Source organism: Lissotriton helveticus, chromosome 11 (assembly GCF_964261635.1).
Source record: "Lissotriton helveticus chromosome 11, aLisHel1.1, whole genome shotgun sequence".
NCBI classification, from domain to species: Eukaryota; Metazoa; Chordata; class Amphibia; order Caudata; family Salamandridae; genus Lissotriton; species Lissotriton helveticus.
Window position 1 is genome coordinate 76,432,013 of NC_136072.1, and position 288,358 is coordinate 76,720,370.

The following is a 288,358-nucleotide window of genomic DNA, read 5'->3' on the forward strand; positions in this document are numbered from 1 at the left end:
TCCCATCTAAAGAGAAACAGAAGTGGCCCCTGAACGGTTTCAGCCTTTTCAATCTCCTCAGTGAGGTTTTGTCACTTTTTGCAGCCTAGCATTGAAGTTTTAAAAACTGCTAATTCCACCTGGCAAAGTACACATTTTGCCAGGACTAAACTTTCCTTTTTAATATTTTAAAAGCCCAACTTGATGGTAAAGTTGGATTCTAAATTACTATTTTAAAATTGGCCTGGGGGTTATTCCCACCAAATGTACAAGGTTCAAGGGGACAGCTCCTGCCGAAGGCAGATGTCATGCCTAGGCCTGCCCCTACCATTATCTAAGTAGCTCAACCGGGGGGAAGATTTACAAGCCCCGTACGGCACATTTGCGCCGCCGTTGTGTCACTTTTGTGATGCCGCGGTGGCGCAAAGCCAGCTCCATGCTGCGGGGTATTTACAACGTGGCGCATCTGGGAGATGCGTCAGGTTGTAAAGCCCTGCGCCACATGTGGGCGTTCTGGCGTCGGGGGGGGGCGTTCCGGCGCAGTAACGCCTCCTAAAAGTGGCAGAGTGAAATCTACAAGATTTCACTCAGTCACTTTTACGGCCATGCTGTGTCAAAACACCGCACCTGAAGCAGGCGTAAGGATTGACACAGCATGTTAGGCATAGGGGCACCCCGAGCCTTGCTGGAGCTGCGTCGCAACTCCAGCAATGCTACACCTCTAGGGCAGCTGATGCGTCACGCATCTGTCTATTCTTGCCCCATGGTGCGCCGCATTGTAAATGCAGTGCATCCATGGTGGCGCAAGAGGTGTCTGCCGTGATGCACAATAACGGCCGCAGCCCTGCTGATATGCAGGGTTGTGCCAGTTATTGCAAATCTGCCCCTTAATGTTAAACAAGGGAGTCGTTGCAACCTGTAGCTGACCCATGCTCCATCGCGGTCTTCCTTAAAATTTGACTTGAGCCCGGTCTAGCGCTCTCAGCTTGGCTTTTTGGCACTAGAAAACTCTAAAACTTCTAAAAATCATATATCCGGATCCCCTTATCTGATTTTTATCTTTTTGGTGTCTCATTGCTCATTAAAATGTATACTTTTTTATTACATTGTAGTGGGATTTTTATTGGGTGGTGTTTTTGATATATCAACTGTTTTGGTACTCATATATGCTTTACAGGTGTTTCTTTCTGTGCCACAGTTGCCCAGGACAGAGCTAAAGTTTAAATTAAAGTAAGGTGGTGACATTATGACTTGGCAGGCCGGGCAATCCCCCGATGCGCCGCACGGGTGGAGCGCCTGTTTGTGGCCCCTGGGGGCCGTTTTTGTTACAGGGCATGCAAAATCGGCCCTGTAACAAAATCGTCCGAAAACCGGCCCTGGCAAAGAGCTTGGCGGCACCCACAACCCCCCTGGGGGGGGCGGGGGGCGGGAGCACTTTCCCAGGGCCGGTTTTGGTTCCCAGTACGGCCCGGTTACTTGGTGAGGTCTGCCAACGCCCCCCAACTAATAATCCATGTACTCAAACAATGTTTCATTGTTCACTTTATCTTGTATTCATTCTGCCCGGAACTTGACTCTGGGGTGAATACAAGGAAGTATTCCAAAACAAGAAGACAAGCAGCAACAAAGATTCAAACCGAGCAAGTGACAGAGAAAGAATTCTCTCTACATGTCAGAGAGTAACATTTTACATGGTCTATCCTTTGAGGCAATCTGGAATTAAACCAATTTATTCAAAACATTGACTGTTTGCTGTCTCTCTTTGTAAGCACACTCGAATATATATATGCGCATAAGACCTTAAACCTTTGGTAAGATTTGTTTATGCAATTAATGTTTGTGTTGTAAATTGTGAACATCGGAAAATATTGGAAAGCCTTCAGGAAGCAGAATGTTTTTAGTGCAAAACACGTGCAAGCTGCTGCACTTGAAAGCAATGGCCGGTTACCAACCTTTTTGAGCAGAGCACATCTTTCAAAAAGCTCATTATGCACTGAATGCAATTTGCTATGACTCTGAATATGGTATCCCAGACAAATACAATGCATCGAGGCTCTTTGGTTTCAATGTGGCTCGAATGCAACCAGTGCTCATTTGCATAAACTTCATACAGTGTGATCATAGTCCAGAGAAGAGGTGTCTGTGTTTGCCAAGGAAAGCTCCTCTGGACCGAGCTGGTTACAGCATATATAACTGGCATAAACATCCTGAAAACCCATGATCCTGTGCTTAGCCAAGGACTGTGCTCACAAGACGCTGCATGTCCCAGCAGTCAGTGCTCTGCTCAGAACTCTGTCCAGTCTGAGACTGAGCTTCTCAAGGCAGTCCCACAGCAGCAGCCAGACCGGTGCACACAGACTGCTTCTAGGATTGTTAACCAGAAGCACAGCAAACTGGATTAGTTTCTCAATTCTTAAACCAGGTATGCGATCAGCTCTGTTTGCATTTCGTGTTTTACTTCATCTTGCATTCCTTAAGAATATATGCTTCTAGCAGATGTGTTTCGGTGGTTTATATCCATGCAACATGTGACTCTTGCATAGTGCATAACTATGAACTGAGTTGCCTCTAGGTCAGGGTTCTCCAAACCGGTCCTGGAGGGCCGAATCCATGCCAGATTTTTAAAATAACTACATGTATCTAAATGGGGATATGCACAAAATCTGGCATGGATCCGGCCGTCCAGGAACGGTTTGGAGACCCCTGCTCTAGGTGCCTGGGTAAGCTGAGGTTATGGGTGGGTGTGCTTGATGGAGCACAAACGAGAGCTCTGGAGATAAGTATTATAGCAGTGAGTGCTCCTCACAGTGCCTGTTGATGGTTCATATAGATGTTCAGACCACATGCTCATACAATCATTGGCCTCTTTACAGAGTACAGAGATCCACAGTAAACCCTTCCCTTAAGGTGACCCATATCAGGGATGCAGTTCTTACTTTTTATTCCCTAAGAGTATGTGCTTTTTCAGATGTGTTTCTGATATTTTTTATGGACCACGTGACATTGTATAGCTCATACTGTGAACAGTCACCTCTTGGTAAATTAGTAAGTTCAGGCTATGGGTGGGTGTGCATGACAGGGCACAATAGACAGAGCTTGAGAATGTGGCAGAGGTGAGTCAAAGATCCTCACCGTGCCTGTCGGTAGGGTACAAAGTGAACTCAGCTGCATGCTCATCGAGGCCCAGATTTACTATGCCATCGCATCATACTTGCGTCAGGGTGAGGGTATACAGGAGAACGCCAAGGATTTGAGACAAATATGGCATGAAAATATTGATAATAGTTAATGATATGTTTTCCAAGCGTATTTGCTGAGCTTTGTGATATAAATGAATGCTTTTCATGGTACTGCAATTAACTTTTTGTGTTGAATGTAATTGGAACCACAATAAGATATTGTAATTTTGAAGGTAGTTCTAGTTAGCAAACAACATATTGCAACTCAAAGTTTTGTTCACAGTTAACATAACTACTTTAAATATAGTACATCGGATAAAAAAATATTAAGCTTGAATTTACAAAAACAGTATAAAATAGAGTGTATCAACTTGTATATCGACTATAATATCAGGAGTTCGCTTTTAATTCTCACACCATTGCCGTCCTAAAAGTCTTCTCTGTCTTAGATACCTAAATGCTCTTGTCTTCCACTTGATTACAAAGCTGATACACTGAATTTTGCTCGTGCCTTGAAAATTGCATTTGAACTGTTTTAGCCTGCTAAAAACGAGTCTTTCCGCTTGATTACGAATCTGAAACACTGAAGTTTAGCTCGCGCCTTTAAACAAATTGCCTTTTAAATTGTTTGAGCCTCACTTAATTGTATTAACTGCCACCGAGTCACTGTTTTTACCTGTACTCCGCATTGCATTTTGCACTCGCCCCTCTTTGGACTCTGGCGCCTACATCTCGTCCACCACGGGGTTTCCCCGATCGCTGTGGAGGGTGCTGGCATCTCTGACTCCTAACTCCAGGCAGCTGGGGTTGTTAAGGGCGCCGTTGGTGAGCGCCCTAGCTCCCCCAGACTATATATCTGGCATGCCTTACTCCTCGCGCAGTGGGTGTGCCGTGGGCTCGCCAAAGGCTAGCCCCTCTGCGCCCGTCCACGCACAGACAGGACTAGGGGCCATAACCCCTGCCCATTTGCAGGAAAACATCACATCCTACAGCCCCCAACAAGTTCACGCGCTCAGATCCGACATTCACAACACATGTCGGCATTCTCTGAATGTCTGTTTTGGCAAGTCCTGCTGTCCCACTGTAGTTTTTCACTCTGGCATCCTATTAAAGTGCAAAAATCCACCAGCAATCCATCTTCACTAAGGATGCTCCTTCTAAACTGTAGATCGTTCACAAAGCACTCTACAGAACTCGCTATTTTACTGCAAGATCTAAAACCAGATGCCCTTTTTCTGTAAGAGATGTGGCAACATAATGAGTCTGACCCAATCCTTTCTCAAACTCTCCCTCTTGACTACTTGATATATCTTGATATATTGGGTAGACTGTAAGAGTGGTAGAGGCGGAGGTATAGCTATTGTCATAAACACAAAATGTAACTGCCGTATTATAGAAGACCCTCTGTCAGACTGCGAAAGTCTTCTCTTCTCCATAGACATCTCCCCGACTAGCACCTTCTCTAGCCTCTTGATCTATTGCCCCCCCAGGTGCCCCCAAACAATTCCTTGATGCTCTCCCAACCACTATTGCCAACCTTGCTTTAGCCCCGTCCAATTTTACCGTGTTAGGGGATTTAAACCTCCATCTAGATGATCCAACTGACAAACTTGTAAATAAACTGACTGGAAATCTCCTGGCGCTACAGTTCAATGAGAAAGTACTGAAACCCACCCACTGTAAGGGTTATCTATTGGACCCCTTATTTAGCAACTGTAACAAGGTTAAGGTAGGAACTCCAGTCCCAATCCTGTGGACAATCACTTTTTGATCCCGCTAACCTGAGAAATGCCCGGACCCTCTCCCCCACCAAATATGATATCAGTACAGGAACGGAATTGGTCCAAACTTCCCACTGATTCATGGAAACGCATATTAGAAACCACTAGACCAAGCTAGCGACCTAATCTTAACCTGGCCATCGATAATTTTAATCTATGGATCCATGACTCACTGGATGTAGTACTCCCCTTGAAGCCCACTCAGAAAATCAGCAGGAAGAATATCGCCCCCTGGTTCACCCCTGAGCTAAGAGAGCTAAACAATCCTGCAGGAGACTTGAAAGGAGATAGAGACGGGACTACTCAGATGTTAGATAACTGGAATATAGAGAATCCATTAGATCCTACAAACGTGAAATCGGAGCTGCTAGAACAGTTTTTTATGAAAACAAGATTCTTTTATCTGCAAACTCCCCCAAATAATTTTTTCGCATTGCCCAGACACTCACCAAATTACACTTGAAACAGCCCTCAACTGACGGTGCTCTTGCTCCTTGCAGTAACCTAGCAGAATCTTTCTACAGAAAATCCAAAAGATCTATACCACCTTTTCCGATCACCCAGTACCATCACAGTTTGCTACCTCTGCCAGAAACACAACTTCATCCTCAAATCTTACTAGAGCAATTTCCGCCTCTAAATCTGGTCTTGTTGAGCCCAGTCATCACTAAACTTAAACCTGGCTCTCCCACAGACTCTGCTCCCCCCCAATCCTCACACTAGCCATGGATATCATCTGTCCTGCTATCCTTGATCTCATGAATACCTCCATCTCAGCTGGTACTGTTCCCCCAGCCTGGAAATGTGCCATGGTCAAAGCCCTGCTAAAGAAACCCAATCTCAGCCAGGATGAGCTCCCTCCCAGACCGGTTTTCGTCCCCAGTTTGGGACCGAAACCACCCTCCTCGCAGCAACAGAGGAGGCAAGGAAGATCCTGGATCAGGGAGATACTGCAGCGATCATCCTCCTAGACCTCAGTGCCGCTTCCAACACTGTCAATCATAACACCCTGATCCGCAGACTCAAAAATCTGGGAATGGCCGGCACTGCACTAACCTGGCTACAGTCCTTCCTGAGTCGACGCTCCTTTAAGGCCTTTGAAAGAGATGTTGTCTCCAATCAGCTGTGGGGTTCCTCAGGGCTCCTCACTGAGCCCCACGCTATTCGATAGATATATATATGAGACCTCTGGCAGATATTGTCCATCCATTTGGCATAGACATCATCAACTATGCAGATGACATGCAGCTTGTGGTGGCTCTCAACCAACCCGGGAGGACATCTAGCACCCTAGGCGGTTGCCTAGAGGAGGTTGCCAGATGGATGGAATTCTCATGCCTCAAACTCAAAGGGGACAAAACAGAGCTTATGCTCCTGGGCAACTCCCCTCCTTCAACACTAATTTGCTCTGGCCCAACTGTCTTGGGCCTGCCCCAGTCCCCAAAGAACAGATCAAGAGCCTTGGCATCTGTCTCGATTGCTCACTCACCTTCAATCATCAAGCAGCAAAACTCTCAGCCACCTGTTTCAGCTTGCTTAGGATGCTTAGCAAGATCCTTACCTTTCTCCCTTTTGAAGCCAGAAGGATCATGGTCCAGGTCCTTGTGCTTTTCCGCCTGGACTATGGGAACGTCCTATATCTGGGAGCCCCACAATACACCCTCAATAAGCTCCAGATAATCCAGAATTGCCCTGCCTGCCTGCTTCCACAGATCCCCGGCAGGCAATCTGCCAAGTCAGCCCTAGAGGCCCGTCATTGGTTGCCGATCCGGAAAGGACTCGGTTCAAAGCCATGTGTTTGGCCCACAAAGCCTTTTGGAAAACCGACCCATCTGTCATCCAATCCCTGATCACCCCCTATCAACCTAGGAGAGACCTCTGCTCAACAGCAGCCTTTCTCTCTTTAACCCCCAGACTAATGGTGGTGGACGGTCCTTTTCCTATAACGCTGCTATTCTCTGGAACGCTCTTCACTTCATCTTCAAAAAGAACCCTACCTGTTAGCCTTCCGAAAGCTTTTAAAAGCATGGCTTTTTAGGAACTGTAGGTAACTCTCACTGCGACAGTCTGCCATGTCGTCCGTAGCACTGGGAGGCCTCAGGGTAGCCATCGCGCTCTATAAATGTCATTTCATTCAATCATTCATTCATTCTTGTGGTGCTGTAGTAGTAATTGTTTATTTGGGAAATTTCACTCCTTAAAACATACAACCATAATACATTTCCATTGTGATACAATAAAATACATATTAAAAGCATTTAAAAGACTATCACCAAGTTACGATATAAATAAGGACAAATAGCCTAGGTCATGACATACAAGGTAACAAAAATTACTTTGTAAATGGAACTATTACCGCTTTAAAATCAATAATATACATATTAAAGTGCTAGTGCAGTCAATGGTATTCATACATATTATAAATGATTACAATTCTTAAAAGGAATAGCTATATATATAAAAAGTGGGAGCGAGGTACTAGAACTACCTTGCGTATTTTCAGGTAGCATTTTTGCCATACTGGCCACAGGACAAAATACTGTACTCTATATTGGCAACTCCTTAATTGGAGGCCCAGAATCTGGGTGCCTTACCCCCAGAAACCAGACTAAACCACTCCACTGCTTCTTTCAAAAAGGAAGTAAAGCTATTTTAATGGCCAAATTCACCTGAGTATGGTCTATAGAAAATCGAGACCAATCGTACCAGAGCTACTAACCCTTATTACGACAAGGGACCTTCTACACAACCTAGACATTAAATCTTCCCTTTACTTTACGCAACAAGATCATTTTTGTGTTGTACCGTACCACTTTGCTTCTCAAGATGTTATTTATACGTGCTTTGACTTCCATTTATTTGATGTATAAAGAACCTACTTATAGTACAGCGCTCCGCAAGGATCTTGTTCACGCTTTATAAAACTTTCAAAATAAATAAATAAATATATAACACGGTAGCTAAGCAAAGGGACTCATGAGGTCATAACATTTTAGATCTTTTTCTTTCAGCATGAATCCTACTGCAAATTAATATTTACTTGAGGTATACAGAATAGAAATAGATGTGTTTGCCTTCAATGTCCTTAGTGCTTGTGATGTCACCTGAAGCCTAATCGGTTACGCAATGGATGGATCCATTTACTTCTTAGCTTGGCATAGGAAGGGCAAAAGAACAAAATGTGGCTTATGTTTTCTCTGGAGGGTGGGTGACACAATGGACAGGTGTCAATAGGGTCACTAGACCTATAAGCATTCCACAGAGATGTAAAAGAACATGTTTCAAGTGTGCCATATCTGAACTTTAAATGCATGTATTGGGACAATTTCTGGTGGAGGAAATCAAGAAAAGCTTCATTGTAAGGGCTGTCCTTCAGAATGAAGAACAGGGCTGACAATCTCCCTAGAGTGGAGCTTCAATGGAAATTAGCTAGGATGCAATCCCAGCAAAGAAATGTAAGTTACTTTTTTGAAGAAGGATTTAGGGATTTCAGATAAGACCAAATATTTCATAGAAAATGTCCGGTGTAGATCAAGACCAACTATGGAGCAAAGCAGTCTAGTGATATCCAGTGCCTCTGTTTCTCTATCTCTCTTGTCCCCTTTCCTGGGCTGATGCCTATTCACCATGATGGTAGAGTGAGAATGGTTAAAGATTTGGAGAAGTGTGGAAACTACCATGCCTCCTGTTTCACCTATATTGCAAGGTTAGTGAATCTTTACAAGGAGTCTGATGTTCTTTCATTTCATTATCAGAAATGGGGTAACCAAACAAGTCAATGGACCTGGGTGCAATGCGGGAATACAAAATTGGTCCGTGATTCAATTTGGCATAAAGTAAATTAAATTACTGTGTGTTGTGTAGAAAGATACAACATTGGCATGAATATCTAGAACAGCAACATCCATATAAGCAGTAAATGCCTTGTATTTGCTACCACTGGAAAAATATATACATTATGAAAATACCACACAAGAAGAAACAAGCGCCACAGATAACTGAGATCAATTGAATAACATTTAATTTTCAATGAGACAAAATTTCAATTAGATTGACTGACAGTAGGTTGCCACAGGAAAGGGAGAGAGAGTTGGGATAGTGGTGGTGATGGGTAGTGATAGTAAAGAGTCATAGAAGTGAGGAAAAACAATTTGATTTGTTCAGTAAATACTGGTAAACAGACCAGTTTTAATTAGACCTGTCCGTTACACAAAACATGGTATATATTTGGTTCTGTTGTTCATGAGTCTGTGTAAATGCACTTCCGAAATATGTCATTAGGGAACCAGGTACAGGTCTTGGATGTTGGAGAGCGTCGACGTAATGTTAATGTCATGGTACTTATAGAGCGCACTGTCACCAGACGGTCACCTTGCGGTGTCGCCTATGCGGTTTCCTGGCGCTGATACTCATACCGCTGTGGAACCCCTCCTGGCTTTCCCTGTGAAGTGTCCACTCCTGGGCACCCCCAGGGTGAAACCAGGCATCCTTAGCGCTGTTGGGGCCGGTGTGGAGGCTAAGCAAGCTATTGCCCAGAGTTGCAGCGTGGGGCCCGTGATTAGAATAGGCACCGAGGCGAGAATTAACAGGTCCGAGGAAATTGAGCCCGAGATCCCGCCGAGGCAGGAATCGAACCCTGGTCCCTGGCCAGAACTCTGCATCAGGGTCTGCCGTTTCGACTCAGTTAACGCAATGAGGGTAAATTGAGCCTCAGCTGCGAGTCTTCATCAGGACAGAATTGGCAACCTAGGGGAGGAGAATGAAGGTTAACTATAGAAGGCGCTGTGTGTGGAATCAAGGTGGAAAGTCACCGGTAAGGCAAGGCAACTGACCTCATCCTGGTGCCAGACCTGGCTACTCAGGAAAGTACAAAGAATCAGTAGGTATACTGGACGTGGGCCAAATTCGCCAAAGTAGTTAAAATCCGCGGTTGGTCGGGATTACATTGTCCATCAGCTTGGAATGTAGAGTGAAAAATCACTTCCTAATGGGAAAAGAACAGTTGAAAGTGTACTATCCTAGAAGGCATGTGGAATAAGCACTGTGTGGCTCACACAATGAGACAGAAGGAGAAAGGCTTATGCAAGGGTGTCACGAGTATGTACAGATCACGCCCTGATGGGAGGAAAATGACCGCATCGATAGCGCACTGTCTCACAACCTGGGCTCATACTACTTGCTGCCTAATATAAGAATGTGGAGACTCACACAATGCCACACAAGGAGAATCACTTGAGCAAAGTATCACAATTCTTTACAGATCAAATCCTGACTAAAGATGAATAACCGCATCGATGGAGCACCGTCTCACAAACTGGGCACATTCTACCTGCTGGCTAGTACACGAAAGCTCTAACTAGCTGGTGCCAAGGTAATGCTAAACGTCTAACCACCTAAACCACCAAGGGGCCATGTCACGTTATACAGTAACGCTTCCTCAAAGTGATTGCTATGTACCTTAAAACCGACTTAAATGTATGAATACCATTAAAACATTCACAACTGGATACTGGTTCCGTGCTCATGAGAACAATGCCGGACCCCCAGTGGTAGATCCTGTACTAAACCATAAGGATGTGCGCTTATATACAGCGAGAAAAGGGGCAGCATATTGCCTGAATTCAATGCCGGACCCCCATGGTTGATTATCTACTAAGTAATTCAGATGTAAATGATGGCTAGGTTAGGGGCAAAACTTGCCCCCATGGCCACACCTTTGGTCTGGTAATAGTGCGTTACCACATTTTGTCCAAAGAGTAATCAGATGAAAAAAACCATCAACAGACATTGGCACCTTCTGGGAGAAGATCTGAATGTTAAGGAACCACCCTTACAGGCTTTTCGCAAAGGCAAAAGTCTTCGCAATGCACTTGTGAAATCACTACTTCCTTCAATGGAACCTAGTACCCAATCCCACCTATGGAACATTCCCCCCATCAAGGACCATTTCAAATGTGGCAATTGTAAAGCCTGCCCTATGACCAAAGAAATAAAAGAATTCCAACACAATGACTATGTTTACACCATGAAAGAACACACCAATTGTAACTCATCAGGAGTGATTTACTCCATCCAGTGCCCATGTTGATTCCTATACATAGGTCAGACAACACAAAAAATAAAATGTCGCATCCTACAACATTGTAGCAAAATAAGATGTGGGGCACAAGGGGCACCTTTAGTGGAGCATTTCACCCTATTTGGACACACTGCAGAAAGCATTAGATGGTGGGTCATTGAAAGAGTACACAACAACCCCAGAGGAGGCTGTCTTTCCCACAATCTTAGTTATCGTGAATGCAAATGTATCCACACATTTGACACGATACGCAAAGGATTGAACGAATATGAGGAGATAGCATGACAGGCTGCGACTTTGCATATTGGTTGATACCACCATGAATGTCAGATGTGTATATAGATTAGAATAGAGATGAATTAGGTCCTTCATCTACAAACTGCGGTTATCCCATTAGAATGTAAATAGGCAGAATGCATGTACATATTATGAGCAATTGTATATATCACTTTATATGTAGGAGGATGTATATAGGCAGGTTTTTAAATGTTTGTCTCTTTTTTACGTGTTCTAGAATAATGGCCTATACACACACCTCAGAGTGGAACCTAACCCTCTTTACTGTTGACACACTACCTGGAGTGTCATTCTATCATGCTCTTTTGAGCGGTAGGGCCTTCTTCTGCCTAATCCTTTCAGGCACCTTGCTGGGCCTCCCTTCAGGCACTCACTGGCAACACGTCAAGCATCTTGCCATTATGTGAATGCACGCCGCCGCGCACCCGACGTGTACGTGACTACAGCTTGGTTAAAACAGTATTTCTACTGGCACGGCGCAGACCTTCATTCTCTGCCCGGCGGTCTATCGAGCAGCATCGGAGCACATGAGGCTCTAACTTCGAACAGGTATTTCACGTTAGTCTTGTAGGATGTGAACCTTTGCTCTCCTGTGTGATTGGTCTTGATCTTGACTATGCTATTTTTATGGACTGCTTGGATGTTCACACTCGCATATCTACCGACATTGTACATAGGAGCACGGTTGCCTTCCCTATGTTTCAGGCATTATGGTTTTTCACTGTATATAAGCGCACATCTGAATTACTTAGTAGATAATCAACCATGGGGGTCCGGCATTGAATTCAGGCAATATGCTGCCCCTTTTCTCACTGTATATAAGCGCACATCCTTATGATTTAGTACAGGATCTACCACAGGGGGTCCGGCATTGTTCTCATGAGCATGGAACCAGTATCCAGTTGTGAATGTTTTAATTGTATTCATACATTTAAGTCGGTTTTAAGGTACATAGCAATCACTTTGAGGAAGCGTTACTGTATTACGTGACATGGCCCCTTGGTGGTTTAGGTGGTTAGACGTTTAGCATTACCTTGGCACCAGCTAGTTCGAGCTTTCGTGTACTAGCCAGCAGGTAGAATGTGCCCAGTTTGTTAGACGGTGCTCCATCGATGCGGTTATTCATCTTTAATCAGGATTTGATCTGTAAAGAATTGTGATACCTTGCTCAAGTGATTCTCCTTGTGTGGCATTGTGTGAGTCTCCACATTCTTGTATTAGGCAGCAAGTAGTATGAGCCCAGGTTGTGAGACAGTGAGCCATCGATGCGGTCACTTTCCTCCCATCAGGGCATGATCTGTACATACTCGTGACACCCTTGCATAAGTCTTTCTCCTTCTGTCTCATTGTGTGAACCACACAGTGCTTATTCCACATGCCTTTTAGGATAGTACACTGCCAACTGTTCTTTTCCCATTAGGAAGTGATTTTTCACTCTACATACCAAGCTGATGGACAATGTAATCCTGACCAACCGCGGATTTTAACTACTTTGGCGAATTTGGCCCACTTCCAGTATACCTACTGATTCTTCGTACTTTCCTGAGTAGCCAGGTCTGGCACCAGGATGAGGTCAGTTGCCTTGCCTTACCGGTGACTTTCCACCTTGATTCCACACACAGCGCATTCTATAGTTAACCTACATTCTCCTCCCCTAGGTTGCCAATTCTGTCCTGATGAAGACTCGCAGCTGAGGCTCAATTTACCCTCATTGCGTTAGCCGAGTCGAAACATCAACGCTCTCCAACATCCAAGACCTGTACCTGGTTCCCTCTTGACATATTTCGGAAGTGCATTTACACAGACTCATGAACAACAGAACCAAATATATACCATGTTTTGTGTAACGGACAGGTCATCTAAACTGGTCTGTTTACCAGTGTTTACTCAACAAATCAAATTGTTTTTCCTCACTTCTATGACTCTTTACTATCACTACCCATCACCACCACTATCCCAACTCTCTCTCCCTTTCCTGTGGCAACCTACTGTCAGTCAATCTAATTGAAATTTTGTCTCATTGAAAATTAAATGTAATTCAATTGATCTCAGTTATCTGTGGCGCTTGTTTCTTCTTGTGTGGTATTTTCGTAATGTATATATTTTTCCAGTGGTATTGAATGCACCCTAACATAAGGCCTTTGCTGCTTATATGGATATTGCTGTGCTAGATATTCATGCCAGTGTTGTATCTTTCCACACAACACACAGTAATTTAATTAAAATTTACTTTATGCCAAATTGAAACACGGACCAATTTTGTTCTTTTATTTCAGATGGTTGTGAACTGGCCATAGCTTTGCCTTATCAGTCATCTTTTCATGCTGTTGCACATGGTACCCCACAAGGCTCTGATTTGAATCCAACTATTTTTAAAATGTCATTAGCATCACTATCTTCCTTGAGGTCCTCAGATGTCATGGAGAAGGTTTTTATTGTAATGCTGATGATACCCAGTTGTCCATTAGTGAGTTCAATTATGGCTTTAAGACTTTTCATCTGGGTGTCACAAAATCAGCTCAAGCTAAACTCTGATAAAGCAGAAGTATTTGCCTGCAAGACATCTTCCTGGACTAATGCATTCAAGCCTACTGGCATGGGCTCAGTCCTTGTTCTGTTTACAAAGGCATGCATTTTTACTCATTACTTTTGATTGCCAATTTTCAACAAAAGGGCAGATATTCAAACTTACTTCCACCTGCCTTTTTCTTCTCAGGACCCTTGGAAATTGTTTTCCCAATTTACCTTTTCCAAGTCGACAGCCAATAGTCTTGGTTCTGACTTTATCCAGACTAGAATATTGTAATGAAATATATTTTTGTCTCCCCTAGTACGTGATTGATTAACTCCAAATAATAAACATAGCTCTCTCTTTGGTTTTAGCGATCCCACACTGAGAAACAACATCTCAACATTTGTTGTTGCATCACTGGCTAACACGCCAAACAACAATTGCCTTTAAGGTCTTTTGTGTCTGTCAGAAATCGTGGATAAAAATTTGACCCCCATTTCTGTTGGCCATCTGAGGCACAACATTTCATGTGCAATCTTTGGCTTTCGTCAGCTAATCTTTGACTATTTTTCAGAATCAATTAGTACATTTTCAGTGACACTAATTTGCAACCTGGCACCTAAACAATGGAATTCTCTTCTGCTTATACACTGAAATACACATAATCACCATCAAAGCCCATAAGACCTGACATTTTAATGGCTCTCTTTTTCTGTATTGTTCTGCTGTATTCTTGGTCTGTGCCAGGATACCTGGTCTGAGGTTGCTTTTATACTCTCCCAAATTATTATCATTCATTCATTCACTCATTAATTCATCCATTCATCCACTTACATGCACATGCCCTGAGTCCTGTGGATTAGCACTCCTACTATTTTCCTTTCAATGGATGCTATGATCATCTGTCCTAGGAAATTATTTTCTCCTGACTGTCCTTTATGCTGATGCTTTCATCGTGCTGGGAGGGTGGGTGCCTTTGTGGTTTGTGATCCTGTGATTGGTTGTATAGCAGAATATCGAGGGAAACAATATAGAACTCCACCAACTTTGGGAAAAAATAGTGTCTACTTTAATATCGCCATCCTATACTTAGAAAGAAATAATAGTTTAGACTACAAAAATATTGCCATAAATAATACCTAAAATAGGAAATGTCGTAAACAGAAATATGGAAAAAGTAAATATCACCACAATAGTAAAACATACTAAACATAACTAAGATATTGAGAACTAAAATATCTGTAACTAAAATGTGTTTTCATTCTAATAATAAAGAAAGAAAACTAACCACCTAAGCAACTGTAAATAAATAAAAATGTAAAAAAATGTAAAGATTTTTTAAAAAAGAGAATACAACAAAAGTTAATCACATAATATATATTTAATTATTGTAATCATTAAAATAAACAATAAACCCAAAAATATTTTTAACATAAATTGAAATATCAGAAATATAACAACCTAAAAAATTAAAAACTTTAACAGCAGCATAAACAATGAACAATAAAACTAAACTAATTATTTACCATATAAAATAATTCTACAATTTTCTGTGCAAAAGAAACACCTGTACCAACAACAATAAAATCAATGAATAATTAAAGTGATGTTTCAACACCCTAACCAAACATGATTCATAAGTATAAATGTTCAGAATGCTGTACTAATGCTTAAATAAATAACTAGTAAAAATGCAGTTATTATTAAGTTATTAATACGAAGGGCCTGTTTACGAGTTTGGTGCAACTGCACCAGCTCAACGCAGGCTCCGTTGCGCTAAACCTGCACAAGGAATACCGTCCATATCACGAGTTAAACTTGTGCTACATGAGTTCAACTCGTGATACAGTTGGCGTTCCTTTGCCTTTCCCACGGTGGTGCCTGGAAAACAGGCACTGCAATGGAAACAGCAAAAAAGTTCCGGCATGGCATGGACATGGATGTCCATGCCGTGCTGAAACTTTTGTGGGAATACAAATAGGGGGGTATGTGTTGTGCCCCCCTGAATGAATCCCCATGATGGGGGGGCCATAGGGACCCTGTACGGCCCCCTTTGTTCCTCCACTACCAGCCTTTTAATGGTGTGGCTTTCGCCATGAAATGCGGGCGGTGGATGAACTCATAATATGCTGAGTGGCACTGCGCCAGTCCCCACTCAGCATATAGCATTGTGGCACAGCTGCACCACCGTCCACCGCCAATATGACTTTAACAGTCGTAATATGGCAGACGGTGGACCACCTGCGCAAGTTTGGCGGTTGCAAGACTGCTAGACTCGTAATCAGGCCCTCAGATATTGTATAACCTACTGCTAAAATGTCTAGCAGAACCACATACACAAAATCTCAGAAAGGAAAATTATTGCTAAACCATATGGGTTACATGTACAGCAAAGGAAGTACGAGCAGTGACAGAACACACTGAAAATGCAGAAAAACGTATTCTGATGCACATTACAGGAGGGCAACTATTAAAAAGTGAAATGGTAGAAAATGTTGCAGAGAATAATCATGACTCTAACATAAAAGAAATAGAAGTGATAAATGTCCTGGAAGAACTCAGGGAAGCTAGTAGCAGCTCCCTACTGGCACAATTAAAAAAATATAATCTCCTATGTTCCTGAATATACTGCAGGCTAGCTTCCTGCAATTCCCAGCTTCAGAAAACTCCTAACCAGAACAAGAAAACATAACAGATAAATGTATGTTGCTTCAAAAAGATTCAATATTAAAAATATCCCAAAAAAACTAACTTTAACACACACAGATTATAGTGTCTTTTTATACGTCAATGGTAACAATGAGAAAGCAATAATAATATATTGCACTGACAACAAACTACTAAAACGCACCCAGAACAGCATGTATATAATGGACAACCCACTTAAATCATGCCCTTCACCATTCACACAAATCTATACAATCCATGGAAATACCAAAACATCAATGTCCCCTTAGTTTACATACTTCTACCATACATGGAGTGCAACATACCAAGAGCAATTAAGTGAAGTGTATTAAATATTAAAATACAGGATCTGGCAGCCTCACCCGCATTTCACTACAAACCAGCTGCTTTAATTGAATCAGCCTACCAATTAACAGTCTGTATAAATGTACATTGCACATCTCTAGCCAAAGGGTGCACAGAAGTGCACAACAGGGAGCAGAGGCAAATGACGGCTGTGTGCACAGCCTAGTGAAGGGAGTCTTAAGACGCCTATGGAAGCAGGCGAGGGGTAACCATATAGATTGGCAGTTCCTTTACGAGGGCGATGGAGCTCTATATTTTTTCCCTGGCCTGCATAAATGACAGGACAGGCATGATCTCTGGAGAAATGCCATAGTCGGTGTGTGCAGACGGAGGTGGCTTGTTTCTGTTCCATGTCTTCATTCTGGTGGGTGCTCGGCATGGCCGGCATGGCTTCATACCTCCTCTGCAAACAGGACAGAGATCCACTAAGCAGTATAAGAGGAAGAAATCCTGCTGTCCTGCTTTTGGGGAGTACGTGGGGCGAGGGTCTGGGAAGGGCAGGGAAGGGAAGGGATGGTGTGTGCTCTTACTGTCTGAATATTCTTCTCCTTATGTCTAATCAGTGTGGGTACTTGTTCCTATGTGAAGATGTTATAGAAAACATTAAACAAAAGCTGTAGATGGAATATATGGTTCAAGGGGATCTTCCTTATTTAGAAGTGTTGGCCTCTCACACACTTGTGGGTGTCATGTTTTATCATCGGGCGTTTTGCTCCTCGTGGGGTCAGCAATGCAATACCCCATGGGCCACGCAGGAGGGATCTTTGTCGGATATCTTTTCTTGTATCAGCCATGACGGTGCATGCTGGTGTGTGGGGTATGATGTGCAAAGTTGAGAGTGTGATCTTAAAATTACCTAAAGGAGATACATTTGTATTAAGAGACCCTTTGGTAAGGTTAAAAACTAAGATGTGGTAGTGTGCGCAAGGTTATGATGGACCACTACTCAGGCAGTGTGTTGTAGTGAACTATCAGGGTTTCACTTATTCCATTGCTCCAATAAAGCTGGAAGACTGCAATGTTATAAGAGCCTTGTTTGATGACCCAATGTTAAGCCTGCCTGTTTTGTGCCAAATTACCACAGGGTTAATAATAAGTTTAGTTAGTGAATTTTTGGTTCACCCTGACACGGACTGTAATTATTATTTGAGGTTATTCTTATTCCTCTCAGCTAATACTCAAATATCCTACACATAATTGACCGGAACATGTGTGCATAACTAGCAATAGTGTTGCCCTGAATTCAAGTATTATTCACTGTGATACTGGTTAAATAGTGTCAACTAGTAGGTCTTTTTAATACACAAAAAACGTCAGAAAAACAAGGTAAACACAGTTGCAGCAAGACATTTCAGATTGGTTTTACATTAAATCAGAGGATTGTTAAAATAAATTTAAAGCTTCTCTTCTCAATGCTTCTCTCTTTGGTTCACCCTGACAAAGATTATGATTTTTATGTGAGGTGGTTCTCCCTCTTCTTAACTAATATTTATTCCAATCTCTTACACATAAATTACCTGAATGTGTGCACATAATTGTAATAGCATTGGCCTGAAGACAAGTGTAATTCACTGTGGTAAAAGTTAAATAGTTCGCATTACAACTAGTACATTATTTTTAATACAAACAAAACTTCAGAACAACATGGTAAAGCCTTGCATATATAGTAATAGTTGCAGAGCTATGTTTCAGACAGATTTTATATTAAATCAACATATTGTTCTCAAAAACCCTAAGAGGAAAAGTAAAGCTTCTCTTTTCAATATATTAGTTGCCTATACATTTCTGTGAACAAGGTGACCTGAAGATTAGGAATGTAGTGCTTTAAACAAATGAAATATATATTTAGTTATATAAAATGCAGATATTTCTGTACTTAAGACCACCAGATGTGCATGATCTTCACTCCTATGACAACTTCTCATGCAGATCCCACTCCCTGCAGGCCCTCAAACCCCCTTAGGAGGCCACTCATCTTCTATGCACATCCTTCACCCTGTAGCAATCCTTTTATGTGTAGCTGAACTCTCGAGACAAGGGTCGGCAATTCACGCCTATGCATGGCCTTCGCCCTGTGCACAACCTTTAATGGGGAGCTCTCTCCATTCAAACACTCAAGATCTATTGTAAGACCAAGCATGTTGCAAAAACCTACAAACATTAGCAGTACAGAGGCTAAAGAAGATTAGTATACGTATAACTTGCTGAATGCATTCATGTATGATAAGTATATATCAAACTGTCACATTAATTTGAAGATGTCTTCAGGGATGTCATGAATGAGGCCATTGAACATGTCATGAGTGATGTAATATCTGAAATAATAAGCAATGCAAGATAGTGGCACAAGTTATAGTTAGCGTGCTGAAATATATCTGGTGAATGTCAGTGGTTTTTCTGGTTTAATGCAATTATTTTAACTTTATCTCCTATGGGAAATAAATTAAGTTCCTGACTTATTTTCTATGGCAGTATGTTGGAGAGTATCTATGAGGGGCTATGTGTGGTGGTAGACACTCCACAGGTGAGTTGGAAATGTACTCCTGTTTGGTGACTTTTAGGACAGCAGAAGTGCAGTTTGTGAATAACCATGATCCTACTCTTTTGTGGGTGTATGTTTGGATTCATATGCCTCTCCTTTAATCCCTACATTTTTCTCAGTATCTCTTTATTTGGGTCTGATTATGAGTTTGGCGGTGTGGAGTGGACTACGAAACCGCCAAACTGCTCCCACACTGGCAAACAGGACCGCTGGGTGACATCCAGATTATGAGTTTCCTCGTGGTCTGGCAGGCGGTCCTTTGGTGTTGCCTCGGTGATGCCTTTCATAAAAAGGCACTGCAATGGAAGCGCCAAAGCAAGTTCCTACACAGCATAGACTGTGAAGTCCATGCAGTGCAGTAACTTGGGGTACATGCACCCAGGGGGGCACACCAAGTGCCACCCCGCAGGCATCCCCAGTCCTTGAAGCACTAGGGGGCCCTGTAGGACCCACTTTGTTTCCTCACACCACCCTTTCCATGGCAGGCTCATCGCCGTGGGTAAGGTCGCATTGAGAAAACTCTAAATATGCTTCGCAGTGCTCCAGCGGCACCACCAAGCATATTGCAGCCTCAGACCATCCCGCCGGGGATCGAGGATCCCCGGCAGTTGCGTTGTTCCTCTCACGGTCAGACTGCAGTTATTAGCAATATGACGGTCGGGCCACTGGTGCAGCGGTTCCCAACTGCCACTACACCTCCACCACGAGTTTGGTGATCCAATGGACTGCCAAAACTGTAATTAGGCCCTTTTCCTTACATATATTGAACAGTCTGCTGCACAGTTGGTAACAAGGGGCTACGTTAATATTGTATGTAATCAACAATCAACAAAGAAATGGGCAAAAACACAATAGTTGAACAACTTAATATCAAGAACATGTCTGGAGCATCTTATGTAATATCTCCTTCTATGAAACCATTCTAAGGAGTATTTTACAGGAATTCATAAATACATGTACATGCTACTACGTAATTTCAGTGCCTGTTGGGGTGGGTTGTATTTTCTTGTGGGGTGACCAACCTGGAACTTAATTCATTTATGTATCACTGTCATGGTATTAATCATGTGCCGATTACACTGACGTATACTGGGCTCTCATTTTGCAGATACATTTATCACATGTTTTGCAAATGTTTGTGCATCTCATGCAAAGGTGGCCCTGTTTGAGACTTGGCCACTGATGCTATAAGATATGTCTCAGTTATTGTAACTTACTGAGCATGTCTGCTTTGGCAATGGCTAATTTCCTCACGTCTGAGAACAAAGTATGTATATCTGGGTCTGTGGGAAATGGATTCTGAAAAATAAAATGCTACTCCTGGGGAAGCCTAAAAATCTAACATGCATGTAATATATAAATAGCCAGTATGAAGCAAAATAATGAAAAACAATTGTCATTTTATTGGACCAGAGCTTCTTCCAAAACTCCAGTTTGAGATATAATGCCTGTTTGCATCATGTTTGCACCTCACAACATGGTGCATGCACAACGCAAATCTTAAGTGAGATTTATGAAGCCAGGCAAGGCCACTTAGCATGGCCCTCAGTGGCTCCTTAAATCTGGAGTAAAATAATGTACCAAAACTTTCTGCATTCCCTTACTCTGCGCATTGGAAGCATTCCATGGGCATTGCATAGGTGTTCCCATGCAAACCCCATGTTATTGGACACATTTCCAGGTAAACCATGGAATGCACTAAAAAGATACTCCTTCCCAGGAGAGGCATAACAAGGACAAATATATTTATTTCTCCATGTTACTTCCTTTTTCTGTGTGCAGCTCACATAGAGAGATGAATGTACCTCTCATGATTGTTTGTGTGTAAGAAATTGTCTCTTCCTGCACAAAAACAATCCTGCATGCAATGGAGGCACCCTTGCAACATTGTGCAAGGGTGCCCGCATTGGCGCTAGGCTGCCAAAAGGGTACCAGTACAGGGGAAAAGGCAGGAATTAACCATATTGACTTAATTACAATGCATTCCTGCCCTTTCCCCATCACGCAGACCAGCAAGGTGACTTGCTGCCCTGCGTGACATTTTCATAAATAGGCCCCATATGTTTTACATACAGTTTTAAAATGTTTTTCCTTAATACAAGTCAATGGAATCATGACCAGGTAATTAAAACTGTTACTTTGTGCACAGCTATGTTATGAGCAGATGGAAGGATCTTCTTGCAAGAAAGAATTTGAATAATCCTTTAAGACTAGATACTAATATATGCACAAGTGCATAATTCACGATTCGTGGTAGAAATCCTCATAACAAAGTTACTCTTACTACACATTGATGTAAATATGCAATTTTTAAACACTGATTAAAATGGCTTCTCGGCTTCAGACTATAAGAAACATTGCAGGCATATTAGAACTTCTGTGTTAATACAAAACCAATATTGAAATTAGGTCATGTGGCATACCAGTATATGTTAAGGTAGTGGTTCTTAACCTTTTGACATCTGTGGACTCCCACTGAATTTGTAAGGGAATCTGTGGGTACCCACTGAATAATACCTTGAATCCAAGGAGAACGACTTAAGCAATTTCCATTATGTAAATTTCAAAACAATGCACTAAAATACAAAAATAAGTACAGAGGAAACACATACACAAATGTAGAAATATTTTGTTACAATCACAAAGATATATAGAAAAACAGAAATTTAAATTTTAACAAGAAGGCTGGAGCTTGAGAAGGTCAGAGCTTTTTTAAGTGTCTTTTTTCATTTTAAAAGATGAAGCGATATGCTGACTAATGGCAAAATACTTTGGGCAAGATCACGAATTTGGCAGTGTAGGAGCAGGCCACCATGCCGCTGCCCCTCCCCAGCACTGCTAAACAGAAAACGGTCCTAGGATGCTTGATTCCTGTCCAGGAAAGACATGGCTTGGCAGTTCAGCTGGACTGTTCCCTTGAGGCACAGGGTCAAGACTGGTTTGCATGTGGCCATGTCTGGGCCGGGGTGGTATGGAGTGCAAAAAAAATGGATTTAAGCCCAGATTTCTGTACTGGGGTGAATGTATGACATTGTTCTGCATTCTGTCCATCAACTGTTGCTTTTGCATTTGTCAACCCGGGTGGGATGGGTATGCTCAGACGTGAGTTCCATGCTCTCCACGCCACTGGAGTCAAGCTATCCTGGCTGATGACGGCTGATAGCCCGAAACCGATCCTAGGATGCTTGATTCCTGTCCAGGAAAGACATGGCTTGGCATTTCGGGCTGGACTGTTCCCTTGAGGCACAGGGTCAAGGCTGGTTGGCATGTGGCCATGTCTGGGCCGGGGTGGTGTGGAGTGCAAAAAAAACGATGGATTTAGGCCCAGATCTCTGTACTGGGGTGAATGTATGACACTGTTCTGCATTCTGTCCATCAACTGTTGTTTTTGCATTTGTCACCCCGAGAGGGATGGGTATACTCAGACGTGAGTCCCATGCTCTCCACGCCACTGGAGTCAAGCTATCCTGGCTGATGACGGCTGATAGCCAGAAACCGGTCCTAGGATGCTTGATTCCTGTCCAGGAATGACATGCTTGGCAGTTCCGGCTGGACTGTTCCCTTGAGGCACAGGGTCAAGGCTGGCTTGCATGTGGCCATGTCTGGGCTGGGGTGGTGTAGAGTGCATAAAAACAATGGATTTAGGCCCAGATCTCTGTACTGGGGTGAATGTATGACATTGTTCTGCATTTGTTCCATTAACTGTTGTTTTGCATTTGTCACCCCTCCCCAACACTGCTAAACAAGGCTGCCGGCCACCCACCAGATTACGAGTTTCCTCGTAGTCTGGTGAGTGGTCCTTTGGCATTCCCACGGTGGTACCTTTCAAAAAAGTATCGCACTTGGAACTTCAAAGCCCGTTCCTGCACGACATGGACTGTAAAGTCCATGCCGTGCAGGAAAGGGGGTGCATGCAGAATCGGTGGCACACCATGTGCCCCACTGCATGCATCCCATGGGCTTGAGGAAAGAGGACCCCTTTGTTTCCTCGCCACCACCCTTTCAAATGCAGTCTCACCGCCGTGGTTAGGGTCGCAGTAAGGGAACTGGTAATGTGCATGGCAGTGCCACAGCAGCACGGCAAATTATATTGCGGTCTCCAAACTGCCACGCCAGCAGCAGGGATCATAGATCCCTGGAAACTGCAGCGGTCCCATGGTGGTCTGACTTCCATACTCATAATACTGCGTTCAGACCCTAGTGCGGCGGTCCCTGACCACCACGACACCTTCACCACAAGTTTGGCCATCCGATGGACCATCAAACTCGTAATTAGTCTCTTTGGTTTTTTTTTCTTCTAAGACATGCCATCTTTTTGGTGGCACTACAATTGAGGCCACCCTTCAACCATGCTATATTGTGTTTGCTGTACTTGTCCTCCTTCAAAGACTACAGTTAATTTCCTTATGTACACTTTGTCAATCTTCTATTATTTAATTTTCACAGTAGTCCCGCTTCCCTGAGTAGGTGTTGTGAACTCCTGGTGGTGGGGCGGATCACAGGCTGAGCACCACTGCTTTAAGGCATACACTAGCATTGGTATGCACATTATAAAGCACTGATATCAAGGCATGGAACGATTTTATCAGCTGTTATTCAGACATTTTATTAATTTCACAAAAAGATTCTATCCAACTGTCCTGCTCCACACAGGGAGATTAAGTAGGTACACGTCTATTGCAGGTAAGGCACCAAGTATGCTGAAGAGGAGCTTTAAACAGAAATAGAGAGCTGCACATTTTTTATCTTTTTTGTCTTATGAAAATTTCCAACATGTTTATTTATCAAAACAACTATGTGCCCACTACAGGCTTTGAATAATGCATGAGATATTGTAGCATACTACAAACTATAAAATATAGCTGCACAGTCCCTTGGTCAAATGTTATATTTTCATTCTACAGTAAAATGGTGACTGTGATGAGAAGAATGTTCAGCTCTTTGTCCAAATCTCATGGAATTCATCAACAGCCATCACTAATGATCCATTGTTGCACACAGAGGTTGTACAGCAGTGCCGTAGACTGGAACACTGTCCATGCTGGCAAGGTGGCTGTTATGACTGCTTCCACTGATGGGTAAATCACTTTTACATTGTTGTATTCCAGATTCTAAACCTCTCTGTTTGCTGGTGCATTTTGGTCATCATAGCTTTGTGCATTCTGGTTTTTGGTTTTGTTCTACAGCAGTTGTCGTTGCTCTGTGAAAGCTAGGGGCATATTTACAAAAAAATGTTGGAGCACTGTGCTATGACAAATATGGCAAGTCAGCGCTCCAACATTTTGCAAACTCAGGGAGGTGCCATTGCCACAAGAATACAGTGCACGCCTGTGATTCCCTGAGCAGAGGAGCAAAAAAAGCTGCACATAAACAAGCAATAATGGTGATTTGCAAAAAATGAGAAATTAATAGTTTCTCGTATCGCCATGCTAAGACTGGCATTCGTTTTTGGCGCTGCCTCAGCCTTGTAAATCTGGGTCAGCATCAAAAAGCAATGGGTGCTGTGGTGGAATGCCCTCTGCAACACTCATTGTATGCCTCTTTGCCACAGAGGACTGTGGCGGAATGGGACATATTTACAAGGTGGCATTGATATGTTAATTGGCTTAGAATCACATTGTAAATATGGGAAGTGCTACGCCACCGGAGTGTAAAAAAAGTGACGCTCCAGTGGCGAATGGGGCATGTAAATATGCCCCCTATTTTCTTGCCACAAGTGCCTTATTCAGGTGCAAGATAGTTCCTTATCTCTGCTGCTACATTCAGTGCAATTTAGGTCAATGAGCACTGCGGTAAGTAGACATAATATCGAAATTTAAATATCGATATGACAGAATATCGATGTTTTAATATCGATGGTAATAAATATCGAAATATTTAATATCGAGTACCAAAATATCGTTTATAGTAAGTGTGTTTTAATATCGAAAGTAAAAATATAGAATGATAAAATATTGTTGTGTTAAAATATCGATAATGTGTAGTTTTTAGTAATGTGTTTAATTATGTTAATATATTTTGTTTGTATTTAAAATTTGTAATTTTAATGTGTTTATAACATTTATTTTGTTTATTTTTGTTCAAAAATCATATATAGTTTTAGGAGCGGGATGTTGGGTTTATAGGGGATAAGGGTGGGGAGTGTTTTAAAAATGTATATTAAATTAAACATTTTTATAGATTTTTAGTGTTTATAGTGAATAAGGGTTGTTTTTATTTAGAAAATGTGAAATTTTTAGGAAAAAATAAAAAATTCCCCCCCCCCAAAAAACGTATTTATAAAATGTATTTTTTTTTTTTCAAAAAACATATTAAGGGGTCGATTCCAATTCGGGAAAAACCGCTCCGAATAGCCGTTCGGAGCATTTTTCCTGTACGAATCGTATCCTGCAACGTCCCCCGTACGTACGACGAAGTACGATTCGTACCAGGAGCCGTACTCTGTACGAGTCGTACAAGACACCGTACGACTCTAATCTCCGTACGATTCTCCCTCGGAACCCGCTGTACGCGACATCTGTACGGTTCGCGGCTGGTTTTTACGACCCAGCAAGTACAATACGTGTCGGGTACGCACCGTACGACCCTTTTTCTACGGGAGCTGAAAACAGCCGTAAAAGCAGAGTTTGCGCCGAAACAGGTACGGAACGGCCCCCCGGGTACGATGCATACCCCCCCATGATTGCAGGGGTACGCACCGTACCCCTGCGATCATGGGGTGTACTAGCCATACCCCCATTGTACGATCGGTGTACCAGCCGTACCGCCATTGTACGATCGGTGTACGAGCTGTACCCCCATTGTATGATCAGTGTACGAGCCGTACCCCATGTACGATCGGTGTACGAGCCGTACCCCATGTACAATGGGGGTACGGCTCGTACACAGATCCTACAATGGGGGTACGGCTCATACACCGATCGTACTATGGAGGTACGGTGTACGAGCCGTACCCCATGTACGATGGGGGTACGGCTCATACACAGATCGTACAATGGGGGTACGGCTCGTACACCGATCGTACAATGGAGGTACGGCTCGTACACCCCATGATTGCCGGGGTAGGGTGCCCCTTCCTGCACAAAAACAATCTCCCCATGACGCAGGCATCCTTGCAACATGGTGCAAGGGTGCCTGTATCGGCACATGGAAGTAGTTTGTGTGCCAGCGCAGGGGGAAGCACAGAAATGTAACATATTGTTGTATATATGTGGCATCCCTGTGCTTCGAAACTAACATAGCGTGGTGCAGCCAAAGGACTTGCGGCACCGCGCTGCGTTAGTTTATTGTAAATCTGCCCCCTAGACTCTGTGTGACTGCTGCCATTGATCTGTGTGAAGGTGACTGGGAGCCTGGCGGGTCCGCTATGTAAATTTGCTGCTGTTGTATCTTTCCTACAGGGGAGCATTGTGTTTGTGGGCCCCTGCTCATAAGGGCTTAGAGCGACACCATGGGAAGCATGGGTCCGCAGTTACAGAATGCCCAGTGAGCTTCTGAGAGCACCCGGTGGGGAACCACCACTGATCGGATTGGGGGTGGAATCACGGGTGAATCTCAAGTTCAACTAAATACTCACTGCAATTGAAGATTCGAGGCAGGACTTATGCAACAGAGTGGATGCAGTGGTGATTGAACTGGGGCTCCTTCGCGAAGATCAGCACAAACTGACAGAACGGGTGTCTCATACTGAACATGAGATCATGGATATCCATCCATCCATGAAGGAGTTGGAGAGCAAGGTCCACTCTCTCACGACTACCACATCAATGGCCCCTGTGGACTACAATGTAAAGGCACTTGGGGAAGCAAATCAGTTTGATTAGGAGGAAATTCAGTGTTATTCGTTGCAGGTTTACAACTGGCATTTTCACGGATTAAAGCAAACCCTTCATTCTCAAGATGCCTGGGTACCCTAAGGTAACCTTTGGGGTAGAGAACACTGAGGGCCCGATTACAACTTTTGGCGGAGCAATGGTGTGGCGGTGCAAATCGAAGGGCTCCACATTTAATGTAAAGATAGCCATTAAATGTTCAAAATGATCAGGGCAATTGCCATTGCAATGGACAAGAGCTTTTCTCTCCATTAGTTGGAGAATGCAATGCTAAAACCATTCCCTTTGTTGTAACACTTGCACAGTTTTTCTTCAAGCAAGTGAATTGAAGCAAGAGCATGTGATAGAAATGAAACTTGTACATAGGCATTAATGAGCAGGTGACAAGATCATCTTATGGGAGGAAAGGGTGCAGACCTTGGTGAACTCATACAGTTAAAACCAGCAAAATCTGAGTCTGCTATTTTGTAAAGTCCGTGCTTCACTGTGGCAAACTCAGAATGTGGCTACACTTTGCTAGACTGGTTCAGCAAACATTTGCAGTGTACTGCACCGGATAATATGACGGAGATTTGTTAAAATGTGCAGTAATATTAAGACTTTAGTGGCCTTATAGCAGGTACTGAAAGGAGATATCAAAAGTAAAACGCGACTGCACACATCAAGGTAAACATTGGTATTGGAGTTTTCATAGTGCACATCTAACTATTAAGACACATATGCAAGTGAAGTTGTATCTTGTAAAGCAGAGCCATATTTCACATCCCACTTACGGATTCATTTGACACAAAAAAGACATAAATCCAATCAGTTGAACCAGAGTTATGAATTTTTAAAGTTTTAAGTAAAAAATAGCAAAGCCAAAGCCACGGACATTTAGCCGTGCAAGACCATGGCAAAGTCAAAAGTTATGGCCGATCACAATGGAGCGCTGGTCGGGTACACAAAATGGATTGGACCTGGTCTCTGCTTACCTTTGGAATTTTGAAGAAAACTGCTTGAGAAGGTAAAGTTCAGTTGGGTAAGGCTGCTGACGGTGTATGAGGAGGAGGAATCGTCATAGGGGAGCGCTGGACAAGGATGCGATGAAGATTTCTTCATTTAGACTTACAGCCTGATTCATGTACGGGCCGTTTTGCGTGGCCCTAATAGCGAATCATAGCGACTCGCTATTGAGGACACGCAAAACGGCATTCATGTAGGAATTGCTAAATCAATAGCGATTCCTACATGTTCTCTATTTGCGAGTAGCAATTTGCTACTCGCAAAAAAAGGAATAACTCCCCATTCATTCCTATGGGCCAAAAGGCCCATAGGAATGAATGGGGAGTATCCCTCATTTGCGAGTAGCAATTTGCTACTCGCAAATCAGATAGCGATTTTAAGGGTGCCAGGGGTGTCCAAAGGACACCCTGTAGCACCCCTAAAATGCACATTTGAACAGGTGTTGCGCACACACATGTCCAAAGGACATGTGTGTGTGCAACATGCAACTTAGGAAAATGCTTTTAAAAGCATTTCTCTGAGTATTTGCTATTTACCGAGAGGTCTGACCTCTCGGTAAATAGCGGCCCCAAAAGTGCAAAATCGCAATTTTTTTTGTGTCATGAATAGCATTTGAGGAATCTCTATTAGAGATTCCTTAAATACCATTCCTCGCAAATATGCGAATTCTTACATAGCGATTTTTGCAGTTGGGATTGTGAATACCAAATGCAAAAATCGCACTCGCAAAGGGCCAGATTCTCAGAATCTGGCCCTTTTGCGAGAGCTATTGGCTACATGAATCAGGCTGTTAGTCCCTTTTTTGGAAGTCAAAGATTTCCAGCAGGTCAAAGCTGCAGGCACTAGCTGATGAGGGCTTCATGAAGCTGGATGCCCCTTCTGCGAAGAAAAGCTGAACAAGACGTACTGCTGCAGAGAACATTGAAGTGGGGTCGACTGGCAATGCACAGGTAAGTCCTGGTGCCCTCTCAATCTCAGAGAACTTGTTGCGAGAAAATGTTCTAAGACCTACAGTTTGGATCTGGGCTTTTGGGCCACTTGTGGCTTCCAAGGGTCCAGGGCTGGAGGGGTACCACCTGAAGGGTCAGTACTAACTGGGTCCAGGTGCAGTTTCAAGATGGTTGGAGCCTTTTCTGTTCCAATCATGAGGCCAGCCAACTAGACCTTGGAGTCACTCCGGAAGTCTTGGGTTCAAGCAGGAAAGAAGGTCTCCAGCAGCAGGGCAGTCCTCTAAAGTACACAGAGGTTTAAAATCCAACTTTACCATTAAAGAGGATTATAAATTACAATTCCTCAGACACAAATCATCACTTAATAAATGTATTAAGGTAACCCAACGTTATCCTATGGGCGAGGTAGGGCCTCAGGGTAGTGGAAAACACAGTTGGGATTTTTGACTACCAAGACACGTAAAAAGTAAAAGCACAAACTCAACCTCTCGAATACAATGCACCCTGTCAAATGGGCTGTCTAGGGCCTACCTATGTGTGACTTATTTGTAATAAAAAGGAGGCCTTATTCTTCGCAAGAGGGTTACTTTGTCAAGTGGAACTGGCAGTTTAAAACTACATGGAGTCTGCAGTGGCAGGCCTGAGGCATGTTTAAGTGACTACTTAAATGGGTGACACAATAAGTGCTGCAGGCCCATTAGTAGCATTAAATGTACCCGTACTGGTGCTATGGTATACCACTTTACTAGGGACTTTTAAGTAAATTAAATATGCCAATCTTGTGTTAGCTTATGATGTTTTAGGGAATGAGCACAATTACCTTTGCACTGGTTAGCAGTGTTAAATTGCACAGAGTGCTATGGCTAGCAAAAACAAATCAGCAAACAGAAGGGTTGAAGGCAAAAAGTGTGGAGGAAGACCACTTTAAGGCTGGCAGGTCTAATATCCACCATTTCTGTACAACTTGTTATTGCCCCTGAACTTTGAAGATACCATTGTTGACTGGGTTCCAACTCTAGGCTCTGTCCAACCCATACTACATTGCTGATGGTTTTAGTAGGTTCCCTGGGTTTGGCCACCACACCCCATTGACTTACATGGATTTTTGCATTCCCATGTTTATTTTAATTGTCTTTTGACGGATTCTTCACAAATGCTTCACTCTTGTTGTCCATAACTAATTGTTACAGTTTTAGTGTTGTATTGCACTTAACATATCTCTTTTATGTATTCTTTTTGTGAAAACTTCTGTTTCTTTTCTTGATATTTAAAACTTTAAAGTTGTCATGTACTGCATGGCGACTTTTTCTCTGAGAAAAGTCAATTGCTTTAGTTCTAGCAGCCAGGCAGTTGCCTGCAACTCCTCATTGAAATCAGCCCTTTACTCCTTAAAATGACGGTTAGTTAACTTTGCTCCAGCTCATCTCTTGTTCTCTCTCCTCTTGAAAGCTGCCAGCTATTCTGAAGGGCGTAGGATTGAAGGGTTATTCATATGTTTGGTCTAACAACTTTCTGAGGTCATCTCACAGTTAACATCTCCTTGTGTGTCTCTCACTTCTCCACACACAAATTCAGTAAGTAATTAGCATAGTTAGTGTCAGTGTGTCAAGAATCTTTATTCTGTGATTAAAAAACACCATAAAAGCACATATATATACACAATTTAAAACCTAAGTACATATTATATAGATCCCGACCCATGATTATACAAATAGGTTAAAAAGATTTACATAGTACATGATCAGGCCAACCCTCTTGTTTTCCTTAATCTTAATGAGACCTTTAAAAAATTCATTACACTGAATAATGTACGGGGGTCATTTGCTCTTTGCAAAAAGAGCAGCGCAATTTTAGCATGTCTCAACTTGGCTTGTTTTAAAATACCCACCAGAAAGCTGCGCCTAGGTGCAGCATAAAAGGGACAAAGAAGTACAAAGTGAAGGGTGTCCTGCGGAGATCTATTGTCGCAGCCGCAGGCACCCTTCTGCTCAACTGATAATGTAAAACCTGGTGGGTCAGCTAATAAGTTAGGTAAAAGATTAAGACTAAAGCGAGACATTAAAAACCTCTCCTGAGCATTATACATGACATAGAGGTACGGTTCCATACCCTCCGTGGACTTCACAAGGTCATATGCAATTACTGAGCGTTTGGTCCCTTCAGCTGCTGCTCTCCGGGTAGCTCTCCAATCCAGAAACGCTCTCTTAATTTTGGATTTGTCTCGAGGTAAAATAGCTGTCGGGTTTATAAAAAGGTCCTTCTGGTCTAGATCTTCCAAGGTGCTCTTCACATATTTCAGCCATGCTATTTCCAGACCTTTGTCCCTATCCAGGCAGTTTCTTAAGATTTGTCTACTCAGCGCTGCCTCAGGGTTTACCCAGATTTTTATCCATGCCAAAACCGGTCTGAGCTTAACCAGGTCCTCAATGTATGGCGTCCCTAGTTCCCTGTGAGCGATTACCGCAGGAGTACTCCGGGGTATTTTCAGGATCGATCGCAGATATTTGCTTTCCTCCCGCTGCAGTTGGTCAACATTAACGAAACCCCACACTTCGGAGCCATATGTAGCTTTGGAGCAGCTTATTGAGCTATACAAATTCATGATTTGTTCAGGGGACCAACGACCCAACCTACGCCCGTAGCCTGCGATGGCCCCATTTGAGGTTATCAGTCTACTCCATCGATCTTCCACCAGGGAATCAAATTTAAGTGACCCATCAAATAACAGGGCGAGGTAGGAAAAAGACTGTACCTTTTCTAATGTGTGGTTCCCTATTCTATAAGAGAACTTTTTACATGGTTTTGTGCCAGCCAGCATTACATAGGACTTGCTTAAATTCACTGAAAGATCTAATGTTTCCATGAATTTAGCGAATCCGTCAATTAGGGTCTGTAGGCTCTTCGGGGTACGGGCCAGAAGGACCACGTCATCCACGTACAAAAGCACCGGGATATGACGCGTTCCTACTCTCGGGCAGTCTGTCTTCAAAGCAACCAAGGCCTGCTCTAAGTTGTTAATATAGAGCAAGTACAAAAAGGGGGCAAGAATGCAGCCCTGCCTCACCCCACTGGAGCATGGGTAGGGTTCTGTGTTCTCCCCCCTCGTGTTATAACGGACCTTGGCTGTGGTGTCCCAATGAAGTTCTCTAAGAATATTAAGTAGGCCCGGGTCGATTCCCAAAGTACCCATTAAGGCCCAAGTTTTTCCCTGTTGACGTGGTCAAAAGCGGCTGCGAAGTCCATAAACCCCAGGTAAATCGCTTCATTGCTGGTTTTAGTGTATTTTGCCACCAGCAGGTAAAGGTTCAGGCACTGATCACTTATAGACCTCCCTGTCCTAAAACCATACTGGGTGTCCAAGATGATACCATGTTCTTCGGTCCACTCAATAAGGTGATTAAGAATAACCCCCGACCCATCACTTTGGCAGAGACATCAATTAATGAAATAGGCCGATAGCACTGGGGGTTGTCCCTGTTACCCTTTTTGAAAATAGGGACAATTATTGCCGTGGACCAAGAGCGGGGTAAACCCCACCTAATAGCCGCATTTATAGCTCTGGTAAGAATGGGGGCCCATAGATCTATATTACTCAAGTACAGGCCTGGGGGAGTGCCGTCAGGGCCAGGGGCTTTATTTCTTGTCAAACCCTCAATACCTACAGTGATTTCATCTAACGAGAATTCTACTACTTGGCCCTGTTGGCCTGCCCATCACCCCTCCAGGGCAATTTCCTGGCTGTGATTATACAGGCCCTTGAAGTGTGTGATCCATTGTTCTGGGTGGATGTTTGCAGTGATCTCAGGGGCATTGGTGTCCTGGAAACATGGTTTATTAATAATTTTCCAGAATTTTGCCATGTCCCTCCTATCTGCGGCCTCCCTTAAATCTGCCCAGGCATCTGCTTGAAGTGATGGTTTCCTTTTCTTTACTGCACTCTTATATGCCTGTCTGCACAGCACTACTCTTTGTTTATCCCTGGGGTTATTTTTTAAGCTAGTTTTTAACTCCTTCAGGGCGTGCGAGCATTCCCTATCAAACCATCTTGGGTGGGTAATATTATTCCTAGGGGAACTTGTCTTCAAAAGCCCCTCAATCAGACTAGTTATTACCCCAAATGCCCTAATTACCTGTGGGCCCTCAGCCACAGGGTCTAAACACTCACCAATAGGTACTTTCCCGGTGGCCATTAGTGACTTATAAAAGGCCTCACCATCAATTTTTGACCACCTCAGCCCTCTTCCCAGGTCCGTTACCCTGACTGAGGTCCATACCGTTAGTCCTATCTTAGGACAGGCACATAAGCTCTAAAACCAGAGGATTATGGTCACTAAATGGGCTCCACTCAATCCCCACCGATCTGATCCAGTTTTTAGATAACCTGGATGCTAATATATAGTCAATGTGAAACGAGCAACCTCTCCCTTTGAAGGTTGGGGCCAGGGTTCCCTCCTTCTCCAGTCTGATCATGTCAATAGTATGTTCCAGGACATGTGTTTTAAGTAATCTACTAAGGACCATTCCCTCTGCTGTGTGTTTAAAATGGGGGCCTTTCTCAACTAAACAACGGGACCAATCTGCATTTAGGGGGAATAACATTGGGCATAGATGGCAATTAAAATCACCCATAACAAGAATAGTGGGTTCCGAAGCCCCTTTCCTTTTGGTTAGTTCCTGGGTAAGTCTATGATCTAATTCTTGGTATGTGGGATTATTGGCTCCAAGGTCTCCTTCATTATATACATTAAACAGGATCAACCTTATCCCACTGCCCGTGAACCCCAGTGCCTGGAGATTATTTGAGATCCAGGATGGGCTAGTCCATATTCCTTGCAGATTTAAATCCACATATACAGACAGTCCTCCAATTGCTCTTCCTGATCTCGATCTCTGGGCGGGCACAAAGAAGCATTTATACCCAGTCTTATGAAAAGGGCTATTATCCACCACCCAGGTCTCTTGTAATCTAATTATTTGGTACTTATTTATATATTGCCGCCATTCGATGTTGTCAGATTTACTTCCTAGGCCGGCAACGTTCCAGGAAATTATTTTTAGCCCCCTTTCTAATGGTTGGTCGCAAACTAACCCCTGGACCCTTACACTTCCAATATCCCACCCCTTGTTTACCCCTCCAGTCATTGCTTGAGCCCCTCGGCACTGTAGTGCGAGCAGAGACAAATCGTCCCTTGACTCCCCCTCACAGCTGGTGGCTCCAGCTACAGGCCCAATCTTGTGTTCCAACGTACTCGCGGGTTTCTCCCCACAACCACCTCTTGTCATATGGGCCTCTTCTATAGGGAAAAAGTTTGTGAGGACAACCTTATGCGACGCCCTCCACCCCACGCCTCGCGATCCCTGCAGGTTCGTATTCCCAGCTCCTCTTGTTACTACCTTTTCCATTTTGGAGGGGAGCCTTAACAGTCAGTCATTTTCATCTAGGGGCATCAATGGACTAAATCTATTGGACCATTTAAGTAGTTCCCAGTCTCTTACCACAGGGCCACACAAGTTGTGATATCTGGCCTTGTGTATGTTTGGAACTTCCCTAGATTTCCCAAAACCGTAGGCGAGGTCATAGGAGGGATTTTGTCTCGGATAAAAATAACCTAATGGCAGGGATCTTATACTGCTTGCCTGGTTCGCTATCCCGCAAGTTAAAATGTGCTGCACTACACTTGCATCCCTGAAGTTCAGTATGATGCAATTCCCCTCTATATCTTTACTCCTGGTGCCAATCCAGCCCACCCTTCTGACATGAAGAATTTCCCCATTTTTACTACCTAGAAGGGGCCTGTTCTGGCTCAGCCAGTATAGGGTCTTGTTTTTCAGTTCGGTATGTGACTCATTCTGCTCTTTCTTCAGGTCTGGTACCCCCACCAGTACTACCACATAGGGGCGTGCTTCAGGTGGTAAATTTATGGTTGGTAGTGTTTCACCAGTTGGTGTGTTGGCCACTCGCCCAGTCTGATTTGCCCCTACTACTTCAGATTTGGATGGGTGGTTGCTTGGACGTTCAATTATTGGCCCTGGAGGTCCCACCTCTGCTTGTGGCGCCCCCTCTCCAGGACCCGTGCCCCTGTCCGATTGCAGGGAAATGCCTAGTATACTAGGGGGCTGTATGACCGTGGATGGAAGATTCGGGATCCTACTGGGTTTCATGACCGTGTGTTGATCTTGACAAGTGTCAATAGTGATCTGGTTATTCGTGATGCCATTATCCGTGGGTATTCCCTGCACCCTGCCCCTATTCTTTAGTTCATTTAGAATTTTGTCCAGTCTACTAGCTAGTGGCTTTATCTGACTGACAATAAATGTTTCTAGATGGATTTGCAAGTCTGAGACTATTTGGGTCAACCAGCTCGGGGGAACTATCGACTGGGGCACCTGCTCAGCCCTGGTTTCTGTTGGCAAATTTCCTGGTGCAAATGGGAGAGAGTTACTTTTGGTTTTCTTAATTCTAACTTTCTTGGGGCAAGTTTTTCTTTTCCTGCTTGTTGCTGCTTTTATTTCGGGCGGAGGGTCCACCCTATCTTCACCAATACCCCTCTGCGCACAAGTGATGCCGTGATCAGATGACTCTGCGGCAGTGAGTGGGGAGATAGCCATAACCTCATCCCCTAATTCGTGGAGTCTGGTGGGAGGATCAAGTATTGGGGTAAGTGACAAGCGTCTTTCTGTGCGCTCTATTTCACTTGATACTACCCCAATAGCTTTCCTCAACATACGATCAATTGCAGTGGGCTGTGTGGAGAAAAGGGGGGAATACTTTTGCCGTGTGAAACTGCCTGAGGGGTGGAAGGGGGGTTCACCTTCGCCTTGGTTGAACGGGATTTCACTTTACTGGCTATGCTGGAGAAAACCAAACAGAATACCCATAAAGTGTGCTTAATTTTACAAAGTCTTGTACCCACTGAGATTGAGTTTCCTCCCCCCTAGCGGGATGCAACTCAGCTTGGAAAAGAGCAAAATAAGACACACCCTCCAACCCCAAACCAATCCCTCTCAAACGACTTGCGTTTTGTTGGGTCTAATGCCACAATACAGTCTGCCTCTCCTCTGATTTTGTTCCTTCTTGGTCACGGATAGTCCACTTACTCCAATGTCAGTTGTCAGAAACACGGGGAGGGGGCCCAGCCCGGCCTCCTTCGGCCTATGACGGCCACAGATGGCCCGCCCTTTGCCTGGGCTTAGCCCGGCACCGCCTGCGCGAGTCCCGCGGGGCAGGAGGCGTTCCTCCGCTTTGTAACGCCTCCAGGCGCAGCCAGGCACGTCAGCGGTGCGCCGGTGGACCCAGGGGCACCTGGGGGATGGAGTTCCCAGCCGTTGCCCTCACGGCGTTTGTAGTAGCGCAAAAGAGCCCCGCAGCCGTTTCCCTCACGGCAGGAGCTGACAGGAACCAAGTCCGATGAGTGATTATTAGCATAGTCAGACAGTGACCAAGAGGTCAAGTCCAAGTTCCAAATGCCAAAAAAACTGAGAATAGAAACACCAAGCCAAAACACTGCCTGCAGGGGAGAAAACTGGGAGAAGTACATCCATTGGTCCCACCATACTCACATTCCCACAAGGCACAAAATGTATGTACATTCTCTTACATTTGTACATTGATGACAACTACACATTACCATGACAATACCATAGACATTATTCATATCACAAATATTGGCCACACCTTCTTCTATAAAGAAGCTACAGGAAAGGTTAGCAGAGAAGAGTTTCACGAACTAATCCTGCTCTACTATTAACAGTTTGTTTACCTGTTGTTCTCTTGCAGGATTGGGTTAGCTGTCGCCCGCCGCCTGGCACAACAGGGGGCCCACGTGGTCCTGAGCAGCCGGAAGCAGGAGAATGTGGACAAAGCAATCAAACAGCTCATGTCAGAGAACCTGTCCGTGTCAGGCACTGTCTGCAGTGTCACAAACAAAGACCACAGGAAGAACCTTGTGGACTTGGTGAGTAGAAACTACAAAAACTTAGTAGAACCCAATAGTTCCTTCTTTTACAGAGAGGAGAAATTCAGAGTTCTTGGCCAGTTCCTCTGCATAAAATGTAGTTTTTAGTTTCTCTGTATTTTATCAATTTGAAAATGAAATCAACAGATTTTAAAGGCAAGGATGCAACCCCTCTAGGTGACAACACAGGTCAAGAAATTATATATGTGTCCTTAAAAGGTGATGATTTTAGTTGCATGTTGTGAAAGATCAACCTGATTAAAAAAATCTTTAGCAGAAAAGGAACATTAACAGCTTCTTGGCTGTACTACTTGAAATGAGGACAGAAAGTGGAAGGATGGGTAATTTATAATTGTTCCACCTGACACTGTCGGTGGTGTATTCCCCCAAACAGTCTGCTTTCACCTCTCCTGTCTTTTCCTGAGTTCTTTTTTGTTGACACTATGGCTCTGTGAACCTTACCCAGCACTAAATTGCCTGAGCCCTGAAATAACTTCTATTACAATCAAAGCTACGTGCGCAATTCTTAACAAGCTGACTACAAAAATCATCAAATTCAGAAACCAAAATGGTAAATAACTGTTTATATATCAAGTGCTTGATAAACCTACAGTAAATGGGGTTCCCCATTTACTGTAAGAGGTAACCTATACTAAACCAGACATCCATTTTTAAGTGCAATAATTGTCCTTGAGGATTTAACCACAAATACTAAAAAGTCCAGACAATCCGAGCCAACGTTAAAGCACCATGTTATGATTCTAAGGTCTATACCATATGACTACAGGTTTGGAACCCAACGCCCATAACACAAGCATTGGGTTCAATGTGCTATGTATGAGAAAGGTAGTTCAGGTTTATTGCAAAACTGCTACCTGCCCCTTTTCACCTCTGGCAAACCAAGTAAGGCAGTGGTGGTCAAAACAACTGTTCGCAAAATGAGCTACACTATCAAGGACCACTAGATATGGAATATGTATTTAGAGAAATGTTCTAGATAAAAATATAGTGCTCATGAGAGCATCTATCATTGAAGGCAGCAGTGAATGCAACTAAGCATTCCCTAGACAGTGAAAACAGAAGGGAAGAACTGTAATAAGTTTATCACAACTTATATCCCCCAACACCCTCACTTTGCTATCTCTAAAGCACTATTCTTGTTCTATCCAATCAATAATGAATAAACCTAATTCTCAATTTTCAAAGGTGTTGCCCTCATACGTGTGACACAAGATTTGTTATGTGTCTGGAACAGCTTGCATGCCATCTCGGACACAAGAGAACAAGATTGTGTTAGTTTTAGGACAAACATTGCCGAGCAGCAGTAGTCAGTGGAAGCTCCATGCTTCGCTAAGCCTCGGAGGAATCTCACTTAAGGTCTCTTTGGTGTAATCTGATGGTGATCCCATCATGATCTCCATCCTGGAAGAAGTGTCTCTCTACATACACGGTCAATTTCAGTGTTTATGAAATGACCACTACCTTATTCACTGATTCTGGGTGACAAACAGGACAGTGATACAATGAAATTCCAGCAAGAACCAGTACTCCCTGCAGGTGTTGCCTTGTGCACATATCACTGCTATATCTCGCATATGTACCAGAAGACCCTATAACACTGATCTCTTATGCTACGGATTAACTTACAGGGAATTTTGTTGTTCTTTTTGAATGTGTCGTATCATGAAAACTAATTTAAATCTGACTACTGCAAATAACTACAATCAGGCCAATGCTTTGTACTTTTTAAAGATGGAGTATAACGCAGGAATCTATCAGTGAAATAGAGGAAGGGTTATGGGGTAGAGATATCTGTAAAGAAAATGGTAGCGAGAGATAGCTAAGGTAACATGAGGTGAGTTGAAATGGAGAATAAAGAGAGATATGTTAATGTGGGAGAGAAGAGTTGATGATAGAGAAAAAGAAATAAGGATAGAGAAGAATGGGTAGATGTAGAGAAACAGAAGAAGCCAAACAGGAGTAAGCAATTTAGTGAAGAAACGGGAAGAAAGAAAGAAAGGAAGAAAGAAGAAAGAAGAAAGGAAGAAAGAAAGAAAGAAAGAAAGAGCAGTGAGACAGAGCAAGTTGAAGTAGTGAAGGAGCTTGAGTTATTGATACAGAAGAAGGTATAGAGAGTGATAGAGAGTGAGGAATATGCAAGGTCATTAGGGTTGCAGTGGATTGAGGTTTATTGGGTATATAGATTGAGAAAGAGGTTAGGTAGACAAAGGTGAGGTTTGGCTGAGATAGAGATAAAGCGAAAAGCGAAGTAAGAAGAGAGCAATTTAACTCTCACCAACTGCCTGAAAGTGAGATGATTAAGGCTGGGTAGGTCAAACATGCACACAATTTATGCTAAGCACATTCAGCTGCAAAATGATTTAAAAAAAGCCATTTTTTATGTGCACCGGTTATTATGACTTGCAGGAATCTTGTTTTTACCCCTTATTTAATCTGGAGGTACTTGAAAGGGTCTGGTATGGGCAATTGTCCACTTTCACCATGCCTTAAAACATCTATGCTGCTGTGTCACCTCCCTGCGAGGTTAAATTTATTGTTCTTTTGCCCATTATACCACCCCAGTTTGAACCCAGCCTTATGCAAATCAGTCTTGACCCTGTATCCCATGGAAACAGTCCAGACCAAACTGCCAAGCCAGGTCCTCCCTGGACCAGAAACAAGCATTCTGGGACCGGTTTCAGGGTATGTCACCCTTCTGCAGCCAGGCTAGCTTGAATCCAGTGGCACAGTGAGCAAGTGACCCACGTCTGACAGTGTACAGGTAAGGAGCAATATCAGCTATGTTAAGGGGAGCAGGGTTTGTAGCTTAAGCACATTTCAGAAGTCGATTGTGGGCTATTTGCAAAATACAAGACAGGATGGAATATGTTATTCTCATTTGTCTCATTTATACTATCATATTCTCACATGTCCAGTTTATACTATTATCCTTTGGATTGTCATCTGGATTATGAATTGAGTGCTACAAAATGTTGTTATTTAAATGTGCATTCTGCGCTCATGAGAGTCTGATACAATGGGGGCCATAGTGTCTCCTTTAACTACGCCACTACTAGTAATATCTGCCCCTCCTCGTGGAATATACCTCTCTGGTCTCAAAGGGTGTTTGTTCAGCTGCAGTCTAATGATTTTGAGGATTGCCATTTGATTCTTTTGTGCATCTAGTTTCTAGTGCTTAGTTTGTTATGCTGTCTGCCTTCGGAGATACAGAATTTGAAGCAGTAGGATCTGAATCTAGCTGACTCAGTCTCTGTATTCATTTAGATCATTTGTTGAAACTGAGGGCCTGATTTATAATTTGGTGGACAGCCCAGCCTCTGCCAGGGTGACAGTGTGAATTATTCGGTTGCCCCAACAGGGTTTCTGCCCACTAAATTAAGACGGGTCATGCCAATGCATTGTATTTTTTTTCGACTGCTCCATCAGGCATGATGAAGCTGTGCTTCAAAATAACATTTGTTTTTTATATAAATAAAATGTTTTATTAAATAAGTCCAAAAGCGTGATTTTCTTTTTGAAAATTATAGTAAACAGTGTCCAGCTTGCCATAGGAGTTTCCTCCCATGGCAAGGGGGAAGTGTGCACTTTTCAATGCCCTTTACCACCTGGTTTTTCTTATAAACCTGCCCATCTAAATTAGGCAGATGGACATATAACTAAACCTTCAACGGCCCTTCTCTGTTGGAGGAATTTGACCAGGGTGGAGAAGAATTAGTCTCTGCTGTTGTTAAAATATGGTCTGTCAATATTTGACTTGGGCGGGCAGACCATAGTCTTGGTGTGGAAGGACCTGCATTGCATTGTGATGGAGTTCCCTCTCAACTACAATATAAAGCAGGCTCAAAGGCAAATCTTTCCCCAGCATCTTTAACCTTCATAGTAATTTTTCATCCTGTATGTATATTGCCAAGTTCAGTGGGTTATTGCATAGTTTTAATTTTAGATCCTCTTCCACACTCTGATGCATCAATTTTACTGGATTTACTCTTTCCTCTCGGCATTCCTCCTCCTGCGGGCTTTCTAAAATGGACCATTATGCTAAGTTTCTTTTTACTGCTTTTGTTCCTTGTACTTCTTTTTTCTTTGTTTTCCTATTATCTTATCTTTTTCTATGCTTTCGTATTCCCTCTTTTACCTCTATATCTGGTTCTTCCTCTTTTCTCTTGTCTTTCCACATGTATTTATCTTTTTCAATTTCTTTGACTCTTTCCTCATTAAGGTCTCTTCTCTACTTTTAATTCCTTTGCTTTTCTCCCCACTTTTCTAGCTATTCCCATTCGAAAGATACAGTATTAGTATTACATTTAATATTGAATTCCAGTGTTTTCCTATTGAACAACCTGCCTTATTAAAGTGAAAAATAGCTTTGATGTGCAAGTCACTGTAAGGATATTGTTACCATTAATATTTTAAATGTCCTACTTTCACATACCATGCACCCTGTCTTCTGGAAAATAAGGCCTACTTAGACTGAACGAGTATTGCAGCCCACTGATAGCTTTAATACCTTAGCCCTGTGTCCATTTTTTACCACATACTAGGGACTTACAGGATTTTTTTTTAAACCAATCAGATATATACCACTTTTACCATGTTGAAAGGAGGGGCATACGAAGCTTATCGCTGGTTAGCAGGGGTAACATACACAGAGCTCTACAGACCAGCAAAAATTTTGTTCAGCAAAAAGGCAAAAAAATCTGAAGAGCCTCTGCAGAAAGGACACATTTTGAACAGTTATGAAAAATTATTTTTTTTAATTGTACATAGATGAAAGTTGCACAACACCACAACATAAATAACACACATAATTTACAAATACTAGGAACATTTGCTAAAACATTTCTTAACATTCTTTTCTTTAAATATTTTTTCTTTGGCTAAAATATTATCCATGAAAGAAACATTATTACCAAAAACACCACACCTTTTAATTACAATAAAAAACTCACTTATAATTAATGAACTTTATAAAAACTTAAGCAGCCAACCTCAACTCTAGCATTGAATTATACCATGAAACTTACATCTACCAGGAATCCGCGTCACTTGAGATGAAGTCCTGGAATGTGAATGGCCTGCTGCACTGCAGTTATTAAACTGCTGTTCTTCACTGTGCTAAGAGGCTTCGGCTGGGGGTCTCCATATTCCAGGAAACTCATTGACTTGGGGCACATTATCCTTTCCTCCGCCATCAAGGATATAAGAGGGTGTATCACTCTGGCTTCTCCTGGGGCTCACATGGGGGAACAGCCTGCAGGCTAAAATCCCGGGAAATCATTTTGAGCCACAGCTTTGGGTTTCCTTTTTCGAGGCACAGTTTAGGGCACTGCATTGCATCACAGAAGTTGCCCTGCCTATCCAAGCTGACAGTCCACTGGTGTTTACAAATGGAGAGGTGAAATCTGCCCTGAAAACAATTCCGAGTCGAAAAGGCGCCAGGCCCTGACTGCATTCCTGCAGATTTATTCAAGCAGGATTTAGAGTTATGGGTCCCATAAATTAAGCTCTTAGCCAATGTCATTGCCCAAGGTGCCCCGATCCTTCCATTCTGGTCCGGTGCAGAGATTATACCAATATTTAAGAAGGGAGACCGCTCTGCTCCGGCCAATTATAGGCCCATTGCAAAAGATCGTTGCGCAATTGATCTTGGGAATGATACAGGGATGGTTGATGGATGAGGAAATTTTGTCACCCTTACAGGCAGGATTTAGGTCCCACGTAGGCACCCTCGATCAAGCCTTCAGATTAGTTTTGATCTTCTGGAAGGAGGTCTCTTTAGGAGGTGGTTTGATCTTTGCTGCATTTGTGGACTTAAAATCCGCATTCGATCTTGTCCCAAGGGTGAGGCTGTGGGAGATTATAATTAAAATTGGGATGCCGAAGGAGTTGGTTGCCATATTAGTTAAATTGCATTAACATACAAATGCACAGGTACGATGGGGCAAATCAGGCGAGGTTACGGAAAAATTCGAGGTGAACAAAGGGGTCCGACAGGGGTGTGTGCTGGCCCCCACCCTGTTTTCTATATTTATTAACTGGGTGGTCCAGTACTTTACCAACTACCCAACGGATGCGCCAATATTGGCCGGCATGAAGGTGCCCCTCCTCATGTTTGCGGACGACGCCTTGATAATATCAAAAACAAGACAGGGATTACAACTGGCCCTGTCACGGTTTGAGGTGTTCTGCCACAAGCATGAGTTGGTTGTCAATGTTGGGAAAACCAAGTTCATGGCGCTCCACGGGTCTAAGCCAGTAAAAGCACGTGTCCTTATGGATGGTGAACCCCTGGAGCAGACCGATGTTTTCACCTACCTGGGTGTCACCTTTAATGATAAACTGAGCTGTAAGCCCCAAATAGATACCTTGGCATTAAAACATGCTCAGTTAGCTGGTGCTTTGCTTAAGGAACATAGGGCCAGATGTAGGTAAATCTAATTTACCGATTCATAAATTCAGAATTTTACCGATTCGGTATTTATGAATCGGTAAATTAGATGTAGATAAAAAATCGGTAATTTTTACCGATTCAGTAAGATTCTGTATTTACTGATTCTACAGAATCGGTATTTGCCATTGATTCCTATGGGCCTTTTTACCGAATGGGTATTTTTACCGAATCGGTAAAAATACCGAATTGCCAAGGGGGACAGGGTGTCACTTTGACACCCTGTTGCACCCCTGTAACTGGCTTGTGCGCCATGTGGCACACAGACATGCCCTTAGGGCATGTCTGTGTGCCACATGGCACAGGTGTACATGCACAGATGTGCATGTACACAGGGATTCGTTATTTACCATGTAATAGTATTACATGGTAAATACCGAATCCTAAAAGCCCTGTAGCACTGTTAACAGTGCTACCTACATTTGAAAATACATATTCGGTAATTTTGCCGCTCGGTAAAATTACCGAATCGGTAAAATTCACAAATTTGCTAAATTTACCGATTCTGTAATTTTACCGATTCTGTAAAATTAACGATTCGGTAAAATTACTGAATATGTATGTTTTAAACACCCCTGCATGTCAATGTCCAAATACCGGTTGGAAACGGGTGAAAATCGGTATTTTTGGCCGTTTACGACCGGTAACGCCCTACCTACATCTGGCCCTTAGTTTGTCCCTCTCTGGGCCTATTGTTCCGATTGCCAATATTTACACGTCTAAAATCTGTCCAGCAATTCGTTATGGGGCGGAACTCTGGGGTTTCACTAACCTATCCCCCCTCTCCACAGCCCAGAATAAATTCATGAGATCCATATTGGGTCTACCCCAATCTACTCCTAGAATCCCACTGCTCTACAATCTTGGCTGTCATGCATTGGAAGATGTTGCCCGCTACAGACCATTGGCATTCCGGAGACGGCTCTGGACAACTCCAGAGCTTCATTTATAGGCCAGGGCCATGCTGGAAGTTAGGGGGCTAAGCCGCTCCCATAAGATCCCATGGTTTTCTGGTGTCAAATCCCTGTTAATTGACATGGGGATGAGGAATCTTTGGGATCATCCAGAGACTGCAGAATTTCCATCTAAAAAGTTGTTTAAAGCAGCATACTGGGAGTTGAAGCGATTCTCCAGCCATGTTATCCCGTCATTGTCAAGAGATTACCTTGATGTTAGGGATGAACCCCATTTGGAGGCCTATTGGGATCTAGTAATGAAACATTTAGATCATAAATTATACCATCAGTTCAGGGTTGGTACCTTGCCGTTGCAGTGGCTTACTAGCAAGTGGGATACTGCCACTAGTAATAAGTGCCAGTACTGTAAAGATCAGGTAGAAGATATAGACCACTTTTTATTTGTTTGCCCGGTTTACCACAAGCCGAGAAGTACATGGTTGAAACCCGTGTGTAAGCTTATGGGTACTAGTTCAGCTATGGTGGCAAAGAGATTGTTGAAAACCGACCTCACACATTACGTAGTTATAGGAATTGCTAAGTTCCTGAGTTGGGTATGGGTCTTCCGTGCAAAAACGGGAGGGCAAAGTAACCATGTAAGGTCCCCGATTCCACACCTACATTGCATTTTATAATGTGGTCTTTTAAATAGCTTTCAGCTATGACATTAATGTATGTTCTAAGTCTTTTTGCTGGGATAAAAACATTTAATACATTTTTTATTGATTTTAATAATGTTAAATATTACTGAATATGTATGTATTTATTAATGAGATGGAGTAGTAACTGTTAATTTATATGTTTACAACTTTGGATTACAATTAATGGATGACACATGTAATAATGTATTTCTTGATAATCATGTCTTTTAATGATGAAGAATCACAATAAAGACTTATGAAATGAATGAATGAAATGGTTAGCCTCTTGTCTAAGGGATTTCCGCTTGCAGCGGCCAATGTCCATACTGATCTCTGGGTTGATACATTGGGGTGGAGTGCATGCTGGAAGGCAGACACTATACCTTCATTCCTCTGCACGTTCAACAGCTGCTTCTCCCTCATGCACTAGATGTACTGGCTCCCTGTTCCTGGCATTGCCTCAGAGCACCATGGTAGTGGGTGGAGACTTTAATATGGCCCCTGAGCTGGGGAGTGACCCTTGGGGCATGGTTGTTTCTAGCATTTTTTAACACTTGCTGCTTGGATGGATTTTCTGGGGCTTTGTGACGTGTGGAGGACCTACCACTCCTATGACCATATTTACACTCCTACTTCAGTGGCCTACTGCATCAGGCACCATATTGATTTTCTTTTAAGGCCCTCGTGGACACCTTTCAGTTAACCAATACAGTGATTCTCCTATAGGGCATCTCCTATAATGCCCCATTAATGGTTCATCTGGGCTCCTCGTTATTGTGTCTCGTCCTATTTGGAGCCTTAATGCATGGTATTTGATGGACCAGTAGTGCTTGCCACACATGGAGGCTGCGCTGCAGACGTATTTCAAGGAAAGTCAGGGAACAGTCCAGTCACCCTGAACCCAATGGGTGTCTGGCAAACCCACAATCCGTGGCAGTGCTAGGCGGTTAAGCTCTACTCAGGAGAAATGTAAGCTTGCCCAGATTAAAGCCCTGGAGGCTCAGTCAACCTCCAGAGTCAGTTGGACAGTACTCTAGACCTTGATTGGCCCTGGAGACAACGAGAAAAGCTTTCTCTCTCTTGAGGAGGCCTGACAGTGCTGGAGGGCCTCGATTTTTAGAGTATTCAACTTTGGGGATACGTCTGGGAAATTGCTTTACTGAATGGCAGCCAGGGAGGTCACCTGCAAAGTGATGCCATGTATTTTGCAAGTTAGGGTTCGCATCTAGACAGGCACCTCTGATATTGTGCTGGTGTTTGCAGAATACTAGGGGGTCCTTAATGAACATCTGCTGTGACCTCACCGGATGGGGCACATCCACTATTAGCTGATATTCCACTGCCCTCCATACACCACTCCCTGGTCCAGGAATTGGATCAGGTCATTAAGGCTGAGGAGATTGGGGAGGCGCTGTCTGAAATGGCTTTGGGCAAAAGGCCTGGATTGGCTTCTAGTCTAGTATTACCAGCTGTACAGTGAGCTTTTGATTTCTCATCTTCTGACCCTGTAGAGGGCGACAATTGAGGCTGGCACTTTTCCCCCGGACTTTGACGTGGCCACGATTGTGGTGATACCCAAACCGATTCAATACTTGGATGCGTGTGCGGCATACCGACTGATTTCTCTCATTAACGTTGATATTAAATTCTTCCCTGAGGTGCTGATTAACTGGCTACAGTGCACCATGCCATACCTGGTCCATCCCGTTCAATGTGGCTTTAAGGTGGGGCGTAGCACCTGTCATTGTATCCAAAGGGTCCAGGTGGGTCTTTCTCAGACCCAATAGCTGCAGCTCCCACCGGCCCTACTCATGATTGACTCTGAGAAAGCCTTTGACTCGGTTGAATGGTCCTTCTTGGAAGTGGTTTTGGATAGTGCCAGTTTAGGGCCTCACTTTCGTAGACACCAATCTTCTCTATTTCCACCCGTTGGCACAAGTTCAGGTGAACTGGACACTTTCTGCTCCTTTACTGATCCTGATGGGAACCCATCCAGGTTGCCTGTTTTTCTTTGTCCTGTTTGCCTTCACTATTGAGCCCTTGGCCTGTGTTAACCATTGTGATGCACGTATGGGGCAGGTCCTTGGACTCTGGACCTGAGCAGCGTATGGTATTAATGCTGATTATGTGCTTCATTTTCTTAGGATTGAGTCTGTGGTTTTTGAAGACGCTGGTGCTTTATGAGGAGACCTCGGGGCTCTGTGTCAATAGTACTAAGTCTCTTCTGGTGTCTGTTACAGGTGGGGATTCTGAGGACCACTTACGTAACATCATCCTTCCTATCCATCGACTTCCCTTTCGGTACCTGGAGTACATGTTTCTACACTTCTGGAGCTGGCATAGACTCTTAACCTGTTCCCCCTCCTTGCTTCTATGAAGCGAAACTTGGAGAAGTGCCAGCATCTCTAGCTTCACGTGATGGGCTAAGTACCTCTCTTTAAAATCACATTGCTACCTTGACTCCTTTACATGTTTTAGAACTTCTGGCTCCCATTCACATGTTTTAGAACTTCTGGCTCCCTCTCCCAAAGACTTGATTTGGAACTTTAGAGTCCATGGTTCATAATTTCCTGAGGGTTGGCAGGTGTCCCCAGATTACCCATGTTAACTGTCGATTGTTGCCTTTTGATGGCGGCTTAGGAGCTGCTGGACTATACTGCTCTTATTTAGCTTTGCCAGTTATGATCCTGAGTGACTGGCTCACTGGGGAATGGGATGACCCGGCGTATCGGGCAGAGTTGTCTCTGCTGGGCCTAGATAGGGTCCACTTGGGCATATTTTATGGGGCACCACATTCCCTCTCTCTCCCGGAGATTACTAGGGGTAGGCAGAACTTGCAGAGTTTTACTCCGCAGAATTCCATGGAGTTCCATAAAAGCATCGCGAGATTCTGGAGAGTGATCCAGCGGGCTATAGAAAATATATCATAAACTACGCTACCCAACTTCATAACCTATAAACAAAATTCTAAACTAAATATGGACCCATTTATAAACCTGATATATTTTGGGCCTACTGAATCAGGTGGTCATAATAAATCTATATACACATTATCTACAAACTATATACATATTTATACTTTTGCAGAAAGAATATTGTCATTAGAATAAAACCCAACCATTTAAATGACCACCATAGGCGACGTGATCTAGCTAATAGTAACCTACACTTCTGAATAACCAAGACCAGCTTGTTTGTCAAAAGTAAGATTTTATTTACTAAATTATGGTATATAAGTTGAAAGTTTTATAAATGAATTTTATTAGCATTAAAGCAAGCATGATTGTAATGAAATATGAGAAAAATACAATTTAAGCAAGTGAATCAAATTTAAAGAAAATATATAAAGTTTAGCATTTCTAAAACCTAATTCCCTAACTAAGCTAAATAGATAGAAATTAAAGTAAAGTTCTTTGAGGATTCTTACGTGCTCCACGCAAAGTCCAGTAGCACATCACCCTCATCGGAAAGTCAGAAAGCAGCAGCCAGCCCAACCCTAAGGGCATGACTTTTTATACCTTTCTACGCTAACTAAACTAGCAAAGGAAAGTTTTCAGAAATCCTCGACGTCCCATTGGCTGAGAGTGACAAGTGACATGTCACCCGTTTCTCAAAAAGTTCCATAAAATCATGTCTCATAAAGACCATTGTCTCTTCCACGTGAAGCCAGAAGCTTCCTGCGTTTGCAACTATGTATTAAGTCATCCTCGCAGCTTCCATAGACTTTCATTACACTTCCGCGGATGCCAAGTTAAGGACTGACAAAATGTTCACTTTCGACCTTGGCCATGTCCGACAGAATGATGTCAGCTCATCAGTTTTTGCTTTGTGAATGCAGCTTCAATAAACGTTTTAATTCAGAATGGGCGTCTCGTGACTTTCTGCAGAATTATATGTCAGCTCTTTTTCTGCGGTTCAAATGACTAGGCCCAAAAGCAGGCAACTTATGTCTTCTAGTATAAAACAAACACAAGAAAAGTATTAATGTAAGAAATAAAGTAGATTCTGTATCCACCCCATGGTTTACTAATTAATTAACCCACCCGATTAATCAAAATGTTACCTAGCCATTGCAAACAAATAAAGCAGCGTTTATATTTACCAGTCTCCGTTTCTTCATGAGACCCATATGCACCTAGAATAGTAGAAATGACATCACACAGACAAGGAAAAGCAAAACAAGCACATGCTTCTTTTAAGTTTGCAGCAATTAGTAATGACAAAAACGAAAACAATAAATTATTTTATTATTTTGTACGAACAAAAAGATGCAACATTTATGCACGTTTATGAGCACACATGTTAGTCCCCCCACGTGTAAAGTTTAATCTAAGTTGTATTAGCACGACATATCACAAATCATTAATAATTTTATTCATGTTATGGAAATGTGATTTTGCGAGTTCAAACAAAATTTTGTTTTCTATCTCGCTCCATCAACTCCCTCATCTGGTGATTAACAAATCACCACACCAGCACTCAAAATTTTGGTAAATTAAATTTTTAAGAAATCGATTCAAATTCATTTGTATCAGTAAACCTAAAAGTCTGTTTCTGCATAATCTTTGCAATTAACATGACGCTCTCTATGTAACTCCTGTAATTCAATCTCCCTTTCTTCTTCTTTTCTGAGTTTATAGATTCTTTTCTTTTCTTTCAACTGTTTCTTTCTTTTATGTAACAAACAACCTAATTTGGTCAAAATAAAAATGAATAGTATTATAATCAAAGGTGCCAGAATCTTGCCAAGAATTGAACTTCCGATATTATGAAACCAGTTTTTAATTGCTTGAAACCTTTTTGAAAGTTTCCCTGTAAAATCTTCTTCTTCTAAAGGAATTATCTCTGAATGCATTTGTGTAATATTCTTAATATACATTTCAATATTCTTACTTTCATCAGGTATATATGTACAGCAATGTTGGACATGTAAAATGCCACAGACTCCTCCCTCTTTTGCTAGGAGTATGTCTAAAGCAAGACGATCTTGAATTACCATGGATCTAATTGCAATAACTTCAACATTCACTAATTGAAACCCATCAGCAGTGTCAGTTGATAATCTATCAACTATAGTGGACAATTTTCTAATTCTTCCAGCATTTAGGGTTATACCAACAAAAGGTATTACAGCTTGAAAAATATCTCCCAGAACTTCGGTAAAAGTTTCTCTTTTAGCTCTATTTACATAATTATGAATTTTAAACAATCCTTCTGAATCTCTGTCAACATGAAACACTTTAGGAAAAACAATTCCCACATAACAAGTTCCATACCAATGGTCTGGAAGGTTATAGTAGGCTTTATCACCACAAACAAAATAAATCCCAGGAAAGATAGGATCTTTTCCACCTTTAAATCCCCAACCTCCCATAATCTGATAAGTATCTTCACAGTTACTTGCACCTACAAAATAATTATCAAAAAGTGTATTATCTCTTCTAATGCAAAGCTTTCCACTAACTGGTTTGTCTATGTGAATTGCAATATTTTCAAGCATTTTGCCATTTAATTTCTCATCCTCTTTTTGCCAGAAGGCTGACTTAGTCTGCTTGACTAATTCATTTCTCTTATAAATTGCTCTTCTCTCCTCAACCATATTCAAAAATTTCTTTCCTTCAGCACTTAATTTACATGTTAAATTATTCTTGTAAGCATACTCATAAGTGAGTTCGTTAGTAACAAGGAAATATTCTCTCAATTGTTTTGCTTTCTTATGCTTATTTAAAGCATTATCAATCTTAACATTAGCAAAAATTTCATCATAATTTGAATAGTAATATTCTAAACGACCAGTTTGATAAAATAAACTAGTTAATACACTACATGTTACAGCATAAGTGAGAGGAAGCATATTATATGTTACTCCCTCAGAAACAGAAGCAGGTAACTTAACACAGACATAGCAGTCTTTTGCATCCATTACCTTTACATATTCACTCAATAGCTTTGTGAATGTATTACTTGAAAAATCACCTATTGATTTATCTTGATGAATGTTAGGCTGATGATCAATAACTTTTGCAGATGTACTATGTTTAGTTTGACTAACCAGAGCTTTGCTTGTTATGTTAACTTTGTGTAATTCTCTATTCATTTCTAAAGGGATAATCACAGCTAGTACCAACCAGAGCAGAACTAAAATGAGCAGACATACCAGAGTCATCTTACAGCATCTTTTAAAAACAGAACACTTTGAAGTGCTCTCCTTAACATAAGGCATTTTTAGGTTAGTTTTAGCCTCAAAAATAAAAATAAATTTTAAAATTTATATACACCCCCCTTTTAAAATATATTTTTCTTTTATAACCCTAAACAAGATTTCTTCGACCTTATGTCATACATAAGTTTTCTTCAACTAAACAGTTTTTCTTCGACCTTGTGTCAACTAACAAATTTTCTTCAGCCTTTTGCCAATTTAATAATTCTGTACTTCAATCATTGTCACTAATTTCTCGTATTTCGTTTTCTTCTTCACTACTATCATATATGTCAATAACAGGTGGAATTACTAAGTAAGTCCACTCAGGAGACTTGTATTTCTGGTTTGGTCTTATTATTCTCTTCCCTTTTCTCGATATCACTTCAATTTTTCTTCCAACTCCAACTTCTTTTCCTGGACTCTTTTGACTACTTATTTCCTCTACTTGTTCTATTGGCTTTTTGATCAATCTTACTCTCAATCTTCCACCTGGCCAGTAGTCTGCTTTTCTCACGTACTTCTTCTTTGGTTCAGAATTATTTGATTCTGACTTCCAAGTCCTTTTCTTTCTGTTTTCACTTCCACCTTCCACGTCACTTTCTTCAGTTTCGTAGTCTGAAATTTCAATTGACTCAGGAACTTCTCTATTCGGCAATTTCACTCCTTCAGGAACTTCACTTTGTCTTCCATCACTGGTACTCGGTAATTCGTTCTCCTCCTCTTCCTCAATTACCTCTAACTTCCCAGATTTCGGATTTTTGTTCCTTACTTCAGAGTTTGTTCTCTGCCTTTCGATACTCTCCTGGTCTAAAACTTCTTTTGGTTCAGCTTCTTTGTCTTCAATAGAGACAACCGAATCCTCAGTTATCTTTCCCTTTAACAGATTCTCTTCACCTTCAGAATCTATTTCAATTATTTCTAAGTCTTTTCTTGTCAGATTTCCATTCACTGGTACAGTTTCCAGATGTCGACTTTCTTGTCGATCTTCAGAATCTGGAATTACTTCACCTTCTGTTCTGTCTTCTGCTTCAGAATCTGAATCATCTGTGGTATCACTTTCAACGTCAGAACTCTCAGGAGTTGGTACTGGAATAGTATGACTAGGATGAATCCAACGCTTCAATCCTCTGCACTTTACAGCATTAGTAGTGATCAAGATTATCTGCCTAGGTTTCTGCCATCTAGGAGCTAGACAATTCCTTCTCCGATGTACTTTCGTTCTGACCCAATCGCCAGGTCTCAGATCATGAGTCAAAACTTTTTCATTTGATTGAGCTTCAGTTCCCACCTGATTAGACACAGAAGTTACCATATCAGATAACCTTTTACAGTAATCCAAAATTGCACTGTCATTTATGCTCAACAGTTTACCTACAGGTACAAAAGCTTGCCTCATAACTCTTCCCATTAAAATTTCATGAGGACTCAAACCTGTCTTTTTATCTGGTGTACTTCTTAATGACATCAAAACAAGTGGAAGAGCATCAGTCCACTTAATACCTGTTTCAAGACACATTTTTCTAATTCTGTTTTTGATTGTTCCATTTATTTGTTCAACTACACCTGATGCCTCTGGTCTGTATGCACAGTGTATTTTCTGCTCAATGCTCAAAGCTTCACAAATTAACTTCATCAGTTTGTTATCAAAATGGCTTCCTCCATCACTCTCAATAGTGACTGGAAAACCGTACCTTGGGATGATTTCTCTGAGCAATAGTTTTGCTACTGTAATTGAATCACAATGTCGTGTAGGGAAAGCTTCTACCCATCTTGAGAATAAACATACAATTACAAGTACATATTTCAAACAGTTGTGTAAGGGCATTTCAATGAAATCCATTTGTAACCTGGTAAAGGGACCACCCTCTCGACCAATTATTCCTGTCCCCACCACTGATTTTCTGTTTGGATTCATTTGTTGGCATGACAAACACCTTTGACAAAAAGATTCAGCAATGGTTCTAAATTTGGTATTGAACCATGTTTCTCTAAAAAGTCTGACCATAGAATCTCTTCCTAGATGTGCAGGACCATGATATAATCTGGCCATGTCAGCAATCAAGCAATTTGGTAACACTACTCTGCCATCTTTGTAAACCCACACTCCATCTTCTTCACGTGGTCTACAATCTGATCTTAACCATAGGTCTTTTTCTTCATCATCTGCTTCGTTTTGTAAATCTCTAATCTCATGCCATGTTTCTACAACAGTTGTTAGCATTAATGAATTTGAATCAGTTTCTTTACTCCTCTCCCGATTGTATGAATAATTTTTCCTTGCGCAGTACTTTGCTGTTTCATCTGCGAAGGCATTTCCCTTGGAAATATAATCAGTTCCTCTAGTGTGCGCTGCACATTTGACAATGGCAATTTCTTTTGGCAATTGTATTGCTTCAATTAATCTTCTAATGAAAACTGCATTTTTAATTGGTGATCCTGTTGATGTCATGTATCCTCTCTGTGACCAGAGTTGTCCATAATCATGCACAACTCCGTACCCATACTGACTATCAGTAATGATGGTAACTCTTATATCCTTTGATATTTCACATGCACGAATTAAAGCAATCAATTCAGCCACTTGTGCTGAACGAACTCCTTCAAGACATGATGCTTCTTCAACATCTACAACTGTACAAACTGAGTATGAAGCTTTCAAGACACCTCCTTCGGATCTTAAGCATGAGCCATCTACAAAGTAGACAAAATCCGATTCAGACAAAGGTCTGTCTTTGATGTCTTTTCTTGGTTTAGTGCAGAATTCCATGACATCTAAACATTCATGTTCTGTTTCAATGTCATCAACAATTTCAGAATCGGGCAGTAATGTAGAAGGATTCAGATTCAAACATCTTGAAATCGAAACATTATCTGCTCCCAGTATGATTTTCTCATACTTTGTCAATCTGCTACTTGTTAAATGTTGAGTCTTACCTCTTGTCAGTAATATTTCAACTGAATGAGGCACAAAAACTTTCACATAATGATTCCTTCACTTTGTTCGAGGCTGATACTTGTAGCTGCAACTGCTTTCAAACAACCTGGTAATGCTTTTGCAATTGGATCAAGAACTGCAGAGAAGTATGCAATAGGTTTCTTTAAATTTCCATGTCTCTGTATTAATACAGATAATGCACATCCTTCTCTCTCACTGCAATACAGTTCAAAATCTTTCTCATAATTTGGCATACCTAAAGCAGGAGCTTGACATAAGCTCTTTTTCAGGTTCTCAAAAGATTCCATCTCAGCATCATTGAGAATAATTGGATCTTTTACATCTGATTTGGTCAGTCTTTGTAGTGGTTTTGCAATTACTGAAAATCCACTTATCCATTGTCGACAGTAACCTACCATTCCCAGGAACATTCTGACCTGTCTTTGTGTTCTTGGCGGTAACATTGCTTGAATCATTTTTATTCTCTCTATTGTTACTTGTCTTTTTCCTTTTGCAATTCTGTGACCAAGATATTTTACTTCTTGTTTGCAAAACTGTAGTTTTGCTGGGGACACTTTATGTCCTTCTTCTGCAAGGCGATTTAACAGAATTATTGTGTCTCTTACACAATTTTCTCTTGTCTTTGCGGCTATTAACAAATCATCAATATACTGCACCAACGTAGACCTACCTGGTAAGTCTAAATCTTCTAATGATCTTTTTAACAATTCATTAAAGATTGAAGGACTTTCTGTATAGCCCTGAGGGATTCTTGTCCATCCAAGGGTCTTACCTTGGAATCTGAAAGCAAAGATTTCATAACTGTCTGGATGTAAGGGAACAGTAAAGAATGCATTGCAAAGGTCAATGACTGTGTACCATTCAGCATCATGTGGAATCTGAAATAGAATTACTGCTGGATTTGGAACCACAGGACAACATGGAACGACAATTTGATTAACCTTTCTCAAATCTTGTACGATCCTAAATGTTCCGTTAGACTTTTTAACTCCCATAATTGGTGAATTACAAGAGCTACTCTTCATTTCCTTTAATACACCTTGCTTGATTAATTTTTCAATTATAGGTGTAATACCTTCAATTGTTTCTGTTTTCATTTTATATTGTGGAGTGTTTGGAAATTCTATTCCCTGTTTCAATGCAATTTTCACAGGATCTACGTTTTTCATTAGACCCATCTCATTCCCAGTAAAATCCCATATTTCAGATTTCACTGTTTCTTTCAGTTCTTCAGGTAAATCCTTTTCTTCAAATGCAGGAAACAATTTTGTTTCTTCTGCTTCCATCATCATCATTGTCATCCTGTATAAACCATCTTCCTCCATTGTTTGTAACTCAACTCCATCAGGAGAACAATATATTCTGCAATTCATTTTACATAGGATGTCTCTGCCTAATAGATTTACTGGACTACTATTACAAACCACAAATCTGTGTTTGTCTCTGTAATTTCCAATTTCAACTGGTACTGGATCAGTTAAATCTGTTTTAATTTGCTGATTACTTACTCCCACAACTTGGATGGTATCCCCAGAGAGAGGTAGGTTTTCAATTTCCACTGATCTAACAGTAGAACGGGTAGCACCAGTGTCCACTAGAAAAGTGATGTCTACATCATTAACTTTCCCGTTTACATAAGGACCAGACTGGTCAACCTCAAGAGTGGCTCCAACAACACACTCTTCCTCCTCTCTCGGGCACCGTCAGCAATAATCATCAGAATCACTGTCTTGACTTTCTGCTAATAAAAATTGTTGTGAAGCATTTTGCATTTGAACCCTTTGTTGTTTTTGCTGTTTTTGTGGTTTTATTACCTGTTCACTTCCCTGAAATCCCACGTTTGGATTATATTTTTGAACTCCCCCACAATTCGGAAAAGGTGGTTGTGGCAATTGGTCTTGACGATTATTCACCTGTTGTTGTTGCTGTTGTTGTAACTGTCGCTGAATGTTAAATTCGTTTAACCCCTGTTGCATCTGTAGCTGTTGCTGCAGGTTAACACCATTCTGCATCTGTGGATTCAATAAGGGATTCTTTAAGTTTTTTGGAGGATGAGGACACTCGTCCCTCCAATGTCCAATTTCGCCACAATTAAAACAAGGTAATCTTTGCTTCAGCTCTTCTATCTTTGGGCTAAATTTCTTTGGGAAATTATTACCTTTAAACTTTCCTTGTATCTGGTTTGTATTTCCAGTTTGAACAAAATTAGTGTTCTTATTTCCCATGCTGGCAATCTGTTGCTCAGCCACCTTTACCTGAGCCCACATGGCTTTCTCCTTCAGCTTCTTCTGTTTTACTTCTATTTCATCACTGCAATATTTTGCTTTTCTTAGAATATCATCTACAGATAGTGATTGCCATCCGACAATACTAGTTCTGATCATTTCTCCAATTTCAGGTTTTAGTCCATAAACAAATCTATAGATAAAATGACTCATGTCTTTTTCATCTAATTTTTCATAACCACTGTATTGTTTAAAGATTAACAGTAGTCTTTCATAAAAAGAATGAACTGATTCTTTTGTTTCCTGTTCTGTTCTTTCTATTTTAACCCAATCAACTTCTTTGGGTGGAATTTTGTTTTTCATCCAAACAATTACTTTCTCATAAAAATCCATTACAAGTGGATTAGGAGCGCCTGTCTCTTTGATTCGTTCAGGTTCTGCTTTTGGCCAACTAATAGATATTTTACATTCTGTCCAAAGATCAGATGGAACTACAATGTCAAAAAATCCATCTAAATCAATCCACAGAACTTTTGACACTTTGATAAATCTATCAACTTGCCTGTACCACTCGACTGGTTTTTCCCTCAATTTTGGAAAGTCATTTGTAAATAACAGAATGTCCTGTCTCGACCACGGGATATGTACATATCCTCCACCTGCAACTTCTCTCATTGGAAATTGTTTTGACAATTTATCCAATCTTTCATCTTCCTTCTTTTTCGTCCATTTTACTCTCCATTTATTCAGTTCTCCTAGCTTTTTGATATAGACAATCAAATCTTTAATGTGAACTATTCTTCCCATTGAGTTCAAACTCTCAATGTCACTTTCTGAAAAGTCTAATCTGTAATGCTTTGCAAAATTCTTTTGTTTACTCACATCGATTTCAAGTTCTGCAGCTAGATCCTCTAATTGATCATATTTATTTTTCGTTTTCCACTGAATGCTTTTGCAAATGAATAGTAGTTCATCATCCCGATAGTAATTTAAACTATCTGGGCCAATTGTTCCAATTATTAATTCTTCGATATTCGCTTTTAATTTGGCCACATCAAGTTTTGGTGTGGTTACCCTGACTTCAGGACTCCCTATATCTGATACAGCACCCATTGGTGTTTTTGGAGATAAATCCTCATTAAAGGTTAAATCAGGCATTCTCGATTTAGAAGTGTTTATTTCAGATAAATCTGAATAAAATCTTTCAGCAGCCTTTTGAATTTCTGTATTTAAAGGAATAGTTAATCCATTTTTGTTTGTATTCTTTTGATCAAATACAGGCTGAACAGGACCAATTGTTACTGGAACTGTGACAGCTTCCATGCCTTTTGTCATTCTTTTAATTAATTCTTCTTTAGATCTTAAATATTCATTATAATCAACATCTTCAACATTTCTTGTTTCTCTTGCAAAATCTTTTGGAGGTTCCCTTGCTCTTGGAGTCATTGTAAAATGTCTACCTTCATTTCGAGCATTCTCGAATTCTGGTCTTCTAGGAGTTTCAGTGATTTCACAATTATTTGGATAAAGTTTAGGAGCTTCACTAATTGGAGGTGCACTCGGTGAAGTTTCAGTAGAAACCACCGGAGTAGACCATGATCTAGGAGGTCTCAAAGGCTGATTAGGCTGATTCTTTCTAGCAGTTGTATATATTTCTTCCATAACTGCATCCTCAGATTCACTTTCCATAGATTTCCCTGTAGGAGTACCCATTACCATTTCATGAATTAAATACAATCCTTCACTCATGTTTCCCTGTCTCCACATTCGCAATCTATCTTCATGAGTTTCTCTTTTCCAAGATGGATTTTTAGAAGGTCTTTTAATTCCACTAGCTTCTCTTTGTAACTGATACATCTCGTCTTCCCACTCAACTAAAGCTTCAAATTGAGTTGGTCTCGGTTTTGGAACAAGAGCATTCATTTTCTCTCGTAAATTTCTTAAAACTCTTACATTAAATGAACCATCATCAGGCCAAGCTAAAACACCGTCGTTTTTAGTATAGCGTTTCCAACTGTCGAACCATAGGACAGTATGATATCCGTATTCACCTTCCATGTACGCTGCAGGTGTTTTATACTTATGAAGTAGTTTACCACCTCGCGTTTCGATTTTCTTGTCAGGTGAAAATAAATTCTTAAATTTCTGAAATAATGTTGTCTTTTTCTCAACATGTTTAAAATGATAACTAATTTTTAAAAGTTAAATTTAATTCACAAAATCGTTCGTAAAATATTTCCGGGATGTTCCGCAAAACAACCAATCCGTGCGCGAAACACACCAACAAGCCAATGACAGTTGAGCTACGTCACTTTTCTGCTCAACCAATAAATTTAGAGTTTTTCCGAAGGACCAAGCAGCTCACAGGCCGTCAGAGACTCAAGAGCCAATCAGAATACAGCTTGTGACGTAGGTCACCCAATCCCAGCGCGGCTCTGTGACGTACACAGCAGCTGCGGTTTCTCGCTTCTCACTCCTGGCGCTTACCCCTCCTTCACAAAATCTTTTCACAGCGCCATTTTAAGGACACTTTTCAGTGTAAATTAATTCTTAACAATGACTATAAAGACAACATCTGTTCGTTTCACTATTTAGGATAGTTTACATACATTCAAGTATCCACACTTCGGAATAGACGGCGCTATTCACACTAAGGATAATATTCAATTGTCAGTAGAGTAACCTTACCCCACCCTTCTAACAAGTATAATTATGAACTCGCTTTGCTCTGAACCCACCGCGAAGTGAAAGTTCTAAGAGTTCCACTTGAACATAAAATACAATTCAAACTCGCACTTTCATACAGAAAATTCCCTAATTTCAAACACACATGAAATCCGTACAGGACTCTCACCTGTTTATAGAAATCATGCACCGTTAGCAAAATAACGACGTTATCCGTACAGGGCTCTCACCTGTTTATAGATATGAAACATGTACCCGTACAGGACTCTAACCTGTTTATAGATAATCATGCACCGACGTTAATTTTACCCTTCACTCAAGCTCGGATATAACTAATACTCTCATCACAGTGAGTTTTATGGAAGGCGCTTTGTCCCTATTCTCATGCTGCTTTGATTTCTTAGAAAACCCTCACTATACAAGATTCAGACCTAGCCCTAAAACTGTGTTGCTCGGCGACAACACTATGGTACACGGCGATACCTCTTGTGATACTCGGCGATATCACTACAAACGGAACAGATGGCTTGCGTGACTAATTTCTCGCCACACAATCTATACCGGTATAGCTTACAGATAGCACGAAAAACAAACTTAACATGTGTTAAAACATCGATCCTATTTCCATACCATAATGTAACCCCTAGCAACCAACATATTACCTTGGTTACCTCTTAGCAACCATCAATTTCTGCTACCAGAGAATTGATCCAGCGGGCTATAGAAAATATATCATAAACTACGCTACCCAACTTCATAACCTATAAACAAAATTCTAAACTAAATATGGACCCATTTATAAACCTGATATATTTTGGGCCTACTGAATCAGGTGGTCATAATAAATCTATATACACATTATCTACAAACTATATACATATTTATACTTTTGCAGAAAGAATATTGTCATTAGAATAAAACCCAACCATTTAAATGACCACCATAGGCGACGTGATCTAGCTAATAGTAACCTACACTTCTGAATAACCAAGACCAGCTTGTTTGTCAAAAGTAAGATTTTATTTACTAAATTATGGTATATAAGTTGAAAGTTTTATAAATGAATTTTATTAGCATTAAAGCAAGCATGATTGTAATGAAATATGAGAAAAATACAATTTAAGCAAGTGAATCAAATTTAAAGAAAATATATAAAGTTTAGCATTTCTAAAACCTAATTCCCTAACTAAGCTAAATAGATAGAAATTAAAGTAAAGTTCTTTGAGGATTCTTACGTGCTCCACGCAAAGTCCAGTAGCACATCACCCTCATCGGAAAGTCAGAAAGCAGCAGCCAGCCCAACCCTAAGGGCATGACTTTTTATACCTTTCTACGCTAACTAAACTAGCAAAGGAAAGTTTTCAGAAATCCTCGACGTCCCATTGGCTGAGAGTGACAAGTGACATGTCACCCGTTTCTCAAAAAGTTCCATAAAATCATGTCTCATAAAGACCATTGTCTCTTCCACGTGAAGCCAGAAGCTTCCTGCGTTTGCAACTATGTATTAAGTCATCCTCGCAGCTTCCATAGACTTTCATTACACTTCCGCGGATGCCAAGTTAAGGACTGACAAAATGTTCACTTTCGACCTTGGCCATGTCCGACAGAATGATGTCAGCTCATCAGTTTTTGCTTTGTGAATGCAGCTTCAATAAACGTTTTAATTCAGAATGGGCGTCTCGTGACTTTCTGCAGAATTATATGTCAGCTCTTTTTCTGCGGTTCAAATGACTAGGCCCAAAAGCAGGCAACTTATGTCTTCTAGTATAAAACAAACACAAGAAAAGTATTAATGTAAGAAATAAAGTAGATTCTGTATCCACCCCATGGTTTACTAATTAATTAACCCACCCGATTAATCAAAATGTTACCTAGCCATTGCAAACAAATAAAGCAGCGTTTATATTTACCAGTCTCCGTTTCTTCATGAGACCCATATGCACCTAGAATAGTAGAAATGACATCACACAGACAAGGAAAAGCAAAACAAGCACATGCTTCTTTTAAGTTTGCAGCAATTAGTAATGACAAAAACGAAAACAATAAATTATTTTATTATTTTGTACGAACAAAAAGATGCAACATTTATGCACGTTTATGAGCACACATGTTAGTCCCCCCACGTGTAAAGTTTAATCTAAGTTGTATTAGCACGACATATCACAAATCATTAATAATTTTATTCATGTTATGGAAATGTGATTTTGCGAGTTCAAACAAAATTTTGTTTTCTATCTCGCTCCATCAACTCCCTCATCTGGTGATTAACAAATCACCACACCAGCACTCAAAATTTTGGTAAATTAAATTTTTAAGAAATCGATTCAAATTCATTTGTATCAGTAAACCTAAAAGTCTGTTTCTGCATAATCTTTGCAATTAACATGACGCTCTCTATGTAACTCCTGTAATTCAATCTCCCTTTCTTCTTCTTTTCTGAGTTTATAGATTCTTTTCTTTTCTTTCAACTGTTTCTTTCTTTTATGTAACAAACAACCTAATTTGGTCAAAATAAAAATGAATAGTATTATAATCAAAGGTGCCAGAATCTTGCCAAGAATTGAACTTCCGATATTATGAAACCAGTTTTTAATTGCTTGAAACCTTTTTGAAAGTTTCCCTGTAAAATCTTCTTCTTCTAAAGGAATTATCTCTGAATGCATTTGTGTAATATTCTTAATATACATTTCAATATTCTTACTTTCATCAGGTATATATGTACAGCAATGTTGGACATGTAAAATGCCACAGACTCCTCCCTCTTTTGCTAGGAGTATGTCTAAAGCAAGACGATCTTGAATTACCATGGATCTAATTGCAATAACTTCAACATTCACTAATTGAAACCCATCAGCAGTGTCAGTTGATAATCTATCAACTATAGTGGACAATTTTCTAATTCTTCCAGCATTTAGGGTTATACCAACAAAAGGTATTACAGCTTGAAAAATATCTCCCAGAACTTCGGTAAAAGTTTCTCTTTTAGCTCTATTTACATAATTATGAATTTTAAACAATCCTTCTGAATCTCTGTCAACATGAAACACTTTAGGAAAAACAATTCCCACATAACAAGTTCCATACCAATGGTCTGGAAGGTTATAGTAGGCTTTATCACCACAAACAAAATAAATCCCAGGAAAGATAGGATCTTTTCCACCTTTAAATCCCCAACCTCCCATAATCTGATAAGTATCTTCACAGTTACTTGCACCTACAAAATAATTATCAAAAAGTGTATTATCTCTTCTAATGCAAAGCTTTCCACTAACTGGTTTGTCTATGTGAATTGCAATATTTTCAAGCATTTTGCCATTTAATTTCTCATCCTCTTTTTGCCAGAAGGCTGACTTAGTCTGCTTGACTAATTCATTTCTCTTATAAATTGCTCTTCTCTCCTCAACCATATTCAAAAATTTCTTTCCTTCAGCACTTAATTTACATGTTAAATTATTCTTGTAAGCATACTCATAAGTGAGTTCGTTAGTAACAAGGAAATATTCTCTCAATTGTTTTGCTTTCTTATGCTTATTTAAAGCATTATCAATCTTAACATTAGCAAAAATTTCATCATAATTTGAATAGTAATATTCTAAACGACCAGTTTGATAAAATAAACTAGTTAATACACTACATGTTACAGCATAAGTGAGAGGAAGCATATTATATGTTACTCCCTCAGAAACAGAAGCAGGTAACTTAACACAGACATAGCAGTCTTTTGCATCCATTACCTTTACATATTCACTCAATAGCTTTGTGAATGTATTACTTGAAAAATCACCTATTGATTTATCTTGATGAATGTTAGGCTGATGATCAATAACTTTTGCAGATGTACTATGTTTAGTTTGACTAACCAGAGCTTTGCTTGTTATGTTAACTTTGTGTAATTCTCTATTCATTTCTAAAGGGATAATCACAGCTAGTACCAACCAGAGCAGAACTAAAATGAGCAGACATACCAGAGTCATCTTACAGCATCTTTTAAAAACAGAACACTTTGAAGTGCTCTCCTTAACATAAGGCATTTTTAGGTTAGTTTTAGCCTCAAAAATAAAAATAAATTTTAAAATTTATATACACCCCCCTTTTAAAATATATTTTTCTTTTATAACCCTAAACAAGATTTCTTCGACCTTATGTCATACATAAGTTTTCTTCAACTAAACAGTTTTTCTTCGACCTTGTGTCAACTAACAAATTTTCTTCAGCCTTTTGCCAATTTAATAATTCTGTACTTCAATCATTGTCACTAATTTCTCGTATTTCGTTTTCTTCTTCACTACTATCATATATGTCAATAACAGGTGGAATTACTAAGTAAGTCCACTCAGGAGACTTGTATTTCTGGTTTGGTCTTATTATTCTCTTCCCTTTTCTCGATATCACTTCAATTTTTCTTCCAACTCCAACTTCTTTTCCTGGACTCTTTTGACTACTTATTTCCTCTACTTGTTCTATTGGCTTTTTGATCAATCTTACTCTCAATCTTCCACCTGGCCAGTAGTCTGCTTTTCTCACGTACTTCTTCTTTGGTTCAGAATTATTTGATTCTGACTTCCAAGTCCTTTTCTTTCTGTTTTCACTTCCACCTTCCACGTCACTTTCTTCAGTTTCGTAGTCTGAAATTTCAATTGACTCAGGAACTTCTCTATTCGGCAATTTCACTCCTTCAGGAACTTCACTTTGTCTTCCATCACTGGTACTCGGTAATTCGTTCTCCTCCTCTTCCTCAATTACCTCTAACTTCCCAGATTTCGGATTTTTGTTCCTTACTTCAGAGTTTGTTCTCTGCCTTTCGATACTCTCCTGGTCTAAAACTTCTTTTGGTTCAGCTTCTTTGTCTTCAATAGAGACAACCGAATCCTCAGTTATCTTTCCTTTTAACAGATTCTCTTCACCTTCAGAATCTATTTCAATTATTTCTAAGTCTTTTCTTGTCAGATTTCCATTCACTGGTACAGTTTCCAGATGTCGACTTTCTTGTCGATCTTCAGAATCTGGAATTACTTCACCTTCTGTTCTGTCTTCTGCTTCAGAATCTGAATCATCTGTGGTATCACTTTCAACGTCAGAACTCTCAGGAGTTGGTACTGGAATAGTATGACTAGGATGAATCCAACGCTTCAATCCTCTGCACTTTACAGCATTAGTAGTGATCAAGATTATCTGCCTAGGTTTCTGCCATCTAGGAGCTAGACAATTCCTTCTCCGATGTACTTTCGTTCTGACCCAATCGCCAGGTCTCAGATCATGAGTCAAAACTTTTTCATTTGATTGAGCTTCAGTTCCCACCTGATTAGACACAGAAGTTACCATATCAGATAACCTTTTACAGTAATCCAAAATTGCACTGTCATTTATGCTCAACAGTTTACCTACAGGTACAAAAGCTTGCCTCATAACTCTTCCCATTAAAATTTCATGAGGACTCAAACCTGTCTTTTTATCTGGTGTACTTCTTAATGACATCAAAACAAGTGGAAGAGCATCAGTCCACTTAATACCTGTTTCAAGACACATTTTTCTAATTCTGTTTTTGATTGTTCCATTTATTTGTTCAACTACACCTGATGCCTCTGGTCTGTATGCACAGTGTATTTTCTGCTCAATGCTCAAAGCTTCACAAATTAACTTCATCAGTTTGTTATCAAAATGGCTTCCTCCATCACTCTCAATAGTGACTGGAAAACCGTACCTTGGGATGATTTCTCTGAGCAATAGTTTTGCTACTGTAATTGAATCACAATGTCGTGTAGGGAAAGCTTCTACCCATCTTGAGAATAAACATACAATTACAAGTACATATTTCAAACAGTTGTGTAAGGGCATTTCAATGAAATCCATTTGTAACCTGGTAAAGGGACCACCCTCTCGACCAATTATTCCTGTCCCCACCACTGATTTTCTGTTTGGATTCATTTGTTGGCATGACAAACACCTTTGACAAAAAGATTCAGCAATGGTTCTAAATTTGGTATTGAACCATGTTTCTCTAAAAAGTCTGACCATAGAATCTCTTCCTAGATGTGCAGGACCATGATATAATCTGGCCATGTCAGCAATCAAGCAATTTGGTAACACTACTCTGCCATCTTTGTAAACCCACACTCCATCTTCTTCACGTGGTCTACAATCTGATCTTAACCATAGGTCTTTTTCTTCATCATCTGCTTCGTTTTGTAAATCTCTAATCTCATGCCATGTTTCTACAACAGTTGTTAGCATTAATGAATTTGAATCAGTTTCTTTACTCCTCTCCCGATTGTATGAATAATTTTTCCTTGCGCAGTACTTTGCTGTTTCATCTGCGAAGGCATTTCCCTTGGAAATATAATCAGTTCCTCTAGTGTGCGCTGCACATTTGACAATGGCAATTTCTTTTGGCAATTGTATTGCTTCAATTAATCTTCTAATGAAAACTGCATTTTTAATTGGTGATCCTGTTGATGTCATGTATCCTCTCTGTGACCAGAGTTGTCCATAATCATGCACAACTCCGTACCCATACTGACTATCAGTAATGATGGTAACTCTTATATCCTTTGATATTTCACATGCACGAATTAAAGCAATCAATTCAGCCACTTGTGCTGAACGAACTCCTTCAAGACATGATGCTTCTTCAACATCTACAACTGTACAAACTGAGTATGAAGCTTTCAAGACACCTCCTTCGGATCTTAAGCATGAGCCATCTACAAAGTAGACAAAATCCGATTCAGACAAAGGTCTGTCTTTGATGTCTTTTCTTGGTTTAGTGCAGAATTCCATGACATCTAAACATTCATGTTCTGTTTCAATGTCATCAACAATTTCAGAATCGGGCAGTAATGTAGAAGGATTCAGATTCAAACATCTTGAAATCGAAACATTATCTGCTCCCAGTATGATTTTCTCATACTTTGTCAATCTGCTACTTGTTAAATGTTGAGTCTTACCTCTTGTCAGTAATATTTCAACTGAATGAGGCACAAAAACTTTCACATAATGATTCCTTCACTTTGTTCGAGGCTGATACTTGTAGCTGCAACTGCTTTCAAACAACCTGGTAATGCTTTTGCAATTGGATCAAGAACTGCAGAGAAGTATGCAATAGGTTTCTTTAAATTTCCATGTCTCTGTATTAATACAGATAATGCACATCCTTCTCTCTCACTGCAATACAGTTCAAAATCTTTCTCATAATTTGGCATACCTAAAGCAGGAGCTTGACATAAGCTCTTTTTCAGGTTCTCAAAAGATTCCATCTCAGCATCATTGAGAATAATTGGATCTTTTACATCTGATTTGGTCAGTCTTTGTAGTGGTTTTGCAATTACTGAAAATCCACTTATCCATTGTCGACAGTAACCTACCATTCCCAGGAACATTCTGACCTGTCTTTGTGTTCTTGGCGGTAACATTGCTTGAATCATTTTTATTCTCTCTATTGTTACTTGTCTTTTTCCTTTTGCAATTCTGTGACCAAGATATTTTACTTCTTGTTTGCAAAACTGTAGTTTTGCTGGGGACACTTTATGTCCTTCTTCTGCAAGGCGATTTAACAGAATTATTGTGTCTCTTACACAATTTTCTCTTGTCTTTGCGGCTATTAACAAATCATCAATATACTGCACCAACGTAGACCTACCTGGTAAGTCTAAATCTTCTAATGATCTTTTTAACAATTCATTAAAGATTGAAGGACTTTCTGTATAGCCCTGAGGGATTCTTGTCCATCCAAGGGTCTTACCTTGGAATCTGAAAGCAAAGATTTCATAACTGTCTGGATGTAAGGGAACAGTAAAGAATGCATTGCAAAGGTCAATGACTGTGTACCATTCAGCATCATGTGGAATCTGAAATAGAATTACTGCTGGATTTGGAACCACAGGACAACATGGAACGACAATTTGATTAACCTTTCTCAAATCTTGTACGATCCTAAATGTTCCGTTAGACTTTTTAACTCCCATAATTGGTGAATTACAAGAGCTACTCTTCATTTCCTTTAATACACCTTGCTTGATTAATTTTTCAATTATAGGTGTAATACCTTCAATTGTTTCTGTTTTCATTTTATATTGTGGAGTGTTTGGAAATTCTATTCCCTGTTTCAATGCAATTTTCACAGGATCTACGTTTTTCATTAGACCCATCTCATTCCCAGTAAAATCCCATATTTCAGATTTCACTGTTTCTTTCAGTTCTTCAGGTAAATCCTTTTCTTCAAATGCAGGAAACAATTTTGTTTCTTCTGCTTCCATCATCATCATTGTCATCCTGTATAAACCATCTTCCTCCATTGTTTGTAACTCAACTCCATCAGGAGAACAATATATTCTGCAATTCATTTTACATAGGATGTCTCTGCCTAATAGATTTACTGGACTACTATTACAAACCACACATCTGTGTTTGTCTCTGTAATTTCCAATTTCAACTGGTACTGGATCAGTTAAATCTGTTTTAATTTGCTGATTACTTACTCCCACAACTTGGATGGTATCCCCAGAGAGAGGTAGGTTTTCAATTTCCACTGATCTAACAGTAGAACGGGTAGCACCAGTGTCCACTAGAAAAGTGATGTCTACATCATTAACTTTCCCGTTTACATAAGGACCAGACTGGTCAACCTCAAGAGTGGCTCCAACAACACACTCTTCCTCCTCTCTCGGGCACCGTCAGCAATAATCATCAGAATCACTGTCTTGACTTTCTGCTAATAAAAATTGTTGTGAAGCATTTTGCATTTGAACCCTTTGTTGTTTTTGCTGTTTTTGTGGTTTTATTACCTGTTCACTTCCCTGAAATCCCACGTTTGGATTATATTTTTGAACTCCCCCACAATTCGGAAAAGGTGGTTGTGGCAATTGGTCTTGACGATTATTCACCTGTTGTTGTTGCTGTTGTTGTAACTGTCGCTGAATGTTAAATTCGTTTAACCCCTGTTGCATCTGTAGCTGTTGCTGCAGGTTAACACCATTCTGCATCTGTGGATTCAATAAGGGATTCTTTAAGTTTTTTGGAGGATGAGGACACTCGTCCCTCCAATGTCCAATTTCGCCACAATTAAAACAAGGTAATCTTTGCTTCAGCTCTTCTATCTTTGGGCTAAATTTCTTTGGGAAATTATTACCTTTAAACTTTCCTTGTATCTGGTTTGTATTTCCAGTTTGAACAAAATTAGTGTTCTTATTTCCCATGCTGGCAATCTGTTGCTCAGCCACCTTTACCTGAGCCCACATGGCTTTCTCCTTCAGCTTCTTCTGTTTTACTTCTATTTCATCACTGCAATATTTTGCTTTTCTTAGAATATCATCTACAGATAGTGATTGCCATCCGACAATACTAGTTCTGATCATTTCTCCAATTTCAGGTTTTAGTCCATAAACAAATCTATAGATAAAATGACTCATGTCTTTTTCATCTAATTTTTCATAACCACTGTATTGTTTAAAGATTAACAGTAGTCTTTCATAAAAAGAATGAACTGATTCTTTTGTTTCCTGTTCTGTTCTTTCTATTTTAACCCAATCAACTTCTTTGGGTGGAATTTTGTTTTTCATCCAAACAATTACTTTCTCATAAAAATCCATTACAAGTGGATTAGGAGCGCCTGTCTCTTTGATTCGTTCAGGTTCTGCTTTTGGCCAACTAATAGATATTTTACATTCTGTCCAAAGATCAGATGGAACTACAATGTCAAAAAATCCATCTAAATCAATCCACAGAACTTTTGACACTTTGATAAATCTATCAACTTGCCTGTACCACTCGACTGGTTTTTCCCTCAATTTTGGAAAGTCATTTGTAAATAACAGAATGTCCTGTCTCGACCACGGGATATGTACATATCCTCCACCTGCAACTTCTCTCATTGGAAATTGTTTTGACAATTTATCCAATCTTTCATCTTCCTTCTTTTTCGTCCATTTTACTCTCCATTTATTCAGTTCTCCTAGCTTTTTGATATAGACAATCAAATCTTTAATGTGAACTATTCTTCCCATTGAGTTCAAACTCTCAATGTCACTTTCTGAAAAGTCTAATCTGTAATGCTTTGCAAAATTCTTTTGTTTACTCACATCGATTTCAAGTTCTGCAGCTAGATCCTCTAATTGATCATATTTATTTTTCGTTTTCCACTGAATGCTTTTGCAAATGAATAGTAGTTCATCATCCCGATAGTAATTTAAACTATCTGGGCCAATTGTTCCAATTATTAATTCTTCGATATTCGCTTTTAATTTGGCCACATCAAGTTTTGGTGTGGTTACCCTGACTTCAGGACTCCCTATATCTGATACAGCACCCATTGGTGTTTTTGGAGATAAATCCTCATTAAAGGTTAAATCAGGCATTCTCGATTTAGAAGTGTTTATTTCAGATAAATCTGAATAAAATCTTTCAGCAGCCTTTTGAATTTCTGTATTTAAAGGAATAGTTAATCCATTTTTGTTTGTATTCTTTTGATCAAATACAGGCTGAACAGGACCAATTGTTACTGGAACTGTGACAGCTTCCATGCCTTTTGTCATTCTTTTAATTAATTCTTCTTTAGATCTTAAATATTCATTATAATCAACATCTTCAACATTTCTTGTTTCTCTTGCAAAATCTTTTGGAGGTTCCCTTGCTCTTGGAGTCATTGTAAAATGTCTACCTTCATTTCGAGCATTCTCGAATTCTGGTCTTCTAGGAGTTTCAGTGATTTCACAATTATTTGGATAAAGTTTAGGAGCTTCACTAATTGGAGGTGCACTCGGTGAAGTTTCAGTAGAAACCACCGGAGTAGACCATGATCTAGGAGGTCTCAAAGGCTGATTAGGCTGATTCTTTCTAGCAGTTGTATATATTTCTTCCATAACTGCATCCTCAGATTCACTTTCCATAGATTTCCCTGTAGGAGTACCCATTACCATTTCATGAATTAAATACAATCCTTCACTCATGTTTCCCTGTCTCCACATTCGCAATCTATCTTCATGAGTTTCTCTTTTCCAAGATGGATTTTTAGAAGGTCTTTTAATTCCACTAGCTTCTCTTTGTAACTGATACATCTCGTCTTCCCACTCAACTAAAGCTTCAAATTGAGTTGGTCTCGGTTTTGGAACAAGAGCATTCATTTTCTCTCGTAAATTTCTTAAAACTCTTACATTAAATGAACCATCATCAGGCCAAGCTAAAACACCGTCGTTTTTAGTATAGCGTTTCCAACTGTCGAACCATAGGACAGTATGATATCCGTATTCACCTTCCATGTACGCTGCAGGTGTTTTATACTTATGAAGTAGTTTACCACCTCGCGTTTCGATTTTCTTGTCAGGTGAAAATAAATTCTTAAATTTCTGAAATAATGTTGTCTTTTTCTCAACATGTTTAAAATGATAACTAATTTTTAAAAGTTAAATTTAATTCACAAAATCGTTCGTAAAATATTTCCGGGATGTTCCGCAAAACAACCAATCCGTGCGCGAAACACACCAACAAGCCAATGACAGTTGAGCTACGTCACTTTTCTGCTCAACCAATAAATTTAGAGTTTTTCCGAAGGACCAAGCAGCTCACAGGCCGTCAGAGACTCAAGAGCCAATCAGAATACAGCTTGTGACGTAGGTCACCCAATCCCAGCGCGGCTCTGTGACGTACACAGCAGCTGCGGTTTCTCGCTTCTCACTCCTGGCGCTTACCCCTCCTTCACAAAATCTTTTCACAGCGCCATTTTAAGGACACTTTTCAGTGTAAATTAATTCTTAACAATGACTATAAAGACAACATCTGTTCGTTTCACTATTTAGGATAGTTTACATACATTCAAGTATCCACACTTCGGAATAGACGGCGCTATTCACACTAAGGATAATATTCAATTGTCAGTAGAGTAACCTTACCCCACCCTTCTAACAAGTATAATTATGAACTCGCTTTGCTCTGAACCCACCGCGAAGTGAAAGTTCTAAGAGTTCCACTTGAACATAAAATACAATTCAAACTCGCACTTTCATACAGAAAATTCCCTAATTTCAAACACACATGAAATCCGTACAGGACTCTCACCTGTTTATAGAAATCATGCACCGTTAGCAAAATAACGACGTTATCCGTACAGGGCTCTCACCTGTTTATAGATATGAAACATGTACCCGTACAGGACTCTAACCTGTTTATAGATAATCATGCACCGACGTTAATTTTACCCTTCACTCAAGCTCGGATATAACTAATACTCTCATCACAGTGAGTTTTATGGAAGGCGCTTTGTCCCTATTCTCATGCTGCTTTGATTTCTTAGAAAACCCTCACTATACAAGATTCAGACCTAGCCCTAAAACTGTGTTGCTCGGCGACAACACTATGGTACACGGCGATACCTCTTGTGATACTCGGCGATATCACTACAAACGGAACAGATGGCTTGCGTGACTAATTTCTCGCCACACAATCTATACCGGTATAGCTTACAGATAGCACGAAAAACAAACTTAACATGTGTTAAAACATCGATCCTATTTCCATACCATAATGTAACCCCTAGCAACCAACATATTACCTTGGTTACCTCTTAGCAACCATCAATTTCTGCTACCAGAGAATTGATCCAGCGGGCTATAGAAAATATATCATAAACTACGCTACCCAACTTCATAACCTATAAACAAAATTCTAAACTAAATATGGACCCATTTATAAACCTGATATATTTTGGGCCTACTGAATCAGGTGGTCATAATAAATCTATATACACATTATCTACAAACTATATACATATTTATACTTTTGCAGAAAGAATATTGTCATTAGAATAAAACCCAACCATTTAAATGACCACCATAGGCGACGTGATCTAGCTAATAGTAACCTACACTTCTGAATAACCAAGACCAGCTTGTTTGTCAAAAGTAAGATTTTATTTACTAAATTATGGTATATAAGTTGAAAGTTTTATAAATGAATTTTATTAGCATTAAAGCAAGCATGATTGTAATGAAATATGAGAAAAATACAATTTAAGCAAGTGAATCAAATTTAAAGAAAATATATAAAGTTTAGCATTTCTAAAACCTAATTCCCTAACTAAGCTAAATAGATAGAAATTAAAGTAAAGTTCTTTGAGGATTCTTACGTGCTCCACGCAAAGTCCAGTAGCACATCACCCTCATCGGAAAGTCAGAAAGCAGCAGCCAGCCCAACCCTAAGGGCATGACTTTTTATACCTTTCTACGCTAACTAAACTAGCAAAGGAAAGTTTTCAGAAATCCTCGACGTCCCATTGGCTGAGAGTGACAAGTGACATGTCACCCGTTTCTCAAAAAGTTCCATAAAATCATGTCTCATAAAGACCATTGTCTCTTCCACGTGAAGCCAGAAGCTTCCTGCGTTTGCAACTATGTATTAAGTCATCCTCGCAGCTTCCATAGACTTTCATTACACTTCCGCGGATGCCAAGTTAAGGACTGACAAAATGTTCACTTTCGACCTTGGCCATGTCCGACAGAATGATGTCAGCTCATCAGTTTTTGCTTTGTGAATGCAGCTTCAATAAACGTTTTAATTCAGAATGGGCGTCTCGTGACTTTCTGCAGAATTATATGTCAGCTCTTTTTCTGCGGTTCAAATGACTAGGCCCAAAAGCAGGCAACTTATGTCTTCTAGTATAAAACAAACACAAGAAAAGTATTAATGTAAGAAATAAAGTAGATTCTGTATCCACCCCATGGTTTACTAATTAATTAACCCACCCGATTAATCAAAATGTTACCTAGCCATTGCAAACAAATAAAGCAGCGTTTATATTTACCAGTCTCCGTTTCTTCATGAGACCCATATGCACCTAGAATAGTAGAAATGACATCACACAGACAAGGAAAAGCAAAACAAGCACATGCTTCTTTTAAGTTTGCAGCAATTAGTAATGACAAAAACGAAAACAATAAATTATTTTATTATTTTGTACGAACAAAAAGATGCAACATTTATGCACGTTTATGAGCACACATGTTAGTCCCCCCACGTGTAAAGTTTAATCTAAGTTGTATTAGCACGACATATCACAAATCATTAATAATTTTATTCATGTTATGGAAATGTGATTTTGCGAGTTCAAACAAAATTTTGTTTTCTATCTCGCTCCATCAACTCCCTCATCTGGTGATTAACAAATCACCACACCAGCACTCAAAATTTTGGTAAATTAAATTTTTAAGAAATCGATTCAAATTCATTTGTATCAGTAAACCTAAAAGTCTGTTTCTGCATAATCTTTGCAATTAACATGACGCTCTCTATGTAACTCCTGTAATTCAATCTCCCTTTCTTCTTCTTTTCTGAGTTTATAGATTCTTTTCTTTTCTTTCAACTGTTTCTTTCTTTTATGTAACAAACAACCTAATTTGGTCAAAATAAAAATGAATAGTATTATAATCAAAGGTGCCAGAATCTTGCCAAGAATTGAACTTCCGATATTATGAAACCAGTTTTTAATTGCTTGAAACCTTTTTGAAAGTTTCCCTGTAAAATCTTCTTCTTCTAAAGGAATTATCTCTGAATGCATTTGTGTAATATTCTTAATATACATTTCAATATTCTTACTTTCATCAGGTATATATGTACAGCAATGTTGGACATGTAAAATGCCACAGACTCCTCCCTCTTTTGCTAGGAGTATGTCTAAAGCAAGACGATCTTGAATTACCATGGATCTAATTGCAATAACTTCAACATTCACTAATTGAAACCCATCAGCAGTGTCAGTTGATAATCTATCAACTATAGTGGACAATTTTCTAATTCTTCCAGCATTTAGGGTTATACCAACAAAAGGTATTACAGCTTGAAAAATATCTCCCAGAACTTCGGTAAAAGTTTCTCTTTTAGCTCTATTTACATAATTATGAATTTTAAACAATCCTTCTGAATCTCTGTCAACATGAAACACTTTAGGAAAAACAATTCCCACATAACAAGTTCCATACCAATGGTCTGGAAGGTTATAGTAGGCTTTATCACCACAAACAAAATAAATCCCAGGAAAGATAGGATCTTTTCCACCTTTAAATCCCCAACCTCCCATAATCTGATAAGTATCTTCACAGTTACTTGCACCTACAAAATAATTATCAAAAAGTGTATTATCTCTTCTAATGCAAAGCTTTCCACTAACTGGTTTGTCTATGTGAATTGCAATATTTTCAAGCATTTTGCCATTTAATTTCTCATCCTCTTTTTGCCAGAAGGCTGACTTAGTCTGCTTGACTAATTCATTTCTCTTATAAATTGCTCTTCTCTCCTCAACCATATTCAAAAATTTCTTTCCTTCAGCACTTAATTTACATGTTAAATTATTCTTGTAAGCATACTCATAAGTGAGTTCGTTAGTAACAAGGAAATATTCTCTCAATTGTTTTGCTTTCTTATGCTTATTTAAAGCATTATCAATCTTAACATTAGCAAAAATTTCATCATAATTTGAATAGTAATATTCTAAACGACCAGTTTGATAAAATAAACTAGTTAATACACTACATGTTACAGCATAAGTGAGAGGAAGCATATTATATGTTACTCCCTCAGAAACAGAAGCAGGTAACTTAACACAGACATAGCAGTCTTTTGCATCCATTACCTTTACATATTCACTCAATAGCTTTGTGAATGTATTACTTGAAAAATCACCTATTGATTTATCTTGATGAATGTTAGGCTGATGATCAATAACTTTTGCAGATGTACTATGTTTAGTTTGACTAACCAGAGCTTTGCTTGTTATGTTAACTTTGTGTAATTCTCTATTCATTTCTAAAGGGATAATCACAGCTAGTACCAACCAGAGCAGAACTAAAATGAGCAGACATACCAGAGTCATCTTACAGCATCTTTTAAAAACAGAACACTTTGAAGTGCTCTCCTTAACATAAGGCATTTTTAGGTTAGTTTTAGCCTCAAAAATAAAAATAAATTTTAAAATTTATATACACCCCCCTTTTAAAATATATTTTTCTTTTATAACCCTAAACAAGATTTCTTCGACCTTATGTCATACATAAGTTTTCTTCAACTAAACAGTTTTTCTTCGACCTTGTGTCAACTAACAAATTTTCTTCAGCCTTTTGCCAATTTAATAATTCTGTACTTCAATCATTGTCACTAATTTCTCGTATTTCGTTTTCTTCTTCACTACTATCATATATGTCAATAACAGGTGGAATTACTAAGTAAGTCCACTCAGGAGACTTGTATTTCTGGTTTGGTCTTATTATTCTCTTCCCTTTTCTCGATATCACTTCAATTTTTCTTCCAACTCCAACTTCTTTTCCTGGACTCTTTTGACTACTTATTTCCTCTACTTGTTCTATTGGCTTTTTGATCAATCTTACTCTCAATCTTCCACCTGGCCAGTAGTCTGCTTTTCTCACGTACTTCTTCTTTGGTTCAGAATTATTTGATTCTGACTTCCAAGTCCTTTTCTTTCTGTTTTCACTTCCACCTTCCACGTCACTTTCTTCAGTTTCGTAGTCTGAAATTTCAATTGACTCAGGAACTTCTCTATTCGGCAATTTCACTCCTTCAGGAACTTCACTTTGTCTTCCATCACTGGTACTCGGTAATTCGTTCTCCTCCTCTTCCTCAATTACCTCTAACTTCCCAGATTTCGGATTTTTGTTCCTTACTTCAGAGTTTGTTCTCTGCCTTTCGATACTCTCCTGGTCTAAAACTTCTTTTGGTTCAGCTTCTTTGTCTTCAATAGAGACAACCGAATCCTCAGTTATCTTTCCTTTTAACAGATTCTCTTCACCTTCAGAATCTATTTCAATTATTTCTAAGTCTTTTCTTGTCAGATTTCCATTCACTGGTACAGTTTCCAGATGTCGACTTTCTTGTCGATCTTCAGAATCTGGAATTACTTCACCTTCTGTTCTGTCTTCTGCTTCAGAATCTGAATCATCTGTGGTATCACTTTCAACGTCAGAACTCTCAGGAGTTGGTACTGGAATAGTATGACTAGGATGAATCCAACGCTTCAATCCTCTGCACTTTACAGCATTAGTAGTGATCAAGATTATCTGCCTAGGTTTCTGCCATCTAGGAGCTAGACAATTCCTTCTCCGATGTACTTTCGTTCTGACCCAATCGCCAGGTCTCAGATCATGAGTCAAAACTTTTTCATTTGATTGAGCTTCAGTTCCCACCTGATTAGACACAGAAGTTACCATATCAGATAACCTTTTACAGTAATCCAAAATTGCACTGTCATTTATGCTCAACAGTTTACCTACAGGTACAAAAGCTTGCCTCATAACTCTTCCCATTAAAATTTCATGAGGACTCAAACCTGTCTTTTTATCTGGTGTACTTCTTAATGACATCAAAACAAGTGGAAGAGCATCAGTCCACTTAATACCTGTTTCAAGACACATTTTTCTAATTCTGTTTTTGATTGTTCCATTTATTTGTTCAACTACACCTGATGCCTCTGGTCTGTATGCACAGTGTATTTTCTGCTCAATGCTCAAAGCTTCACAAATTAACTTCATCAGTTTGTTATCAAAATGGCTTCCTCCATCACTCTCAATAGTGACTGGAAAACCGTACCTTGGGATGATTTCTCTGAGCAATAGTTTTGCTACTGTAATTGAATCACAATGTCGTGTAGGGAAAGCTTCTACCCATCTTGAGAATAAACATACAATTACAAGTACATATTTCAAACAGTTGTGTAAGGGCATTTCAATGAAATCCATTTGTAACCTGGTAAAGGGACCACCCTCTCGACCAATTATTCCTGTCCCCACCACTGATTTTCTGTTTGGATTCATTTGTTGGCATGACAAACACCTTTGACAAAAAGATTCAGCAATGGTTCTAAATTTGGTATTGAACCATGTTTCTCTAAAAAGTCTGACCATAGAATCTCTTCCTAGATGTGCAGGACCATGATATAATCTGGCCATGTCAGCAATCAAGCAATTTGGTAACACTACTCTGCCATCTTTGTAAACCCACACTCCATCTTCTTCACGTGGTCTACAATCTGATCTTAACCATAGGTCTTTTTCTTCATCATCTGCTTCGTTTTGTAAATCTCTAATCTCATGCCATGTTTCTACAACAGTTGTTAGCATTAATGAATTTGAATCAGTTTCTTTACTCCTCTCCCGATTGTATGAATAATTTTTCCTTGCGCAGTACTTTGCTGTTTCATCTGCGAAGGCATTTCCCTTGGAAATATAATCAGTTCCTCTAGTGTGCGCTGCACATTTGACAATGGCAATTTCTTTTGGCAATTGTATTGCTTCAATTAATCTTCTAATGAAAACTGCATTTTTAATTGGTGATCCTGTTGATGTCATGTATCCTCTCTGTGACCAGAGTTGTCCATAATCATGCACAACTCCGTACCCATACTGACTATCAGTAATGATGGTAACTCTTATATCCTTTGATATTTCACATGCACGAATTAAAGCAATCAATTCAGCCACTTGTGCTGAACGAACTCCTTCAAGACATGATGCTTCTTCAACATCTACAACTGTACAAACTGAGTATGAAGCTTTCAAGACACCTCCTTCGGATCTTAAGCATGAGCCATCTACAAAGTAGACAAAATCCGATTCAGACAAAGGTCTGTCTTTGATGTCTTTTCTTGGTTTAGTGCAGAATTCCATGACATCTAAACATTCATGTTCTGTTTCAATGTCATCAACAATTTCAGAATCGGGCAGTAATGTAGAAGGATTCAGATTCAAACATCTTGAAATCGAAACATTATCTGCTCCCAGTATGATTTTCTCATACTTTGTCAATCTGCTACTTGTTAAATGTTGAGTCTTACCTCTTGTCAGTAATATTTCAACTGAATGAGGCACAAAAACTTTCACATAATGATTCCTTCACTTTGTTCGAGGCTGATACTTGTAGCTGCAACTGCTTTCAAACAACCTGGTAATGCTTTTGCAATTGGATCAAGAACTGCAGAGAAGTATGCAATAGGTTTCTTTAAATTTCCATGTCTCTGTATTAATACAGATAATGCACATCCTTCTCTCTCACTGCAATACAGTTCAAAATCTTTCTCATAATTTGGCATACCTAAAGCAGGAGCTTGACATAAGCTCTTTTTCAGGTTCTCAAAAGATTCCATCTCAGCATCATTGAGAATAATTGGATCTTTTACATCTGATTTGGTCAGTCTTTGTAGTGGTTTTGCAATTACTGAAAATCCACTTATCCATTGTCGACAGTAACCTACCATTCCCAGGAACATTCTGACCTGTCTTTGTGTTCTTGGCGGTAACATTGCTTGAATCATTTTTATTCTCTCTATTGTTACTTGTCTTTTTCCTTTTGCAATTCTGTGACCAAGATATTTTACTTCTTGTTTGCAAAACTGTAGTTTTGCTGGGGACACTTTATGTCCTTCTTCTGCAAGGCGATTTAACAGAATTATTGTGTCTCTTACACAATTTTCTCTTGTCTTTGCGGCTATTAACAAATCATCAATATACTGCACCAACGTAGACCTACCTGGTAAGTCTAAATCTTCTAATGATCTTTTTAACAATTCATTAAAGATTGAAGGACTTTCTGTATAGCCCTGAGGGATTCTTGTCCATCCAAGGGTCTTACCTTGGAATCTGAAAGCAAAGATTTCATAACTGTCTGGATGTAAGGGAACAGTAAAGAATGCATTGCAAAGGTCAATGACTGTGTACCATTCAGCATCATGTGGAATCTGAAATAGAATTACTGCTGGATTTGGAACCACAGGACAACATGGAACGACAATTTGATTAACCTTTCTCAAATCTTGTACGATCCTAAATGTTCCGTTAGACTTTTTAACTCCCATAATTGGTGAATTACAAGAGCTACTCTTCATTTCCTTTAATACACCTTGCTTGATTAATTTTTCAATTATAGGTGTAATACCTTCAATTGTTTCTGTTTTCATTTTATATTGTGGAGTGTTTGGAAATTCTATTCCCTGTTTCAATGCAATTTTCACAGGATCTACGTTTTTCATTAGACCCATCTCATTCCCAGTAAAATCCCATATTTCAGATTTCACTGTTTCTTTCAGTTCTTCAGGTAAATCCTTTTCTTCAAATGCAGGAAACAATTTTGTTTCTTCTGCTTCCATCATCATCATTGTCATCCTGTATAAACCATCTTCCTCCATTGTTTGTAACTCAACTCCATCAGGAGAACAATATATTCTGCAATTCATTTTACATAGGATGTCTCTGCCTAATAGATTTACTGGACTACTATTACAAACCACAAATCTGTGTTTGTCTCTGTAATTTCCAATTTCAACTGGTACTGGATCAGTTAAATCTGTTTTAATTTGCTGATTACTTACTCCCACAACTTGGATGGTATCCCCAGAGAGAGGTAGGTTTTCAATTTCCACTGATCTAACAGTAGAACGGGTAGCACCAGTGTCCACTAGAAAAGTGATGTCTACATCATTAACTTTCCCGTTTACATAAGGACCAGACTGGTCAACCTCAAGAGTGGCTCCAACAACACACTCTTCCTCCTCTCTCGGGCACCGTCAGCAATAATCATCAGAATCACTGTCTTGACTTTCTGCTAATAAAAATTGTTGTGAAGCATTTTGCATTTGAACCCTTTGTTGTTTTTGCTGTTTTTGTGGTTTTATTACCTGTTCACTTCCCTGAAATCCCACGTTTGGATTATATTTTTGAACTCCCCCACAATTCGGAAAAGGTGGTTGTGGCAATTGGTCTTGACGATTATTCACCTGTTGTTGTTGCTGTTGTTGTAACTGTCGCTGAATGTTAAATTCGTTTAACCCCTGTTGCATCTGTAGCTGTTGCTGCAGGTTAACACCATTCTGCATCTGTGGATTCAATAAGGGATTCTTTAAGTTTTTTGGAGGATGAGGACACTCGTCCCTCCAATGTCCAATTTCGCCACAATTAAAACAAGGTAATCTTTGCTTCAGCTCTTCTATCTTTGGGCTAAATTTCTTTGGGAAATTATTACCTTTAAACTTTCCTTGTATCTGGTTTGTATTTCCAGTTTGAACAAAATTAGTGTTCTTATTTCCCATGCTGGCAATCTGTTGCTCAGCCACCTTTACCTGAGCCCACATGGCTTTCTCCTTCAGCTTCTTCTGTTTTACTTCTATTTCATCACTGCAATATTTTGCTTTTCTTAGAATATCATCTACAGATAGTGATTGCCATCCGACAATACTAGTTCTGATCATTTCTCCAATTTCAGGTTTTAGTCCATAAACAAATCTATAGATAAAATGACTCATGTCTTTTTCATCTAATTTTTCATAACCACTGTATTGTTTAAAGATTAACAGTAGTCTTTCATAAAAAGAATGAACTGATTCTTTTGTTTCCTGTTCTGTTCTTTCTATTTTAACCCAATCAACTTCTTTGGGTGGAATTTTGTTTTTCATCCAAACAATTACTTTCTCATAAAAATCCATTACAAGTGGATTAGGAGCGCCTGTCTCTTTGATTCGTTCAGGTTCTGCTTTTGGCCAACTAATAGATATTTTACATTCTGTCCAAAGATCAGATGGAACTACAATGTCAAAAAATCCATCTAAATCAATCCACAGAACTTTTGACACTTTGATAAATCTATCAACTTGCCTGTACCACTCGACTGGTTTTTCCCTCAATTTTGGAAAGTCATTTGTAAATAACAGAATGTCCTGTCTCGACCACGGGATATGTACATATCCTCCACCTGCAACTTCTCTCATTGGAAATTGTTTTGACAATTTATCCAATCTTTCATCTTCCTTCTTTTTCGTCCATTTTACTCTCCATTTATTCAGTTCTCCTAGCTTTTTGATATAGACAATCAAATCTTTAATGTGAACTATTCTTCCCATTGAGTTCAAACTCTCAATGTCACTTTCTGAAAAGTCTAATCTGTAATGCTTTGCAAAATTCTTTTGTTTACTCACATCGATTTCAAGTTCTGCAGCTAGATCCTCTAATTGATCATATTTATTTTTCGTTTTCCACTGAATGCTTTTGCAAATGAATAGTAGTTCATCATCCCGATAGTAATTTAAACTATCTGGGCCAATTGTTCCAATTATTAATTCTTCGATATTCGCTTTTAATTTGGCCACATCAAGTTTTGGTGTGGTTACCCTGACTTCAGGACTCCCTATATCTGATACAGCACCCATTGGTGTTTTTGGAGATAAATCCTCATTAAAGGTTAAATCAGGCATTCTCGATTTAGAAGTGTTTATTTCAGATAAATCTGAATAAAATCTTTCAGCAGCCTTTTGAATTTCTGTATTTAAAGGAATAGTTAATCCATTTTTGTTTGTATTCTTTTGATCAAATACAGGCTGAACAGGACCAATTGTTACTGGAACTGTGACAGCTTCCATGCCTTTTGTCATTCTTTTAATTAATTCTTCTTTAGATCTTAAATATTCATTATAATCAACATCTTCAACATTTCTTGTTTCTCTTGCAAAATCTTTTGGAGGTTCCCTTGCTCTTGGAGTCATTGTAAAATGTCTACCTTCATTTCGAGCATTCTCGAATTCTGGTCTTCTAGGAGTTTCAGTGATTTCACAATTATTTGGATAAAGTTTAGGAGCTTCACTAATTGGAGGTGCACTCGGTGAAGTTTCAGTAGAAACCACCGGAGTAGACCATGATCTAGGAGGTCTCAAAGGCTGATTAGGCTGATTCTTTCTAGCAGTTGTATATATTTCTTCCATAACTGCATCCTCAGATTCACTTTCCATAGATTTCCCTGTAGGAGTACCCATTACCATTTCATGAATTAAATACAATCCTTCACTCATGTTTCCCTGTCTCCACATTCGCAATCTATCTTCATGAGTTTCTCTTTTCCAAGATGGATTTTTAGAAGGTCTTTTAATTCCACTAGCTTCTCTTTGTAACTGATACATCTCGTCTTCCCACTCAACTAAAGCTTCAAATTGAGTTGGTCTCGGTTTTGGAACAAGAGCATTCATTTTCTCTCGTAAATTTCTTAAAACTCTTACATTAAATGAACCATCATCAGGCCAAGCTAAAACACCGTCGTTTTTAGTATAGCGTTTCCAACTGTCGAACCATAGGACAGTATGATATCCGTATTCACCTTCCATGTACGCTGCAGGTGTTTTATACTTATGAAGTAGTTTACCACCTCGCGTTTCGATTTTCTTGTCAGGTGAAAATAAATTCTTAAATTTCTGAAATAATGTTGTCTTTTTCTCAACATGTTTAAAATGATAACTAATTTTTAAAAGTTAAATTTAATTCACAAAATCGTTCGTAAAATATTTCCGGGATGTTCCGCAAAACAACCAATCCGTGCGCGAAACACACCAACAAGCCAATGACAGTTGAGCTACGTCACTTTTCTGCTCAACCAATAAATTTAGAGTTTTTCCGAAGGACCAAGCAGCTCACAGGCCGTCAGAGACTCAAGAGCCAATCAGAATACAGCTTGTGACGTAGGTCACCCAATCCCAGCGCGGCTCTGTGACGTACACAGCAGCTGCGGTTTCTCGCTTCTCACTCCTGGCGCTTACCCCTCCTTCACAAAATCTTTTCACAGCGCCATTTTAAGGACACTTTTCAGTGTAAATTAATTCTTAACAATGACTATAAAGACAACATCTGTTCGTTTCACTATTTAGGATAGTTTACATACATTCAAGTATCCACACTTCGGAATAGACGGCGCTATTCACACTAAGGATAATATTCAATTGTCAGTAGAGTAACCTTACCCCACCCTTCTAACAAGTATAATTATGAACTCGCTTTGCTCTGAACCCACCGCGAAGTGAAAGTTCTAAGAGTTCCACTTGAACATAAAATACAATTCAAACTCGCACTTTCATACAGAAAATTCCCTAATTTCAAACACACATGAAATCCGTACAGGACTCTCACCTGTTTATAGAAATCATGCACCGTTAGCAAAATAACGACGTTATCCGTACAGGGCTCTCACCTGTTTATAGATATGAAACATGTACCCGTACAGGACTCTAACCTGTTTATAGATAATCATGCACCGACGTTAATTTTACCCTTCACTCAAGCTCGGATATAACTAATACTCTCATCACAGTGAGTTTTATGGAAGGCGCTTTGTCCCTATTCTCATGCTGCTTTGATTTCTTAGAAAACCCTCACTATACAAGATTCAGACCTAGCCCTAAAACTGTGTTGCTCGGCGACAACACTATGGTACACGGCGATACCTCTTGTGATACTCGGCGATATCACTACAAACGGAACAGATGGCTTGCGTGACTAATTTCTCGCCACACAATCTATACCGGTATAGCTTACAGATAGCACGAAAAACAAACTTAACATGTGTTAAAACATCGATCCTATTTCCATACCATAATGTAACCCCTAGCAACCAACATATTACCTTGGTTACCTCTTAGCAACCATCAATTTCTGCTACCAGAGAATTGATCCAGCGGGCTATAGAAAATATATCATAAACTACGCTACCCAACTTCATAACCTATAAACAAAATTCTAAACTAAATATGGACCCATTTATAAACCTGATATATTTTGGGCCTACTGAATCAGGTGGTCATAATAAATCTATATACACATTATCTACAAACTATATACATATTTATACTTTTGCAGAAAGAATATTGTCATTAGAATAAAACCCAACCATTTAAATGACCACCATAGGCGACGTGATCTAGCTAATAGTAACCTACACTTCTGAATAACCAAGACCAGCTTGTTTGTCAAAAGTAAGATTTTATTTACTAAATTATGGTATATAAGTTGAAAGTTTTATAAATGAATTTTATTAGCATTAAAGCAAGCATGATTGTAATGAAATATGAGAAAAATACAATTTAAGCAAGTGAATCAAATTTAAAGAAAATATATAAAGTTTAGCATTTCTAAAACCTAATTCCCTAACTAAGCTAAATAGATAGAAATTAAAGTAAAGTTCTTTGAGGATTCTTACGTGCTCCACGCAAAGTCCAGTAGCACATCACCCTCATCGGAAAGTCAGAAAGCAGCAGCCAGCCCAACCCTAAGGGCATGACTTTTTATACCTTTCTACGCTAACTAAACTAGCAAAGGAAAGTTTTCAGAAATCCTCGACGTCCCATTGGCTGAGAGTGACAAGTGACATGTCACCCGTTTCTCAAAAAGTTCCATAAAATCATGTCTCATAAAGACCATTGTCTCTTCCACGTGAAGCCAGAAGCTTCCTGCGTTTGCAACTATGTATTAAGTCATCCTCGCAGCTTCCATAGACTTTCATTACACTTCCGCGGATGCCAAGTTAAGGACTGACAAAATGTTCACTTTCGACCTTGGCCATGTCCGACAGAATGATGTCAGCTCATCAGTTTTTGCTTTGTGAATGCAGCTTCAATAAACGTTTTAATTCAGAATGGGCGTCTCGTGACTTTCTGCAGAATTATATGTCAGCTCTTTTTCTGCGGTTCAAATGACTAGGCCCAAAAGCAGGCAACTTATGTCTTCTAGTATAAAACAAACACAAGAAAAGTATTAATGTAAGAAATAAAGTAGATTCTGTATCCACCCCATGGTTTACTAATTAATTAACCCACCCGATTAATCAAAATGTTACCTAGCCATTGCAAACAAATAAAGCAGCGTTTATATTTACCAGTCTCCGTTTCTTCATGAGACCCATATGCACCTAGAATAGTAGAAATGACATCACACAGACAAGGAAAAGCAAAACAAGCACATGCTTCTTTTAAGTTTGCAGCAATTAGTAATGACAAAAACGAAAACAATAAATTATTTTATTATTTTGTACGAACAAAAAGATGCAACATTTATGCACGTTTATGAGCACACATGTTAGTCCCCCCACGTGTAAAGTTTAATCTAAGTTGTATTAGCACGACATATCACAAATCATTAATAATTTTATTCATGTTATGGAAATGTGATTTTGCGAGTTCAAACAAAATTTTGTTTTCTATCTCGCTCCATCAAGAGTTCCGCCCACTCCAAATCATTTGCAAGATGCAGTCCCTTAAGTACAGCATGAGCGTGTTTACATTTGGTCTGCCCTTTCAGAAACTAATTTATAGTGGGCTGTCTGCAAGGACTGTCTTCTTTCAAGTAGAAGCAGCTGGCTGCAAGTGACAGTCTACTTTTTGTATATCAGAAACGTCTGTGTAACCCTTAAACATCCACTCTATATATTGTCACTGTTACACATTTAGTCTTGTAAATTTCCAACATTTGTTTCAGTAGCTTCAACCATAACTTAGATGCAAACATAAAAAAAGCTTTGATTGAATGCCTGAATTTCATGTTCTTAATATTCTGGGATGTTTCTAATGACATGCCTGATCCATTGGAATTTCAAGATATGTAAATGTCTTTGATACATTTGCTTTCAAATCATAATAGTCCATAAAGATAACAGAAGCATCCAAAAGTTGTTGTAGCACATTAGCCAATGTAGGCGATGAGCACGGCATAAGCAGCGTACTTTAAAGCGGGGGCGAGCGTGTGCCTTTCTGTGGGCCACCACAGCTTATTGACACCAAACACTTGTCTACATCATTTATGTAGAGTGTGAACAAACATAGTTCCAAATCACACCCCTATCGTACACCTCTCATGGTTCTTCAGACTGGGGTAAGGAAAAATATTGCTAACACATATCACCCATCTCTCTGTATAAATCTTTGTAGCCATAAACAAGTGGAATAGCCCAACACAGCCTCTACTAGGCTATGAATGGTTCAGATAGGCCTCGTCTTGTCCTTGTCTTTCCTAAGCCCAGACGGGTAATACGCTCTGCCAGCGGAGTTTACATAGTTTTGCATACTTCGTGCTCCATTGTGAATGCGGAGTTTAGGCAAAACTACGGCTCCGTGGCGGAGTGTAGTTAGCCGGCCCATCCACCCTTCCAAAGTAATTATAAAGTAAGAAAAAAGGCACTTACCTGCCTGCTGCCTCCTCCTTGCCATGGCCGCTCTCCTTCCTCGTCTTCGCTGTCCTTCTTCTCGTATAACCCCTACATTGTACGTCTTGCGAGTGGGCATGTGCACGTGCAAGACGTACAACATGCATTAAATCTGTGGTAAAAATTCTTCAGTTTGAGCATGTTCTAGATCAAGGGTTTCCATTGTAGGTCACAATTTTCTATTTAACCACTAACAATGTAAATTAATTCAATTTAGAGTTCAGTTAGGCAAATATATGTATGGGTATTCTGGAAAATTGTGATGGTCCTGTGTTCCTGGTCCTATGCTGTGCACCCCTGTTCTTTGCAGTTATGAAACATTTTCTATAGTATAGGCCTACATATGCAAGCCCATAACATATAATGAATTGGTGACTGCTTCATATTCCTCTAATTGGCTGCATTTGGTTTTGATAAGGCTTTAGAGAAGCATGGAAGAATTGACTATCTATTCTCAAATGCTGCTGTGGGGGTCAACCCAAAGAACGTCTTTGACACCACGGAAGAAGAGTGGACTGAGGTAAGACTGCATTGTACTAAAATGATCTGTTTGTAAGTCTCACTTTGGTTTAATGTGCTATCTGCCATTAAGACAACTATCTAGTCTTTGAAGCGCTTGTTAGTTCGTTCTGTGCTATAGCACCTGTGTGCATCTGGGTACAATTAACTATGGGGCCGATTAGGATGGAGGATTTTCCGCCTCCTCCGGGCCGGCGGAAGCCACCTCCGGCCCGGAGGAGGCGGAAAATCCTCTGCGGAGTCACCAAAGACCCACCGCCGCATTACGATGGCTGGTGGGTCTTGGTTTCTGTCCGCTGCTTTTCCGCCGCGGTCGGATTACAACCGCGGCGGAAAAGCTCTCATTTGGCTGGCAGTGTCTATCAGACACCGCCAGCCAAATTAGGAAGCATTTGTAAACATGCTTTTCTGCGGCGGTTTTTCCGCCGTGGAAAAGCATGTGTAATTTTTTGATTTTGGGGGCCCGTTGCGGGCCCCCAGGGTGTAGGCGGGTGGGGGGTGCACATGGGGGGTACCTATGGTACCCCCCAGTATTTACATGCACAAAGCGGCAGGCACCGCGCGGTGCCTGCCGCTTTGTGCATGTAAATGTTACACATGCACTTTTAACATTGCGGCGGGTGCTGCTTGAAGCAGCACCCGCCGCAATGTTAAATATCCAGGATGTGACCGCCAGGGTGGCGGTCACATACTAATTTGCACGGAGGGACCGCCGCAGCCCATGCGGACGGTCCCTCCACCTCTGGGATGGCGGACGGACCGCCATCCTAATCGGCCCATATGTGTGTGATAATTACATCAAGTACCATTATCCTAATTCAGTTGAATAAATTCGAAAATTAGCTAATATTGGGTTTAATGACAAAGTGATGGGTTGGAATGTAATGACCAATATTGTGTTTATTGATAAAGCAGGTGTAACCAGCATCAAAACCATTACCGACTATCGTAATCTATCTCAAACTTCAAAGGAATTTCTTCTTGGGCACTGGAGACCTTAGATTGACCACCCTCTTCTTGCACAAGCCAATTCTTCCCAAATGGTTTTAATGTTCTAAGGGGCATTGTATATGCAAGCTGGGGAGTACCACAGTGTGGTCCACCCAAACAAGACAGTATGAGAGTGAATTATATTACTGGGAGGCACAGTCAAATATACTTCATACACAAATGTATGTCAGTCAGTCAGTCAAATTCTTTTATTCGATTATTAGAAATCAAAAAAAGACACAGATACAATGTATGTCCAAATACAGTTAGAGTAAAACTGATCTCAGAATCTGATTACTAGCTTAAAAAGGTACATAATGAACCAAGATTGGCCCTTGTACTATGTACCAATCAAACGTTACAGCTTACACATTTTAGTTAAAATAACATGATGGGAAAACACAATAGATTACACTCTGTATCCCAAACAAAGGGTGCATTCCCATTGGGTTCCGAGATGAATTTCAAGGCATTAACATCATTACACATCAGGCTAGATTCAATTTGACTGAGTCTTGACTGCCAGAAAGGAGACTTACATACAGACAAAAGTCTTCCTTGCTCTGCCTACACAAGAACACGTGTTTCCACAAGTTGTGCACAACTTACCCGACACCCATACCTAACTGGCTGCAAGCATCAGCCTTATACTAAAAGATGGAACAAGAGGCTGCAGCTCACACAATTTCTGAGGATCATTACAGTGAGTGAGTTTCAATTTGGCGGCTCAAATCATAGCAGAGGATCAAACAATCAAAATAAATGGGGGGGGGTTTCACAGATATATAAAATCATCAAATAAATAAATAAATAAGTTACCAGGTCCCTTCAGAGCACCACCAGGCAATCAGCAGAGAATCTCACTTTCAACCCTCTTACCAGCTCAATTGCGGAACCAATCATGGGCATAAAGACCAACAGATTGCATCAGGTACCATTAGTAACAATAAGTCCTGCATAGTACCCCACATAGCACAACAGCACTACAGAGAAATGATAGCCATGTGCTTACTTTTCAGCCTTTACCATCTCAAATAAAGAATACTCAGGAACAGATAATCCACTGGATCTCTTCAGATGCTACCTTGGAATTGAAGTTCATATGAGCCTTGCTCCTGAGCACCTATAGACAGTGAGCAAAGGAGAATACTTTACTCCTCTGAGCTACTTAAGGATATACATATATGGGCGCACTGTACCCCTAAAATCTGGCACCTCAATAGCATGCCATGGGTGGGAGGATCGGGAAGGGTGTTAAATATCCATTGCAGGAGGCAATGTATCGCAAGATAAGGTACAAACCAGCATATCAAAAATCACAGTCAAATAAGGAAGGCCTTACTAAATAGATGATTTTTTTTGGGTGGAATTTGAAATTATAGATTTATTACAAAATAAGAAAAGTACATTACAGAATAATGAAAATATTTACAAGCAGAAACTGCTAGGATACGGGAAATTCAATTGCCACAAGTCCATCAGTACAGAAAATAAAAAATGAGGAAAATGCTAAGCTCAAGTGTGCAGCAAATTCAGTAAGTGATTGGACAGCTTCCCTAGTAGCACCACAAATCCTCTGGCTCACCCCCCAAATTTGAGGGGTTGTAAAGAAAACCTTCCTATAGACAAGTATGGAAAGTGCAGAATCATCTTGGCATGAGCAAATAAAGAAATACATTCCAATAGATCAGAAATAAGACGTTTTAATCATCACACAGCCTTATCACCTAAGCACTAACCCACTACATGAATATTAATTTGGTCTTCGCTGACCTAATGTCATCAGGATGTGTCAGAACAGACTAGTTACATAAACAACAGTAAACCATCATGAATGAATTCAGTACTGAGTTCAGGTGGTAGAACTTTAGCGAAATGTTACATTAGTATTATTCTCCATGTTATTATTAATGCCCAGTTCTGAATAATGCGCAAATACTTTCTCACTTTTAATTGACTTAAGTGAGCCTTTGTAGTCAACCTGAAATGATTAAGGCAACCCATGGACGTTGCATCAATATATTGAAAGTACATTGCTAACTAGATTGAATATCAGTTATGCTGTCAATTGCTTTATCTGATATTTTCAAGTGGTCCTTTCTACATATTATCTATTAAAATATCAGTGTCCCACTGATGTTAGCTCCTTTTCATTAAATTATTTAAAGCACTTCAGATTTACAGCATGCTCCTCATTTAGAAAAGTGGTAGTAACAGGATGGAGCTTAATACATTTTTCAGTGTCAGTTTATAAACTTTATTTTGGTGTGTTAAAAAAAACCACAAAAGTTAAAGCAGCATTTACAAAATGGCCCAAGTAACGATAACACGCATTATATACAGCAAAGAAAACTTAATATGTGATGGTCACCCCGGATACGACACTTGAAAAGAATAAATAGATAAAAAGTTGTTAAAACAGATCCATGATTAAGAAGACTTAAAAAATAGATATTGGCTTTGTTTTTAAAAACAATATTAACTGATTGTCTACATTACAGGAGTGTTCTTAACCACATCAGTGCTAAGGCAATTCATCCTTGGTGCTGATCTTCTTGAAATCCCATTGTTCATGACGAGCTCAGCTCGTCATGAGCACAGGAGCAGTGTACTGCATGACGAGCTGAGCTCGTCATGAGCATGGAAGGGGTTAATTGATCAACATGATAGACAGTTATAGAGAACTCATATTTTTCCATCTAATCACCCATACCCAACCCAGAAACTTGGCAATAGCTACCACAATTGGGCCTTTAACAGACGTTTTTAGGATTCTAAAGGCCTCACTGCTAGATCTAGTACCCAGGTTGTCACATACAGATTTAAGCCAAGTACGTCTAGGATTAGTATAAGCTTGACAGACAAAGAAAACATGGGCCATGGTTTCACTTGCATCAGGACAAAAGGGACAAACACTAGACTTAGTGTTGCCCCATTTAGAAGTAAAAGAATGTATTGGCAAGGAACCTACCCTAAACTGCTGGAATAATTTCCTGTCTCGTGTAGATGTAATAAGGTCCCAGTATCCCTCCAATTTAGATTCATGTTTTAAATCAATAAAAGCCTTGGTCAAGGAGCCATTTGAACAGGAAGCAAATCGTTCATGTTAATTTGTTTCCAATAAGCGACCTTCAACTCAGATTTGCTATGGAAAACGCGTCCCATGGGACTAGTCCACAAATGGGCCAACCCTAGCTCACATAATGAATTTTTCAGGAAACTAAACCAGACAATTTTATGATTAACATCTAGATCCCTCACTTCTAGGATAGCCTGGGCATAATGAGCAAGTTCAGGGGTGACCCAGATCCGCCTCCAGTAGGCTAAAAGCCTATATCGGGCCACATCCCTGATCGAATGACAGCCCAGGTCCAGAAAAAGAGGAACTAATGGTGTAGATTGAGGGAGACCAATTAAGGACCTCATACATTTATTCTGGCTCGTCACTAAATTATCCAGGTTGGCTTAGCCCCACAACTCAACCCCATATAAAATAGATGCGCCTATTTTAGCATTGTATATCTGGAGCACTGGGGCTATTGGTTTTGAGTGTGACCGTTTGTGTTCCCTAAGGAGAGCTCCAGAGAGTTGGGCATGTTTAACGGAGAGACAATCTTATTGTGCCTTCCAACTCATTTTCCTATCAATTAAGACCCCCAAATATGAAAATGTCTCCGATTGGTCCAGAGATCCCTCCTTCATCCTAACTCCACCGATGACTTTTTTGGAGTTGTGCAAGACCATATACTTGGTTTTGTTGACATTTACAATAAGGTCATGGTCTGCACAAAACTCTTCAAATCTCGTAAGGGCACTTTGGAGACCCTGTCTGGTTTTAGAAAGTATAAGAGTGTCATCGGCGAACACAAGGGGGTCTTAGTTCCGGCCAAACAGGGAGCATCTGTGGGGTGATCTTTAAATAATTTACTACCCCATTTATATAAATAGAAAAAAGGGTGGGAGCAAGGACGCATCCCTGTCTCACCCCCTTCTCTTCCGGGAATTTGCTCGTAGTCCCACCTGCCGAGTCCCATCTAACCTGGGCAAAATTATCAGTGTGTAGCTTTACCACTAGAGCGAAAAGCTCTAGCGGCAAGCCCAGTTTTAGAAGGGTGGACCACAACTTGGGACGCGGAACCAAATCGAACGCTGACTTCAAATCAACAAAGGCAGCATAGATAGTCCTTTTCCCCAGGGTAACAATTCGCCAATATATAAGAATACATTTTAGGACCTGGTCCACCGTGCTAATTGATTTCCGAAACCCTGCTTATAGATTAGAAAGGATATTAGAATCCTCCATCCATACCTGGATCCTGCCTAACACCACCCTGGCTATAACTTTTTGGATACAGTCGATCAGGCTTATAGGCCTGTAGTTGCCAGGGTTTGATCAATCTCCTTTTATAAAAACAGGTAAAATTACCGCTCCTGCCCAAGTGCTGGGCAAAGATGCTCCTTTAGCAATGGCATTTAATAATAGTTGTATATACAAAGCCCAAGAATCAACATCTTGTAGAAATAAATCTGCGGGAATCCAATCAAGCCCCGGGGCCCTACCTCTCGGAACCAGGAGGAGGGCGTTTTCTACTTCTTTTTTGGCGAAGTGTATAGTGGGAACAAAGGATGGAATCACAAAGTTCGCTTGATCTATTAGACTACATGCAAACTGGCCCTTAAAGTGGATAACCCACTGATCGGGCGCCACATGATTAGTTAGAGTATTATTTTGGTCACCGTTCCCCCACTTCACTAAATGCCAGAACTCGGTCATATCCCTACCCATACAAGCCTCGAGCAAATCCCTCCAGTGAGCTTCATCCCAGTCCCTCTTGGCCTGGGATTGAGCAACCTTCTAAGCCATCCTATGCTCCCTTATCAGAGCACCATCCTTACTTTTTATTGCTGCAGCTAACAGTTTGTAGGCAGTACGACAACCAGAGTTATTCCAAACAGCAGCCTTCTGGGCAGGAGGAATAGGCAATTTTTGGGATTTTGCAATAAAAAAACCTTTGAGACCGTTAAAGAGGTTTTCATGGACCTGTGCGGCATTATGCGTGGGGGAAACGTGCGTTTCGTCAACCTTGAGGGTGGCTATAGCTTCAGCTAACATAAGGCTCATTTGATCCAAATGATCTACCTTACTAGATACATTAGACCACTTAAGCCGACGAGTGTCATTGGTTGAAAAAACATTTATACAGTCTATCTGTGGTTCCAAGACTTTGCCAAAGTTGAAGTTCCTTTCCTTCATAGAGAGGAGCAAAGGATGTGGTCACTTTCCGGATGTGAAAGAACCTTCATGTCTAGCAAAAAAAAAATCCAGAGCTCCATAGATACAAGAAAATAGTCTATATGACTATTACGTAAACCACATATATACGTGGGCAACCCCTTTTTATCTGATGACGTACGCCCATTTGCCGCTCTCATAACGTGTTCCAGACACAGGACTTTTAATTGAAGTGCTGCGCCGGACCACCTCTTTAATGGTTCAAGATTAAGAGGGGGAATCAACCATTTATCGTCCTCCTCTGCAGTTAAAAACAGGTCGTGAAAATCCAGGGGTTCAAAAGTACAGTTTAAGTTCCCTGCCAATATTATGTGATTTTTACCTCTGTAGTTAGTTAAAAAAACATCAAGCATCTCTATGGTGTTAGAGGCCTTCCCACCTTGCAGGCCCCTAGAATAAACATTGATTAAAAGAAAATCAGGAAAAATCCCCTTACTAACTCTAATAATGAGGATATCCTGTGAATCAATATAAAACTCCTCCAGTTTGAGGTTAGAGCTTTGCCTGACCCAGGTTGTTAGACCCCCTTTGGGGCGGCCCGTACTCCCTTTTCTGCATTGTTATGAAAATTAATATAACCGGGACGAAATACCTGGTCTACCGCCCAGGTCTCTTGGAAAGACATAATATCAAACACCTCGATGAGAGTTGACCATTCGTTTGATGCTGTTTTAGTTGCCAAACCTGCAATGTTCCACGAACCAAACTTTAGGCCTACTAGTTTGGTCATAGTTTTGGTAGTACTTTCACGTGGGCATAGATTACTTTTATGCGAAAAGGGGTCAACCGCTGGTGGATTATGATTCGCAATGTGAGTTGTACCACAATCTGGTGTCTTACATGAAATAGGCTGCTCGGGGTTACTACTCTGAACTTGACCTAGGGTAACAGGTGTATACAATAGGTCATTCTGAATAGAGGGCATTTCCAAGGTACCCAGACTCACTAAACCCTCTTGTGGGGAATCACAATGGACTCTGCTGGATTGCCCAGTCAATCTATGTTTTCTAGATCTGAAAGTGGCTTGAAGAAATTCTGGGTGGGTACATTATAGTCATAAAGACCCTGGCCAACACTTTTTGCTCGGGTGTCACCAATCAAGGGCGCAAATATCGGTTGATTCCTATAAAAAGAAACCCAGGGGTAAGATGCTGATGTCTACCTCGCTAAAGAGCCTTGACCCAGCCCTATCAAGGATAGTTTTCACTAAATGGGGAGACCCAAAATTCAACACAACACAATCCCCTCTGCAGGCTTTTGGCGACCTCCCGATCCAAGGAATCCTGCGAATCATGTTAAACACGCGAAATAAGTGGCTTCCCAGCCCAGTTTTATTATTTAAATAAAACAGTGTCTTATTTCAAAGCGCTGCCCAATGTTCCTCCTTATCCGATGGTAAACGGGGAACATTTGTTAGAATTATGGTATAGGGTGCGACTTCTGGCAGTAAATTAAAGTGGTGTTTTTTGTTAGCCATGCCACTCCAAGCCTTTCCTTTGTTTCTATCCCTTACTCTTTCCCCCAGAGGGACAGCATTCGACATGCTTGAAAATAAAGTACAATGATCAGTTGATGGTGATGGCGCACTATTATTAGGACCAGGGCCAGGAACATCAGCAGTTGGAACTGCTGCAGATACTGCAGCAACACTGGGAGCTATAAGACCCATGGTTGTTTGTTTAGAGGGAGTAAATTTAGGTTGGGAAATGACCTGCTCAATTTTATTCAATCGTTGCTCTATTTTGGACAGCTGCGTTAATATTGGTATAAGCATTGTTGATAATTTATCTTCTATTTTTGTCAATAAACAATCAGCAAAATCACCCCACAGTCCTGCACATTAATTATGGGTGTATTAGATGTACAAGTTTCTACAACCCCCTGGGATTTCCCACGACACGCACCTCTAGTCTTTGCCACCTTATTGGTTTTATGAATTGTAAGTTGCAACCCGCCCGCTTTCCTCTTTTTTGATACAGGAGCGGGAACGGCAGCCTTGCCCTTTCTCCTTTCCTGAGATAATCGTTGATTACGGGTGAAAATATTTGCTGGGGGTGGAGGGCTGACAATGGACGCACTAACTGGGGTAGGAGAATCAACTGCTGATGCTGTAGATGCTGATGCTGTAGAGAACTGAGTGCTCTGATGAAGCGAGCCCTCAGGGGCTGAGTTGTTAATTAACAAGGGGCCCACTGAGGGTGCCACAGATGAAATACGATGGGGTTCTAGCGACAATCTCCTTTCAGAAAGGATAATTTCATGATTAAGTACGGACTCTACCCTCAACAAGAATGCATCTAGTGTGCCTACAACACCCTGTCCCCCCACCCCCTTTCGACTACCTTTACTCATGGTGGGGGAAAAAAAAGACAAGAAAAAACCCAGCAATATAGCTATGATACTACAAGTATGCAGGCACTTAAGTGTCACTAACCAATATAACAGTAGTGTCCAATGTCCAATGTCCAATGAGAGATGAAGGTGCTGTGGCCCAGCCCAGCCTCCTCCGGGCTTTGCCTGGGCAGCGCCCGGGCACACCCACGCCGCAGGTGGCCCCTCGTTGTTTTAAGCGCCTCCGGGCGCTTGCTGTTACAGCTTTCTTCCGCGACCCCTAGGCACTCTGGGTAATGTGGTTCCAAGTCCACTCAGGCGGCTGAAAATGCGGGAGTTTCAGCGGGGCTCCTCCAGAGCTGTTACTTTTCGTCCAATGTGAAAATGTTTCTCCTCAGCTCTCGGTGCAGCTGGGCTCGAGACAGGCCGGTGCGTGATGGAGGGTATTCCCTGAACAATCCCAAACATACAGGACACCGAGAAAAGTACATTTTTGATATTCCAGTTATTGTTAATTTTTTCAGTGCCATGCCATTAAAGACAATATGTAGATACTACCAGAAAATGCAGTTGGAGGACCAGGAGCTAAAAAATAATAGCATCTGTAGTGTCTTGTGAGTTAGCGATGACGGAACCTTTTGATTCCTGCTGGACTCCTTAGAACTGTGATGTAAGTGTTTGGATGTGGTGAATAGAGTTCACGTTTAGAATGCTGAGTTCGCAGTTACATGCAGAGGAATGAAGAAGTGTAATAGCAAGCTCCGTATGTGGTGTATTCATTTACGGGTTCTTAGGCTGGGGAGGAAGGTACAACTGGTGATGACATAGGGACACGTAACCCAAAGATTGACAGTGCTCTCCTGGAGAGTTTGCTGTGGACCCGTAAGCTTCTCATGTGCGCCACACATGCCTTAGTCAAAGTGACGATCGATGTTGGAGTATAGGGAGTCAGAGCGCCACTCCAGCCAGTGTGAAGCTTTCGAAGCTAACAAAAACCCGCTGAGAACTTTATTCATCAGTGACCAAAAACCTGCTAGTAAGGCTGTGAAAGAGGTACTGCACCACTACACAACACTGAGCTAGAAATTATACAGTATGCCAACGCTAAAGGCAGTGACAATCAGGTACAGAGAAGTGCTAAAGACAGTGACAGGCGAGTGCAAAGAAGCTCTATAAGAGGAATCATTTCTGATGCAAAGAAACACTAAAAGGCAGTAACAACCCAGTATGGAAAATGCAATGAGCAGCGGCAGCCAGCTGCAAGAGAACACTGTGAGCAAAAGCAGTTCAATGCAGAAAAACATTGGAGGCAGTGATAATCAGATATAAGGAGAATATGATCATGCTTACCAGAACTTGATAAAGAGAGCCATCTGACCTCTACACTAGGCGTCGCAACCCAATCAGAAGCATGGAGATTGTGCTTATGAGGCTGGTGAATCACTTCGGATCAATGGAATAGTGTACTTTTTCAATCGCTGATGAAAAGAGCACCTTCTTGAAACCACCTCTAACCTTCGATATAACAAAGAAAGAAAATATTTTGGCAGCAGATGGACTTCCTGGATCTAAATCTTCGATGATTCCATTGATGCACTAGAAGGAACACATAACAAAAAGATTGTCAAACGACTCAAAAATCTTGCTGTGAAGGAGTGAAAGAGGTAATAAAGAAACTGCTGAGAACTGAGAAAGTCACATACAGTTAAATCAAAGAAGTGTTACATCTCAAGTTCAATTCAATGCAGAATGTCGATTATAAAAGATATATTTTCAGTCAGGAATGTCAGAAAGCTGGTGAAACAATTGACAAATTTGTTGAGAGACTTGATACACTCATCAAACACTGTAAGTTCAATGAATTCAATGATGAAGAAGCTATACGTCTCCGAGTTATCAACGGATGTCTGTCAGATTAATTCAGATGATGAATGCTGAGGGAAACCCTTAGTCTGGAGCAAGTTCTCATGGCTGCCAGAGCTGAGGAATGTGCTGATGGACAAGCTGCTGACATGGAGGCTGGAGATGTCCTGAGTGAGTCAGTCATGAAAATTAAAAGCAAGCAGAAACACTAAGTTGAAGGACACAAAGTGATATCTTCGAAAAAAAAGAAACTGCTTTAGATGTGGATTTTCATTTCCACACAGAGGTAAATGACCCGCCATTGGACAAGTATGCAAAGGCTGTGGGAAGAAGAACGATTTTGTAATGGTTTGCAAGGCGAAGGAAAAGCAAGTGCGCCACCACAAGAAAACAAAATGGACGCCCGAACGTTCCAGTAATGAAGTTCTATTCACACCCACAAGGCCAAACGGAACATCAGTGGAGGCAAAAAAACACAAAATGAAGATGATCGTCATCTAAATCTTCATATAAGAGTTCTTCAGTTGCATTGTTAAGTGACAGTGAGGAAGACGGATGTGCGATGTCAATGTTTACCTCAGAAAATAATGTGCATGCGGGACGGGCAGCATGCAAAGAAGGATACGAGTCAAAGAAAAGTCATTCAAACATTGTCCGAAAATGACAGTAGAAGTTTAGCAGTCGCGTGGGCTTATGAACATTTCCATATATTCTCATGTGGGAAACATTACCTCTTGTCCAGAAGGTCATGCTATAGGGTCCTATCAAGGAATCAACAGTCACATTATGTGACTGGGCGGAGAACTGCACTCTACACACAACCAATGTCCAGCTTGTTTACCTCCCAACATGACAAGCTGAGGATGCAGTGCAAGGTAGTCACACTTAAACACCATGGTAGGGCACAGAGCACCTCTAGCATGCACAGCAATGGGGTGGGTGAAAGTGCTATTGGGAAGAAGTGCACCACTGCTAAGTAACTTCTACATTCAATACTGGTGCGCTGCATGTGGCTGACACATGGAAATTTTGGAAAGTTACAGTATGACCTCTGACCCACTGTCACTGGTATCTTCATCTCAGTGCATGCTCCGCACCTTATACATTGATATACCCTGCCCACCATTCTGCCCCCCTTACCACCCACTTCATTGAGTCAGGTTTTACATGTTCTGTTAAATTACACTTCTGCTGTCCACTTTCTCAACCCTCACACTTCTTCCCACAACTGAAAACTAGGCTAACCTCAGCACCAAGTGCCCCCACTACCCATATGTCATTAGCCCTGCATGTGGCCCATTTTGCTAATGGATTTTTGTAGGGATGTGTGAACACTTTGTGGGGGAATAGTAATTTGTCATTGGTAACCAACACATTTGCAAAAAGTGGGCAGAATTACTAATTTCCTGTAATAGATCAAGACTCACCTTTAGTGCGTTTCACTTTTCTAACATACTTGACCTCACTGCCCACCACATACACCTACTCGCAGGGATGTTCCTCAACTGCTCATTGCTGCAGGACACTCTGGTGTTAATGAGCAGGTCTAGCAGGCGGCCCTGAACTTGCTAGTGGTCTTTAAGGAGATGAACACATCCTACGATCTGATCTCCTCCGAGACGGGCTAGGTACTCCTTTGGGAGCTTCTGGGCTGCCACTACATCCCGCCTGACATGCAGCAGGGTGCAGATGTACACAGAGAAGGTCTGTGGCAGCTCCACCACAGATGCTCAGCAACCCAAGGAGGGCGAGCAGCAGCCCATGGCCGCAGGAGCCTAGGTAACCGTGGCCCCATAAATCACCCGTCCTAAACTTTACAAGCTCTACTAACAAAGTCATTCACCTACTATGAGCTAATATGTCACTGTCAGTCCTAACGTGCTTCCCTACACCTATTCAGTCTAAGGAGAAGGGTACTCTCCGACCCTGCCACCTTCTGGCTCACATCGCTGTTGGTCCATGCTTGGCCTATCATTTCAGTTTCTTTTTTTTCTCACGGGTGGAGCTTCCTCTCGTGCGCCCCACTACAGAACGTCCGGGAAACGGCCACTACAACGCGGCCGTTTCAACAAAAAGCTTAACCATGCATGCATTACAACTCATGCGTGGTTACAACGAAAGCCTTTACCACGCATACGTTTACTACGAGGTACGTAGTAAAGGCATGTGTGGTAAAGGGTACAATTAAAAAACAGGGGGTGGGGGGGGTTTCCCCTCCAAAAAACCCCCCACTAACCTTAAGTCGAGAAGTGCAGACAATCGGCATCGTAGAGGAAGGAAACGGCCTTTTTTTATTTATTACGTATGACGTCACCACGGAAAAAACGTGGAGAAGGATATGCGTGAAAATAGTATTCCGTTGTAACGCATGCGTGGTAAAGGCATGCGTTACAACGGAGTTCGTTGTAAAAACATACAACCAGAACGTCCAGGTCAAGCTATGTGCAGGCGCCATTATTATCATTAGGGGTAGGCACCGGTAAACTTCACAATGCCCACGTGGGCGGAGCTTTTTCCGAACTCTGGACTCCAAGTGTAGTGCGGAGTGGAAAAACTCTGCGAACTCTACCAGTGGAGTGAAGATTACTGCCAACCCATAATGCATTTACGAGTACTAAGGCTAGGGAGGATGCTACACCACCATTATCCTCTTATGTTTAAAATCTGTCTCACAAAGTTGTTGTATTGCCAGTGCAAATTATGCTTCTGATATTCTACTAATGTTTGGGCCTTTTATATTTTAAAATGGTGCACTTTATGGGCAGAGCAACAATATGTTTTTTGTGGTAAAGAAAAAACTAGAGCAAAAGAATAAAATATATCCTCAACTGCCTCCAAACATCATTGACAAGTAGTATTTTCCAAGCCAGCCCATCCTAGGAGGTCTGCTGCTTTTGACCCTATCTCAAAAAGACATTCAAAATCTTTAAGAGTTCCTCCTTTCATTGCTTCATTTTTGTTTCAGATTTTGCATACAAATGTAACTACAATGTTCCTGTTGGTGAAGCATGTCCTCCCTCACATGCAGAAGCTTGGGTAAGGCTCTCAAGAACTGTGAATGAAGAAATTAAAGGCTTATTTATAGTTTCGCAGATGGGATGCTTCATCAAAAACAAGGTGAATATCCTGTCCGCTATATTAAAAGTACAGTAGTACATAATGCAGTTTGATATGGCACACAGGGCATCTGCTTTGTCTGTGATGGAATATCCCATTGGCCAAACCCTAAATACGATCAAAATCTGATAATGTGGTGATGTGTTGTCAGAATGTTGTTGCCTAGTGACAGAAGTATTTTCTTACTGCCATCTTTCAGTGGGGGTCGGAGTAAATTTTAGATCTAGTGGAAGGGTATAAAAATATGGAAACAAATTCTACCACATTTTCCAGAGTCATCCTGACTTGGATAGTCTTCTGATTATCCCAGAGGACAACAGGGTTTAAAAAGCAAGGACTCTTCAATCAAAGACTGCGAAATTCAAACCTTCCATTTTCCAAAAGAAATTCTTCTCTAGAGCAGCCACCTACATTTAGAACTCCTTCCCTGAACAAATAGGAGCTTAAACTACACCACATTCTTTCAGATATTTAACTAAACACATCTTTCCTGCATGCGCCATGCCAGCTCAATCCACTGGGCACCCCCCTGAAGAGAAGAGTACCCTCACCACACCTTGAAGGCTATATGGGATACAGTAGCCCATGCCATACACTGTAAGGATATTGCAAGTCACTTGGGATTTCCATCACCATATTAAAGAGCAAGGCTGCAAGCAGAGATCCTTTATAAAGTCATGGAAATGTGAGGTGGCTTGCAATATTCTTATAACTTATGGCAGATGGTATTGTACTCCTCATAATGCATGGTCACACCATCACACCGTCACCCATGCCTTAAAACCACCTGAAAACTTGGGCCCTCATTTTGGTATTGTGCGGACCGCCACCGACAGGCCATCAGTGGCAGTCTTCCCGACATCCAAGGCATCGGTCCAACCGCCAGTTTACAATACCAGCAGTTGGAGTTGTTATGTCGGGGGAAGACCTCTTCCTCCGACAAGCTCGAGGAGCCCATCGGGGTGCGGTCAGGCACTAATCCCTAGGACGGAGGTGGTGCCTGCGCAGGCACTGCTGTAGGGATTAGGATGTCCCTTTCTGACTGCCTTTCCACGGCATTCCCACCGCCATGAAAAGGCAGACAGGAACAAACTTTGGGGGCCCGACGCAGATATTAGAATATTTTTATTATAAGTCAAATTGCAATATGTTTAAAGAATACAGATATTCTGTTTCATGTAATGACCCACGGGTGCATAAAATATATATGTTGCTATACATTTCTCCTTTCTGCTGATCGTTTTTCCCTTTTTTCTTTTTGAATAACAGGTAAGAAGAAAAAGCCAGTTTGCATTCTCATTGTTTGAAGTGCAGCTGTTATTATGATCTGTGATGTGCCTTTCACATTAGCTGAGGCATTATGACATTACAACTTAGCTGTGATGAATTATAGTTGATCTGCTTCGTTATGTATTACCGGTGACTAGAGATGCCATTAAAGTAATGAAGAAACAACTAGTGTGCTAGGATTTTGTGGACAAAATATCAAGGGGCAAAATATCATTAGCTATGTGTAGATTTTCTATACCTAACTACACATCTATGTACCCTGACTATGTATATATCGTCAAGGTATAGAAATATGAGGCTACAAATTGTATATCTATACTTCTCTCTTTGTACTTAAATTTCGATATTGTGTCCCTAAATGTTTTGCTTATGATATAAGTGTGCCACAATATTCTTGCACTTGATTTTCAGGAGTACAATCACATCAATGTACATGCACATGTAGGTACACACACACACACACACACCCACACACACACACACACACACACACACACACACACACACACACACACTCACATGTTCTACTCTATCTTGCAGGGGTGGATCCATTGTCCTGAATTCATCTGCAGCTGCCTATACATTTTACAAGGTAAATATATTTTGTTACTAGTGACTATGGGGTCAGAAGGGTAAGAAAATGAACTATTTACTTTAAAGAATTTAGGGGCATATTATCAAGGTATTTATCTCCGCTTTTTTGGCTTTAAAAGCCAAGAAAATGGAGATAAAATTATCTCCCTATCAGCAACAGGTTGCTAACACGCAAATTCGCATGTTAGCACCCTTTTTCTCTACGCTTCCCCTTGCATCTCTAATGAGATGCAAAGGGGGCGTTCCAGAGAAAAATAATAGGAGAAATGTTGTTAAGCGACATTTCTCCTATTATCAAGGATTTCGCTAACCCTGTTAGTGATAAAAAAGCAGCGCTAACCGCGGTTAGCACTGCTTTTTTTACACCTGGTATTTTCCTGACTTAGCCATGATATCCTATGGAAGGTGGATATCATGGCTAAGTTTGTGAGCCCCTATCATCAAGCTAACGCCAAACTTCGAGAGATTATCGTTGGTTTTCCAGCGATAATCTCTCATTTGGCAGTTAGCGCGAGGATTTTTTTCTCTGCGATAATTTCCGGCGATGCTTAGCATTAAAAAATTCGTTGGTAAGCATCGTTAGCGATAAATATCGCTAATCGTTGGTAATATGCCCCTTAATTATAGTGTGGTGGAACCATTATGCTTCATCCCCCTTTTTGTGCTGACAGCATTGTATTTACATATGCTTAGGAGCTGATTACGAATGGGTCATTGTTTTCTGACCCCTGTGTACACCCCTGTGTGCACCAGGGTTCAAATTGTGAGCTGTGAGCTTTTCAAAACGCCAGGTACATAAAATACCTCAAGTTTTGCTAAATTGTGGCAGGTCCTGCCAGAACTTAAAAGAGGAAAAGTCTACAGTATTTACAGTCACCTGTGGATTTTAGTGCAGTAAGCTGCAAAAAGGCATGTTATGCACCCAAAACAATTTAATAAATAATGTATGTGATAAATTCACACCTCATTCATGATTGGATTGCTTTCCTGCCTGTACTTTTGATTTGGTGTCTTTCCATGTCCTCTGCTAATGCCAGATAACCTTTTTTTTGTTTTTGTTTTTTTCTAGTATTCGCAATTTAGATTATTTGGTATTCATATCCTGGTCCTCTCTTGCTCTTTCTCTTGCTGCTCGTGCTCTTTTCCTTGCCGTGCTCCACCATCTCTCTTCTCACGGTTAGTTACTCTCTGTTGCCTCTACACCCTACCCTACATTGGTATACCTTTCTCCTTCTCCGTCAGACACAAGACATTGCTGTGACTCAGTGTGTTTCTCTCTTTTGCTCGGATCACTGACATAATATTGATGCATACAATATCGGAACACAAAAGTATCTCCAAATTGTTAATCAAGGGGTGATGAAACCTTCTGAAAGTTTAGAAGCAAAATTGTATTTCCCAGATAGTCTTTTTATCCATATCTCCAAATACATGATTTTACACATGAATCTATAGTTATAGTGAATATCAGCTTTTTACCGCAGGACTTGGGGGAACAGACTTCACAATGTCAAGAGTATTGGATCGACTTTCTTGCGAGATTATTAAACTGCATACATTATTAAGCCATAGTTCTTTATAATTTTTGTATCTTTATTATACATCTTTGCACCAATTTCAATGAGGCTAATTAAGATGTTTCACTGTGCACCAGATACTGAGAAGAAGATGCTTTTTATATTCACATGATTACTTCCTAAATCTGAACAAATATTTGTTGGACATTTATGTTAGGTATGTCCACAGGAAGATGGACCTTCATCCTTATATCTTCATTGGGGTAGATATTGGATGATTCACAGGTGTGAGATGTGGGTGGAGGATGTTCCAAATGTTCATAATTGAATAGGTTCTAAATTAGTTCTACACCCTGGAAAAGGGTTAGATAATCCTATCACAGGTTCTCTGATATGGAACCAATTGATGACCAAGAGGTATAATGCGCAAGATGAATTGCTTGATGTACCATAATTAAGGAATTCATGATTCAAAATTTCTATTGACACATGTAATGTAGTTAACTTGTAGCTCTTTTTTAATCCCGCATAGGTTTTCACTCCCTTTGTCCTGCCAAAGAAACTTAAGTTAAGTTCAGGTGGTGTGATCTCAAAACCAATAGTCACAAGACCACACTCTAGCCACGAGAGAACAATATAGATTAGCTGGTCATTTAGAACCTACTCGATGGCTGGTCAGCCTGCTGGGTCAGCATAGACCCTGGCTCCACCCCCATACCAGAGGACTTTCCTCATATTTAGAGTTCACCACCATCCTGACAGGGATCTCTGTGCCTTTAGCAATTCCTCCACACTAGATATGTACTGAAATGAATGCTGATCGTCTCTATTATTGTTTGGCCCAATAAATATTTATTTTTATTTTTCTGGAGCAAATTCCCTGATACAAAGGGTATAAATAGAATGAGGCTACCATCATTGTGAGCTGATAGCAATGTGGTAGACAGGCCGCTAGGTCCAGGGTTTCCAATGGCAGAGGCAGACACTGAGGCTGCACTGGAAGAAACCCAATGGTTCACCTGGCTAAATGAGGAAGGGGAAACATATGCCTGACAGTGCTGAAGCCTGCCAGTTTATGACATACATTCTACTCTGCCAGCCTCTAAATGGGGCCCTAAGTTGGGTCAAGTGGCCTAATTTCAAGAGGTCTAATATACAAAGAATCTTCTGACTTGGGATTTCAAACTTTTTTAGGGAGCCCCAACAACAATTATGTCTTGAAAATGTCAATGTTCAGTGTTTCCATGTATTGTCTGTTGCTCTACCTCCTACCTGACTGTTGCACAGGTCCTAGATTACTGCAGAAGTGCAATTTATTATTTCTTCCCTGATATTGCATAAAATGATCAATGTGTTTCTCGCACTAACTGCAATCTTGGTCATAGTCTTGGAGGTGTCAAGAAAATGTTTTAATGTTTTGTGAAAAACTATCTGCAAGGTTTTCCTGAATATAACCAAGGCAAACCTTTATGGTTATCAGCAAAACTGACTCTTTATCCCACCCAATATATATGCCTTCCCTTCCATTTCTTCAATCTTATATAGAAAAGTCAATTTTCTAGGCACACTTTTCTTCTTGACCAAATGTATTTTTCCGTGGAAATCCTGAATCTGTGGAGCTTGATTTTTCATTTTTGTGTGGAAATCATAGCTACACATCAGAGCATACAGCTTTCTGTTAATCTGGCCGTAACAGTATTTAATGCTCTTCCTTTTTTTCCTTGTAACAGGATCTTGGCCCATACTGTGTCAGTAAGACTGCCCTCACAGCTTTAACCAAGATTTTGGCATCAGAATTATATCCAATGAATATTCGGCTAAACTCATTAGCCCCTGGAATTATCAAGACACGGACGAGCAATTTTGTAAGTATAATCAAATTAAAATTTAAAGTGTCCACACATAAAAATAAAATCTGCCAGATTTCTTTTCTGTAGGCACATAAAAGGCATGTAAACAAAACATAGCTGAATTACTACTTGATCCATTCTCTATCAAATTAGCAAATTCAAATTCTAGAAAAAAATTATACAGCGTAATATATATATACTTCCATATAGAATATAACAGCACATCAAGTCCCAAAAAGCTGCCTTGCTGTTTTAAAAAACTTATAGAATGGATGTTGAGCACCTCATTGTAATAGTATGGTTGAATCAAACAGAAGTAGCATTTGTAATTCTTAACAATGCATACAACTGGGGAGGGAGGGATTGGATACATACTGTGTATGCAGACAAACCACAGATCTCTTTAAAAAATATTCTCTATTTAGGCCATCTATGTTCCAATAGAGTGCCCCTGAAACTTTCAAGAAATGAATGTCTTCAAAGCTGCTAAAATTGAATTTGGAGAAAATTGAAAATTTTATTTTCTGCAGACCACATGACATAAAAATAAACACTAAATCCCTACTCTTGTGACATCATCATTAGCAAGCTGTACTTTCTGCTCCTTGCTTCAGTACACACGTGATCAATCATGTACACTGTAGTCAGCTTTATGACAATAATTAAGGTCTAAAGCAGTTCTCTGAAGTCTAGAGGGGAATACAAAGCACTCCCTCTTTGCCAAGAGTGATGACTGCCACCTCAAATGGCTATACCGGACTGGCAGTGGTGGTGAAAAATGTATTAGAATAGTAGGAAAGGCCTTTTTACCTGTTGCCTCTAGGGAGAGTGGGCTACTGGTCTCACCTGTGAATTCCAAATTGGTGTGCCAGTCTCCTGCATCTGGATCCTTTTCTTATCCATCTGGGACATGTATGTGACATGTGTGCACCTTACTTCTGTGTGTAAAGGATGCTTGTGGAGCATTTATGACACATGTAGCTATAAATACACTGGGTTCTATCTTGTGCTTCCCACTTTCACGTGGCAGGATGGAGGGTTGGGCAGAGAGTCTGTACAGCAGATGTGAATTGAAGGGCTTCCTCCTAGACAGTCTAGGGGTTCTTGGTTGTGGGTCATACCGAATGTTGTTACGGAGATGAAAAAGTGGATTCCTTTGAAACTAGGGAGTTTCCTGTTGCCCTCTGCTGGCCCGATGTTGCTCTTTGTTTGCCCATTATTCTTTAGAGCAGCAAATCCACACATGTTAAGAGGTAACTCAACTGGACTGTGTCCCTTGCCTCTATACTCTTGTTTTGAATTGCTGCTAACAGGAGACTCCCCCTTGACCCCTCCTTCCTGCTCACACATCCTGACAGTGACCTTTGCAGGATCAGTCTGACTGGAATAGACAAAAAGGAAGGACTGCCTAGAACTAAACTCAGAAGCCTGAGGAAGATCCCAGCCGCAATGGCTGATACGCCGCAACCATTGCAACTTAACTGTCTCTTTCTCATCTAGTGCAAATGCTGCCTCCACTATAGTTGATGCTGATGCAATGGCTCATGCACAAGTGAGCCCAACTGTGACAGGTCCACTGCCTCCTATGCTTTGAGGGCCAGGCTGCACAAACCATTGAGAACAGCTTGCACCTTCCATTGGACACTTGGACAGTCTGCATAGACTGACAAAACACAAATCCAGGAAAGAAAAAGTAGAGTCATTGCACCCAGAAAGGGGAAGGACCATAAAAATAGTGCAGGGGACTGCCGCAACTGCTACAAATTGTGTTTCCCTTCAAGTAACTTTCTTAGGTTTTCTCTAAAAAAAAAGGGCTAACCCACTCTACCATTAAAAGCTGTCCTCTAAGATTGCTGGGGTATTGTTTTCCCTTGACACCATTGATGAATGTCTTCTGTTGATTATGTGCATTAATTGCCTGGTGTCTAGCGTAGCATCAACTTATTTTATCTTCATAAACAAAAGTATTGGATTTAATTAATTTTAATATTTGTTATCTGATGTCTGTTGAATTCTGAGACCTCCAACCCTAAAATACCTCCCTGACAAAGCCTTTGACTGCTCAGCCTCTCTACTCAGAGGGTGACATTGCTAATGGCTTTGATTGTCATAATGTGAACCCAGCAACCTTCATCTGCCCTAGGACTCCTGAAGAAGTTCCTACAGCTGTTGAAATAAGACAAAAAGGTCTTTACCCCCTCATTGACCATTGAAATCAAGTTACTTTGTATTTTGATTGATATATTTGGCATGTGATATGCCCTCTTACATCAAACCCAGTGGCTTCTGATATATTGTACATGTGTGATGTTAGCACACAATGATTATGTAAACTTAGTTGGCAATAAATCATCAACTGTAAACCTCATCAAAGCCATACTTCTTTGGGTGACCAGGTTATTCTTCAGGATAAGGAAATCCGACTGAATTTGCCCAGCTTTAGGAATCATAATTGGTTTTCCTTAGAAGCCAGCGCACAGTTCAAATTGGCATGCATCACATCCTCAGTATCAGTACTGCCTTTATGCAACTCTCAGGGTCACAAGCACCAACAAAAACCTAAGTGGTCTACATAATTCTGTCTGACTGTTTGACTGGAATGAAAATATTCAGAACTCATAAAGTGGTGACACAATCAGTTTCTGGAGCAGGTTCCTCCTTTTGAGTTCCTCTTACTATTGACATAAGATACTCATATAACTCAATGCAATTACCCACACAGATAAAAATTGAATTGTGTAAGTTCTTCCTAAAATAATCCAAATATCCCTTATTTCCACACAACTCTTATGGCCGGTTGCTCTCCCACCTCTTTCAGACTAACTCACTACCACATTAACCATTCTTTCCTCCATATTCCAGTCCTCCTGACAGGATTTAAAAGCTGTTTTCTGCTTGTTGTCATTCTCAAAGTTCATCTCTGTTACCCCATCCTAAGCTAGTAACCTTCTCTTCCATCTTCATCTGTCAACTTTTTTTGCATCTTTCCTCGATTCTGTGTACTCACTTTCCTCCCTTGCATGAGGATTTACAGTTTGCTGACACCTTCTGTAGAGTACTACTTTTAAAAGCCCCCGAAACATGAAAGTGTGTTGAACTGTTGCAAGAGTATGTGGTGTTTGCGCTCTGAAATTGCCTCTTCCAATTTAGAAAAAAACAGAACATGTCTATTAACTGATCTATGCATCTAGTCATCTGATTTAAAATAATTTTCCTGCATTGCCCTTTTGTCTTAATTCCTATGAGGTCTTTGGTAAGCCTGGGGGTGAACTCGCGTAGTTTGCAGAGTTTTCCGCACTCCGAGTTTAGAAAAACTCTGCTCCACATAGCAGAGTGGAGTTTTGTTTCTTGCTAGCGTTCCTCAATGTCAAGTTGGTGAACGTGAGTGAGGAAAATCCACCTCCCGATGAGTTTTTCCTCGATCATGATCGTCAACATCAAGTTGGCGAGCGTGAGCGTGGAAAATCAACTTCCCGGCGAGATTTCTCAACGCGGGGGTCAGAGTTCTCATTGCAAGTGGTCGTGTATGCTCGCGACTGCTCACGTTGAGAAACTGCCCGTTCGCGTTGAGAAAGCTGCACCTCGAGTAAAAATCTACTTGAGTGGCAGAAAGGAAAGCCAACGCCCGCTTGCGCTGTGCAAGGTCCCGTTCGCAATGATTGCATAGTGCTTACAAGCATCTGGCACTGAAAATTACAGCAAACAGCATTTTTTCAACAAACCACTGCTTGCTGAGGTCCGTGTAGTGCGGCTGAGTTTTTTTGCACTTTGCAGAGTTTCGCAGAGCGGAACTCAGCGAACTCCATCCAGGGTTAGTCTTTAGCTGCCTAGAGGAGATCACAAAAGTTGTAAGAAAGACAGGGTCGGTCAGATACAATACAGTAAGTTTATAAAGTGCACAGCTGCTTCCAAAGAAGCGTCCTGCACTCGAAGCATGGAACCAGTATTGAGTTATGCAAAAAGACCAATACCCAAGCATGGGAGATTATCAACAGGAATACAAAAAGAAATGTCTTTGTTTTTTTCTAAAAGTAGCTTCAAAAGAGGATAAACATAGATCAGGCAAAAGAAAGTTCCAAAGCCTGGGAGTAAGGGACACAAAGGATCTCTCTACTTCTCCTAGCCTTACAAATCTAAGGAGTAAGCAGAAGCTTTAGATTGTTTAATCTCAAAGATCTAGTCTAACAGTAGTCCTTGAGTCTTTTTCTTAGATAGAGGGGACCATTATATCAAATGCTCTATAAGCAAAGATTAAAGCCTTGAATTGAATCTGTTTGATTACGGGCAGCCAGTGATTTTAACGCAAATAAGGTGACACTGATAGACATGCAGAATCTTCTGGATTAGATGAGCAACTGCAGTTTGAATAATCTGAAGGTGCTGAATCAAGTATGCCAGCAGGCCCATATACAGGCTGTTTGAATAGTCCAATTTAAAAGGCACCAGAGAATGAACAATGATCTTGCATGCATCCTCAGGCAGCAAATGCAGCATCCTCCTTAAAGATTTGAGTGACATTGCTTTGCATTGGGGTTCAAAGGAGAGGTTCAAATCAAATTTGATACCTGGGTTTCTTACAGTCAAAGAGGGAGTAGGAGGGGACCCGAGCTCAGAATCTGGGCCATATTTAGTGTACAAAAACTAATCGCAGTTTTATCGGAGTTAAGCCTGAGGCACTTACTGTTCGTCTACTCAACTACTGATTTCAGACACAGCTTAAAGGAGTTGAGAGCTTCCACATCATTTTTGGGAAATGACAGAAGGAGCAGAGTATCATGAACAAAAAAAATCACACATAAGCCCCAAGATTCAACAAGGCTCACTAAAGTATCCAAACAAACTTTAAAGAAGATGGGACTCAGATCAGAGCCCTGAGGAACCCCACACTTGAGTGGTTTTGGGGACGAGGAAAAAGGGAAAGAAATATAGCCTGTGTCCTATCTTCAAGAAAAGACTTAAACCAGGCCTGGGCCTTTCTTTGAATTTCAATATTACAGAGCCCATTTAAAAAAATGGAATAAGAAACCGTGTCAAACACTGAAGATAAATCAAGTGAAACCACCATTGCTGAGCAATTCTGATCAAGATTGTCCTTAATAAACTCTGTAACCTCAAGCAAGACAGATTCAGTGCTAAAACCTGATCGGCACCCAGATTGTGAATCATGTAACATATGAATTTGATTCCAGAAAATGGGGAAGTTGTCTATTAACTAGCTTTTCTAGGGCTTTCAACACTGCGGGCAAAAATGAAATGGGTCTGAAAATATTGAAAATATTAGGGCAGGCATTGCGTTTCTTTAGCAAGGAGAGCAGGAGAGCCTGTCTCCAACTCCTCTGAACTAAATTGGATTCCTAGGAAGTGTTCATCAGTTTATTCAAAATAGGATTCCCAAAAGTGGAGGCGATTTTTAAAGTATCAGGTGGCCATTGATCAAGAGGGGAACCAGATTCGCATTTAGCCAATTCAGCAGTTGAGTCCTCTAAAAGCAAAGGATTAAAATGTATAAGGAGAGGCCCAGAAGAATAACTAACTCATGAAGGAGTTACCCTTATACAAGGAAAAGGGACAGGGTATGTATAGAGGAAAGAACAGTAATGATCCCTTTTCACCTGGAGATTGAATCTATCTAGATCACTCACTAGTACTCACAAATATTTGCCAAGGGGCTGCAAAGTATGGCCTGCGGTGGGAACGAGGGCCGCACTTATGCCAGCAGGGTGGGGGTAGGGGGTCCGGGTGGGTCAGGGATTGTTTAAGGAGGTGTCAAAACATGCTAAATAGGCGGGCAAGCATTTATCTACAGGTTAATAAATGCTTGCCCATTTATTAAAAAAAAAATCTGAATATTGTTGCTCATCTACTAAACAGTTTGGGATTCATATAAAGCCTACCTTAGAAGTCTATTGACTTCCCTCTCCATTTCTCATAACAAAAAAACAAAGGACGCCATTAAAACAATGGAATGAAAAATTGCTCAAAAATCTACAGCAGCAAAATTAATGCCAACTAATACAGATAGTATACAACAGCTACTTTTGGCTAAAAATGAGTTAAATAACTTCTCAGAGGCATTAGTCAAAAAAAATGGGAGGCAAGTAAACTTGCCCATCATGAATACGGAGAAGGGTGCGGAACATTTCTGGCATGGAAATCTAAAACTGACCTTGTCAGAAATACCCTGAAAAGTTTGAAATGCCCAAACACGGGGAGGATCATTGAAGAAGATTTGGAGATTGAGGAGGCTTTTACTCACTTCTTCTCGGATTTATACTCTGAAAATGTAACTCCATCTGAGGATATGATGGAAGCCTTCTTTCGGGATCACCATCTTCAAACCCTATCAGTTACTGACAGGGATAAATTAAGTGACCATGGGCTAGATGTAGGTAAATAGTATTTACCAATTCGTAAATACCGAATTTTACCGATTCGGTATTTAAGAATCAGTAAATGCTATGTAACTAAAAATTCGGTACAAATTACCGAATCATTAAGATTCTGTAAATACCGAATCGGTAATTACCGATTCGGTAAAATAGAGAATGAGTCAAGGGTGGCAGGGTGTCACTTTGACACCCTGTTGCACCCCTAAATAGTGCTTGTGTGCACATGTGGCACACATACATGCCCTAAGGGCATGTATGTATGTCACATGGCACAGGTGTAAATGCACAAATTTGCATTTACAGAGGTATTCGTTATTTACCACCAACTAATAGTTGGTGGTAAATAACGAATCGTGTAAGCACAGAAGCTCTCTTCAAAGTGCTTCCTACATTTCATTTACCGATTCGGTAAATACAGAATCGGTAAATGATGATTCGGTAAATACCAAATCGGTAAATAGCGATTCGGTATTTACCGAATCGGTAAATGTGCCCCCTACATAGAAAAAGCCTATTACCGGTCGGTAACGTCCGATTTTGTCCGTTACCGACCGGTAATGGCCTTCCTACATCTGGCCCTAAATCTTTTTAGAAGAAGTATTACAAGCCATTAAACTGTTAAAAAAAGGGAAAGCTGCAGGCCCCGACTCCATCCCAAATGAAGTGTATATTATCTTGAAAGACGAATTAGCACCTTTTCTACTCCAACTTTTTAGGTCAGTGTATTCAGGCACACATGCGGTACCCGCATCCTAGAATGAGGCTACAATTACAATAATCCTGAAGCCAAATAAAAACCCACAGCTTTGTGAGTCGTACAGACCTATTTCGCTTCTAAATAGCGATCACAAAATCTATACTCAAATACTCACTAAAAGATTAGATAAAGTCGCAGGTTCCATCATACATTCTGATCAAAGGGGCTTTATTAAGGGAAGGCAGCTGAAAGATGTAACGCATGATCTTATTGGGGCAATAGATCTTGCAAATCTTTTTCAGATTCCTTTGGCAGTTTTAACATTCAATGCTGCCAAAGCTTTTGATAGGGTCAATTGAATCTTTTTAACAGGAGCTATTCATCACTTTAACCTGGGAGATACATTTGTGGCGGCTGTGAAGGCCCTATATAAGAACCCTTCAGCAAGGGTTCTTGTTAATGAAACCTCACAAGAAAATTACAAATTTGGTGGGACCCGGCAGGGCAGTCCCTTGTCGCCCCTTCTTTTTAATTTTTACATCGAGCCTTTGGCATGCAAATTAAGATTAAGCCAAACTATTGCCCCTTTCAGCTGTTTGGGTTGGGGAAAAAAATAGGTATTTATGCAGACGATCTTATGATCCTGACAGGGGATTTAGAACAAGCACTTCCAGAGATCTGGACTCAGCTGGAGAATTTTGGGAAGATATCTGGATATTCTGTAAATCAACAAAAGACCGAGCTGATGTCATGGCATTCTCCATACAAGAGTATGCTTGAAAAACAACACATAAGATACCTTGGGATTCAAATTACCAAGAACATAGGTAGAATAGCTCAACTAAACTTTGATAAAACCATGACTAGTGTACGACAGCAGCTTCAGGCTTGGGAACTTCTACCCCTTTCCGTCATAGGGAGATCCAACTTGATAAAAATGTTTAACTTGCCTAGGTTGACATTCCTTTTTGACACCATCCCCCTGGAATTTTCTAAGACCTGGTTTAAGAAGGCACAAGGGTTATTATCCTCATTTATTTGGGGTAGAAAAACCCCCAGAATTTCTCAGAAAAAACTCAGGAGGAAAAAACCCAATGGCGGCATAGCCACACCAGAATTATTTTTTTATTGTTGTGCTTTTCATCAAAAAAATTCACGTCAGCTTTTAAATCATAGTTAATCGTATCAATCGCTCTTTAAAGCATTAACAAAGGTACATTACACCTAAGCTGATTTCTTTCTTTTATAGTTTGGACGCCCTAAATTCTTTAAGAAAGTTAGGTTGAAGATCCTTAGAGCTGCCATCAGAGTCTGGTTCCAAGTGAGGACATTTCTTGATATATCTTATTGCAATCCAGAAACCCCTATTGGGGACTTCCCCGGTACACCAATTTGCCTGCAAGACGCCTTGGTCCTCCCTTTACGTAAAGCTGAGATAGTAGGATGGGGAGAACTACTAGTAGGAAAGGAATTGATCCCATGGCAGTGTCTTTCGGCCTTAACAAACAACTCAGTGTCAAGATTTAAATATTTGCAACTTTCTGGTTGGATAAAATCAATAAATAAAGAACTAGCCAGAGATGGGGACTTAATTAAAACAATTTGTGCAAGATCAAAACAAAAGGAAGTAGCCGCATGGTATTGGCTAATGATCGATACTGGAGACAAAAAATCTAACCCGTTCACTGAGAGCTGGAAGAAGGACATGCCGGGCGAGGACCTCGTAACTCTCGGGCAAGTATCGATGTCTACTCTTTGGTCATAGGTAAAAGCTGCTTCTTTAAAAAGGAACCTTCTTTTCACTCTCCACAAAGCTTATTGGACGCCCCTGAAATTATCTAAGCTGGGGAAGGGAGTGACAAGGAAGGGCCCGAAGTGTGATGACATCAATGTCAACGAGGTACACATGTTCTGGCAATGTCCTTCGAACTAAATATTCTGGGCTCATGTGAGTAACACCATTTCTGAAATTCTGGGGAGAAAGGTTGGGTTAACAGCATTAATAGTCATCTTTGGGATAATCTCAAATGACATAGAAAATATTGCTGTTTCAAGAAATCAAAGGGCTCTAATCTTTGTACTGATTCTTTTGGCACGAAGGGAGATTTGCATTAAATGGATCTTACCCGTTTCACCTACTAAATCTGAATGGATAAGCTTGGTACAACGTATTTCTACCCTTGACCGAGCAGCTAGAAGGGGAAAAAAAACAAAATGTTGGGATATATAGGATTACTGGTTAACATCCTTTGTTCCTATCTAGTTTGATACTATCTTTGGTTAACACAGCCAGAGTTACTCTTTATGGGAATATGATCTTGGTATTTCCTCTTTATTTTCTTTTTTGCGCACTGACTTTTGACGTGGATACACCCGATACATTCTTAGCTCCTTTACCAGTGGTCCAATGATTAAGGAACTTGCTCCTGTGGCCAAAAAGTTGGGAAACTAGCTAAGGCTAGATGTGAGTAGCCTATTAACGAAGAGGAGCCTTGGTTATAACTGATAAGCCTGTCTGAAAAAAGTTTCCGGGGGTTCTCAACGTTCCCATCCTTCTATAAGATGAGACCGGGTCTTTTCTTTTTTCTTGAGTATACTGGGCTGCAGTTTAATAGACCAACCAGCTCTATAACTTCGAACTCTGAGCATGTTTTGTAGAATGAGGACTTTAAAAAAAAAATTATATATAAAGAATAAAAACCAACAAACATCAAAGTTGCAAAATTATGTGATACTCTCAATCATAAGTCAGTAAACACATACAAATATGTGCATCTAAATATTTTGTTCTTCATTAAGAAAACATATTTTTTAAGCACAGGATATATTTAAAAATACATCATTTTTAAAGTGCTAGTGCAAATAACATAAATCTCTAATATAACGTATTCCATGAACACATTCTAATACACATAGACACTATAACCAACAATAAGACACTGTTTTGTTCAAAACTTTATGATTAAAAAACAGCTTCAAGGTTTATCGAAACTGTAGAAAAACTGTTGACTCGGCATTTCGGTGAAAGATCAACTATTCATCACCTTCTTCAGGACAATCATTACATAACTTAAAATCATCATTTCTAAAAATTGGCGCAATACGTACAAAATACGTTACATCCCCTAATTCAAGGAGAGACGTTTCTTAGAATAATGGGGAACTGCTTCTCTCCAACGGAATGGGGATTGGATTCTGTAAGGGATATACAGCATGTTACGAGAACTCCACTCGCTTATATCTTGGTGAAAGATAATAGATATCTATTTCAGAAGCATACTTAGCATAATGAGTATCCAAAAATTGTTTGAATAGTTTACTAGTGGACCTGGGCACCTGATGCTCATTCATCTGGGTGTTCCTTATATAATAGAAATAACGGTATTGTCTATGCTACCAATATTAAATAGAACTCCAACTTGTATCCTATTGTCTCAATTGATTCGATAATATCATAGATAAAAGGCAGTGCTTATTAATACTGCGACCACCCGTATCGCAGTTCACTATGACATTTTTTTTACAGTTTCGATTAACCTTGAAGGTGGTTTTTAATCATAATGTTTTTAACAAAACAGTGTCTTATTGATGAATATAGTGTCTATGTATATTAGAATGTGTTCATGAGATACGTTATATTAGAGATTTATATTATTTACACTAGCACTTTAACAATGATGGCCAGAAGAATAACTACAGCCCATTGCATGAGGGAGCACACTTTGAGTTGGAAACTGATCATAAATTGTTTAAGTCTTCTGAAAAAAGAAATCAGAAAGATCCTCACATAAATTAGCATTAGGGGGTAGGTTTATTCTGTAAGGCACTGGGGGAGGAAAAGGAACTTCCAATTTTAAAAAGTTCCTGTGGTTTATTAGAGGCGGAGGCTAATAAAATTAGGTAATTTTTTTTCTTTATCTCCAATCAAGTGTTGTGCAATTGAAAGAATAATTTAGAACAAAACCTTTCTATAGAATTTAGGTAATCAAATTTGTTCAAGAATGCTGCTTAAACCTCTACTGCAACAGCTGTATACGAAATTGAATTTTTCATGGATGGGCTGACCAAAACTGCATTTTAAGGCCAGTCAACACATTCTTCCAGTTGCCTGAAATATGGTATTCCTATTTGATGTTTAATACCTTTTTTTCTTTGTTATAAATAAAGATAGTGCTTAACAATTCTAATTTAGCAACTAAAATTTAGTTACTAATGCATGAGTGAACTCCAAAATATAGAGAATTTGGTACAGACTTCTTATTTTGTCACTTTTACCTGTTTTTTGCCTGTTAATGGAGATAGGATTCTGTTTGTTGATACTCAGTAATCTCATTGTTTCTTTCAGCATGGAAAAATTCATGAATGTACGTTTAGAAAGAATTACAAGGAACTTCATACCCAAATGTACTATATATGCTCTTTATAGATTTCCTTTATTCTTGGTTGATTGATTTTTACTTTCTCACTTATAGAGGTATTGACATTGCATTATGAAATATTGGCAGTATCTTTTTCCAGAAAGCAAGTAAGAGCTGCCCTGATATCCCTTGTGACAATGATTAAATCATGTGCAGAAACACCATATTTGCAGTACACTGAAGATCAAAGTTATGGATCACCCATGCAATTTAGCTGTCAGTGATTCAACAAACAGAGCACATTATGCTGGTGACAATGAGCAGGCTTTCATTACTCCCCTACTCTTCTGGAATTTGTAAGCTTCTTGACGGATAGTTGTAATAGTTGCACATGTTTCTTACTATAAATTCCTTGACAAATATTTGAATATTGAGCAGGAAATGTACACAATTCATCAGAGCCATAAGTATAACCTCTGGGCGTATTGGGGTATTGCTGAAAGTAACAACAAATTAACAAAGGAGCATGTACTGAGCATGCTTCTTCCCAAGAACTCTTCCTAGAACAAGAACCTTCCCAGAGAATCAAGAAGTCAACTGATATGTCTAACAATACCACATTTCTTAGACATCATATGCTGATTGGCCAGGTACCATAACTGATAGAAGTTCAGATGGAAGCTGATGGTAAGAATCAGGGACATATTGCTTTGATTGGGATGAACTAAGCACAGAAAGACTCTTTGATGAGGCATCTTCTATGATGAGTAATCACAAAAGTACAAAAAGTGGTGGTCAGAATTTAACTGGCAAGGTACGGGCAGGAAGAAAATGAGAAGACAAGCAAACCTTCTTTCCAGGAGAAAATTAGATAGAAATTGATGTTGATTAATCAACAAACTATTTCATCTTTGCTTTCAAATGGTGTTAGGGTTTAGAAACAAGCTGTCTATGGTTCTGTAACTGATGTAAATAATTAGTAGTCAGCCACAGGAAGCAAATTATCAGAAAGAGGAGCGGTTAGGAACATTCTTGGGTAACATTCTGCCATACAGAAAACAAGGGAACCTTTATAGCTTTGCAAGTTGGATTTTTTTACAAAACTCCTCAGTCAGTCTTAGAATGGTCCTCCTCCAAACCTTTGCCTTCCTCCTCCATTTTGTTCATGCTAATCTCATTTTCACTGGCCTTAGGACTCTGTACATTTTACCACTGCTGACCAGCGCCAAAGTGCACTTAGTCACTCATTAAAACATGATAACATTGGCTTATTCCCAATTGCCATATTTAATTTACTCATCAGTCCCTAGTAAAGTGGTACTACATGTACCCAGTGCCTGAAAATTAAATGCTACTAGTGAACCTGCAGCACTTATTGTGTCACCCACTTAAGTAGTTCTTTATTCATGTCTCAGTTTTAAACTGCCATTTTGACCGATCAAATAACCTTTTACAGAGCCCAAACCTTCCATTTTTACTACCAATATGTCACCCATATCGGGTAGGCCCTGGACAACCAGAGAGCAGGGTGCAGTGTATTTAAAAAGGTACGTTTTCCTGGTAATGAAAAACTCTTAAATTATTTTTTACTACTGCAAGTCCTACCTCTCCCATAGGCTAACATTGGAGTTATGTTATTACATTTAATAAGCTATAATATCAAATGGGAGCAGGTAACCAGTAGATGTTTGGTGGGTTTGGAATTATAATAAAAAATATTCTCCCATGGTGACGTCGTATTTTGAATTACAGTTTTATAAATGCTATTTTTACAAAGTTGTGTATAAGAGTGGGGCGTTTGGCTCATTCAAAGCACCTAGGTCGAGCCTCTTTTACGAAAATATCAAAAGTAATGGTGTCTAGGTGCATCTGTTGCACATAGGACCCCCAAGTGATCCAAGGGCTAATTAACTGGCCTCCTGACTATTGCCTCAGGGCCAGAAGGCTTCAAAAAGCTTGAATCGAGCACCTGGACTCTGACATCCGTGAGACCTACCCTGCCAAATGGTACCACCCCAGTCGTGGACCCTTGGAAATGGGTCTAAAGGTGCTCTGCAGGCCCATCTGTGGATCCAGCAGAACCAATGCATCTTTTCTGCTCTGTGGTGCAACCCCAACCTTCCAATGCAAGGACTCCACATCGACTTCATAGTCTCTGCGAAGCTTTCCAGATGCAGGTCCTTGCACTTCAAATCTCTCATCAAAGGCAGCCTTGACAACAATGCAGGTCTTCATATAGAAGCCTCACAGCTCCATGGAACTGACGCAGCTCCTTGTCTGTGTGATGCATCCTCAACACCTGACTTTTCATTGCAAGCCCTCGTCGATGGGATGCTAAATGACAATGCAGGACCTAGCATCGCAGCTCCTCGGTACCAACAAATCTCCTAGGCTGCGTGATGCATCCTCGTTGCTCCCCATCGCAGTTGGCCTGAACTTGTGACTTTGTCCAGATATTCACAGTTGGCAAGTTGTCCTTTTGGCTCAATTTTAACAAATATTTAACATTGCATATCTCTGGTCCTACTGATTGGATGTTTGTTGTTTTGGTCTTGTTGTATTAATTAAAAATCACTAAAATCTTCTAAATTGGTGTGGTACCATTTCGTGGTATGTTTCCCCTGTGTTACTGTTTGAAGTGTTGCACCAATACTTTACACATTGCCTCTGAGTTAAGCATGACTGCTCTGTGCCACGCTACCTGATGGGGCAAGCGCAGGAGGATTTAGCGTTTGCTTGTGACTCCATCCTTAAGAAGACTGTGGCTCCTGCTTGATTAGGATTTCACCTTCCTCAACCAGTGTTTCTTACAGTTGCTAAATATGAAACCCTATAACATTGAATGGCAGTACTGTAACACCACAATGGTTGGCCAAGTCTCTTTTTTTGCGTTTGAGTGAAGCTGTTTGCCTTGAAGAAAGAGCTTGTCCAATTCCTAATGATTTACACAAGCCTTTCCAAAAATGTGAAATATATTGAGTATCTCTATCAGAAATGAAAGTATAAAGCAATCCAAGAAGACAAAGAATACCATTCAAGAGACAATGGACCATTTCTTCAGTAGGTGCCAATATGGGCAAAGGAGGAAAATCTGTAGAAATTGTATGCCAGGTTTCAGGAGCCACTGGTAGCAATTGTTTGTATCCAAAAGGCTAAGGTACATTGGGTACAAATAAGGGGGCCATAGAAGGAACTGCTTGAAGTCAGATGTTGGTTATAAGATTGATTATTTGTTTGCATGTAGCTTTCAGTTTAATGAGGTATGTTGGGAATTATTTTTTACATTGTGCATATTTTACCTTATTAGTGTTTTGCTTCCGGGTGTATTTGGACTCTTGTCACGTGTAATCAATGTTTGATCATGTTGTATTGGGAGGTATTTGATGACTTTCTTACATATTTGATTACGTTGAAGGGTTAAGAGCATGTGATGGTTATAATAGCTAAAAAGAAAGAATAATATATAAGGCCCCAGATAAGCACTTTGCAAAAAATGCCAAGGGATTCTAGGCAAAATATTGCAGTTATCAACACAAAGTTTTTAGGGGCAACAATTTCAGATGAGTGGAAATTGAAAACAAGCTGATGAATACAGAGAAATGATATGTACATCAAAATAAAAAGCATCATAAAAGGTGGTGCTTTGCTAATGTTGTAGATGACTACTGATCAGTACGGCTGCCACACCATATGCTCAGCTGTCTTATGTCCACGCCCAAGCTGGATTCTGTAAGATATGAGGCCCAACCTGCTATGTACTTGTTTGTCTCTCTCTCTCTATCAGCTCAGTGCAGTATGTGAGGAGTTTGAATCAGTACCCACATGTGAAAAGGGTGGTCTTTCCTTTTTACTGTTTGTTTGTTTAAGTTTATTTTACTGTATTCACATAGCAATGTGTGATACTCACTTGACACTTCAGACCAGCAAGTGTGACATGTATTTTTGTTGGATTTTATTTGAATATTTTTACATACAAGATTTCACAGGCCAACTGGTGTATAATGGAATCTGAAGGTTTCACAGTGTGCTAATGCTGCTGAAATGCAGGTACAGTTGGGCAGAGATATTTACATGGCTGGCTCTACTGACATGCAGTTGACTCGGCCTCTGACCCAGGTCAACCTGCCTTTCAAACCACCTCAGCATCATTACATGGTATCAGTTTAATATACTCTTTCTGGGGAGAGAGACACCAGCTGTTGTTTATTTTTTCATAAATATAATAATTTGCCCATAACACAATACCGCTATGTACAATAATTGAACATGATTATCACACCGCTTTTGGTTGGGTGTCAATCATAGGGGTTGACATTGTTTGCCACTGATGTCCTGGGTACATCCTATAATGGGTCTGCAAACAGGGCCAAGCACAACCCTGTCCTCAGGTGAATTTCAGAGTAGAGAGGGTGAGCATTCATATGCTTTTCAGGGAGATAGTGTGTAGGTGTGCAAGCTCAGCACTCACCCATAAACAAGCATACTCAATAATTTCAATGTGCAGGCTTGTGCTTGTCTATTCAAGAGACTACCTTAAACACAAAGCAGCACCCACACAGTTTTGTCCCTACAATGTTGTGTCCTTGAGTCTGATTTCTCTTTAATGTAATACACTTTCCCTGTTCCCTCAGCTACTCTGTCACAAGAGGTCTCCCTGGCTCTTGATTTTCAGACCTTTTGGAAGTCAGGAGATCGAATGAATAAAGCACAGGTGCACCTTTTAGGCCCAAAGTCAAATGCACACTCAGTTTTATGCCTTAACCCAGTTTGATACAAGTAGCACACTTGCGTCCACATTTGCATTATGTTGAAGAGGCGTTTATCTTCTAAGGGCAGTGACTTGAGCCAAAAGTCCACACGGCTGTGTAGGACATCGGGCATGGGCAACAACCATTAGTTTGTGCATCCAGCCTCAGTCTATGGCGACCACAGCCTTGATGCAGCTACTGCTGCAGTCTCTGAAGGTTATGGGGATGCATCTCCACCTGTGGTGAGAACACATGCAGCCTGGATTAGACTAAGGGTGATTTTGGAAGTCGCAGTTATAATTGGAACAGAAGTGGTTGCAGCCCTGGTCGGGTCTATCTTGATCTTAGGAGTTGTAGCCCCCATCGGGGCCTACACCAATCTCAGTAGTAGACCATGCTTGGGTATAGGACGATCACCAGAGTTGTGGCCCTAACTGGGGCCTATGTCAATCATGACATTTGTAGCCCCCATCTGAGCATATGAGGATCATAACAGTTGTAGCCCACGCCTGGGCAGTCACGCATTTGCAGCTCCTGTGTGGGCCTATGGTAGCAGTTACTGTTCTCTGTGTGAACTTGGATGAAGACCATATGGCCTATAGGACATACAGGCCCTCCCTAGCTTCTTCTGGTGCAGTCAGCTCTTGTTGAATGCCTCACAGCCACTGGAGACACACTGAGGCTCTTACCTCCTGAACAGTCTCTCCTCCTATAGGGCGAGGCATGCCATTTACCTTCCTCAGCAGGCAGGCTGCTTCAGAGCCAATCCATATCTACTCCAGAAAGAAATATAGACTATTGGTGATGTCCCTTCACATCTGGGAGACTGTCTTTCAGGCAGACAACAGGCCTGGTTGCACAGAGGTTCTTTGAGTACACTGTAGAGCACTCCTCTCCATTGTTGTAAAGGAATTGGGGAACAAAGTAGAGCGGATTAGGTCACATGTTTTTTCTTCAAGGCGCTACACCCCTTCCACTCCCTCTATTACTCCCTCCACTACTCCCTCCCAGATGCCCACCCAGCTCATAATCCCCCCCTTTGGGCATACACAGAACAGAGGAATCTTACACAAGTACCCCAATAGGCCTTGCAGTTGTGGCACAAAAAGTATGGTCACAGTACTGAGCTCTTGTAAAATACACATTATGCCGTCACCATCACTTTATGTGATATACCCAGGACAGGGACAGTTGTCTACTGCCCACAATGAGGGCACACATGATACACCCCTTGGAGCCATAGAGCAGGTACAGGGCTTCATATTGTCAGGGACACTTCAAGGCCTATGGCCACTCACATAGGTTATCATGGCACCAGGGCCAAAATAAAAGTTAGGCTGTGCTTAGGGCATGGTACCACATCTGTACACAATGCAGGGGATGCTCCTGTACCAACAATGATACATTAGTTATATCAAAAAAATATATTTATAATGTGGTCTTTGGTTTCCTCGTTGTTTAAGACTTAGAAATTGGCCTTGACTAAAAACTTTCCTCTTTCAATTGTTGCTGAAATGTGTGGGATTGTTGATGATTGCAAATCAAGAGGTGAGTTGGTGAAAAGGGTGGGTATGATGAGTAAGATGCACAGGGTGTAGGTAATTAGTGGAGTTTATGGGTAAAATGTTTTGTGTTGATTGATTGTGTGTGTGTGTTGTAACAAAATATAGTGATGGGGTGATGCGGTTAGTGCATGGGGTACAAGATTAGTTAGTTTGGGATGACTGGAAGTTGAGTCCTAGGTGAAGCAAAGTAGAGCATGGTGTGAACTCATGTAGCTTATATGATATGATATGTAGATGCAGTACATTAGGTGGATTGATGTGGAGTGTGGTGGATTATAAAAAAGTACATAGGGTAGAATGGTGTATGTTGGGGTGGATTAATGTGTGTGGTGTACATGCGTGTAGTGTTTCAGAAAGATGAAATCCAGAGAGTGAGTGGATTTTGTTTGTGGGGTGAACAGAAGAAATGTATATATGGGTGGAGAATGTAATATATGTGGAGAGAATGTTGTACATATGGAAAGAATGTAGTGTATGTGAGTAGAATGTAGTCATTTGGATTAAGAAAGTATGCAGGGAGTATGGATTTATTGTGAATGTTTTCACAAAACTGAGAGACAATAATATTGTATCCAGAATATCGACTACCACAATATTGGGAAGGTGGTTAAGAATAGGCTAGCTATTATTAACTACAAATCTACCTAAATCCACATTCACATGCCTATGTATAATTGTATGTTATCAATGTATGAAGATGTGGAGCTAAGAATAGTAAATATATATGCTAATCTTCACTGAAATGAGGTACTTGATATTCTGGAAGCAATATTTTGGCAGGACAATATTTAAGACTTCATCGTGTGGGCAACACCATTTATTATGTATGATGGAAAAATATTTTGAACAGGCCAATCACTGTGCATGTGGAGAAAGGAGGTAGTGAGTCTGGTTTATAGAGGTACAGGATTGAAGGCTTTATTGTGAGCCATGGACAGTGCATGGTATGGATGCAGTGTCTGGTTGAATGGTGAAGCTAGATGTGGCATGTAGGCTGAATGGATGTAATCACTAAAGAAAGAGATTCTGAGAATAATGTAGTTACATGCTGTTTATTGCAACAGAATATCTAGTTGTAAAGTGAACAGCTGTTTTGCTGTGGCTGGGAGATGCAAGGTCAAGTTAGAAAATGGTGGGGCAGTTTATCAAGGAACGGAGTTAAAATTATCGCCGCTTTAGCGATAATGGGCTTTATAATATGCCTTTTTGAATCCCAATAGAAGCCCATGTTCTGGTGTTAACATGGCTTTCATTGGAATTCTCTACAGCATATTATCAAGCCCATTATCACCGATAATTTTAACGCCGTCCATTGATAATATGCCCCGTCATTTGGTAAATAAATGATGGACAGAAGTATTGTATGGATAGAAGCTTACACATGTTGACAGTAGGTGAGAGGGTCATCTAGCATTCGGATTTCCTGGATTTTCTTGGCAAATAGACCCTACATGATATACATATTTGGCCTTGCGTATTGGAGAAGGCATTAAACATTTAGAACCTGATGTACAGTTGGATGTTAAAAGACATTTGCTCTAGTTTCAGAGGAATGGTGTAATCTAACAGGAAACCCAATGGCTAAATTTCCTCCACCCACCTTTTCCCAGGGTTAGAAAAATTCCACAGGTAGACTCTTCTCTTAATTTAGCATTGCCTGTAGTAAGTGGAATATTTTCTATGATCACCCATTATTTAATCAAGTACTTAGACATTTGAAAATTCATTGTTTATTGAGTCTGGGGCAGTGTATGAAGGAAGGGATCAAGGTGGTGATTGCAGGATGTACCTTCCTGAAATGTAAGGCAGTGAATTGTAACTAATTAAACTGTGAAAATTGTAGGTGACTATGAGGCCCTAATAATAAACCTTGAACTGTGTTTTTTCTGTCCTTTCATGAAACAGGTGTGGACTGATGAAGCAGTTTTGAAGGACATGTTGAAATTATATGAACTCCCAAGGTAATAAGTTTGCTTTCTCTTCTGAACAATATTGGTCCCAGTCATCCAAGATGGTCAATCACACGTGTGTTTGATTGAGCTTTGAAATATATGCGTTTGCTTACCTAGATCATTATATTTCAATGTGAAGTCAAACACCATGCTTTTTTTGTTTGGTCTTTACATGGTCTAAAGCCACTTTCCATCTCTTTCTGAGCATTTAACAAATATATACATGCATTGAGTAAATCATTGCTAGGTTTATATTGTACTTTCTTGCCAATTTAACCACACCAATATGTACACATTACAACACAGCCCTCCATATTCAGAGCATTATTGCTTCGCGAAACTTGTCTTCTGTTCTGCTTGATATTCCAACAAATAGATAATTATTCTGGTTGTTTATGCCAACTTTTGCAGCAAATGTCCAACTTGCTTTGGAGTTCACAGAGAAATTTCACATGTATTCCTGTGAAGCTGGGACACATATTTCTGAGATAAGGTATGGAATCCCTTCAGTTTAGAGTTACTCACAAGTGAAAACATTTTTGTTTGCATAAATGCGGCAAGTGCACATTTACAGATGCGTTAATTTTCGTCTTCAATTTCCAAGTGTTGTTGGCCCTTGCTAACTTTCTCTTCACTAAAAGGATAATTGTTCATTTTGTGGGTGTTCACTCCCGATTCACTTCAGACATAGGGATTTACTACTGTAACAAGTTCACTCTGACGGCGGTGGAGTGGGGGCTGGATACAGGGACAAGGTTAGTCCTACTGAAAAAGTCAGGCAGTCAGAGTTCAAAACAGGATTTCACAAGAGGAACTCAACTAATGCCAACCAAGGGTCTGGGACCCAGGAAAGCATCTCTTGGGGATCTGGAACTTACTCCAGCAGAGCCAGCAGGGCTCTGGCAGGTCCAGTTGCAGATCCAGGGGGATCCAGTTTCAGCAGGTCAACTAGGCAGTTGCATGAAGGCCTCTGGACCTTGTTGTGTCCCTGTAGATCAGAGCCGGAGGTCAGCCAACTGATCCTTGGAGTCACTCAGGTAGTCCTGGGATCAAACAGGAAGGCAGGCTTCAAGCAGCAGGGCAGCCCACTGAGGGTACAGTGCAGGTTTCAAGCAGCAGGACAGCAGGACAGTCCTCTGGCAGCAGCAGGGCAGTCATCTGAAGTACAGAGCAGGACTCACGCAGCAGGGCAGTCCTCTGAATTAGAAGGCAGTTCTTTTGGGTGTCCTCTGCAGGTCTGGGAGTGAACTGTAGAGATGGTCTGAATGTCCTATATTTATACTTTATACAGCGGACCCCACCGAACTCAACAATTACCGCCCCATCTCGCTCCTCCCGTTTCCAGCCAAAGTCATCGAGAAGACCGTCAACAAACAGCTGGCCGCCTTCCTCGAGACGAATGGATCCCTCGACCCCTCACAGTCTGGCTTCCGAGCCAACCACAGCACCGAGACCGCCCTCATCGCTGCCACCGATGACATCCGAGCCCTGATGGACAACGGAGAAACAGCGGCCCTCATCCTCCTAGACCTCATCCTCCTAGACCTCTCCGCGGCATTCGACACTGTCTGCCACCGCACCCTAGTGCAGCGCCTCAGCAACGTCGGAATTCAGGAGAAGGCACTGGAATGGATCGTCTCCTTCCTCGACGGAAGAACACAGAGAGTCTGTCTACCACCGTACAAGTCAGAGGCCACCGAAGTCATCTGCGGCGTCCCTCAAGGATCCTCGCTGAGCCCCACCCTCTTCAACGTCTACATGAGCCCCCTCGCGCCCATCGCACGCCAACACAACCTGAACATCATCTCCTACGCCGATGACACCCAGCTGATCCTCTCCCTGACCAACGACCCCGCCGCTGCCAGAGCCAACCTTCACGAAGGGATGAAAGATGTAGCTGAGTGGATGACGACCACCCGCCTGAAACTGAACTCAGACAAGACGGAAGTCCTCATCCTGGGCTCCTCGCCCTCCGCCTGGGACGACTCCTGGTGGCCCCCCGCCCTGGGCACCGCACCCACACCGACAGACCACGCACGCAACCTGGGCTTCATCCTGGACTCCTCCCTCTCCATGACCAGACAAGTCAACGCCGTCTCCTCGTCATGCTTCAACATCCTGCGCATGCTACGGAAGATCTTCCGGTGGATCCCCATCGAGACCAGGAAGACGGTCACCCAGGCCCTCGTCACCAGCCGACTGGACTACGGCAACGCCCTCTACGCCGGAACCACCGCCAAGCTCCAGAAGAGACTCCAGCGGATCCAGAACGCCTCAGCCAGACTCATCCTCGACATCCCCCGACGCAGCCACATCTCCGGACATCTGAGAGACCTGCACTGGCTCCCCGTCAACAAAAGGATCACCTTCCGTCTCCTCACCCACGCACACAAAGCCCTACACGATCAAGGCCCGAGCTACCTCAACAACCGCATCAACTTCTACGCTCCCAAACGCCACCTCCGATCAGCCAGCCACGCCCTCGCCGCCGTCCCCCGCATCCGAAGAACGACAACAGGAGGAAGGTCCTTCTCCCACCTGGCCGCCAAGACCTGGAACTCCCTCCCGACCGACCTGCGCCTGACCCAAGACCACCTCTCCTTCAGGAAGAAGCTCAAGACCTGGCTGTTCGAGCAGTAGCGGCACCCCCCCCCCAAGCGCCTTGAGACCCTCCGGGTAGGTAGTGCGCTCTATAAATGTCCTTGATTGATTGATTGATTGATACTTGATGCCAGCCTGTAAAGTGGGGAACACTTCAAGACTCCCCCCACATCTCATTCTGGAAATTTCCTTCCTCCTCTTCACAGGCTTCAAGAGGTCTAGGGTGACAAAGGACTGGTGTCAAGTTCTTTGTGAGTGTGCTGGAGGCAGCCCCTTTGAAATGTAGGTGTGGTGGTGAATACCTCTTCCCTTCCCATCCTGGAAAGATGGCCCAGTATGCCAACACCTTTAACTCCTTTGTCTTACTGTCTAGGAGAAATACATATAGGCCAATTGCCAAGTATTCACACTCATGTGATCAAGGACACAGGCTGCAGGTGATAGAGCGCGCGAGGTCACCCAGCCAATGATTCCGCCGTTTCCGGCTTCAGGGCCCATATACTTTCAATTCACACTATTCATTGACCAGGCGACTTCACGGGCTGCTATCAATTGTGTGTGTTCCCTACTTGTTATGACTCAGTGTACCCGACTTACCATCCACCGACACGGGTACCTATGACTTCAATGGATCAGGGGCCTAGCTGTAAAAGGAAAGGCAGCAAATGCAAATTTCAAATGACATTCAATATTGTTTAAATGACCACGGACAACTGGAAGTTTTAAAATGTTTATCTAAAGATCGTTATCATCAAGCATTAGATACACAAGTATGAAACAATCAATAACCAAGATGATGTAAATGATATAGCTATATAGAAATAACGACAGGGTAACCATTCAAATGTAATATGGAATGCAAATGGGAAAATACTAAAATCTCAGAAATGTTTAAGCCTGGACAGACTATGCATGGGTTACTATAGGAGGGCCTATAAAGAGTAACACGCTAAACTTAAAGTAAAGGGACCTTTAAACAGTCTAGGTAAGGAGGTTCTAGACCATATCAGAAAATGACAAACAGCAATGCAAAATATAATCTCTAAAAGATTGAGAGACATGGGAACATATCATGAAAAATATGCAAATGACTTTCGTTCAATAGTTTGCGATAAAAGCATGGAAAATCAACATATGCAAAGGTGTCACTTTATTGTAGCAAAAGGTAGAAATATAGAAAGGTGCAAGTTTTAAAGAACTTAGAGCAGTATTTACCTAGACTGGTGTGGAAACCAAACCCTGGCCACGGGTCAGTTAAGGACAGGAAACCCTCAAGGAAGATACCCCTCAAAGGACAGCAGGTGCAGAATGGACACCCCGGACAGGACAGGATACCCTCAGATTAGGAATCAGGACAGGACCCTCAGGACAGGACAGCAAACCCTCAGGACAGGACCGCTCAGGACAGGACCGCACCCGCAGTTTGGAAGCAACGCCTGCGCTCCACCCTCTCTGCAGCTATCAATCAAGACCCCGATTGGGTCAACGAACTCCCAGCAAAGTGCTTCGCCTAGCACTTTAAGGTTCAGTAGAACCTCAGTCTATGGTCAATTTCGGACAGAGTGCTCCGCAGCTCTCTGTATCTTCAGTCACCTATTGAGTACGATGGGTCAGTGACAGGTCAGCTAAACCAGACAAGTCGGACAATTCCCTAGGTAAACCCAGGGTAGATATACTCTTTTGGGACGGTGTACCACCCCCCAATGTTGCAAAGTGTCAGAATCCCTCAATTTGGATTGGTCCTAAAGTAGGATTTGGGTAACACACCAATCAGAACACGCTAATTCGAGCCTATATTAGCATACTTGGGTACCGCCTAGAGAGATTGGGGTTCTCATGAGAAATTGTGCAGAAATACGAGTGACAATTAACATTGTAACACATGAGGAGCAACATTCTCCGTTCTCGTAGCGCAGAGGTGGCTTTCCCAGGCACATCTTGACTGTGGCTGCCAGCTGGCTGAGTTCCACTGTCCAAAGTTGCCACCTTTCAGTATTCTCTGGTCATGCGCAGAAGAGACCGTCAATATGGCTCCCAATCAGTTTGGACCCCCATTCCCCGCGGTACATGAAAAGTAAGCGAGAACAAATTAATACACAGAAATAACGTTATGAAATCACATTCACAGGGTTGTACTTTCAACTTATCATTATAACATATACTTATGCAGTCTAAATGTTAGCTACATGGAAACAGGCACAAGAGCAGTGGCACGAGCAGTACCACATGATGGGCACAGCTATGTATTACACATGCGCATAATTTTCCCTCCAACTCTGCAGACGCGTCAGGACACGTGAGTGTGGCTGACGCATGCGCAGTAACTAAATTACAAGCGGCGGCCATATTTTAAGTACACGGATTAAATGCATTAGAAATACACATAAGCAAGCTTCATAAACTTTTACTCAAACTTAATATAAATGTTAGTAAGACGTACATTTATTACCTTGTTACACATAAACGAGGTTCTTGAATACAGCAAGGTCGCAAATATGCGAAGCTTTGCTTCATCAATGCCCTCTTTGATGATATTTACTATCATCACAAATAAATGGAACCAGATGCCAACTTTCTTTCACACTTTATACAATTCTATCTCTTCCAGCAATCGTTCCAATTTCTCTCTTTCAGTTTTGTTAGGGTGAGAAGTCTTCACCTTTTTGTATATTTGATCATTCACTTCTTCCAATTCAATCTCATCCACACTTCGTTTCACCCCTCTAGCATTCACTTCATGCTTTCCGGTGCGCTTGCGGCATTTGCAGCAAACAAATATGAAAAATAGGATGAGACCTATAATCCCAATTGGCATCAGTACTTTGAGCAATAAGCCTTTACCTATACTAGCGAACCAATGACCTACATTTGAGAGACCATCTACCAGTCTCTTCCAGGCACTATCAACCTCGAGTGGTCTGAGTTCTTTTGCCAAATTAGTAATATTTTTCACATATCTTTTGATCTGTACACTTTTATCCGGAATATAAGTGCAACAATGTTGCGCCTTCAACATCCCGCAGACTCCGCCCTCTTTTGCTAATAAGGTGTCAAGAGCAAGTCGATTCTGCAAAACCATTGATCTGATCGCAACCATTTCGGTGTTGACCAGCAGAAATCCATGAGCTGTCTCAGTAGACAATACATCCACTATAGTAGACAATTTGCAAATTCTGTGAGTGTTCAGAACCACTCCCACTCCAGGTATCAGTGCACTGAAAATACTACCCATTATTTCACCTATGCTTTCTCTTTTACTACGCACTAAGCCATTAGTATTTTCATTGCTTCCAGCGCCTCCATTCACATGGTATATTTTCGGGAAGACAATGCCAAAATAGCAACTTCCATACCAGTGATCCGGCAATTTGAAATAAGCCTTGTCCCCACAAATATAATAAATTCCAGGAAACACAGGCTCTGACCCATTTTTGAAACCCCAACCTCCAATTACCTTGTAATTATGTTCGCATTCACTGGAACCAATGAAAATGTTATTATAATAGCTAGTCTTCTCGCGGTGAAGACATAGCTTGCCTTTCTTTTCAAAATCCAGCAACAGAGCAGGACCCGCCCCACCAGTTGAGGTGCCTTCCATGTTCTCTGCCCACTTTGGCTTTTTCTGACTTTCGTCATTAGCCTTCTTTTGTATTTTAATTCTCCTTTTCTCTGCCAAGTTTAGGAACATCTTTTCCTGCTCATGCAAAGAACAAGTCAAGTTATCTCTGTGTGCGTCCGCTATGTCAATGTTACCTATAGTCAGGAAATAATCTCCCATGTATCGTATTGCGTCACTTTTGGTATGTACAGGATTCAAGTTCCCACGTATAGGAAGTTCAGAAAAGATCACGTCATTGTTAGAGTAATAGTACTGTAACGGTCCTCTTTTGTAAAATAAGCTAGCTAAAATACTACAGGAAATTCCGTATGTCAGTGGCAAGTGATGGTATGTCACGCCTTCAGCCACAGAAGTAGGTAGCTTCATGCAGACATAGCAATCTTCATTTCCCATAGTCTCTACATAGTGTATTAACAAGTTTGCGAAAACATTTAAGCGTGTCCTGTTTTTGATTCTATGATAATGTAGTTCCTCATCTGATGCTTCTAAGTCTTGTCTTGTTTGTCTCAGTGCTCTTTCATGTCTAACTACACTCTGTGTTGTCAGCTCTTCACTGTCAGTATTTACAATTTCAGTAGGGGCAATGTTAGTATCTTTATTCACAGCAAAGGGTATAAAGATTGTTAGTCCTATCCAGAGTAATATCAGGACAACTACACTACAGACACATACCTTGCAGCAAGTTTTGCAACAGCTGCGACTAGGTCTACCACTCACGGTTGAATCAGACATTTTGGCTCAGAAGAAGTTTCTCGACCCCTCTTTGTGTCTTTACACGAGTATCTTACTTTGTGCAAATTCACGGTGGTTCTTCTTCCTCTTCGTCAGAGTACTCAGGGACGGGCTCTCCGTCGCTTACGTCAGTGATGTCGAGATCTTCAAGCTCTTCTAACACAAGTGTCCACTCAGGTGACTTGTACTTTTTGTTTTGTCTCTTTATTCGATCACTCCTTCTTTTGGAAGAGTCTTCTGGTTGTTCTGCTATACGAGCACTTCTCCTTTCTTCTGCACGTTTTTCTTCTACTGTTTTTATTCTCAATCTTAATTTCTTTATGTATTTAGGCTCAAGATGCTTTCTTTTCTTAAGTCTTTTGGTTGGTACTTGGACTTCGTTTCCTTCTCTTGCCCTTTTATTTTCATTAGCTTGTGGCAATTCTGCTTCAGTTTCTTCTTCTTCTATCTGACTAATTCCAGGGCTAGTATCTGTTTCTTCTGCCTGGGTACTAATCTGGCCTTGTTCAGGTATACCGTGTGTTTGCTCTTCAAGTGTCTCTGATTCTATTTCCTGAACACTTTCTCCTAATCCTATCTGATCCTGTTCAAGCTCTTCGATCTCTTGATTTTCTTCTGCTCGAACTATTCCACTATGTCTAGTCTGTCCCTTCCCGATATCAGGTGTCAGTGGAGGAGTATCGATCACTTGTTCTGTATTCCTCTCTTGTTCAAGATCCTTCACTTGTTCAGTATCGGGCACTTGTTCAGTCTTATTCACTGGTTCTGTATCAATCACGTGCTCTGTCCCTGTCTGACCTTCTCCTTCCTCAGTTTTGATATGAATCTCAAGATTCTGAGGCTCTTCGCCTATGCCTTGCTTTTCCTGACTAGTCCACTCTCTACCTTCCCAAAGTCTTTCATTTGTTCGAATAGGGTCTTCAGTGAGGTCAATCAATGGAATCCACTCTTCTGGCCATATGCTTGGCAGCTCGTCTTCAGCTACTTCTGGCTCAGCTTCTTGGACCCCTTCAGCAGGCTGGACTCCTGGTAGTTCGTTGTCAACTATTCTTGGGCCAACGTCTGCTGATTCTGCAGCTTGACTGGTACTGGGCTGTACGCTGTCAGCTACTTCTGGTCTGGCTCCTGCAGAGTCCTCTGCTGGACGTCCTTCAGCTTCAGGCACTTCGTCTGGTGGTACCTTCTGGGTGTGGCTGGCGTGTATCCAACGCGGAACCCCAGCACACTTGACTGCTGTGGTAGTAACCAGAATCACCTGACGTTTTTCTCCCCACCTTGGCTCCAGGCAGGTCTTCCGAGTGTGCTTCTTTATCTTCACCCAGTCCCCCGGGACCAGTTTGTGGAGAGGAGTCGTTGGATTGAGGATGGCGTCTTCTCCGATCTGGCGAGAGATAGAATGCACTTGGTCACCCAATCTCTTGCAGTATTCAAGTACCAAATCATCAGTAATACTCAACAGTTTGCTTCCTGGTACCCATGCTTGTCTCATTATTCTTCCCATAATTATTTCATGGGGACTTAGGCCTGTTTTGCGATCAGGAATACTTCTGAGTCCCATTAGGACCAAGGGCAGGGCCTTCACCCAGTTCAATTTAGTTGCATCACACAGTTTTGCTAGTCTGTTTTTGATAGTTCCATTTATTTGTTCCACCACTCCAGAAGCCTCTGGACGGTAGGCACAGTGTAGCTTTTGTGCAATTCCAAAGGCCTTACAGAGTTCATCGATGACGTCATTATGAAAATGTGAGCCTTGATCTGATTCAATAGTGACTGGCACCCCGAATCTAGGTATCAGTTCTTTTAGTAAACACTTAGCTACTGTCTTTGCGTCATTTTGGGGAGTAGGGAAAGCTTCCACCCACTTGGAAAATAAACAGACCATGACAAGGACATATCGCTTCCCTTCACAACGGGGCATAGTGATGAAATCAACCTGTATTCTCACAAAGGGACCCCCGGACCTCCCAATTTTCCCCAGTTCCACTACAGTCTTTTTCCCTGGGTTCATCTTTTGACATGTCAGGCACCTCTGGCAGAGGAACTCTGCTACTTTCCTGAACTTTTTACTGTACCAAGTCTGTTGGAACACTAGAATCATGGCGTCCCTACCAATGTGTGATCCTTCATGTATCAACCTCGCCATTGCGCTAAGTAGGTGTCTAGGTAACAGAGGCATACCAGTTGGACCTATAATGACACCATCCACACGTCTTGGTCGACACCCATCATCCTTCCACTTCTCTCTTTCTTGCCAAGGTGCCGCCTGCTGCCACTCTTTCACCTCATCCCATGTAGGCACTTCCTCAAACACCTGAAGTTGGCAGCTGGTTCCTGGCCCCCCTCGTTTTGGATTTACGATATACCGATCTCTTGCGCACCATTGGGCCACTCGATCAGCATAATCGTTCCCCAGTGATACCTTGTCCATGCTCTTCTTATGAGCAGCACATTTCACCACTGCCAGTTCCTTTGGTAACTGGATTGCCTCTAAAAGGTCTTGAATAACTTTTCCATTTCGAATAGGAGTACCCGATGAAGTCAGGAACTCCCTCTGCAGCCACAACTGGCCAAAGTCATGCACAACCCCATAACAGTACTGACTGTCAGTATACACTGTTATGCGTATGTTCTTCCCAATTTGGCAAGCTTTTATCATAGCAATCAATTCGGCTACTTGTGCAGACTTGATGTGATATAGATAACCTGCTTCCTCAATTTTCTCGAAGGACACTACTGCATAGGCAGCACTCAGGCCTCCTTGTTCATGCCTTAGACATGAACCATCTACAAATAATTCTTTGTCATGCTCAGGCAAGGGCGTTTCTTTTATGTCTGGGCGTGGCTTGGTGTTGAATTCAGTTAAGTCTATGCAATCGTGTTCATCATCCACCCCCCCTTCCATATCCTTTGGGTCGGGGAGTAAAGTGGCTGGGTTCAGAATACTGCACCTAACAATGTTTACATTTGCAGCACCCACAAGAATCCTCTCATATTTAGTCAGCCGACTAGGGGTGAGATACTGTGTTTTTGTTCTGGTCAACAAAATTACCACTCCATGCGGAACATACACAGTTACCGGATGTCCCATGACAATTGACTCACTCTGTTCTAAACTGGCACAGGTAGCAGCTACTGCTTTCAGACAACCTGGTAATCCAGCAGCCACTGGATCTAAGGTGGCAGATAAATATGCCACAGGCCTTCTCGTTGTGCCATGTTCTTGAGTTAGGACTGACAATGTGCAATTATCGCGAGTGTCACAGAATAGGGCAAACTCCTTGGAATAGTCTGGCATTCCCAGTGCAGGAGCAGTACACAGACAATCTCGTAGTTTGGTGAAGGCTGTTAAGCTTTCATCATCCCATTCTACAATCTCCGGTGTTCCTCTCTTAGTCATTTTTATCAAGGGCCTGGCTAGGACTGCAAATCCCAGAATCCACTGCCTGCAGTATCCTATCACACCCAGGAACATTCTAATTTCTTTCTGAGTACGGGGCAACTGCATCTTTTGAATTATTCTCACTCTTTCCGATGTCACTTTTCTGACACCTTTTTCTATCTGGTGCCCCAGATATTTCACTGATTTTGCACAAAACTGTAACTTGTCAGGGGACACTTTATGTCCCTTTTCACACAGATGATTCAGTAGGGCAATGGTGTCAATCACACAATCCTTATGACTTTTAGACGCCACCAAGAGGTCGTCTATATATTGCACTAAGACAGAGTTCCCAGGTAAGACCAAAGTTTCCAAACATTTTTTCAAGATCTGATTAAAGATAGAGGGGCTCTCTGTATACCCTTGAGGGACCCGGTTCCAGCAATACACGTGACCTTCGAAGGCAAATGAGAAAAGAAATTTGCTATCTGGATGCAAAGGAATGGAAAAGAATGCATGACACAAGTCTATCACTGTGAACCACTCTGCATCCCAGGGAATCTGATACAGAATTACTGCCGGGTTCGGGACAATAGGGCAACAGGGAACTACTATTTTGTTAACTTTTCGCAAATCCTGCACTACTCTGTACTTGCCACTAGGTTTCTTAATGCCCATAATCGGAGAGTTACATGGGCTACTCATCACCTCCTGTATGATGTTTCCTTCTAACAATTTCTTGATTTCCACAGCAACACCAGCTTTCACTTCTCCATTCTTCCTGTAGAGTTTAGTATTGGGGTATACCGCATTGTCCTTTATTGCTATCTGTATGGGGTCCACATTTTTCATCAACCCTACATCTTTCCCAGTAAAGTCCCACACCTCCGGCTTCACTGCTTCCTGGAGTTCTTTGGGTAAATCCTGCATGGTCATTCGTTTAATTTCCGAGTCAGGGCGGACTAACATTAATTTATAAATGCCGTCTTCATCTGGGGTCTGAATTTCAACACCCTTTGGTGTGCAAAAGATGGTACAGTTCATTTTGCACAGCAAATCACGTCCCAGTAAGTTTACTGGACTGGTGTCGCAAACTACAAATCTATGCATTTCCTTAAAGTTTCCGATTGAGATCTCCATGGGCTTGGTAACAGGAGTACTAATCAATTGATTAGATACACCCACTACTTGGATGGCTTCTCCCGAGAGGGGTAGGTTTGGAACGTCCACTGTTCTCACAGTAGAACGGGTAGCGCCAGTGTCCAACAGAAAGGTGACATCGTTTCCGTCAACCTTTCCTTCAATGTATGGTCCGGACTGGTCTACCGGCAAGGAGGCGCCAAGTACGCACTCCTCGTCCTCCCCTCTCAGGCCCCGTCAGTATTGGTCATCACAAAGGAAGGTATCATTTAGAAGATACTGCGAAGTTGCTGCATTTCTGTTCTCATTGCTTTCCCAGACTTCTATCTCATCTCCCTCTGCCTGTTTTCCCCTGTATACTCGCTTTGGTGCTCGGGGCACCTGAACTGTTTTTACCTGTGGTTGAGTCTTTCTCGGTCTCTCTTTCTGCGTCTGTGGAGTTAAATCAGGAGTTTTGGAGTTATCTTCGGGCAAGTAAGGACACTCGTTACGCCAATGTCCAATTTCGCCGCACTGATGGCAGGGAAATTTCTTCATAGCCTCCTCCCTGCTCATTTTGGGCCGGGGCTTGCCTCCTCCCCCTCCCCCAGGGCCTTCATTCTTAGCATTTTTGACCATGTTACTCAACTGCTTTTCCTGCTGCTCTGCGAGCTTCACCTGAGCCCACATCACTTTTTCTTTTAGAGCCTTTTTCTTTTCTGCCATCTCGTCCTCGCAGTACTTGGCGTACCGCAGGACCTCATCTACCTTCTTGGAGTGCCAACAGATTTTGTTATCTTTTATCCACTGACAAATCTCAGGTCTTAAACCATTTACAAACCTGTAAATGAAGTGCGTCATGTCCTTCATCTCGATGTTATCTATACCACTGTATGTTTTGAACACCTGTAACAGCCTTTCATAATAGGAGTGCACTGTCTCTTCTCTTTCCTGCGTTGTTCTATCTATCCTGGTCCAATCAGTTTCCTTTGCTGGGACCTTTAGTTTCAGATGCTGAATTACCTGCTCATATTTTCTCATCACTTCTTTCGATGGTTCCCCAGTTTTTTCATCTCTCGGGTATTCCTCGCTAGGCCAGGCTATAGCTATTTTACACTCGGTCCATAGATCGACTGGGACCACAATGTCGAAAAACCCATCCAGGTCTTTCCACAGGCATTTCTGTACCTTTACAAACCTTTCCACTTGCCGGTACCATTCAACTGGCTTCTCCCGCAATTTTGGGAAATCGTTAGTAAAGGACACAATATCCTGTCTGGACCACGGAACGTGCACATACCTCCCACCGGGTACTTTGCGCATGGGGCATAAAGTTTCGGGCTTGTCTACTTCTCTCAGAGGGAACTCAGGTGTAGCTTGTCTGGAACGGGCCTCTTCTTTCTTATGTGCCCACCTTGTTTTCCATTTTTCCACGTCTCCCCATTTTTGCAAGACTGCAAGCAATTCTTTAATCTGCAATTTTCTTCCTGACACATTCAAACTTTCTAAATCTTTGTCGGAAAACTCAGCTCGGTATGGTTTCTGCAAGGGCTTCGATCTTGATATATCTATCCCCATACTAGCTGCAGTGTCGGTCAGTTTTTCATGGAGCACCCTAGTACTCCGGGTAAGACTTTTACACATAAACAGCAACTCTTCTTCAGAATAGGTATTCAATCTGTCTAAACCCACATTTCCTGCCATTAATTCCTCTATTTCTACTCTCAGTTTGTAGAGGTCTAAAGATTTCGTTTGCGGAGCCTGTTTTTCTAATTCACGACTCCAATTTTCAATTTCTTCCGGCGTTACCAAAGAGACACTCCTAGTCCCTGTTGCTGTTTCTAATTTAATTTCTTTCGCATCAAAAGGATTATGCCTCTTCTGCACTCCCTTCCCTGCTTGTTTGTTTGGTAAGTCCAAGAACACAACTTCAGACTCGCACTCACTGGACTGATCGTCTATCAATAGGGGCTCTTGCCTCGGCGGGGCCATTATCGGGTTCATAACTGGAGGGTTCAGACCTCCTTGATTATTCCCGTACAACGGAACCACTGGTCCGATTGTTACCGGAATAGTCAAAGCTTCAGGACTGGTATTTAACTGGGAAATTTTCTGAATTATTTCTGACCTCTGTTTAGCTATGGCCTCTTGCTCCCTTTCATCTAACACTCTTCCTAATGTTCGGTCAGGTATCATCTGTGGGGTCAGTTGAGGCGTAAAACTCGGGGCAGTAGGATGCGTCTCACTTGGTCCCCCACCATAATTTGGTTTCGGGAACAAAGTTCCCGTGCCAAATGACCTACGCTCTTCCCCATATGGAGGCTGCAAAAAGGGTACTCCTGAACCTACTGGCTTTTCTTCGTTCTCATAAAGGGGTCTGGGGTAAAATGTTCTTTCACGGGAATATTTTTCCTCTGAGCTTTTGGGCATTCTAGGATATATATTGCGTACCTCCGGGGGCTCGGGCTTCTCAAAATAGGGCAATACCTGGCCCCCTTCCCCCCTACATAGGGATCTGTCCTCCTCCTTAATAGATGGACGTTGGACAATTTCTCCTGTACTGGAAGGTCGGGCTCCCTCATTATAAGGGGGCGGACTTCTCGTAAAGATGTCATCTAACAATTCATCGTCTGACTCTCCAAGAGCTCCCCAATGCTTACACTTTTCTGTCCTTTTTTCTCCCCCCGACGGGGTACATGCTGGCATCATAGGAAACAGACCCTCAACAATCATGCTCTGCCTCCACTGTTTCATCCTCTTATCCCTGGTCTCTTGTTTCAGCCTGGGGTACCATTTGGTCAGACCTTTGTCCATTCGGGGTTTCTCTCTTTCAAAAGCCTCAATTTCCCATTCCTCTAATGCCTCATACTGCGTTAGTCTCGGTCTGGGATGTAATTCATTCATGCGGGTTCTCAAATTGAATAAAATTCTACCATTAAAAGTACCGTCTAACGGAAAAGCCAATACTCCGTCATCTTTTGTGTACTTCACCCAATTCTCCAACCACACACAGGTGTTGTACCCTCGGTCAAACATCATGAATGAGGCAGGAGTATTCGGTGGCGGGACAACAACGCCTTCCCTAGATTTAATCGGTTTGTCCGTTTTGAAATAATTCTTTACCCTACTTACAAGGGACATCTTTCTCTTTCCTCCGTACATAATATCGTATCTATTGGCTTTCCACTGATCCCTTTCGAACCCTTGGTTTCTTGGATCGGGTCTAGTCTCTGGACAATACGAGTGCCACATACGATTTCTACGCTTAACTTTGTTTACAAAGCTACCTCCACTCAGAACGCGCCTTGCAATTCTTTGCGACCAATGAGGTGTACGCGTTCAAACAATTTCGACCAATGGGTGCGCGGCCCCTTCGTGAGACAGTTCTCACTCCTCGGCGCTTCACCCCTCCTTTACAATTCCAGCCCCGCTACCCGCCCGCTGTTTCTACCAATCCCAGCGCGGCACGGAGTGACGTCAGAGACGCTTCGCGACTGACTCCCTCCCTTCACAAGGTAACGGAAACTTTCTTTCCTTTAAAGTGCTCAGTGCTTGGTTATTTTACAACAAATACACATTCGCCACAGTGCTCAAGTGTCTAGACAGTATAGCTTTGTTTCGCTGCAAGTAAACTACTTCCATTTACTTTTCACGCGCTGCGGGCAGATCTCTTCCCCCTACCCTTCACTCTAGCATCAGTGAACCTGTTATTCCCCTAAACTCATCCACTTCTTTCCGGGATATGTTCCGAGTCTAAGGTTTCTCAGCGGACCCCTTTGCTTTCACCCAAGCTTCGAGGAACCTGCTACTTTTCCGATGTGACCCTTACTAGGTTACGCCACTATGGGAATTTTGCCAATGAACCTCGTTACTGACATTTATTCACACATGTATTCAGAAAAAACCCTAGTTAGTGCTTCCCGGTTATCCTAACCTGCACCTAACTTTCCTTTAAGCCTGTGACCTCAGGACAATGGATTCTATTCACCACTTGCCCTTTCAATTCCCCGGGGAGTTCGGACAACAAGAAACTAAACGGTTGACAAACGCATGGATTAATACATATAACAATATAAGAACAAGAATAATAACAATACAGCAATTCATGAATTGTTTTTACTAAATATTATTCGTGCGTATTCACAAGAGATTGATCAGGTCTCTTAGAACAGCCGCTCTTTTAGCAGCATTAATGTACTAGCAGCTTCCGACTCAACTAGTCTAACTAATCCTGCCTAACCTTTAGCTAGTCCCTAACCATCCTCTGCTTACCAGAAAACTGATAGAGCGCGCGAGGTCACCCAGCCAATGATTCCGCCGTTTCCGGCTTCAGGGCCCATATACTTTCAATTCACACTATTCATTGACCAGGCGACTTCACGGGCTGCTATCAATTGTGTGTGTTCCCTACTTGTTATGACTCAGTGTACCCGACTTACCATCCACCGACACGGGTACCTATGACTTCAATGGATCAGGGGCCTAGCTGTAAAAGGAAAGGCAGCAAATGCAAATTTCAAATGACATTCAATATTGTTTAAATGACCACGGACAACTGGAAGTTTTAAAATGTTTATCTAAAGATCGTTATCATCAAGCATTAGATACACAAGTATGAAACAATCAATAACCAAGATGATGTAAATGATATAGCTATATAGAAATAACGACAGGGTAACCATTCAAATGTAATATGGAATGCAAATGGGAAAATACTAAAATCTCAGAAATGTTTAAGCCTGGACAGACTATGCATGGGTTACTATAGGAGGGCCTATAAAGAGTAACACGCTAAACTTAAAGTAAAGGGACCTTTAAACAGTCTAGGTAAGGAGGTTCTAGACCATATCAGAAAATGACAAACAGCAATGCAAAATATAATCTCTAAAAGATTGAGAGACATGGGAACATATCATGAAAAATATGCAAATGACTTTCGTTCAATAGTTTGCGATAAAAGCATGGAAAATCAACATATGCAAAGGTGTCACTTTATTGTAGCAAAAGGTAGAAATATAGAAAGGTGCAAGTTTTAAAGAACTTAGAGCAGTATTTACCTAGACTGGTGTGGAAACCAAACCCTGGCCACGGGTCAGTTAAGGACAGGAAACCCTCAAGGAAGATACCCCTCAAAGGACAGCAGGTGCAGAATGGACACCCCGGACAGGACAGGATACCCTCAGATTAGGAATCAGGACAGGACCCTCAGGACAGGACAGCAAACCCTCAGGACAGGACCGCTCAGGACAGGACCGCACCCGCAGTTTGGAAGCAACGCCTGCGCTCCACCCTCTCTGCAGCTATCGATCAAGACCCCGAATGGGTCAACGAACTCCCAGCAAAGTGCTTCGCCTAGCACTTTAAGGTTCAGTAGAACCTCAGTCTATGGTCAATTTTGGACAGAGTGCTCCGCAGCTCTCTGTATCTTCAGTCACCTATTGAGTACGATGGGTCAGTGACAGGTCAGCTAAACCAGACAAGTCGGACAATTCCCTAGGTAAACCCAGGGTAGATATACTCTTTTGGGACGGTGTACCACCCCCCAATGTTGCAAAGTGTCAGAATCCCTCAATTTGGATTGGTCCTAAAGTAGGATTTGGGTAACACACCAATCAGAACACGCTAATTCGAGCCTATATTAGCATACTTGGGTACCGCCTAGAGAGATTGGGGTTCTCATGAGAAATTGTCCAGAAATACGAGTGACAATTAACATTGTAACACATGAGGAGCAACATTCTCCGTTCTCGTAGCGCAGAGGTGGCTTTCCCAGGCACATCTTGACTGTGGCTGCCAGCTGGCTGAGTTCCACTGTCCAAAGTTGCCACCTTTCAGTATTCTCTGGTCATGCGCAGAAGAGACCGTCAATATGGCTCCCAATCAGTTTGGACCCCCATTCCCCGCGGTACATGAAAAGTAAGCGAGAACAAATTAATACACAGAAATAACGTTATGAAATCACATTCACAGGGTTGTACTTTCAACTTATCATTATAACATATACTTATGCAGTCTAAATGTTAGCTACATGGAAACAGGCACAAGAGCAGTGGCACGAGCAGTACCACATGATGGGCACAGCTATGTATTACGCATGCGCATAATTTTCCCTCCAACTCTGCAGACGCGTCAGGACACGTGAGTGTGGCTGACGCATGCGCAGTAACTAAATTACAAGCGGCGGCCATATTTTAAGTACACGGATTAAATGCATTAGAAATACACATAAGCAAGCTTCATAAACTTTTACTCAAACTTAATATAAATGTTAGTAAGACGTACATTTATTACCTTGTTACACATAAACGAGGTTCTTGAATACAGCAAGGTCGCAAATATGCGAAGCTTTGCTTCATCACAGGCATAAAATTGTTAAGACAAAAAAATTGCACATTTCTAAAAGTGAAATTGTCAGAATTGCGACTTAAAATCCGACTTTACCATAAACAAGAATTTCAAATCACAATTCTTTTGAGACTAAACATGACTTATCTAACTGCTCTCAATCAAAAGTTAGCCCATATTAAATATAATAAGGTAGCTCAATGTTCCCCTTTGGGAGCGTTAGACCCCAAAAAACATGTAGGGCTTACCTTGGAGGTGAATTATATATATTAAAAAGGGTCATTTAGGCCAGGCAAAAGATGTATTGTTCTAGGTTGAATTGCCTATTACACAATGGTCTGAGACATGTTTTAAAACACTACTTCAGTGGGTGGCTGAAGTAACAGTGGTTAATAGTAGTAAAGGGGAAAAGAGTGCTAAAATCAACAAAAACAAATTCAGAATAACAAGAGGAGTGGAGGCAAAAGCTTTGGAGGTGACACCGCAGAGAGGGCCAAGTCCAATAAAGAGTTATTGTACCATACGTGCTGCCTGTAAATATATTCTGGGGCCAAAATTGCCTGAGTATGACTCCGTGGGAGTGGAAGGGGAGTAGTTTGGATGGGATCTGTTTCTTTCAAGTCCAGAAGTGCTGCATGGTGTTTCAAATATAATTTTAATTAGAGTCAAGCTGCAAAACCAATAGAGCTTTATACCAAAAAAACAGAAGGTTGTGTGTGCAACCCAATGTGCACCAATTGCGAGTCAAAATTATCATCCCTGCTGTGATGCACAGTGTTAGACCTCTTTGTGAATACCTATGTGCATGCACAACGTTTTGGAAGAAATGTTGATGGAGAAATGGTTAAAAACAGCAGGCCTTGAGTATTTGTTTTAATTTAAAGCCAATGAGCTTCTAGGATGCGCAAGTCACAATGAGCTATGGAGGAGAGAAGTTATGATTTTTTTCCCTTACAAATGTTTTGAAGCTTGTTTTTTTTACTTTTCGTACTTAAGATATTTTGGGAAGTTTGCAAAAAGACTTGACAGAAAAAAAACCTGAGGAAACCTACTTTAGAGGGAGATTATTTTGCCGGAACATGTTTCCTTCCAAACTGTTCTTTGCATAACTTTTTACCATGGTATAGGTTTTGTGAAAAGTGATAAAAACATTCTAGGTTTATGTAAATGCGTTTTTCAACTTAGCAAATCTTGATCACAAAAATGATAATTTAACACACTGATAGCGTGCACACATTATAATGCTCTTCTATGTAATACATATAGTGGGTCTTGTCTTTAATACACCAGGGCAATATTTGATTTAGGCGAGAAAAGTTTGGAAAGTACCTGAATTTCTTATTACATGAAGTTATTGAAATGTCTCCAAATGTTGCATTAAATTATTGCACTCACTTTCTTGCCCACTTGATTTGTATAGAAAAAATCTCTCGGAGACACGTTTAGCTCAATCAGTCACCTGCTGATATCCTGTGTGACATTTATAGGCCTGGGCCAAAAGACAGCTTTGGCTTTCTTGCTTTTTTATGTTTTCCCACACATATCAAGCAAAAAAGCATACATATATGCTCCTGATCAACACTCCTTCATCATTGGCCTCTTGAGATGTCACTCAAATTATGCCCTCTCCCACCCCAGCGCAAGTTAAAGGTCAACAGAAGGCCCATTCCAGCTATTAGACTCTTTCACTTGGAGTGACTGGATGTTTCCGTTGCACATATATACATACATCTCAAAAAGTAGTTCTGCAAGAATAGAACTTTTAAGATACTTGCACTTCCCAATGATATCTAGTGCCTAGGGTTTCATCAACTATTTCTGTAACTCTCAAGACATTTATTGTAATGATTCCTCACTATAAACCATCTTTGCTGCATTTATTTATTCTACAAAAAATAAGGGCTATTCATTAGTGTAGCTAGAGTGTATATGCAAATTTCTAGTTTGAAGCCACACACCCTCAATTTTGCGATTTACAACACAACGACACATAGCTCACTTGAAAGGGACCTCTTGTACCTACTTAATGCAGCATTACTAAAAAAATTCTCTACCCTATTAGAGTTGGTGATCATGCCATTTTGGTAGGGTTACTACTCGGCTGGTCAGTCAAGGGCTTGGGTTTGATAACCACAGTATACAATGAAATAAAAAAAATACACGTCTAGCGAGTCTATTGGTTTGCGTCTTGCTTATTCCTACCATTGCCTGTGGCATAAGGCAGTGGGCATTCTCATGGGACACAAATATAGTGTCACTCAAAAAAACAGTTTTCCAACAATACAGGGGATGGCATTTGACTCATTTAGTGACTGCTAGTAACTATATATGTTAGGACGTCTTCACAAGTGTTCCACAGTAATCAACACATTTATTGAAAGTTGGGCTATTCATTCATCAGCATATACCAGCATTGGCATATTTATTTATCTTATTGAAATCAAGCATCCTTTTTTGGAGTAGCAAAAGTTGAAATGTTCATTTATATATTGAAGCCACACACACTCAGCTTTGTGAAGGACATTTGAAGCAGTTGCGTCTTACTCAAGCTGGACATTCAGTAGCAATATGAGTGTTTGCAGCTTTATGACAGATTAGTCAAGCAGTTGCTTATAACTGGATAGGGACATCTAGTAATGTTTTGATGGGCTGCAGTCTTGTTAAATACTTCACAACGCTTATTCTGGCTTGAGAAGGACATATAATAATTACTTGAGATATTGTAGCTATGTGTAAAGACATACCATTTGGCTTTGCCAATGCTTGTTCATATGAGGCATGCCCACTTGTGAAAAAACGAACAAAAGTTTCCCAAAAACTGTATTTTGTGCAAAATGTGTAATTTTGCATCATCTTTGTGAAAATGTCTGCTTTTTTGCTAAATCAAATTTGTTCACCCATAGTTTCTTTGTTTAGCTTTTACACAATGATGGAATCCTGTGGTATGCAGGCACTCTGTCATACATTTCCATTTTCTCCCAGAGATCTGTCCAAGACCTTTGTACATCGTATTATCTCCGGCTCAATTATATGTCTGGAGTCCTGATGATGATCCCGGTATTCTTTTTTGGATTGAAACGTTGACTTTAACCGTGGACCCTTACCACAATGGTTATAGTAGACTAACGGACTCTACCATTCTTGATTAGTCATAGGCGCTCTGATCACTATTGTCACATACACCTACTGCGCTGTCAATTATCTTAACCTCTCCATGCTGTCTGAATCCCTGCCCACTAATGGAAACGGGAATTCCCCGCACACGGAAGGAGTTAAGTGGTTTTTATTTGGATATAAATAAATATATAACTTGGATACATTATATGCTGTAGAAATACACGTTATTGCCTCTGCGTTAGAGGTTCTTGAAGGAAGGTTATTGGTAAAGGAGATTCATTCATGCCATCAGTCCCCAGTCTCGAACTACCTCACTCCAACTGACCAGCATTACCTCACACATTCCATTTGCGTGGATGCCTTTGTTATCAGGAAAATCACATATACCACACATACAATTCTGCATATGCTTACAACGACTTGTGCTGGAGGACGCTGGACTTAGGAATAGTATGATTTACTATTCCAACTCCAGCCTAACTAACAGAAGGTGTTGAATAATAAATCATACTATTCCTTAGTGTATAGTGCCATCCAGCGCAAGTCGTTGTAATGACCGTTATGTTAGGGTACCGCGGTGTAACTACCACGTTGTAAAGGTCGTTCGCCGCTTGCCTTGTACGTACCGAGCTGTGTCAAGCACACATCACATAATAAGGCTTGATGGCACTGGGATACTCCGCCCATTGACTCTCCTTTAATGAACCTTTACCTTTTCTTTTCTCCTTTTATCCACAAAGTCAGGTACCTCAGTCCAAGTTCCTTCTGGGCACTTCTGCATATCTCAGGCAGCATAGCTCTGGAATCAAAGTCAGCAGTGTTCATCAATGTTCTCTGGGGGTCTCTGGTTGTCTTCCAAAACCAACGAAAGATAAGATGTTTTGGAAGTGCCAAATCCCTCTGTATTTTATTTTTTAAAAGGTTGAGACTTGTCAAAACGTTTCTGTGGTTTCTGACAGAAAACAAAGCTAAGATTGACCATGTGCTTTCAGAAGGAGAATAGAGGACACAAATGAATTGCACATATAAGACCTCATTAATGGCCTTCCTGCTGTGCTGCCCTACAGCAAACGAAAAAGGCAAGGAAAGCGCGGTATCTATCAGATACGACGCATTCCTGTTCTTTTCACATGCGGGGATGCTCGAACGCAGGCAACTTTGCATCACGGTGCAAGGGTGCCTGATTTCCTGGGATGATTCTTTTTTTGTAGGAAGGGAAACCTTCTTGTATAAAAACAATCACAAGTGGCTTTTCCTATTTGTATGTGTGCTGCAAAATGCAGCACATATACTAAAAGTAAAAATGAGTAGAAATACAGATATTTCTCCTCATTGCGCCTCCAATACGCCTTCCATGGGGAGGTAAAGATTTTGGCGCTGCATCAGAATTACGATTTTTTGTAAATCTGGGGTTGTCAAAAAGTCATGGATGTTGCTGGGAAAGCCCCCAACAATACAATTGTAAACCACTTTAATGCAGAAAATTGTGTTACAGAGGCAGCATTAAGCCAGAAAAGTGCTTTAATACTGCCTCGTAAATAAGGAGCAGTCTCCTGTGTCACGGAACGTCACAAAAAGTGATCCGTACTTAATTTGAGCCGGTGGTTTCTATTGCTCGGCACCGGCACTTAATTGTCAACATTGGCGCTTTTAACGGTCTGCCACAAGGTGTCTAATTTAGAAAATGACCACAACAACAGGTAATTATTAATTCTATATGCATTAAACATAATTGTTACCTGTTGCCAAGCTATTTTTACAGCTTTGGAGGGCTGAAATAGTTCGAATTGTCACACTTGCAGGAGTGTGATGGTTGTAGTTGTGCTGTCACAATCATTGCAACATGGCAGGGACAATGTGTGTTGCAAGCTGCGGTGGCCTACTCACGTGAGCCCAAATTAAGCACTGATGAGTCCCCAGTTTTATTAGTGTGATTGTTGGCATGCATGATTCTTTGCAGCCAAAAAGAATATCCTATATGTATGGGTTAGAGTACTATGTAATGTTGCAGATCTTTGCTTCTCCCAAAGGTTTTCTAAGAAACAATGCAAACTTTGATAGAAATTTAAAATGTACGCTCTGGAAATGGCATCCAAAAAATCGGGAGTTCTACAAGTACTAGAATATTGTTATGTTCTCTGAAAAAACACATTTGTTAGCAGGCATCACATTTGGCTTCTGAGAAAAGTATATACCTACAATGTAAAAATAACTCTTAAAAGAATCCTTAAAAAAACTTTAGTGAAAAGGACATTATGGTCATGACTCAAAGCATAAAAATCATTGGCAAATACAGTAGGTCATCCCTCTGACACCTATGTATTTTGTCCTTTCTCCAGATGGCTGCTCTGTGTGCATGCACATCGGCCATCTTAGAATGGTTTTAAATCCCTTTAAAAGCTGCTGCCCATCTATGTAGCAGATTTGAAGTGAGTGCAAAAAGGCTCGGGCTAGAAAAAGCACTGGAGGGAATAATAATCTATAAATACAAAGGGAGGCAGAAGAGAAGAGAAGTGATAGAGACAGAAGGGGAGAGAAAATAGTCCCTCATACACTGCAGTGTAAACTTGCGACGTCCTCATTGAAAAAAACAACTAATTCAATCAAACCACAGTGAAATGAAAATACTCCATAGGAATACATAGGAAAGCCATTGAATCAAGAGCAGGAAACTGAAATCAACAAGAAGGTTTTTCAATCATGAGCAGGGGGTGGGCACAAATTCTCTTTTAAGCCGTTCCATTGGCCGTCGGGAGCACGCCCTCCCTGGTGCAGCGAACGACCGTTGGCCGTCACAGCCCCGTCGATCCTTCAGAACGCCCGCACCGCTGCGAAATTGCCGCCGCGTTTAAGGCGTTAAGGGCTTGCTTTACAAGGGCTTGCGTGATGCAAGTCATCTCAAGACAACACTAGTCAAAGGGTATTTACAAAGCGATGTACGGGGCTATTTACGCCATACACCATCTTTTATGACTTTGTGAAGAAATGTAATGCAACGTAGCAGCTTGCGCTGCATTGCATTACATTTCATTGTGGTAGGCATTCCATGGGTGGAGGATGGGCATTCAACATTTAGATTTTTGGTCATAGTCAATAATGAGAGGTTGGTGAAGGGTTCAGAAAACTTTATTTATCGTAAAGTTATAATCTCGATTATCTTCATTCTGTTTAGAAAGTTTACAGAAATATAAAAATAGATTTGTTTGTAAATCAGCATTAGAAAAATACACAAGGTTTTATAAAAAAACTCCGTAAACTAACTAAAACACCTTTTCTAAATAGAACGCATGAAGAGTTGCTCTCGAGAACAGCAAGTAGAAATTAACTTCTCATAAAGAGTTGTTCTGGAAACTCAACCGAGTTCCCTACAGCTGCAGTATCAAATGTAAAAAAAAGTGGGATCCTTGCAGTAGCATTGATCACTAATAATCCAAATCCCATTTTGGTGTCTGTTTTTTCAAGGCACCACCATTTGAACTACCAAAGGACAGCCGACCGTTTTACGAGTTGTACATTTTCAACTCAGAATACAGTAGGCGGTCCTTGCACCGGCACCACTGCGCCAAACTCGTAATGGGGCCCTTGATGTTTTGTAACAAATAAAATGTGAAACAGGGTGGTGTTTAGACAAAATATTTTTTTAAAAATCATCAGATAGAAATATCAAGGCTGAAATATCGTCACAACGTCACAAAGAAATATGGTGTGCAAGAATATACTTGCCAAGAATATTGATTTTAAGGTAAGTAATATCGATTTCACCAATATCAAAATTATTAATATAGTTTACAAAAATATTGTTCAGGAATATCTATTTTTAATTATTTCTATGTCTTTTAATTGTGTGGTATAAAATGTTTGTTTCATTGTTGTTAATGTTTTTTAATATAGTTTTTAAATTGTTGGTTGTTTTGAGATGTATTTTTTTTTCTTCATTTGTAGCACCATAGTGGTATAAGGTGGGAAGTATGTTCATTATAATTAATTAATAATAATTATTTTATCAATATCTTTATTTAATTGATAATTATGTGTTAATTGCATAATTACATTAACTTTGAATTACAGGTTGTGTGCTTTGTAGGGGTATAGGTGGGAAGGAAATTAATTAACTTAAATTAATCACTAATTGTTAATTAATATTAATAATCTAATTGACAATTCCTTATGTAAATTGTGTAATACAATAATTGGTATTTAGGTGTGTGTAGTTTTTGTATGGGCAAAGGGCATGTAGGAAATAAATTATAATAATTAATTAATAATATTCATTTATAATAATTATTGAAATGATAAAAAGTATGTAAAATATGAAAAATTAAGATATTCATTATGTTATATATTAGGTGTGAGTTGTGTGATTTCTAGGATTAAAGGAAGTGAAGTTAATTAAATATAATACATTTTTGATAGTTCATCAATAATTCTTTAATTGACAATTAATTATGAAAATGATGCGAACAAGATGTTTTTATTTTATATATTAGGTATGGGTTGTTTGTTTTGTGTGGATAAAGGGTGGGGAGGTAATTAAATAAATTTATTTTAATAAAAGTTAATTATTATTAATAATTTAATAATTAATTAATTATGTAACGTGTAAATCACACCATTTAAAGATTTAATTTTAGATATGTGTTGTGTACTTTGTCAAAATATAGGATAGAATGTTATTTAATAATAATACATTTAAAAAATGTTAATTAATGTTTTTTAAATATATTATTTAATCTTGTATGTGTTAATTATGTTAGGCATTTTAAATGTAAATAACATTGTATTTATTGGTTAATATTAATTTGAGAATAAAGGGGCTGATTTGGATGGCGGGCAGACTTACGTCCACTCGCCACCCTATTGGGAATGGGTACCTCCTGACATGCTGTTGGCACCACTGTGGCGGTCGCATTGCCCATGTTTTACATTGCGACGGGTGCTGCTAGCTGCAGGCCCTGCGGCAATGTAAAAAAGAGATGTTTTACATATCCCTGCACTACATGACAGGCACCATGCAGTGCCTGTCACATGGTACAGGGATATGTATGGGGGCAACATAGGTGCCCCCCAACACCCAAAGAAATGGTGAACCGCCACGAAAAGACTGGCGGGGAGGGACAACCTAATCCCTACGGCAGTGCCCCCCCAACGCACCGGTGGGCTCAAGGAGCCCGTCAGATGAGTGGCAGTTGGAGTTTCCGACTGCCACAGCACCACCTGCCATCCTAATGTGGCGGGCGGTGAAAGGCCTTCCGATGGCAGTGAGACCACCACCGACAGTGTTATATAGTATGTTTCTTAAAATTTTATTTGTTCAAGTTAATCAGTCTATTTCTAATGTTGCACTGACTGGAGTGGGAATAGTACATTTTACCCCTCTGCAATCCAACACTGTCCTTACTCTTGCACTACCTGGAGTGGGAATAGTAAATGTTACCACTCCGCTATCGAACACTTTCCCTATTGTTGCACTGACTGCAATCGGAATTAGTAAATTATACCCCTCCACAATCCAACACTTTCCCTACTTTTGCAAAGACTGGAGTGGAAATCCACTGCACCGCCTCACCATTGCTCCTCCAAAAGTTGTAATCAGGCCATCTGAGGATATTGTGAGAGGAGTTAATGATGGTTTTACTTCAGTTGAATGCTTCATTTGCTGACAAATGTTACAAAGGTGTATATACTTTTTGAATTTGTAGGTAAATAAGGCACCAGCATCATTGTTGTAGCATTGACACAGAAGATCTGATGTCAGCATGAGCAGAAGCTAACTGAGTATGAAAAAGGCTTTATTTTGATAAAAAACATATCTTAGAAGCATGTACATAAAATCAGCACTTTAGGGTGACAGCTCATTTCATCAATATTGGCGTCCCAATAACAACTTTTTAAAGTTTTTTTCTTTAAAAAATACACATTTGTACAACAAATCAATCACATTGCATGTAAATAAAAACTATTTGCACAAAGAAATAAAATCTTAGATTAAACAATTACTCTCAGCCTTTTACATCTAACGGACCAAGCCCATCTCAGAAACTTTGCCAGTCCGCATACATACAACATTCGGGTATCAGATTGTAGAATGCGCAGCGCTACAGAGTGATCTCTTGTACCCAATTCTCTGCATAATGGCTTAAGCCAATGATTCCTAGGTGCTTTGTATGCCGGACATGCAAATAAAATGTGTGCCATTGACTCTACCCTTGAGTCGCAATTAGGGCAAGAAAGACATGTTTGGAAGAGAACTTTCCAACGTGCGGTCAATTCCCGTATTGGCAATGTACCTGTCCTAAATTTAAAATACAACGCTCTATCAGAAGACTTTTGGATGATATCAAGATAAGGCTCACTAACTGGTGCGTCCTTGATCCTCAAAAAATCGTTAGTTATTCTTCCTAATTTTGGATCAGAGTTACGCTTATTAGATACCCAGCTCCAATAAAGTTTCTTTAATATTGCTTTCGGTGGAGCTGATTTGTTCTCTCATGCCTCACAAAGGCCCAGATCACATAAAAGGGATTTAACATCTTTTAGCCACGTGATTTTTTGCCATCCCAAAATGGACATCACTTCTGACAGACCTTCAGCGTACTTTGCTAGCTCCGTGATTCGCCATAACCGAGCCCAAAGTAAAAGCGGTCGGAGTTTAGCCAGGTCATTTATCGAATTACAACCTAAATCCAGTAGCAAGGGGATCATAGGAGTGCTCTGTGGGAGTGCCATTAAATCTTTTAGAAATCTATTTTCAGATTTAGACAGTTGCTCCATATTGCTTGAACCCCAAGGTTTGGCTCCGCATAAGGCCGAACTTACACATCTAGCTTTATAGATATCAATTACTGGGCCAATAGGTCTAGTTGAGGAAGAGCGCTGTTCCTTAAGAATGGCCCCCACTACCCTTTTATGACCTAAAAGCATTTTCTGGATATGAGGGTTCCACTTCATCGAGTCCGAAATACATATTCCAAGATAATTGAATACCATAACCCTTTCTAATGATACAGAATTCAAAACTGGGGGTCTACCAAGTTTTTTTGGCGGATTCAGCACTAAATACTTGGTTTTATCTGTATTTATCACACGCCCTCTCAAGGTACAGAAAGACTGAAAGCTATCAAGGAGATTCTGGAGACCAACCGGGGACTTAGAGATAAGGAGGGCATCGTCGGTGAACAGGAGAGTTGGAATACGCTCGCCCACCAGGGATGGTGCATCGGATGGACTTTTTAGCAAATGCTCCACCACGCCATTCACATAGAGTGAAAACAGAGTGGGGGCTAGAACGCATCCCTGGCAGACACCCCTGTTCACCGGGATTCTGCTGGTCTTCTGCCCCTGAGGGCCCCACCTTATTTGAGCAAAATTGCCATTGTGAAGCCTCACTAACAATGACAGAATGTTCGATGGAATCCCCATATCAGCCAATACTCCCCATAGACGTTCACGCGGCACCAGGTCAAAGGCAGTCTTTAAATCGATGAATGCAAAGTAAAGACTGCCTTTCCCTATATGTACCGCTCTCCAGTAAATGAGTAGCAATCTGAAGGCTTGCTCTATTGTCCCAGTTCCAGATCTAAAACCTGCTTGATAATTGGAGAGCATTTTATTTTCTTCTGCCCAATGCAGTATTCTCTCGAGTATCACCTTCCCAACAACCTTCTGGGTGGAATCGATAAGGCTTATGGGACGATAATTGGCGGGGTCGCCCCTGTCTCCCTTTTTGAAGATCGGGACGACCTCTGCCCCCTTCCAAGACTCGGGAATAGGAGCCCCATTGTCAATAGCATTTAATAATCCAGAAATAATCTTTGCCCATTTGTGAGAGTCGGAGCGAAGGAGGTCATCGGGAATACCGTCTGGGCCTGCTGCTTTCTGTGGCACGATACACTTAATAGCGTTTTCAACTTCCATATCTGTAAAAGGGAAGCTATTTGTATCGCCCGAGATTTGCAGGAGGCTGTAGGGAAAAGACTCGTTTGGACCACCCTGCGGACAAGAGTACAATTTGGAGAAATGATCAAACCATATTTGTCCTGCTATGTTACAAGTTATCATGTCATGGCCAGGTCTATTCTTGGTTCTTATTATATTCCAGAAACGGCCAGCGTCTCTCCCGAGGCTAGCCTCTTTGAGTGATCGCCAGTAGTGATCTTCCCACTCCTTTTTTGCCTCTACCACAACTCGCTTATATTCTTTCCTAGCCAACTGGATGGACCCTTGAGACTTGCTCTTTACAGCCTTCATTAGTGCAGATTTCTTTTGACGACATTTGGATGTATACCATCCCTCATTGTCCTTAAGTCTGCAGGGCTTACTCTTTACCGCACCTTTGGTTTGGACAAGAAATAAGCTACCCAAGGCTTCAATGGTCTCCTGAAAAATATCTGGGGGCAGATTTATGAAGGCCTTGCGCCGCCGGTGCGTCACTTTTAACATGGGAAAAAGTGACGCACCGGCGGCGCAAGGCCTTCATAAATCTGCCCCCTGAGTTCTTAAATAAGCCACATTGGTCAGTAAAGGTTGCAGCTTACTCTGTGCAGCCAAAAGGATAGTCCCTATGCTCTTGACTTTCCCCTCGTCCAAGGCAACATTGCACAATTTCAAGCGCCTACCGCAATTAGAGGGGCGCACTTCTAGAGTTGACATTGATGCAAGTGGTATTGCAGAACCGTGCGCACATGACCACAAGGGATGCAGGCTCAGGGAGAGGAGATTGTGATCACTATCCGTGGTTGGAAGTACTTCCATGTCCTGCATGAAACTCCATAGTTTGAAATCAAGGAGAATGTAATCAATCCTTGTGGAATGATTTACCCTATTATACGTGTGCGCCCCAGTCGGATCTGAGAGGGTTCTGCCGTTTGCTGCTCTTAGGCCAAATTCCATTACAAGAGTGTTCATCTGTATAGCCCGTTGTGACCACCTCTGTATCGGGCTAATTGCAAGTATGGGTATACCCCTCCTAGTGTCGTCCTCAGCGGTATCTAGAATATCTTCTGCTGCAAGGGGCTCAAATGAGCAATTAAAGTCCCCTGCAACTAGAACATATGCACTCTGATGACATCGCCTGAGTTTGTCTTCCAACAGTGCAACTATGGGGGATGGAGTGCCACCTTTTGTGCTACGGGCATATATATATCAAATATCTCCATGGTTCTTGCTCACCGTGCACCACTAGCTGAAATCCCTAAAATGTCCCTGCGAAATACTTGCCCAGACTAACAGCCCGCCTGAAGGGTTGCCTTTCCCTGTGCGGGCGGATACAGCTGGTGAAAAAAGGTGGTATAACCCACTTTATAGTGGGGCACCAGGCTCCATGCCTCTTGGAAGATGCAGATTGTATAGGACTCTACCAGAGCATTCCAGTCTGGCAAGTCTAATTTTCTGGAGATGCCCGCTATGTTCCAGGACAATATCCTTATAGGAGAATCAACCACAGCTATACTTGCAGGTATATATGGAGACACTAAAAGAGGGCTGCCTCCTCCCCCACTGGGATCTGCTGCCTGGTATGAAAGACTAAGTACCCGTGAGCTAGCAATAGTTCCCGCCCCATGAGGTTGAGCTAGCAGGATCGAGTTCTTTTCCTGATCTTCTACACCAGGACCCCGGCTGCCACTAAATACGGTCCTGGTGATAGTCCCCTGTGATTTTCCCTCTCTTTTGGTGTTCACGGTGCCACTGTACAAGATAGGGGGTTTGGGCGCTGATCTGGGATTACAGATGTCATTGTTATTACTATGAACACTATCAGTGACTCCAAGAATCCATTGTTTATTAGCAGACACCCTACTGCCAGATGGCAAAGACCCTGCCACATCATTAAGTGGCAAAACGAGGGGACAGCAATCCCCTTGTCAGTATCTGCAATCCATCCTGTGAGCCAGAAAACTTCTGTTTGAAGCGGGTACTATATATGCAGAGTGGTTAGTAAAGATAGGCCCATCATGGGCCCTCCCAAATGGAAAATAAACGTTTTGAGTATGCTGGGGATCTGCAAATTGAAGATGGAAGTGGCGCAGATCATACACAAGTATAGTCTGTCTGTTGGTTACAAATGAACCTCGAGAAACGGGCATCCCTGAAATTGACAAGGATACAGTCCCCAGGAATATCCTTGGTCCTACTACCCACCCAGCTTATCCTCCTATCAAAAAGAACCTGGCCATCGAACTGAGTCGGGAGTGGTCTATTTCTGTTCAGCCAGTAAATGGCTTTGTTTTTCAATTTGTGGTAAGATTCATGTTTCCCGGACTTTAACTGTGGTACTCCCGTTAACACCACTACATATGGCTGGCATTCGGGTGGTAAGCTAATGTGGGTTATATTCTGGCTGTCTGGCATTACCATCCCAGATTTTGCGTTTAGCATAAGATGATCATTGCAATGCCCAATTTTTGTACTTGGGCTGCTCTCTTTTTCCCGATCATGTGTGGAAGAGCGCGTGTAGGTTCTTTTGCCCCTTTGGTCGTAGTTGGGATCGTTGGTCTCTTTCCAGATTTGGAGCTAAGGATTGGGGTGTCTAATGCTGTACAATCCGTTCTAGATGAAAGCCCGAAAGCTACAACAATATTCGGTGGGTGTGGGTCGGGTATGGATGTAAGATCTACGAGAGGCTTTTGTGTAGGAACACAATCATCCTGTTTGTTTCTTGACTGTAGTTTAATTAGTGTTTTAAGGGAGAAAAATTTATCAAGGTGGCTTGCTCAAATCGGTGGACAAAGTAAAAAACCCTGACTCCTTAGATTGGCAAAATTGACATGACCAACTGCATATTTATGGACATGATCTTACTTGATACAGATGAAATTCTATCTTTTCTGTGGATTACGGTAATCTCCCACTAGGCAAGGTTGAATTAATGGACTACGACTTAAATCAATTAAACACACAACTAAATATAGTACTAAAACACATCAGCTGTATAAAAAACATAGAATTTATTATTACCCTCCCAATTGGGTTACATTCTAAAAAATAGTACCATCCATACAATTTAAAACCGCCACCTGGCGTGATCATTCAATGGGAAATATTTAAAAAAAAACAGTCAAAGTTACAACAACAGTCGACGCTGCGTCGACTGTTGTTGTAACTTTGACTGTTTTTTTTAAATATTTCCCATCGAATGATCACGCCAGGTGGCGGTTTTAAATTGTATGGATGGTACTATTTTTTAGAATGTAACCCAATTGGGAGGGTAATAATAAATTCTATGTTTTTTATACAGCTGATGTGTTTTAGTACTATATTTAGTTGTGTGTTTAATTGATTTAAGTCGTAGTCCATTAATTCAACCTTGCCTAGTGGGAGATTACCGTAATCCACAGAAAAGATAGAATTTCATCTGTATCAAGTAAGATCATGTCCATAAATATGCAGTTGGTCATGTCAATTTTGCCAATCTAAGGAGTCAGGGTTTTTTACTTTGTCTGTGGTTAATATCCCCCTCCCTGCCATAAAATACAGGGGAACCTCCTATTTTGTTTATTACATTGCTCAAATCGGTCCAACCTCTCCGACAGTACCTTTACCCTCTCTAATATTGGGAGAATAAGTGATTTCGCAATTTGTTCTATACGTGCGATAAGAGGGGTCTGAGATGTAACGCCTGTGGCAGTGAATGATTTAGGGCAAGAAATTACCGGGGCCGGTAGACTGCCCGGGGCAGAGCTGCCAGCAAGTAATTCGGCAGTTGGCGGGAAGGGCATAGATTCTACTGTCCCTCCCTGCCCAGTTTTTTTCCCTGTTGTGTTTAGGTTCTTAGACTTAAACTTTTTAGAGGTTAATGGACGCCCCCCCTTCCGGCCACTCACAGTTCTTTTTCTTTTGTGGGTAGCTATTCGCAGCCCTACAGTGTATGTAGATACTGGTTGCACTAAAGTTCCCTGGGGTGGGGTATTTGTGATATGTGTATGTTCCATATTTAGGGGTACCCTCTGTGGAGGAATTGGGGAGTCTACCTGTGATGTCTGACATTGTACTATGGGCCTCTCTTGGTTCGCTCCTAAGCTCCCTGAACTTGACGATGCATAACCCAGCTGGACGCCTTTAGAATGTTCCTGGATGCTAGCCGGGGAAAGAGCCAGCGCTAGTGGCCCCAGCGAGGAACGTTTATGATTTAGAGGTTCAGTAGAAAGGCGCCTCTCAGTAATAGCGATTTCTTTTTCGAGGACTGAGTATGCACGGGTGATAAACTGATCTAGCGTGCCACTCACACACCCCCCCATCCTAACTTTTCCTGATCGTGTTGACATTGACATTGACGATAAATTTGAGCTAAGTTGATAGAGCACAGTGCTGTATTTTGTGAATAATACAATGTCTATAGCCCTTGGTGAAATGCCTCATAAAGTCCAGGTCGTTGATTGAGGGGTTGGGGGGGTGGCCCTGCCCGCCCTCTATCGGCCTCGGATGGCCGGTGACGGTCCCGCCCTTGTCCCGGGCTTCTCACGGGACGCTCCCGCGCGCGGTGATGTCACACAATATATATCATCAGCAGGGGGGGTGCTCAAGCCCCGCTGCAGGTGTGGGCTCAGGGTGACTCCTAGGAGATGAAGTCCTGGGGATGTTATGTGCACGTTTCACTCGCGCTAGCTCCCGGTCCCCTCCGTAATTGCACACAAGTTTCTCACAGTGTTCAATCTGGTCCAAGAGGTAGAGAAAGGGCTCAACTCCGTCAAACAACAAACAACACCTGACGCTGCGGCACCCGCGAAGCGGGTGCGGCAAGGTGTTTTAAGGCGTCAGCAGGGGGGCGGTGCTCAAGCCCCGCTGCAGGTGTGGACTCAGGGTGACTCCTGGGAGATGAAGTCCTGGGGATGTTATGTGCGCGTCTCACTCACGCTAGCTCCCGGTCCCCTCCGTAACTGCACACAAGTTCCTCACAGTGTTCAATCTGGTCCAAAAGGTAGAGAAAGGGCTCAACTCTGGCAAACAACAAACAACACCTGACGCGGTGCGGCGAGGTGTTTTAAGGCGTCAGCAGGGGGGCGGTGCTCAAGCCCCTCTGCAGGTGTGGGCTCAGGGTGACTCCTGGGAGCTGAAGTCCTGGGGATGTTATGTGCGCGTCTCACTCGCGCTAGCTCACGGTCCCCTCCGTAATTGCACACAAGTTCCTCACAGTGTTCAATCTGGTCCAAGAGGTAGAGAAAGGGCTCAACTCCGGCAAACAACAAACAACACGTGAAGCTAACTGTTCATGTGCTGCCCAAATCAAATCTACTCTACTTCACTCATTAGGTATATGGCTATTCCCAATCCAAGGTACAGAAACCATAGGTATTTTGTTTTTGTTGCAGCTGTAAGAGTATTTGGAAGAGAAACCGTGAGGAGACTTTTTGCCTTTCGTGTTGCTTTTATATACACTATTATGTCTGTCTCATTCTTCATTTGAGACCAAGTCACTACACCCACCTCAAATGGTTGCTTCAAAGTCTTTGCAGCTAATTCAGCTGCACAGTATACTTTAGCATTAATTAATTCACATTTATGGGCCATGATATGTTATACAAGGACCAAAGGAAGCTTGTTCTGTGTAAAAGATACATTTCCCTGAAGCTGCTTTGTTTTGAACAATTACATTTTTGAAGGTCTGAATATGTTTAGGGGCCAATGTGGTAACTCCACTATGGAACCCTGTACACACAATGCATAATCCAACACAATTAGTGTGGCAACTGATGGATCAGCCTTCTGAAGAGCAAGTAAAAAAGTATTTATTTCTTCTATCGTTCAATGGAATTAACTAACACTATGGTTTGTGTACATTGCCCCTTGAAGTCGCTGTCTTCAATAATTCCCTCTACTGTAACACAATGGCTATAGAATATTTTTTTGCTTAGTACCAATCATGTGTGGAATATTTTGCGTATACTGTAGAAATTCTTGAGTTCTAATTGTCAGATCATACACAAACATTTTGTCAGTCGCATTTTGCTTCACAGTCCACTGTGCTCAAAGAAGGTTTGGAGCACACGCATTGGTCTTACTAGCATCAATAGCGACCTCGAGCATAGTTACAAGGGAAAGTACAACTATTTAATTCTGCCAGTAACATGTCTGCTTAACATGTATGCTTGCATTCATGTACAAGAAACCATTCTCCTTTTGTGGAAGTAATTTGTTTGTTTAAGAGAGTAACTTATTCAGCCTAATGCGTCAAGTAAGCTCTTCAAAGTTCAAAAACCCCATCAGAGTTCGTAGGTTTCTCGCATTTGCTTTTGAATGCTGTAAAGTAGCATACTTTTATAAGAGGCCAGGGGTCAGTCCTTTACCCTCAGTGGACAGGTCATATAAAAAGAAGATCATGTTAAGATACGCAGCCTTAAACTTTTTAAAGTTTATTTTATGCCCATGCTAAGCTACAAGAGTCACTATTCTGCCCATCAAATTTAAGAGTTCTGTTTAATCATCATTTGTGAAGTAGATGTCATCAATGTATGATAATACTCTGGATCTTCTTATAACATCTCCATTAATCGTGTCGTAAAAAGTGCTGGGCTATTTTTATACCCCTAACGCAAACTCGTTTAGACGTACTGAAATCCATTGTTACAAGAACTGTAATATGGCAATTCTTTCTAACTATTTTCATCATCGCTTCATTATTGAGAGCGTTTTGCACCACATGTGTGGGTGTCTATGCTTTTAAATTTCTGGAATCTAAAATTATTCTATATGAATTGTCTGGTTTCAACTCCAGAAAAAGGGGAGTGTTCATGCTTAAATGACCAGGCACTATTACACCCTGATACCGTAGCTTATCTTGGATAACCCTTATATGGTGCTTAGTTTCTGGTTTTAATGGATACTGAGCCTGGACTTGGGGTTTACTCCGTAAGGAAATTCATTGTGGCACACGATCTTTGTCCCAACCCACTTGATTTCAAATGTTCTATACAATGCCAAAGCCTGCTTTAAAACAAACTTTGGGGCACATTTTTCTATTGGTTCTTCGCAATTCTAAATGCACTCTTAGTCCCTCCATTTTGATGGAACTTAAAGTAAAATAACATAAAATAGTTAAAAAATAAATAAATACAATTTAATGTTAATTTAATGTTAAAACAAATATCTAAAAATAAAACATATATATCATTTAATAACAAAGGGCATGAATACAATGTCGGGCGGACTCACATCCGCCGACACCATTGCAGTCTTCGGGACCGATCGACCCCTGGTGGGCTGTTCCAACAACGCAATTACAATGCGGCTGCACATGATGTGGATGCATACTCCCATTTCTGTATGGGAGCTAGTGCTGCAGCCGTAAACTGGCTGTAGCACAAGCTCCCATAGAGAAATGGGAGCCTGTGTAAATCCAGGGGGCACCATAGGTTCCCCCCAAGCCTTGAACCACAAGGCCATGGGGGAAGGGGTCCTGCTAGGGGCCCCCAAAGTCACTTTCCAACAGCAAATCTATGTCGGGAAGGCCAAAACGGATTTGCTCTCAGAAAGTGCCATCATAATCAGAAGGTGGAAACACATTCCCCACTGGATTATGTTGCACTTCCAACTGGCCGGCGGGCTCTTCGAGCCTGTCGGAAGTCAGCCGGTTTAAATTTCAACCACCGTAATTGTAATTCGGTGGTCAGAAGTCAAACCAGGGATATCGGTTGGAAAGCCACCAACCAGCAGTCAGAGGCTTTCCGACTGACATCCTAATTAACCCCTAAATATTTTAATAAATTAAATGAATGTAACAATATTTCTTTTTAAATATAATTTCATTACTTTTAATGATACCTGAACATCATGTTTAATAACTTATAGTGCATAATAAAATGTATTCATCTATTTAAACTTCTGTAAAAGAATTTTCATTTAATATGTTTACATAATAGACTTTTTTTAATCTTCAGTATACTTTACCATAGGGAGACAGCACCTTGACTCTGAAGTCTCCCTATGGGAAATGATAGGATCAACTGTAAAGGTGTTTTAACTCAAAAGAAAGTAGTACAAACATTTAAAACCATTCCAAAGTCGCTGCCAAAGTGTTCGTGCACAGTAGCTATCTTGGAATATTTTTCTTTTGTTTCAAGAAATAACAATCCAAGGTGAATAACAGACATGTGCACCATCACATGGCAGCTATCTTGTGGTGGTTTAGCATTTGTTTTAATACACTTTTTACACTTCTTGCATTTTTATTTTTTTGAGTGCACATTTTTTGTTCTGAGTTTGTAATTTTGTACTACCCTGTGAATGAAATGTCAATATGGACAAATTATATATATTATTTACCTACTTATGTATTCACAACTCATTCATAACTTCTGGATGTACAGAACATCTGCCAGAGAACATTACCAAGGCACTTACAGAAGGAGAATTCTTACATTATCACGTCAAATTTGTTAAGATATTTGTGAATAACAAGAACAGAAATTTCCAAAAAAGCAGAGGGTGCTTATACTATTTCAACTCATGAAAGCAATATGAGAATATTGTAATCTAGAGAAAGATGCAAATACTAGAAAATTAACAGATTGAGTTTTGTATCTTAGATTTACTTCGTTTTTAATAATCCTCATGTTCTTTGTATCCTTAGACTTGGAAAACCAGAGGAATGTGCTGGTATTGTGTCTTTTCTCTTTTCGTCAGACGCTTCTTACATGACCGGAGAGACTGTCGTGGTTAGTGGAGGGTGCAAGACAAGACTATAAAATTAATAGAATATTCATCTCACAACCTTGCATACAGAAGAAGAAAGCAAACCAAAGTTTATACCATTTTCATGCACCTAATTACTTAAACACTACTTTTGAACTGTACGATGTGTTCTGTCTTCATACGTTTTGTTAGCTTGTGTTGAAATTAAAAATAACATTTGCACACCCTCAGATTTTTCCTGCATGTTTATCAAAATGGCAGATATCCATTGCTATTTCTTGTATTACCATCTTATAACAAGTCATCTATGTAGAAACAAGTTACTGTGCTCTCAGTGCTCCAAATCTACTCAGCGCATATACATTGTTAATTTTTGCAGCATGGTATTATATCAGCACATTCAAGGATTAAATGCAGTTACAATACATTTATCATCATTGCTGTTTTTAATGCTATTTTGTTGGTTTTCTATAATTCACAAACATCTGTACGGAGAGGAAAGCTTGCCTTGCAATTAAAGTCCTGTATTCACTTAAGGCCCTATTACGATGTGGTTAGGAAAGCATTCCCACCTAGGGTCTGATTACGATGCGGTTAGGAAGGCCTCCTAACATCATTTGCTCCTTCTGATTCGAATCAGGAATGCGTCGTTCCGTCCGAGGGTCCGATTACGACCCAGTAAGGAACATAGGCTCCAGTTGAAGTCAATGGGAGTCCAACCAAATCGTATCTGGAAGCATCCGGATGCATCATACTCGGTGGGTCGGACTCTCCCGATCCGAGGCGGTCCGAAACCATTTTCAAACTGATTCGGTCGGGAAGATTTCCTAACCAAAACGTAATCGGGCCCTTAGTGGGATGTGATAAATTAGGATATCATCTGTCTATCGTAGTTGCTAAAATTATTAAGGTTTTAATTTGTTATACTAAATTTTGGTAAACATAGTCGTCCCTCTTGCCTTAAAACTTTAGTGTGACAGATTCAGTTTTGATGCATTGGCTCAGTGTTTGTAGAATGTGCTTTTTGCAGAAAGCTACATTGTGTATACCTCACTGCATTCTGTTTTTGAAAGCCATCATTGGAAAGAGGAAGACACTCACAAAAGCAGTACTGTTTTCAAAGAAGTGGTCTACAGCATGCTTTTCAACTGATGGATTTACAGTTTATCACAGCATTTAGATAACAGCATTCCTCTACAAAAGATTTAATTAAAAAACAATATGTTCATCTTTCAAATGTTACCTGCTTGAATTCTGTGTATATTATGCACCTATATGTATTCTTTGGACTCGTTATTTCTAAAGACACTGCTATATTTAATAAAACATTCAAATGCTGAGACCATCATTGAAGACAATTATCTTATTCAGGGCCAATATTAGGTGATACAGGCCTTCTGCTATATTAGCCCATTGAGTTTCTTTTGGTTCCTTCCTTTTTATTTCATAATATTCTGCCCACAGTGGATTGAATGATCTAATAGAGTTATAGCCTTTCTGCCTTGGCCTATAGCGGATGTTAAAGGCTGTTTTCCTTTTTACAGGCAGGCCCCTGCCTGTGGCTCAGGCCTATAACTCAGAAAAATACCTTTTAACGGGCATTATAGCCCTCAACAGTGGGCAATAATGCTATAATATTAAACTGGTATACTGGGCTTTGGCCCTATATTAGGGGCATATGTATCAATATCCCGTTTTGCGAATCACAAATTGGGAGAATTTGCGATTCGCAGTTTCAGATTCGCAAAACGGAATGTATATAAAAAATCACTAACGTTTTACGATTTCATAAACTTCGCAAAAAATTCTCAGAATATTGATTTGCGATTCCTTAATAGCGAAATTCGCAAGTTCAGAAATCGCAAATCCGGGAATCTGCAATACAGGTGCAGCTTGATGACATCACGACTTGTAAGTGGGAGTGATTAGCTGCACCTGTTTGCCTGAGCCACAGTTAGAGGCAGTTTGGGGTGTGTTTGGAGGCTGCACAGCACATCAAGAACCCCAATGGAGTCTCAGAGGCCACAGGAGGGCATGGAGGGTGAGAAGAGGAAAAGGAAACATAGATTTTCAGAGAAAGAGCAGGAGGTCCTCATAGAAGAGATGTTCTGCAGCCATGAGCTCCTTTTTGGTAAGAATGCCCTGGAAGTACCAGAAGCAAGAAAAAGGAAGACATGGCTGCAAATACAGGAGAAAGTGCATGTGGGTGTGACCATTCGTACCATCGAAGAACTGCGCAAGAGGTGGTACGACATGCGCTAAAGGTCCAAGGAGAGGGTGGCAGCCAGACTGAATGAGTTACAGAAGACCGGGGGAGGAACATCCACAGCAGTACAACCAACACCACATGAAGAGCTGGTGGAGTCCACTCTCCTGCCTGAGAGTGTATGTGGTGTGGCTGACATTGACAGCTCCGACCCTGCATCCAGCAGTCAAGGTAAGATGCATGGCAAATACATTTTTGTCCACTTCCCCATTGCATGCACACTGTGTAGAATGTGCAACATAAAGACAACACATGTAACTCCGGTCCACTCCTTACAACACACACAGCAATGCATCATGGGAGTTGTAGTTGGATGTAGGATAGTTTGTGAATGAGACGTAGGAAATCATGCCTAAAATGTGGGTTACAGTTAAGGCAAAATGACAGTGTCAGGAGTCAGACAACTTAAAAGTTTTAAACTTTATTGAGTCCAAAATGATGACAAAACACAAACTCATGTGTCCCCCTTTACCTCCACAGCACAATCCAGGGCACTTGAGGACAATTCAGAGGGAGAAGACATACCAATTCATTTGGAGCACTCCGATGATGGGGACTCAAGTGATGACTCACATCAGACACCCATTATGTGCAGGATGCGCACATATGTGCCCCCACTGGCTCCATTGTAGGACGACTTAGACGCCACAGGGGAGGCAAGTGAGGATAGAGTAGAAAGGCAGGGAGTGTCTGACAGTCGTGGACATGAAAGACCACAAAACAGTGCGGCAGCAATTGAGGCACGGAGGTCAAGGCCCCAGATCAGCACTGGCACTGAACAGGAACATACTCTTTTTGCTGGACTTGAGCACAGCATGCTTGAAGTTCAGCGCCTGCAACACAAAGCATTATGTTCAATTAACAGGCAGCTGAGCACCGTCAACAAAAATCAGCAGACATGGGGAGGGCATCATGGCCATGGCAGGTGCCATACAAAACCTATGTGACACTCTACAACGTAATAAAATTGCAAGCGACAGGGCTGCCCAACGTGCCAATGCATGACTGCACAATTATACAAAGGCGGTGAACCGCCTCTGCACCACCACCAGCAACTTTACCTGTTGCAGCATTACAATGCAGCTGCAAATGACACATTGCTGCCAGGACATTGCGAGAGGGCTGGAATAGGTAACAAACGCAGTGCAACAAATGCAAACTGCAAACTCTGGTGGCAGCACACTCATGGTCTCTGGGGGGAGTGAAGAGACCTCCAGTAGAAGCAGCAACACTCCTACATTGCCTGATGCACAACGTTGCAGTGGCAGAAAAGGTGCAGTAGCTAGGCAGACAATGGAGAGCACTCAGGCTGAACACCGGCCTGCACCAAACCGTCACTGGAGGAGGTGAACTAAACATTGACACTTTTGTGGCAAGGGGTGAAGCAACCCACCTAAACATAATTTTGCACCTTATTGATCTCTACCTTCACTGTGTACAAAACATGTGTTGGGTACTGCAAAAATTATTGAGTGTGTAGTGTGAATAAACAGATCACATGTAACAAAAAGCATTTTGGCTCATCACCATATTTCTTACCTAAAAGTAGTTTTGTGTGATCTCAGTCCGTCTCTGATGTCCAGCAGCTGCCCCGACTCCTGCTGCTGCCCTGCCAGGGGGAGGTGGGCAATCATCATCCGATGTGTTTGTGTCGCTCACATCAATTGTGGTGCCTTTCCTCATAGCCATGTTGTGGAGCATTCCGCAGCTTGTCACGATTTTACAGCATGTCTCAGGGCTGTATTGCAGTGCCCCTCCACTTTTAGGTAGGCATCTGAACCGTCTCTTTAGTATTCCAAAGGTACGTTCTATGACGCTGCGCGTTAATCTGTGTGCCCTGTTATACCTCCTCTCCCTTGCATTTGCTGGATCCAGATACGGGGTTAGGATGAAGTCTCGCACTGCGTAGGCACTATCACCTGCATGGATACAAATAATAGGTAAGTCAATGTTCCCCCCCAAAAGAAGTAGTGGATGGATGTATGTGTGCTATTGATTTACCTAGCAGGTATCCCTCTCCCTACTCTTCAGCACTCAGACGTCTGTGTATCCCACTATGTCTGAAGATGAAAGAGGTGTGTGTGCTGCCAGGGTATTTTGCGACAATGTCGTTGATAATGTACTTAGCATTGCACACAATCTGTATATTCAGGGAATGGTAGCATTTTCGGTTCCTGAACACATATTCTGTTGCTGCTGGCGGTGTGAGGGCCACATGAGTCCCATCAATGCAGCCAATGACATGGGGGAAACGTGCAATTTGATAAAAGTCAAGTTTGGTTTGCTGTAATGCCTGTTGGGTGCGGGGGGAAGTATATGATGTGCAAGCCTCTGCAGCATTGCATCCAGAAAGGCATGGAAAAGGCGAGATAGTGCACTCTGTGATACCCCGCCAATCTCTGCTATGACTCCTTGAAAACTCCCTTAGGCCAGGAGGTGCAGTGAGCACAGGACCTGCACATTCAAGGATCAAATGCAGTTATAATACGTTTATTATCATTGCTGTTTTTAATGCTCTTTTGTTGGTTTGGTATAATTCACAAACATATGTATGGAGAGGAAAGCTTGCCTTGCACTTAAGCTCCTGTATTCACTTAAGGCCCTATTATGATGCGGTTAAGAAAGCATTCCCACCTAGGGTCCGATTACGATGCGGTTAGCAAGGCCTCCTAACATCATTTGCTCCTTTCGATTCGGATCAGGAACGAGTCTTTCCGTCCGAGGGACCGATTACGACGCAGTAAGGAACATAGGCTCCCATTGAAGTCAATGGGAGGCCAACCAAATCGTATCTGGAAGCATCCGGATGCATCATACTCGGTGGGTCGGACTCTCCCGATCCAAGACGGTCCGAAACCATTTCCAAACTCATTCGGTCGGTAAGATTTCCTAACCGAATTGTAATCGGGCCCTAAGTGGGATGTGATGAATTAGGATATCATCTGTCTAAAGTAGTTGCTAAAATTATTAAGGTTTTAATTTGTTATGCTAAATTTTGGTAAACATAGTTGTCCCTCTTGTCTTAAAACTTTAGTGTGACAGATTCAGTTTTGATGCATTGGCTCAGTGTTTGTAGAGTTTGCTTTTTGCAGAAAGCTACATTGTGTATACCTCACTGCATTTTGTTTTTGAAAGCCATCATTGGAAAGAGGAAGACACTCACAAAAGCAGTACTGTTTTCAAAGAAGTCATCTACAGCATGCTTTTCAACTGATGGATTTACAGTTTATCACAACATATTAGATAACAGCATTCCTCTACAAAAGATTTAATTAAAAAAACAAGATGTTCATCTTTCAAATGTTACTTGCTTGAATTCTGTGTACATTATGCACCTATATGTATTCTTTGAACTCGCTATTTCTTAGGACACTGCTATATTTAATAATGGAATGATCTAATAGAGTTAAAGCCCTTCTGCCTTGGCCTATACCGGATGTTAAAGGCTGTTTTCCTTGTTACAGGCAGGCCCTTGCCTGTGGCTCAGGCCTATAACTCAGAAATATACCTTTTAATGGGCATTATAGCCCTCAACAGTGGGCAATAATGCTATAATATTAAACTGGTATACTGGGCTTTGGCCTCATATTAGGGGCATATGTATCAATATCCCGTTTTACGAATCTCAAATTGCGAGCATTTGTGATTCGCAGTTTCAGATTCGCAAAATGGGATGTATATAAAAAAATCGCTAAAGTTTTGCAATTTCATAAACTTTGCAAAAAATTCTCAGATTTACGATTCCTTAATAGCGAAATTTGCAAATTAAGAAATCGCAAATCTGGGAATCTGCAATACAGGTGCAGTTTATGACATCACAACTTGTAAGTGGGAGTGATTAGCTGCACCTGTTTGCCTGAGCCACAGTTAGAGGCAGTTTGGAGTGTGTTTGGAGGCTACACAGCACATCAAGAACCCCAATGGAGTCTCAAAGGCCACAGGAGGGCATGGAAGGTGAGAAGAGGAAAAGGAAACATAGATTTTCATAGAAAGAGCAGGAGGTCCTCATAGAGGAGATGTTCTGCAGCCATGAGCTCCTTTTTGGTAAGAATGCCCTCGAAGTTCCAGAAGCAAGAAAAAGGAAGATATGGCTGCAAATAAAGGAGAAAGTGAATGCTGTGGGTGTGACCAATCATACCATCGAAGAACTGCACCAACCTCTGCTATGACTCCTTGAAAACTCCCTAAGGCCAGGAGGTGCAGCGAGCACAGGACCTGCACATGGGTAGGAATTGTTTGTGTCCTGCGCGTTGGGTGTTCCAAAAAGGGTTTCAGCTCCTCAATCAGGTCCAAGGTTGTCTGTGGGTGCAGCCTGTACTTTTCATGGATGTCCTCTTCAGTCTGCTGGAACAGCGTGATGCGCAGCCTGAAAATACGCTACTGTCTCAGTCTCCTCTGTGCAAGGGCACGGATACGCAGCCTCCTGGCTATCACATATAGTGCTGCCATTGTGGAAGTTTCAGTTGCATTGTGGGCTGCTTTTAATACCTTGCACCTGGTTACCACCTGCATGCACTTGGTGGTTATTGTGATTTCTTAATTTTTGATTTTCTCATATTCGCAATTTGCGATTGATTGTTACATTTCATTGCGATTTCTTATCTTGTAATATCCTGTTTGCGACTTTCGCTAACAGAGAAAATCGCAAACTAAGAAATTGCCACGAAATTCGCAGAATTCATGTTATCGCAACGTAAGAAATCGCTATTTTTGCGATTTCCTTTTTTGCGATGCGATTGTGCCTCATACATCTGAAATAGCAAATTTTTTATTGCAAACGCTGTTTTTTGCGATTTGCGTTTGCGACTAAAACATTCAGTTGATACATATGCCCCCAAGTAACATCATGCATAGTATTGCAACAATCCACATTTTCTGTTCATTTCTCGCCTCCTTAATTGGAATTTTCAAAGCAAATTAAACAATAAGGGCCTGATTAAGGTAACTTACACTTTTGTGTAAGTTTACACTTTTAAGTAAGTTAACACTTTATGGTATTCTCAAACTCTGAGTCTGATTTACAAACTATACTTTTAGTGATACTACAACAAAACATACTACAAAACATACTACAAAGGGTATGTTTTGTTCGTACTTATATGTGTGGAATGCTCCACTCCATTTAGTAGTAAACATGGAAGTGCCCCAGGGAAGTGGGTGGGAAAAGGGCAGACTTACTACTAAAGACAAAGGAAATAGGGAGGAATAGGAGAATTTTAGGAAGAGTGAGGTTTGGGGTTTTGGGAGAGACATAACCCACCCATGCCAGAGTAAGCAATTGCATCGCTCTGGGGTGGAGATATGTAACTTACTCTTTGAGTAAGTTTACACTATGTGAATACAGAAAGCAGTAAACTTACAACAAAGAGTAAACTTACTCGAAAGTTTACCTTGCCTTTGGGTATCAGGCCCTTGTGAGTGTTAGAAGTTACTACAAAAAAAAAGTAGTAAGTCAAGCACTACACATGGCCAATGACTGGTAATGCTACACCCCCCATAGAAATTAATGGAGGTGGGGACTTCACATAAAATCCCAGAGAAAATAATGTTAAATTAAGTCAAATTATTTAAAGTAGGTAAAATATAAATAAATATAAATGAATGGTAAAATATATATATAAAGAGCACATGTTTATTATATGAATGAATTAATGAAATGAGATTTATAATGCGCAACTTAGCACAAGGGCATCAAGGCGCAAGGCAAAGCCAGACTAAAAACAGCAAATCTCAAAGTTACTGGATCCATGGCTTAGAGATAAGCCTCACGGAACAGCCAAGATTTTAAATCCCTGCGAAACAAAGGTAGAGATGGTTGTGTCATCAGATCAAGCGGGAGGGAGTTCCAAAGCTTAGTAGCCAGAGAGGAAAAAGCTTCCCCCCCCCCCATCTGGCCTTGGCAAATCTAGGCACTCGGAGGAGCTTTTTGGTATAGGATCGAAGAGCTCTGGTTGGAAGGTAGGGAACAAGAAGGGACCTGATACCCTCCGATCCCGAGCCATAGATGGCCCCATGGGCTAGGCAGAGAAGCTTAAACGAAATCCTTGCCTGAATGGGCAGCCAGTGAAGGTATTTCCTTGCCATGGAAGCTGAGGAGAGCTGCATTCTGGACCATCTGTAATCGATGGACAGAGCTCTTATTCATGCCCACGTATAGTGCATTACAGTAGTCCAATCTTGATGATACTAACGCTACCGTCACCTGCTTCCTTGCGTCAAAGGAAAGATATGAACCTATCTTTCTGAGGATCCTAATGATCTCACAGCATGTGGATACGGTCCTACTAACCTGAAGGTCAAATGAAAGGGAGGTGTCAATCAGGACCCCAAGGTTCCTGGCCGAGTGGGATGGAAGAGGACAATCTCCCAGGGAGTCCGGCCACCAATCTTTAAACCAGATATTATGGCCACCGCCAAAGATCAAGACCTCGGTCTTTTCTCCGTTGAGTTTTAAGAAGTTTTGCACCATCCAGCGGGAAACTGCCTCCATACAGGTTTTGAAATTGAGGGCAGAGTCTTTCACCGACTGAGTAAGAGAGACCATGATTTGGGTGTCGTCAGCGTAAGACAACAACTCAAATCCATAGGATCTCACCACCTTGGCAAGAGGGGCCACGTAGATATTAAAAAGGGTGGGACTTAAAGAAGATCCCTGGGGAACCCCACATTGCACAGGAGTGGGAGGAGACAGGAAATCACCCAGTTTAACTCTCTGCTCCCTTTGATGGAGAAAAGAAGCTAGGAGTCTGAGGGCAGGGCCCCCAACCCCCATCTCTCCCAGCCTGGAACCCAGGCTGGGAGAGATGTGACAGGTCAAAGGCCGCTGTCACATCAAGTAATACCAACAGGGTGATCTGGCCCCTGTCTACTGTCAAACGGATGTTATTAATCACCACAGTCAGAGCTGATTCGGTGCTGTGGGCTCTCCGAAAACCGTGCTCTTAGATATCCAAGCGGTTTGAGTCGTCCAGAAAGGTGGTAAGATGTTGATTGAGGTGGACTTCAAGTATTTTGGCAGGGGCAGGAAGCAGGGAAATGGGTCGGAAATTTTTCAAAACCCCGGAATCCAATGAAGCTTTCTTCAGGAGAGGCTTAACCACCGCCAATTTCCAAGGAAGGGGAAAAAACCCTTCCGTAATGGCAAGGTTAAGCACCTCTAGAAGAGGGGGCAAAATCACCTCCCTACAGCTCTTCAGGATTTTCAGAAGACAAGGGTCCAAGGGAGAGCCTAATTTAATCCTGTCGAGAAGGCAATTTGATTCTTCAAGGGTAAGCAGAGGGAAGGTAAGAAGGCTAGGCCCAGGCTCAACAGAGGTCAGTGCTACACTCATGGGAGAAGGGGAAAAGGGGAGATCCGACCCGGCGTTAAGCCCCTGATTGAGGGTATCCAAGGAGCTATGTATATCAGCAATTTTCATATGGAAGAAGGTGGAAATCTGATTACAAAGCTCCTGGGATTCAACTAGGGGATCCACCTTCTGAGTGGCCGAAAGAGAGTCAATGGTCTTAAAGAGCTCCCTAGGGGAACTCAGAGAGCTGGTCAAAATGAGGAAATAGGACTTTTTTTCCTCGATAATGGCCCTTTTATACTCTTTCAAAATATGTTTATGTCGTTGTTTATTCTCAGTGGAGTCCAGATGAGCGTGCCAGAGCCTTTCTTGCTTTTTGCATCCTTGTCTTAGTCCTCTAAGTCTATCAGAGAACCAAGAAGCAGAAGGGCTCTTCCTGGCAGAATAGTGAGGTTTAGCGGGGGCTAAGATGTCTACCGCCCCAGCGATAGAATTAAAGAGATCTGCTGCAGCTAAGTCAGTATCCTTGTTGATATGGGGACTGAGGCTATTCAAGAGCGGTGCAAGCGCTTCGTTGTTAATGTGTCTGAAACTCCTTCTGAGTTGCCATTTCTTTGCGTCAAGGACAGGAGGGAAGATATTATCGCCTTTAAGCTCAAATGGCACCGCAAAGTGATCTGACCATGCTAAGGGGATAGGGGGACAGGTCTTTAATCTCTGGTCATTCGAGAAAACCCCATCCAGTGTATGACCGGCCAGATGAGTGGGACCCTCCACAAGTTGTGCTAAACCACAGGCCTGCAACGAATCAATCAGGGACAAAGTGTCCCTTGAAGTCAGATTCTCTAAATGAAAATTAAAATCACCCAAAAGAGTGAGATTGGGTCTATCAATAAGGGGTTCTAAAAGCCTCATCAGGTCATGACTAAAAGAGGTTCTAGGGCCTGGGGGTCTATAAACTAAAATGCCAGAAAAAGAGATCGTGGGTGAGGAGTTGATTGAAAAATAGAGGGCCTCGAAGGAATCTGCAGAAGTAGAAAGCTGTTCAATTCGACAAATAGAAGAAGCCTTATGCAGAATGCCCAACCCACCCCCTCTGCGTCCAGATCTATCCATTTTAGTCAAGGCATAGCCCGTAGGGATCGCCTCGACAAGGTCTGGACCGGAAGAATCCGAGATCCAAGTCTCGGTAGCGAACACCCAGGAGGGCTTCCTAAGCGACACAAAGTCCCTGAAAGCAATGTTATTCTTAATCAGGGTTCTTGCGTTAATCAAGAAGCCTAGTTCGATCTCAGGGGGATTGGATCTCGGCGCCCCAGCACCAGAAAGTCTCCTCCGGACCTTCCGTGCCCTGCAAGGGGCCAGCTGACACATACCACAATGCAGGTAAGGAAGAGCATCAGGGGGAGAGACATAATGGCAGGGTTTTCTATTAGGTCTCAAAGACAACAGAGAATCCGTTGAGTAAAGAGTGCTTCCCTGGGGGATGGATAACCGAGGACCAGCCTGCCTGGCCCCTGGCGCTGACTCAGCACGGACGGGCGCAGACGGGCTGGACTTTGGCGCGACTTCGGCGCGAGTCCGTTGTGCACGTCCGCTGGGCGCGGAGATAGCCATAGAGTACTAAATAGTGTTTGGCATGAGTTTCGCCAAAAAATAATAACATACTTTGAATTTTGCATTCACCTTGAACATCTAGAATCATACTTATTGTTGTCTCATATTCCATCATTTGGTGTCATATTGAATAAAGGTCTCAATGTCAATGCAGCATTTGAGAGACAAAAGAAAATTGCTTCAGTCTAAGGCGCACAATTTTAAAAATAGAAAATACTCAAGAGACTGACCTTGGTTTGTGTAACTTGAAATTATCAAATGTTCTGGGTTTTTAAACTGATATATCTGTACTTTAATAAGTTGTTCTAGATAAGCAAGAGTTCACATTATAAGATACTGTGGCATTCAACTGTTCATTTCTGTGTAAACCTAAATTGAGTGAATATGATACCCAACACACTTCCGTTCAAAACTATAATAGGTAAGACATTTCCATTATTACCAATATAAATCATATCCTGATACAGTTTTGTTTAAACATTTTTTGTTGAATGCAGGACCCTCCCACGCCATTCCATTTTTTTTTTATTTCTTCCATGGTTGTCTAGTGGGCTAGGTAAAAAAAAAAAAAAATTCCACTGTTAGGAGGTATAATAGACTGCGTGGACCCAGGTTAGTGAGGAGAGGGTTACTTATGGTGGGAGGACCACTCCCCTTCTGATAATTTCCCTGGTGGTCTAGTAGAGTATATTCCTGCTCAGGTATCCCCCTCCTGTGGCAATCCCCAAGAAGCATTTTACTAGGGAGAAGCCTCATGGCCTCTTCTACTGGAAATGGTGCTTGACGGCTTGAATACTGACCGCACTGAAAGCAGCTGAAGCCTTTAGACTCCTGGTATTTCATGGTGCAAGGCATGGAAATAGATAAAATAATGTTTTATGGTGCAGGGAAAGCACTTACCCTGCATCACACAGTGGGTCTTGTCTGGGTATTCTCTTTGTGTGAGCTTCATAAGGACCCCCACGCATGGGTGTGAGAATGTGATCTCCATAGAGTCTCTACTCTAAGGCCCTGATTACAAATATAGGTTATAGTTATTGCACCTGGTAAATAATGATATCTTGGGGTTCCTTACAAGTTATTGGGAATAACATGCAGCATTTGGTTTTTAACATACCAAAATCTGCATGGTATGGTAAATACCATAAAAGTTTGTAGGTGGTGCACTGCCAAGTATGAGCAAATGTTGAGATGCAGGTAAGTAGGAGTGGGTGCTCTCGAGGGTGGCGTTACCGTCAAACGCCTGAATTAATGAACCATGTGGTGTGCGCAAAAGAATGCGGATACATCCCCCAATGAGACACTCCAAATGGGGTCAAATAAATTGATTCCAAAGTTCTTCAACAGTTTAAAGGATTTATTTTTCATGAATAGTAAATGTGGAAATCTCGTTGATATTCAAATCATGTCGACGATAAATACTTCAATGCATATACGATCGTTAGTAAATACTGGCTCCAATGCATTTCGGGCGGAACGCCCTTTGTCAAGGAGAGCTAAAACAAAAGAAGAAATATGCCCGTATCAGAATAAGGAAAAGCCATGCATCAGGTAGGATAACGAATGTTTTAATTTCTTAAGTCCGATCAAAATAAGATGGTGCGCAAATTTTAATTAAAAGTGACGTGGATGGTCGATATTAAAAGTGCAACTAACGGGTGGCATAAAGAACGGCGAGTGCCGAAGGTGTGCGGGAACCATAAAGGTTCCGCTCGAGTCTGAGGATATAAAACTTACTTCATGCGGTGAACGGAAGAGCTTGTCGCTCCTATCTGAGGATCTGGAAGTGGTCATTAGTATGTAGTTCGTGTGTGGCGGTAAATAAAGTTAGAGGGCGGGATGTGAGTAGAGGAAAAGGACGGGCTGACGTGTGAGGAACAAACAAGAAGGTGTTACTGTGGCGGCCATCTTAAAGTGGTGTGAGGGAAGTAAGGTGAGTGATCAAAACAGGTGAATGGATAAGTAAAGAGAGAAGTAAAGCAAAATATAATAAAATGTAATAAAGAGCAATCGATGGTATAATCAAATATGGTAATTACAGGTAACAGCTGTATTCAACGCGATCATTAAGACCATGTGGTTTTAATGTCTGTAAACGAAAAATCCATTCTAGTTCTCTTTTAAGCAACAGCTTACGATTGTCAGTGCCTTCGGTGGGAGAAATGAGTTCAAGTACAACAAACTGAAGTTGCGCAACTGTGTGATGAAATTCCTGAAAATGCATAGCAACGTTAGATTTCTCCTGTTTTGTGCGGATATTGGATTTATGTTCGTTTATGCGAGTTTTTATTTTTCTCTCGGTTTTACCAATATACATTTTGCCGCAGGGGCATTTCAATGCGTAGATCAAATTCTTGGAATCGCAAGTGGCGTTGACATGTAGTTTAATGAGATTGCCTTTCATGGGGTGTCCGATGGTATTGCCCTTGATGACACAATTACAATTATTGCAGTTGAGGCATGGTTGCGTTCCTTTGTAGTTGATAGTGTCCAGTGTAGGTTTAGCTAGGATTTCCTTAATGTTCTTACTTCGGGTGTATGCAAACAGTGGGGGATTTTTGAAAATGTCCCGAAAGTCAGGTTCCATTTGTAACATTGGCCAATGCTTAAGAATGATCTTCTTATATTTGGTACGGGCTGTGGAGAATTTGGATACTAGAACCATGCGGTCATCTGATTGTTTGTGTTGTTTAGAAAGGCTTTCTTCTCTGGTGATTTTTGTCACGCGAGTTTGAGCTTCCTTAAGAATGGTTTCAGGATATCCTCTTTCACGAAATCGATTGTGCATCTCCTGGATTCTAAGATTGAAGGTTTCTTCATCAGATGCGATCCGTCTGATTCGTAACATTTGAGAGAATGGTAAATGCTTCTTGAGCGATCCCTGGTGGAAGCTAGTGAAGTGTAGTGTATTGTTGCGATCAGTTGTCTTGCGAAATAAATCAGTGCTGAATCCTTCTTCAGTAATCTTGATGTGGACATAAAGAAATCTCTTTGTCGCTGATTAACCATGAAAGTTGGATGCGTTCATCTTTCATGTTAAGTTGCAGTAAGGCATTCGTGAGTGATTCTTTCGTGTCAGTCCATATAAAGAACAGGTCATCAATGTATCTGGCGTACATTTTGATTTTATCACTGAAACTGTTGTTGGCATATATATGTGTGTTTTCAAAATTCTCCATATAGATATTGGCATATGTCGGAGCAGCACAATTTCCCATTGCCATCCCGGATAGTTGAAGGTACCATTTTTTGTCCACGTGAAAATAACTGTGATACAGAGTGAACACCATGAGTTCCATGATGAACGACTGCATATCTGTGTCTGTGTCAATGTTGAGTAAGGCTTGTTCAATAGCTTCTATACCTCCCTGATGGGGTATGGAGGTGTATAACGAACTGACATCTGCAGTGCAAAGTATCAGCGGGTCATTGTTGTCGAATTGGATCTCATTCAATTTAATTAAGAAATCTGTAGTGTCCTTGATATAGCTTTTGGTTTTCATCACCAGCGGTTGAAGATACTTATCAATGAATTTCCCTGTGGGTTCATGAATTGAACCTTTAGTAGAAACGATTGGTCTAAAAGGCGGGTCGTATAAATTTTTGTGTATTTTAGGACTCAAATGAATTGTGGGGCTCCTCGGGTGTTCTTGCAGAAGGTAGTTGCTAATGCGGTCTTCAATGATCCCAGTTTGGTTGGCTTTATACACAATGCATTTCAAGATGCTGTGAAATTCCTGAGTGGGGTTTTGATCAAGTTGCATATAGATGGTGTTATCCTTGATGTGTTCTCTAAGTCGTTGGTAGTACATGCTGGAATTGAGAATCACCAGGGCGCCGCCCTTGTCGGCTTTGATGCATTTAATCTGAGGATTATTGGCTAAGCTTTTGAGAGTGTCATAATCTTTTTATGTGATGTTCTTGTGTTTGGATGAAGATTTAAGGTTGATGTTCAATAAATCTTTTCGTACAAGGTTTTCGAAAAGGTCAATGCACTTGTGGCTGCTAGGTGCTTGGTAATTACTGGAGGGTCGTAATCCCTTCAGTTGATCGCTTTTGGTATTAATGTTAGTGGGTAAAGTATTCTCGAAGAAATGGCGCAGTTTCAATTTCCTTGTCAATTTGAAAGTACTCACTTCAAGTTCTAGTAAGTTGGTGTGTGCTACAGGTATGAACGATGTGCCTTTCTCAAGGAGATCCATTTGATGTTTGGGGATGATGGTGTCTGATATATTAATAACTAAGTGGGTTTTTTCGGTTTCGGATCTTTCCTGGTGACAGTGCTCCTGGTCGTTGGTGGACTTTTTTCCCTGTCTTTTCTTCTTGCTCCGCCGGAGTCTTCGATGTTTTCTGGGTCTAATCCTAAAAAAGGAACCGCAGATGGATTAGACCCAGAAAACATCGAAGACTCCGGCGGAGCAAGAAGAAAAGACAGGGAAAAAAGTCCACCAACGGCCAGGAGCACTGTCACCAGGAAAGATCCGAAACCGAAAAAACCCACTTAGTTATTAATATATCAGACACCATCATCCCCAAACATCAAATGGATCTCCTTGAGAAAGGCACATCGTTCATACCTGTAGCACACACCAACTTACTAGAACTTGAAGTGAGTACTTTCAAATTGACAAGGAAATTTAAACTGCGCCATTTCTTCGAGAATACTTTACCCACTAACATTAATACCAAAAGCGATCAACTGAAGGGATTACGACCCTCCAGTAATCACCAAGCACCTAGCAGCCACAAGTGCATTGACCTTTTCGAAAACCTTGTACGAAAAGATTTATTGAACATCAACCTTAAATCTTCATCCAAACACAAGAACATCACAAAGAAAGATTATGACACTCTCAAAAGTTTAGCCAATAATCCTCAGATTAAATGCATCAAAGCCGACAAGGGCGGCGCCCTGGTGATTCTCAATTCCAGCATGTACTACCAACGACTTAGAGAACACATCGAGGATAACACCATCTATATGCAACTTGATCAAAACCCCACTCAGGAATTTCACAGCATCTTGAAAGGCATTGTGTATAAAGCCAACCAAACTGGGATCATTGAAGACCGCACTAGAAACTACCTTCTGCAAGAACACCCGAGGAGCCCCACAATTCATTTGAGTCCTAAAATACACAAAAATGTATACGACCCGCCTTTTAGACCAATCGTTTCTACTAAAGGTTCAATTCATGAACCCACAGGGAAATTCATTGATAAGTATCTTCAACCACTGGTGATGAAAACCAAAAGCTATATCAAGGACACTACAGATTTCTTAATTAAATTGAATGAGATCCAATTCGACAACAATGACCCGCTGATACTTTGCACTGCAGATGTCAGTTCGTCATACACCTCCATACCCCACCAGGGAGGTATAGAAGCTATTGAACAAGCCTTACTCAACAGTGACACAGACACAGATATGCAGTCGTTCATCATGGAACTCAGGGTGTTCACTCTGTATCACAGTTATTTTCACGTGGACAAAAAATGGTACCTTCAACTATCCGGGATGGCAATGGGAAACTGTGCTGCTCCGACATATGCCAATATCTATATGGAGAATTTTGAAAACACACATATATATGCCAGCAACAGTTTCAGTGATAAAATCAAAATGTACGCCAGATACATTGATGACCTGTTCTTTATATGGACTGACACGAAAGAATCACTCACGAATGCCTTACTGCAACTTAACACGAAAGATGAACGCTTCCAACTTTCATGGTTAATCAGCGACAAAGAGATTTCTTTTCTTGATGTCCACATCAAGATTACTGAAGAAGGATTCAGCACTGATTTATTTCGCAAGACAACTGATCGCAACAATACACTACACTTCACTAGCTTCCACCAGTGATCGCTCAAGAAGCATTTACCATTCTCTCAAATGTTACGAATCAGACGGATCGCATCTGATGAAGAAACCTTCAATCTTAGAATCCAGGAGATGCACAATCGATTTCGTGAAAGAGGATATCCTGAAACCATTCTTAAGGAAGCTCAAACTCACGTGACAAAAATCACCAGACAAGAAAGCCTTTCTAAACAACACAAACAATCAGATGACCGCATGGTTCTAGTATCCAAATTCTCCACAGCCAGTACCAAATATAAGAAGATCATTCTTAAGCATTGGCCAATGTTACAAATGGAACCTGACTTTCGGGACATTTTCAAAAATCCCCCACTGTTTGCATACACCCGAAGTAAGAACATTAAGGAAATCCTAGCTAAACCTACACTGGACACTATCAACTACAAAGGTACGCAACCATGCCTCAACTGCAATAATTGTAATTGTGTCATCAAGGGCAATACCATCGGACACCCCATGAAAGGCAATCTCATTAAACTACACGTCAACGCCACTTGCGATTCCAAGAATTTGATCTACGCGTTGAAATGCCCCTGCGGCAAAATGTATATTGGTAAAACCGAGAGAAAAATAAAAACTCGCATAAACGAACATAAATCCAATATCCGCACAAAACAGGAGAAATCTAACGTTGCTATGCATTTTCAGGAATTTCATCACACAGTTGCGCAACTTCAGTTTGTTGTACTTGAACTCATTTCTCCCACCGAAGGCACTGACAATCGTAAGCTGTTGCTTAAAAGAGAACTAGAATGGATTTTTCATTTACAGACATTAAAACCACATGATCTTAATGATCGCGTTGAATACAGCTGTTACCTGTAATTACCATATTTGATTATACCATCGATTGCTCTTTATTACATTTTATTGTATTTTGCTTTACTTCTCTCTTTACTTATCCATTCACCTGTTTTGATCACTCACCTTACTTCCCTCACACCACTTTAAGATGGCCGCCACAGTAACACCTTCTTGTTTGTTCCTCACACGTCAGCCCGTCCTTTTCCTCTACTCACATCCCGCCCTCTAACTTTATTTACCGCCACACACAAACTACATACTAATGACCACTTCCAGATCCTCGGATAGGAGCGACAAGCTCTTCCGTTCCCCGCATGAAGTAAGTTTTATATCCTCAGACTCGAGCGGAACCTTTATGGTTCCCGCACACCTTCGGCACTCGCCGTTCTTTATGCCACCCGTTAGTTGCACTTTTAATATCGACCATCCACGTCACTTTTAATTAAAATTTGCGCACCACCTTATTTTGATCGGCACTTAAGAAATTAAAACATTCGTTATCCTACCTGATGCATGGCTTTTCCTTATTCTGATACGGGCATATTTCTTCTTTTGTTTTAGCTCTCCTTGACAAAGGGCGTTCCGCCCGAAATGCATTGGAGCCAGTATTTACTAACGATCGTATATGCATTGACGTATTTATCGTTGACATGATTTGAATATCAACGAGATTTCCACATTTACTATTCATGAAAAATAAATCCTTTAAACTGTTGAAGAACTTTGGAATCAATTTATTTGACCCCATTTGGAGTGCCTCATTGGGGGATGTATCCGCATTCTTTTGCGCACACCACATGGTAAATACCATACTCATTTCCGCTGTTAAATTGCGGCGGGTTGGAGCTGTCGAAATTTAACGAAGCTAGAGGTATCTAATGCATCCAATAATTATTGAATGTGTTAAATACCTTTTAACTCATACATCCGACCCGTGCATAAACATTGATTACAGATGGTTTGGAATGTTGTGAGCATCTCAAAATCAGGCCCTGAACATAGAGCCCGATTCACAAAGGTAAACTTACACATTTGTGTAGGTTTACTACTTTCCGCTAGTCTCAAAGATAAACTGAGACCAAAAGTCTAACTTTACTACTTTACGATATTCACAAAGGTAAACTTAGACCAAAAGTAATTTAGTACTAGTAAAGTTAGACTTTTGGTCTCAGTTTACCTTTATGAATTCCAAAAAGTAGTAAACTTACACAAAGATGCAAGTTTATCTTTGTGAATCGCGCCCGCTGTGTGGAGAACATGAAGGTCACATTCCCTGCAAAAAAGGGACTAAGAAAGGGCAATGACTTGTTTATTGTTTCACATTAATATCATTATTATCACAAGTTTATCCAGTGCTTTTTAGGTAAACATGTAACAAAATGCGTAGCAGCACCAATATATATATATATATATATATATATATATTATAAACACAATCCTGATGATGTCAAGCGCCAAATCCTCATTCCTTTCAGAAAAGCGACACCAGGAAATGGACCAACGCACAGCAGATGCAGTATATATTGCTCTATTCTTCCACCAAAGCAGACATGACGCGTTTCGACAGGGAAACCCCTGTCTTGATCACATGACATGCTCCAACCCATCAAGTGAATTTATACTGAATATAAGAGCCTACACTCCTCTCCCACAGTCATGGAGGTGGACAACAGGCTATGCAGTGTGGTGAGTATATATAAAAATATATGATAACTCAATGACCACAAGTTATAAAACTGTATTATAAATATGTGCTGTTGCTTACATTTTTTTTAATGTATTTATTTATTTATTTTTTATTTCAGGAAAATCACAGTACAATTATATTCAGATGCATAAATATAATCACAACAGAAATATTATCATACATTTGTTTGTTAAAGACAGGACAGGACAGGTGGAGCAAGAATAGGATAAAGGAGAGAGGGCGGGGGCACAATGAAGGGCTAGAGAGAGAGAAAAAAGAAAAGGGGGAAAAAAAAGACAGACATTTCATCATTTACCGAGTCTCCTCTCTCCCCTTCCCCCCTCCCCCACACCCCCCTACCTCCGACCCCGTCCCCATCCCTACACCTCCATCAGAGGTCCCCAAATTTGCTGCCCTTTTTTCCTTGCTCTGCTACCTTTGCATTTATATAATGCAGTCTCTAAGTTAAATATATGAAATAGTCTAGCATACCAGGCCTGGAATGTCGGGGAGTCTTTATCCTTCCACTTAGAGGCTATCATTATGCGCAGCGCTGATGTTACCATAAAGCAAAAATACGCTTGAGTTACTTCTAGCTGCAGAGACTCGTCCCAACCAAACAGAATCAGAGTGGGAGTCAACTTCACTGGACGTCCAATAGTCTTGCCAAGGAAGGATTCAATCCCCCGTTTTACCTGTCCCAGTTCCGAGCATTCTGCGAACATGTGACTCATGTTGGCGGGACCTTGCCCACATCTTGGACAGTTATTCGACTCCCTTTTCCCCCCAAGCCCAGAGTTTGGCTGGTGTAAAATATAATCTGTATATAGTTTTGAAATGTTGAGCCTTTAAATTAGCCGATAAAAGAATCTCCTTAGACAGTTCAAGGGATCTACATAGATCCACATCTTGATTTCCAAGTTTAACTGCCCACGCACTTTCAACTTTAACTAAATCATCCTCGCTAGCTTCCATCAGCAAGGCATATACTTTCTTCACTTGGAGTTGTTTACGGACCAAAATATCTAAGATTGGAATGCTTAGATTGGAGGTGAGGTGCAGCATAACTGATTCAGTCATTTCCCTTAACTGTATATATTTAAATAAACTCCGTGGGTCTATCTCATACCGATCCTGGATCTCATCAAATGACATAATACCAGAGGAATTTATAATATCTCCAACATGATTAATTCCCGCCTGTTCCCACTTACTACCGATCTTATCAAACAGGAAGTCTGGAAAGAATGATGACCGCCATAATAAAAGGTAGCGATGAATTTTAGAATAGTTAACAGTTTGCTGGTGCGCTGCTACACCCACCATGCTGCTATCAGTGGTTTAAATCGTGTTTTTTTTATAATAGCTACACTCCAGTTGTCTAAGTAATAGCCCTGCTGCTTGATTGCCCACGGCCAGTTCAAAGATGGATGGATGGAGACTCAACATCTTTAACTGCCGGCGTTGGTCTAAATAATATTATCATTTGTTGGAGCATGATTGTCCAGTAATAATAAAGAACATTTGTCACTGCCAGTCCCCCTCAATTTTGTGGAAGGGACATTAATTTCAAGGATCTCCTTACCTTCCCATATCCCCAGATGAACTGTGAGAAGATTGCCTGACCCTTTTTAAAAAAATGATTCGGAGGCTCGAGTGGTATGCAGCGTAGCAGATATAGTATTTTCGGAAACATTGTCATTTTAATGACATTTATCCTTCCAATGATAGATAGATGTACATTATCTATTCTTTTTAAATCGACCCTTATTCTACTAAGAAGGGGATCTGCATTAATGTTCCATATAGTATCAACATCTGCTGCGATTGAAATCCCCAAATAGGTTGCCACCTCGGTCCTCCTGGGATCCTGCCAAAGGATTGACCTAGAGCAAACAATCTTAATTTGGTCCGCATTTAACCCATACCCGGATTCCTTCCCAAATTCTCGGCCCAGATCTTCTAGTCTGTTGATTGTTGCCTCGGGGTCAGGGGTGACTACCGCGATATCATCTGCGTAAGCTAGCACTTTGGTGCTATATCCCCTGACCACCACAGGTTGAATCACAGGGTCGTTTAAGATATTTCTAATTAAGGGGTCAATATATAATGCAAAAAGGATAGGGGAACAGGGGCAGCCCTGCCATGTCCCTCTTGCGATGTCAACCTGGCCGGATTGCTGCCCCATCAATTGTATTTTGCATATGACTGAACATACATTGCTCTTAGGGCAGTAAGTATACCGGGTCCAAAGCCATTTGATCTTAAATTCTGCCAAAGATACCCCCATTCCACTTGATCAAACGCTTTTTGAGCGTCGAGTAGTAATAGTGACATTCGTTGCCCAGAGATCTCAGTGATGTTAAATAATGAGATTACTCTTCTTATATGGTTGGTTGTATTACGACCGGGGATAAAGCTGTGTTGCAACGGGCTAACCAGAGACTTGATAACCTTTGAAAGCCTCCTCGCTAAGATTTTGGAGTATAGCTTCTCATCTGTGTTTGTCAGCGTCATAGGCCTGTAGGAGGCTGGATCATCAGCTGCCTTCCCCTTTTTCAGAAAAATAACTATGCTGGTCTCCTGCCATGATTGAGGGGGGGTACTGTTCTGCTGCACTGCTAAGAACAAATCCCACAGCAGAGGGGCAAGTTCCTTATGCAAAAGTTTATAGATCTCCATGGGTAGCCCATCTGGGCCTGCCGCCTTCCCGGAAGCCATGGACAGTAATGCCTCGTTCACTTCTTACAGTGAGATTTCTCCCTCTACTTCTTGAATCACAGGGGGAGGACTGATACCACCATCTACTGTACCGTGTATCCTGGAATTATAGAGATCTTGGTAAAAGTCTTGAAAAATACCCACTATTTCTTGAGAGTCACAGGACACTGAGCCATCCTTTCTTTTTAGCTTTGTGACACTACTTGCCGCTGATCTTTGCCTAATCCGGAGAGCCAAATGTCTCCCTGTCTTTTCCCCGTATTCATAGTTATCCTGACGGGCGGTTTGAAACCTTTCCGCTATAGATTGATTATAGACCCCGATTATCTTAGCTTTAGTGCTGATTACTTTTAATTCAGTTTCAGATTGCAACTGAGTATGTTTTTGGGCAATAGTAGCCATATGCTCTAGCTCAAATCTACTTAGCTCTTGCATCAAAGAACCGATAACCTCTTGTTGGTTTTTCCTGTGGAACCCTGCAAAGCTGATTACCTCCCCTCTAAGCCCAGACTTATAGGCGTCCCAAACCATTTCCCTAGACGTACTATACCTATTGGTGTAAAAAAACTGTATGGTCCAACGCTTAATATGGTCAATAAATCCCTCAGTGGCCAATAATTTCCTATCGAAGGTCCATTTTACAGGGGATCTTGTATACCCTGGGATCTCAATATCCAGAACAGGAGGGTTGTAGTCTGAGAGAACCTTAGGTAGCTTCCTTATCTGGGCTTTGTCCACCAATGAGCCAGGGATAAAAAAGTAGTCCAGCCTCAGATATTTCCTGTGTGGACACAAGAAATATGTGTATCCTGGATCTCTAGGTTTATTTGCAGACCAAATATCCACCAGACCATCGCTATCAGCTGGCGCCTGCACAGCGTGAAGAACTCGTGGATTCCTGCCTTGATACCCATCTCTCCCTAACCCACTGGAATCCATATGAATGTTGAAATCGCCACATATTATCAGTGGGGTGGGTCAAGAAGCAAGCTCCAATTCAAGTTCTGTCAAAAAATCTGCATCGCCTGAATTCGACCCATTTGTAGTGCAGAGTGTACCAAAGGTAGGTATTACAGCTATCGCCCATCTGCCCCATTTATCGGAAAGTGTACGATTACTTGGTGGATGCCGGTTAAAGACATGTATTGCCACCCCCCTCGTGGTAGAGGTCTGTGAATAACAAATTGTTTGTGAAAAGCCCGGAATAAAATTGAGACCTCTCTTTTGCCAGGGAAGATGGCTCTCTAGCTGGCATATAAAATCCAGGCCCAGAGCTCGCAGTGTTTCACCAGTTCTGTCTCTGTTCCCTCGATCATTCAACCCCCCAATATTAATCATATAAAAAATTAGCTTACCCATCCCAATATCTCCTTTGATGCCCACTTCGCCTAATCTGTCTCATGAGCCAATCCATCCGGCTGATTTGACCCCCGAATCCATTCATTATACTGTGTTCTACTTTCCTGAATTTTTCCTTTAGTTTTTTTCTCCCCCCTTCTTCCCCTCCTCCCACCTCCCCCACCCCGCTTCCCGCTCCCCACCTCCCTCCCTACCCACTCTGTGTCGTGGAACAACAGGCCTATCTAGGTCTGTGGGTGATGGTTAGCGGTGAGCCCCCACTGGAGTGACAAAGACATCAAAAGAGATGAAAGGATGACGATAATATCCCCCTCGCCCTTTTCAATCCCCCTGTTTGTTTTTTGTTGTTATTTTTTTAGTCCTGCACCTTTCCAACAGTCTCAACACCGACCCCAGTGAAAAAAAAGAAAGAAACATTTCTTGTGACCGAGAAGAGAAAAAAAAGGGTTCATAAGGTTCTGGTCAGGTTTGCTATATTTATACACACATGTACCCTATCCACAAGTCCAGACGGTCTTCATTCGGCCTTCAGTTACCCCCACTATCTAGGAACTCCTTAGCCTTAATTTAAGATGTAAAGACTCTGACCCGGTCTTTACATATAACTTTTAGCCGAGCTGGATTTAGTAGGAAGGCTTGTGCACCCTTCTCCTGAAACTGAGAGACCATTTGGTGCAAGCGCCACCTTCGTTCCACTGTCTGGCCTTCTCAAACACCTACTGCTTCAATAGGAAGTTCCCAAAATAAACTAGAATAGCCCGAGGTTTAGCATCGGATCGAGTTGGTTGGCGTATATTAAATGGAACTCGGTGTGCCCTTTGGATTTCCTGGGGCCACCTCCAGCCTTCTAACTCTAGAAAGGCTTTTTGCAGCATCTGCACCATGAATTCTCTCATATCTGACCTCTCCTTCTGTTCTGGAACCCCCAGGAATCGCACATTGTTCTTTCTTTGCCGGTTCTTGCTCTCCTCTAACTTCCATTGAATGTCTACGAGTTGTGCCTCATGTGCCTCCACTTTCCCTTTTGAGCCTGCAAGATCTTCCTCAGGAGTTGCCGTTCTTGTTTCCACTTCAGTCATCCTGTCACAGATGCTATTACAGGTTCTCCCAATTTTCCTCACTGCCCCTTGTAGTTTCCGGGCGACATTTTGTGCTCGCTTACTCTCCATTCGAGCTTCTTCACGGTGTGCCACAACGCACTGAAGGATTGAGTCCAGTGTAGGAGGGGGGTTGAGTTGCTGCCCCTTCTTTATTTACTTGATTTTCTGCAACTTTTTCAGACCCTAACAGTTGCTTCCCAAGGGAGTAATCCCATTTTAGCTCCTGTGACTTAAGATTATCTGTTCTGCAAGCTCTGATGTTTGACTTTTGGGTGGCCTTAGAGGGTTGCCTACCGCTGACACGTTTTTCAACATTAGATCCTGACTCAGACTCCAGCCCAGACCAGGTAGCATCCGATAAAGAATAAAAGTCGTTGGCCTCAGAGTCAACTTCCTTCTCCCTTGGCACCCTTTTGGGTCCAATGGATTCTTTCTCTCCACCTTCTCCAGTTAGACTGGTCTGCCCCCCTCCGGGAATCCCTGGAGCCCCCGCCCCCACGATTGTGCGTGCTCTTTGCACATCGAAATCCTGTTGGGGAGACCTGCCCCTTTCATTAACATAGTTAGGGCTGCCTGTGTTGTTTGTGGCATTGAGAGTTTTTAAAAGGATTGAGGAATTCAGGGTGTAAAACTCACCAGTGGGGAGCTCTAAGCAGTCATTTTTAGCTGGTTCCTCTATCTGAACCTCTTGAGCGCTCATCCGCTCTCCTGAGCCCCCAGGGTCCCTCGAAGGTTCAATGTCAATTTGTAGAGAGGAGGATACCAATGCCGCCTCAGCCTCCACCTCAGATAGCCCCCCCTGTATTGCTTCTGTATCATGCACCGCTTCCCCTGTCCCTGCGATGGCTTACCAATGACTTTCCTCTTTTGGCTGCAAATCCCTGCTTGCTCCTCCATCCACGTTGTCTGCGGTCCCCGGAGTAACTCTATAACGGTCCGCTGCTGCTGGGGCTGGGGCTGTGAGCCCGAGCCCCAACCCTTCCCATCCGGGGGAATCTCTGCCCGGAGACTCCTCTTTCTGGCCGGCGCCGCTTCGGGGTCTGCCGCGTCCCCTTTAGGTGAGCCGAGGGGGGCAGCTTGCGCGGGACCCCCCTACCCTTTACACTGCCTTTGGGAGGCATCTAAGCGGCTTCCACAACTCCGGCTATCGCCAGATCCCACCGCGGAACTCCAGCGAGACCGCTCTCGAACGCCGCACAGCCGGCGATCAGCACCTCTGCAGCCGCCGTCAGCCACTCTCTGATGCCCGGTAAGAAGGGTCCGTTCTGCTTTGCAAGGGATGTCTGCATTTCAAGGTACAAGATACCCGGGGGGGGGGTTTATCGTCGAATCCATATTCTGTCTCCCCCAGTGGGAGCCACCTACGACCGTCTTCGCACGCTCGCCATCTTGCCCCCCTCGCTGTCGCTTAAATTTGAATGAATCCATTGTTGGAGAAAATAACTTAAATGATTTTTCAATGATTAGGGATATAGACAAAATATATATAGTCAGTAATCCTTTTCTTCACCGGCTCCCTGCACCCAGAACCAGAGAGGGAATGGACTCCTCTTATTCTGTGCAATTTTCTTTATTTTGCAGTGTTTAGGCCGCCATGGCGCGTTTCAACCCACCAGGGGTCGTGATCACATGACATCCTACATTTCCTACCCCCATTTAAAGTGCACAGTGCCAATATTCTTAATAGATATAAAAACAGACTGTTTGACATGTGTTCTATTGCACCATTTCAAGTTTTTAGCTGGGTAGGAGTGTTTGTTTTCACATACAGTTAGACATTATTTACTAATCTTTTGTCAAATTTTTATAGTGCTTATTATTACATAATTAATACATTTTTTTTATAAAAACTAGCATAAAAGCTTAATGTAACATTCCATGACATTTAAAAGAAACCCTGTGTAAACTATGCAATAAATTCATTCAATTTAAACCTTGTGCAAAGTATGCAATCAGCTCATTCAGTTTAAATATAATGAACAATTGAATACACTCTTCATTGCCACCATCGGCACCATCAGCGGCTGACATCAGGATGGTTAATCAGCACGACGAGGTTTATAGTGCCGAACTGGTTGGGACTTGGAAGCACAGGACTCCTTGCCTAATCAATGTGCTGAGCCACAACACAGCCTACTGAAGGTTTACAATGACTGTGTGGTATTTTTGCTAGAACACTCGACCTTACTAAAAGGATATAAATAATTATTGGCATCTCTACGGACCACAAGTCCCAGAAATCACAGTTGGACTATGCACTTAGCACACGCCCTCCTGCGGGCTTGGTTTGAATAAAAAGGTCATTAACAGTAAAGGTACACTTCGAGTGGTTTCTAACAGCAGCCCATGTGAAAGAGGGCGTGTCCCCCGAACGCGTCGGGCAGATGAACTTCTGTGGAACAGCAAAGCATGTAAAAAGTAAAGCCCGGAGGGCGGAGGACTGTTGTGTGCCACTCGAATGCTTAGGGCACTTTGGTGAGAAACATTTGCTACACGGCGGCTCGGCCGTGGAGAGGGCACCATATGCGGCTGACATCAGGATGGTTAATCAGCGCGACGAGGCTTAGAGTTCCGAACTGGTTGGGACTTGGAAGCACAGGACTCCTTTCTTAATCAATGTGCTGAGCCACAACACAGCCTACTGAAGGTTTACAATGACAGTGCGGTATTCGCGCAATAACCACTCCACGCATCAGTTAGCGTAAAAGGCCATTTATTAGGACAGGCATGACATTCAGAAATAAACATAACATCATTAACTTAAACAATCCCCCCAACATCCTGCCATTCACCCCATCATCCACTCACGTGCTCTACCAGCCACTCCCAATTCACACCACGCCCTCTTTGCATCTCATTCACTTCCCCCTTTCACTTTCCAACTTCTCCGTCATCTCCATCCATCGCACTCCCGTCTACCACTCCATCATCCTGCACCTGTAACCCCCTCCCTGAAAGGGTGATTCTGCCCGTCATGGACTCCCCACCCCTCCCAGTTCCCGTCAACGCCCCTATCTTGCCATCCTGTCCTAAACTGGCATGTCGCCCAACTCAGTAACTTCAACAAAAATGCCCCACGTCCCCCTTTTCAGCTGTGTAGGGTGGGTGGGTGGTAAAACTAACTTCTTTCCCTGAGGCACCGGGGACAGGAAGAGGCAGTCCTTCCCCTCCTGTCCCCCTAAATAGCCTCCTAAACCCCTCCCACCCCCTAACCTAATCCCCTACCTAACTTCCTGCCTGTCCCTCTCGCGCGAATACCCCGGGGAAAAGATTGGTCTGCCGACCTGCTTTCCCCCGGGGGCCGCATCGCGCAATAACCACTCCACGCATCAGTTAGCGTAAAAGGCCATTTATTAGGACAGGCATAACATTCAGAAATAAACATAACATCATTAACTTAAACAATCCCCCCAACATCCTGCCATTCACCCCATCATCCACTCACGTGCTCCACCAGCCACTCCCAATTCACACCACGACCTCTTTGCATCTCATTCACTTCCCCCTTTCACTTTCCAACTCCTCCGTCATCTCCATCCATCGCACTCCCGTCTACCACTCCCCCATCCTGCACCTGTAACCCCCTCCCTGAAAGGGTGATTCTGCCCGTCATGGACTCCCCACCCCTCCCAGTTCCCGCCATCCAGGGAACCCCCGGAGGGCGGTTACCTGCCCCACCAAGCGTGCACCTTTCGGACTCAGACTCTCGTACACCAGATCGACTCATTCCAAAGACAACTAATCAGATCCCGCAGCTCCATCAGGTAAAATGCATTTCCCATGTGAGAAAGGTGCACGCCGTCATCTCGGAAAAGAAGTGGCTGCTCCAGCTGAAGCCCGACATGAGCCAGCACTTTGATAACCCTATCTGCGCAGAAGAGTCTCATGGCCCTGTTCAGTTTCCTGCGGGCCCTTTCCACAGCCGCAGGCTTGAGTGCGCCCCTCCAAATCCGTCGTGGAACAAACTCAGTCCACACAATACAGGCGCCAGCCTGGGACGACTCCTGGTGGCCCCCCGCCCTGGGCAGCGCACCCAAACCAACAGACCACGCACGCAACCTGGGCTTCATCCTGGACTCCTCCCTCTCCATGACCAGACAAGTCAACGCCGTTTCCTCGTCGTGCTTCAACATCCTGCGCATGCTACGCAAGATCTTCCGGTTGATCCCCACCGAGACCAGGAAGACGGTCACCCAGGCCCTCGTCACCAGCCGTCTGGACAACGGCAACTCCCTCTACGCCGGAACCGCCGCCAAACTCCAGTAGAGACTCCAGCGGATTCAGAACGCCTCTGCACGACTCATCCTGGACATCCCCCGACGCAGCCACATCTCCGGACACCTGACAGATCTGCACTGGCTCCCGGTCAACAAGAGAATCACCTTCCGTCTCCTCACCCACGCACACAAAGCCCTACACAACCAAGGCCCAGGATACCTCAACAGCCGCCTCAACTTCTACACCCCCACACGCCAGCTTCGATCGACCGGCCACGCCCTCCCCTCCGTCCCCCGCATCCAAAGAGCCACCACAGGAGGAAGATCCTTCTCCTACCTGGCCGCCAAGACCTGGAACTCCCTCCCGACCCACCTCCGCCTGACCCAGGACCACCTTGCCTTCAGGAAGCAGCTCAAGACCTGGCTATTCGAGCAGTAGCGGACCCCCCCTCCCCTAGCGCCTTGAGACCCTCCGGGTGAGTAGTGCGCTATATAAATGCTTCGATTGATTGATTGATTGATTGCGTTGCATCGCCTCCAAATCCCTCTGCATCAAATGCAATAGTGACACCCCTGATTGCTTCACCAAGTCGTTCTCCCCCAGGTGGATGATGAGCATGTCCGGGCAGCCCAGTTGCAACACTTTCTTTGTTAGCCATGGTAAAAGTTCTCCCCAACGCATTCCGCTCTTACCCCACCATTGTACTTCATGATGGCTGCTCCTCAGGCTCAGGTTACGGCCGTATACCTGCCTGGCAACGTATTTCTCCCCCCAGTGCACAAAAGAGTGCCCAACGACCCAGGTGACCGTCTTGGCCCCCGGTCCACGAACACAACCTACGAAGAGAAAGAGATTAGTACCCCAGCATAACAAGAAAATCAACAACAATCTGTGCAGCCGGCCAAGCAGCACGCCCCACCCCATCACTTACGCACGTAACGCTCACAGCACCGCGACCACCACCGACCAATCCTCCGGATCTCCTCCCACGACCAACCCAAGCCCGCCGCAGCAGTGGCTGCCCCAATCCGAAACGAATGCGTGCCAAACCGCGCCGGATCCCTGCCCAGCCTCCGCAAAGCCATCCGCAGAACCGCCAGCAACTGAGATGACGTCAAGCGCTTCCGCAACACGTGCACAAAAATCTCCCCTTTCAACCTCCGCACTCGACCACAAAACCCCAGCCATTCTCGCACCGGGCACACACCCATATACCCACTCTCCGACAGCCATACCCATTTGCCCCGACCCATCTGGTCTGTCTTGGAACGCCCCAACCATATGCCCAAGCGAACCCCATCCACACGCACATCCTCGAACATCCGACCCGGCGCCCTTCGTGTCCCCAACAACTCCGACACCCGAAATGCCCCAAAAAACATCCAAATCATGCACAGGCGAAACAGCGCCACCTCTTCCCCGTCATAACAACAGAAATGTAACTCCCTGAGTACCTCCTCCAACAATTCAAACGTGACCGCCTCACGTGGCAATCCCCCCCCACCCATTTCCGCCCTCACCCATCCCCAACCCTTAAACATTCGACTCAGCAGATCCGTCCTAGCCGGATCAAAACCCAAATACACCATGCTGTAGAAAGAAACTCCCGCCAATTTGCCAGCAATCGTCGTCTGCGACAGCCCTTTATCCATGCAGTCCAACACAAATTGCACCACCCTTCGCCCACACACTTCTCTGGGCAACCTTCCCACTCCCATTCCCCCCCCCACAAAGGACCCGAACTCAGCCCATGCCAATCTGTACGCCTGCCTAGTGGACTCCGCTATCGACCTCTCAACCAACCCAACCACTCTCTCTCCCCCCAGGCCCAGATACCCTCCGGCACCTTGGTCTTGCAAGCTTCCGCTCCCGGCGCCAGCTCCCTGAAGCGCTGCCACTGCGAACGAGATAACACATCCGCAATTTCGTTACTCACGCCAGGCACATGTTGCGCACGAAACAGCACATTGAAACGCAGACACAGCAGCATGAAACTTCGCAGCAGGCGCAGCACTCGCAGGTCCCTCGCCTTTTGGTTGTTCACCAAGTCCACTACAGTCATATTGTCCACATGAAACAACACTGACCTGTTCCTGAACTCCGGGCCCCAGACCAACAGCGCGACCAACAAGGGGAAAAACTCCAAAAACGCAATGCTCCTGCCCTGGCGCAGCCAATGAGCTGGCCACTGCTCCGCACACCATCGGCCGTCCCAGAAGATCCCGAAGCCAGCTGCACACGCCACATCCGAGTAGAGTTGAACCTGCCACACCATCCTGTCGTGCGCAAAATCCAAGGACACACCATTGAAATCCTCCAAGAAAACCAGCCACACTTGCAAGTCCGACCGGACCCCCAGCGTGATCCTGATCCTGTGGTGTGGGAGGGCCGCCCCCGACATGGCCATGCCGAGCCGCCTGCAGAACTTTCTCCCAGCCCTCACAACCCTGCAAGCAAAGGTCAACAACCCCAACAAGCGCTGCACAGACCTCAACTCAAGCTTCCGGACCGCGATCGCACCTCTCAAAGCGTCCTGCATCTCTGCCACCTTCCGTACCGGTAAACGCGCCTGCCAAGCCACCGAATCCAACTCAATCCCAAGGAAGGTCAGGCAACAATTAGGCCCCTCCGTCTTCTCCGGCACCAACGGCACCCCAAAATCCTGCGCCAACAACTGAAACTGCTGCAAAGCCACTCCACAAGCGCCAGAGCGACCCGCGCCCACAAACAGAAAGTCATCCAAATAGTGGGACACCAGCCGGTGTCCACTGCGGTCCACAAAGGCCCACTGCAAAAAGGAGCTGAAAGTCTCGAAAAGCGCGCAGGAAATCGCACAACCCATCGGCAGAACCATGTCCACGAAGATGGACCCTTCAAACTGCATGCCCAACAGGGGGAAATCCGCCGGATGAATGGGGAGAAGGCAAAAGGCCGACTCGATGTCACACTTGGCCAACTCAGCCCCCCTCCCACAGGACCTCACCAAACCTATGGCATCATCCACCGACGCATACAGCACTCTGGAGTCCTCGTCCGCAATAAAATCATTCACAGACCCTCCTTCTGGCCAGGACAAGTGATGAATCAAACAAAACTCCCCAGGCTCTTTTTTGGGCACCACCCAAGAGGGGAAACAATGAGATCCACCATCGGCCAATCTGCAAAGGGACCCGCGATCCTGCCCTCCGAAACCTCCTTCTCCAATTTACGCGCCACCACCTCCGGCAACTCCTTGGCAGACCGCAAGTTCTCAGTCCAACGTCTCTTCCTCGGCCCCTGATATCCAATCCGAAAACCTTCCATGAAACCCCAATACAAACGCAACGCCGCTTCCTTATCAGGGTACCGGGAGAGCCATGGTCACATGGCCTCCACCTTAACCGGAGTATGGGCCCTTCGGCCCAGGCTGCCCCCTACCCTTGGCAAGTTTCCACTGCTCTGACGGCGAAGCCAACGTGAGGCACTGAGTGACTGCGTGCCGCCCTCCGCACTTTGAACACTCATGCTTGAACTTACAAGAGGGGCGGTTGCAGAAACCTTTATTGAACCCCCAACAGGCCCCTGAAGACACTGGTTTGTTCTGTTGTCCCACTGCCCCTGACCACACAGCCTGGTTCCCCAGACCACCTGACCCTCCGTGACTACCCGCCCCAGACTGGGCGGGGTGCGACTGAAAAGACCTATAAGTAACCGGGAGACCGCTAGCCGTATGAGTGGAAGCCACCGCCTGCGTCGAAGACATCCATTGAATCCAGAGCTCCTGGTCCACCTTCCCCCACGGCTTGTCCGGAATAACGCTGACCCTGGCACTAAACTCATCGTCGTAGCTCAGCCAAGCAAAACCCCTGAAATGCAGCTGCGCCTTCCTGATCACGTCCATATACTTGAACAGAGCAAGCGCCCGATCCCCGTGCTTCTCGCAATAGATACTCGCGTAAATCAAGAAGGCCGACATCCAATTCTCCATCGTTACCGGCACCCTTGGCCGCCTGGTCAACTCCCACTCCTCCTCCTTAGACCCTTCCTTCGCCTGAATCTCTCTATGCAGCAGCTTAAACATATCCACATATTCATGCCTCCAAATCTTCCCCCTCGTCTTTTTGGACAAATGAGAACCTAGGGGTATCGCCAACCCCATGTATGGCAATTTCTTCCGGAGCTTCTCAACTCCATCCTCCTTAGCCCCCAAGTCCTCCACCTTGTCAGTCTGTGCACTGGCCGTGGAGACCTGCTTCCCCCCATCAGCCGCCACCGGCTCCACCCCAACAGAGGACCCCGTCCTCACAGACCCACCCCCACCGACCGGCAGGGCTTCTTCCTCCCCCCTTTCACCCGCTCCGTCCAGGCGTCCCACCAAGCGCCCTCACCTGACAAGGTTGCAGGAGCGTCCATCTCCCATCGCCGTGCGTCCGCCGGCTTCATGATGCCTCTGCTGGCCAGACTGGCGCCATCCAGTGCCTCCTGAGAAGCACCAACCGTGGCAGGTGCCACCCTAGCCTTGCCCACACTCACAGGCTCACGCAACTCACCCTCCTCCAAGTCATCCTCCTCATCCTCATAATCCAACCACTCATCCTGAACATCCAGCGGCACCACTTCCATCACCACTCTCTTAGCACCCTTCCCTTTCAGTCCAGGCATAATCTCGCACTCCAACATCGCCGGTGCCCGCTCCCTCGATGAAGGGCAGGCTGCCGCGGACCCCCCTGCTTCTTCGTCCTGGCGTTTGGAGGCCGTATTGCGCCCCGCCGGCCCACCCCGGCCTCTGCCAGCTGTCCCTGCTGGCTTGCTCCCACCCCCCCCCGAGCCGTATGCGCTCGGGGAGGCCCCGGTGCCAACAGGTCTCTGATCCGTCAAGGCAGTCCCTGAACCTTCTACCCAGACCCACTGCCTTTGGGCCCCAGGGGCCCCCCTGCCTCTACCTCCAGTTGACCCCCTGCCACGCGCAGGCGCCCGTGCCCCTTCGCCCTTGTGCACCCCTCCCGCCTCCCTGGCGTCGCATAAGCGATGCCACTCCCTCTCATATTCGGCAATGACGCGACGTTGATCGCAGGCCCTCTCTTCCTTGGTCATGTGCTCCCACCCGTCGTACATGGAAGACCGCTCGGACACCCCCAAGCCTCCCTTCCCGAGCGCGGGTGCCGCAGCACTCCCCGCCGCCTGCTCTGCCCCGCTCTGCTTCTGCGCCTTCAGAGGGCCTTTGCCCTTGGAACCCTGAGGCTTAACAACCCCCTTCCGGCCCCCCGAAAGGTCGACCGGCAGCTCCAGGACGGTGAACCCCTCCTCCCCCCCAGACTCCCCCCCAGACAGCGTGAGGGCAAAATCCTCTCCAGCCGCCACCTCCCACTCACCCAGGTCCTCCCCCCACTGCTCTCGCTGCTCTCATCATAGACCACCAGCTGGCCCAAGCTCCCCGACCCCCTTGCATGTAATGCCAGGGAAGGCTGGCCCTTGCGCCCTGCCCCATCAGCCCCTCCCTCCTCTTCGGGCACCGCGTCCCCGACCTCAATCTTGGCCGGGAGGCTCAACCGCCTCCCCCCTTTCTTGGGCGACTCCTGCTGCTTCTTACCCTTCCCCTTCTTGGGCACACCCACCCGAGCCCCAGCGAGCTCGTCCATGCACGCTGCGACAACAGCAGCAACCCTCGCCGACGCTGACCTAGGCGTGCGGGTCATCCCGACCCACGCCTGGTCCAGGACACCGGGCTGAAGGAGGTCCGTCCTCCCAGCCCGGCCAAGCACAAGGAGCGAGCCCGTACTGCCTCCGCATCAGGCGTTGCCATGATGATTCTAGAGCTCTCGGTCCCTCCGCGAGATGCGTGAGGTTTGGCACCCTCTATCACAACCCGTCCGCGAGATGCGTGAGATTCGGCACCCCCGGCCCGTCCACGAGATGCGTGAGCTTTGGCACCTTCGCTCGCCGCACCGGAACACCAGGGACAACACGCTAGCAATCAAACCAAATAACACCCCGCCTACCTAACCACCGATGAAAACTGTGTAAGCGTCGCTCTGGGGCACCAGTGGCGACGTCCTAAACCCTAGAAATCACCCTCTGCCTACCTAACAACTGCTCTGCTCCTAAAACTAACTTCTTTCCCTGAGGCACTGGGGACAGGAAGAGGAAGTCCTTCCCCTCCTGTCCCCCTAAATAGCCTTCTAAACCCCTCCAACCCCCTAACCTAATCCCCTACCTAACCTCCTGCCTGTCCCTCTCGCGCGAATACCCCGGGGAAAAGACTGGTCTGCCGACCTGCTTTCCCCCGGGGGCCACATTTTGCTAGAACACTCGACCTTACTAAGCGGATATAAATAATTATTGGCATCTCTACGGACCACAAGTCCCAGAAATCACAGTTGGACTATGCACTTAGCACACGCCCTCCTGGGGGCTTGGTTTGAATAAAAAGGTCATTAACAGTAAAGGTGCACTTCGAGTGGTTCCTAACAGCAGCCCATGAGGAAGGGGGCGTGTCCCCCGAAACGCGTCGGGCAGATGAACTTGTGTGGAGCAGCAAAGCATGTAAAAAGTGAAGCCCGGAGGGCGGAGGAATGTTGTGTGCCTCTCGGATGCTTAGGACACTTTGGTGAGAAATATATATATGTATATATATATATATATTTAAATTAGGATTTGTTTGCAAAACATAGCACTATTAAACAGCTACTCCTATCTCTAGGCCCGATCTTAAAATGCCTCATTTGTAGCTCTAGAAACAGAAATCTCTACTGTATGGGGTCATCCGTTCCACCTCCTATTCGTTTTCCAATGTGAGCAATAGCATTTCTGTTAAGATTTTTTCTAATGCTCTTGCAATTAAATAACAAAGAAGCTTAATAAAAAATCTAATCTAAGAGAAAGCAACAGCTAAATCCCGTGAAACACGCTTAATTTATTTTGCAGAAATTACTCAAAATACTCAAATATTGCATGAAATATTTCATAAACAAATTTGTATTGGTTTACGAAAGGAATGCACCAACCATTCAGCACCACACCATAATGATCTAGGATTACATGCACAAATTTGCGCTACCCATTGTACAGACAATAATAAAAACAAAGTAGAATGAAATCGGAAAATCCCTTTACGACTAGACCTCCCCCCCAACCATTTCCCTCAGACTCCATGATATTTCTTGGGGCACCCATGTGCCACATACATGACTTTCTCCTGCATGGCGCACCAGTCCACCCCGGTCCACCATCGCCCCACACTCGGGGTTCAGGGCATCTCTAGGAGGCCGCAATATCTCTTTGGGCTCCCACCATACCTGTGGTAGATAACAATTGCTCATTAGATGAAGCCGTCCAACCCATCAGTGATACCAAGGATCGTGTGCTTTGGGTCATGGGGAACCTCCCACCCTAGGACTTCGGTGAGTTCTTCCTCAATGTCCTTCCAGAATCCCGCCAGGTGGGGGCAGGCCCATACCATATGAATAAAGTCAGCTGGGTAGTCGCCACACCTGGTACAGGCTGAGGTCGGACTGAACCCTGCCCGATGAAGGCGTACCGGGGTGAGGTAAGCGGTATGTAAATAGTAAAGCTGCACCAAGCGCAGTCTGGTGGATGCGGTGACTGTTCTGGGGGCCATAAAGTCGTCACGTAGTCCTTCTCCTCCAAGGGGACCAACCCGTCCTCCCACTATGCCCGCAGTCGGTCCAGGGAAGTAGGGGTATTGTTGATCAGTGCACAGTAAATGCGGGAAAATGCCCCCTTTCCCCAGATCCCCAAACATAATCTGAGCTTCAGGCGGGTTGTGATCCGGAAGCCATGTACCTGTTGTGAGGTGTGTGTGTAGGGCATGCCACAGTTGTAGATACCTATAGAATTGTGATTGGTGCAGTGAGTATCTGGTTTGGAGATCGCTGAAGGAGCGTATGTGGTCCCCCACCCATACATCACCCCAATTGTGCAATACATATGAGGCCCCAAGGCAGTGTTAAGCCACTAAGCTTGGCTTAACGCTACCTTGTACATAAGGCACCGCATGAAGCAGCACACATGAAAGTTACAAAATGGCAGTTTAGGATTGTTTATATGCAGGAAGGGACACCTTCCTACACATAACCAATCCTCCCTTGCACACAGACACCCTTGCACTCCTGTGCAAGCGTGCCTGCATTGGCGCAAAGTTTTTAAACTTAGCGCCATCACAGGGGGAAATGCAAGGCTGCACCACATTCTTGTAAATATGGTGCGTTTCTGAAGTGGCGGAGCATGTCGTTAAGCCAAGGAGGCTAACGACATGCTCCGCCACTTCATTGTACATATCCCCCTATCTTTTATTTAATTTTATTGTGCTTTTATTTTTCATTATTTTCCCTGTCTGTGTGCTTCCTGTTTATTTTATCACCCTCTATCCCCCCAGTCATGGCAGAGACAGGCAGCAAAGCCTGCTCCGGACAGCACGGTGTAGGCATGACCCAGTGAAATATGTTTTCTGTGCAGGAGGCAGAGACACTATGGGGTAGATTTGTCAAAGGTTTTGTCCTTGCGCCATGCCAAAATGATAATTACCAACCACGCAAGGCCATCTCACGTGGTCCTGTGTGGCTAGGTAAATCTGGAGTAACTCAAGACAAGTTTTTAGAGATGTTAAAGTTAGGTATGATAATAATCTCTAAGTTTATGTTAAAAAAAAAACTAGAAGGGGGTCTTTAACATGGTACTCGGCAATAGTAGGGATCAACTGCCCTGAGACACTTGACACCCACCTGTGCCCCACTGGCAAACTTCCTCTTAGCTATGGGTTTGGGTTGATGTGTGACGGAGCGCAAATCCATCAGCGCAACACTTCACGTACCACTCCGGGGCACACAGTAGTCTATCTCGTATTGACTACATCTGTACTGTGGCTGACCGTGTTCCTAACTTCTGAGATGTTCACCACCTGGGATGGGGTATTTCCGATCATTCCCCAATATGGGCAATCTACAGTCTGGGCAAGTTACGAGATCAAAGGTCCATTACACTTAACCCTTGGTATCTTACGGTCCAAAGTGTGAGGGAGGTACCGGTGAAGGCCATGGAATGCTATTTCACAGAAAATGAGGCCTCAGTGGACTCTTCACACACTCTGTGGGAGGTTTACAAGGTCCGTCACTAAGGGACAGGCGCTCTCCCTTACAGTGGGGCCAAAAAGGGACAAGAAGTCTGCAATAGAAGTGCTTGAGAGTGAGATCCTAGACCTGGAGGCTAAATTGAGTGATGAGCAGTCTGGAGAGATCAAGCACTTACTGGGCATTAATCAACAAGAGTATATGGACTTAGCAGCAGAGTCAGCTAAAGCCAAATATCGAGCAATGCAATATTGCGTTTATGAAGTAGGTGACAGAGCAGGGAAATTAATTGCATGGCTCAACAGATGTGAGAGGGCGAACTGCTGGGTATCTAGTCTATGTTCAGGGTCTGGTGTACACTTGAGAGACATACAAGACTTAACTGACGCTTTTGCAACCTATCTATTCCCCGATGGCACAGCTACGGCGGAAGACTCTCGCATTCTGCTGGCCGACATACTTCTGCCAACCCTCTCATGCAAGGACAGTACTCTTATGGAGAGCAACCCAACTGAAGATGAGGAGGCTGAAGCGATACGAAGCCAGCGCTCTAGCAAAGCTATGGGCCCTAACGGCCTTCTGATAGAGTTCTATAAGCTCACAGTGGCCACATTAGCGCCGTATCTGTTGCAGATGTACAAGGAGAGTAGACAAAGGGGCACGCTTTCCAGTGACCAACATCTGTTCTCAATAGTGGTCATCGATAAGGAGGGCAAGCCCCCATTAAATTGTGCCTCATATAGGCCTATATCACCCTTGAACACTGAGACCAAGCTCTTTGCTTCTCATCTTATCCAAATTATCTCGAAATTGGTACATCCCGACCATTCTGGCTTTATACCGGGCCGCAACACGGCTCTCAACTTGAGTCAACTCCATGGAGTGCTGGGTCAACTTGGTATAATCCAGGAGAATGCGCTGGTCCTCTCCCTAGATTAGTTTATGTCCTAGCTTCGGCTTCTCTACACTGAGCCTCTAGCTCAGGTGGTGGTCAATGGGAAAACATCCTGTGTGTCACCCCCCAGGCGCAGGACGAGGCAGGGCCGTCCACTTTCGCCACTTCTTTTGCCTTGATGCTTGAGCCACTGACCACCTGGGTTCGGACAGACCCCCTGGACCGTGGCCTGTGCTGGACGGTGCAGTGGGAAGATAGGATATCGCTTTATGCTGATGATGCTCTTTTGTACATCGCAGCTCAGGAATGTTTGATTCCGAGACTGCTCAACAACACCGTCACAAACTTTGGCAGGTATTCAGGATGCACGATCAACTGGTCTTATATGTTCTACATGGTCAAAAACCCGATCTTCCAGCTAAATGTGAGGCCCAAATAGCGACAGACAGGTTCAGATAGCTTGGCATCTACATCATGACCTCTTTCCATCCAGAAACCTCCAAACTCCCTAGATGAGACTCAAAAGGGACATACAGCACTGGCGGTGCCACTCTCATTGCCTGGTAGACCAGCATTATTTAAAATGATGGCCTTTACCATGTTTCCTATATGTGCTACAAAATATCCTGTACTCAGCTCCTGCAGCCTATTTTAAGGCCATAGAGGGGGAACTCAGTACACTGCCTTGGGACAGGGGACTAGTGCAAATAGCTCTAACCAAATTTACACAAGGCTGGTACAATGGAGGGATTGCCCTTTCAGACATGAAGAGATACTACTGGGTGGCACACTAGCAGTCATTAACCAATGGATGCACCAACCGAAAGAAGAGTTGTGTTCTGCATGGACCGTCTTGCTCTACATCCGGGGGATATCTCTGTGCCCTCTACACTGCCCCTAGACACATGCTCCTCCATGGGCCTACAGCACTCATGCTCCAGATGTGGCACACGGCACTCAGGAAGATCCGCTGGAGAGATGTCATCACCCTAGCCACACCACTGTGGGACACCGAAAAATTGGGCATATCTGGGAGCTCCATCTGGTTTTGACAAATTAGTCCTATTGGGTCTCTCTAAAGTGGGAGCCCTTTTAGCACAGGGTAGAGTAGTCCCTTTCTCAGACTTGCAAAGAGACTATACACTGGTGACCTTGGACACCTTCTTGTATCTCCAGATTCGTCACACTCTCCAGGCAATGGTCCATCGAGGGACTGACTGCCCGAAGCATAGCCCTTTGAGGACAGACTGATCGATGAACACATGAGCAGTAAGGCAATCTCCCTTACATTCACCAGACACTCTCCTCCGCTTACGAGAACACTTGGATTCCGACCCGGGAAGTATAGCAGATGATGAGTGGCCGGAGACCTTGGCCTCCTCTAAGGAGGTGGCTGTCAGGGCGGTGTTCCAACTGCTACAGCTTAAAGTACTTCATAGATCTTACCTCTCATGTAATGTCATGGTCAAGATTGGCAGAATACACCATTTTGGCTGTCGTATGAAATGTGGCCAGGAAGGGACCTTTTATCACATACTTGGGGGTTGTCCAGTGGGTCAGAACTTCCGGACTGCATGGTGATGTGTATGATTGATGTATGTGGTAGTGCCATGCCAATCTCTGCCAAATGGTGTCTTCTGAATGTTTGGAATGCTACAGGCAGGTCTGCTGAGGAAGTAGTTTATGAAAGCCATGTTTGCCCTAGAAAATGGGAGAGTGTGTGGGGACAATGGAATGCCTACAGAGGTAGCCCTTGTGCCGGCCCACACTGCAATTTTCAACCATTCCCTGAAGGGGCCCACCTGATGACTGGGATGCAGTGTGTGATCTAGGATGCAGAAAGTGTGATAGCATAGTTAAAACTTCCTGCCTTGTACACATGTGCATGACTACCAGTGGTGTATTTTTTTTATTTGCTGATTGTTTGCTATAAGCTTAATAAAAAGAAGTCTAGAAATCCATTGACCAAAACAAAAGATAAAGTCATGTTATAGTTAGCTAAAAATTGTCATAACGTCACATTTTATGCAAAAAAACACGGAAATTCACCAGTTATAGTTAAAGTTTACTGACCTAACTATAACTTGCACCCCCCCCAACATACCTCAAATATCAAAATTGCATCTCTTGATCCCGCGCTACCTGTCTCGCTCCTGCAGGTCCAGCCAATTGGAATGATTTATTTAGCTTTTTTATGTTACCGCCAGCCTTCCTCAGTGATACATATTGCTATTTTATGATAATTTCTTTAAAATGGTTGAACACAATTACACCAAATCACAAAAGATTTCTGCGTAAAGATGTAGTTTTGGTGTTATTCTATTTAGCATTTTTTCTGTATTTTTGTCTAATTTTCCTTAAGGAAATTGCATGGGGAAAAAGTATTTTGGGACCCCTGCTTTTTCTCTGCCCCTACTTGACAGATCACCTTGAAGCTTTCCAAGAAGGATCTAAGGTGGATAAACTTGTGTTTTCAGAAGTTATGTGAGAATTAGTAAAACGGCGCCAAAGTTATTTGCAAAGCAAAACATATTAATTCTATGGAAGGTCTGACCTAACTAGATCTTAATAAATATTTATTGGCGAATATATATGTATATTACCTAGTGGAGATCACCACTCTGTAGTTAGAGTCAGGATCGTGTTTTTATAGAAAATGCCTTTTGTGTTGCTAATACCATTAGCACATTTGGTGAATCTCCACAAAACTTTCAAAAAAAGCATTACTTTTTGACTGTTTACACATGAAGAGTTTTGGGGTGATCTGTTAAGCTGGAGCTGAGAAAAAGGGGGGTCCCAACACTCAGTTTCCCCATTCATTTTTCCATGGCAACTTTAGACACAGCTACAAGCCAAACCATTGAAAGAATGTACACCAAATTTGGCAGAAGAATAGATCTTGGTAAAGAAAAAGTGCTTTTTGTGATTTGGTGTAAATCCGTTCGAGTTTTTGAGCAATTAATTCTAAAAACGTTGTATATTGCACACTGCAGAGGATCCGCAGAGCCGACAGATCTCCTACTGAGATCTGATTGGCTGCCACCACACCAATCAGGGTGTGGTGGTAGCCATCTTAAGACTTGAGACTCAGTAGGGGTTTAAAGGAGTGCCTGGAAATGTTGGTCCTGGTACCACTGCACCTGCTGCACTATTGAAATCTTGACCATAGCGCTTGTCAAATAACTGCACTTGTGACTGCCTGTTTAGGTGTTTAGATGAGATCACTGTACCTGCTGCATCATTCAAATAATGACCCTTTTGCCTGAAATATAACTGCACTTGTGACTGACTATTTAGTAGAAAAATATAGCAATGTTAGGTGTTTAGAGCAGCGCTGACAACTTTTAGGCCCCGTGCAACTGCACCTGCTGCACCGTTCAAATCATGACCCTAGTGCCTGAAAGATAACTGCACTTGCGACTGACTGCTTAGTTGTAAAATATAGCAATAATCGGTGTTTAGTGGGGTGCCTAGAGCTTTTGGTCCCGTTGCTACTGCACCTGCTGCTCTAGTAAAATCACGAACCTAGCGCTTGTTAGATAACTGCAATTGTGACTGCCTGTGTAGTTGTAAAATATAGCAATATTAGGTGTTTAGATGAGTTCTGATTACTGTTGTGCCTGGTGCAACTGCACCTGCTACACCACTCAACAAATTTTGCCTGCAAGATAACTAGAATTGTGACTTCCTATTTAGCAGTAACATGTAGCAATATTTGGTGTTTCATAGAGTTATGACAATTTTTGGTCCCGAAGCCACTGCGCCTGCTGCACCAATTTAAAACAAGCCCATTTCAACGGCAAGTTAACTGTAATGGTGACTGCCTGTATAGCAGTAAAATATAGCAATATTAGGGGCCTCATTTATGAGGCTGCGCGTCACTTTTACGCCACCGGTGCGTCACTTTTTGTGACACACCAGCAGCGTAAATAATGTGCCTTGTTGCACCATATTTACAAAGTGACGCATCTAGGTAGATGCGTCACTTTGTAAACCCGCGCCACATTATACCTGCGCCAGGTATAATGTATGCAAGGGGGGCGTATTGACGCAAGGAAGTGTCGTAGAAGTGACGCAGTGAAATCTATGAGATTTCACTGCATCACTTTTAGGACGCCGTTGCGTCAAAATCTTGCGCCTGCCTCACAGCAGGCGTAAGACTGACACAGGCCCATTCACAAGGGGCTTGTCCCATGTGAAAGGGTGCATTGCTGGAGTTGCGTCACTTTTGTGACACACTCCAGCAATGCGTCACTTTTGCGCTTACAGATACGTCAGAAATACTGACGTATCTGTAACTCCTTGCGACATGATGCGTCATACATTAAATATGACACATCATTGGTGTCGCAAGGAGAGCGCAGTGAAAAGTGAAGCATCGCTGTTTTCACGCAGCGATGCTTCACTTTTCATAAATGAGCCCCTAGGTGTTTAGAGGAGTTCTGACAAATTTTGGGCCAGGTGCAACCATTAAACTAACTATTTAAAATCATAAACCAACCTTCGAAATATTATCCAGTTTTATGGCACTCCATTTGTCTCACAGAGAAGGATGATAGGCTGAGTTGGACTCACCGGTATTAAAAATCATTTGGGTGACATCTGATGCCAGTGGCGAGCGTTCTAATTACCGAGCTATCGCCCAAGCACCAATTAGAGAGCACAGCATGAGTTCAGCATTGGTCTGAGTATTATCGGGGGGGGGGGGGGGAGGGCATGGAATGCACCCCATGGCTCTGGAATATGACTGAACGACTGCCAACCGGAAGCGGACAGGCCTGGTGATGTTTCTCTGTTTTAACCTGATAACAATCTCTGTAAATTAGGATCCCAGAAAGTATAAGCTTCACATGCACTCACTGAGGCACAGTCTGCTGTGTTTAGTGTGACTGTCTGTACTTTTTGAATTTCACTAAACATGGTTCTATGTAAGGACGTGGCGTTATGGTCAGAACTGCCGACTTAGGAACGTGGGAATCAGGTTTGAGTCCTGTGATTTAGGGCAAAAGACTATCTGCCGTGGCCAAAACCATAATCTGTGCTGCAGCAACAAATGATGGAAGGAATGCTGAATGTATCAGACATTCTCCTCCAGTTAAGAGATCTAGGTTAAATCCATTGGGCCTCATTTATTAAAAGTGACCCATCGGTGCGTGAAAGCAGCGGTGCGTCATTTCTCAGTGCGCCCTCCTTGCTACATGATGGATGCGTCATATTTACTGTATGATGCATCATGTCGCAAGGAGTTACAGATATGGCTGTATTTCTGACGTATCTGCAGGAGCAAAAGTGACGCATTGCTATAGTGGTGCTACTCCAGCACTGTGCCCATTCACATGGGGCAAACCATAAATAAGGCCAAATAAATCTTAACCCGGCTTCTCATCAGAACAGCCCAGCCGGACCTGCCAAGCGACCAAAACAAGCATCCTGGGACCGGTTTCAGGGTAAAACCCCTCATCAGCCAGGCTAGCTTAAATCCAGTGGCACAGCGAGCAAGATACCCACATCTGGGCATTCTCATCCCACTTAGGGTGAAAAGTGCTGCGCAACAAATGATGGATGGAATGCTGAATGCTGAATGAATCAAACATTCACCCCAAGTGAAGCGATCTGGGTTAAATCCATCTTTCTTTTGCTCACTACCCCACGCCAGTTTGGACCCAGCCATATGCAAATCAGTCTTGACCCTGTTCCCCATGGGAACAGTCCAGCCCGAATTGCCAAGCTGGGTCCTCTCTGGACCAGTAGCAAGCATCCTGGGACCAGTTTCGGGGTAACACCCCTCATCAGCCAGGCTAGCTTGAATCCAGTGGCATAGCAAACAAGAGACCCACATCTGGGCATACCCATCCCACTTAGGGGGAAAAGTGCAGCAGCAACAAATGATGGACAGAATGCTGAATGAATCGAACATTCAACCCCAGTGAAGCGATCTGGGTTAAATCCATTGTTCCTGTGCTCACTATGCCACTCCAGTTTGGACCCAGCCATATGCAAATCAGTCTTAACCCTGCTCCTCATGGGAACAGTCCAGCCCGTACTGCCAGGCCAGGTCCTACCTGGACCGGAAACAAGTATCCTGGGACTGGTTTCGGGGTATCATCCCTCATCAACCAGGCTAGCTTGAAACCAGTGGCTCAGCGAGCTAGGATCCCCCGTATGGGTGAGCAAGGGACCCACGTCTGGGCATAGCCATTCCCACGAAAAGTGATGCGGCAACAAATGATGGACAGAATGCTGAAACCATTATCTGACCACGGGTAATACAACTGGTGTTCTTGTAAAGCACTCTCATTCCCTTGGGCTGAGTTCACGCTATAAATAACTGCAGAAAAATCAATTCAGAAGAGCAGGGACCACTCGCATCTCGGCTTAATATTGAAGCTAGCTTCTCTGGACTGTGTTGGGCTCATTATAAGCAAGTAACGTCAATACCGTAGGGTGTAGTGTTAATTGGGTATGGTATTACCTCTCCATTTTGAGTTCCACACGTCTAGAGGGGAATAAAAGGGGAAAAATTGTGAAGCGTGAACTTTGGAAAGCAAAGTTTGTGCCAAGGAAAACGGGCAGATTTAGAAGGAACTGACGCATCTGCATTGATGTGTCAGTTTCCTTGCACCAGTGCAAAATGTCCTTGCACCACCATGGATGCCTTGTATTTACAATCCAGTGCTCATGGCACAAGGATTAACAGATGCGTCAGAAATACTGACACATCTGTTTATACGATAGTGAAGCAACACTGGAGTTGCTGATGAAAGTGACGCAACCCCAACAATGTGACACAACAGATAGGTGAGTTCCATACAAAAAGCCCTGAGTCATTCATTATACCTGGTCTGCGCAGGCTCAGGGATTTTGACGCAGTGAAGGTGTAGAGTGACGCAGTGAAATGTTGTAAACTTCACTGCGTCAGTTTAACATGGCTTTTTGGGTGGGAACGCCCACCCTGCATGCATTATACCTGGCGCAGGTATAATGTGACGCAGGGCTTTACAACGTGATGCATCTCCCTAGATGTGTCACGTTGTAAATTGGCCGCATTGTTTGCGCCGCAGTTGCGTAAAAAAAAGTGACACAGCGGCGGCACAAAAGTGTTGCGAGGGGGTTGTCAATCTTAGAGATTCTATCAATGTGTAGTGGTTAGAAATTTTTATATTTTTGGTTATGTGAATAGTGGGATAATTGACTCTCTCTTAAGGTGGTAAAGAGGAGAGCACAATGTGCTTGTTAAAATACCCCTCACACACTAAAAAAATCCAATAGTGTCATGCTTCATCATTGGGGTCTTCCCGTCCCTCTACGGGGCGGGGCGTGCTACGACCTGACGAACTACGCGGGAGCACTAATAATGTGACAAGGCTATGTGATAGTGCAAGGTGAGTGGTGTCAGTGAAGTGTAGGGACCTAATAATGTGTGGGAATAAAAAAGCTAAAAATCCTCTGGCTAGTGGAAAAAAACAATTTATTCACTTCCCTAGCTGGGGACGTTAAGAAGGGGGTTTTGGGGTAGAGCAAATAGCTACTACCTGGTCTACATTTTTCGTAAGCAGTCCCCTACTGCTTACTCATCAGGACCTTCTAGTGGCCCCTACTAGGAATTAGCTCAGTTTCTAAGTATAGTAAGCCTGTCGTCCTAAAAACTAGCAGTAAAAATCCACTGTTAGTTTTAGCTTCAGGGCATGAGCTGGCCCAAGGGAAGCGAAAAATGTATCAAAAGAGATGACCTAAATTGGTCTCTGTAAAAAAAGGGAGAAAAAAGAGAGAGGGAAACCCAAATCTTTACCAATTGTAACTGTGATTTGTCATTAGACACAACATTATAGTAGCGTCACAAGTCCCACTAGTCATTCATGTTTTGCCCATTTCATAAAGAATATATTTAAGACTTTATGGACAGAGTGATGGTTCAATCTGCCATCCCCTGCACGTTCGTTTTTCTGCCGAACATTTTCTTGCCCCACATGATTGAGGCGGATTCACCACAACTCACACACACATTCATAACTCAATGCACACATCGGCACCACACAAGGTTAAAAAAGAGGGACCCGTTTTTTTCGATTTCAATACCAGTAATAATGTTAGAAATAGTCATTAAAATCCCCATGACGCACAAACAGATTGTTATATAGATTGCCATACATACTGCTGAGGCGCTTAGGATATGCCTCATGAGCTGACAGTCGGTAGGTATTTCACTGCGGTAATCTGTAAGGAGAGAAAACCGCGCCCATAGCTTCAAAACACACACACACACATCCATATTATCCCCTGTCTCTTGGACCAGGTGTTTAGAGACCTTTGGCAAAGTCTGGTACTCACAATATCCGCGTAAGGGTATTGCCTTACTCCTACCCGTGCTGCCGCTCTGGAGAGTGCTCGCGTCTGGAGACCGGTAATCATTTAAGCTTCACTGAGCGCTGGTCTCGCGTTGGAAGACTAGCGCGCTGACCTAAAATGGCCGCCACCGATGGGACCAAGGGTGTGCAAAATCGGAAGTCTTTCTTCAATATCTATTTTGTTTGTCAATAAACGTTCTGCCCAGATTGAAATAGTTATTATTATTTGTAGAATAAGCTCAAAAGGTCCTGCTTGTTTGTTTATATTGTCAGACCCTTATTGTGATATTTCGAGATGGCTCACACAGGGACCCTTAAAACGATGCTGCCGGCTGCTTGAAATCCCGGGGTGTCACTACTGGTGATTCGAGGTGACATTAGTCCAGATTATGTTACAGGTTCAATGAAAACTTATTTAGTGTCTACAAGATGAAGGCTCTCGGTAGCGGCTATTATCAAAGTGCTGAGTGCCACAAAAAATATAAATAGATATATAAAAAAAGGTTATATTTATGGGTGTCTGGCCCATGTTACAGGTTCAATGAAAACTTATTTAGTGTCTACAAGATGAAGGCTCTCGGTAGCGGCTATTATCAAAGTGCTGAGTGCCACTAAAAATATAAATAAATATATTTAAAAAAAAGGTATATTTATGGGTGTCTGGCCCATGTTGCGGACTTATGCTTCGGGGCGGTAGACTTGGTAGCTATTAGATTTATATACAAGGATATTCATTTTCACTTTTTGATCTTAATGGCGGTGGTGAGGTAAATCACAGACATTGATGTTCATCACTGGGCTCTTGAGGGTGAGCGAAGGTTGTGTGTGTGGCCCATGGGGGGTGGTGCTTAACAAAGGGGAGTAGGATGGTCTACAGCTGACCCCACGGTATTTCATCGTTCAACCCATGCTTGTTGGACTGGACACGAAAAACCCATCTTTGTTCTTTTTCCAGTAGGTATTTCTCGTTATCAATCTGTTCGATCACTGTCCAGGCTATGTCCTCAGGTTTGTGCCCACTTTCAAGGAAGTGGTTGGTTAATTTCGTGCTTGACTTTTTGCACTTGATTGTACTTTGATCGAACAGCGGGACTTTTTCCCGCTAAAGCGGCGATATTTTTATCGCACTATCAGCAAGCTGTCGCTAACAGCAGTTAGCGACAGGTTTTTGGCGATAGCGACCGGTTTGGGGCCCGCTTTGCATGTCAGCAATATTTATCGCTAATGACATGCAAAGTGGGCGTACCCAAACTGTTAGCGACTGAAAGCAGTCCCTATTAGCAACGCAGGCTTAGCGATAAAAAAGTTGCGCTAAGCGTGATTATCGCTAGAATCTAATGCCTGCTAATAGGATGACTTATCTATGTATTCAATGGGAGATGGATTGTCAGGTTAAGCCCCCATTGGCGTTAATGCGGGAATATCGCTGGATTTCCAGCGATATTCACGCATTTCGCCGCTATCGCTGAATATTTAAGCACAATGGAAAAAAACATTGCTAATAGCATGTTTTCTCCGCTAACATATCCAGCGATAGGCAGCGATAAAAAAAAACATGCTAAGTGTGTTTTGCGATAAATATCGCAAATCCTTGCGAATATGCCCCTAAATTCGAGAATAAAACAAGCAGCAGAACCTTAGGTGAAACGCCGGAAGATTAATGGCAAATGGTGTGCTGTTGCATGCACCGTTTCTTCAACCTTTCTCGTGTTTTAAGCCAGGATAGACAGAACATGTTTCCTAAAGGGCTATGTATGAGCGTTACCTCTTTTATTGGCTACTAACTCACAATAATTACAAATGTGTATTTGAAATATAGAACATTGGCGCCCTCTTGTGGTATAATTGAGAAAAGCAGGATTTGAAACAAACTTCTATAATGGGAGACAAACCGGTAGAGAAATGTAATTGTATTTATAGCGCTTACTACCCCAGACGAGGCGTTGAAGCGCTTTATGGCGAGCAGCAGGCTACACCGGTACCCAAATTTAGTGGTTAATGGGGGAAGCCTTCCTGAGATAGCAAGCAAACAGAGAATGTAAGCTTTAGAAAGAGAAAACAACATACACACTCCTCCATAACCGGGGCAGACAGTGTAAACGTGGTTCAGCATGTGCACATCATTTAAACAAAGGGCCTTATTTATGAAGGCCTTGCGCTACCGGTGCGACACTTTTTCCCATTTTAAAAGTGACGCATCGGTGGCGCAAGGACTTCATAAATAAGGCCCTAAGAGCCTAGCCTGATGTGTGAAAAGTTTAAGCCAGCTCTTTTAAACATAGTCTGGAGAATCCTAACATTGGTACAGAGTGTGTAAGCTGCCACAAGGGAGATTGGCGGAGAAGAAGAAAGGTCCCATTTAAAGAGCTTACCTCACTATTCAGTTAATGAAAGGTTTATACTTAATTGGCTCTTACTGAGAGTGCCTCAACAGTGTAAAGACAAATGTGTACCCTGCTCTATCACCTAATCCCATCCAAGTGTATGCAGTGTTTGGTTTTTTCTCTCTGTACTGGGGTGAATGTATGACATTGTTCTGCTTCTGTCCATCAATAGTTATTTTTGCATTTGTCACTTCAAGTGGGACAGGTATGCTGAGACGTGAGTCCTGTGCTCTCCATACCACTGGAATCAAGCTGCTAACGCGGGATTACTGGTTACTAATTATCTTACCAAATCCCAAACTATGTCGACTGAATCGTTGGTACCTGTCTTTGAGTAAAAGGTAATCTCGCAATAAGTCAATCAATTTAAGAACTTACAACACTCTAAATGACCACTGACCAAATTTAAGTTTTAAAGATTTAATATAAAGTCAAAGATAACTGAAGATACAAACTTCTCAAAATGAGATTCAAAAGGTAAATTGGTATCACTATAAACATGAACTTCTTGAATAATCTAAGTCTGAAGAACAAAATAATAAGTACAAGCTCAAAGACCATAAGGGTTGTCAAAATAGATATAAGTTGCAATCTCAAAGTCATTACAGAAAAGAAAATTAAGGTTAGTCTGTCCCTACACTATTTTAAATGACATCCCTACTTAGCAAGATCTTAACCCTCTAGGTGTCAGCCGTGGTGACTTCATAAGAAGATCACGCACTTCTCTTTGTCTCTTCTCTGATAATGGGTCTCTCCTGATCAGCCTATCTGCCTACCCATCCGCTTCCTTAGGCTCCCAAAATCATCTGCTCTGCTCTACTCCCGGGTCGCTTTCCCTAATACCAAATCACATTTCCAATAGAAACGCCCCTTGGGACGCCCCTCACGTGGTACATCTTTGCGCGGCAAACTCCATGATGGTACTCTTGAAGACCCTCGTTATAGTTGACCTTGGTTCCCAGGCTTCTTCTTCAGTGCGCTGATACCCCCTGAAATTCCTGGAAACTCCTACAGGCCTGCGCAAGGCGCCACTGAACAAAGTCCCTTTCATTCGAGCTGATTAGGACCCTCGCACCTGCATACAGCTCGTCCTGCAGTGGGCCTCAAATTCCAGACTCCACCATATCTTTAGTCATAAAACACTCTCAAAGCTCGGTGCTGGACACCTCGCGACCTCTTCTCTAACGAGCACATGACGATTTACACGACATGACATTATCTCCTCTGGCCTACTTGATTTACATGCAGCAGGTCCCTGCACTCTTAAAACGTTAACTTGATTTAAACAGCAAACATTCTTAACTAGCATACGTTTCTAAAATAACACATCTATAAAGCATATACTTTTAACCCTAAGTTCAATAGTACATTTTGGAAGAACCATGTCAACCTTATCTCACATTAATTTAGCAGCACGTTCAGGTTTGCTGTGAATTGCCCTAAGGCCTACACATAATACTGGATTTTCAAAGTTACATTTAATTCGGACATGATTCTTTTAACATGAGAACATGAGGTTTTCACATATATTCCAACATTTCTACATTAATCTCACACCGTTATAATTATAGTTACTCTACTTAACATTCTATACATTTCACTACTGAATATAAACCACTCTGTATATTTCACTCCTGGATATAAAACACTCGTGTGCAAAACATGTTTAAACTAACTACGTGCTTGTAAATATGGCGTACTTATACATTTTTTTCAAACTTGTGCTCTCTCAGTCCCCCCTTTGATGACCTTCAGGGGTCATCATCACCAAGACACTAAAAATGTAGAACCTTTTAAAGTGAAGACAGGGCAGTTCCACCTCTTTTCATACTCTCTAATGCTTTCAGACTCTTATATTGAGTGTCCTGCATCGCTGTCAACTCTTCTTCCTGTTTCTTCATAGCTCTCTGTAACCTATTTGCTCTATAACATTGATACAAACGCACCAATCCCCACAAAGTGATTACGCAAATCACAATTATGATGATGGGTTTCAATATGTACCAAACGATACCCTTTCCTAAGTTGGCAAACCAACTTCCAACTTTACCCATTCCATGACCTACTTTTTCCCACACATTTACCTTTGCTAGGTCCTCAATTTCGTAGTGTATGGCAGTGATATTTTGTATATACTTCTCTAGAGGTTTTGAATTGTCTGGAATGTAAGTACAGCATTCCTGGACCTTCAAGGCCTTACAGACTCCTCCCTCTTTTGCTAACAGAACATCTAAAGCAAGTCGGTTCTGAAGAACCATTGCCCTAATCGATTGCATCTCACCTTCTATCAGCATCAATGATCTTGCAGTACTAGCAGATAGCCTATCTACGACTGTAGCTAACCTCCTAATTTTGATGTCATTCATTATCAATCCTAAGAAAGGGAATGCAGCACCTAGTACATCTCCAACTACTTCTGCTGCACCCAGCCCTCGCTTCCATCTAGTTGATATTTCTTTCTTAGGCGTGTCTAAATTCTCAACATGATATATTTTAGGGAAGACAACAGCCAGATAGCATGATCCGTACCAATTATCTGGTAACTTCACATAGGCATTTCTTCCACATACAAAATATACATTTGGTATTGCTTGCATCCCTTTCAAAAAGTTCTTAGAGTAATACTCCAATTGAAAGGCATGTTCACAATGGACTTGACCTACATAAAAGTTTTCATAATATGAGTAACTCCTGTGAATGCACAGTTTTCCCCGTTTATCCTTATCCAAAGCAATTGGACCAATACTACCTTTTCTTTGATGTGCCCTTTCCTCCTTGGTCCAATCTGTTTCCCATTGTCCTGATGCCTTCAAAATCTTCTGCCTCCTGTATCTAGTATCTACCTGTGCTATAAACTTTTTCTCAACTTCTGATATTTGACAAGTCAGATTGTTCCTTCGAGCATGTGAAGTATCTAACGTTTTCCATGGAATAAACCATTTGTGTAATCTGTCTTCGCTTTTGTAGTAGTCCCATTTGTTCAAATGCTTGAAATTCGGAACCTCTGGCAATGTCGAGTCGAAATTCGAGAAATAATACTCGAATCCTTCCCGTCCATAAAACATGCTCAACAATAAACTACACGTTATTCCATACGTCAACGGAAGATGATGGTATCTGATACCCTCCTCCACTGAAGCTGGTAATTGCATACAAACGTAACAATCCTTCACTTCCATGGCATCAACATATTCATAAAGCAATTTAGCATAAGCATTTGACTTGTAATTTCCCTGTGATTCATCGGTGTGAAGCCTTTTTATTTCTGCATCTAACAATGCTTTGTGTTTCTCATTGATGTTTCCCTTCTCTTTAATAATGGTAGTTTTCGGTGTTGATACTCCCTTATCCTCCTTAACTGCGGTTTCATCCCCTTCGTGTCCCGCTAGGAATGAAACAGTTACCACTAAAATTATAAGAGAAACCACTACTCCTAAAAGTGTAACAGCTATACATTTTGCCCTGCGGTTCGGGTTGCCAGCCTCCATGTTCTCAAACAGTGTAGTTTTTGACTTTCTTCCAGCATTCACTTCCTCTTCTTTTCAAACAAAGTCTTTCTCTCTTGCAATGTCTTTCTTTGAACACTTGGAAGCTTGACAATTTGTTTCCGCAAAACAGTTCAAAGTCCAGTAGAAAATAGACAACCCTAGCCCTTCTCCATCCACTAAAATGAAACCCCTATCACTTTTCTTCTTCCACTCGGCGCTAGGTTATCTTGCAACAAGTTTTTACAATTTCTTTTCAACAGTCTTATTTTCGTCTGAAGTTATGTATGACTCAAGGAGTGACACTACGTCTTCATAAATGTCCATCCGAAGTATCATTCCCTCAGGTTCTGGGCAGTTCGTCCCACAACATGGAAAGTCAACTTTTTCTAGGATTATTCTCCTTATTTCGCTCAAGACAAGTGGACGGACAAAATTGAGAGTTAGCGTTTTTTCAATTTCCACTCCTGGTACTATCAGTTCTACATCCACAATTACAAAGGGGTCCGTTCTAATCAAGATCACTTTCTTCACCTTTCCAGTTCTGCGCCCCTTTGAAGACATTCACAATATGGTATTAATCCACAACAATAAGCGCTCCTAGCATTTCTACTACTCGCTCAAGCATTTCCAAACGAAGAAGAGTTCCCTCCAATATTGGATATCGTGAACAGCAAACTGGAAACTCAACTGTCTCTAAAATCAATTTTCTTATTCCACTCAGGAGAGCAGGATGAACGATGTTGAGTGTCAGCAACCTTTCGGTCTCCGCTCCTGGCAGTAGAAACCTTATTTGCACTGTGATGATCGGGTCAGTTCTGATCAGTTCCACTTCCCTGATCCTCCCTGTTCTGTGTCTCCCAGACATCTGCAACGAGGTAGGTCCAGTCGGGAGTAGAGTATCTTCTACTAGGCACTCGCACCCTCCTTGATCTTCTAAGACCCTCCTCGGCTTGATCCTGGATATCTTCTTCTGGATCTGAGTCTTCGGATATAGGAGTAAGCGTTTCTTCCTGGGCCGACCTCAAACTTAGCCTTCTTCTCCTTGTTGGCCAAGTGGCAGCTCCAAGCCTTATTCTCCTATTTCTTGTCCTCTCACTTGGTTCTTGGCCGCTCTGATACGGATCTGAGTCTGAGTCGTATTCACTTCTGCTCTCTCCTTCAGTTGCGTCTTCTGTCTCACTGCCGTCCTGCCTTCGCTCTTCTTCTGAATCCGTTGCGTTCCCAACTTCTTCCGACACCCCCTCAGCTGCCTCAATCCCTTCTTGCGACTCTTCTTCCACTTCCGGGCTTTCGTCTGGGATGGGAACTGTTCCTTCTAGAGGTGCTGGAACTCTTCTAGTATGGGATGCATGGATCCAATTTGGCAGCCCCCCGCACTTCACCGCGGTGTTCGTTATCAGGATTACCTGAAAGGGCCCACGCCAGCGAACATCTAGGCAGTTCTTCCGGACGTGTTTTTTAACTAAGACCCAGTCCCCTGGGTTCAGATCATGACACAGGTTCCTCGATGCTGGAACTTCAGCCGCATGCACCTGAAGGGACACAGAATGGATGGCGTCAGACAGTCCTTTACAATAATCCAAGATCAGATCATCTGTAATATTCAATAGAGCAGTAGTTGGAACTGTAGGAAGTCTCATGGCCCTCCCCATCAGGATCTCGTGGGGAGAGAGACCTGTCCTCCTATCAGGTGTGCTGCGCATGCTCATGAGCACTAAAGGAAGAGCATCTGGCCAACTCAAAGATGTGGATGCCACTACTTTAGCCAATCTATTCTTCAACGTGCCGTTCACTTGTTCCACAATTCCTGAAGCTTCTGGTCGATAACTACAATGCAGCTTTTGATCGATATTCAGTGTGGAGCACAACATCTTCACTATTTCGCTGTTAAAATGTTTTCCTCTGTCAGATTCCAAAGAGGCAGGCACCCCGAAGCGCGGTATCAACTCCCTGAGCAACAATTTAGCCACTGTGAGTGTATCGCACCTACGTGTAGGGTACGCTTCAACCCATCTGGAAAATACGCATACAATCACCAACACATACCTAAGGCGATTGACTCTTGGCATTTCGATGAAATCTAATTGCATTCTATTGAAAGGCCCCCCCGACCTCCCAATGTGACTCAGTGTGACTGGTGTTCGTTTGCCTACGTTCAGTTGTTGGCAGGTAACACATCGCTTACATACTGATTCTGCTGCTATTCTAAATTTAGGGCAATACCAAGTTTGCCTAAACACTCTCATCATAGCATCCCTTCCTAGATGTACTGGACCATGTATTTCTCTCGCCATGGGATTAGCTAATTCTTCAGGTAACACAGCTCTCCCATCTGCTGAAACCCAAAAATCCATTTCACTTCGCACACAACCTGCTATTTCCCATGCCTTTTTCTCTGTTTCAGGTGCGTTCTCCTGCATTATTCTTAAATCCTCCCAAGTGTCTACAGTTTCTAACATCATGCTTAATTCAGTCTTTTCTTCTGCACCTTCTATTTCCACCTTTGAGAAAGAATAATTTTGTTCCGCACAATAGCGTGCGACTTCATCAGCGTATCTGTTGCCTTGTGACACAAAATCTGTATTCTTAGTATGAGCTACACACTTTACGATTGCAATGTCAACTGGACCTTGTAATGCTTCTAACAATAATCGCACAAATTCTCCATTTCGAATGGGCGAACCAGAGGAGGTCATGTAACCCCTCTGAGACCACAACTGCCCGAAATCATGAACCACACCGAAACCATATTGGCTGTCCGTGTAGATGGTGACTCTTTTCCCGTTTCCTGCTATGCAGGCACGAGTTAGGGCAATAATTTCTGCTACCTGTGCGGAATGTACTCCTTCCAGGCAAGCGGCTTCCACAACTCTAGTAATGGTACAAACAGCATAAGCTGCTCTCAACCGACCAGTATCGTCTCTTAAACATGAGCCATCAACAAAATAAATTTCATCGGGGTCAGACAATGGCTCATCCACAATATCTGGTCGGGGTTTCGTGCATAGTTCAGTCACATCAAGGCAATCGTGGTCTTCACATCCTTCGCCTTCTATTACAGTAGGTAATGGCATCAAAGTAGCAGGATTCAAGACAGAGCATCTCCTGAGAGTCACGTTCTCTGCGGCAAGTATAACTTGCTCGTAGCGCGTGAGCCTACTATTGGTCAGATGCTGCGTCTTCGTCCTGGTCATTAGCAATTCAACTGAATGTGGTACATACACCACTACTGGATGTCCCATCACAATACTCTCGCTCCTTTCAATGCTGACACCCGTTGCAGCAACGGATTTGAGACATCCGGGCAACGCTGCGGCTACTGGATCTAATGTAGCCGAAAAATATGCAACTGGTCTACGGGCATTTCCGTGGGTCTGTGCCAAGACTGACAAAGCACATCCCTCTCTCTCACAGCAATAGAGTGAAAATGACTTTTCGTAATCTGGCATTCCCAGAGCCGGAGCACGACATAAATCGTCTCTCAGCTGTAAAAACGCCACCAGACATTCTCCATCCCATGGTACCGGATCACTCACCTCCTTGTGCGTCAGTTTCTGTAAGGGCTTTGCTTTCAGTGAGAAGTTAACTATCCACTGTCGGCAGTAACCCACCATTCCTAGGAACATTCTAACTTCTCTCTGTGTTGTAGGCGCATTCATTTTCATTATCGCCTCAATCCTCTCCGGGGACACCTTACGTTTCCCTTTTTCTAACCTGTGCCCTAGATACTGTACTTCTGTCAAACAATACTGCAACTTGCTCGGAGATACCTTATGTCCATTTTCAGCTAAATGATTCAGTAAGGCAATTGAATCTGCTTTACAAGCTTCCTCTGTCTCTGACGCAACAAGTAGGTCATCTATGTACTGTACCAGAACCGAATTCTGTGGCAGTACTAGATTCTCAAGATTCTTTTTCAGCAACTGATTAAAGATGGATGGGCTATCTGTGAATCCTTGTGGGATTCGACACCATGTTAAAACGCGATCTTCCATTTTAAAAGCAAAAAGATACCTGCTCTCTTCATCCAATGGGATTGAAAAGAAAGCCTGACAAAGATCTATCACTGTGAACCATTCTGCTTGACATGGTATTTGAAACAATATCACTGATGGATTCGGTACCACGGGACAACATGAAACGACTATGTTGTTAATTTTTCGTAAATCCTGAACTATCCTAAACTTCCCGCTAGGTTTCTGCAAACCCATAATCGGGGAGTTACAAGGACTGCCCACGATTTCTTTCAGTATTCCCTGTTGAATCATTGACTCGATCACAGGCTTTATTCCTGCAATCGTTTCCTGTGACAATTTGTATTGAGGCGTTCTTGGAAACTCAACATTTGGTTTTACCAATATTTTTACCGGTTCTACCCCTTTAATCAATCCTATATCTTCTCCTGTGAAATCCCACACCTCTGACGCCACTGCATCTCTTAAATCTTGGGGAAGATCTTCTACAGTCAGAGTAGGATATAGTTCTACACAGAATTTTGAATTGGCCACCTTAAAGGTAGCATCATCGTCGGTAGTCTATACCTCCACTCCTTGTGGGGTGCAGTATATGGTGCAATTCAATTTGCACAACAAATCCCTTCCTAACAGACATACCGGACTCGAGTCACAAACCACAAACTGATGTTCGTTCATGTAGTTTCCAATTTTCACAGACACTGGTTCTGTCAAAGGACTAGTCATTCTTTTATTTGCGACTCCTACCACCTGAATTGTTTCCCCTGACATCGGCAAGTCTGGAACCACCGCTGATCTCAGAGTCGAACGAGTAGCCCCAGTGTCCACTAAGAACGTAGTGGGACACCCTGCCACTTCTGCCTCAACAAATGGCCCTCTTTGATCCACTTCTAGGACTGCCCCGAGGGTACAATCCTCTTCACTGCTCACCCGTTGTCCTGTCAATGGGTCAATGTAATAACACTTTTCTTCCTCGATAAACAGAGGCATTTGTTTAAAGACCTTTCCCCCAGCTGCTATCTTCGGTGGCTGTGGGAATTGGGCCCGTGGAGCCGAAGTCCCCCCTTTGGCCACCTTACTGCTTGGGACTGTCACCTTTTGCACTGGGTCTTCTTGGACCTGTTCTTCTACTTCTAGCTCTCCATTTTCAGGGTTAAAGGGACACTCGCGTCGCCAATGCCCCACCTGGTGACACTGATGACACTTTGTCGTTTTCTTTAAAGTGGCAAAGTCTATCCTAGGTCTCTGCCCTTCCTCATTGTCCTTATTCTGACCGTTTGGCTTTCGTCCCATCCCCTGTTTCTGCTGGCCACCCTTCCCAGCGGACTGCATTTGCACCACCATCAATTTCTCCTTTAGATTCTTGGCTTTAGAATCTATCTCGTCACTGCAGTACCTCGCATAACGTAAAATCTCATCTAGTGGTTTGATCTGCCAACAGATTAAATGTTGCTGTATCATCAAACAAATATCAGGTCTCAACCCCAAGACAAACTTTGACACAAACTGCCCTATATCTTTGGGATCCATTACATCTAGTCCACTGTATTGCTTGAATGTTTTCAGCAGCCTCTCATAAAACTCATGCACGGTCTCCTTCGGTTCTTGCCTTGTTCGATCTATCTTTACCCAATCTATATCCTGTGGTGGTACCTTATCTTTCAGCCATGCTATTACCCTTTCGTACTTTTGCATGACAATCTCGGACGGTCCATTAGTCCGAGCATCCCTCACTGGTTCAGTATTTGGCCATTCAACACTAGTCTTGCACGGGGTCCACAAATCAGATGGGACCACGATGTCAAACAACGTGTTCAAATCTATCCACAGTACTTTCGAGATTTTGACAAACCTCTCTACCTGTTTATACCATTCGACTGGATTGTCCCGCAACTTCGGAAATGAGTTGGTAAATGCAGCTAAATCTCCTCTACTCCAGGGCACATGTACATAATTTCCGTTTGATATTTCTCGCAAAGGGAATGCCTCCATCTGCATTACCCTTCCCTCAGGGGTCATCACATTTGTACTTCGCCTAACTGTGCCCTTTTTCGACCACCTTTCTTCCCATTTATCCAGTTCCCTCCACACTCTTATCCCTGATACCAGCTCTCTTATGTGTGTTTTTAATCCAGTAGTTCTCTTCTCATCTAGATCTTGGTCTGCGTACTGTAATCTGTGGTTACTCTGTAATGCCCTTGTCCTAGACAAATCCACGGCATACCTGTCTGCCAAATCAGTCAATTTCTCATGAAACGCTCTAGCTTTCCTAGTAATATCCTTTGCCATGAACAATAACTCATCCTGTTCATACAATTCTATCCTTTCCAAAGGCAATGTTCCATCTATTATCTCATCAACATCTGATTTTAAACTAGTAACATCAAGCCTTTTTGCCTTAATTTCAGCTTTCAAGACACTCAATTTAGCTCCTCCATCCACATCTCTCCCATCCCAGCTCCGAGATCTACGTTTAGGTATTGGTGAATTATAGGGAGTCCTCCCCTGTTCCCATCTCTCTAAGTCCCATGCCTTTCCATCTTCTCAGGGTGGGTGGTGAAACACTCCTTCATGCCTCCTAGCCTCCCTCTCCCCATCCTGGCTAGTTTCACGGGATGCAGGGTAAGATGTTCCATTACTCCCTCTTTCTTCCCTAATTCCCTGTGATTCCTGATTATTCGAGGCGTGGCGGGACCTATCGCTGTTCTCCTTTCTCCAATGTTGAACGTCTTCCCCAAGTGTATGATGAAGGCACCTAAACCTATTCTGAAAAGCCCGTACCGCCTCATCTCCTCCTTTCCCCCAGAGACGGGACATTTCCTCACATTCTACAATCCTAGTATTTTGTTCCGGCTGTTCTCTCTGATTTGTAGGACATGCATCCCCTCTATTCTCTTGACTTTGGCCTTCCCGGCCCTGACTGCTTTCGCTGGCCCCACAATGAGATACAGTCCCGTTACCCCTGCTTTCCCACTCTGGTTCTGTTCTTGTCCTGTTACTTGGAGATACTATGGACCCGTCCCATTCCCTCAAATCAGCTCTTAACTCTGAAAAAGATCTTGGCCGTGGTCCCCTTAGATCCATTGGTCCTCTCGGACCTCCCTGTTCTGAATTGGGACCGACAGTTGTGTCTAATGGGGTGTTCCATGTTACCGAACCTGGCAATTGTTTCCATGCATTTGTCACATTATTCCTCCTTTCCATCTCAATCCTTTCCCTATCCAATTGCCTTTGTTGTTCCCCTCTATCTCTCTCAGAATTATAGATCGAAACTATGGGTCCTATGGTAACATGCACTTGAAGAGCGTCTGGCAATCCCACAGACTCAACCCTTTCTGTGGTTGGCGTTTTCTGCACCACAAACCTTCCCACTACACTCTGTACAGTGTTGTTTGGAGGTGTTTCTCCGCCTTTAATAGGTGTCCATTCTGATATAGGGAGTGGTGTATATCCCTCTATGTCATTTCCATCTTCCCTTGCGAGCCCTCTATCTTCTATTAACCCCACTCTCGGAGGTGGTCTATCCATTAACAATCTGTTTATCAGATTGTCCTCCGACTCGCTTTCCTCATCTTCTTCCATGAGGTTTCCTCCTCCTGACACCTCCCTCATCGGATACATTTTCTCCACCTCAATAGTCTGTACTCTCCAACGCTTTTCCTCCTCATCCCATTTGGAATCTCGCACTGCCCTTACCGATCGCGTCAGTCTTTGTTGACGCCTGTTCAAATTTCGGTCGTGTGCAGCCTTAATCCATGCATTAAGAGCCTCAAACTGTGTTGGTCTGGGCGAGGGTTTCAATGAGGACATGGTTGCTTTTAGCCGATGTAACACCTCTAATTTAAACGTCCCGTACCTCGGGAACTGCATTTCCTCATTCCCTTCCGTAAGCTTATTCCAAGCCCCAATCCACAATATCGTATGCAGCCCCACATTCGTTGCCATGTAATGAGCTGGTGTACCCTCCGGCGGTGCCTCTTCCCCGTAATAATGTTCACTTCTTTTACGTTTAAAAATCCCTTTCAAACACTTAAAACACTTCATGATTTCGCTCTTTCTCCGCGTTCGTTTACTTCCTGATGATATTCCACCAATCTCAGCCCCGTTCTCACTAACTGGCCTATCCGTACGCGACTTTCCTCCGACGTCACTCTAGCCGCCCAACCAGAGCGCGGCTCTAGCTAACGTCACACCAACCGCTCAATCAGAGCGCGGCTCTAGCCGACGTCACCCGTCCCCCTTCGCAGCAGTTCCCCTCCTTTCTCAGCTCGTCTCCTCGGTCATGCACGCATCCCATTCATACTCTGAAAAATGATTACTTCCGTCCAAGCGATCACCTTTCTTGACTGTACGCCCACAGTCTTTCTGTAGTTGTCACCTTAACTTGGCGAAATGTCTTTCCGTTTACTTCCAGACAATCGCCTTCTCCGATAGGTTACTCACACGCAGTAACTTTCGACCAGCGTCCGTTACTCATACACTCACTCTTACACTCCCCCTATCTTGGATCCACGGCGGTCAATGGTACCTCGTGACCTCCGTACTATGGTCGACAACTACCCTGGATGTTCGATACACCCAAAACCACTTAAGCTCTGGCCTGAACTTAAGATTTCACCAGTTCACCCGTTTACCAGGTTACCAGCTTACCAGGTTGCGCGCGCTCACAACCTTCTCTCATTCACACTACAGGCATTCAACTCCGCAAGACATTACAATACAAATACAACACAAAACACCGCAATCTGTTCACGCATGACCCTTTTTATACTCACTCTCCGATACTGCTGCTTTTCTCGCACCGTCTGCACCTTTCGGCGCACGATTCTTCCGCTGCTCGTCTCTCGGCGTCTCGGGCCTTGGGGTAAACTAACCTCTCTAGATTACCTTCCTCAAGAAGATAACCATCCTCACTCTGCTACCAACTGCTAACGCGGGATTACTGGTTACTAATTATCTTACCAAATCCCAAACTATGTCGACTGAATCGTTGGTACCTGTCTTTGAGTAAAAGGTAATCTCGCAATAAGTCAATCAATTTAAGAACCTACAACACTCTAAATGACCACTGACCAAATTTAAGTTTTAAAGATTTAATATAAAGTCAAAGATAACTGAAGATACAAACTTCTCAAAATGAGATTCAAAAGGTAAATTGGTATCACTATAAACATGAACTTCTTGAATAATCTAAGTCTGAAGAACAAAATAATAAGTACAAGCTCAAAGACCATAAGGGTTGTCAAAATAGATATAAGTTGCAATCTCAAAGTCATTACAGAAAAGAAAATTAAGGTTAGTCTGTCCCTACACTATTTTAAATGACATCCCTACTTAGCAAGATCTTAACCCTCTAGGTGTCAGCCGTGGTGACTTCATAAGAAGATCACGCACTTCTCTTTGTCTCTTCTCTGATAATGGGTCTCTCCTGATCAGCCTATCTGCCTACCCATCCGCTTCCTTAGGCTCCCAAAATCATCTGCTCTGCTCTCCTCCCGGGTCGCTTTCCCTAATACCAAATCACATTTCCAATAGAAACGCCCCTTGGGACGCCCCTCACGTGGTACATCTTTGCGCGGCAAACTCCATGATGGTACTCTTGAAGACCCTCGTTATAGTTGACCTTGGTTCCCAGGCTTCTTCTTCAGTGCGCTGATACCCCCTGAAATTCCTGGAAACTCCTACAGGCCTGCGCAAGGCGCCACTGAACAAAGTCCCTTTCATTCGAGCTGATTAGGACCCTCGCACCTGCATACAGCTCGTCCTGCAGTGGGCCTCAAATTCCAGACTCCACCATATCTTTAGTCATAAAACACTCTCAAAGCTCGGTGCTGGACACCTCGCGACCTCTTCTCTAACGAGCACATGACGATTTACACGACATGACATTATCTCCTCTGGCCTACTTGATTTACATGCAGCAGGTCCCTGCACTCTTAAAACGTTAACTTGATTTAAACAGCAAACATTCTTAACTAGCATACGTTTCTAAAATAACACATCTATAAAGCATATACTTTTAACCCTAAGTTCAATAGTACATTTTGGAAGAACCATGTCAACCTTATCTCACATTAATTTAGCAGCACGTTCAGGTTTGCTGTGAATTGCCCTAAGGCCTACACATAATACTGGATTTTCAAAGTTACATTTAATTCGGACATGATTCTTTTAACATGAGAACATGAGGTTTTCACATATATTCCAACATTTCTACATTAATCTCACACCGTTATAATTATAGTTACTCTACTTAACATTCTATACATTTCACTACTGAATATAAACCACTCTGTATATTTCACTCCTGGATATAAAACACTCGTGTGCAAAACATGTTTAAACTAACTACGTGCTTGTAAATATGGCGTACTTATACATTTTTTTCAAACTTGTGCTCTCTCAAAGCTATCCTGGCTGAAGAGGGGTTTAACCCCGAAACCGGTCCTAGGATGCTTGTTTCCAGTCCAGGGAGTACCTGACCTAGCAGTTCGGGCTGGACTGTTCCCTTTGGGCGCGGGGTCAAGACTGATTTGCATATGGCTGGGTCCAAACTGGAATGGCATGGCGAGCAAAAAAACGATGGATTTAGGCCCAGATCTCTGTACTGGGGTGAATGTATGACATTGTTCTGCATTCTGTCCATCAATAGTTATTTTTGCATTTGTCACTTCAAGTGGGACAGGTATGCTGAGACGTGAGTCCTGTGCTCTCCATACCACTGGAATCAAGCTATCCTGGCTGAAGAGGGGTGAAACCCCGAAACCGGTCCTAGGATGATTGTTTCCAGTCCAGGGAGTACCTGACCTGGCAGTTCGGGCTGGTCTGTTCCCTTTGGGCGCGGGGTCAAGACTGATTTGCATATGGCTGGGTCCAAACTGGAATGGCATGGCGAGCAAAAAAACGATGGATTTAGGCCCAGATCTCTGTCCATCAATTGTTCTTTTTGCATTCACTCCACTGGCTTGAGAGCCTCCATGTCTGGGCGCCAACCCGCCCTCTGGGCTACTGTGTCATCAAAGAATGCCTTAACACCACAATGTAGTAAAAATAATATGTCTCTTGAGGGCAAACAAGCTTAAAATATGTGGATCACAACATTGAGGAGTTAATCATTTGCATTTACAAATATACATGCATATACTCACACATATGTACCCAATAAAAACAAATATATATGTATAAATGTACATAAAACACGTGCTAAAAAGCACTGCACTGGAATTCCATTGGGTGAATCCTTACCAGCAACATGTCTGTGGAATATATGCCTTGTTGCTGAGGCGTCACTCTGCCAACACCAATGCAGCACCACATAACACAATCTCTCATCTTTCGCTCCTTTCAGCTAAGCAAGTGAAAACACTCAGCTCAATAATGTCAAAGCACATCAAAGACCAATGTGTTTTGGCGTCCACTGAAGACTTAGTGTTGTCATACACCAGCTCACGACAAGGCTGATGGCCGCAAGAAAGGTGTAGCACTTGAAGACCATCTGCTGCATTACACTTAGCCAAATTTCTAAGGCCCTTAAGGGCAGTGGCATGCAAGATTGCTTGAGTGGCTTTGATCTCTGTACTCACAGTGGAAGATCTATGCACTAAATAATCTGAATTTCAGAGCAAGTTAGCAGTGGGGAACATCCTTTACAACGCAACTTTTACAACGCACTACCATTACGACGCAACTTTTACAACGCAAGTTATTACAACGCATTGCGCTGGGGGGCGCTCTAGGATAGGGAATAGTTTAATTACTATCCATCACCTTCCCTACTATCCACGGGGACTGGAGTTGGAATAGTAAATTAAACTATTCACTATCCAGCGCCCCCCAACGCAAGTCGTTGAAACGACTTGCGTTGTAAAACCTGCGTCGTAATGGCATGCGTTGTAAAAGCATGCGTTGAAACGTCATACATCCGTTAGCAGTAGATATGCAAGAGTCAGTACTCACTGTACAACTAGAGATCAGGAGGGAAGCTTTGATGTTGCTTTCTATAAGAGGTGTTTCTTGAGAGATTCCTTGACCTTTGATTATATTAAGGACATCTAGCTCTAAAGATGGTGCCAATAGGATGTGTTGTGGAGTTTGTGAATATACCTGATCATATGCCTGTGTGTTGGTTGTATCAGAGGTAAAGCACTTAGAGGGACATGTCAAAGCATTGTGGTTAGTATTCTGGTTATGCTCATCAGTAGTAGGTGTGATGAGTAAGGCAACGGGGTGTAGAGCAGTCAAAGAGAGGAGAGGGCTCGGAGGAGAGAGTAACAGTGTTGTTTGCACACTTTGGGCCCGATAAACAAACATCAATATGTAATACATAAAGTAATACTTCGGTGCTACGACTTAAAACAAGCTGGTATTTATAAACCTATTTTATTATTTATTTATTTTTTATAGAGTTTTATATAGCGCAAACTTGACCCGAGGGTACCAGGTATCAGAGGACTTTACACGAGCACCAGTTGCGTTACATGAGGACACATTAATTTTTTGGGGTTGGGCACGGGGGGATCACGTGACTTGCGCAGGATGTTGAGTGTCCTTGCCGAGACACGAACCCTGTTCCCCAGATTTGAGGACGACCGCCCTAGCCATTAGGCCCACTCCTCTGCCCTATGGTTGTAAATCTCCAACTCCACCTCTTCCATCTTTTCAATGGGGAGATAATCACACATTTAAGTTTACTACTTAGAAGCAGCGACGGCCCGTGTAGGGTGTTACACCGGGCGGTGACGTGGGGTGGGGAGGTGTAAAATATGGGAAATGGACGAATACAGGTAAGTAACGTAAAAAATAAATAAAACGAATTTCGTTGCGCGCGCTGCAACGCCAAATGTGATGCAGCGCGCGCAACAAAATGTGTTTTATTAATTTTTTACGCTACTTACCTGTAATCGTCTGTTTCCCGTATTTTACACCCCCCCCACACTGCCCCTCCCCCGCACCACGTCACCGCCCGGTGTAACGCCCTACACGGGCCGTCGCTGCTTAGAAGTAAAGGTGAAAGGGACCAAGAGGAGTGAAGGTAACATAGGGAATGGCCATTTCAACATCGGAGGAGTTTAGTGAAGAGTAAGGAGGGGGTTTAAGTAGGGACATAAGGCAAATGCTATTCAAAAATTACACTTCTAAAATTACTACTGCTCAAATGGCTGCAAATAACTCGTACATGTGCTCCACCACAGCTTTGAAGTAAGTCTACTGCCATGAACAGCACCACCCTCCTATTAAAAACAATGGACTCAGGGACTTAATTGGAAATAACATGAAAATAAACAAAGGTATTTTGATTTTTAAATAATGTATACATTTAATGTAATGTTAACTATGTATCTATATATAAATATATTTATATATATAGAACTATGAAAAGAAAGAACCCATCTTTATTTAAACAAATATAAACTTTTTATGAATTTAACTACTTTTTAAATAAATTAAAGTAATATAAATATTATTATGCATAACTTTTAGTAATTATAATACATAATAAATTAATGTATACATGTTACTTTAAGTTAGAATGTTTATTTAATAAACAATTTTAAAACATTTTTTATTTAATATATTTAAATAATTACATATTTAATTCAAAGCTAGTAGTGCTGTAACAATGTATAATTTGTTCTACATTTACACTAAATATATTAAATTAATTTACATAAAATTTTTACATACAATATTTTTATTATTTTTCTAAAGATGTAATAAACGTTTTAAAATCTCCATATATTTTACCATAGGTAGATCTCTGTCCAAGTGGTGAAGAATTACACCAAATAAATATCTTCTGATTGTGTAGCACAAAACAGCAGATTATATGTAATTTTGCTGCAAGTTTGCATAATTCTGTGAAAGCAAAGTCCGCAAATTTCACACACCACTAGTTGCAAGCATCCTGGTGCATGATCTGATATGACGATTTCTATTTTATTTTTAATGGATTGAGCAGGAGAACCAGATTCAGCATGCCACGTGCAATGGGTAGCCGTTGAATATTAGTCTATGCATGACAAAAATGCGGTAGAAAGATGTCATGTTACTTTTAAAAGGCATAGATTAGCATGGCCTCACACTTGGTTAAATTCACACTGAATTGCAAGACCACTCTAGTTATAGTATCAGCATGAGTGTGGAAAATATTTATAAGCACAAATCACATTTCTGGGCAATTTCATTTTTGGTTCAAAAATTGTGTGCCAGAGCAAAATCCTTTTTGGTACAAAATCTACCCTTGGTGTAAAGTATGCAGGACGGATTATAACGGTAAACATCACTTCCAACGAAACTTTTACAACGCACTACCATTACAACGCGGGCATTACAACGCATTGCGCTGGGGGGCGCTCTAGGATAGGGAATAGATTTAATTTACTATCCAACACCTTCCCTACTATCCACGGGCACTGGAGTTGGAATAGTAAATTAAACTATTCACTATCCAGCACCCAAAAGCGCTATGCGTTGTAATGGTATGCGATGTAAAAACCGCGTTGTAAAGGCAGGCGTTGTAATAGCCTGCATTGTAACGTCATACATCCCATTATAACATTTAGGTTTAAAGCCATATTTAAGTGAAAAACTATCTCTTGGAGCTACATCAGTCTGTGGAAACACTTTTAGAAGGACCACTAACATTTAGGACAAAATCAGTTTGGGAACTTGGGGCCAGATGTACGAAGGAAAATGATTGTGTTTACCAAATAGCAAACTTTTGTGATTCGCAATTTGTTAATCACAAAAGCCCATGTACAAATGTGTGTTTAACAAAGTTTCCAATTCCCAGTGGATTGCAAATAGACCTACCTCATTAATATTCATGAGGTAGGTCTCGGTTTACGACACACTGGGAATCACAAAAATCACAGTGATGGTCGCCTGCTGGGGTCCGCAGACCACCATGTGTGTGACTGCTTTTCAATAAAGCAACAGTGTATTTTTTTAAATGCAGCCTGTTTTCCTTAAAGGAAAACGTTATGCGTTTCAAAAAGAGAAATTAAAAGTTTTCTTTTCATTATGTTGAGCCCGTCTGGAAGATCTGTTGTATGCATTTTGTGGGCTCTGGAGATCAGCCCCAGGACTTGTCTGCTTCCACTTTTGCTTAGAGCCTATGGGGCAGATTTATGAGTTCTGGCGCATCTCTGCAAATCAGCAGGGATGCGCCAGAACTGATGCGTCACGCAATTCCCTCCTTGCGGCACCACAGATGCGCCGCATTTACAATGCGGCGCACCATGGTGCAAGGAAGGGCAGATGCGTGACGCATCTTGTGGTGTACGGGCGGCACATTGCTGGAGTAGCGTCGCAAGTGCGACGCACCTCCTGCAATGTACGGAGGCCACCCTTACATAACGTGGTGCGTCACTCCTTACGCCTGCTTCAAGCAGGCGTAAGGATTTGACCCAGCAGCGTCGTAAAACTGACTCAGTGAAATCTTGTAGATTTCACTGCGTCAGTTTTACGGGGCTTTCCTACGAGGGAACGCCCACCCTGCGACAGAACGCCCACATGAAACCTGACGCAGGTTCCATGTGGCGCAGGGCTTTACAACGTGACGCATCTGCCTAGATGCGTCACGTTGTAAATAGGTCGCAGGGATGCGCCACGTTTCTGCGCCGTTGCGTGACGCAACGGCGGCGTAAACATGGCGCAAGTCTGACATAAATCTGCCCCTTAGTTTTCTGTTCAACTGCCTCTTGTTTGAAAACGATCAGCAGGGGTCAGTAAAATACCAGAATCACTTTAGCACTCCCTAGATTTCAGGCCATATAAACTTGTCTTCCACGAGCACAAGTAGACAATAATATTTTTTTCAAATCTTGTATTTTCAATTATATGATCACCGAAGGCCCCAATTTTATATAAAAACAGAGTTTTTACTGGATTTTTCGGTGGTAGGCAATATTTCTCTCCATGTGTTCCTATACCTGGCGTGTTATGCAGTTTGGTACTTACTTTCCCTCCATGCTAAAGAACAGTAAATGTTTCAGCACCCAGGCTAATGTGCTGCCTAGCTAAATACATATAAGGTCCCAAAGGCGAGACCGATTGCATTGCAAATGCTTGTTTTTTTAAGAGTAGGCAGTGAGCCTGCTCCTAAAAAAAGTTTTTAGTAACATTCACCATGGGGAAGGCGTGTCTAGGGGACCCCTCCCCAATTGTGAATGGGTTGCCACCTACTTGAAGTAGATGGTAAAATGCAAAGGTTTTGCGATTGCATTTCAGTTGCAAAACATTCACTCATACCAATACAATTTGGTATTAGGAAGCGACACCCTAAACACGCCATTCCAAATACCGAATCACAAACCCAATTTGAGATTTGGTAATAGGTTACGGGTCTGCGAATCAGGCCATTTGTGAATGAACAAATACGTTGTATATCTGCCCCAAAAAGCATCTTTGGTACAAAATGTATCCTTGGTGCAAAGCAAGCAGGACGGGTTATCACACTTAGATATAAAGTCATATTTATGTAAAAAACTACCTCTTGGTGTAACATCAGCAAGTGTATGGAAACAATTTTATGAGCAACAATCACATTTTAGAGCAAATACACATTGTAGTGCGAACTCACACATTTGCAACATTAACAGGAATTTCAAAACACTTGTAGGAGCAAAACTCAAATTTAGGACAACAAATATATTTATTTGAAAACCTACACTTAGGTCCCATATAACATATAGTAGAAAGAATGCCCTTAATGCTCAGTGTGCAGGAGTATAAAAACACATTTTGGTGCAAAAACACATTTTGGAATAAAAACGGAAATGTAGGTGTCCAAACACAGTTAGGTGTAACATCACCAATGGTGAAATGTCAACAGGATTGTGATATCAGTTATGTCTCAGTACAGAGAGAAAATATTTTTGTAAGATATCACATTAGGTATTTAATGATGTGCGTCAGTAGAACATCATATTTGGTTGACATCACATTATGGTACACAATCAACCTTAGGGTAACATCAGCAAAAATGTAAAAGTTTTAGAAGTGCAAATCACATTTTGGGGAAAACACTTTCAAGTAAAAGAAATGTTATTGCTAAAAAGCAATGGTATACTGTAACATATGAATAAATGCAAGTGGCAGATCAAAGCCTATCGAAGCTGTGAAGATGAGCAGAAAGGTCAATGGCTGAAGAGGTTGACCCAAAGATGCTCTTTTTTACTTTTGTTTATTTTGGAACATTAATATCATAAGCTCTGTCTGACAACTAAATCTGTCTGTAGCCAGACCCAACATGCATTGGCAAAGCCAGCTGGTGTCACTTATGCATGCTGATGCATGCAAGCAGAAGAATGCAGAAAAGTGTTTTGCATACTTAACCACATTAAAGTCAGACCTATTGTCTTTTACTTGCATTTTATTTGTTACTTATCGATTTTGCTTTCCCTCTACTCTTCTGCCACTCCCCTTGATCTAGATCTTCTGCAGCTCAAAAGTCAAGAAAACTTATGCTAGTAGGCCAACAAAAGAAGGTTCCAGCATGAGAATGAAGGGTGAAAAGAGTCTACTGCTTTCCAGGTCACTGTTGTTCCCTTGGCTTCTGTATGCATTCATTTCACCTCTAAAGTGCAATAATAGCCTAGGGTGTATATGTGTGGAACATCACCCACAAGTTTCAAAGTGCAGACAACTCTCGAATGCACATCCAGCCTTTTCTGCATGTGCGACTTTAGTGCCAGTATATTAACCAGGGGCCTCATTTACAAAAAACTGAAATATCAATGCGTCAGTTTCCTTGCGCCGGCGCCAAATATCCTTGTGACCCCATGGAGGTGCTGTATTTATAGTACAGGGCACCTTGGCACTAGGATTAACAGGTGGGTCAGAAATTCTGACACATCTGTTGGCGCAAAAGTGACGTATTGCTGGAGTTGGTCGTAAAACTGATGAAACTCCAGCTATGCGTAAGAACAAAGAGACGAGTCCCATTGTTAAAGCCCTGCATCATTCCTTATGCCTTCCTTAAGCGTAAGGATTTTGATGCTGTGAAGTCGTAGAGTGACGCAGTGAAATGTTGTAAATTTCACTGTGCCAGTTCTACGAGGCCTTTTTTGTGTGGGAATGCCTACTTTGCATACATCATGCCTGGCACAGTTGTAATGTGGGGAGAGGAGTTGGCCTAATGGCTAGTGTACTCGACCCCGGACTTGGGGATCTGGGTTCGAGTCTCGGTAACTACGCCAAAAATTTCCTGTGCGACTGCATTCTTCTTTCACAGGATGCATATCCATACACAAAGTAGTTGCCTTCAAAGCTAGGTAGCACTATAGGAATGTGTGCTATGTGAGACCAAAAGCATTTTCTGCTAGCCTTTGTGTGTGTTTTATCCAATGGTGAGTGTCTGGCATCTCCCCCAATACTGATAACAGGCAAATGTCAGAAGAATCCATCACTGCATGATTCATTACTATTTTTGATTCTGAAATGGCTACCAGTGTTCTGCTTGTGTGTGCATAGATAGACAGACATTTTTGTGATGGTTTCTGTAGTAAGGATTTTAAAAAATCATGACAAAAAGAATATAAAGTTTGACAGCCGACTCCTTAGCAATTCGCTTAACCAATTTTACATATAATCAACTGCTGTGGAGAAAACTTCAACTTGATTCAATTTGCACCTTGGACCTGTTTATTAGTTATGGATTCTGCCATAGTCAACGAGCATTTATAAACCAGGGCCTAGATGTATCAAGATTCCATTTTGCGAATCTTAAATAGCGATTTTTAGCGAATCGCTATTTAAGATTCGCAAAACGGAATGTATGTAAAAAATCGCTTTTTTTTAGCGATTCCTTATTAATCTTTATTTGCGAATTCGCATTTTGCGAATTCGCAAATAAGGAATAATTTCCCATGCATTCCTATGGGCCAGGAGGCCCTTAGGAATGATTGTGAAATAATTCTCAAATTGCGAATTCGCAATTTGCTAATCGCAATTTGAGAATTATTTCAAGGGTGCAGGGGTGTCTCATGGACACCCTGCTGCACCCCTGAAACTTACATGTGTGTGCATATGGCACACATACATGCCCTATGGGCATGTATGTGTGTCACATGCCACCTTCAAAATTGTCATATTTTGTTTTTTGAAAGGATATCGCAAATTAACACAAACCTCAAATTGGTGTTAATTTGCGATTCCTTAACCTGAATTCGCAATGTAAAAAAATTTCATACATGGCATTTAAGGAATCGCAAAATTGCGATTCCTTAAATGCTTAAACAAAATAAGGAATCGCAATTTTTTGCGATTCCTTATTTTGCTAATTTCTAATACATCCCAAAAGATGCAAAATGTCCGTTTGCGATTCGTTAAGGCCGAAATTCTGCGATTTTCGGCCTTAACGAATCGCAAAAGGCTTGATACATCTAGGCCCAGGTCTCCCCTTGCTTTCATTATAGGCACACACAGTTCAATGTCTAAAACCAAAAACTCATACGGTCCATCTGTACCCAGCGTCACCGCCTTCTGGCTACATTTGACCCCATCTCGGTTTTTGAGAAGCCCAAGACTGAATTATTGGACTATAAAAGTATAGTATTACTGTATTAGGGTTCATTTTTAATATCAAATTAAAACAAGGTTTGTAGGTTTCTTCTTGGTGAAATTCACAAGATTGATACAAATCCTGTTATTAATGGGGTCTGAAAGCACAACTGTTTGAGCACTTTTTGGTGAGCTCGGTACGGTGTCTGCAGGTTGCTGGTTTGTGTTCTGAAAAGTTCATCTCTTAGACCTTCATCCTTCCAAGTGAGATAAAATGAGCGCCGCAATCAAATTTGTAAAACAAAAACCAATTCAATATGTTATTGTTAGTATTAATATTAAAATATGGATTGTAATACATTAACTTATGTTTTGATGCCCTGAATAAGATACAAGTATTGTTGTAGGTGGGTTTCACTAAGGATTTCTCGATGAGAGAAGAAAACTAATTTATATAAAATGAATAGAAGTCTATTTGGATTTTATAGGGTAGACGTTTTGTGTAAATGGTTTAAAGTAAGAAGATTAATTGGTCCTCATATATATTTCTGGGCCTTTAGGGTACCTTAAGAACGGGGATTTACATTGTATCCATCACTACCTTTCTCACCTTTGCTCTTTCATTTTCCAGTTTTGTTCTTCATCTGCCCCCGTCTCGTCTCTGCCGCTTTCTCCTCTCTGCCCCCTCTTTCCATTTTCTTTTCCCTCCTCCATCCTCAAACAAGCGCTTACACTAATCTCTACCGCCATGAACCCCCCCCCCTCTGGGTTCCTTTTCCGCACCCCCGTGCCCCCAATCACAGGAGGCGTCGGGGCCGCGCGTCCGCTGCCCCAGTGGCCCGCCGGTGAACCCTGCCCAGAGCTGTAATCCGGGCGGGCAGCAGCTGACACAGCCGGTTATCCGTGTCAGCGGGCCCTGTCTCTCCTGGCACGTCCGGGGGGCACCGCCGCCCTGGCATCTGCTGAGTCCCCGCGGGGGCTCGGGTCAGAAGTTCAGGCATTATCCTCCCGCCTTCCGTGGAGCGCGGGCTGCGGGCATCGTGCCAGCCTGGCTGCTCCACGCACGCGGCCAGGGTAACAGGATGTGACGGAGCTGGGGGGCGCACCTTTCCCCTCACCGTGCCCTGAACACTGCTATTTACAGTACTTTCAGTACTAACACTGTGAGATGAGGCATTTATCTTCTCAGATATGAAGTCCCAGATGTTTTAGGTCTTTTCTCCCAAAAGTAAAAAAAAATACCATAACATAACATACGAACAAGCGCTACTTATTAACTTGTGTGTGCAACTTGGATATTTGCATTTGTTGATATCTGATCAGGGAGAACATTTAGGGCCATATGTATCAAGCCTTTTGCGAATCGCAAAGGCAATCGCAAACGGCCTTTTTGCATGTTTTGGGATGTATGAAATATTCGCAAAATAAGGAATCGCAAAGTTGTACGATTCCTTATTTTGCCATAGTATTTAAGGAATTGCAATTTTGCGATTCCTTAAATGCTATGGGGCAGATTTATGAGGCCCATGCACCTCTTTGCGCCGCAATTGCGTCACTTTATTTGACGCAACGGCGGCGCAAACAATGCACCCTATTTACAACATGACGCATCTAGGGGATGCGTCACGTTGTAAAGCCCTGCGCCATAAGGAGGCATTCCTGCGCAGGGGGGGGGCGTTCCTGCGCAGGAACGCCTCCTGAAAGTGGCGGAATGAAATCTATAAGATTTCACTCAGTCACTTTCAGGCCAATTCTGCGTCAAAACCCTGCGTCAAAACCCTGCGTCAAAACCCTGCGTCAAGCAGGCGTAGGTCTTGACGCAGCATTTTGAAGATGGGGCACCCCCGAGCTGCGAGAATTATTGGAATGCATTGGAAATTATTCCTTAATTGCGAATTCACAAAATGCGAATTCGCAAATAAGGAAGATTAAGGAATCGCTAAAAAATAGCGATTTTCTTCATACATACCATTTTGCGATTCCTAAATTGCGATTCCTTAAAAATCGCTATTTAGGAATCGCAAAAGAGTTTGTTGATACATATGGCCCATAGTGATTCTTTGGTCTCTTCCCTCGCTCTCTTTAGTGTGTTAGCTATCTGTGTTGTACCTGTTCTGTATGTGCGAGAGAATTGGGTGATGTTCCTTCAGCTACTGGCACCTGTCCTTTATATCGTTTATATTACGGAAGGTTGCTCTGCTGCTGTCCTTAATTTACTTTTATTGTGTTGTGAAACTCTATATAAAACTTTCAACTACACAAAAGAAAAAACTATTTGTGTTGCCAATGCTGGTTTTAAGGAATGATGTGAAAGAGAGTGAGGGGCATATTACCAACAACTAGCGATAATTATCGCTATGTTGGCTTAGCGGCAATATTTTTATCGCCGTGCTGCGGCGATTTTTATCGCTTAGGAACCTTGCTATTATCAAGGTTTATCTCCTAAGCGATAAAAATCGGCCGAAATGCATGAATATCGCTGAAAAGTCAGCGATATTCATGCATTACCGAGCTAATGCTCTTAGCCATGTTATCCACCTCCCATTGGATAACATGGCTAAAAACTGCTTAGGGGCAAGTGTTAGCTTTTGGAGATATTCGCGCTTAGCGCGAATATCTCCAAAAGTTGGTAATAGGAGATAGCGATGTAAGCGACTGTTTCCAGTCGCTAACATCTTGGCACGCCCACTTTGCATGTCATTAGTGATAAATTTCACTGACATGCAAAGCGGGGCACAAGATGGTCGCTATCTCCTACTAGCTGTCGCTAACAGGTGTTAGCGACAGCTAGGTAATAGGGAGATAATTTTATCTCCGCTTTCTTGGCTTTTAAAGCCAAAAAAGCGGCGAGAAACCCCCTTGATAATATGCCCCTGAGTCCTCACAAAATATGTTTACTTTCGGTTTTAGATGTAAAACAAACGGTTTTAGAAGTTGACTAAAGGACTTTGTGAAATTTGAAAACATGTCTGTCATGTGGTTCGATGTCATGTATAGCACCTTCTGCCAAATCTGGTATTTTACCCACCGGCTCTTTGCATGATGGGGTTTTGAGCGCACAATAAAAGGCAAAACTACAAACGCTACAATACAACATACTGGTGGCTAAAAGATGGGGAAGGCAGACTTGGGAAATGAAAAATTAAATGTTTCTCCTGACTTTCTGCCTTTTTTCTTGTAGTCAATCATGGGTTAAACAGGCCAATAGGTGGAAGGCTAGAGACAGATTTTCAAATGCCGATTTCAGCATCTCATTGCTAACGGACAAATATTATCTGTCTTTGGAAAACCAAATCTCTCTCAGACACAAAGAAAGGAAACACAATAGCCACTTATACAGCTACAATACTATTAATTCCTTAAAAGCAAATGCTACAAAAACCAAAGTTTTAATTATTAGGCAAAGGAATAAAACACATCAGTTGACATGGTACTTGGGTCCCTTAACAATAACCTAAGTCGGTAAATACAACTACCTTGGTGTCTGTCTGTTGGACACAGGCAATTCCTTCTTGTGGAGCAGTGTGGCTCAATGGTTAGAGCGGCAGACCCTGATGCAGAGGTATTTCCCGGGACCAGGGTTCAATACCCGCCTCGGCGGGTCTTGGGCTCAATTTCCTCAGACCTGATCATTCTCGCCTCAGTGCCTATTCTAATCATGGGTCCCACTCTGCGACTCTGGGCAATAGCTTGCTTAATCTCCACAACGGCCCCAACAGCGCTGGGATGCCTGGCTTCACCTTGGGGGTGCCCAGGACTGGACATTTCACAGGGAAAAGCCATGAAGGGTTCCACAGCGGTATGCCTACAGCACCAAGAAACCCCGATTGGGGTATAAGTGTGCTTTACAAGTACAAATTCATTTCATTTCATTTTCCTTCAGACAAGGGCCATAGAGGAAAAGGCAGCTGAAACATCTGTCCAAGCTTACCTTCATCCCAAATTATGGAGCCCAACAGCTGATGGGATCCAAATAGTAACTCGTGCCAAACTGCTACCCACTATAATCTATGGGCATCTCGCCTTCCTAGGAGTGCTCACAAGCACACTAGAGCTGTGCCCCCAAGCAGCTTACAGAGAAATATTTGGGCTTCCAAAATTCAAAAGATGAACATTGACACGGCTGGAGTTAGGGCTGGTGCATTTGGATGCTGAATGCAAAAAGGACTTAATTAAATATTACCATGAATAGATTACTGCAGAACAAGATACCATGAAAGGAGCTTTGCCAGTGATTTTTCAACACGCAAAGAGCACAAGGTACCCTAGCAGTGCTTCCACTATACTTAAATCTGGTCACAGATAATCTAAAAAATCCAGCCGACAAGCATACTAAAGTAACAAGGAAAGCACTTTTCCAAAGAACAATATGTGAACGAAATTAGGCATTTCACAGGAGCTTTAGGGTTCAATAAATCCCACAAGAATGTAATAGGCCAGCCCTACTTGAGAGCGGTCAAGAGGAGACAAGCCCTAAGGAACATTTTATTGACCAGACTCCTGACACTGCCTCTATGGGAATTCAGAGTTCACTGGGAAAGAGGCAGTGTAGACTGTGTCCATATACCCTGGAATATGTGGTCCATTTAAATGTAAATGTGGGTGTACTTGTAAAGCGCACTGCGACTCCATGGAGTATCCTGGAGCTGAAGACCGCTGGGGAACCCGTCCTGGTTTTCCCTGTGAGATGGTCCCTTTCTGGGTATCTCCAAGGTGAAACCAGGCATCCCCGGCATCTGTGGGGGGCCGTTGTAGAGATGAGGCAAGCTTAATGCCCAGAGTTGCCGAGTGTGTTCCCTGGTTAGAGTAGGCACCGAGGCGAGAATTATCGAGTCCATTTTGACCCTGGTCCACGACCCTGCCACGTCAGGAATTGAACCCTGGTCCCGGGCCGTTCTCTGCTTACGGGTCTGCCGCCTCTAACCAGTGAACCACACCACTCCACTAGTATGTTTTCTCCATGTAGTATGCTTCTGCCCAGCACATCTTCCTCAAAGGTGAATCTTTCGGAGACCAATTTTCTTGCATCATGGTGTTAGAACTTGCAAAGAGGCAGGGCCATATTATCATGAACGGCGATAACATTATTGCTGCTTTAGCAGAATGAAACTGCCGCTAAAGTGGCGATAAGGGGCTTGATAATATGCCCTTGCGAATTCCCATAGAAGCCCAGGTTTGATGTCCTTCACACCAGAACCTGGGCTTCTATGGAAATTTACAAGGCCATATTATTAAGCCCCTTATCGCTGCTTTAGCGGCAGTTTCCTGCCGCTAAAGCGGCGATAATGTTATCGCTGTTCTTGATAATATGGCCCTAGGTGTCTTATGTCTACAACCGCGATGTTCCCATGGAGCCAGCACAATCTGCTAAATTCTTTGCTATGTCAGGAAGGCTATTGAGGGGACACAGGGGCATATTATCAAGGGGGTTTATCTCCGCTTTTTTGGCTTTAAAAGCCAAGAAAGCGGAGATAAAATGATCTCCCTATTACCAAGCTGTCGCTAACACCAGTTAGTGACAGCTAATAGGAGATAGCGACCATCTTGGGCCCCGCTTTGCATGTCAGTGATATTTATCACTAATGACATGCAAAGTGGGCGTGCCAAGATGTTAGCGACTGGAAACAGTCGCTAACATCGCTATCTCCTATTACCAACTTTTGGAGATATTCGCGCTAAGCGCAAATATCTCCAAAAGCTAACACCTGCCCTGAGCAGTTCTTCACCATGTTATCCAATGGGAGGTGGATAACATGGCTAAGAGCATTTGCTCGATAATGCATGAATATCGCTGACTTTTCAGCGATATTCATGCATTGCGGCCGTTTTTAGCCGCTAATAGCAAGGTTTATCTGCGATAAAAATCGCCGATGTGCGCCGATAATTTTTGTCTCTAAACAAGTTAGAGACAAAAATTATCGCTAGTTGTTGGTAATATGCCCCACAGTTTACACATGTGTTTGGTATAGTACGCTGCACTAATGGTGAACTTGCACTGATTTCAATCACGAATGACCTATGAATGCTGATCAGCAGATCTGCTTTACTTCTTGCCAGTCTTTGGCTGAGGTTTTAAAGTATTAATGGCTTGATATGCCAGTTTACAGCTACGATTTGTATCGTCAGTCTGATAACTTCAAGAACCCAAATCCCATATTTATCTCTTTTATGAACATTTGCCTGCAACAATGAAATGATTTTATTCTGACAGCACTGCTTGAGTTATATGTGATTTTAACCACGAGATCGAAATGCAATAAGTGCATTAATTACTTCGAAACATTGCCCAGTGGACTGCTCGCACCACACGTTGCACTTTTAGAGAAATGCTTTTGCACCTCTTTGAATTATATGCTGGTTCTAATCATGATACAAAACTGTAATAACCACATCAATTGAGTAGAAAGATTGGCCATTGGGCTGTCCGCACTGCACCTCACACTTTTGGTGAAATGCATTTACACCAGTGCTTGGAATGGATTGGATTCTGCTCCATGGGAGGTTTATCGTACTGACCTCAATTCCTCTCTACACGATTTCCTTCACGTGCATTCATTTGGTTTTAATCCTCGGCATGCTTCGCCGCTGTTTGTACAACTTGATATTCTTGTTTACATCTGTGATCTGCACCGCCAGCAGGGCCGGCCTTAGGCATGTGCAAGCTGTGCACCTGCACAGGGCCACCAAACCCCTGGGGCCTCCACGCCAATATATATCCTTAATATAATAATCCTCTGAGGATGGATACATATTTGCGTGGTGGCCCCTGGCAGGGATTTGGCGGCCTCCAGCTCTGTTCCACTTCTTAACAACCTGTCCCGCCCCTCCCCCCTCCTGAGCTCCGGGGGGGGGCTCTGCCCCGCCCGGACCCCCTCTTCCGGGGTCCCTTACCTACGCTCCCTGCCCAGGGCCACCATGAGCCTAGAGCCGCCCCTACCGCCAGCTTTGCAACCTCACGACTCGAGTTTTATTGATCGCTTTTACGAACATGCTGCAATAATGACATTATTGTATCTCGACAGCACCGCTCGAGTTGTATGTCATAGTAAACATGATGTAAACATGCGACAAGCACATTAACTGCTTTGAGACACCCGTCATTTGGTTTCTCATACCGCAAGTTACACTTTTTTGTGAAATGCATTTGGGTTTGTTCGAATTGTATGTTATTTTTAACCATGATATGAAAATGTAATAACATCACTAATTCATTTGAAAGATTGGCCATTGGGTTGACCGTACTGCATCGTGCACTTTTAGTGAAATGTTTTTGCACTAATATTTGGAATGGTCAGTACACTACTCCATGGAAGATTTATCATATCAATCGCTGCTTGTGTGACATACTGAAAATTCCTTTAATGTGCAATTTTGTTCTTGTGTAGATTTTTATCACACTGATTATATTTCCTTTTTCCTACCAAATGCTTCTTGCATGTATGCAATATGATGTTATTGTGAAGATTGTAATCAGTCATACAATAAACGTATTACTTACTTACTTGTCCACTTATACAGGGTTAGCTGAATTATGCGACAGGGATAGCAGTATTATTTTTATGTGCAAAAGTTGATGTGGTCCAGCCACTGAATTGTGAAGCTTGAAATCAGAGACCAGGTTGGATTTGCATCAATAATTTGGTGATTTTCTAAGCGCTGTGTGATCTGGAGCAGCAAACTCTATCTGCATGTCCTCAAAGTGTATGTGTACAGTAACAAAAAAACGGGGAAAAAAATCATTCTTTGCTATTAATGTGTCATTGACCAATTGAACACTATTCACCTCCTCACTGATCTGTGCAGGGAGTAATCATTAATCTACAAAATAAAATGAGGAAAATGCCAAAATGACCCCTGTTGGAGGTGGTAGTGACATTCTGCCAAGACGTTTGAGGATAGAACATATAAAACACATGAATGGACAAATTGAATATAATTGTGGTGTAAAGCACTCAGAACCTGCTTGTGACAGACAAGATTTAGGAAATGCCAAAGGTTTTTTCAAGGCAGTATCAAGACCAAGTATTTCTCTGCCCCCTCTAATGCACAGGAAAATATTGCTATAGACTAAGAAGCAAACCAGTTGACAGAGATAAGGCTTGGTGCATCACAAGAGGACATTTAGTCAGATTAATATACAGTAGATTGCAAACCCAGCCCAGCTGGTGATGTCCAATAGGTTTACACCCCAGTTTCACACAGGCAACAAATAGAAAACCAAGCATCCAGCAATGAATCCAATATCTCTGATATTTCTAAATCTATGTCAGGCAGATCACTACAAGAGCATGATTCTGATTTAGATAGTATTACAGATGTTGACTCTGTGGAGAACAAAATGAGATCAATGCCTTAAGCTTCCTAGTGCTCCTTAAAAAAACAACAGGAACGGCTAGAATAGCATGAATGACAGCACATCCTGAAAAACAAACACAATTGGAGGAAAAAGTGAAATATAGACCTGGGACAATATCTTCATTCCTATACCACATATCTCCACTACAGGTAAAGGAAAATGCAATAGAAACAGTGTTTAAGAGACTTCACATAAAAAGAGGACTCAGAAAAGCACTCCCGAAGTTTGTCTTTATGTTTGGTGGGGATACCAGAGAACGTTGAAGGCAGCACCTTGATAGAAGCTTTCTTATGTCAGTTGAATAAAGAGATAATTCTCCCATACCCAACGGGCCAAGAAGATTTAACGAGAGCTAGGGCGCATTGAACACCACTTCAGAAAACAAAATCCAGTGGATCCGCTCAAACCATCATTGCCTCCTTTAAAAAAGTTTGATTAAAATAACAGGCTCTATAAAGAGTCTGAAGTGGGACGTCAATTGTTTCCCTGGAGGCTGCTGCTTCAGGATTTTTCCAACCTCTTCTCTGAAAAATGTGCAACACAGTAGAGGGATGAGTAGACTTATGGATCTTGGCCCTTAGTGTGGGAGTGGGTTGTGAGGGTAGCTGTAGGGTAAAGGAGACGTGGGAACAATTTAAAAATGGGATTTTATAATGGTAAACGTCTTTGGGCGTATTTCAGGAGAGCCCTACCCCTCTGAATCCCCAGGAGGAACTTCTTCTGCAATTAGCATCATTTTCTTCTTTGATAGTTACGGGTGGAGACTATAATTCAAACTTATTTGAAAAGGTTGTATTTTAAAGACTCCTGAAAGCAACAGATGATAAAAGAGAAGCCAAACCAAAGGTCTCAAAGGTCCAACCTAATGTTTGGTACACACAGCACCCACTTGAGGCTGACAATATCTATCTTAGTAAAGAAATACTGACGGTAAGCAAGATTAGATTTTTGCTGATTCTCCAAGAAAATTAGATGTGTGGAGAGTAGTTTATTACCAGCAGTTCTCTCAGACCTCGCTCCTATTTATGTTTTATGTCAGGCCGCCGCTGGTATGAAGAATAGTGCAATTAGAAATATTGGTTGACAATTAGATATATCTTTATCAAGGGACTCAGAATGCTTGGAGACCGTTAAAAAGCACTTATTTTGCATTATACAAGGGTTCATCCACACTGAAAATAATATAGGCTTTAAAGTTGGTGTTAGAAGTATATACATCACCCAAGCAGCCTATAGAAGTAAATAAGAAGGGTAGTGATACAGTAAGTTGGAAAGAAGCTTACACTAATTCAACAAGAAAGTGCACACTAAGGATCCATTAAGGAAAAATTATGAAAGCAAAGACGGAAAAAAAAATGATCAGTCCAAAAATAGTTTACTAACAAGTCTTTGAAGAAGAGAATAAATTGGTTAACTACTAAATTGCAATGCTAGGGCTCAAAATATAAACAAGCAGATTATCAAAATCATAAATAAAGAAACAGGAAGGTAAATAGAGAACATGGAAGGAAGCAGACATTTTTTTTTAAATGTTATCAAAAACTGTATTAAGAAGCTCTGTACCCAGATCAATGTAAGTTCGGAGACTTTTAGCAACAGCTGGCCTCAAAAACATTACTAATTGTTGCATGAGAAGCTAGGAATCTAATACCATATGAAAAACTAGATAAAAGTGCAGAGATCCGAAGACGGTAAAGCCAACTGCACCGTTAAACATTGATGACAAAATTCTAATGGAATTATTGTCAATAACATTAGCCAATCTAATGCTGAATATAACACATTCAAATCAAACCAGCTGTAAGTTTGGATGGGGTTTGGCATTTAAATATGCAGTATTTGCATGAGGCTCTGGATTATCAGAATAAATTGATAACCCCCATATAAGTTTTTATTTTAGATGAAGAAAATGCTTTGACTTTTTGAACTGGGCATATTAGAGGAGATACTGAATGTAACAGATTTCTCTATCTGATTCACGGGCTAATTATGTCATTCTACCAAAGTTCTACCACAAATTTGTTGTTAATTGGCAGATTGGTAGAATCAATTACGCTTGAGAGCAGGTCCGCACTGGGATGCCCCTTTTCCCTAGTGATGTTCCTTCTTTTTTTGGAACTTCTTCTAGTACACAATCATAAACAAGTTAGCATCTATAGATTTATAGGTTACCTCTAAGATGAAGCTATAAGCTGAAGACATTGCCTTTTTTATAGCAGAAAACGAGACAAATATCAATATGACCTTTAGGCTAATCCAAAGTTTCACAAATACATGGTTGGGATGCAGTGCATAATGCCCATACCTCTACATGCCAGTTCTATGTAATGCGTATCTCCAAATCTCCTTAGAATGCATGTCTGCAGAATAAGAAGAGGATTTGAGTGTACGCAGAGTGTGAACACAACATGGGCAGAAATGCCACATCTTAGGAGGGCACACTTCACTAAACACATGAGTGAAGGTTCCATGTAGCCCTAAACATCTCACATGACTTGCAGATGTTGGAGGCCACCTGTAATACTTAAAATATAAGTTCCTTTTTATAATGTCCTTGCTAGTAAATTGTAATACACAGGTGCAGCAGTCGAGAATTGCTGTTTAGGAGTAAAAGTATGTGAAATTTGCGTCATTCGCTTTTGCATAGTTACTAGAAGTTCCGGCAAAAATATGTGAAATTACACATATTTTTGCAAAGTGCAAAACTGTCACTTTGAGCTATATTTTCAAACAAAATGCTTCTTTCTGTCAATTTTATGGTGCGAGGGCACATTTAAAAAAACAGTGCAACAACAGCAGCTCACATTCGACTGTTCCTGTGCATTTGAAGAAAATATTAACAAACATAGGACATGGGAGGGCAACTTCAATATTCAAATATCTTCTCACATTTAAACGCCAGTTCATCCATGAATCAGATACTGATGGTCAAGAGTTATTTAACAATCAATTTGTCGAAATTAATACATTGTTTGAGCCCAGGAAATGTTTAAATCCTTTATTCATGAATCTAGAAATTTCTCCATAAAATGGCTCTAGTTCCAATACAAATGACCCAGCCAATTCGTTTTGCCCCTACCTTTGGACTTCATCAGGTCAATTATTATTGTTGTTGAAATTTCAGTAGCAAACGGCACTCCACACAATCCTATGGTGTCCATTCATATTTCAGATTGTTTTGCTGTTCAGCCTTTGTTTTGTTTGCAATAGGTCATGATTCAGAAGGCCCACCCACCACCCAGTTTGTCACCATGTCATGATAAACATTTTGGACAGTGGACCTTCTAAATAGGTAGAAAAACAGCATGCTAACTTTGACGAATTTATTACTACAGGGCAAGGCTACACCCTGCTCCCATGTGGCTTTGTAGGATTCCACATTAGGGAATCAAGACCTATTATGGCTACTCAAAGGTGACTAGTACCTTACCTTGCAGGCAAGATGGTGCTGCATGCAGGCTTGAATTGACTGATTATGAAACCAAGGCATTTATATATTTGATATCCTGACGAAAGCCCTTGAACCTAGTGGCCTTATTATAGGGGTTGAAACATGTCAAGAAAATATTAGAGTCAAAGCAAAGGACCATAATATCCTTACCCCCTTTTGAGAGTTTTTAATCATACAAAAACAGCCATTAATACAGTGAAACCGAGGTTGGTTTGAGGTATTTTTTATCTTTTTAGGTGCCCCAGTAGTAAGAATTTTTAAAGTGCACCCTGAAATATAGTCAAGCCCATACTGGGTTTTAGGGATCAGGATGGGACCCAATGATGAAGCATGTTGCTAAAAGAGTAGGTGAAGATCTAACAAAAAGGAAATACATCTTTTCTTTTCTCTAATATGGGCAGGGTACCATTTATAAGGAAGCCTCATTTTTAGGCATGAGATACTCATTTGTTTTTTTATCTGATTGATATAATGAGAGTGAATCCTTTGGCCTGTTAATTGAAAGTCTCTCTTCCCTCCTTGATAGTAGGGCTCTGGTTGGGACTTTGCTTCAGGTGTGTTGATTTTGAAGGAATACACATCACACCACAGTAGAACCAATAACACTCAAGAAATCTGACTTTATTGTTAAAGGGGATTTTAAATTACAACTCAAATGAGTACAAAAAAGGCATTTCTCTAGCCGTTCCCAAACTGAAGTTATCACTTAATAAATGTTTGCGGTAACCCTGCATTAGTCTATGGGAGGCTAGACTTGCCAGAGTGTAAAAAGACTTTTGGGGTTCTTTCACTACCATGACATGTGAAAACGTATGTACCCATGTCCTACTTTTTACTTACCATGCACCCGGCTTTATGAGCCTTTAATGCCTATATTAGAGGTGATTTATATGTTTTAAAAAGCATTAGCAAAGCCAGGAGTTCTGACTTATGCAAGAGCAATTGGCTTTGCCAACGTGTTTTAACCATGGTGTTCACCAACGTGGCTGTTGTTTAGGCTAGCTAAAAGTAAGTGGTCCAGAGGAAAGTGTACTGGTGTGAAGTGGAGTAGAATGGCATAGAGTGGAGTGGCGTAGAGTGGAATGGCATAGAGAAAAGTGTTGTAGAGTGGGGTGTCATGGAGTGTCATGGATTTGCATAGAGTGGAGTGTTGTAGAGTGAGGTGTTGTGGAGTAGAGTGGAGTGATGTAGAGTGGAGTGGTGTAGTGTGGAGTGGTGTAGAGTGTGAAAGAGTGGAGTAGCAAAGAGTGGCATGGAGTGTCATAGCGTGGAGAGGCATAGAGTGGAGTGGTTAGAGTGCTCTAGAGTGGAATGGCATAGAGTGGCATAGAGTGGCGTAGAATTGAGTAGAGTGCTGTAGAGTGGAATGGCATAGAGTGGTGTAAAGTGGAGTGGCATAGAGTGATGTAGAATTGAGTAGAGTACTGTAGAGTGGAGTGACGTAGAGTGTCATAGAGTGGAATGGAGTAGAGTGTCAGAGAGCGGAGTATCATTGAGTGTCATAGAGTAGAGTCGAGTGACCTACAGTGAAGTGGCCTAGAGTGGTGTTGAATGTTGTAGAGTGGCATAGAGTGGAGTGGCCTAGAATGGCATGGAGTGGCAAAGCATAGAGGGGAGCAGAGTGTCATGGAGTAGAGTGTCGTAGAGCACAGTGGAATAGAGTGGGGTGCTGCAGAGTGGAGTATCATAGAGTAGAGTATCATAGAGTGAAGTGATGTAGCGTGTCATGGAGAAGAGTATCGCAGAGTGGCATAGAGTGGCGTGCCGTACAGTGGAGTGTCATAGAGCAGAGTATCGTAGAGTGAAGTTGAGTGGAGTGTCGTAGAGTGTATTGGAGGGTTGTAGAGTGGAGCAAGGGAATAGCTAGAAAATTAAAATAACCCCCACTTTGAGCCATACCTTTTGTAACACTGAGCATGCAAAGCCATTGAACCTGACCCTCCTTAGAAGAGCTTCATTCACACATTTATCTCCCTTTCAACCATCTCATCTATCCATCTTTTCACCTTTCCATCTATCCATCCATCAACCTGTTCTTTCAAACATCTTATCTATCCATTCTGACTTTCCTTTGATCCTTTCATCAACATGATCCTCCTTTCATCTTTCCATCCACTCACACATCCAACTATATGTTCTTCATCCCGCCTTCCTTTCATTGTTTCATATATACATTCTTGCACCTATCAATATTTCCCTGTATCTTTCTATTTATCTACTCATCAATCCTCACCTCCTTGAGTAAGCATTGGACTGCTCTGTCTTGCTACCCTGAGAGAGTCAAATGCTGGAGAGGAGTACTTGGTTATCCAGCTTTGGGTCCACTAGTACTTAGGCCCCAGGACACCAGCGGGGGAATACTCCAATTGATGGAATCGGAGCACAGTAACCCCTGTGTGCCCTGGTGTCCAGGAAGCCATGGCTCACAGTGTTGTAAAGTGAAAGGGTGCTGTTCTGTGGAGTAGAGTTGAATGTAGGAGATTTCCATAGTCTGGAGTATAGTGGAGTGTCGTGGAGTGGGGTGGGGTGGCATGGAGTAGAGTGTCGTAGACTGGAGTATCAGAGTGGAGTGGCGTAGAGTGGAGTAGAGTAGCCTAATGTGAAGTGGCATAGATAAACATGGAGTGGCTCAGAGTGGCATTGAGTGGAGTAGCATAGAGTGGAAAAAAGTGTTGTACAGTGGAGTGGCATAGCGTGACGTAGAATTGAGTACAGTGTCATAGAGTGGTGTGGAATGGAGTGGGTTAGAGTGGGTTGGATTATCGTAGAGTGGAATATCATATACTAGAGTAGCATAGATTGAAGTGGTCCAGAATGGAGTGGCGTAAAGTCGAGTGACGTAGAGCGGAGTAGAGTGGCATAGAGTGGAGTAGAGAGGCATAGAGATGTGAAGTGGCATAGAGTGGAGTGGCGTAGAGTGGAGCAGAAAAGAGTGGCATAGAGTGGACTAGGATGGAGTGGCGTAGAGTAGAGAACTGTGTCATAGAGTGGAGTGTTGTAGAGTGGAATGGAGTGGCCTAGAATGACTTGAAGTGGAGTGATGTATCATAGAGGGGAGCAGAGTGTGGTAGAGTAGAGTGTTGCAGAGCATCATAGAGTGGAGTTGCATACAGTGGAGTGTGCATGGTGTGGTAACACACTGCCATTACAGACAACACATTTTCAATTGAAATGATCATTATATTGGCACAGACATACAGTTTTACTGATAAAACTATCCAGTGCGCAAACGATAATGTTTGGAAACGGCATCACCTTATATATGGGCTTGTTTCAATCGAATCAGAATATCTGTTCCCACCACACTTCAGAATTTACAAAAGAAATTGCTCTTTTGTGCTTTCCTATTTTTGATATAGTTTGAAATATTTGTATAGCTCATTTACAGACATTTGAATATAGCTTTATGCTAAAAAAAAATAACATCCTATAGCCTTTCCTGTGGCACACCCCTAGAACTCGTTGCAATATAAATTCTCTCACTTTAAAGTTAGAGAAAGAAAAGTAAATGACAAGCTCCTGCTAAAGACAGAGCCTGACATTTGAACTCTGCCTTTTAATGCACAGGAAATGTGATAAGATAAGAACAAAATGTAAACTGTTTATAGAAAGAGAGCACTTGTGGAACAATACAAGGAATGAGTCAGAGAGATGGTAAACAGTCTATGCTCCTCAGGAGGGACAAAGACTTGCTGGACAGCATAAAACAAATAAATCCAGCAAATAGAAAGCAGGCAAATGTAAGTTACAAACCACAAAGCTAATGGTAAGCAATGGGTGGAATGGATTCCCAAGGAAGCTTATAGAATGTCCCCATAAAAAGGGGGATTTAGACTTGGCTAAAAGTTTATTTTGCCAAGTCGAGACAGCAGTCATAAATCCAACTAAAAATGGGTTCAGCAAAAATAGGGTTGTGAAGGCAATGACCTAGGGGAATACCACACAAAATACGGTAATTTCCAACAATGTCCACATAGTGCACAGAGGGTGTGATTGAGCCATTATTACCTGACAGAGTGACCAGCAGTCACCATGTCCTGAATATATTAAGGACCTTGCACTGAAATACGTGTGTGTCTCCTCAGTGGCACACATTTTTTAAAATAAACCTATTGAAACACATTAGCAAAGATATAAATGGCAACTGTCCATCACATCATTGTAGTGAGAGACTGCACCTATTCTCATGGAACTTCTGCCTTCGTTCTTCTGGCTTGTCTTGTACAACGGTTTCTTGCTGTCTTTCATATCCCACACCAGTTGTCTTGTTTGTGCATTTTACACCTCCTGCCCTTGGTAGCTGCCCATCCGTCAGTCATTTCTGGAAAACCTGAGCACCCTTCAGGTCCCTGACTGTTGTGACTTTCATGATGTGTGCTCTATCTGGCTTCATGTACCACTGTGGGTGAGAAGGTTTGCAGTGATGATCTCCCCAGCAGGGAACAGTAAATCCAGCTGTGATCTCCAGCAGTTTCGTTCTCTGACCTGTGCAAAGCACTGACTCTATGGTACTTAAGAGTGCACCGCTCCGATGTAGGGTCAGTGAGTGATTCACTATGCCTGGAGACATTACGGGCCTCATTTACTATATATTGACACACAGCAGCGCAGCAAGCTTTCCTGCTGCGCTGCTGTGTGTCAAAATAAAAAGGCATAAATGCACTATATCTGGAAGATGTGGCACAATCCTGGGAAATATTTAGTATTGTATAGATTGTTATTCCCCTCTTTTCCCTGGCCTTAAGTAGTATGAGAGGGGGTCCCCCTTTTTTGTTCTTCTACCCTGTACTGGTGCACAAACAGCAGTTATGCGCCAACGCAGACTCCCTTGTGCTAAGTGTAGGAGGGTGAATACCTGACTATGGTTACCCCAGATTTTTTCCTTGTGTTTAGCTGGTTTTCGACTTAGTTGGCCTGGGACCCTGCTAATCAGGGCCCCAGGCTATCTGCTCTCTCTTTAAAATGGACTCCATGTACCCTAGGTGCATAACCCCTGTACAGTGTACTACAGGTACACAGGGCATGGGTGCATCCAAGGCCTACCAGGGGCTGCAGCATTTCTTTTGCCACCCCTGGCTGGCCATCCAAACTGACACAACTGGCTGATCACTCAGCTGGGGCAAGGTCGTATAATCACCCCTTGCTTAGATATAGTATACCTATATCTAAACCTATATCTGGACACATATACACCTATAAGTCACTCCTATGGCAGGCCTTAACAATCCTGGAGGCAGAGTGCTTGGTTTTATGTGAGATGGTGCTCTAGCACGATCTGAGCCTGTCTGCAGCTTTCGGAACCATTTCCTTATAGCTGTTCCAGGGTATTGCCATATCATATACTCTTAAGTGCATTATAATACTTGCAGTTATTGCTAACTTTGGTTTGGCTTTATCAAAACATGTCGTGTAAGATGTCATACACTTTGGAATACTACCCCCTCGCCAGTTCTGGTGACGGGGGTAGCATTCCACCCTTCTAGAGGGCTAAGACATGTGGGTAACAGTAAATGCGGTTAAAACTAACCAGAGCCTCAGCATCACAAAATGGTTGCTGCTGCCACAGACACAAGTCTGGCCTCCTGCTGCTGACCGAAACTTGGCAGGGGAGGCTTGGACAAAAGGTTTCCTGTCACAGGGAGGTGTTACACCACCCCAGACAGGAGATAGTGGATTGTGGCAGGCAGGGCGAGTGAAACTAGACACTGCCTGGGGCACACAAGGTGTCCCATGCATAGCCCAGTTCAAACCGGTGCTGGGGCACTCCAGCCCCAGCTCTGGCGCGAAACTGGACAAATTAAAAGGGGTGTAACCACCCCCTTTTTGGGTCCCTCCCATAGGAGGGACATAGCAGGATATCCAGCCCTTTGATTTGGAATAAAGGTAGGAACTGTGCCCATAGACGGTAGATAATCTTGACTGAAACATTGAAACAAAACTCTGGACCCTTCGACATCCCACTCGACGTGGAAGACTGAAGAATCTCCCTTGTGGTCAAGGAGTGACCACCCTGTGCAAACAGGCACCATCCAGCACCCAATAGTTTGCTTTGTTGCAGCTCCAGCCAGAGCTCGAGCGACAGAGATCAACAAGAACCAGATTCCCAGACATCCAACAGTCTGATCCACAGCAAAGCTGAGACCCGTGGAGGTGACGTGAGATGTGGGACCGGCCATCTTGAAAAGACTGTGAAGTGCTGACCGTGCAGCTTCCGAGGCACCCTCGAAGCTGTGCATTGGGGTTTGAGAAGCCCCAGCTCCGAGCAACTCGTGCACCGAAGATCACCCCTCCACACTCACCGAGTGCTGCGTGGGCCCTTTTGCATTTGCCTGCTTGACGCATCTGTCCGGTCACTTGCCCATTGGCTAGTGGTCCCTACGACAACGAATCTTTAAAACTACTCTGCTAGTCTGGTTGCTCCAGACTGGCCCTCGTTCCCCTGAAAAGGAGCAACCTCTCTGACCTTGCTGGTCCGAGAAGCGATCTTTAGATCCTGCGTGGGTTGCATTTGCCAAGGCCTGTTGACTCCGATCCAGAAGCCAACACTGCCGACAGTGAGAACCTTTGTGGGACAGCTCGTGATCCACTCCTGGACATCCTCAGTGACCCAGAGTCCATGTGGCAGTGGAGACAAGTTTCTCAACAACCACTTGATTGCGCCCGACATCGCCTAGTTCCTTCCTGGTTCCATCCTAGTCACTGGCTAGTGACCCAGACTCTGTCCCCTCTGCTTTCAGGTACTCCACATCTTCGATTCACCCTTTCGTTCCAACCGGACTCTTCTCTTCTGGCCGCCTTCAGCATCTTCATCTCCAGGCTCCATAGATCTCCACGGCGAAACCCGACACACTTTGGCACCTATGCACCCGCTTCCTGTGGGTGAGGTAACGAAACAACACCGGTGCTCCTGTAGTGGTTTACACGTCTAGTGTCCTAGTTTTAAGTGGCTACGTTCTAGTCCAGTCGGAAGACTTCCAAAGCAGTAACTTTATAACTTTTACGCACCATTGACTTTGCATTGGTGCATGCGTGTGCTTTTAGCGTTGCACCGGAATCCCGCGGGCTACTCCCGTCCTAACTACAGTTAGTCCAGTGTAGTCCCAGCGATTCCCAAGGCCCTAGGCCTTACCACTGTTCGTAAAGCGGTTCTTATACCACTTATTTAATATATGGTTTGAGTGGCCACCGGGCCTATCCATAATTGTGCAACTTTTGTAGGTTTAACTGGGCTTTTGTTTAAACGCTTGTGCCTCTGCCCTCATAAGGAGTACAGAGGATTATTCTAGTAATAAATACATATATTTTTATAATATATAACTTGTGTGGTGTCCTTTCATTTGATATTACAGGATTACATATGGTAAAACAGCTGGCTTCACATGCCCTCTTGAGTTAAGCCTAAGACTGCTTAGTCCTTGCTACCCCTAGGATAGCTTGTCTATAAGGTTGACTTTACAACCACCACCATGAGGGTTGTTTGGACTGATACAAGGTGCTCACTAGAATAGTGAACATCATATACCAGGCCAACTTCTCACACTAAGGTGCAAGGGTTGATTGTTATTGTGCATGAAGGGATACCTTCCTGTACAAAAAAGATCATTAACCCCTTCACCGCGAGGGTAATTCCCCCACGGCGCGGGTGTCCCGCGTCTGCGGTGCTCATGACGAGCCCAGCTCGTCATGAGGCACAGTGATTCCCCGGCACAGGCGGGGAATCAATTTTACATGGGCGGGCCGCGGCTGTTATGACGAGCCTAGCTTATGATGAGCACAGCTCCACTGTGCCTCATGACGAGCTGGGCTCGTCATAAGCACGCAAGAGTGTTAATGGTGTTTTGCTCCGTTTTTGTGTGCTGAAGAATGCAGCACACATAGAAAGAACAAAAAAAGGCGCGGAATGAATCTTGGAATTTGTCAGATTCCATGGATGTTGATTGGAAACACCTACAGCAACTCCCATGGAACGCCCCTTTTATGCAGAGTCATGTGTGCAAGGGGGCCATATTTACAAAGCCATGAAAAATCATGCATGATGACTTTACGTCGCCTTGTAGATATGGACAAGCCCATTACACTGGTGGTGCGTCATCCACACAGTGTGTTCACATCAGCGTTTTGATGTGAATTATCCCCTGCTGCCAGATTTGTAGCTGTGCCATTAGAACCTGAGTGCTTTTGGCAGAGCCCCGGTGCATTATGGAAGCCACAGTCCACCATTGACGGGAAAGAAAAAAGCTTGAAGTAGTGTGCATGGACCACACTGCATACCCACGGTCTCTGCTGCCGAAACCCAGTCCTTCTGATTGTACACTAAATGCCTGATAGGGGTTCTCCTAGGAAGGGGTTCCTTGCATCCTTTGTAGAACAACCAGTTTCTGGGGTGGCTCCTCCGTTATGGTGGAGGAGCGTCGCCCCTCTGATCAGAGCAAGGAGATAAAAAAAATATTTGATAATAAAACAATTTATTATCATTTTATTTTTCCCTGGTGGAGCCGAGTGGCCCAAGTCTAAGGCGGGTGGTAGCAGGCTGAGCAGGTAGGAGAGTTGTGCACTGTAAGAGCACATGTCGGTTTGACCGGCCACCTTGGGACGGCCAAACCGACATGAGCACTTACATTTCTCCAACCCAGCTTTGTTGCACAGCCAGGTGGAAGAAGAAGCACAGGCTACCTGTCTCGGCGTGAGCATCAGTCCAGCCCGCTCAGACCAATCCTGGGTCTTCTCTCAAGCTGGGTAATAGCATGAGAGCAGCGTCTTGATTGGGTGGGGAGTATGGGAGCTTGTGCAGAGCACGCAATCCTGGAAGAAGCTGGTCTCCAGCAGCAGCAGGTAAGACCTGTTTATAAATATATTATTCCCCCCCCCCATGCTGACCCTCCACTTTGTTTTGGTAGCAGCCGCCACTGGCCAGTTTGGAGCCCCAGCTCGGCTCCCCTGCATCTGAGCTAAACCTTCCAGTGAAGCAGCAAGATTTCGTCTGGGATAAGTGACCCTTCTTTTTCAGGTGAATATTATTTTTAAACCGGTCACAGGTTAGTGGAAAGTTCAGCTACCGGCAACTCCCCTGAGACTGTCCTTTTAACCCCTTGGCTGCGGCGGTAATTCCGCCGCGGCGCTGGGGTGGAGGGGGGTCGCGCGGCTGCCATGCTTGTGACGCAGCCACGCCGTCATGAGCCACGGGCGGGCTGTGCTTATGACGGCCTGGTTCCGTCACGACTCCGCCCACTCACTAATTCGCCCGCAAAGGCGGGTAATCAGTGCCGCTTGGGCGGAGCGGCCGCGGCATGACGGAACCACGGCGTCATGAGCACACGCCACCCGTGGCTCATGAAGGCGTGGTTCCGTCACAAGCATGGAAGGGGTTAAAGGGGACTTTCCGACTACCTGCCCCTGCATTCTGTCTGTGGAGAATAGTATTTCCCATACATCCTGGTACTGAATAATACCGGTGTAGTGGAAAAACTACTCAAGCCACGAATGGCAGTAAAAATCCACCAAGATGTGATGAATCTGGCTGATTAGCATGACAGGCATTTGGAACAACCAATGGCTGACTTTGAATGAACTTTTGCCCCCTGACTTTCTCCCGAGCATCGTCTTATCCCCGAGACAGCTCGCCAGACCCAAAAAAGCAATCAGCCGTCACCTTGAGGAGTCTTCGTCAGCATTAAAGGGAATGTTAACAAATGAGATGACATTCTTCTAATCGGCTTTTCTCTTCCTGTCAGTTCTCGGTCCAGAATCCGGGCTGCAGCTCTCTGATATGCGACGGCGGAGGGGGGTTGGAAAAGCTGCCGACATTTGCAGCCCAAAGGACGTGGACTAATGCGGTCTAAATTAAAATGTCATGGGGCGAAACTGAACACGCCATAAAATATCCTATGCAAAAACATGTCCCCTTCCCCAGGACTTTCAAGAACGTGCATTGGGGTGTAAACATTTTTCATATGCAAAGAGCCTCTGACTGTTCCAGAAAAACAAACCTATGCAGGGACGTTCCTGCTCGGGACCCTAGTATACCCTGTATAATTGCATCAGTCATATTCAGTCACAACACATTAAAACAAGACAAATGTGTTTTTTACTCTTTTATTTTCAGAGAATGTCTGGCCAGAATACAGGCTCGTCATTAGCTGAGCGTCCCAGAGGAAGGGATGTTTCAGGGTCACGAGTGGTGGGAACCTCTCTTCTGGGGTTCACGGTGTTAAATTAAACCCTTCATGGCTGCACTGGGATAAAGGATTTTGAAATGACCTATGGCCCGGATGTTTTCCTCCACATTCTTTTCTAATACAATGCTAATGGGTATAGCTGCTTCCTCGTCAATATCTGTCAGTGTAGTAGCAATGTAAGGAATTTCCCTATAAATGAGTTACAGAGAAATTCAATAATTCTTCAGGCAGTTTTTTTTTTGCCATAGGATTGCTTTATTTTTGTAACAATTCCATATTATCACAAATATTTTTTGTGTTAATTGAATCATAAAAAATTATACAGAGCAGTCTGCCTGGAGTTGGTTTATGCAACGGTAAGAAGTAGCCAGAACAATTTACTTTCCTGTAAATTAAATCAGCAGAATATATTTTTCCCATATATATATTTTTTACTTTTTTGTTACAACGCTTAAATATTTGTGAGTGATTTTCTTGAGAAGAAGAGAGAGGTAAAAAAATAAAAAAAACAAGTGAGAAAACCATAACCTAAGAATGTGTGACAATAAAGTGACTTGGAATCATTGGGCTCGCTGTGGGAGTGCTCCGGGGTGGTGGAGAGGGGGAGGGGCAGGGTGGGGGGTGGAGTCCAACCTACAACGGACAGGAGCAAGGTAAGTAATTAAATAAATAAAACAATTTACCTTGCAAAATTGTTTGATACATGTGGCCCCAAATCCATAGATTTCCACTTACCCCAAATCCAGCCTGCACATTCTAATCTTTCTAATCATTCATCATACTTCACATAACCTCCCTAATTCTTTCTTCCTATCTCTTCAGGGTTCTTCTCCTTTACTGCTATGAGACCTCCCCCATGCATCTTGACCCCACACTCACTCACTCCATTCTTCTGCTTCCTTCAACTGTTCCTGTCAAGGGCTGGGCTCCTTTGCAATGCTTAGAATGTCTTCTTCATTCGTAGGAACAGTCAACTATCTCCAGAGGCAGAGCCAGAGGCCAGGATGTAGCTGGGAGTCTAGTAGTGCTCCAGAAACAAATATTCAGTAGGAAGGAAAAGACCTGGGGGCAGATTTATGAAGGCCTTGCGCCGCCGGTACGTCACTTTTTCCCATGTTAAAAGTGACGCACCGGCGACGCAAGGCCTTCATAAATCTGCCCCCTGGAAACCAGAAAAAACCTTCCTACTGTTTGGACCAAGCAGCAAGGCGGAGAGCAGGAATAAGCAGGGACTGGAGAAGGTGGAGAATCCATGCAATCCAGAGAGCAGGCAATGTAGCAGAACAATCGTGATGCAACTGGACTCAAAATGGACCCTCCTTTTAGAATGCCAAACAGGAAGTGACATATCCAGGAAGAAGTTCAGCGATCTTAGGGGTCGATTATGATGGCAGTGAATCCGCATCCTCCGGGCCGGTGGAAGCCACCGCCGACCCGGAGGATGTGGATTCACCGCCGCGGTCTTTGAAAACACCCACCGCCAGATTAGGATAGCGGTGGGATCAGCGGCGGACAGCAGGTCCGTCCGCCACTGTTCCGCAGGGTGTTGACCGCTATTTGGTGGCGGTGTCTGCAAGACACCGTCAGCCAAATTAGGATGTATGTGGAAACATGCTTTTCCGCGGCGGCGAACTAGATAAATAATAAACAGTCAAAAAATTCATCAGCAGAATACAACTGCTATTTTCAAAGATTTCATATATTTTTATATTTATGGTGTTATACAGACACTGCAGACCTAGAAATCCTTACTGCATGTGGCGTTGCCGAAATGCTGACAGGCAGAAAGGAATTGCCTCATAATCTTGTACCGTGATGTTCAAGATCAAAACAAAATGGTGCCCGACGATGACGCTGCCTCCTGAGAGTGCGATGGCCTGAGGCAGGAGACATGCAAGGGAAGCTCCCAGAAGCTGAAGCGGATGTCAAAGCTATGATGGAGGAGGGTTTTGCGAAAATAAAACCTGCTCGGATTGAACCCTCAGTAACATCCATTAACAGTGTGCTGTTGGAAAAATATTATCAATAATAGCTAAAATAAGGGGAAATGCTTTTGCACATGCGTGTACTAATGCATGGAACTAGGCCACAGACGCTTTTGGCTTTAAGAAAAATAAGAGACTAATGCTGTTTTTGTGCATGTTAATAATGATTGCTAGGAAATAATAATAATACTGGTTGTGCATGGGTTAGTGCAATGTTGGGTAGTGAAAAGGGGCATTTGTTACTGGAAAAAAATGATCGATCTCTGAACGCTGGATCAGCTACCACCAATGCGGTGTGCTATGAGGCAGGTAAGGAAAAAACCCTTACAACTCCTTCTTCAGCTCACTTTTCCACACTGGCTCACCCTACCCAAACCTACACCTCAACTTATTTATCTGCCTCATCCTACCCAGCTCTTCCTAAATCTCTTTTCCTCCTCTGTTCTTCCATCCCTGTCATCTCCTCCCCTCTTTCTCAATCCCATATTTTTTGCAACCCTGTTGCTCCCCCCAGAACTACTAACGCATATTTCCACTGGACTTCACACCTAATGGTAGCTGCCCGAAGTGGCAGTCACACCCATAGGTGCATGGGCATAGTAGCCCATGTACCCATTCACACATGCACTGAGCCTTTTGCCCAGTGGCACCTTCACCACTGGAACAGGCTCCCACTAGTTCTTGCACTGATTGGTATCTGCAAAAATTGGTGTACAGAATGGCACCTGAGAAGCCACTTGAAGACATTAGACAGTGGCAACTGGTATCAGGGCAATGTGGTGAGGCTGGGATGGACGAAAATCAATTACCTTGTGCTTGCCGCATTGCCAACTCTGTGCTCTTCTGCTGCACTGCACAGGCTACCAGACTCCCCTGCGGCCAATCTTGACGCTGCTCTCATGCATAAGAGCAGCATCAGGATTGGCCTGAGCGCCCTTGATTTCAGCTCCTAGAGAGACTGGGAGCCTGTGCCTGCGGTTTCCAACCGGACAATGCAGCTCGGGTTGGAGACATACGGTGCGCATGCCGGTTAGGCTGTCCTCAGACAGCCGCCCAAACCGACATGCACACTGACATGCTGACACACCTCCCCTCAAGCCTGTCATTCGCTGGCCCCGCCCCCAAGACTCATTTGTGTTAAAAAAGAAACGATAAAAACCCTGTGTTATGGTTTGATTTTTCGAGTTTTGCAGCTGCTGGGGGGGAGGGGGAGGGGAACGCTTCTTTGCCATAGTGGAGGAGATGCAGCTGATATTAAAGACAAGTAAACACACTGAAGATACTGAGGAGAAATAAACACTAGCATTAAAGGACGCTCGGGAGCTATTGACACATGTAAGAAACCGAGGAAACAGTGGAAGAACAGGAAGGCCGGGGCACAAATATGAGGGCCACATGCAGGGTTTAGGAGACAGGGAGACTAGGAGATGGTTTTACACCAGACAGACTCCAGTCTGCAGGAAAACCCACAACCAAATGGAAATGTACCTTTCAGAAATCCCATGAATCAACATAGTTGTGCCAGATGTGCCCGCAACTATACAAAAGCACAGAAGAGCATGCTTGGGAACAGGCATGTTTTAGGGAAGCTTCATAATGAGCAGGCGAAAATAATAAAATATGTTTAGCATCATGGTACCTTATGCGCATTTGAGTATAGGAAAGCTAAACATATATATATATATATATATATATATATATATATATATATATATATATATATATATATATATATATTCACTGAAAAAAACATAGGTTACACCCACGTTATAGTTAGGAATTAGCATTTAAAAAACCTTTGAAATTCACTGAAATAACCATAGGTTTTTCACACGTTATAGTTAGGAATTAGCATTTTAAAAACCTTTGAAATTCACTGAAAAAACCATAGGTTTCACACCAGTTATAGTTAGCTGGTCATTTTACTCATACAAAACCTTTGAAATTCCCCTGTTATAGTTAGTTCAGCTAACTATAACTCGCGCGCCTGCAATGCACTGCTGATGATGTCACATATTACATCACTCATGACATGGTCAGTGACATCACTCATGACATCACAGATGACATCTCAAATGACATCCCTGATGACATCACTGATGACATCACCCAGTGAATGTGTCTCTTTCTGAAAAATAAATAAATATTTTTTATATATGTATATCTAAAGGTCGATGGAAGATTGAAAGGGTAAATAAGTCTCTAAATGGATGTTTTTTTTGTAAAATTGATTGTATAACTGACTTATTAAGAATATCTTAGTGAATAGGTGTATTAGCGAGTAATTTTAAATATTGAAATATCTCTATCAGTGTCTCACTTTGTATATAAGTGGCTGCATGGGGTGGTGAGTAGCTACATGAGTGTGTATATGGGTTATTAGTTGTTTTTTTAAGTATCAGAATGAGTGTCTGGATGGTTTGGTGGGGAGTATTACTTAGCGCACAGATGCATGGATGACTGACTCACTGTTCGTATTTGTTTTGAAGACAGCATGTGTGCATGCCTTTATATGTGGATTAGTGTGTGTATGGGTGTGTTAGTGAGTGTGTTAGTGAGTGAATGACTGTCTCAAAAGTATCTTTATGAGTAACTACATATGTTTTAAACAAGTATAGGTGAGTATTGATGTATATAAATGAGTATATGTGAGAGCGAAAGATTGTAAGATTTCCTGTTTAAATAAGTATGTGTTTCTATAAGTGATTGTTTTAGAGAGTAAGTATGGGTACAATTCTGTAGAAATTAGTGTAGTGGTAGGTGTATAGCTGTATATGCAAGTAAATGGATGTTTGATAGTTTATTTGCATGTGTGAGTAACTCTATAGATGAGTGTCAGTGTCTAATAAGATGCATAGGTGTATGAGTACATATGATGAGTGAGTACATGTATGAGTGCCTATATAAAACTGTTAGTGAATGACTGGATATGTATGTAGATTTTTGAAATACTGAACAGGTTGTTGTAACTGGAATTGGTATCTCCATTTTTTTGAAAATGTTACTTTCTATTTGTGTTCGTGTGTATGGAAAGGAAGAGTTGCCCCTAGGTGGGATGCACTTACAGGTAGGGATTAATGCCATCGCAAAAGCGTGCGAGCCGCGAACAGAGTCCCTTTCCTGACAAACGCGTTTCGGGTTTTATGAACCACCAGTCCCAGAGAGCATTGCTTCATTGCTTGCTTCAGGTTTTACACCTGTGCATAATTACTGAGGGTATTTACTGGTGCCTGCAGCTTGCCGTCATGTCACATGTGCTGCCACTGAAGAGGGCGTTGGCCCAATATGCGTCTGGCAGGAAAGGGACTCTGTTCGCGGCTCGCGCCCTTGCGATGGCATTAATCCCTACCTGTAAGTGCATCCCACCTAGGGGCAACTCTTTCTTTCCATTTGTTGGCGGCCTGCCCGGTCGCGGGGTTGCACTACCGCTAACAACTGCGGGTCCACAGCTGACTTACTTGGGTAGCTTTCTGTGGTACAGGAGGTGCCTTTACTTGCGGGGTGCTTGCGGGGACATTGGCAATCCCTTTAATACTTTTTTCGCATGCGAATGGCGGCGGCGACCCACTTGGGTTTTACGAACCACCAGTCCCAGAGAGCATTGCTTCAGGTTTTACACCTGTGCATAATTACTGAGGGTATTTACTGGTGCCTGCAGCTTGCCGTCATGTCACGTGTGCTGCCACTGAAGAGGGCTTTGGCCCGAAACGCGTCTGGCAGGAAAGGGAGTCTGTTCACGGCTCGCGCCCTTGCGATGGCTTTAATCCCTACCTGTAAGTGCATCCCACCTAGGGGCAACTCTTTCTTTCCATTTGTTGGCGGCCTGCCCGGTCGCGGGGTTGCACTACTGCTAACAACTGCGGGTCCACAGCTGCCTAACTTGGGTAGCTTTCTGTGGTACAGGAGGTGCCTTTACTTGCTGGGTGCTTGCGGGGACATTGGCAATCCCTTTAATACTTTTTTTGCATGCGAATGGCGGCGGCGACCCACTTGGGTTTTACGACTCACCAGTCCCAGAGAGCATTGCTTCGGGTTTTACACCTGTGCATAATTACTGAGGGTATTTACTGGTGCCTGCAGCTTGCCGTCATGTCACATGTGCTGCCACTGACGAGGGCGTTGGCCCGAAACGCGTCTGGCAGGAAAGGGACTCTGTTCGTGGCTCGCGCCCTTGCGATGGCATTAATCCCTACCTGTAAGTGCATCCCACCTAGGGGCAACTCTTTCTTTCCATTTGTTGGCGGCCTGCCGGTCGCGGGGTTGCACTACCGCTAACAACTGCGGGTCCACAGCTGCCTTACTTGGGTAGCTTTCTGTGGTACAGGAGGTGCCTTTACTTGCGGGGTGCTTGCGGGGACATTGGAAATCCCTTTAATACTTTTTTTTGCATGCGAATGGCGGCGGCTACCCACTTGGGTTTTATGAACCACCAGTCCCAGAGAGCATTGCTTCAGGTTTTACACCTGTGCATAATTACTGAGGGTATTTACTGGTGCCTGCAGCTTGCCGTCACGTCACATGTGCTGCCACTGAAGAGGGCGTTGGCCCGAAACGCGTCTGGCAGGAAAGGGACTCTGTTCGCGGCTCGCGCCCTTGCGATGGCATTAATCCCTACCTGTAAGTGCATCCCACCTAGGGGCAACTCTTTCTTTCCATGTGTTGGCGGCCTGCCCGGTCGCGGGGTTGCACTACCGCTAACAACTGCGGGTCCACAGCTGCCTTACTTGGGTAGCTTTCTGTGGTACAGGAGGTGCCTTTCCTTGCGGGGTGCTTGCGGGGACATTGGCAATCCCTTTAATACTTTTTTTGCATGCGAATGGCGGCGGCGACCCACTTGGGTTTTACGAACCAGCAGTCCCAGAGAGCATTGCTTCAGGTTTTACACCTGTGCATAAATACTGAGGGTATTTACTGGTGCCTGCAGCTTGCCGTCATGTCACATGTGCTGCCACTGAAGAGGGCGTTGGCCCGAAACGCATCTGGCAGCAAAGGGACTCTGTTCGCGTCTCGCGCCCTTGCGATGGCATTAATCCCTACCTGTAAGTGCATCCCACCTAGGGGCAACTCTTTCTTTCCATATATATATATTTATATATATATATATATATATATATACATATATACTAATTTTCACAGTATTCTTGTAATCAATATATGGATCACAATATTTTAGTAGAATTGTATTCTGTCCAGGAGATTGTAAATAAAACCCTCCCAGCTATGCTCTGTCTGTTTCGTTAGCACATGTAAGAAACTCACAGCTTGGAAAAAGGTCGTTTTTCTGTGACCAAGTGGGTGAATAATTTACCAACTCACTCCTGCAGATAATCATATTTTAGGCGAAATGCCGACACTTCATAAAAAATTCATGAAATTAAAAAAAAAACTTTGCTTTTGGTGTGAGTTGGTGTTTTCTGGTATCGAACACGAGTTTGTTTTATGCGAGCACATATTTTGTAGACAAAAAGCCCCGTGAGAGTCAGACACAAAGTTGATTCAAGCAGGAAATGTCTTTTGGTGAGACATTTTCTGCACGAACCAGGCTCCCATGGACAAAAAGAACACAAAATTACGTAATACGAAATTTTGTGAATTTTGAAAATTTCACAAGCATAATAAAATTTCGCACATGCATAAATGTGGTACTCCCCTGCAGATATGGTCCTGCACCTCAAATCAAATGTTATACAAACAGGAAAGTCGTCCATCCATCACTGGCCATCTAGTCTGAATACACAGTACATCATGTTCAGAGCTGTCGCTGAGCAAGGTATCTTCCGAGATAAAGTGATGCTACTTGGAGAGATGGATCTGTCCCTGCTGGAGCTTTTTTGACACCTCAGAATGCTCAACATACAAAGTCGTTTTGCTTTTAACACAGACACATTTTTCACAATGTCAATCAACGCTTGTTTTCTGAGTTAAGGATTGTGGATAAGAGATAAGTACCAAGTTCGGCCAGCAGGGGGAAGTAGCGCTCCATTATAAGTGGCCGAAGAGACAGGAAGTACACAGCTGTTTGTGTGCTGAACTCCGCTGACCCAACAACTCCTTAAAGCAGTAACTAATGTGAGCAGAGAATTTCAGTTAAATATTTTGCTGAGGATGCCCTTACATTGAAGACCAGAGTTACTGTCCTTCATTCAACAGGGCGCTGACTGAAAGACTGCAGTGCTGCATTGCATGAAGGACAGACAATAGCACAACACTGTGTTTTTTTTGAAAGATTTCCCCCCCCCCCCGTGATAATCTGGTTGTTCGAGTTGATGCAAAGACGAGCCAGCTGTGTCTAGGTGAAGATTTGGACTGAAGCTATACCATCCAGTACTGATACTTTGTTGCATCTGGTAATACACCACACCAGCTGTTGAGATTTTGTGAAACCTAGATCACACTATTTTAGATCTAGCTTTGCACCAAAACCTATAGGGGCATATTACCAAGCCTGGCGACATTAGATTATTGCTGCTTTAGTGGCCATTTCCGGCCGCTAAGCGTCGATAATTATATCACCTTATTAGCAAGCTGTCGCTAACTGATGTTAGGAAAAGCTTTGAGGCGATAGCGAGCGGTTTGGGGCCCGCTTTGCATGTCAGCGATATTTATCGCTAATGACATGCAAAGTGGGCGTACCCAACCTGTTAATGCGTGAATATCGCATTGCGTCGCTATCGCCGGATATTTTATCGCTTTAGAGATAAACGTTGCTTATAGCACGTTACCTCTGCGATAATATCCGGCGATGCTTGGAGATAGAAAAAACTCGCTAAGCCCATTTAGCGATAAATATCGCTTGTTGTTGGTAATATGCCCCATACTTTCATGCTAACCAACCCCAGACACACAGCCTCGCTTACATTAACAAGGGGTTATTCCTGAGATGTTTGAGTGATGTGTGAGGGTCAACTTTTGGTGCAAAATATCTTTTGCATGGGTCTCTGCTGTTTTCCATGCTTTTCCTCCCTTGACGTCACACGGACGCCAGCACAAATTGTAGTAAAGAAGCACAACATGGCCCACTCCAAGGAGCCTATTATGATGGCAGGTGGATCACCACCGCCCAACCGCCGGTGGCGACGTGGCCGCCATAACACCCCGCTCGACCGCTACTTACCCCAGCCATATTACCTTGGCAGGGGGTACCGCGGCAGACGGAAAGTCCGTCTGCCGCTCTTCCACCAGCCTGCATCCACATGATTGCCGGCCAGGCAGAAAATGCCCATAATAAATTGTGACGGTTCCTTGCAGGCACCGCCATCCATATTATGATGCTTGCGGTGGGTATGCCTTTCCATGGCGGAGACTCCGCCATGGAAAAGCACACAGTAAATCACTTTGGTGAGTGGGGGGATTGGCTGAACATGCCACTTTAACATTGCGGCAGGTGCTGTAAGCACCGCCCTTCGCTATGATAAAGATGCTTGATGCGACTGCCAGGTTGGCGGTCGCATCCTAATTGGCCCGCGGGACTGCCGCACCTCTGGCGGTCAGTCCCATTTTCTGTTACTGTGACAGGCAGACTTTGGAATGGGGCCCTAAGTCTCCATTTTAGCTTCATGATTTAGCTTGACATCTTTTTTAATTATTTTTTTTGTTCTTGACATCTTTTTTCTGATGGTGACTTTTGCACATTTTAGACTTACAGGATAATGTACTGAGAATGCAGTTAATTTCATAGTAAGCATTATTGTCATGCTGCTCGTACACTCTGTCCAAGACTAGGAACAAGCAACATGATGCCTTCGTATTTGGTTGGAGACAGCTCTGACTCCAGACTAAACATCGCACCAGGTCTGCACCTTGGGCACAGTGCGACGGGAACAGTGCATTTATTATATAAACAGCCTCTGCATTACATTCGGCAGAGGAGCACTTCTGCTGGGATTGTCCTGGAACGCAACACACTGTGACTGAGATTCAATCCTGCTTACTCTGACCTCTATCCTGCAAAGGATGATAGCCTGTTCCACGCACCCACATCCTACTCGTATATGGAGTGTTAGGCAATCCAAAGTGATATGGTAGAGGTCACTCCTATTATGCTCGTCAGCATGGAAAATTTGCATGTAAATTAATTGATGACAATGCTAACTTGCCTTATGTGTTACCAAGAAAAACACATTTTAAAATGGCATGTAGACAAATTGTGCAAAATACACCAGGTATTCATTTTTTACTGGTTGGCCTCAACTCGATTTCTTCTTTAATAAATAGATGATCTTTAGAAAATGCTGAACCATGCTCAAATATATTCAATAGCTTGACCATAATGTGACTTGCTTAGATTTTGTCATAACTGCAGAATGTGCCATTTATAATTTATGTATTCATTTCTGAAGCTACATATTCTCAATGAACCAAGCTGAACCTCCTATCTATCTCGTGTTCATATAGTGTTGACTCGAGCCCCTTTGGGCAATGGCAGCGTAGTTTGCTATTTCGCATTAGGAACGGCACGGTTAAATACCTCTAATCTTCCCATTAGGTTTTCAAACAATCTTAGATACCTGCCCCTTCTCGTGCAATGGGAGAGCAGGGCAATCCATGTTACATTTCTTATTGTTCTGTGGTTTTTATTCCCTGTATACAAAGAATATTTTATTACCTATAATAAAGAGGCTTCACATTACTAATTTTAGAGTTGTGTATAGGAAGCTGCCGCAATTGTATGATGATGAATGTATTATTCATGTAGGAGTGTTCTTGTAAACTGCTGTGCTGGCCTGTTTTACTATTACAACCCTATAGTTTTAAAGTTAGGACACTTCTGCTATTTACTCTTATAGATTTTATTATCTTAGAATGAAAACGTAAAAGTGTATTATTGTTTTAAATATATATATATTTAGTTATGCATGTACTTATTTGGATAATTTTGTACCGAATAAAGAACTGAATTGAATTGAATGGAGAATTATGCCTTTAAAAATAAACGCATGCGTAATGAGAAATACGAATGCCATTACCTAATTTAAGATCTGCAAGCAAATTGTTTTTTTCTTTATTGTAGTTCAATATTCCTCAGTGAAACATTGAATACATGATAGAATGGACACTGTAGTAGTTTTCACTGGGAACTAAGATTAGACGTTCCACGTTATACAAATGTTTAGTACGGTCAGATACAAATTGATAGTGGATTGTGAACTGCATGTGTTTGCCGTGGGAAAAGAAAAATGGAGCTGCTTACTGTCGGAAGATGTCCTCTCATTGGGTGGGAGTGATCAGATTCGGAACTTTGGGGCAGATTTATGATGGCCTTGCGCCTCCTTGCGCCGCAATTGCGTCACTAAATGTGACGCAACGGCGGCGCAAACAATGCGCCCTATTTACAACGTGACGCATCTAGGAGATGCGTCACGTTGGAAAGCCCTGCGCCATAAGGAGGCGTTCCTGCGCAGGGGGGGGCGTTCCTGCGCAGGAACGCCTCCTAAAAGTGGCTGAGTGATATCTATGAGATTTCACTCAGTCACTTTCTACGTCAATTCCTTACGCCTGCTTGAAGCAGGCGTAAGGATGACGCACCATGCATTGAATAGGTGGCTCCTGTGCATTGCAGGAGTCATGTCGCACTTGCGACATGACTCCTGCAATGCGCCGCCCGTACGTCGAGAGATGCGTCACGCATCCTCACTGCCTTGCACCATGGGTGGCGGAGCAGTGGCGCACTGTGGCGCATGTTAACTGGCGCATCCCTGGGGCTGCGCCAGTTAACATAAATCTGCCCCTTAGTTGTAAGCATGTTCTCACGTCTTTTATAGTAGTGCGGGTTTCTGATTAGATGGAGCCATTCTTTCACTTCTACCCAGTACCTTCCCGCCCAGTCACCTGTGGTGTCCCCCAAGGTTCCTCTCTCTCCCCTCTCCTTTTCAATCTTTATATTCATCCCCTCATCACCTCCCTTCTTGAGCTGGGGGTCTCTGTGTACAACTACGCAGATGACCTCCAGCTCGTCTTTGACCTTTCCTCCACCCCTGATTCTCTTTCTAAGTTTTGCTCCACTTTAGTTTTTATTTCTGATTGGATGAGCGCCAACCATTTGAAGCTCAATCCAGACAAGACGGAACTTATTCTCACTGGTGGCCTCTCCAACCCTTGGTCCTCTGCACATTGGCCCCTTTCTTTTGGTCCCCCCCGGTGCCCGCTTCCTCTGTCCGCACTCTTGGCATTAAAGTCAGTCATGACTTATCTATGCACAGTCAGATTAGCGCCGTCGTGTCGTCTTGCTTTCTCTCCCTTCGTTTAATCCGGAAAATCTCTGGGGTTTTTTCTACTGATGCACTTAAATCCATAGTCATGGCCCTTGTCATCTCCCGCCTTGACTATGGGAATGGCCTGTACGTGGGCATACCTGCTTACGAATCCCGCCGTCTACAGGCCATTCAAAACCAAGCTGCTCGTCTTATCCTTTCCCTCCCCAAATCCTCCCCCATCACCCCAGTTCTCAAATCTCTTCACTGACTTCCAATCCACTTCAGATCCTTTTTCAAATTGGCCTGTCTAGCTTTTCGGGCTCATTTCCGTTCCGCACCCTTGTTCATCACTTCTCTTGTTTCTTCTCATGCCCCGGTCCGCACTCTCCGCTCTTCTTCTCTTTCTCTTCTTCATATCCCTCGCTTCCGCAAATCCAGAACGGGAGGCACCCGGTTCTCAGTCCTGGCCCCCCAGTTCTGGAATAGTCTTCATCTCTCTATCCGTTCCATTCCCATCTACACTCACTTCCGCAAAGCTCTTAAAACTTTCCTTTTCTCCCAGGCATTCCCTTCCTAAACCTCCTTGGGTTCCCTCTGCTGTGTTCTGATCAGGTCCCTAGCGCCAGGAAGCCATTCGGCCACCGTGCGCTTTATTAAATATTTTTTTCATCCATTCATTCATGCGCCATTTCGTTGCACCCAGAGCTATTTGCTGCGGGTTACTACTGACAGTGATTGCTGACAGTGATTGCTGTTGCCTGACACTTTGTGGGTGACCATTTGTTTATCTTTTTGCCTGACAGATGTAGCTACTGCTGTATCTGTTTCCCTATTTTTCCTGATTGAGGCTTATTCTGTACAGTTGCTACTGCGACTGTATGCTAAGGCTTTTGGAGAGATGAAACTTGGCTGAGTTTCCAGAACTGCTCTTTATGGGGAGTTTGAATACTATATTTTCCCATAGACGTTCAAACTCAGATTTGGGCTGCTAGGTGAAACTAAAGAGAAAAGGAATTTAGGGGACAGGTGACAGGGGAACCCTGCCCGCCCCCCAAACTCTAGTATTTCGGGAATGGCGGTCCTGGAACTAATAGAATTGAATTGGTTTAGGGTTTGTTTGGGGGAGTTCCAAGGGGTTAACTTTAATTGGAGAGAGGGCTGGGGGTTATTTTGTATTAGGTGACAAATCGCTCACTTGAGGTGAGATAGGGCTTGTTCCCTCCGAGCTCATAATTCTAATGGGGCTGGTACCTGCGGTGTATGCTGCCATCAAAATGAAAATGGACCTCAATATAAGACCCTTTATTTTGAATCAGGGCAATTTGCCTTATCTTTTGCTTGACTTGTGCCTCTGTGCTTTGTTTGCTCATTTGAACTTCTCCAACAGCAATTACTTCTCAATTATTTACCCAGAAATAGTAGTTCAGAAAGACTGCTGCAGTCCCTTAGTTTGTATTTTGAGTCAACACAAATGTATAAAAAAGTTGACATAAGTTTACTAAAGGGCTGTTGAACTAAAGTGTTACTCACAAAGTAATCTTTTTTTTTGCACACCCACTGCTTTCTGACTTGACCTTGAGGGTACTACTAAATATTGACACCTAAATTACTGTGGTTTACGAACATCGAGGACAGAATATCGAGTGACAAAATATCGAAAGGTAAGTGCATATAAGGAAATTGTAATTTACTATTCCTAACTCCAAAACGATGTACCTTGAATATACATGTACCGCTTAGGTACATATATGTGGAGTTAGGTAGAGAACATGTAGACTTACTTACCGGTCTATATTTATTTCGATATTTTGTCATCAATGTTCCGTCCCATCGATATTCAGGCTGCACACCTCGGATGTACAGCTCTGTCACTGCTCAAAATGTAAATTCTTCAGGATTCGCAGAATCTTACCCATTATTATTAAGAAGACAGGATTCTGATTGCGAGTCCCATCCCCTCTTTGTTTTATTCCAGTTTTTGGCCCTTGGGTGACATATATTAGTATTTTTAATGTATATTGAGTTGATAACCAACTGTTGTTGTGTTAATCTCTAAATAAGAGAAACAGCGCCACCATGTGGCAGACTGTCATAGGGGCCAGTGTTGACAATTAAGTGCCGGTGCCGAGCACCGGAAACCACCGACTCAAATTAAGCACTGATTGTAGCTCCAAAGATTGGAATAAAACAATGAAGGGAGGAGGTTGAAAGTCTATGGGAAAATGCATATGAGATAGACTGCACCTTGTGGTTTTACAAATCCAAAGCCTCTGGTTTTGTTTATATTACGGATTTGACACCGCACATTGTTCACAAATCACATAAAAAAGGCGTTAATATGTGCTACAGAAAGCATTTTAGAAGTATATCACGTCCGACCTCAGAAAACCTTTCCTTTTATACTGATGTCAACTCTGGGAGCAAACCTCTTTTTTGATCCTGAAATTTTTATGTGCCAAAAACAATCCCCCCCCCCAAAAAGATAAATATCTCCTTAAAATCTCAAAGTTTTAAAGTTATAAAGAGTAGCCCACATTCACTTGCACTCGATTTTCTAACTATGTTATTTCTATTCACTATAAGGCACTTAATTTCGGTTCAATTCATAAACGCTCAATTATTGTTGACAATATTTTAGTGAAGAGATATTTTTGTTAAAGATATGTTCTCCATATATTTTTTAGTGGTTGCCCTTTGCATCTTGGACTCTGTGGTTTAATTTAGAGGCGTTCTTGCATGCACAGTGTTGGTAATTAACAGCCAGATTCATCAAGCCAAAATCGGCACGCAAAGGGCCATATTCTGAGAATCAGGCCCTTTGCGAGCGCTATTTTTGCATTTGGGATTCATCATCCCAAATGCAAAAATCGCAATTCCAGAAATCGCTCAATTGCGAATAATTGCATTTACGGAATCTCAATTTGAGATTCCTTAAATGCAATTCATGAACCGTTTTAAAATTGCGAATTCGCAATCTGGGGGCGCTATTTACCGCGAAGTCTAAATACATGGTAAATTGCAAAAACTTAGAAAAATGCACTTTAGTGCATTTTTCTAAGTTGTATGTTACACACACATGCCTTTTGGACATGTGTGTGCGCAACACCAGTGTACATTACCATTTTAGGGGTGCTACAGGGTGTCCTTTGGACACCCTGGCACCCTTGAAATCACTTCCTTATTTGCGATTCGCTAATTGCTAATCGCAAATAAGGAATGACTCCCCATTCATTCCTATGGGCCTTTAGGCCCATAGGAATGAATGGGAAAGCCATTCCTTATATGCGATTCGCTAGGAAGCAGTAGAAATCGCAAAAAATATTGCGATTTCTAAATGCATACCGTTTTGCGAGTCTTTAATAGCGATTCCTTAAAAATCGCTATTAAGGACTCGCAAAACAGGACTTTGATGAATCTGGGGGTAAGCTCAGTGCAGTTGTGCTGCACTTTGAAAAGCACACCCTCTATTTCGGAAAACATTCTAGTGTCCCTTGCACATATAGAAGATACAAGGCTTGTGTGGGTTTTGGATTGTGCTTGTTGTACTCTGTCACATTTTAGGTCAGAATATCTTGCACCCCACTTTATCTAGATCCAAGCTGTCTGTTTCTTGCAGACCCAGCTCTTGTCAACTAGTTCTATTTTGTTTTCGTGGTTATATATTGATTGAGAGCCTCATTACCTGTTATGCAAAAGTTTATTTATTAAAGCACAGCTACTGTTTCCTGATTCTTAGCTGAATGTAGTATCTAAAGTTTAATTCCCACTAGGGCGAAGCAGTGCTTAATTTGTAAATAAGTAAGTGCCAGGGCTCTGACCAGGAGGCCACTGCAGCTTGCACCACCCATTGCCCTGCCAGTGCTGCCAATGACAGTACCAACTGACTACTGACCATCACACTCCTAGAAGTGTGACAATTCATACTATTCCCGGCCCCCAAAGCTATAAGAATGGCTTGGATGGCAGTTTATTAGTCATTGTTAATGTGCATTCAATTAATAACCAATTGTTGTTGTGCTCATCCCTAGTTAGGTCAACTGACATAAGAGCCGGCGCTGACATTTAAGTGCACCTACCGAGCACCGGAAAACACCGGTTCAAATTAAGCACTGGGGTGAAGTATTTTCAAGCTACCTGCGACACATCGACTGTGTCTTGATTGTGGCTAGCACGTAATACTAGTGTTTTGGTTCTGACCCCCAGATATTCGCAGTGCATTTGATACTGAGCATCACACAGCTGCATTCACCTGATTCTGGCTTTTATTCAGCTTCACTGTCTTGATTCTGACTCCCGCATGTCATGAGCCTTTTTCTTGCGGAGGCAGTGCTTGTTTCTACTCTCACGCAGCGACTGTATCGTATTTCTTTTTCTCACAAAGCACGACCTCTCATAGGTCAGCAGCATCTTGCTTTTGACTCTCACAAGGGCACACGGTCTTGTCCCTGACTCACACAGAGGCTGAGCCTTGCTTCTTTCTCTCGCACAGTGGCACTGTCTCAACCCTTCCTCTCACACTGGGGTCCTCATTTATGAGAAGTGGCGCATCGCTGCTTTCGCGCAGCGATGCGCTATTTGTCAGTGGGCCCTCCTTGCGGCACCAATGATGCGTCATATTTACAATATGACGCATCATGTCGCAAGGAAGGACAGATTCGTCAGTATAACTGACGTATCTGTATACTGACGTATCTGTTAGTGCAAAAAGTGTCTCATTGCTGGAGTTGTGTCGGAAGCCCGATGCAACTCCAGCAATGTTCCTTTCACATGGGGCAAGCCCCATGTGAAATGACCTGTGTCACCCTTACGCCTGCCATGAGGCAGGGGTAAGGTTTTGACACATTGGCGTCCTAGAAGGGGCGCAGCGAAATCTCATAGATTTCTCCGCACCACTCCTACGACCATTTCTTGCGGGGGTACGCCCACCCTGCATACATTATACCTGGTGCAGGTATAGTGAAGCACAGGGTTACAGGGTTTTACGAAGTGACGCATCTACCTAGATGCTCCACTTCGTAATTATGGTGCAACATGACGCATTTTTTTACGCCACTGGTGCGTCACAAAAAGTGACGCAACAGTGGCGCAAAAGTGACGCAAGGGCTCATAAATAAGCCCCTGAGTGAGTATCTTGATCGACACTTTCGCAGATGTAGTGTCCTGATTCAACCTCTCAGACAGCAGCAGTGTCTTGCTTTTGACTCTCACCAGGGGTATATTGTCTTGTCCCTGCATCATACAGAGACTGTGCCTGGCCTTTTTCTCTCACACAGTGTCACTATCGTAATCTTTCCTCTCTCTTGATTTTTAGTATTTCGCAGCGCCTTGATTCGACCTCTTAGACAGGAGTAGTTTCTTGCTTTTGACTCTCACCAGGGGTATATTGTCTTGTTCCTGAATCATACAGAGACTGTGCCTGGCCCTTTTCTCTCACACAGTTGTACTATCACAACCTTTCCTCTCTCTTGATTTTTACAATTTCGCAGCGTCTTGATTCGACCTCTGAGACAGCAGTAGTGTCTTGCTTTTGACTCTCAGAAGGGCACACGGTCTTGTTCCTGACTCCACACAGGCTTTGCTTTGCTTTTTTTTCTCACACAGTGGCACTGTCTCAACCTTTCCTCTTACAGAGTGGGAGTATCTTGATTCTGACTCTTTCACAGTTGCACTGCTCTGATTCAGCCTCTCAGGCAATTGCAGTGTCCTGCTTTTGACAGTCATCAGGGCACACAGAGGTTGTGCCTTGCTTTTTTCTCTCAAACAGTTTCATTGTTTCAATCCTTCCTCTCACATAATTGGAGTATCTTGATTCTGACTCTTTCGTGGTTGTAGTGTCCTGATTCGCTCTCTCAGGCAGCAGCAGTGTCTTGCTTTTGATTCTCACAAGGGCACACTGCCTTGTTCCTGACTCACACAGAGACTGTGCCTTGCTTCAAGCTCTTCACAGCGACAATGTCTCACCACTCGCTAAGCGCCAATGTTATGTTATGTTATTCAGAATTTGTCAAGCGCACGGTCACCCAGAGGTTTCATGGTGCTAGGATGAGACAGATGGTAAAACAATAGCCTAACCGTGCACTTGCTTGAATAACCAAGTCTTCAAAGCAGCCCTGAATTTCGCCAGATTGGTACAGGTCCGGAGAGACAGGGGGAAGGCGTTCCACATCTTAGGGGCAAGGTAAGTGAATCGACATCCGCCCAGTCGTTTTCTTTTGTACAATGGCAGCTTGAGGAGGGACTGGTGGGCAGAGCGGAGGTTACGAGTCGGTTCGTATTTATTTATTAGATGGTTGATGAACCTTGGGCTTTTGCCATAAAGGGCCTTGTGAACTAAGCATCCTGCTTTGAAGGTGATCCGGTGAGTGATAGGTAGCCAATGAAGAGAGGCTAGTAGAGGTTTTGCCGAATTCCTGCGATTGCTTTTGAATATTAATCTAGCAGCTTGATTTTGGACAATCTGCAGGCGTTTAGATAGAGTAAGGGGGAGGCCCAGATATATAGAGTTGGAAAAATCTAGGCGGGAAAGAACCAAGGCAATTACCACTTGGATAAGGGCAGAGTGTGTCAATAGATGGGCGATTTTCTTGATCTTTCGAAGTTGGAAGAAACTGGAGGAGATCACTGTTCCGACCTGACTTTTCAATGAGAGGTCGGAATTAAGAGTGACTCTGAGGCTCTTCACCGACTGGGAAGGTTTTGGAGGGGACCGCATTGAAGATGGCCAAAAATGAGGGCCCCAGCTTGTTACACTGTTACCAGGGAGTACCAACTCAGTCTTTCCAGGATTGAGCTTTAAATGGTTCTCGTCCATCCAACCCTGGATATGCAGCATAGTGGCCTGGAATTCTTCAGCCGAGTCCACAGAGTTTAAAGAGAAAACCAGCTGCAAGTCGTCTGCATAATTGTAGATGGTAACTTTCCTATTTTTTAGGGACTGCAGCAATGGTTTGAGGTATAGGTTAAATAGGAGAGGGAACAATGATGAATTCTGCGGAACCCCGCATATAGTGGAGAGTTTAGGTGCCATAAAATTCTCCAGCTTCACTGCCTGGGATCGGTCCTTCAAGAAGGACTTAATCCAGGCAAGGGCCGAGCCGCAAAGGCCGGCTTGTTCGACACGGTGTAATAAGATGGTATGATCCACCGTGTCGAACGCGGCCGAGAGATCTAAGAGTACAAGGGCCTGATGATTGTCATTGTCGGCGTTGGACCTTAAAGTATCGAGGGCAGCAAGAATAACCGCCTCAGTGGAGTGTGCCTGGCGGAATCCGGCTTGATTTGGCTCCAGGTAGTTGGATGTCTCGATAAAGTTGGAGATACAGCTAGCTACATGGGCTTCAAGCAGCTTGGCCCCAAACGGGAGGAGAGATATGGGCCGATAATTAGAGAGAATAGATGCATCCGCACCCGGTTTTTTTATTAATGGAACCAGAATAGCATTTTTAAATGAGTTGGGGACTATACCATATGATAGAGAGCTATTCAGGAGTGGAAGTATTCCCTGAGGTAGTGTTGAATAGACTTCCTTCAATATATGCGGGGGGTAGGGATCCTTGGGAGACCCCGACTTTACCCGGTTCATAAGCTCCAACAGTTTGGGAAGGTCAATATGGGGGATAGACTGAAGTTTGTGAGGGTTATCGCAAATTTCCTTGCTGGTTGCCCTGGCATGAGTCGCTTGGATACTCGCTTTTATAATATCAATCTTCTCCCTGAAGAAATCGTTAAGCTGATCACACATCAGTTGAGTCGGGGGTTGAGAAGGGGAGGTGCGGGTATCATTGCATAGATCGTTAACTACTTTAAAGATTTCTCTCGATTTGTTATGGGCCATAGAGATTTTATCAGAGAAGAAGGCTGCCTTAGCAGCTAAGATGGAACTATTATAATTCCTACGAGCTGTCGTGAATAGGCGTCTGTTTTTATCATGATAACCCTGCCTCCATTTTCTTTCTAATTGGCGGAGTTCTAGTTTTTGAATTTTTAGATCGGTGGAAAACCACCTATGAGCGTCCATTCGACGGGCGCGGGAAAACTTTGTTAGGGGGACATGTACGTCACAGGCAGATGAAAGCCAGTCAGTGAGTGCTTTATCCATCAGGTTGATATCCAGATTCTGGGCCGGAAGGGAGTTAGTCAAGGTAGTTAAAAAATCTGGGATGCTTAACGATCTCCATTTCCTGGCTAAACCTCCCAAGGGCACAGGGATTTTCAAATTGCCCTGCAAAGTAATGGAAAATTGCAACAAATGATGGTCAGACCAAATGCAGGGCGATGCAGTGGAATTGGAGGTAAGGGTATTATACGACCAAATCTGGTCCAGGATGTGACCTTTGTCATGGGTGGAAGTCTGGACATGTTGGTGAAAATTTAAATTGGAGAGAAGCTCGAAGAGTTCTGAAGCGTGGGGGCCTGCCTCCGCATTATTATACCAATAATTTAGATCCCCTATTAGCATGACTTTGTCATAGTCAACGGTCAGACCGGCCAATTGCTCAGATAGGGAGACTGGAAAGGACGGCATAGGTATGGGTGGATGATAAATCAATACCAGTACCAAGGTTCCTATGTCGTTGTCAGATCTAATTACCAGGTTTTCAGTGTCGGGTAAATCTAAAGAAGATAAGGCGGTGAACGTGTGGTCTTTATGAATGATGGCTGCGACGCCACCACCGGTTTTTCCTGGTTTTCTGTTTGCAGATAATATATAATAATCTGACGGCAAATCTGAGAGAATATCTGGCAAGGAGTCAGCGGAGAGCCAGGTTTCGGAGACAAGCAGTATGTCTGGCCTATCCGATTGAAGTAAAAGAAATATATCTAATTGATGTTTTACCAGGGATCTGGTGTTGAGGTATAAACAGCGGAGGGTCCGGGCATCAGGGCATGAGGACGGGATGATAGGGTTAGAGCTTTGAAGTAAGGTAGAGGATGGCTCCTGCCCCCCATAACGGGAGTGGATGTTATTAGCCTTTAAACGCGCATAAGTTATAGGGTCCGGCCAGAGTTCTGTAAAGCACGAAGTTCCCCAGCGGTGTACCTGGTGATTTCGGCATTCTGCCTGGTCCCTGGGCCCGGCCGGTCGCGGACGGGCGCAGACGGGCTTGCCTTAGGCGCGCCTTCGGCGCGCAACCGGCGCGCCCGCTGCGCTCGTCCGCTGCTCGTCCTAAACAGGCACATGATTATATAGAGGCGATAGGTGATGAGAAAGGGGGTGTGGCCTCACTAAAGTGGGCGTGGCTTGTGCGTGGCTGGGGGAGTGGCGGCAAGATTACCCTGTGCAGCGCGTCAGCGCTAAAGTCCGCAGCGCGTCTGCTACAGGAAGCGCCCTGTCCCAAAATGTAAGTGCTCAGGGAAGGAGGTGGTTTTAAAAATGAGCAAAGAACAACACAAGTTTAAAAAAGCAGCAGCACAATTCCTCTCCCGGCTTTTCGCCTCAGGAGTAGTCAGTCTCTGGCGCGCTCGTAGTCAGCGCAGATTATATGCGTCAGAGAGGGGGCGTGGCCTCGCTAAAGTGTGCGTGGCTTGTGCGTGGCTGGGGGAGTGGCGGCAAGATTACCCTGTGCAGCGCGTCAGCGCTAAAGTCCTCAGCGCGTCTGCTACAGGAAGCGCCCTGTCCCAAAATGTAAGTGCTCAGGGAAGGAGGTGGTTTTAAAAATGAGCAAAGAACAACACAAGTTTAAAAAAGCAGCAGCACAATTCCTCTCCCGGCTTTTCGCCTCAGGAGTAGTCAGTCTCTGGCGCGCTCGTAGTCAGCGCAGATTATATGCGTCAGGGAGGGGGAGTGGCCTCGCTAAAGTAGGCGTGGCTTGTGCGTGGCTGGGGGAGTGGCGGCAAGATTACCCTGTGCAGCGCGTCAGCGCTAAAGTCCGCAGCGCGTCTGCTACAGGAAGCGCCCTGTCCCAAAATGTAAGTGCTCAGGGAAGGAGGTGGTTTTAAAAATGAGCAAAGAACTAGCTTCTAGTGTTTCACCAAGAGGTAGTGTCTTGTTTTTTTTATGTGCCTTGTAAAGTGCTATACATTTCCCAATGATTGCTTCAGAATGGTAGAGGAATATAGTAGTGTACAGTAAGATAAAGGACGGTGGGTGGAACGGTCCAATAATCCTTGATAACAACCTTTGTTCTCTTCAGGGACCTCATTTATGAAAAATGACGCATCGCTGCGTGAAAACAGCGATGCGTCACTTTTTACTGCGCTCTCCCTGCGACACCAATTGATGCGTCATATTTAATGTATGAAGCATCATGTCGCAAGGAGTTACAGATACATCAGTATTTCTGACGTATCTGTAGGCGCAAAAGTGACGCATTGCTGGAGTGTGTCACAAAAGTGACGCAACTCCAGCAATGCGTCCTTTCACATGGGGCTTTCCCCATGTGAAAGGGCTTGCGTCAGTCTTACGCCTGCCATGAGGCAGGCGCAAGATTTTGACGCAACAGTGTCCTAAAAGTGACGCAGTGAAATCGCATAGATTTCACTGTGTCACTATTACGAGGTTTTTTGCGGGTGAACGCCCCCTCTGCATACATTATACCTGACGCAGGTATAATGTAGCGCAGGGGTTTACAAAGTGACGCATCTGCTTAGATGCGTCACTTTGTAAATAGTGCGCATCAGGAGGCATGTTTTACGCCGCCGATGCGTCACAAAAAGTGACGCATCGGAAGCGCAAAACTCACGCAAGGCCTCATAAATGAGGCCCCAGATTTACTAGAAGGTGAGTTTAAATATTTTTTTTTTAAAGTTTTCTGAATCGCTTGTAGTTGAGTTCAGACCTCAAGGTAAGGAAGGGTTGAGGGCACCCCTTGGTCTGGGACATTGTACTAAAGAGATCTGCCACAATCAGTGGCAATTATTATTCTTTTTTTTAAATGTGCCACAGACCTATTTATTAGTCAGAAAACCACCTTAGCTCACATCACCTTTCTGCTGCTAGGTTTGCCAAATGCCGGTTCCAGACCTACCAAATAACCATCACAGTGAGACAAGTGTGTTGTTTTGGACTATTCTACCCATCTCAAGCTCTAAGGGTGGATTACATAAGGTAATTCACTATGAGTTTTAACACGTTCGAGTCTCATGACGAGCTCAGCTGGTCATGAGCCACGGTGCTCGACGTCTGAGCATACCCTGCCAACTTATTGTGAACAAAGTGGTTCAAAAGGGGGTGGTGATGGACAGAGCATCTGAACCAATCAAGCACTCACACCCAGTCAAAAGATCTGGGTTTGATTAAAAAGTAGCAATTGTGTTTTCCTAAAATAAACCAGGACGCTTAAAGATAAGTACTTTGTAGAACCGGCAAGATGTGCCGATTTTTTTATCTCCCTTTGAAACAGTTCCAGATTCACAAAAAGGCAAAGTAGGCACCAGCTATTGTCCCTACTCCTTTTAAGGGCCCGTGACAATGGATCCAAATAATATTGATTTGATCTTGAAAGAAAATTACAATCAAGCTTTCTTAAATATTGTTTGCAAAAGATAGAAAAAATTAATCAACTCAAAGAAACGAAATCTTTACATTAAAGACTCTTTAGTAAAAATACTGTATTCATGTAATGTAGCCATTAACAAATTAAAGTACATAAACCAGAGACATCAGATTCACATTACAGTTTGTCTCTTAAAAGCTCATCTTCTGTCAGCTGTCAGTTTGTAAACAAATCCGGTGCATTTTCGACTGCCAAGAAGCCCCCACAGGGTTTAATCCTGCACAAAATATTTTCTGGTCAATGTAGTTTATGTCCCTCTTTCTGACAGGATAAAACATACATTTCTATGCTTCAAGGTTAGATTAGCTTCATTACATATTAAACGGCTTTGTGCTGCTCAGTTGACTGCTTCAGAGAGGCTTGACAGGCACGCACAAACAGGGTTGGACTGGGACAAAAAAAAAAAAAATGGCCGGGACCAAAACAAAAGTGACCCCCATTGGCAAACCAGATAGTTGTAAAAGTGGGCTACATTTGCATATCAGAACAGTTTTGAATTTGTAAAGACACACTGTATTGGTATCGTGCAAGGGATGGGAAACTACATGCGTTTGTATTTGCTGCAAGCAATGTTTGTGGTAATATCAGGGAAATGAACAATAAAAATCCATTCCGCCGGGCCATTTAACAGGCCCACAAATTGCTAGAAAAAACTGACTTGTCAGACCAGCTCATTGGGCACTGGCTGATTGACCTATGGGATAGTTGGACCCTAGAATAGGTCATTTTTAAATCCAAATGTTGTATCAAATACAGCACTGCCCAGTATTCCTAGGAGATGGTTCAGCCTGGTTCACCCTCCCTCAGCCCATCCCAGACAGAACTCCGCTCTCTTCAGTTGGCGCCTATATTGGACGTCACTGCTTAGCAACCTCAGACACTGTTCAGCCTCCCTCAGACACTCCTCAGCCCTGCCCTGGTCACTGTTAGCCTTCCTCAGACACTGCTCACCCTGCCTTGGTCACGGTTAGCCTTCCTCAGACACTGCTCACCCTGCCTTGGTCACTGTTAGCCTTCCTGAGACACAGTTCAGATTGTTTCAGAGCTCTGCCTTCCTCACTCACTGGCCAGCATTCCTCTTATTCACCGCTTGGAATGGACTGGTCATTACTGGTTGAGCAGGATCACATCTTCCTGGGTTATTTTCCTTATTGCGGTCTCGATACAGACAGCTTTAGCTGTTGCAGAAAGCTCTGTAACCAATACGTTATCAGAGTGGGGCTTTGGGTCAGCCCTTGTCCATGGTTGCTTGGCTTTCTTATCTGTTTCGAATCCCTACTAATTATCTGATGTCTTTCCTCCCTATGCATGTGTTTGCCCTGGACTTGGAGCAATGAGGTTTCACCAGCGGCTGCTTCTTCGATAAGGTGGAGGAGCATTGCCCCACTGCTCTATGGGCATTGCAAAGAAAAAAATAAAATGATAATAGCAGAATGTTATTATCATTTAATTTTTAGTATAATGGGCTGGAGCCACGTTAGGGGAGGCGGGCTGGGTTCGTTTCAGAGGGAGGAGCGGATGGTGTATCGTAAGTGCGCATGACAGTTTGGCCGGCAGTCTTGGGTCGGTCAGACAGTCATGTGCACTTAGCATGTTCTCTACCTGGCTGCATTGCCCAACCTGGGTGGAGTACATGCACAGACGCCTACTCCCTAGCTGAGCACAGAACTATGGCACTCAGACCAATCATGGCGCTGCTGTTATACTGATGACAGCAGCTCATGATTGGCTAGGAAAATCTGGAAGCCTGGGTGCTGCAGGGAGCCAGGAGAACTGTGAGGATGGAGGAGAGGTGACCAGCGATGAGCAGGTAAGTCTTTTTTTTCTCTTTTTCTTTCTAACCCCCCCCCCCCCCCCACCCCCACCCCATTCCCTGCCAGCTGCCACTGGGTTTCACTTTTCTTCCTATTTGGTTGAGAGTATCCTTCCTCTACTGACATCAGGAAACATTTTAGTTTTGCAGCAAGTGTCTACAGCATTTGAGCTTGTTTACCCCTCCCCAACCAATCAACCTTGAAATCTAAATAATTTCATTTTCCTTCCCTGCACCTCCTATTCTACTCTGGAGACAATGAGCACTGCTGGCACTTGCTGTCTCTTTCCCACCCACTACCTCTCCCCCTCTCCTGTTGACCACCACCTGCTCACCACCTGCTAACCCTCTGCCCCCTGAATGCCTCTCCTTCTCTTGTGTTTGCTAATGTAAAAATGCATTACAAGCATTGCTTAACCCAACATCATCAGCGAACAATCATTGGCAAACTTAAGATTCACTGGCTTTGCCAATGCTTGTTTTCTTGTTAATCAGCCTCACTGTTTAAAATGTTTCGTACTTGGCCCGTCACTCTACCTCATTTGTTTCTTTGCGGCGCTGCGCATTACTTCTGAAAGCCATTGCCTCATTTTCTACTTGTAGCCACCTCAGTCCAGCTTACCTCCAGCCCTCGCTCCACAATCCTGAAGCCGGACCTGCCCTGAATACCAATAATATTTGTGTAAATGAAAAGACTGCAAAATGGGATTCCTGAATTGTCAGATGAAAGTTCTGAATCAAGGGCTGGAGGCCTGCATGTTTGTAAATAAAACATTGATTGAAAGACTGCTCCAGGCCACAAAGGGATCACTTGTGATTTGAAAGGAAGCATACTTGTCAGTCCTGTGCTACAGAGAAAAATAGAAGTGCTACCTGTGCTAGATATTGAAAAATAAGCACTGGTTGAGGATACATTTCCAGAAGCAGGCAAGTGTCCATTGCTGTCAGGCCCAGTTAAAGAGACCGTTTAAGGGTCTGTTTTAGAGTTTGGGGGACAGGTTATTCCATCATAAATGTGACCGATTTCTCATACATATTATAATAAATGCATTATATACTATGGCACTTATAATACGGTAAACAAGATGTTGTGACAGAGTAGTCTATCCGCCAAAGTCTAAATCAGACCTGAAGCCTTGATAAATGAAGTTTGCAACAGGCAAAAATGGTACATAATTTGGTTCACCCCATCTTACTTGATGCTGAACAGAGCCTAAAGTTTCGAAAGGTGATATCTTCTTTGGAGCAAAATCAATTTTCCTTATTCCATGGCAGCAAATATTAAACAGAAGAAAATTCCTCTTTTTTTTTAAAAAACTGTGGAACAATGTGTTTATGGACTTAATTCATATATTTGATTTAGTGCCTCAGCGTACTTTACATAATAAGCAACAGGTAGAGAGCTGCAGCACCATACATTAGAGTAGTGAACTGGATCGTACAAATAAATGAGATAGAAAACAGTGCACTAAGAACTAAATACAACTGAGCATCAGCAAGTGGTGGTTTGAAACACCAAAGCAGGATATCAAATGACAATTGGGGTGGGGTCGCACACTACTCACACACCAGCTGGATCGCCCCTAAGGACTGTGGTAAGTGTAGTTCGTGTTCCGCGATGCATCTTCTTTCGATTCTCTGCTATCTTCGCCATCCCTGGACACGTGTTTCGGGGTATTTACCCCTCATCAGCAGGGATTAGGCCGTGTTCTGGGGTTGCCGGTGGCTGCCAAATATTGCCAGGTTTAGTACCACTCAGGCGCGCAGGTGCGGGGTCCCAGGCTCGTCAGCCAACTGCTCGAGGGAGCTTTAACATTACAATTGGGGTGGGGTCGCACAGTACTCACACACCAGCTGGATCGCCCCTAAGGACTGTGGTAAGTGTAGTTCGTGTTCCGCGATGCATCTTCTTTCGATTCTCTGCTATCTTCGCCATCCGTGGACACGTGTTTCGGGATATTTACCCCTCATCAGCAGGGATTAGGCCGTGTTCTGGGGTTGCCGGTGGCTGCCAAATATTGCCAGGTTTAGTACCACTCAGGCGCGCAGGTGCGGGGTCCCAGGCTCGTCAGCCAACTGCTCGAGGGAGCTTTAACATTACAATTGGGGTGGGGTCGCACACTACTCACACACCAGCTGGATCGCCCCTAAGGACTGTGGTAAGTGTAGTTCGTGTTCCGCGATGCATCTTCTTTCGATTCTCTGCTATCTTCGCCATCCCTGGACACGTGTTTCGGGGTATTTACCCCTCATCAGCAGGGATTAGGCCGTGTTCTGGGGTTGCCGGTGGCTGCCAAATATTGCCAGGTTTAGTACCACCCAGGCGCGCAGGTGCGGGGTCCCAGGCTCGTCAGCCAACTGCTCGAGGGAGCTTTAACATTACAATTGGGGTGGGGTCGCACACTACTCACACACCAGCTGGATCGCCCCTAAGGACTGTGGTAAGTGTAGTTCGTGTTCCGCGATGCATCTTCTTTCGATTCTCTGCTATCTTCGCCATCCCTGGACACGTGTTTTGGGGTATTTACCCCTCATCAGCAGGGATTAGGCCGTGTTCTGGGGTTGCCGGTGGCTGCCAAATATTGCCAGGTTTAGTACCACTCAGGCGCGCAGGTGCGGGGTCCCAGGCTCGTCAGCCAACTGCTCGAGGGAGCTTTAACATTACAATTGGGGTGGGGTCGCACACTACTCACACACCAGCTGGATCGCCCCTAAGGACTGTGGTAAGTGTAGTTTGTGTTCCGCGATGCATCTTCTTTCGATTCTCTGCTATCTTCGCCATCCCTGGACACGTGTTTCGGGGTATTTACCCCTCATCAGCAGGGATTAGGCCGTGTTCTGGGGTTGCCGGTGGCTGCCAAATATTGCCAGGTTTAGTACCACTCAGGCGGGCAGGTGCGGGGTCCCAGGCTCGTCAGCCAACTTCTCGAGGGAGCTTTAACATTACAATTGGGGTGGGGTCGCACACTACTCACACACCAGCTGGATCGCCCCTAAGGACTGTGGTAAGTGTAGTTCGTGTTCCGCGATGCATCTTCTTTCGATTCTCTGCTATCTTCGCCATCCCTGGACACGTGTTTCGGGGTATTTACCCCTCATCAGCAGGGATAGGCCGTGTACTGGGGTTGCCGATGGCTGCCAATATCTGCCAGGTATAGTACCACTCAGGCGCGTAGGTGCGGGATACCAGGGGCGTCAGCCCGCTGCTCAAGGGAGCTTTAAAGTTACAAATGGGGGTGGGGTCGCACAATACTCACACACCGGCGGTGTCGCCCCTAAGGACTCTGGTCAATGTAGTAAAATGTTCGCGATGCATCATCTTTCGATCTTCTGCTATCTTCGCTGTCTTCGCCATCCCTGGACACGTGTTTCGGGGTATTACCCCTCATCAGCAACCCCAGAACACGGCCTAATCCCTGCTGATGAGGGGTAAATACCCCGAAACACGTGTCCAGGGATGGCGAAGATAGCAGAGAATCGAAAGAAGATGCATCGCGGAACACGAACTACACTTACCACAGTCCTTAGGGGCGATCCAGCTGGTGTGTGAGTAATGTGCGACCCCACCCCAATTGTAATGTTAAAGCTCCCTCGAGCAGTTGGCTGACGAGCCTGGGACCCCGCACCTGCGCGCCTGAGTGGTACTAAACCTGGCAATATTTGGCAGCCACCGGCAACCCCAGAACACGGCCTAATCCCTGCTGATGAGGGGTAAATACCCCGAAACACGTGTCCAGGGATGGCGAAGATAGCAGAGAATCGAAAGAAGATGCATCGCGGAACACGAACTACACTTACCACAGTCCTATGGGGCGATCCAGCTGGTGTGTGAGTAGTGTGCGACCCCACCCCAATTGTAATGTTAAAGCTCCCTCGAGCAGTTGGCTGACGAGCCTGGGACCCCGCACCTGCACGCCTGAGTGGTACTAAACCTGGCAATATTTGGCAGCCACCGGCAACCCCAGAACACGGCCTAATCCCTGCTGATGAGGGGTAAATACCCCGAAACACGTGTCCAGGGATGGCAAAGATAGCAGAGAATCGAAAGAAGATGCATCGCGGAACACGAACTACACTTACCACAGTCCTTAGGGGCGATCCAGCTGGTGTGTGAGTAGTGTGCGACCCCACCCCAATTGTAATGTTAAAGCTCCCTCGAGCAGTTGGCTGACGAGCCTGGGACCCCGCACCTGCGCGCCTGAGTGGTACTAAACCTGGCAATATTTGGCAGCCACCGGCAACCCCAGAACACGGCCTAATCCCTGCTGATGAGGGGTTAATACCCCGAAACACATGTCCAGGGATGGCGAAGATAGCAGAGAATCGAAAGAAGATGCATCGCGGAACACGAACTACACTTACCACAGTCCTTAGGGGCGATGCAGCTGGTGTGTGAGTAGTGTGCGACCACACCCCAATTGTAATGTTAAAGCTCCCTCGAGCAGTTGGCTGACGAGCCTGGGAGCCCGCACCTGCGCGCCTGAGTGGTACTAAACCTGGCAATATTTGGCAGCCACCGGCAACCCCAGAACACGGCCTAATCCCTGCTGATGAGGGGTAAATACCCCGAAACACGTGTCCAGGGATGGCGAAGATAGCAGAGAATCGAAAGAAGATGCATCGCGGAACACAAACTACACTTACCACAGTCCTTAGGGGCGATCCAGCTGGTGTGTGAGTAGTGTGCGACCCCACCCCAATTGTAATGTTAAAGCTCCCTCGAGCAGTTGGCTGACGAGCCTGGGACCCCGCACATGCGCGCCTGAGTGGTACTAAACCTGGCAATATTTGGCAGCCACCGGCAACCCCAGAACACGGCCTAATCCCTGCTGATGAGGGGTAAATACCCCAAAACACGTGTCCAGGGATGGCGAAGATAGCAGAGAATCGAAAGAAGATGCATCGCGGAACACGAACTACACTTACCACAGTCCTTAGGGGCGATTCAGCTGGTGTGTGAGTAGTGTGCGACCCCACCCCAATTGTAATGTTAAAGCTCCCTCGAGCAGTTGGCTGACGAGCCTGGGACCCCGCACCTGCGCGCCTGAGTGGTACTAAACCTGGCAATATTTGGCAGCCACCGGCAACCCCAGAACACGGCCTAATCCCTGCTGATGAGGGGTAAATACCCCGAAACACATGTCCAGGGATGGCGAAGATAGCAGAGAATCGAAAGAAGATGCATCGCGGAACACGAACTACACTTACCACAGTCCTATGGGGCGATCCAGCTGGTGTGTGAGTAGTGTGCGACCCCACCCCAATTGTAATGTTAAAGCTCCCTCGAGCAGTTGGCTGACGAGCCTGGGACCCCGCACCTGCGCGCCTGAGTGGTACTAAACCTGGCAATATTTGGCAGCCACCGGCAACCCCAGAACACGGCCTAATCCCTGCTGATGAGGGGTAAATACCC

The 288,358-nt window shown here is 42.8% G+C and overlaps 1 protein-coding gene across 1 annotated transcript; it reads left to right on the plus strand.

Annotated features, from left to right (window-relative positions):
* The first annotated feature begins 2,271 nt into the window (after positions 1-2,271).
* LOC144792851 (dehydrogenase/reductase SDR family member 4-like) lies at positions 2,272-164,219 on the plus strand. The gene is made up of 9 exons (XM_078668048.1): positions 2,272-2,401; positions 24,307-24,480; positions 36,967-37,144; positions 86,682-86,783; positions 100,225-100,295; positions 102,207-102,258; positions 105,508-105,642; positions 125,290-125,345; positions 162,810-164,219. The coding sequence occupies exons 2-9, from the start codon at positions 24,311-24,313 to the stop codon at positions 162,922-162,924; spliced, it is 879 nt and encodes a 292-aa protein (XP_078524174.1). The 5' UTR covers positions 2,272-2,401; positions 24,307-24,310; the 3' UTR covers positions 162,925-164,219.
* Positions 164,220-288,358: the final 124,139 nt, after the last annotated feature.

Coding starts and splice junctions, on each gene's coding strand:
- LOC144792851 (XM_078668048.1), top strand. CDS start 24,311: ATGGTGACTGTGATGAGAAGAATGTTCAGCTCTTTGTCCAAATCTCAT. Junction 37,145..86,681: donor GGAAGAACCTTGTGGACTTG/GTGAGTAGAAAC, acceptor GGTTTTGATAAG/GCTTTAGAGAAGCATGGAAG. Junction 105,643..125,289: donor AGACACGGACGAGCAATTTT/GTAAGTATAATC, acceptor TTCATGAAACAG/GTGTGGACTGATGAAGCAGT.